Here is a 288,358-nt window from a genome sequence, read left to right as displayed (position 1 = left end):
TAGTCTTTGCTTTTTACTTTTGTTACATTGTTTGGCTCTTCCAGCCTCCTTCAATTTTTCAAGTCTTACCGTATTTATGTACCAGGCTTTATTTTTATTTTTCCTTTATTTGAGGAAATATTAATTCCATGACTAAGTATGGCTCTATTTTTTAATTGAGAACCTCATTCTCAATGAGAAACAACTTTACCAGAAATATGCATGGTGTGTACATGTGACCCTGTATTGATTTCTACCCCCCACCCGACCTCCTTACTAGATTCTAAGTCCAGAGTCCATATTGTATTTTTCTCTACCACTCAGACTGGGATGCTGCTGGTAATTTCCAAATATTTTTAACTGATAGATTTATAAGGCCAGCAGAACTGCTTGGGTTATATATCTTAATGAATCCTACTTCAGTGATTCAGGATAAATCTCATCAGGGGAGAAACAACTTTTACTTTAAATTCAGTGTAATTTTAGTATTCAACAGGAGCTTTGCCTTGACCTTTCCTTGTAATTGCCTGAAGACATCCTCAATGATTACATGGTTCACTCAGAGGCATTCTACATTAGTGTCCCATAAATCATTGATTTTAAGACTAAAAAAACTGAAAACTAAAAAGTTTGCCACTCTCTTTTTAAAGTACAATGACTGGGTAATTTTATCCAAAATCAGAGTGGGTAGGTGTGTGCGATGGTTAATGTTATATGTCAGTTTCTCTGGGTTATGGTGCCAAATATTTGTTTCAACATTATTCTAGATGTTTCTGTGAGGGTGTTTTTGGATGAGATTAACATTTAAATCAGTAGACTTTGAGTGAAGTAAACTATTTGATACATGTTTACATTGCAAAATGATTACCACAATAAGCTTAGTTAACAAATTCTTCAACTCCCATAATTACATTTTGTTGTTGCTGTCATTATAGTGAGAACATCTACTTTGATAACAAGTTTCAAGTATATGATACAGGCTAAGGTGATTGATTAAAAGATGACAGAGTAGAAGACCTTAACTCACCTCCCACAAGAACAATAAAATCAAAACTATCTCCTGAACAACCATCAATAAATAATATTGGAACTTACCAAAAAAAGATATTCCACTTCCAAAGACAAAGAAGAGATCACAACAAAATTGTAGGAGAGGCACATTCATGATATAATCAAATCCCATATTTCCTGGCTGGCAGTTCCACAAACTGGAGAATAATAATATCACAGAAGTTCTCCCACAGGTGTGAGAGTTTTGAACCCACATCAGCACCCCAGCATGGGTGTCTGGCATTGGGAGAAGGAGCTCCACAGAACTAGGGGAAAAGAGAGTTCACTTTTGGAGAATGCACAAGTTCTTGCATGCACTGAGTCACAATGCAAAGCAATAACTAAATAGGAGCCTGGGATAGACCTACCTGCTGCTATTGGAAGGTCTTTTGGAGAGGCAGGGAGTAGGTGGGGTCTGTCTTGGGACATGAAAGCTAGAGGCAAACAGATCCATGAGTACTCATCTGAAAGCTGACATCTTATATGGGACATTCGTAACAAGACCTGACCTCACCCAACAGGCTATAGGCTAGGAAGCTTCAGACCCAAACTAACAGAGGGGGAACACAGTTCCATGCATCAAAAGACAGGGTTCCTAAAGTCTTTCTGAGCCACAGCACATCTAGACATGCCCTTTGACCTGGTCCTGCCTACCAGAGGGCCAAGACACAATTTTACTCACCAATGGGCAGGCACTAAGCCCTCTCACCAAGAAGCCTGCAAGCCTCTAGACAAGCCTCACCCACCATATGGTGGACACCAGAAGGAAGGAAACTATGAACCTGCAGTCAGCAGTATTGAGTCTGCAAACACAGGTCAAAACCTACCCTGAGACCAGCTAGTCCCTGGCCCTTGGGCGAGGAGAAAGGAGTGTACCGGTGAGACACATAGGACATCCCCTACAGAAGGTCATTTCTCCAAGATTGAGATATATGACTAGGCAACTCCATATGTAAAACTTCAAATAGAAATTTAAACAAAAGGAGATAGCAAAAGAATATGTTCCAGACAAAGTACCAAGACATAACCCCAGAACAACTAAATGGATTGGAGATAGGCAATCCACCTGAAGTTTTAAGTAATGATCATAATGATCCAAGAACTCAGAAAAAGAATGACGCAGAGTGAGACATTAAAGAACAACCAGAGTCGAAGACTATGACAACTGAAATGAAAACTACACTAGAAGGAATCAAAAGTGGAAAAAGTGAGGCCTAAGAATGGGTAAGTGAGCTGGTTGATATCACTACCTTGGAAGATAATAAAGAAAAAAGAAGCAAAAAGCAGAGGAGCATTTAAGAGACCTCTGGGGAAACATCAAACTCACAAACATTTGCGTTATAGGGGTACCAGAAATAGAAGAGAGAAAGGGCCTGAGATGATATTTGAAGAGATAATGGCTGAGAATTTCCCTAACGTGGGAAAGGAGACAGTCATCTAAGTCCAAGAAGTGCAGAGAGTACCACATAGGATCAACCCAAGGAAGAACACTCTGAGACACACATAGTAATAAAATTGACAAAGATAAAAAGAAAATATTAAAAACAACAGTGAAATGCAACAGTTTATATGTAAGGGAATCCCCATAAGGTTATAGGCTGACTTTTCTGCAGAAACTCTACAGGCCAGAAGGGAGTGGCATGATATATTTAAGGTGATAAAAGGGAAAGACCTACAACCAATAATACTCTACCCAGCAAGGCTATCATTCAGATTTGATGGAGAAAACAAAAGCTTTACACACAAACAAAGCTGAAAGAATTCAGTATCACCAAACAAGATTTTCAATAAATGTTAAAGGAATTTCTTTAGATGGATAAGAAAAGCCTACAACTAGAAACAAGAAAATTACAAATGGGAAAGCTCATTGGTAAAGTTAGGGAATCGTCCACAAATGAATATGATACCTAAACCAATAACGGTGAGAGAAGGATAGTACAAATGCAGGCTATTTGAAATGTACTTGAAATTAAGATATCTGCAACTTAATACAATCTTGTATATATATGTAGACTTCTATATCAAGATATTATGGTAACCGCAAACCAATAATCTATAATAGATATAAACACAAATTAGAAAAAAGGAATCCAAACACAACACTAAAGAGATTCATCAAATTACAAGAGAACAAAAGAGGAAGTGAAGAAAAAAGACCTATAAGATAAATCCAAAACAATTAACAAAATGGCAAATATAAACATACATATCAATAATTACCTTAATTGTTAAAAATAAATGCTCCAAACAAAAGATATAATCTAGCTGAATGGATACAAAACCAAGACCTGTGTATATGCTATTTATGAGATACCCACTTCAGATCTTAGGACACATACAGAGTGATAGCAAGAGAATGGAGAAAGAATATACTACAATGCTACAGTCATCAAAATAGTATAATACTGGCACAAAAAACACACATAGATCAATGGAACAGGAGAGAGAACCCAGAAATAAACCTGGGCACTTATGGTCAATTAATCTATGACAAAGTAGACAAGAATATACAATAGAGAAAATACAGTCTTCAATAAGTGGTGATGGGGAAACTGGACAGCTCCATGTAAAAGAATGTACTTTGAACATTCTCTTAATACCATGTACAGAAATAAACTCAAAATTTAAGACCTAATTGTAAGGCTGAATAATATAAATCTCTTAGAGGAATACAAAGGTAGAACTCTCTTCAACATAAATTGCAACAATATCTTTTTGGATCTACCTCTTAACATAATGAAAATTAAAAAATAAACCAGTGAACCTAAGTAAACTCAAAAGTTTTTACACAGAAAAGGAAACCATAAACAAAACGCAAAACAATCCAAAGAATGGGAGAAAATATTTGCAACTGAAGCAACCAACAACAGATTAATCTCCAAGTTATAAAAATATCTCATACAGCTTTAATCTAAAAAAGAAACAACCCAATCGAAAGGACAGAAGATCTAAATAGACATGTCTCCAAATAATACATACAGATAGCCAAAAGCACATGAAAATATGCTCAACATTGCTAATTACTGTGGCTATGCAAATCAAAACTACAGTGAGGTATACTTCTCACAAGTTAGAAGGACATCATTAAAATTTGACAAATAGCAAATGCTTGAGAAAGTATGGAGAAGAAGCAACCCTCCTATACTGTTAGTCAAGTATAAACAAACACTATGGAGAACAGTATAGAAGATCATTTAAAACTAAAAGTAGAAATATCATTTGATACAGCAATCTCACTTCTGGGCATCTATCCAAAGAAAACCATAATTTGAAAACATACCTGCACCCCACTGTTCATTTCAGCACTATTTCCAGTAGACAAGAGAGGGAAGCAACCTAGATATCCAGAGGAATGGATGAGGAAGATGTAGTACATATATAATAGTATATTACTCAGCCATAAAAATAAAACCAGAATAATGCCATCTGCAGCAACATGGATGGACCTAGTGTTATCTTATTAAGTATAGTATTTCAGAGAAAGAAAAATATCATATGCTATTACTTATATATAGAATCTAATTAAAAAAAAAAAAAAAAACAGAAATGGGAGTTCCCATTCTGTCTCAGTGAGTTAAGAACACAACATAGTGTCTGTTAGGATGTGGCTTCAATCCATGACCTTGTTCATTGGATGAAGGATCCTGCATTGCCACAAGCTGTGGTGAAGGTCACAGATGTGGCTCAGATCTGACACTGATGTGGCTTTGGCATAGGTCAGCAGCTATAGCTCCAATATGACCCATAACCCATGAATTTCATATGCTTCAGGTGTGGCCTTAAAAATAAAAAAGCAAAACAACAACAAAAAAATGGAAACGTAGAAATGAATTTATTTACAAAACTGAAATAGGCTCACAGACCGAAAACAAACTTGTGGTTACTGAAGGGGAGGTATGTGTCTGTTGGGAGGGAGGAATTTGAGGATTAATAAATATATAATACTATATATAAAGTAGATAACCCACAAGAACATACTATATAGTACAAGGGACTCTACTCAATATTCTGAAATAACCCACGTGGGAAAAGAACCTGAGAGATATATACCCTGAAAGAATGGATATGTATCTGTGTATAACTGCATCACTTTGCTGTATACCTGAAACTAAGGCAACATTGTAAAGCAACTATACTCCAGTATAAAATAAAAAATTAAAACAAAAAAGTAATCATATGATTTTTATCTTTCATTATATTAATATGGTGTATCACATTCATTGATTTGCTCATGTTGAACCATCCTTGAACTCCACTTTATCATTATATCTGATCCTTTTAGTTTGCTACTATTTTAATCAGAACTTTTGCATCCAAATTTCTGAGGGTATTAGCCTGTAGTTTTTTGTTGTTGTTGTTTTCATTTTGTCCGTTGTAGTGTCCTTATCTGGCTTCAGTATCATGGTAATTGGTCCTGTAAAATGAATTTTGGAGTGTTTTTGTCTTGTCAATTTTCTTGTAATGTTTGTAAAGGAATGGCATTCATTCTTTAAATATTTTGGGGGGATTCACCCATGATGATTTCTGGTCCTGGGCTTTTATTTTTGGGGAGGTTTATAATTACTGATTTAATCTCCTTGCTCATTAGGCCATTCAGATTTTCTATTTATTCATGATTAAGATTTTGTAAATTGCATGTTTCTGTGAATTATTTCATTTCTTCTAGGATGTCCATTTTTCCACATAATGTTCATAGCAGTGTTTTGTAACTCTTACTATTGTGATAATGTTATATAAGTCTCTATGTTTGAGACTGGAGAGACAGACTCACTTGGCTTTAAAGAAGTAAGCAGCCATGTTATTAGACAGAAACTGAGAGAAGCTGCTGTCTACTAAGTGTGGCCTCCAGCCAATACCCAGCAAGGTGATCTGGGCCTCAGCCCTACAACAGAAAAGAACTAATTTTGCTGACAATGTGAATGAATCCTTAAGAGGATCCTGAACTCATGTGAGAACATGGCCTAGCTAGCATTTTAATTTCACCCTTGTGAGACCCTGAGCAGAAAATCTCCCTGCACTGAGCCTATAACACTGACCCACCTAAACTGAGATAACAAACAGATATCCTTGTACCTGCTAAGCTTTAGTAATTTGCTATACAGAGAAAAAAAAAAAAACTAATACATTATGTAAGGACTTTTTCTAGCATGTACTTTTTAGAGCACTAACTTCAAGCTTAAATTATCAGGAAATGAGGATACAGTCAGCAGTTAGGTTCTAGATTCTAGTTCAGACATGGTTAAGGGAGCAGCTTACACTGGTGATTAGAACACGTGTTCTTAAATCTTTGCAGTTTGAATCTTGACTTCATCAATTACTAACTCTTCCACCTTGGGAAAGTTGCTTAATTGTTCTTTCTTTCCATTTCCTCATTCTAAAAATTATGTACTACATAGTAACATACATATCACAAGGATAACTAATTATTAAATGAAATAAAACATGAACAGTTATAATAATTCCTTCAGACTGTAGCATATTATAAACTAGTGCTTATTTAAGGAAAAAAAAAGTAAACTATTCTCCATCCAGATAAGTCAGGTAGGAAATGGACAAGAAATGCAGGGGACAGGTGATAAATAGGTAAGAAAAATGAGGATGATAGATATTCTTAAAGAAACTGGTAAATAAGAATTGCACATTTCTGACATTGAATGTTGTTATTGGATGAATTTTGGCCATTCAAAATTCATATGTTGAAGTCTACTGCCCAGTATATCAGAGTGTGTCTGTATTTGGAGATAGGTCTTTAAAAAGAGGGGATTGAGTTAAAACGAAGTCACTGGGATGAACCTTAGTCCAATCTGACTGGTCTCCTTATGGGAAGAGGAAAATTGAACACACAGAAGGACTCTAGGGTTGCTCACACAAAGGAAAGACCATGTGAGGACACAGTGAGGATATGGCCATCTGCCAGCCAAAGAGAGACCTCAGAAGAGCACAATCCCGCTAGAACTTTGTGGACTTAGAGCCTCCAGAACTGTGAAAATATACATTTCTGATGTTTAATCCACCCAAGTCTGTGAGAATTTGTTGTGACAGCTGGAGCAGATTAAGACAAGAATATATGGTGTTTTTCTTTATTTTACTTCTCAGATGCATTCCCCTCTACCCTGCTCTAACCAACCTAAGGATGACTCTTACTTCAGCTCTGAATTTCTGGTTGGCACCAAGGCTCCACCTTTCACTGGATTCCTATAATCCTTTCACTATGAGACTTCTGATTTTCCTGAGTTTCTTGATGCTTCGACTGCCCATGTTTTTTGTTTGTTTGTTTTACTTTTTGCAGTTGTTTATGTGTTTTGTTTGGGCTGGGCATGTGGCATGTGAAAGTTCTGAGGGCACGCATTTAATATGCGTTGCAATACTGCACTGCACCGGGAAAATTCCTCATGGTTGTTTATTTGTATGTTTGTTTTTCAAACAGCCCATGACACCTGAGATAAAGTCTGTTTCCTATAAGAATCTAAGAGAGAAGGAGAGCTAAGTTACATGGAGTAAATGGTAGGCAGAGAATATGAAGATAAAATGTCATTTGGGGGAAATAGGTACATGCAAGCAGAATAATTTCCTTAAACTGTTGAAACTCAAGGGTCTATCAGTAAGGAGTTTATTAGCTGAACTGATCCCTGTGGAGAAGCAATGAATTGAAAGGCAGCAAAGAGAGTTCACCCTTGCGCTCTCACCCCACATTTACTCTTTAGATTATGTCATGAGTCCCAAGGTTTTAAATATCAAGGTGTAAAATATTAGATAGATAGATGATGGATAGGTAGATAGATCTCTCTCTCTCTTTTTTTGTGTGTGTGTGTGTGTGTGTGTGTGTGTATTTAGAACTCTTACATGAGGGTTCTTAGTAACAAACAATAGAAACAAGTTAGCTAGTTCAAGGAAAAAGTTATTATAGGATATATGGTTTTGCTCAAGGAATCATCTGTAGGACCTGAGAACTAGGCTTAGAGGTTTCTGCTGGGCCCTAAACCACACACTTCTCCAGTGTATAAACCACTGAAGTCATACTGTGCTTATCCTGCCAGCCAGGCAGGCACTCTGGGCACTCGTGGAGCTTTTCCAGGCTTCCACTGTCCCCTGAACTGCCCTCACTTGGATGGATGCACTAGGCATCTGCCTCTTTCTCATGATCAGTTGTGTGGTTTAGGGTTCTCTTTATTCTTTCATCACTCAAAGTTTATTTTCCCTTTACATCTATTCTTTCCTCTATCCAGAAAACCGTCCTCCTTTTCTTGACCTGAATCACTCTTAAATCCCCCAGGTCTTAGCACAACTATTCTTGCCAAGGGAATTTGTCGATGAACATTTTAACTTATACTTGTGACTCATCCAGAGATTCTTCATCCCCTTATCTTATTTTTTCTTAGCAGTTGTCACTGTCTAAAACCATATGACTTAATTTTTTAATTTATTATATTTTTATCTATCACTCTATTAATATTTAAGTTCTATTAGATCAGTTTTAATAGATTAGATTATGGTTCTTCTCTGTCTTGTGCATCTCTTTTTCCAGCTGTGAGAATACTACCTGGCATAAATAGATACTGCCAATATTTTGTTAAGTGAATAAATGAAGGACTCTGGAGGCCTAGGGGAAACAATCCTTAACCCTGGCCATCTGGCTAGGAGTGAAAGAAATGACTTTTCATGGGTTCTAACATTTGAATTCGATTTTAAAGGATGAGGACTTTTTCAGGCAAAGAGATATGGAAAGATATCAGGAATAGAGTAACACTTGCACAGATGAAAGGCACAGGGTGAGATGCACAGTGAAGAGCTCGTGGTGCTGGGAGCAGGGAACACATATGAAATAGGAATAGTAGCCAAGAGTCTAAAGGCAGGTAGGCTCCAGATTGTCAAATTTCTGTATATCAGATTTAGAGTTTATATGTTTGACATTAGGACAAAATGTGAAAGCTTTCAAAGCAGGGGCCTGATATGATCTGATGTATTTTAAGGCAATGATTCTCAAATTGTGTTCTATGCCTCCATGGGGGTTCCTAAGACACATTCAGAGAGTCTCCAAAGTTAAAACTTTTTTTTTCCCCATAATACTGATGTTATTTACTTTTTATCACTGGTCTGCTATTTGCACTGATGTTTGAAAAGCAATGGTGGGTAAAATTCCTGATGATCAAGTTAGGAGTACCAAATAGTACTGGTAGACTTATACTCTTGCAGTTAAAAACAAAGAACTAGTGTCAATGAAGAATGTCTTTGGTGAGATAATACAAATTATTGATTTTAATAAATACTGACCCTTGAGTACATGTCTTTCTAATAATCTGTGTGTGAAATGGAAAGTATACATAAAGCATTTTTGACAGAAACCATAACTGTCTCAAGGCAAAACTATTTTGTTGGAATGTCTAACTGAACTTGTTCGTGGAAAATAATTTTTACTTGAAAGATAATGCTTGCATATGTATACTTGGGTATTTGACACAGATATTGCAAAAATGAATGAAGTGAGGCAGTCACTTCAAGGAAAACAACATAGAGTATATTTGTTGCAAATAATAATGTGTTTTCAAAGAAAAATTGGAATTTGGGAAATTTTGTATTTGCTTCTGCTAGTTAATGGCTTCCTATTATTTAAAGTAATTTCTGAGGATTTATGGATATTGGTTTACTGATATTTTATAATAAAGGTGCCAACATTTAAAATATTGGCATAATTCAATGAATTAAAGTTTTCCAAATGACTATTGCACAATGCTCAAAAAAATAGTGCATGGGTAAAATCCTTTAAAATGAAAGATAAATGAATGGATTTTAATGGAAAAGATTATAAAAAAATAATGGATATATTTTTTGTATTCTTTCATTACATCTAACTTTTAAGAATCTGTCTTGATGTAATATCAAAAAATATTTATAATTTGGAAAGACTAAAAATTACTTCTATTTTTCCATCTACACAGCTGTTTAGTCCATGGCCTCTTCATATATTTTAACCACATGAATCTCGATGGGTTGAATATAGATCTTGATGTGAGAATTTCAATTGTCTTTCATTAGGCCATATATCAAAGAAATTTGCAAAAATGTATAAGGATATGTCCTCATTGATTTCTTTTTGTTTTAATTTAGTTTTTAGTTATGTTAACATAGGATTAATTTGTTATTGCTATTTTAAATTAGTAACTAAATATTTTTTAAATGTTTCAACATTAATTTCTAGTAAAAGAAATCTTCAATTTACATTGTACTATGCTAACTGAAACCCATGCCTACTGAAACTGTCTTGACTTTTTGCACAGCCCTGTAGTAACTCAGGTAAAATTTCTCATAAACTTCAGCTGGAGTTAATGTGTCAATATACAGAGTGAGGTTTACTGATAAAATAAATATTGATATAATCCACATAAACAAAAATTTTGGGGGGTCTTCAGTAATTTTTAAGGGTATAAAGTGATCCTGCTACCACTGTTTGAGAACTGCCATTTACAGAAAGATATTCAGATGAACAACAGCCTGCTTGTAAAGAAAGTAGAGAAGTTGCTGGGGTAGCTACCCCTCCCCCAGAAAGAGAACGAAATCATTAACTCAACTGATACTTCAGGGATAAAGAGGAAAGACAGGATTTGAGAGACTTTGAGGATGTTCAATTGGTGGAAATTTATTATTGATGTCTAATTTTTTAAGCTGGGTTCTTAGGCGAATGAAGGGAAAACTATGGACTTTTTTGTTTGTTTGTTTGCTTTTATTTTCTTCTTACAAGATTTCTAATATATTAAGCCTGCAAGGGTATTTTTGGGTCCAGTTACTGACCGTGCTGAGGCTTCTCTTGAAGGAATATTAGAAGATGAAAAAGCCTTCTCATTTGAGAGACTCTCTTTCTTGATGTGAGCAAGAATTGTAACCTGGTGTTGATTTAAAAACCTCCTTTTTTTACATCTATTTTACTGGAAAATTCTTGGTATGTAGTGAATATGTAGGAAATTTTTTTTTAACTTAAAGATTTAAAAAATTTTTAAGGCAATGTTGGTAAGCAGATTCTAAAGGAAAAGTTAAAATTAAGGTGGGACATGAGGTAAAGAGTCATGTTCCTGGAGTTCCCATCATGGCGTAGCAGAGACGAATCTGACTAGGAACCACGAGGTTGCAAGTTCGATCCCTGGCCTCACTCAGTGGGTTAAGGATCTGGCGTTACCATGAGCTGTGGTGTAGGTCACAGACACAGCCTGGATTGGGCATCGCTGTGGTGTAGGCCAGAAGCTGTAGCTCTGATTACAGCCTTAGTCTGGGAACCTCCATATGCCACGGGTGCGGCCCTAAAAAAAAAAAAAAAAGTCATGTTCCTAATGGTGTTATTTTTCCCCCTCAATCCCTCTGATTTACAGCCTTCGGCCTCAGTCACAGTCTGTTGCAATGTCTGAGTCCTTGTCCCAGAAGACTCCGCTCCCACGCTTCCTCTGGCCATCTGGAACAGAATTTCTGCACCTAATTGACTCCATGACTCTTCTTTTCCCATTTTTTAGCTTCCTGTTTCTTTTTTTTATGTCTGACCTCTCACCTTCCCTCTAATAAAATAATCACATTCTTCCTTCTCTTTTCAAATCCTTAGTCATTTCCCGACTTTAATGTGGCCATTTGTAACCTTCTCAACCCTCTTCCAAGTAATAGCTTGAGATGTCACCTATGAAATACTTTCTCATCAGATTCTTATGGTTTTATGTGAATTCATGGTCACTGAGTTAAACTCGTTATAAGTGATGGCATGAAAAAGCAGCAATGTTACCATTTTTTATAAGCCAATGCACAAAGCATGAAGGACTAAACCTACTTTATAATTTTAATGCAGTAGATAGTTTATAAGCATGTTTATCACTATCTTTTTGGAACTCACAACAGCTACACACAGAAGGCAAGGCAAATATTACAATCCTGATACTATTTTTTTATTTATAGAAGTAAGTGAAAAATATTCCATGATGCCTAAGATCGTACTTTGCAGAGACCCTAAGACTCGGGTTTTCAAGGTCTCATTTTAGTGTTCTTTTCCCCCGTTCTTGACATTCCTAAGAAATTTAGAAATTGTTTAAAATGAGATGGATACAATGAATCAACCAAAGAAAAAAGTACAAGGTACTTTTCTTTACCACCTATAAAGTGTTTTATTTAACAATAAAAGCTCAGTAATTTAAATCTCTTCTTTTCATCACTCTAGTAAGGTCAACAGCCCTAACTGATGATCTTCTAATGTTTTCTAAGCACCTAACAGTCCCAAATATGAGTCACATCTTAAGAGCAGAAATGCCAAACATATGGAAATAATTCACAGAAAAATGATACTTAGGATGGATAAATGTAGGTATGAAAAAAGATTAAAGGAGCATGTATAATTAAGTGGTTAATTGGTAAATAATAAGGAGAAAAAAGAGGAATGTCATGAATAGTCAAAAGGTAAAAATCCATCCCACTCTTGGGCATATATCTGGACAAAACTCTACTTGAAAGAGACACATGCACACTCATGTTCATTGCAGCACTATTCACAACAGCCAGGACATGGAAACAACCCAAACGTCCATCAACAGATGATTGGATTAGGAAGATGTGGTATCTATACACAATGGAATACTGCTCAGCCATAAAAAAGAATGACATGATGCCATTTGTAGCAACATGGATGGAACTAGAGACTCTCATACTGAGTGAAATGAGTCAGAAAGATAAAGACAAATACCATATGATATCACTTATAACTGGAATCTAATATCCAACACAAATGAACATATCCACAGAAAAGAAAATCATGGACTTGGAAAATAGACTTGTGGCTGCCTGATGGGAGAGGGAGGGAGTGGAAGGGATTGGGAGCTTGGGCTTATCAGACACAACTTAGATTTATAAGGAGATCCTGCTGAGTAGCATTGAGAACTATGTCTAGATACTCATACTGCAACAGAACAAAAGGAGGGGGAAAAAATGTATACATGTAAGGATAACTTGATCCCCTTGCTATACAGTGGGAAAAAATAAATTAAAAAAATAATGATGTGCATAATAAAAAACAAAACAAACAAACAAAAACCCACTCTGAGGTACCACCTGACACCAGCCAGAATGGCCATCATCAAAAAGTCTACAAACAATAAGTGCTGGAGAGGGTATGGAGAAAAAGGAACCCTAGTACACTATTGGTGGGATTGTAAATTGGTGCAACCACTCTGGAAAACAGTATGGCGATTCCTCAGAAAACTAAATATAGAACTATCATTTGATCCATCACTCCCACTCCTGGACATCTATCCAGAGAAAACCAGGACTCGCAAAGACACATGTACTCTGATGTTCATTGCAGCACTATTTTCAACAGACAAGACATGGAAACAACCTAAATGTCCATCAACAGAGGAGTGGATCCAGAAGAGGTGGTACATATACACAATGGAATATTACTCAGCCATTGAAATGAACAAAATACCATCATTTTTAGCAATATGGATGGACCTAGAAATTATCATGCTAAGTGACGTCAGCCATAAAATGAGACACCAACATCAAATGGTTTCACCAACATGTGGAATCTGAAAAAAGGACAGACTGAACTTTGCAGAACAGATGCTGACTCACAGACTTTGAGAAACGTACGGTCTCCAGAGGAGACAGTTTGGGGGGTGGGGGGATGTGTTTGGGTTGTGGGATGGAAATCCTGTGAAATTGGAGTATTATGATCATTATATAACTACAGATGTGATAAATTCATTTGATTAAATAAATAAAAATAAAAATAATTGAAGAATTCAAAAAAAAAAGGTAAAAATCCTATTTCTGGACTCAAAGTTAGTAATGATATAATATAACCAAAGAAGATTCAAATAAGGCTATCTTAGTTGGGGGAGAATAGTGGAATCAGCAAGTAAGAGTATCCTAGGGGAAATAGTAAACATTATCATGCCTTACTTAAAATAAGCTATCAAAAACTGGGTTTGAATCATAAATAATATCCAAATCTGTATGTCCTTCCTGGTGAGTATATTTAGCTTGTTGATACTTTTCTTTTGTTTACCCTTGAGAACACAGGAAACCCTGGACAAGTGCTCTGACAGTTCTTCATCTTGCTAACATATGTTACACAAAGTTATATGAATTCAGGTTTAACTAGGGCAACAGCAAAGACTGTAAGTCACTAAATACCACCAAGGTATTTGATACTAAGGGGCTTTCTTCCTTATCCCTGTATTCTCGGGGCACTATATTAGGAAACATGCCATTTGCTAGAATAAAACATCACCTAAGGAATCATTGTGATATCTTAAAAAACATCTGCTCACTCACTGAAGACTTAAGTAACGGAAATCAAAGAATAAATTTTCCTTTACTTGAATCAAGTTCACATTTTTGTATTTTTCATCTATGTGCTATCACCTCCTTTTCTCTTTGACTTCCCTTTTGCTTGCCAGAAAGTGATGTATGAATTTTTCAGAAGCTATTCTTTCCAAATTCTCAGCCAACTCCTGTTTAAGATTACATTAGCAGGTCCTCTTTTGTTGTCTGTAATGACAAATCATGGTCTTCATGGATTATGTATGTTTATAGTTATGTGGCATAGGGAACTAATTTTGATTGAAATAGACTTTATTGTTGCTGAGCTTAACTTTTTGTATAATTTTGATGTTGTGTATGCTGTGAATACAAATGTATTCTCATTTTATTCCAAACTGATTGTATTTGGTCATATGATAATATGATCAGAGTTTATGGAGTGCTTATTAATTGACATGCACTGTATTAGTCACTGGAGATACGGAAATAAACCAGATGCCTTACCTCCTCCATTTTAGCTCATTGTTGCCAAGTTGTAAAAGCACTTATCACATCATGCTATCATTATGTATCTGTACTAGAGGGAAGCACTGTATGTCATGAAGATGAAGGATGAAACAACTAACTCCACCTATATAATAAAGAAGTTTTCCTTGCGGAGAGTATACTGCTGCAGCAACAGATTCAATTTATCTAACACTTTCTGGCTAACAAAATATATTCTCATTTGGTCATTTTTAAAAGGTATGTGGTGGAGTTCCCATTGTGGCTCAGTGGTAATGAACTCATGTAGTATCCATGGAGATGAAAGTTTTTGATCCCTGGCCTTGCTCAGTGGGTTAAGGATCCAGCTTTGCCATGAGCTGTGGTGTAGGTCACAGATGCAGCTCAAATGCTGCAATGCTGTGGCTATAGTGTAGGCTGGAAGCTGCAGCTCCATTTTGACCCCTAGCCCAGGAACCTCCATATGCCACAGGTGCAGCCCTAAAGGGGGGGGGGCTCTGGCTTAGAGATTATTCATTGCTATTGCTATGTTTTGTGCTTGAGAAAGCAGATGTGCGACATAGTTTATGAGACTGAGGTCACAGAAATGATACGGCAATGAGACCTTAGCCTAGATTTTCTATATAGAAGAGGAATTCTTCTATTGTTTCATATATAGAAGCCATTCTTTCTTGGATTTTTAAGAGTCCATGTTTTATCATGGCAAAAGATAATACTACATCTCAGAGTTCTATATGTAAATGAAAATCGAAGAAAAATACTTCCCATCTGTAACTTACATTTTCACCAGAGGGTCTGTTGAGAAGTTCTTTAGCATTACTTGTAGGTATCTTCTAAAGACTATGCAGCTTCCATCTATTTTTTAATTCATTTACCTTGACTCACTCTAAGAACATCATCTACTTTTCTTCACATACACCTTGACACTGACCTCAACAAAACAAACATTCTGTTGTGTGCTTCTGCATGTCCTCTCTGTTATTAATTCCTCTAGTGAACTGGTGCCATTTTTTAATATTTTTCCATTTAGGGTAAATGTGCACTTCTAAACAAAGTCTAAAGGGAGATTTGCTTCTATTACAGAATAAAGGCACAAAGACAAGCTGGCCATTATAGCTCTATGCCTGACAAGAGAAATACATCAATCATTTTCTAAGTAGGTGAGTAAAAATACACAAAAATATAATTGAAAGAATCCTACTTAGTATCTGTTTATGCAAATCTCTAAACTCTCTGATGCTTCATCATGTCCCTGTAGGGGGATAGAGAGCCAAACAGTTCAGAGCTGTAATTAATTGGGCAAGTGGAAGTCTTCACTTTAAGCTTTATAGATGCCTGCTCTTAAAATCGGGGACCAGTATTTTATATTTTTAATGCAATATACTCATGTCTGTATTCTTACTCATAATGCCCAGAGATTGCACCCAATGGAATATTTAGTTTTTCATCATGGAACTTGTCATTGTGAATTGTCACTGAATAGTTGGGTTGAATGTCATCCATAATCTAGAAGAAATATTAAATGGCATTTCAACACAAGTGCTAAGTGTCTGTGACAGTAGAGGTATTTCTCAGTGGCGGATGGAGTGATGTGACTATAGACTGCCTAACTGAAACAGACTTGGTAGAATAGTTTCAATTATGTAACTAAAGAAAGATTTTGGACCAAATGCAGCCTCATCAAATGCAGTTCAGTGAGATTGAAAGCAGGTGTAAATGTAGTGGAACTGAGAATTACAGACCATGTAATTTGAAAATGTTCATTATCCAATATACTTTGAAGATTATAGACAGGGTCCAGCCTTGTTAAATAAGTTGCCATAAAAAGTGCATTTTGGGCTAAAATCAAAGGAAGGACAAATTATCACTGTTGTATTTTGTTTCAAAAGAAATTAAATGTACCATGTATCAATGTTAGAAATAATTCACATATGTTATTGTGGCAAAATGTTTTTTCCCAATTTAATTAGCTGAAATATATACATGAAACTGAAGATAATTTTTCCAGTTTCTTTACCTATCTTGACTTTGATTTAATATTATTTCCTGGAACTAAAGACTCTCATGCGGAGTGAAATAAGTCAGAAAGAGAAAGACAAATACCATATGATATCACTCATATCTGGTATCTAATATACGGCACAAATGAACCTTTTCCACAGAAAAGAAAATCATGCACTTGGAGAATAGACTTGTGGTTGCCTGGGGGGAGAGGGAGGGAGGGGATGGATTGGGAGCTTGGGGTTAACAGATGCAAACTATTGCTCTTGGAATGGATTAACAATGAGATCCTGCTGTGTATCAATTGGAACTATTTCTACATACTTACAACACAGCACGACAATGGGAGAAAAAATTATGTGTAACTGGGTCCCCATGCTGTACAGTGGGGGGGAAGTGTGTTGGGGGAAATAACAATAAAAATACATTAAAAATTATTTTCTTTCATTTCCAAAGATATATTGTATTTTAGTTATTTATTTAACAGATATTTGTTGAATTCTTGATAGTTGTTTGTCCTCCGTAGAAAATATACCAGGACAAATATACTGGGTATGCTAAGAACCACCCATGTTAATAAATAGTTGTCCTCTCTTGAGAATAAATTTAGCTGTGTGAATTTATCAATAAATCCTAAAATAAGAAAATATATAAAAGTTTTTTACTTCCCTAGAAATTATCTTCATGAAGTGTGGAAGTACTGGTAACTAGTAGACCTAAAAACCCAAGAAACCCACACACCTATAGTAAATTAATCTATGACAAAGGAGGCAAGAACATACAGTGGAAGATACTCTCTTCAATAAGTGGTGCTGGGAAAACTGGACAGCTGCATGTAAAACAATGGAAGTAGAACACTATCTAACACCATACACAAAAATAAACTCAAAATGATTAAAGACCTAAATATAAGGCCAGATAATATAAAACTCCTAGAAAGATATGCAGAATGCTCTTTGACATAAATCACAGTAACATCATGTTTGATCCACCTCCCAGAATAAGGTCATTAAAAACAAAAATAAACCAATGAGACCTAACTAAACTGAAAAGCTTCTGCACAACAAAGGAAACTGTTAAAACAAATTAAAAAAAAGAAAAGACAACCCCAAAAATGGGAGAAAATCTTTGCAAAGAATGATGCAAGAGACAAAGGCCTAATCTCCAAAATATACAAACAACTTGTATACTGATACTGAGTTAAATAAGTCAGAAAGTGAAAGACAAATAACATATGATATCACTTATGTCTGGAATCTAAAATATGGCACAAACGTTCCTATCTACAAAACAGAAATAGATCATGGCCACAGAGAGCAGATTTGTGGCTACCATGGTGGAGAAGGGAGGAAGTGGGATAGACAGGGACTTTGGGGTTATGGACGAAAATTGTTACAACTGGAATGGACAGACAATGGAGTCCTAATTGTATAGTACTGGGAACTATGTATGACTGTTACAACTGGAATGGACAGACAATGGAGTCCTAATTGTATAGCACTGGGAATTATGTATGACTGGGTCACTTTGCTATACAACAGAAATTGAAGAAACGTTGTAAATCAATTCCATTGTAATTAAAAAAAAAAGAAAAATAGAAGAAATAATGAATCCATGTAGTTTATGAACACAGTATTTATGTAACCTCAGTCTTGGGAAGGGTTGAGTATGACAAAGAGAGGATTTGGTAAGGAATCCTGAACTCATTGTGGCATGCTTATTTAGTGAAGTGGTGTGAGTGAAGCAATTTTGAACTATTTTGCATTTAATATTGGATCAAACTAATTAGTCACTGTATTGTCTCTGCTGGGAACCAGGGTTCTCATTCAGATGTACAATTGGGGAAGGTATTCCTGTGGAGGATTGGTATGAATTCATATTTCCTAAAATACATATTTATTTGTCTGTATATATATTTATATGCACATGTAACTATATATGTTTGTCACTGTGTGTATATTAGGCATACCTATTTCTTAGATATGGAATAAAGACACCCACTGGCAGTGAGTATACCTGGTGCTGTGGTCTTAATCTATAATACTTTTCCTCACTAAAATAAATGAAAACTTCAGAGAATAGATTATTTAAAGGCTGGGACAGAGTAGGTACAAGATGATAAGGCTCATTTTGCTCTAACAGAACAAAAGCAAGTGCCCCTCCCTGCAAATGATCTGGGAAGGTCACAAGGGCATAGGAGACAGCTAAAAGGGGCTCTGAAGGGCCAGTTGTGGCAGTTTGTAAATCAAAATAATTAAGTGTGCTAATGTTTTTAAACCATGGAAAAATAAGAATTCATGCCTACATTAACAAGATGAATGAGCAAAGAAATAAATGGAGAAGAATAGAGAATTCTTGCCTAGAGTAGAATGTAATGGTTTGCTGATAAGTGCAGAGCAAAATCATTATTTTGTAACTATCAGGATAAATTAGATCAAGCAAGATTCATCAATGAATGCTAAGCCAGGGAATTTTTTTGATAAGCATCAAGATATGTACATGGACTTTCAGTGTCTTCCCATGGACAGGTTATTAGTTGCAAAGGGGAAAAAAGCAGTGAGTAAACAGTGAAGAATTCTAAGAACACTTGGGCCAGGTGATAACTAACAAGGGAGAGGTGGTCAGCTGTGGCTCTGTATGTGACACACTGAGAAGGACACAATGTCCTCTGTGCAATATCCCAGCTGAGAATGCATACCCTTAATTTAATCATGAGGAAATATTAGACAAATACACAATAGGAAACTTTTTTTCAAAAGGAGAGGGTGAATTTTTCAAAATATGTCTATATAGAAAATATAATGAGGAAATATAATAAGGTCAAATGCTAATGATAGGTGCATCTGGGTGAAGGATATATGGGTATTATATGGAAGGATTATATATGTATTATATCCCAATAAAAATAAATCTATGTACCATTTTTTTGTAAGTATTTTTACCTTGACATAATTTCCAAATCAAAAATAAAAAAGTATAGTCTGGTAGTCAACACTTCCTATTTACAAACAAAAAGCTGAGCAGTAATTGAGGATTTTTCTTGATTGATCAAATTTTCTTTTTATAGACATGAGAAGAAAACCAGGATGACCTGAGATTAGAGACAAACCAATCAGCCCAAAGATAAGAATAAAAATAAACTAATTAGAAAATCATGCTTGAAAAAAAACTATATGTTTAAGATAATTGCAAGGAATAATTTAGGAAAATTCTAATTTACACTGTACTAGAAAATTTTGTAAAAGATATTGAACATTTTGCAAGCTATTATATAAACAGAGAAAACAGAGGATAAAATTGCAATTTCTGGAAATCAAACACGTGTTTGCCAGGATGAAACAGTTAAATAGAAGCTGTGGAAAATAGACTTAAGCAAATCTTTTCTATCAAAGAACAAAATTTCAAAGATGAAAAAAATCTAAGAGAAAAAGTTAGGACATATGAAACAATATGAGAAACACAGGCAAATATAAGGAATTTAAACTTATTATAAAAGCTTTCTCCAAAACAGAGAACAACAAAAAATTAAGATAGTGTGAGACTGGGAGAAGAAATCAAAGAAATAACAAAAAAAAACACTTCACTTATCTGAAAAAAGTTTCATAACATTGAAGACACATAATGAATGCCTAGGACAATGAGTAACAAAATACATGCATAGACATATCACAATGAAATTGTAGAACATAAGAAGTAAAAAGATACTAAAAACTTCTGAAAGATATATAGAAAAAAAGAACATACAGATTTCATATAAAGGGCAGAATGCCTTTCATACAATATCAAATTACCAAAAGATGCCAGAAGACAATGTAGCAGTGCCTTCAATATTTTAGAAGAAATAAATCATCAAACAAGAACTTGGGGCAATAATTTTTTTTTACATTACCTCCTTTGAATCCATTATGAATTCTCAACTTCATCAAAACTGAAAAAGCAGATTTTATGTAAGAGTGTTTCAAGAGACTTGGACGACAAGAAAGAAATTAGATCAGGAATTAAAATAAATCCCAAGATTATTTCCATGTGTAAATTCAAGAAAATAAGTTACTTTCATAAAGAGATTTAATTGTACAGAAGCACAAGTTTCTTAATCATTAAGAAAACATAACAAATAAGTAGAAACTCTAGATAAATAAAAACTATGCAGTAAATTTAGGGTCTAATCTTTTAAAAAAAGTGATGATTCATATACATAGTATTAAGATAGAAGAGCAGTTCTATGAATTACAGTAAAGATAGTTGTGTGAACCAACATCACATTAAATATACCTCTTCCCTCATCCTAACCATTTTAAGTCAGCTCCTTTCCTTTCTAAAAAACTGAACTATCCTTCTCTTTTAAAATTTTGCCTTTTCCAATTATGCTAAGTGAAATATCAGACAGAGACAAATACTGTGTGATTTCTCTTATATATGTAATCTAAATCTTTCCATAAATGCAACAAACTCAGAAAAAGAGGTAAGACCTAGAGGCTGTAGGATGGGGGAGGGAGAATTGGAGGAAGGTAGTCAAAAGCTATAAACTTCCATTTATAAGACACATAGTATTAAGGTTGTAATGTCCAACATGATGACTATAGGTAGCTCTGCTGTATAACATATAAGAAAGTTGTTTAGAGAGTAGATCCTAAGAGTTTCCATCACAAGGAAATGTTTTTATTTCTTTTTATTTTATGAGATAATTAATGTTAAATCTATGGGAGTAATTTCACAACAAATGTAAATAAAATCATCATGCTGTACCTTTTAAACTTATCCAGTGGTGTATATCAATTATCTTTCAGTAAAACTAGAAAAACATGTTTTGCCTTTTCCTGAATGCTGTATGTATTCAATCATGGAATATGTAAGCTTTTAGGTCTGGCTCCTATCGCTAACTGTAATGTTGAGATTTATGTATGTTACTGCATATAAAAAATGTTTGTTCTTTTCATTCCTCTATGGGATGGATATACCACACGATTTGTATATCCATTCACCAGCTGAAGAACTTTCTGGTTGTTTCAAGTTGTAAATAATTTTGAATAATGCCATTGTAAATATTTGCATACAGGTTATTGTGTGTGTATGAATTTTATTTCTCAAATGATGAATGATGGCTGAGCATTTTCTGTGTGCTTATTTGCCATCTACATGACTTTGGTGAAGTGTCTGTTAAAATATTTTGCACATTTTTATGGGGTTGGTTTCTTATTATTGAGTGTTGAGAGGTTTTTATGCTGGATACAAGTTTTTCATTACATATGTCATACACAAGTATTTTCTCCTAGTGTTTGGCTTGTTTTCCTTTTACTTAAAAGTGTTCTCCAAAGAACAAAACTTATAATTTTATTCAATCCACTTCCTCCATTTTTCTGTATCTAATAATTGTTCATAAGAACATTTTTCCTATTTTTTTCTAAAATTTTTAAGAGTAGCACCTTTTGCAGTTAGCTCTGAGGTAGTTTCAAGTTAATTTCTGCATCCACTGAAAGACATGGGGTTAAGGTTCATTAAGAGAAGAGATTGAGAATGCTAAGAATTAGATCACATCAGACTGTGAATTCTAGAGGTCACTATGCAAAGTTTGAGAGATTGAGGAGGAAAGGAAATTAAACTTGGATTAAAGGATATAAGACATATGAAAGTGAGAATCCAGTAGTAAGTGCCCATAGGGTGTGTTGTGTTTCCTGTATTCACTGTATAAACAATGAGGTGAAGCACAGGTCACACAGGTCTTATATAGATATTCCTGTATAGGGTGATGAGCATTGGGATGTACCAGAATCAGTCTGTGTGACACCTCAGATCATCTCTGCCATGCCTGAAACCTCAATCTCTTCTTTTGCTTCCTAGCCAGATGAGTTCGAGAAATGGCATGTCATTCTTTTGGTCCTTTGCAAGATGGATGCTACTTTTATTGCCACCACTATCTGTAGGTAAGCCCTACGTGACAGAGGTGGCAAACATAGATCCACAGAGGCTCTTGGTCCCTCAGTGGTTAACCTCAGGGCATAGTCACACTCCATAACAGCAGAAGTAGTAAGGCTCTGTGGGATAGATTTTGATCAGTTGGTGATGGGGCAAAAGAGATCTAGCAGGTGAGTGCATCTTTCTTCCTTCCCCAGGTTCAGAATATTCCAAGTACTGTGAAATGCAGTAATTTCTTACAGCCTTCTGCAGATATGTATGAGTCTGAGCAATGAGTTATAGTTATATTGAAGCTGTGGCTAATTTGGTAAATATCCTTATGTATTTTCTTTCTCTCTTTCCCTGCCATACTCCGCTTTCTCCCTCACAACTGATTCTCTTGGATTGCATTCTCTGATAAAGGGTTACTATGTAAGCATTTGCTTCTTATTCTGTGTTCTGAAAAACATAGGCTAAATCACTGAAAAAGAGAGAAAAGTTTTCTTAAAGAGTAAAGGCGTTCCCTTATTTAGTCCCTTACTGAATGCGGCCGTTGACAGACCTGGAAAATACACTCTGGAAACTCAGCCAATGGCTCTGTGGAGACTGGCAAGTAGCTAAGTGGACAACCATATCAGAATGTTCATATGTAACCCAAGGGAACGCAAAGATAGGCATATGCATGATGCACCTTTCCAAAAGAGCACATAATATTTAGGGAGAGAAATATTACAAAAGAGGAAGGTGGGGTGAAACTCAAGTATATTGTGGTTAATTTGGCCAGTTATTATTTAAATTCTTTGAAGTTGTCTATTTACTGCCATGCCAAGTTTTATGAAAGAGGAAAATGAGGTAAAGAATATTTCTCAGTGTAGAAAAGTTGTTAGAAACATTATTCAATGCTACTAATTCTCAAAGATCCATGGTAAATATTTTATCAATTTGTACTTGGCCTTCGTTTTGACTCATTAACTCTGATACAAAAGTGATTCCTAATGCCAAAAAAAAGTTGAGACAATTAACTTCATGTTTTTGGAACTACATTATAATAAAGTTATGCTGTATTGCCTACATTACCTTCCTATTGTTGTGAACAAGGTATTTCAAATTTAGCAGTTTTAATGTAATACTCCCCTATCAACTCACAGTCATATAGATCACAGGGGTGCGCTTGAAATACCTCATTGCATCCTCAGGGTTTTACAGGTGTCAGCAAGGCTTGGGGGAGAATTTTTTCCAAGTTCACTGAGGCTGTTGGCAAATCCAGCTCCTGAAGTCTGTAGGCTTAAGGTCCCATTTCCTTGTTGGGTATTGGCTATGGGTTTTTCTCAGATCTTATAGTGCTCCCATTCCCTGCCACCTGCTTTGCCTTCCAGCCTCAATCTTCAAAACTCTAAAGCCAGAGATAGAGAATCTCACTCACATGGAGTCCTCATGCAGTAGTTTCTTTTTCCTTTAAGTTCTCACCTGATTAGGTCAAGACCAAGGAACTTATCTCCCTTCACAAGCCTTACCACAGGAAGGATATGTCAGCATGAGTCACTGGGGTTAACTTAGAGTGTGACTCCCTACACTGAATCATGTATTTAGGGTACGGAGCAAAAGAGAAGTATTTTTTACCGGTTAATTTAGAACAAAAAGTTCATTTATTGTTTCTCTAATGCTGTGTGAGAATACTGGAGGTGAATCATGGCTAGTGACAAGCCACTGCTGCGGTCAGTCATAGTGGGATCCTAAACTGCACTGCTTTTGTAGTTCAGGGAAGAAAAGGGGTCACATGAAAAGAAACAGAAGATATTGCAAGTATAAGATAATTTCAATATGTAAAAGGAATTAGAAAAATACAAAATTATTTTTTATCTTCCCCCCCCTTCAGACTCTTTCCTTCCACTCTTTTCTGAGGCACTGAGTCTGGCTTCCTGAGTCTTGACATCTCCCTCAGACGGATGTCTCTTATTGAACCATCTACAACTAATCCAATGCTAATTGGATAATTAGTAAACATGGGTTAAGAGGGCTTATGAAGATGTCTCCTTTATACCTGCCAAAATACATTTTTTGATAGAGGTCTTTTACATCTTAATCAGGACACCTTGATTTTTTTGTAAAGATAATGGTGATGATGAGGCTGGTGGTGTTCTATGCAGTTTTGAACCTGATTCATTAAATAAACTGGACTTGGTATAATGCTGGAAGGAAATAACATAATCATTTTTTACATATGCTATTTTTAATCAGTTCTATGGCTCATATGTTTCCTCCCAGAAAAAAATCTAAGATATTTTCACTGCTTGTCTTGACATCCTCAAATAATATATTAATGGTTCTATTTTTGAAACAATTAAAAAATTCCTCCAGTCCATATGATATAAAGACTACAAGCTATCATCCATCTTAAAACCCCTCTCTTGAGCTTTCAATTTGTGGTTGGTTCCTGCTCCATTGTTGTTACTGAACAAAAATTACTTTAAAACTGATCTGTCTAAAGAAAGTATTATATCTTGCTTATTGCTTTATGGATCAGGAATGTGAGAAAGACTCAGCTGCACAGTTTTCACTTGGATTTTTTATGCAACTCTGGGTAGATGCTGGCTGGGATAAGCAGCCCTGTGAAGCCTCACCTGGATGGATGGATGTCCAAAATGACTCACCCATCCAGCAGGCAATTGATACTGGCCATCTTCTATGTGTTCAGCTGTGGTTGTTGGAAAGGATGCCTGTATGTGGCTGTTCCATGTGGCTTGAAAACTGAGCAACTATTTGGAGTTCACAGTTCAAAAGAAAAAAAAAAAGGAATCTCTTAGAAGAAAACTAGAAGATGCATTGCATAACTCAGCCTAGGAAGTCATATAGTGTCACTTCTGCCAAACACTTCTGATCAAAAGATTCATAAGCCATGCACTTTGAGAGAGTGAATATCCTACTTCTTGCCTCAAGAATAAAAATGAAATTTGTGGCCAGAGATTAAAGCTGTCACAGCTCCCTTCTACACACAGACATCTTGCTCACCAGAACCACATACAGAACCACTACCTCATGTCAGTGTAAGGTAAGCTGGCTCCCACTGCAGCCTGTTTCCTCTCCTTACCCGCCCTTCACTCAGGCCTGAGCCTTGTCTAATCATCTGCAGGCCTTTAATTTTAGGTGTCAACAGGTGCTTAGGTATCAGTCTATACATCCACAAAAATTCAGTGATCATGAGAAGCACTCCTCTTGGCAGTCTTCTCCCATGATGTGTGTGTATGTGTGGGTGTGGATGTGTGCACTCACACATACTAACAGGTCTTTCTGAATAAATCTCAATAAGACCTAAAATTTTAACTTTTATGATGAACTTTACTAATATAGTAGGCTTGAATCATGATGGACTAAGTATCCCCAAACTGGTTCAAAATCTCTTAACATCCTATAAACTAAATCTGGCAATCCACTGAAATACAAATAGCATCATATGATTCATTGTGATATCAACTAACAGATCTCTACTTCTAATTTTCCAGGTTCCTTATTTTTCACTTATGAAGATAACTAAAAAATAAAATATCTAATACTACCTCTTAATAATACAACATTTTTCTATTTTCTGAAGAAAAAATTGCCTTCAAATATGATGCATCTTCTGTTATCCCCTCAAAAAGTTTCAGTATTTTGTTAGTGACAGTAGAAAGATCCCAATGAGCTTCAGCAAGCAAAAAAAGAATGCCAGCAGTTTCTTAATAGGCAATATCTTTTTTTTTTTTTTTTGGCTTTTTAGGGCTGCACTAGCAGCATGTGGAGGTTCCCAGGCTAGGGGTTGAATTGGAGCTACAGCTGCTGGCCACAGCCACAGCCACAGCCACGTGGGATGCGAGCCACCTCTGTGAGCTACACCAGAGCTCACCTCAAGGCCAGATCCTTAACCCACTAAGTGAGGCCAGGGATTGAATCTGCAACCTCACGGTTTTCAGTCAGGTTTGTTTCCACTGTGCCATGACAGGAATGCCTTAAGAGGCAGTATCTTGATAGAAGCTTAAATGTACTCGTAACTTTTGCTATATTAACATAAAAGTTTATTAAAGGTCATACAGTGCAACAAATGACTCATATTGGAGTTTTATTTGAAGATAGAATAATTCCCACAGCAAAGAAAACCATAAAAAAATGAAAAGACAATCCACAGAGTAGGAGAAAAACCATTTGCAAGAAAAAGGTATTTCTCCAAAGATGACAAACAGATGGCCAAAAAATACACAAAAATATGCTCAACATCGCTAATTATTAGAGAAATGAAAATCAAAACTATAATGAGATCTCATCTCACACCAGTCAGAATGACCATCATCAAAAGTCTACAGGAGCTCCTGTCATGGTGCAGCAGAAATGAATCTGACTAGGAACCATGAGACTGTGGGTTCAATCCCTGGTCTTGCTCAGTGGGTTAAGGATCTGGCACTGCCATGAGCTGTGGTGTAGGTCATAGACATGGCTCGGGTCTGGTGTTGCTCGGCTCTGGCATAGGCCAGCAGCAACAGCTCTGATTGGACTTCTAGCCTGGGAATCTCCATAGGAACGACAGGTTCAGCCCTAAAAAATACATAAAAGCCAAAAAAAAAAAAAAAAAAAAAAAAAAAAAAAAAAAAAAAAAAGCTGGAGAGTGTGTGAAGAAAAGGGAAACTACCTACTATGTTTGTGGAATGTAAATTGTTGAAACCACTATGGAGAATAGTATGGAAATTCCTTCAATACAAAATATAGAATAACCATATGATCTAGCAATCCTACTCCTGGGCATCTATCCGGAAAAAACCATAATTTGATAAGATATATGCACCTCAGTGTTCATTACAACACTATTTACAATTGCCAAGACATGGAAGCAACCTAAATGCCCACTGACAGAGGAATGGGTCAAGATGTGATATGTATACACAGTTGAATACTACTCAGCTATAAAAAGAAGAAAATAATGCCAATTAGAGCAACATGGCTGGGCTTAGAAATTATCATACTAAGTGAAGCATGCAGAGAAAGACAAATATCATATGATATCACTTATATGTGGAATCTAATAAAAAGTAATAAAAAGAACTTATAAAATAGAAACAAACTGACAGATTTCAAAAATCAAACCTGTGGTTACCAAAAAGGGAAACATGGTGGGGAGCGATAAATTAGGGGGCTGTGATTCACCTATAGGCACTACTATTCATGAAATAAATAACGAACAAGGACCTGCTGTATAACACAGGAAAATCTACTCAATATTCTGTAATAACCTATATGACATAAAAGAATGACTATATATTTATTCATTAGGTATTCATATATACATATTCAGTTTGTTGTACACCTTTAACTAAAAATTATTACAACATTGTAGGTCAACTATACTCCAAAAATTTTTAAAAATTAAGCCTGGAAATTGATACCGCGTATTTATTTTCTTAAAATTCAGTACACACTGCACAAAGCATGGATACAGAAAATAGCCAAATAGTACTTCACAGCCTCAATCTGTACAGCTCCCTGGAGGTTTAGAACATATGCCAAGGAGACACCACAGTTTATGTTGGTACATAAAATCATCCATATTTTAGAGTAGTTGGTTTAGAAAAACTTGGCACTAATAAAGAAAAGAATTCATATACCAAAAAAATAAAACTTTATCTAGAAAATGTATCATTTATTATGCAAGAACTATGAAATGATTCCCAGAAAGGAATTCCCAGCGAGCAACCCTAAAATGCTTGCGAAACAATGGAGAACACATTCAAGTTAAATGAAAAACACTTTCCTCCTGGGTTATTAACTCATATTAATAATGTGACTTTGGACATGTATGAATAATTTTTAGTGTTACTAAATGCAGTAAAGTTTCTTTAAGAGAAACAGGTGTAATTCTATCTTCCGGAGATTTCACTTTAGAGCATAACACACTATTGATAGCTCATAAAGCAGAATGCTTCTGCCGATGGCCATAGGCCTCTAGAGAATGGACAGAGGTTTCTATTATCATCCAGAAGGCAGATTGGATCATCATCAGTCTTATTTTTCTAAAAGCATGTTGCAATGGCTGAACAAATTCCTTTATAGCAATTCCTGATAGCTTTGAGAAGATCCCAGTTGGGAGATCCATTTGGGAAGAAGAAAAGAATCTGTAGTTGCTGCCATTGTGAAGTTGCTACGTGTAACTTCTATTAACTTCAACTCTTTAAAAGCTAATGGATACTATTGTATCATGAGTGTGCAGTGTTCAGGGCTATTAAAAAATATGGCATTGAAAAATAAACATGCCCAGGTCCTTTATTTCATGCACAGAATTTTGTATCTCAGAGATAGGTAAGAAAGTGAGCTTCTGTCCGCTGAGGGGAGCCAAGAATGGTTTCCAGAAGAGGGAATGTTTATCAGTCCTGCACATCTGAAAAGTGCCAATTTGGATATATACTGGGGTAAACAATTTAATAAAACATACAAAGGAGAAGAGACAGTACAAAGAAAAAAAATGAAAATCAAAGAAAGATAATTTAACTAAAACCAGATACAAATGTAAAGTGTATTAATTCACAAGATGAAGGTGTAATAATTGGGCAGAATTTAAAAGTCTTTATAGAAATCTGTTTTGCCACGAATTGGAGGATCATGCATAATGCTGTGTGTTTCAACTGCATTTTCCTTTGGAGTACAGTGGATAGAATTCATCTCACTGTTATATTTTAATGGTCCTAAGGGCTTTGCTTAAATTAATGCCTTCTACATTAAATTTAAGCAATTTCTTTATAAATAAAAGCTTATAAATTGTCTTGTGCTGCTTCAAAAGAATCTGTATACTCTCAAGTTATTTAGACATGTTCCAAGTGGTCTACTTATGTAATATTGGTTTGTAGACCATCTATTTCCTTTACAGAATATTCAGAAAAATTTGGTCCTGTTTATCTATCCAAAGTATTATAAATGATATGTAATGGGGGGTCTTATGAATTGTTATATTCAATTTCAGTCATTTAAAGTTAATGTAATGTGATCATCAGCCTGGGATAATTATGTTTAAAAGCGAATTTCTTGTGAATATATTTTGCACTGAGTGGTATGTGTTTGTGTGTGTGTATACGCTCACATGGACATATGCATGAATGGTGGCATAAGAGGGTATCTATTACGTTTAATATTTTAGCACCATATATTAGTCTTTTAAAAATATGAGCAAATTTTTATTCATTATAATGTTATTTGAATTTTTCTTTTCACCTCATATTTCATCTTATTTTTCAAGTGACGTCTACCTAGGAATAATGCAAGATAATGGAGCAGGTATGAATTTTTAATTACAAATTCAAGTGTTTTTAGACATGTAACATCCCTTTATTTCTTTAACTGAACTGAACTTTAGTTTATTTAGCTCTACTTGAAGGATGTCTGACATAACAGAATACCACAGACTAGGTGGATTCAGAATGGGAGTCTGGCAGTCTGAGATCAGTGTACCAGCATATCTGAGTACTGGGGAGGGCCCTTTTCTGGGCTGCAGATCACCACCTTCTCCCTGTGTCGGCACATGAGAGAAGTTGTGCCCTTCTTCTTCAAAGGAATGGTCTGGGGTATCTTTTCTGAGGGCACAGATTCTGTTCATGAAGGCTCTGCCTTCATGATAATTGCCTTCCAAAAGCCCACCTCCAAATACCATCTCATTGGGGATTAAATTGCAACATAGAATGTTGGGGGGCACAAATATTTGGTTTAGGTCAGAGGGAAAAGTTAGCCTTGTATAATCAAGGTAATTCACTCATTTTTAGTCTTACAACTGTGTCTTTTTGGCAATAAATATATGATCAGGACAGGGTTTTTGCCTCACTATCCCTCTCCTGTTCTTGAGGATGGCATCAAAATTCTGGCCGCAGCTTTGGTTAGAATATACATGTTTTATCTAATCAAGGCAGAGACACACCTCCACTGACTCTGGTGAAATGGACATTTCTGCCCATGATCCCAGTTGCATTCTAGCAGCTATGGCCTCCACCTATATCGCTACCATTGGCTCCAATTTCCAGATCTTACATTTGTTCTATATTATCTTGTCTCTAGACTCTTACTTACCCTGCTTCACTTCTAGGAAAACACAGTTTATAAAGAATCCACTTTCCTCTGTGTACAGTTTATAAAGAGTCCACTTTTCCTCTGTCCTTAGATTCTTAAAATATTCTAATAAAAATTTTATTATTCAAGAGGGCCCTATGAGATTGATTCAAAGTATATGACCACATCACTTTTTTTTAATTGCAGAGGTTCTTTTCAGACACAAGGAAATTTAGCTTCTTATAAAAGTAAATTGCAAGATGTACAGTTATAGAAGTGATTAAGTGATTAACTATCATAACATATAAAAACAATGCACTGGAAAAATATGTAATTAAAGGAGGCAAGACCTCCTGGATGGTAGTTTAAGAAGCTTGGTGGACCCTTTCTCCCACAAAGCAGCAATTTAAATTGAAAATGTTATTTTAAACGAACAACCAAAAAAACCCAAACCAGCAGTTATTCAAAGTCTCTGGAAATTGTCCTAAGGACAAACAGCAAATGGAGACACAGTCATTAAAGAAAATCTACTGAATCTCAGTAAGAACATAATTATGGAGTTTGAGCCATAATCTGATCCCTTACCACCCAGAATATCCCCACCTCTGCCAGCTGTTCATTATAGAAACTCAACCCTGAGTGTCCTGCAATAAGCAAGTGAGGGCTAAAAGCATGGGGCTCCCTCTCTCTCCCATTATCCACTTTGGAGATATGATTTCACCACAGAAATGACATGCTGTTGGGGTTTCTCATTCTCTCCCATCCAATGTGCAAAAGTTCTATTCCAGCCAAGTAAGACTGAAGGGTCTAGGTCTCCTTCCCTCCCAAACCCATGGAGCAGAAACTCTATTCAAAATATGGCAGGATGAGCATAAAGAGGCTCCAGTGGTCCCTGCACAAGATTGCTTGTAGGGTGGAAGTTCCATGCTGGAAGAGTCAAACTGGGAAGACCAGAAGTTGTTACCCTCAACCCTATGACCACTCATAGAGTGACGATGTCACTTCAGGAAAATGTAGCCACCCACCTCCTAAATTCCAGTGCAATAGTTCTGGGATTCTGCTCAGAATAAATGCAGGTTATAGAATTAATGGGAATGAATTTAATTGAAACAGATCATGGAGAACTGCATGCCTAAGAGCACTGGAGATTTTGAGGGAGAACAATTAAGAGGAGGTTGGTAGCTCCATGATACCATCAAAATGATAAAGCAGCTATAAGTTTACTAGAACTAGAAAAGAAGAACAAACTAAAACCAAAATTATAAAAAAGAAGGAGATAACAAAAATCAGACCAGAAATAAATGAAACAGAGAATAGAAGAAAAAACAGGAAAGACTAATAAAAGTAGGAATTTTTTGTTGTTGTCATTTTTACAAACAAAATCAATGAACTTTTAGCTGACTCAGACAAAAAAAAAGACTCAAATGAAATTACTAATTAAAGAGGAGACATTATAATTTTTTTTATCACAGAAATACAAAGGATCAAAACAGACTACTGTGAACAATTCTATGCCAATAAATTGGACAACCCAGAAGAAACAGATAAATTCCTAGGAATATCCAACCTGCCAATAATGAATCATGAAGAAACAGAAAATATGATTAGTCCCGTAAAGATAAGGAGATTAAATCAGTATTCAAAAACATCTCAGAAAAGAAAACCCCAGGTCCAGATGACTTCATGGATAAATTCTATCATAGATTTTTAAAAGAAATTATGCCAGGACTTCTCAAATTTTTCTCAAAATTTTAAGAGGAGAGAAAACTCCCAAACTCATTTTATGAGGCCAGCATTACTCTGATGCCAAATCCAGATAAGGTCACTTTAAGAAGAGAAAACTGCAAGGTAATTTCTTTAAGGAATATAGACACAAAAACTCTGAACAAAATACTAGCTTACTAAATTCATCAGTACATTAAAATGATTATACACCATAGTCAACTGGATTTACCCGTGGGATGCAAGGGGTTGTTCATTATATAGAAATCAAACAATGTGATACACCACAATAATAAAATGAAAGATAAAAATCATATAATCATCCCAATAGATGCAGAGAAATTATTCAACAAAAATCAACATCCTTTTATGATAAAAACTCTTAATAAAGTAAGTATAGACTTAATGTACCTCAAGATAATAAAAGTTGCATATGACAATCCCACAGCTAACATTACACTCATTGTTGAAAGGGTGAAAGCTTTCCCTTTAAGAATAAGACAAGGATACCCACAAACAATACTTCAATTCAGCATAGTACCAAAAGTCCTCACCAGAGTAATCAGGCAAGAAAAAGAAATACAATTCATCCAAATCTGAAAGTAATTAGTAAAACTGTGTCTGTGTTCTTATGATGTGATCTGGTATACAGAAAAACTTAAAACTCCACCAAAACGCTTTTAAAACTCATCAGTGAATTCTGTAAAGTTTCATGATACAAAATCAACGTACAAAATGATTTGTGCTCCTGTACTCTGAAATAAACTCTCTGAAAAAAATAAACATTCTTGTTAAGAATAAATTTAACCAAGGGAATTAAAGATCTATACCCCAACAACCATAGATATTGATGAAAAAATTAAAGACAAAAAGAAATGAAAAAGTCCCATGTTATTGGATCATTCAAGTTAATATATTAAAATGTCTACACTACCCCAAGCCATCCAGAGATTTAATACAATCCTTGAAAACATCAGAATAACACTTTTCACAAAAACATATGGAACCATCAGTAAGGATACGATTAAATTCAAACCTTCCTATATATTCCTAATGGTACACAACACTGTGTGGGTACTTTGAAAAACAGTTTGTCAGTTTTTCAAAATGTTAAAGATAGGGTTAATGCGTGACCTAGCAGCTACACTCCTATGTATATACCCAAGAGAAATAAAAAAAAAAAAATGTCCATGCAAAACTTGCACAAAAATGGTCACAGCAGCATTATTCACAATATACAACAAACATAACATTGAAAACACCCATCAACTTATGAATGTATAAATATAATATGGCACTTCACACAAAGGAATATAGTTCAGTTATAAACAGGAGTGAAGTACTGATACATGCTACAACACGGATGAATCTTGAAAACATTATGCTAAGGGAAAATCTAGAGACAAAGGCCACATTTCTTACAATTACTTTTACATGAAATGTCCAGGATAGGCAACTCTATAAAGACAGAAATGAGATTAATTTTTACTTAGACCTGGGAGACAGAACAGGAGAAACAGTGGATGAAATTCAATAGGTTTCTTTATGACAGGAAGAAAATATTCTAAAATTGAGTTGGTAGTTGTACAATCCTCTGAATTTACTAAAAATCACTGATATGTACACTTTAATGGGTGAATCATATGATATGTAAAGTAGTCAAACATACCCTTAAAAAGTCAATAATTCAAGTATTTGTTGCTAACAGTTATGCAAAGTTTTCAAATGCCCATCAGTTTTCTAAGAAAGTTTTAATACTTAATCTGCACAATAATTTTTACGAAGTAATTACTAATATCTTCCTCAGTTTACAGAGTAGGACACTCAAGCTTACAGCACTTCAATAACTTGCTGCAAGTCAGATGTCATTTAAGTGTTCAGGTTGGAATCTGTACCTAGGCAGTATAGATGGCTCAAAATCACTTGCTTTAAACACACACTTCTGCTGTATTATACTGCTCAGAATTTACATTCTAATTACCTACAGAAATTATATAATTTTAGCAAGATTTCTGGGGAAAATGTTTCCTTCCAGCCATAACTAATTAGGGTAAGCACTAATGTAAATACACCCTGCCCCAGAGGGCCTTCTGGCCTTGGCCATTACCTGAAATATTCTTACCCTCCTTGCCCTTATTTAAATCCACCTCACTTTTCAAGGCGAAGCCCAAAGCCATCTCACTCCTAGGCTAATGTGGTTATTCCCTATCTTGTCCCATTATATTCTTCACATGCCTGTATTATACCACTTATCCCAATACATTAAAATTATTTATTTTCATATCTGTTTTTCACATTAGACTGAAAATCTCAAGCATAAGCAACACTGATGTTTGTAACTGGATTCATCAGTATTGCTATTTGGGAAACATCAGACACTCATCCTAATTAAATGAAAGAAAGGATGGAGGCTAGAGAAGAAATATAAGAGAGAGTAATTTCTTGCCCCATAGAATTTAAAATGCAGTGGAAAAATCACACACCAAATAGTGCATAACGACTCATCCAACAGAAAGTCAGGTAGGTGAGCAGTATAGTTTTGATAAGGAACATTGAAGTGCACATTTCCAGGCCATCTAATATACATTTAAATTATAGACCTGCTTCTGGACAACTTTGTATTTTTTATAACAATTAAATCTCACCTTCTTTCATGATTACTATGCAGCCAGGTGTTGATGCTTCATATTAAATAGTAAAGTCAACCTGGAGCATATCATTATCTCTGAGCCAAGGTCAGAATTCTAAAGGTTTTGATTTGCCAGTTCTATTTTTAAAGTATGTTATTCATTCAAATACAGATTAAACATGCCAGAGTTTGATCCCATTGGCATACAATTTGGAAATGGATATTCCAGAAGGTGCCTGGTTTAGTATTTTGAACTAAAGCCTGATGGCCTGGAAATGTCATTACTTCTATAGAAAAAATGATTTACCTGTGTGACTTCTTGATCAGCAGATTATTTTAAAAATAAATCTAAAAAGGAAAATATTGTTCTTGCCAGTATGAACAAAATGTTTTCTTCTTTTATGGTGTGTAACTGAAAAGACCTGCCAAATGCAAATCCTTCTATCCAGCCAGCAGTAATGAGAAGATATGACTCAGATATAGTCAAACCCATTTCTTTTTTTTCTTCTTGGTATTGAAGCCAGCTACTGTTATGTTAATTCTTAAGTCACTTGAATATATTAAGGAAACCATCAGTCATTTGCTAAACAGCCTATCTGATCTGCATTTGCCCCAAAGCTAGAGTTGCTAGAAAAGCACTGCATCCTGCAAGTGCCCAATGTACTCTAGAGATAAAATTTGCATGATGATAATATTGGGACTTCATTCCTCCATTATACTCCAAAGCAAGTATAATTCAATGCATAAAAAAGCCTTAGTGGATGTGAAACATGGAGCTTATTGACAAAATAACGAACAAAATAACAAAAAAACAAAATAACCTATTTTTTGAGGGTGCATGATAAATTTGACTTTAAGAGACATCATAAAATTATATTGGAAGTGTTGAAGAAAGGGGCTCTCCTCTCCAGTCAAGGCTATGCCTAGGTGATGGTTATGTATGGCAGGAATGTGTTAAAGATGTTAATTTAAAATTTTAATTGTGAAGATTTTGAAAGAAGATGAGGTGAGAGGAAGACAGTCTGGCAAACAGAATAAAAAAGATCAATGAAAGCAGGCCTGAAACTATGTGTGGCTTTGGGGGCTGGCAAAGAGACGAATTGAGTGGTGATGAGAGATGAGGCAGAGTGGTAGGGAGCGGTTGATTAAAGACATTATGCCCTGTTAAGGAGTCAGAACTTCATTCTTCAGACAAGATAAAACCTCAATAAGTTTGTGTGTAAGTTGAATAGAAGATGATGTGGTCAGGTTTTCATTTTATGTAAACTATTCTGGCAGTGGTGTAGGGTAGGGCTGTTGGGAGGTAATAGATCAAAAGAAGATGATGAGGGTCTGAGTGAAGAGGAAAGTAGCAGATATGGGGGAGAAAGAACTAACATGAGAGGCGGAAGTAGATTTGTCTGACAGGAGTTTATATAGGGTGGATGGGAAGAAAGATGTATGAGGAGGTGACTGATGGATAGTAGCATCTTCACTGCCCTTCTTCATCTTATATTTATATTGACTAATGGGATCACTTGTTTTTACATGGAAGATTTTGAAAAAAAATGTGTTTTTTTTTTAACATGATGTGTTTCTAGGTAACTTTGAATTATAAAGAATATACAAGAGTATTCTTTTTTCTTTTTTGCTTTTTAGGGGCGCACCTATGGCATATGGATGTTCCCAGGCTAGGGGTTGAATCTGAGCTACAGCTGCTAACCTAAGCCATAGCCACAGCAATGCCAGATCTGAGCTGCATCTGCCATCTACACCACAGCTCACACAACTCCAGATCCTTAACCCACTGAGCGAGGCCAGGGATCAAACCCACATCCTCATGGATCCTAGTTGGGTTTGTTAACCAATGAGCCATGAAGGGAACTCCTATAGGAGTTTCTTGCCATGCTCATTTGTTCAAGACCAAAGATCCTTATAGAAACAAAGAAATTGATATATCACCAACATTTAAGGGAGCAGTGTTTTGAAGATATATCAATCTTTATAATACTTAAGCATGAAGCTCTCACCAAAAAAAGTGGCCAGAAATATCACTTTTTTTTGGTGCTCTGCTCATGATTTCAGAACAATTATGTTCAGATTTTATGTTTTTCATGGTGTCACATTAAAAACCAGATCAGGCCATAGAACACCATATACAATTTTGCATCCAGGAACCATAATTATACTGAATTAAAAACCTATGATTTTCATCAACTTCAATTTATAGTATTACTTTGTCTTACTTTAGTCATCAACAAAGTAATATTAATTCCATAATATTATTTTAGCGTTGAATTCTGTAAAGCATCAATTGGCAAAGAAGCATTTTACCAGCTCTTATATACCTAGGACTTGGAATGTTAACTTAGCAATAAAACAAATCTTCTCTCTTTCCCTCAAATAAAACTAGATATGTGAACATTTTGTTTAGTGTAATCTCTGCTGAGAAATATGTTTCCTGATGATTTCTAGGGTCTAAACAAATTCACGCTGTTTTTCTTTCTTTAGTGTAGGGAGTGAGTATGTCTGAGCAACATATCCAGACTTACTCTCCTTTGTAACTGTATCCTCCTTCCTGAAGTTGAAGGATGACAGACACCCTGATACACTGTGCACAACTGTAGTGTTGAAACTGAGAGTCACTTTGGTTCACTGTTATTCACCCCAACCAAGAGTAAAAAACAAATGTCTCCAAAGATGCCACCATCACCTAGGTATGACATAGCTATGCCATGTGTGTGAATTTCCTCAGCAATAGATACGATGATCACCAATGAGGACAAGTTTAAATGTGTGAAGTGTCACACCACTAGCTTGGAATAATTTTTCAAACATTCAGAATTTGGATGTTTATTCTTCTAAACTGGCCATGAAAGCCTTCCTTTTTGCAAACCAGACCCATGAAAAGTTTCAATTTTTATCATCACTTTCAAGGTACACATATGCAAAAATAATCAAAGAGTAGGAACAGCATTTTCCTTTCATGCTTGTATAACTTAAAAACAGCAATGCAAGTTTGGCTCGTGTACCATGCAAACTTTCATCTTTTACTGGAGCCCATGAGATCAAAAGGATAATGTTATAGAATGATGTGAATGACTGGAAACAAGCTGTTAAACAGTGAATTTGTTCTTTTTTTCTTCTATTTTTTTTGTGAAGTCTCTTTATTAAAAAGGAAAGAAAAAAAAGGTGTGCTTTATACTACCATGAGTGAAGCAAAGTCTTTTAAAGCTGGTAACATTAATGATAAAATTAAAAGAATTCACATTTATAAACTAAGAGAGGGATATGTTTTAACATTTAGTTTAAATATGTGACTTAAAAAGATTTATCCTCCAATTATTATTTTATTCTATTGTCATAAAGTATTTTAATGTAAAAAAATGTTATTTATGTTCCCTTGCAGCTTCTTTTATGTTAAGAAAAGCAAGATGACCAAAACGTAAAGTTTCAGTCAGCATCAAGAAGGGTATCAGAAGCATTTAATAAGTTGAATGTTCATACTTCCATATTTGGCCTCTTATGATCTCTTAAGTTGGCATATGCACTATAAAGTGGTAATTTGGTATGATACAGAATTGAGTAAAATATTTTGGTACCTGAATTAAAAGAAGTAAATATCTATGAAAATAAGCCATAGAGATAATTTTTTTTTCTTTTCAAATAAAAATAAATGCTTCATTTACTATGAAGGTAATTAAGGTCAGTTTTGCAAAGTCTAGGGGTATGATTTATATAAAACAGGATACATTTGTATACACATGTAAATCACAGCTATAATGACATGAAATCCTTAATGCAATGCTATTCATATTATTGCTACTGATTTTTACAGAATTATTTTACTCACATGACACTTGTGAGGAATTAGATGTTTCAAATAAGCTCGTTTATCCTTAAAATATAAAATAACATTTATATTATATTTAATAGAACATATTTTATTGAAATCTTAAAATATGCTGCTGCTCAATAAAATCTATATTCTCCTCATTATAGGAGGTGCACAGCTGGAATATATTGTTCAGTCTTACTTGAAATTAAGTATCAATGTTTGCATAAGTTCCACCCAGTGGCTGGACACTGGAAAGATGCCACTTCTAGACCTAACTCAACAAAACTCCCCTTTGTACTCTTTCATTCTAGCTGGAAGAAAGAGGATCTGCCAACTTTGGAAGCCAAGAGTTGAAGATGTAGGAAGCTTCACCTGTGTGTGTCCCAAATTGACTTCATGGAGGAAGGTCTCTCTAGTACTCTGTGTTCCAGCCTAATACTGTTACATGAATAAGAAATAGACTTATTTGTATTTGGACCATTATACATTTTGAAGTCTATTTTGTTATTGCATTTAACCTATCCTAAATAATACATTGATATTTGTTAATAAAAATAATCCTGAACATAACATTTTTTTTGGAGGTGTTGAGGTCATCATCAAATACTTTTACAAAATAATGTACTTCATACTTTCTCTTCCTACTAATAATGTCCTATTTCTCACTGTCATTCTTACTCTATGACTGTGTGTGTGTGTATATATATATATATGATTTTTTTTTCCCCCCTTGGGCCACACTTGTGGCATGTGGATGTTCCTATGTCAAGGGATCTAATCTGCACCATAGCAGTGGCAACACTGAGTCCTTAAGCTGTTGCGCTGTAATAGAACTCGCATGTGGCTGTATTTTTACCTCATGCTTCCTTTAGAATATATAAACAGACTGAAATTCTCTTATCTACGAACCATGTTAACCTGCCTCCTTCCCCACATTTCGATTCAGGTGTATCTTTCCTTCCTGTTTCATTAATAAGAATAAAAGTAAAAGAAGCAATTAGATTGTGCGAATAAAGGCTTAACAAAATCCATTCCTTTTGGGCTTTAGTTTTTGAACTTAGTTTGCTCTTTAACTCTGTGCCTCTGATAACTGATAAAAATATTAACCACATTATCAGGCAATATGTCTGATGACAAAAGTGTCCCCTGATAAACTACATCTGGATTGAATGTAGCTTTCGTCCTTCCTGAGTATGGTGATTCTTGTAACTGGTATGTCTTTTTTGTGAAATCTGAAACCTAACCATACAGAATTCTCATCAGAGATCTCAACTTCTATGGGGCAGGAGTCTTTAAAGTTAGGGTGACTCCTGAACCTCTTGGCATGAACTCACCTCCTAGCTGTTCAGCTGTGATCTAAGATGAGGAAGCTCCTGGGTGGTTCTGTGAACTACCACATGGGCTAATGAAAGGGCTCTTTTTAAGGAATGCTTGATGTCGTTGTCCTGTCAAGCTGTCATTCCCACCACTCTCTCTGAACACTCCAGTCCTAGTGTGGCATGTGGTAGTCATGAATCTAAATGTTTAGTTGAAACCAAGAAGTTTCCTGGTGAGTGTTGCATATCTCTAAGCTAATCTCCACTCTCTGTACCATTTGCCAAGTAACCACCCCTCCTCTATGTCTGCAAAACTCTGCATGCATGATAATGTGAGAAAAAAGAATGTATACATGTATGTGTAACTGGGTCACCATGCTGTACAGTAGAATATGACAGAACACTATAAACCAGCTATAATGGAAAAAAAAATTAAAAATCATTGCTAAAAAAACCCTCCAGAGGTTTGTTCCCTTGGGAAGGTAAATAGAAGTGTCTCTGGAGTAGGAGAAATTAGACACCATTGTATATATAGGAGACTTGGTAGAAATAGTGTGTTAGTATTTGTATTCTACTTCCTGAGGCTCCTGAACTGTATTTTGCCAACTGGCTTGCAAAATTCTTGCAGAAGATTGAACCATCCCTCTCTGGTGAATTGGACCTGGCAAAAGGAAAGTCACAAACTTATGTGCTTAGGCAGAGCACTTCATAGTGAAAGCTAGTAAACAAATTCTATGAGATTCTAATAGTCTTTTCAGCATATACTCTTAAATATGAGCAGAAAATTTTAGATTACTCAGTATCTGAATAAAGCCTTTAATAAAAAATTCAAAGACCAAAATAAATAAAAATAGTATCTGAGAAAAGTCTTTAGTAAAAATGTATAAAGACCAATTATACACATATGTTTATGCACACACAGGTACACAAAACAACATGAAGGAAAATTATGCCAGGAGACATTCTTCAAATAAAGGCATTAGTAGTAGCTTCAGATAAATGAGATATTGAATCCTTAAAATAAGAACAGTTGCTATTATCAAAGAACATTCAAAGAACCAAACAGAAGCTCTTAAAAAGTTTGTTTAAAGGGACAGCAAAAAGGAAAACTCACAGAATGCTGGAAACCAAGTCAAAGAAATATTCCCAATAGGGAGACTCAAAAAGATTATAATTGGAAAATATGTGAGCGAAATTCAAAAAGGTTAAATACAAAGTCCAAAGAAGAGATCAAGATGGCAGAGTAGGAGAACACAGAGCTCACCTCCCCCCATAAATGCATCAAAAATACCTCTACATGTGGAACAGTTCTCACTGAAAACAAACTGAAGATTGGAAGAAAGATCCTTCTAAAATCAGGGCTGTACAGAAATATCCACATGGAGTCAGGCAGGAAGGAAAGGAAAGTGATCAGGTCAGGACCCATGCCCTTAGGAGAAGACACCAAAGTGGGGGGGATGGAGTTACACAGGTTTAGAGATCCTCCCTATGGAGTGAGAGGCATGAACTATGTATTGGGAACTCCAGCCATGGAGTCCAACACCAGCAAGACAAGTCCCCCTAGGTGGCTTAAAAACCAGAGTGACTTTTAGGAGGGCTGTATGATATTAAAACTCTATTTGTAAAGAGCATACATGCACATACACATGCACTTGCTTACTCTGGAGAACAAGGCTCTGAGCAATCTTGCAGTGCTCCCTGCTAGGGCAAAGACTGTCATTGCTGAGCAAAGTGTGCACTTGTAGGGAAAGTATCTGGCTTAGACATACACTCCAGCTGAATGGGGTGAAGGCAGCCATTGATGGAACTTGCAGAGGCAGTGGATCGGGAGCTCTCTGGAGCTCTGACTGATGTACTGGGAAAATCTCAGCACACATCTCTGGCCTGTTATTGGTGCCAAATCTGGCTTCTCTTGGCTTCAGCACTCCTACCCTCTGGGGCAAAGGTGTCACTGCCATAAAAAGGGAGACCTCACACTTAGACTGAAGGGAATCAGCTTGCACCTGACCTTTAGATTTCTGTGGCAGCAACTAGGTCCCTGTCCCCACCTCAATAGGTTGGTGGTGACCACTGAGCATAGGAGAAACTCCAGGTCACACCTGACTCTGACTCTAGCCCCTCCATCTACAACCTTGCTTCCTACTAAGGTTAGAGCTGCCAACACACACTGAGGGAAGATGTTCACTTCAGATCCATCTCTGTCACCAAGGCCATGGGCACACACTGACTGCAGAGGGAAACACAAACAAGAACACAACTTTAAGACCAAGAAAACTGTTTCACCTAATTTCCTTGAGACAGGCAATTTTACACAAAATGAGAAGACAAACGAATTTGTTTCAAAGAAAAGAACAAAAAAAAATTTGAAAAAACAACTGATGAAACAGAGGTAAATAATTTACCAGATAAAAGAGTTCAAAGCATTAGTAGTATGAATGCTAACTGAATTAGAGAAGAGGATAGGTGAACATAGTGAGAGTTTTAACAAGGAAATAGAAAAAAAAAGCAACCATTTGGGGCTGGAAAATACTATAATTGAAATGAATAAAAAACACTAGAAGGAATTGACAGTAGACTAGATGATACAGAAGAAGGCATAAGTGATCTGGAATCTAGAACAATGGAAATCACACAGTCAATACAACAAAAGAAAAACAAATTTAAAATTGAGCATCAAGCATACTAACATTTGCATTGTATGAGTCCAAAAAGAAGAGTGAGAGAGAGGTATTAAAAGTCTAATTGAAAATAATTATGGCTGAAAACATCCTGAAGGATGAAAAGATATCTAGGAATAGAAACCACCGAAATTCACAAACAAGAGCCCAGACAGACGAAAACCAAGATATACCATAGATAAAATGGCAAAAGTTAAAGAGAGGATTCTAAAGACAACCAAAAAAACCCCATAAGGCTATAAGCTAGTTTTTCTACAGAAAGACAGCAGGTCAGAATGGAGTGGATAATGTATTTAAAATTGCTGAAAGAGAAAAAACTTACAATCTATAATACTCTACCCAACCAGATTATCATTCAGAGTTTAAGGGCAGAAAAAGAACTCCTCAGAGAAGCAAACACTGAAATAGTTCATTATTACTAAAATGACCCTAAAAGAAGTGGTCAATAGTCTTCTGAAAGTGGAAAAGAAAAAGCTATAATAAGAAGAATTTATAATAAAGAAAAATACCACTGGAAATGACACATATATAATATAAACTATGGATTAATCATTTACATGAGCACATATGAGATTAAAAGAAAAAAATGTAAAATTAAATATAACCACCATAAACATTATAGGAATAAACATTAGAATATAAAAATGACATCAAAAACACAAGATGTGGCAGAAGGGAGTAAAAAATGTACATATCTTAGAATTAAATGATGACCAATTTAAAACAAGTAGATATTTCTATAGGTCAACATATATGAAGCCCATAGTAACCACAAATCAAAAAGCAACAATAGATATCACAAAAACTATAGAGAAAGAAAACGAACATAATACTAAAGAAAATCATCAAACCACAAGAGTGCAAACTAAAGGAAGAAAAAGGACCTACAAAAACAACCAGAAAAAGTATCAAAATAACAATAAGTAATTATCTATCAATGATTACTTTAAATGGCAAATGGAATAAATGCTCTAATGAAGACAAAGGGTGGATGACTGAATAAACATTAAAAGAGTCATCTATATGCTGCTTACAAAAGACTCACTTCAGAGCTAGAGACACACAAGGTATGAAAGTCGAGGAATGGATAGAAAAGTTATTTCATGCAAATGGAGACATAAAGCAAGTTGGGATAACAATACTCATATCAGACAAAGTAAATTAAAAATAAAGTATATTTCAAAAGACAAAAAATGGCTTTATATATAATGATAAAGGGATAAATACATGAAGAGAATATACTATTCATTAACATATATGAACCTAATATTATAGGAATACCTAAATATATATGCAAATATTAATATAGAGAAAGGGAAAAATTAACAATAATGCAATCATAGTATAAGACTTTAATGCCCAACTTATATTAATGGACATATCATCCAGACAGAAAATCAATAAGGAAACTGTTCTTTGGTGAAACATTAGATCAGGAGGATTTAATAGATATCTACAGATCATTTCATCCAAAAACAGAAAAATATACATTACTTTCAAGTGCACATGGAACATTCTTTAGAATAGATTACATGCTAGTTCAAAACACAAGTCACAACTTATTTAAGGGGAAAGAAATTATAACTAGTTTTTTTTTTGGCCATAATAGTAAGAAATTAGAAATCAATTATAAGAGATAAATGAGAAAAACAGAAATATGTGGGGGCTGTATGGCTATGTGTGCCTTCTTCAAAAAGAAGAAAAATCTCAAAACAACAACTTAACCCACCATCTAAATGAATTAGAAAAAGAACAAGAAAACTAAAGTCAGCAGAAGGAAGGAAATCATAAAAATTGAAGAAGAAATCAATAAAATAGAGATTCAAAAAACAATAGAAGAAATCAATAAAACCAAGAGCTGGTTCTTTGAAAAGGTAAACAAAATTGACAAACCCCTGGCCAGACTCAAAAAGAAGAGGAGAGAAAAAACCCAAATAAACAAAGTAAGAAATGAAAAAGGAAAAGCCACAATGGATACTGCAGAAATACAAAAAAAAACCATGGGAGAATACTATGAACAACTGTATGCCAACAAATTTGACAACCTAGAAGAAATGGACAACATTAGAGAATTACAGCCAGTCAAAACTGAATCAAGAAGAAATAGATCAACTGAACAGACAGATCACTAGAAATGAAGTTGAATATGTCATAAAAACATTCCCTACAAATAAAAGTCCAGGACTAGATGGTTTCACAGGAGAATTCTACCAAACATACAAAGAGGAACTTATACCCATCCTCCTTAAACTTTTCTAAAAGGCTGAGGAAGGAACATTCCCAAAGACATTCTATGACACCACCATCACCCTAATTCCAAAACCAGACAAAGATATCACCAAAAAGAAAACTATAGGCCAATATCTTTTTGAATATAGATGCAAAAATTCTCAACAAAATTTTAGCCATCCGAATCCAACAACATAAAAAAGATCATACACCAGGACAGGTGGTATTCATCCCAGGTGCACAAGGACGGTTCAACATATGCAAATCAAACGTCATACACCACATTAACAGAAGAAAAGTCAAAAACCACATGATCATCTCAATAGAGGCAGAAAAAGCATTTGAAAAATTCCAACATCCATTCATGATCAAAACTCTTACCAAAGTGGATATGGAGGGCACATACCTTTACATAGCAAAATCCATTTACAACAAACCCACAGCAAATATAATACTCAATGGGGAAAAGCTGAAAGCCTTCCCACTAAAATCTGGAACAAGACAAGGATGTCCACTATCACCACTGTTATTCCACATAGTACTGGAAGTCCTAGCCACAGCAATCAAACAAAAGAAATAAAAGGCATCCAAATAGGAAGAGAAGAGGTAAAACTGTCACTGTATGAAGATGACATGATACTATATATAGAAAACCCTAAGAACTCAACCCAAAAATCACTTGAACTGATCAACAAATTCAGCAAAGTGGCAGGATATAAGATTAACATTCAGAAATCGGTTGCATTTCTGTATACTAACAATGAAATATTAGAAAAGGAATACAAAAATACAATACCTTTTTAAAATTACACTCCCAAAAATCAAATACCTGGATATACACCTGACCAAGGAGGTAAAGGACTTATACGCTGAGAACTATAAAACATTAATCAATGAAATTAAAGATGATGTAAAGAAATGGAAAGATATACCATGCTCCTGGGTTGGAAAAATTAATACTGTAAAAATGGCCATAATACCCAATGCGATCTACAAATTCATTGCATTCCCTATCAAATTACCCATGACATTTTTTCCACAGAACTACAAAAAATAATCTGAAAATTTATATGGATCCATAAAAGACCCAGAATTGCCAAAGCAATTCTGAGGAACAAAAAACAAACAGGAGGCATAAATCTCTCAGACTTCAGGCAATATTACAGAGCCATAGTCATTAAGAGAGTGTGGTCCTGGTACCAATATAGACATACAGACTAATGGAATGGAACAGAGAACCCAGACACCTATGGTTAATTAATCTTTGACAAAGGAGGCAAGAACATAAAATGGGAAAAAGACAGTCTTTTCAGCATGTGGTGTTGGGAAAACAGGACAGCCACATGTAAATCAATGAAACTGCAACACATCCTCACACCATGCACAAAAATAACTCACAATGGCTTAAAGACTTAAATGTAAGACAAGACATCATCAAATTCCTAGACGAGAACACAGGCAAAACACTCTCTGATGTCAACTATACACATGTTTTTTAAGATCAGTCTCTGAGGGAACAGAAATAAAAGCAAAAACAAAGCAATGGGAACTAATCAAACTAATAAGCTTTTGCACAGAAAAGGAAACCATAAAAAGAACAAAAAGACAACCTACAAAATGGGAGAAAATAGTGTCAAATGATGCAACTGACAAGGGCTTAATCTCTAAAATATACAAACAACATATATAATTCAACAACAAAAAAGCCAGCAACCCAACTGAAAAATGGGCAAAAGACCTAAATAGACATTTCTGCAAAGAAGATATACGGATGGCCAACAAGTATATGAAAAAATTTTCAACATCACTGATTATTAGTGAAATGCAAATCAATACTACTATGAGGTACCACTTCACACCTGTCAGAATGGCCATAATGACTGGCCGTAATGAAAAAGTCAACAAACAACAAATGCTGGAGAGAGTGTGGAGAAAAGGGAAACCTCCTATGCTGTTGGTGGGAATGGAAATTGGTACAACCACTGTGGAAAATATTATGGAGGTACCTCAGAAAACTAAATATAGAACTACCATATGACCCAGCAATTCCACTCTTGTGCATATATCTGGGCAAAACTTTTATTGAAAAAGATGCATGCACCAGTGTGTTCATTGCAGAACTATTCACAATAGCCAAGACATGGAAACAACTGACATGTCCATCGACAGATGAACTGATGAAGATGTGTTATACATACACAATGGAATACTATTCAGTCATAAAAAAGAACAAAATAATGCCATTTGCAGCAACATGGATGTTACTAGAGACTCTCATCCTGAGTGAAGTAAGTCAGAAAGAGAAAGACATATACCATATGAAATCACTTTTATCTGGAATCTAATATAGGACACAAATGAACCTTTCCATAGAAAAGAAACCCATGGACTTGTAGAACAGACTTGTGGTTGCCAAGTGGGAGGAGGAGGGAGTGGGATGGATTGGGAGTTTGGGGTTAATTGATGCAAAGTATTGCATCTGGAGTGGATTAGCAATGGAATACTGCTGTGTAGCACAGGGAACCATATCTAGTCACTTATGATGGAGAATAATGTGAGAAGAAGAATATATTTTTATACAGATATGTATGACTGGATCACTTTGCTGTACAGTAGAAATTGATGGTACACTGTAAATCAACTATAATGTAAAAAAGCAAAATCATATAAACTTAAAAAAAAAATCAAATGTGCATTCGACAGGGCCTTAGGGCTTGGTACAGGGTCTGGTGACATACATTTCAGACCCCACTTCCTTTTTTTTTTTTCTTTTTACAGCCACACCTATGGCATATTGAAGTTCCAGGGCTAGGGGTTATATTGGAGCTGCAGCTGCCAGCCTATGCCACACCCACAGCAACACCAGATCTGAGCTACTGTCAGCTCGAGGCAATGCTGGATCCTTAACCCACTGAGTGGGTCAAACCCGCATCCTCATGGATACGAATCCAGTTGGTTACCCCTAAGGCATGAGGTGAACTCTCTATTACCCACTTCTAAATCATGTTTAATATAACTATAGTTAACTAGACAAGTACGTTCTGGATTCATTGAGGTGTTATTATCTGTGAAACTGTACTGTGAAAAAGCACAGTTGAGTTGTCACGTTGTCAACATATCCCTGTACTCAAGTATTCCACACCCTAGCAGAGTAACGGGTAAACTTCATGATTACATGCACACTTAAATCTTTGTAAGGTGAATTAAACTTTTAATGGTGATGTAATTGGCCTAATTTTTAGGTGGAAAAATCCCAGTTATGTAAAATTATGATTTGTTTTACTTGGAAATATTTAAATGTTTAATTTAAATTAGAACACTCAAGAAAAATCCAGTTAACTAAAGGCAATGACTCAATTCTAATTTGTTAGCTTTCAACCTAACTTAAATTTAAATTCAGAAAGTAAATATTGTACCAATTATAGGGACTTTGTTCTTAGAATATTTTTAAAATGGAATGTATCATATAGCCATCTACAAAAACGTTGAGTTTGATTTTCAGGATGCAGGAAAATATGGATGTTATATTGCATTTATAAATAAATAGTATGATATTGACTAACTAAATGGTCCTTTTGCCAATGGTCCATAGCCAAATGAAGTAAATTCAGATAAACAGTACTATTGTAACTGCAAAATAAATGAAGGAAAAAAATGAAGCAGGATTTATAAAAGAAAGGAGGTGATGTAAATACTTTTTATTCAGAAAAGCCATCTGACTCATGAATACACTTACACACTGTATAAATGCGTACATATTATGTGTATGTATGGATACATGTATATATCTGTATCCACTTATCTAAATAGGCATATCAATAGGCATACATTGGCATGTGTTTCATGATGTGTCAAGGGTTAACATATTCCAGGTAAATCAACAAATGGATTTTAACTTGTACATATGGTTTTATAAATTAAAATGATGTTTCTTTGGGTACTAGAGTATCAGTTTGGAAAAAAAAAAAAAAGCCACAATGTTTTATAGCTCCGATCATCAGGATGCAGAGTCTATATCTATACCTCTTGAATTGTTCCTTGGCCACTTGACTTTGAATGGATAGTGGACATTAGTAAATGATATACAAGCAATATTTTGAAAAATACGATCTATCACCAAGGGACTTGTCCACTCTTGCTACTGTGTTCCCTAAGACCATCAAGGGCAAAAGCTCTGACTAGCCTTCTACAGATAAAAAATCATGTGGACAGCACTGCCAGATATTCATGTTCTCCCATCCATCCAGCTGAGAACCTAGATCATGAAAACTATCCATAAAGTCCACAGAATATTGAAAAATAATAAATATAAATGGATATTGTTTTAAGCTACTAGGTATTGGGTTAATTTGTCTTATAAGGCTAAGACAGAAACTGATACCTAGAAACAGGGTGTTGCCAAACAAAATATAAGACATGTGACATTAGATTTGGAACCAGGAAGAAGTTAGACACTGGAAAAGCTGTGGGTAAATTGTTAGTAAAGGCAGATAGAACGATCAGTAGGAAACCTTTAGTGAGGTCTGGAAAAAATGAAATAGAAATGTCTACAACAGACTGGAAAAATAGCAACCCATGTTATAAAGAATCAAAACAGTTGGCAAAACTATTGCCTATAGTAACTTGGAAGACAGAAAGTGTACCTCATCAACTCCTAGATTTTGGCAAAGGAAATGTCCAAACAAAATGTGGAAAATATCAGGGATATGTACAGTTGTGTGAGCCGAAGAAAGAACTGTTCAGTCTGTAAGAAGAACTCAGAGGAGATGAGCCAGCGCTTGCCTAGTTGAAAAACAAATCAGTCTGTGACCTTGGGGAAAAAAACATACTTAATCTCCCTGAGTTTCATTGGCCTCACTTAGATAATATCGAAAACCATTGTTTAGTCATAATGCAATTAAACAGATTGAATAAGAAAACATAGGTGATTATGTAATTGCTGGTTCATGGTAGAAACTACATTAATGTGTGTTTTCCTTTCGACTAGGATTTGGCTGCCAAAATGGAAAAAAAAAAAAAAAAATAAGACGCTTAAATCCATTTGAAAATGTTATTGGGAGTCCTGAGTTGCTGGTGTCTAGGTTTTAAGGCAGGAAGTGCTATTTTGGATTCTCAAAGAGACATTTTCTAGTGATCCACTGATTCTTTTTGGGTTGTCACTGGGTACGTAGGCAGACCATTCCACTCCCTTTCAGTATATCAGATCTCTAGTAGATTGTTTTGCCAGGCTGTACAAAAGCATGCCTTATTAGTCTAAAAGAATTGAACTGTTTTTTCTCTTTTTAAAATGTTTTTCTCCTTTAGCAATGTGACCTTCTTTTTAGAGTGTTAGCAGTGAACTCAGAAAAGAGTTTATACTGCCAGCTGTGAGTTCAGATAAACAGATTTGTATTAATCCACTGAGTAATTGGGAACATTTCATCTAATAAGGCATTTTGCTTAGCTCATGCCAGCTGACCTAGGTGAATAAAAGATTTGCTATATCATCTGCTTAGAAGAATAAATTTGATTGTGAACATGTCTCCATGTGTCATACTATATGACTGAAGAAAAATTGGAAAGTTAGAGGGTGACCTGAAAGACACAGCAATTTCGAGTGAATTAATGTCCCACTGAGATCTTCAAATGCCGTTCCTCAGAGGCTGGTCTCCAGCATTACTAGAGCAATTACATTTCCTTTTTTCGACCTTTTTTTTTTCTTTTTGTCTTTTTAGGGCCACTCCCACAGCATATGGAGGTTCCCAGGCTAGGGGTTGAATCAGAACTATAGCTGCTGGCCTATAGCACAGCCACAGCAATTCCAGATCCTTAACCCACTGAGTGAGGCCAGGGATCAAACCTGCAACCTCATGGTCCCAAGTTGGATTCACTTCTGCTACGCCACGGCAGGAACTCCTAGAGCAATCACATTTCATCTTAGACTGTTCTAATTCATGAACTTTCATGCAAGGAATAAAATAAAATTGTCTATTCATTTTACAAACAGACTTGAAATTTAGCAATAGGGAATATTTTTATAATCATCCATACTAAAAAATCCCATAGTGTGGCATGTTGAGGAAGTAAAAGTTGGGGAAGATGAAAAATTATGAAAAAAAATATATGAAGTTTAATTTAAGAAGTCTCATTTCCTGAAAGTTATAAAAAGGAAAACAGAATATCAACATTAGGATCAGGCAGAAATATAGGTTGGTAAGGCTGTACCTAATGGGAAATATTCTGCTAGTTATCATCAACTGCACTTTGCATGGACTTTCGTGACATGGTACCTTTATAAATATGTATTTTGAATCTATAATTCAATTATATCTACCATAAGCCTTGTTTAGAGAAAATTTACTACTTTAGAGCACATAGAAGCAATATAAATCTGTGTTTATTGATGAAGCAGGACCGTAAGTGCTCAGGAAGTCCTTAATAGAAAGATATCATCATGAATAACATATGGGAGCATAAAGTGGTCATATAAAATGTGTTCTTTACCAAGAGAAACATATTATCTAAAACTATAACTTCCGCAGGTGAAAAAAATATATAAAGCACCTACATTCACATACTCTGGAAGGACATTGAGACCTGCCTGAATTACTACCAGGGGAGCCACAACCTATCAAAATCTGACTTGCCAGAGCCAAAATGAAGCTTATCCTCCCATTCTGGCCTATGTTATAGAGAGACAGATCATATTGTGGTTGGCAGCAAATTGGAGCAGAGCCACGTTGTGTAAATTGAGTGTGAGTAAAGAGAAGTTACTTAGAGAAAAGCCAAAACAACAGTGCACCCAGAAATGGCTTTTTAAAGTACACATGGATACCATTAAATACACTCATTTGGCTCTTATGGATTTAGAGGCACAAAAGAGACCATCCAGGTTAGCCCAATCAGCTGCTTTTCTAAATGAGAAAGTCATGGTTTAGAGGTTTAGAGTAGTTACAGGCTCAAATTCCCAACATTATTTCAGATTCCTGGACTCTGCTCTGAAATTGACTTCAGCATTTTTATTATTTTCCACTAAAACCCACTGATAATAGCAAATACTGTATAGTTACAGACCCCTTAGTCTCTTCATATCATTGCTACCCAAACACACCAGTGTCACAATTTTTGTCATATTTACATAAAGCCTGTTTTAGTACTTATTTAATATTGTTAATATTTGTTCTTTGGATATTCTCATCTTTAACTTGTCATAAAGGCATTAGTAAAATTATAGATCTGAGATATGTAATGTGATGTTTAATTATAAGCATAAAACAATTCCATAATTATTATTATAAAGAGATTCTTTTGGTTACAGTCTATAATCATATTATCTATCTCACTTTGGGAAATACTGTCATCTCCTTCTGTTTTCAACAAACATTCATTGATCTATTACTAATTACAAAATGCTATGTAAAAGGCTAAGCTGGAAGATACATAAAGATGTACAAAAATATGGTCTAGATTTCTAGAATTTGATAGATGAGAGAGGCAAGTAGCAAAACAATGTAAAGGAGAAACAAGGAAGGGGGCAAGTGCTAAGTTGAACAGGAACTTGACAGTGAATGGGCTTAAGGTTATTAATTTGAGCACTGCCATTTCTGTCCATGATTATTCTACACTTTGCGAGGTGGCACAAAAAACAAAACAATGGCAACTGGAGTAAATGGGAATCACAATTACTCCCTACGGAATGATTGTAAAAGAGAAGTGTCCTTTTTATATTTATATCTACTATTTGAACTTGGTTTTAATCTTTTCTCAATCTACAATTTTATCTAGCCTTACTAATTTCATCATAGATGTACAATATCAGGGTCTCTTAGCAGGTATGATGTTCTACAAAGAGGTGCAAACAGAACTAAAGAAAACTGAAAGCCAAAAGGCAACAAATGTTTCTAAGCTACAGGGCTCCATTTGGGAAAAGTCCTTCTGGACAGACACAGAATCATATTTCTGGGGCAATCAGTGTTTTTAATTAAAAACAAGCGATTTGCATCCACTAAGATTGAAACATTTTGATCCTTTAGATGTGAATTCATGAAGATGGAATTTAAACAGACTAATTATTTGCATCTAAAGATTCTTATTCTCTGACTCACCCAGGTTCCAGATTCTGTTTCACAGCTACCAGAGAAAGTGGAAGTGACATGATGTATTTTTGTTTCAAGAGTATACATATGTACCTTGTGGTTTGTGTCTACAATAAATGTGGACACAAGATCAGCCCTGTTTCCACACAAGGAGTAAATGGGTCATGATTGCTTCAGACAAGTCAAGTAATGCATGAGCCCCACTTACCCCGCAGTGCACTTTTCTCTTAGGTGGATGTAAGTGAGAGCTGATGGGAAGATATTTTATCCTTTTTGCCTTTTTCCATCAGCAATTTATTTTCATTAATTCTATCAGCACCTGTGCTTGAGTAGAGCCATGAAACAAACGAAGATCTAAGACTTTTAAGACTGAACACACCTCAGAATTTTATTAAGGCATGTACAGTTTAATTTGGAAATAACCTTTAAGAGAGACATACAGTGGAACTAGGAGAGGGAAGCTTTTAGGGATCCTAAGCCCTCCATGAGAAGTTGCTGAGAGACAGAAGGGCATGAAAAGGAAGGACAGATGGATAGCTGGCTCCAGCTGTCTATGGAAGCAACTGAGTCTTTGAAATTCCTCCATCCATGGATGCCTTACAAACACAACAGGAGCCACACTTCCTCAGTACTTCAGGGTACAGTTAGAAAGCACTGTATAATTCTATGAAGTAAAGATGCCACCTATTTCCCTGAGAGCTCTGCTGAATTTAGAGATCATTAGAAGGATGTATATAATATATATATATTCCCAGCCAAAGTTCTCATCCTATGAAAACTGTATTTACCCAAATCAAAAGGTAGATATTCCACTGACCTCCAGGACACTGGATATTTCTCAATAATCTGATCATCCTAGTGACTGATGGAGTTCATTAGGAACATGCATCTCCTAGAGAATGTTCAGAAGATTTTAAGTTTAGGGCACTATCTAGTTATTGCTGTTTTTCTAGCATGTTGACTATATAGCTGTTTCTAATTATGCAAGTGTACCCAGAGGCTTTGGCAGCAGGCAAAGGCTTTGTATACACATGAGTATGTGAACACAAACACATCCATCCTGCTGCTCTCATCATCTTTTTGTGTCTATGATTTTTTTCAGTCCACTTCCCCGTACATTACCACAGTAATTACACACACACCATATTTGAACTTTCTAAAAATTGACCTTCAAAGTAAAAAATTAAAGAAAGGAAAGACACTTTTTTTTCCCATTGTACAGCATGGGAACCCAGTTACACATAAATGTATACATATTTTTCTCCCATTGTCGTGCTGTGTTATAAGTATCTAGATATATAAAAATAAAAAATAAGTTAAAAAAAGAATTATTAGTAAAGAAAAGAAAGAATGAAGAAAAAGAGAAAGGAAGGGAGAGAGCGAGGAAGAAAACAAAGAAAGAAACACCTTTCACTTATTCTACTTGCTTCTTTTGCCACTTTAGTACTTTATCTAGGAGCCATTTTTTCAATTCTCAGTGTTTTGTAAGTATTAGGATCTTCTCCTTCAAAAGCTTTTTGGAGTATAGAATTCACAAGAAGGTGTGCCCCTGTTAAATCCTATCCAAGTCTCAAAAGAACTCAGTAATAGGTTGTCTGAGTAATAAGACTATTTCTTTTCAGGGATTATGGAAACGGCCTCTCATTTATGCTATATCATGATTTCATTGTAAATACCACATTCCAGTGTGGTAGCTGCCTTGGCAAATATGGCAGTTCTCTCAACTGTCAGGTATTCTTGAATTTCTTATGGGATACTAGGTGCATGGTTCCAAGTGCCTCTTTTCATGTTCCCACAGCACCTCTCTACTAACATGTATTATACCTGAATATGAATATCTATATCTATTACTTATCTTCTCTTCCTAGAGCAGGGGCTTCTTTAGGGCAGAGACCATCTTTAATATATGTTTTATCCTCCTCCCAGAGCACCAAACACATGAGCTGGCATACCACTTCTCTTCTTCAAAGAATGTTAGTTCCCCTCATTCTCATTCATTCCTGTCACTCCCTTTGATTGTCTTCCTCTTTGTTTTTCTCCTCTCTCTTTTCAGACTGAAAACTATACATTAGACTATTACATTTGAGTTTCTGGTTTATATTTGTATTGTTGGTAGCATATTTAATTTTCTATCATTAATGAACCTAAGAAAAATCTGTCCATCTGGAACGAAAGAACCCTGGAATTACTGTATAGGAATTATTTTGATATTATTTCTGTAACTCTTCCAGTTGAGACTGACTACAGAAATAAAGACCTGGTGCCCTTTTAGATCATAAAGTCAGATATTGGCCAGGGTTTTGGAAGTTAGGACTCTTATTTATCACTGATGGGAGTATAAATATATACATTTTGGAAAGCAATTTGGCTGTGTTTCTTATAACATTCACATGTGCACATAGATAAACACACAAAGTCCAAGCAGGTCTACTTACAGTTTATATACTATAGAAACACAACACATGAGCTCAAGCAAGTTTGAACCCATGTTACTACTCATTGTTTTTAAAAGTAAACATATTTTTAAAAAGTGTCCAATAAAAAAGGAACAGATCATATAAAATATAGGATATCAATATCCAATTGGTAAGAGGAATAAATACATATATGCTCTCATGTTACAAAGCACATAAATTGACTTCTGGGTTATCAGTAGGATTGTCCATGCACAGGAACAATGTATAGCACTTGCTTACCCACTTTCCAATATGTCTGTCTTCATGTTGAGTGACATTCACTGTACCCTTAGGCATCCAGGACATCAAGGTGCCCTCTGGTTCTTTAGCATGTATGTGATTTGTGAGGCTCTCCTTAAAGGCCATTCCATGCAGAGATGTCTCTACTCAAAAATTATTTGTCCTGTCTTAATTTCCAAAATACACAAATATCTCATATGACTCAACAACAACAAAAAAACAAACAACCCAGTTGAAAAATGGGCAGAAGACCTAAATAGACATTTCTCCAAAGAAGACATACAGATAGCCAACAGGCACATGAAAAGATGCTTAACATCACTAATTATTAGAGAAATGCACATCAAAACTACAATGAGGTATCATTTCACATTAGTCAGAATAGCTATCATCAAAAAGTCTACAAACAGTAAATGCTGGAGAGGATGTGAAGAAAAAGGAACCCTCCTACACTATTGGTGGGAATGTAAGCTGGTTACAGCCACTGTGGAAAATGGTTAAGGAGATTCCTCAAAAAACTAAAAATAGAGTTGACATATGACATAGCAATCTCATTCCTGGTTATATATCTAGACAAAATTCTAATTCAAAAAGATACATGCAGCTTTATATTCATAGCAGTGTTATTCACAATCGCCAAGATATGTAAACAACCTAAATGTCCATTGACAGATGAGAGTAATAAAGATGTAGTATGTGCATATATATATATACACATACCACATACAGTAGGAATTTGCTTTTGTTGCATTCTGCTTGTTTATGTGGAATACTATTCAGACATAAAAAAGAATGAAATAATGCTATTTGCAGCAACATGGAGAGACCTAGAGATTATCATACTAAGTGAAGTCAGAAAGAGAAAGGAAAATATACCTATCACTTGTATGTGGAATCCAAAATATGAACCTGTCTATGAAACAGAAACAGACTTACAGACATAGAGAACAAGCTTGTGGTTGCCATGGGGGAGAGGTTGGGATAAGGGAGGGATAGAATAGTAGTGTAGGGTTAGTGGATACAAACCATTATATATATATGCATATATATAATGGATAAATTACAAGTTCCTACTGTATAGCACAGGGAACTATACTCAATATCCTGTGATAAACTGTAATGGAAAAAATTTTTAAATAATGTGCTGATACAAATAAATATAAGAATCACTTTCCTGTACAGCAGAAATAAACACAACATTGTAAATTAACTGCACTTCAATAAAAATGGTTGACAAAATTACTTGCCCTATGTTTTTTTTCTTTAGTTTCTTGACAAGATAGCCAGTTAGATGCTAATTTAAACCAGAAATAAAATTATTAATTTCATCACCCTCCCCAAATAGCAATTATAAGTTGCTGCCCTTTGATGGCAAATAAGAAAAAGGGAATATCAAGAATGACCACATGCATAGCATGCACCCTAATTTATGGCAAACTCATATTTAAAATTCAAAACTTAGCATTCTTAAGTTTAAAAGCTGGAAGTAGAATCTAAAGGATACCTCTTAATTTAACATTCTGAACTCTGAGTCCACAGAATCGACAAGAATGCATGGACATCAAGGTGGGAGAATATTATATCTTCCTTTCCACTAATCTCTAACTAAAATTTAGTATTATCTTCAATATTTAGTGTAAAACATATATAGTAACATTATATATATATACATATATTATTTTTATTTGCCACAAATAAAAATTATATGTCTTTTCATGTTTTATTATGGTTATTGCAAATATGAAAAAACATTGTTTACCTTTGTGATTGCCTATAAATTAGTCATTATTAGGCTTACTGCAAGAACTTTATTTAGTGTGCTAATTAAAATACATACATACATGTTACAGTTTTAAAAATATTTTGATAACTGTATTTCAATGTCAACTATTTCTCTTATAGTATTATTTTAAAATAATTTATGTACTAAAGACAATCATTCTAAGAAGTTCTTTTTTTTTTTTTATTTTCCCACTGTACAGCAAGGAGGTCAGGTTATCCTTACATGTATACATTACAATTACATTTTTTCCCCCACCATTTCTTCTGTTACAACATGAGTATCTAGACATAGTTCTCAATGCTATTCAGCAGGATCTCCTTGTAAATCTATTCTAAGTTGTGTCTGATAAGCCCAAACTACCGATCCCTCCCACTCCCTCCCCCTCCCATCAGGCAACCACAAGTCTCTTCTCCAAGTCCATGATTTTCTTTTCTGAGGAGATGTTCATTTGTGCTGGATATTAGATTCCAGTTATAAGTGCTATCATATGGTATTTGTCTTTGTCTTTCTGGCTCATTTCACTCAGGATGAGATTCTCTAGTTCCATCCATGTTGCTACAAATGGCATTATGTCATTCTTTTTTATGGCTGAGTAGTATTCCATTGTGTATATATACCACATCTTCCGAATCCAATCATCTGTCATGGACATTTGGGTTGTTTCCATGTCTTGGCTATTGTGAATAGTGCTGCAATGAACATGAGGGTGCATGTGTCTCTTTTAAGTAGAGTTTTGTCCAGATAGATGCCCAAGAGTGGGATTGCGGGGTCATATGGAGGTTCTATGTATAGATTTCTAAGGTATCTCCAAACTGTTCTCCATAGTGGCTGTACCAGTTTACATTCCCACCAGCAGTGCAGGAGGGTTCCCTTTTCTCCACAGCCCCTCCGGCACTTGTTATTTGTGGATTTATTAATGATGGCCATTCTGACCTGTGTGAGGTGGTATCTCATGGGAGTTTTGATTTGCATTTCTCTTATAATCAGCGATGTTGAGCATTTTTTCATGTGTTTGCTGGCCATCTGTATATCTTCTTTGGAGAAATGTCTATTCAGGTCTTTTGCCCATTTTTCCATTGGTTGATTGGTTTTTTTGCTGTTGGGTTGTATAAGTTGTTTATATATTCTAGAGATTAAGCCCTTGTCAGTTGCATCATTTGAAACTATTTTCTCCCATTCTGTAAGTTGTCTTTTTGTTTTCATTTTGGTTTCCTTTGCTGTGCAAAAGCTTTTCAGTAGAAGTTCTATAAGCATCCACTAGACTGATGAAGTGGTCCATTGCACAAATTATTTAAAGACCCAATGCTTTAAATCATTATCCATTTACACCATGGTGAGAAGAAAGGATCTGGAAGCAATTTTCACAGTTAGGAGGCTAACTGTGGTAGCAGAGGGAATTCATGGGTGGAGAACATGCTTCTGACAATTTGGTGTCATCGAAAAACATGGTGGTACACTTCACTGTTTCTATTCTCTGCAGGGAAGCCCCCCCCCCCCACAAAATATACAGGAAAATAGCTGTGAGATAAATACTGTGAGATCAGCCTTGTCCTCCAGCTTCCTTGATTTTCTTGCCATTCCTCCTTCCAATCCTGATTTTGATAATCTTATTGTAGACAAAAACTAGACGGGCACAGATTAATCCAGAAGATTTATAACCATCCTAGTAGCATGCCTGTCCTAGTCATTCTCACCCTCTCTGACTCTCTTACTGAGAACTGCTTCCTAAAAAGCATCTAGGACACATAGGTTTCCTCTAGAGGACCATGGAAGTTGGCCTCTCCAAGGAAACACTGGTATCTGTGGTCAGAGCATTGCCTCCCAAGCTCTAAGAAGTAAATGTCATTAGCGAATCATTTCTGTACAGAATATGTATCTTAACTATTCTGTTCACACCTGTCTCCTAGGCACAAAAGCAAGGTAATCTTGGGCCCTGTTAAAATTTTCACTTAAACATCAGTGAGAATCTTTTATTTGTGTTTCAAGCTTCTCAATTGTGAAGTAGTGAAAATGGCATCTGAATTATATGGTTTTCATAAAAATTAAATGTAGAGTAGCTTGTATCCAAACCAACCTCATTTCTTCTCCTCAAACTTAAGGTATGAGTAGGCCTGATCATCTTTTAGAAAGCATTTATACTTTATATGAAAATCAGAACTCTTATAAAGCTAAATAATAACTCCTTGTTATTCTGGAGGTTCACTTGCCCCAGTAATGGGAAAGCAGGGAAGTGCAATTATAGTATTCATTAGATTGAAGATGTATTTTCTGTCACTCTCCCCAGTGATTAATTTATCTTTTTTTCATTTGCTTCCTATTTGTCTCTCTTTTAAAAGCATACTCTTTCTGTCCTTTGGAGCCAAAGGCAATAATATCAAGTCTGACTATGTTCTATTTCTTGATAACCCCAAATAAAAATGATGAAGATATGCTTTGATTTAAACCAGAATATTCCAACTATCAAGCTACTGCTAACGTAAATTCCTATTAGGTGGAATTCATTTAGGTAATCATTTATCTATAAAAACAATCAGGGTTTAAAGCATGTTTTCTAAATTTTATTAAATACTTCCCATTTCACCTTGAAGGGTTGAAATTCAGTTTGAATCTATAAGTATGTATTGATTACCTACATACGTATTGTTCAGACATATATGAAAGATACTGGTTAGGCACAGTGTGGGATATGCATAAAAATATTATTTGCAGAGCACATTATCATTTATAAAAATACTATCAGGCCAACAAAGTTTTCACACTCATTTGCTATTTTGAAGATTATCAATGTGGGTCTCAAAAAGGTTACAAACCTCATTCATAGTCCATCACATAATTTATATGACAGCTATGTTTCTCAAACTTGTCTTTTGATTTTATATTACTTGTTACTCCCAACAAAACACAAAAGTTCCATTCTAACCCATCAGGGAACATAGACTACTTTAGGTTATATAGGTCACTGACATCTGATGTGATATAGTAAGTTATGAGTGAGGTTCAGAAAAATTGCTGTAAAATATGGAGGAATAAAACTTTTCTAACAGCGTTGAAAGGCATCAGGGAAAGTGGAATTTTATCTAGATTTGAAGTACTATTTTTGATTTGTATTGTTAAGTATAATAAGGCTGTTCAGAGAGGAGTAATTTTTTTTGGTCTAGAGCTCTGGGAACATCAAAGGCTTTCTTCAGAAATAAATCTGGTTAATATAGACTGGGAAGGGCCATTAACTCTTATGAGTAGTACCTCCCATTCTAGGTAGTTCCTAGTTATTGGCACAAAAGAGATCTGGTGATATTTAGGGATACATCAGAATAGCATTCCTTATGATTTGGCACAGTACAGAAGTTTCTCAGCCTTCCAGAAGCACCGTATGCCTTGTCATCACAAAGGATCCTTACTTGTTTCCCCAACCTTATGCCTAAAACATAAAACTGATTCAATATATTCTTGAGTAGGATATTCACATTATAAATGTGGATCTATAGCACGATATTAAGAGAGCAGGAAAGGAAGCTTTTTCGGAGATCTAGATAAGGACTTGATGGATTTTTACATACCCTAATTAGATCTTATCATGATACCCTGATACTGTGGGAGACACTTCACCAAACATCCAGAGTCTTCAGTTTATTCAAGAAAAATATTTGCTATTACTATTGACTCTTCCTGTCATCCGAATCAACACCTTTCCATTTTGGAATTAGTCTTTCTGTGTTTCGTGTACTTTATTTAGGAAGTATTTGAAACTACTGAAAGTTATATTATTGGGGACAGCTTGAGAAGAGTTGTGCTTTAATAATATTTTTCTTGCATACAATGTAGATTCAAAGAAAGCGTTGTTAAGATAAATCCTCTTATTTGAGGTTGTTTACAAGAGAGATGAGATAATTCTTAACCAAATTATTATTGTTAGTGATAGAAAGGAAAGGAAAAAGACATGTAAAAGACAATAAGGAAGTAAATCACACTTTATTATTTTACAAGATTTAGCACCATGATGCAGACCTATAATAGGAAGGGGTCTAAGGGTTGGAAACTATCTGAATAGCAGCTTCTGCCAATAGAGATTATGGTGAGAAATAGGGGAATATACAAGGAGAAAGTTAATGACTAGTTAAGGGCATGTCAAGTTCAAGCTGATAGAGAATATTCACAGAGAGATGGACTGTTGGCCCTATGCAAACAAGTTGTGAAAAGCATGGTTATTGACACAGGACTCTTTCATCAAAGGAAGTGGTAAAGGAGAGAAAGGAAATATGAAGGAAGATCTAGGGGAGATTTATGTTAAACATGAAAGATAGAAATAGGAGGTAGCAAAGGAAGAATCAGAGAGACTGGGGAAAATTTCAGTATTCTGAAATCCAGCTAAAAGGAGGGCGAGCACCTAGATACATGATGTACAGAGAGTAAAGAGAGTATGCTTGAGAGATCCAGGGCTGGTGAGGAAAGAGTCACTGGTAACTTCTCAAAGAGAAGAGCAACAGAAGACTGGTGTGGCTCAAAGCTACCCTGCTTAGTGTAGAACAGAAGCGGAATGACTTGCCAAATAACCTATAAATGGTCTACATGGCATGCCTTTCATTCTGAGAACCTGAAACGATCTGATGTCATGGTTCTCTCTGGCTTTATTCCCTCCGTATTATCTCAATAAGTTAATAACTACATCAATGATGATCTCACACTTAAATAAATTACCTTGAATAGAAAAGGAATTCAGTGTGGGAAAGATTCCCTTTTCTTCATTGTTTAATGTTTTATTGAAGTAGTGTTAATTTACAATGTTGTGATCATTTCTGCTGTACAACAATGTGATTCAGTTATACGTGTACACACATCCAGGAAAGACTGCTTTTGATGGTTCATCTTGGATGTGGATTAAAAGAGTCTCAAAGCAAAAAGGGAACCCTCCTACACTGTTGGTGGGAATGCAAATTGGTAAAACCACCATGGAAAACAGTATGGAGGTTCCTCAGAAAACTAAAAATAGAACTACCATATAATTCAACAATCTTACTCCCGGGCATATACCTAGACCAAACTACAATTCATGCTCTCTGATGTTCCTAGCGGCACTGTTTACAATAGCTGAGACACAGAAATAACATAAATGTCCATCGCAGGATGAATGGATTAAGAAGACATGGTACATATACACAATGTAATACTACTCGGTTATAAAAAGTAACAAAATAATGTCATTTTCAATAATATAGACGGACCTAGAGATTGTCATTCTAAGTGAAGATAGTGAAAGATAAACATTATATAATATCACTTTTATATGGAATCTTAAAAAAAGGATACAAATGAACTTATCTGTAGACAGAAACAGATGCACAGACTTTGAATGTAAATTTATGGTTATCAAAGTAGGGGGAGGGATGTACTCGGGGTTTGGGATTGGCCTACACACATTGGCAAATACGGAATGACTTGCCAACAGGGACCTGCTGGATAGCACAGGGAACTCTACCAAATATTCTCTGAAGGTCTACTGGGAAAAAAATTTGAAAGAGAATGGATGTGTGTATGATCTTTTTAATAAGTTTGCTAGAATTATGTTGAGGATTTTTACATCTATGTTCATCAGTGATATTGGTCTATAATTTTCTGGGTTTTTTTTTTTTTGTATCTTTGTCTGGTTTTGGTATCAGGGTGATGGTGGCCTCACAGAATGAGCTTGGAGGTGTTCCTTCCTCCACTTTTTTTTTGAAATAGTTTCAGAAGAATTGGTGTTAACTCTTTTCTGAATGTTTGATAGAATCAACCTGTGTAGCCATCAGGTCCTGGACTTCTGTTTTTTGGAAGATTTTTAATCACATACTCAATTTCAGCACTTGTGATTGGTCTGTTTGCATTTTCAATTTCTTCGTGGTTCAGTCTTGCTAAGTTGTACCTTCGTAAGAATCTGTCCATTTCTTCTGGGATATCCACTTTATTGGCTTATAGTTGCTTATAGTAATCTCTTATGATCCTTTGTATTTCTGTGGATTCAGTTGTAATTTCTCCTTTTTCATTTCTAATTTTATTGATTTGAGCCTTCTCACTTTTTTTCTTGATGAGATTGGCTAATGATTTATCAATTTTGTTGATCTTTTCAAAGAATCAACATTTACTTTCATTGATCTTCTCTGCTGTTTTCTTTGTCTCTATTTATTTCTATGATGACCTTTATGATTTATTTCCTTTGCTGATTTGGGGCTTTGTCTGTTCTTCCTTCTATAACTGTTTTAGGTGCAAGGTTAGGTTGTTTATTTGAGCTTTTCGTTCTTGAGATAATATTGTATTGCTATAAACTTTCCTCTCAGAACTGCTTTTGCTGTGTCCCATAGATTTGCGGTTGTTGCATCTTCACTGTCAGTTCTAAGTTTCTTTTGATTTCCTTTTTGATTTATTCAATGATTCATTGGTTGTTCAGTAATCTATTGTTTAGCTTCCAGGAGTATGCATTTTTTATTGTTTTTTTCTTGTAGTTGATTTCTAGTCTCATAGAACTGTGGCGAGAAAAAATGCAAGTTGTAATTTCAACTTTTAAGTTTACCAAGGCTTGGAGTTCCCTTCGTGGCGCAGTGGTTAATGAATCCAACTAGGAACCATGAGGTTGCAGGTTCGGTTCCTGCCCTTGATCAGTGGGCTAACGATCTGGCGTTGCTGTGAGCTGTGGTGTAGGTTGCAGACGCGGCTCGGATCCTGCGTTGCTGTGGCTCTGGCGTAGGCTGGTGGCTACAGCTCTGATTTGACCTCTAGCCTGGGAACCTCCATATGCCATGGGAGTGGCCCAAGAAATAGCAAAAAAATAAAAAATAAAAATAAAAAATAAATAAAAATAAATAAATTTACCAAGGCTTGATCTGTGGCCCAAAATGTAATCTATCCTGGAGAATGTTCCATGTGCACTTGAGAGAAATCTATATTCTGTTGCTTTGGGATGTAATATTCTATAAATATCAGTTAAATCTATCTGGTCTAGAGTATCTTTTAAGGCCAGTGTTTCCTCATTGATTCTCTGATTAGATGATCTTTCTTTTAATGTAAGTGGGGTGTTAAAGTCCCCCACTACTATTTTCTTGCTGTAAATTCTTCCTTTTATTGCTGTAAACAGTTGCCTTATATATTGAGGTGATCTTATGTTAGGTGCATATATATTTACAATTCTTATTTCTTCTTCTTGGATTGATCCTTTATTAAGTAATGTCAAGTAGGATTTATTCCATGGATGCAAGGATTCTTCAATATCCACAAATCTATCAATGTGATACTCCACGTCAACAAACTGAAGAATAATAACCATATGATCATCTGAATAGATGCAGAAATAGATTCAACACCCATTTCTGGTAAAAACTCTCCAGAGAGTAAGGACAGAGGGAACCTACCTCAAAATCATAAAAGAAAATATGAAAACCCCACAGCTAGCATCATTCTCAATGGTGAAAAATCGAAAACATTCCCACTAAGATGAGGAACAAGACAAGGATGTCTACTTTCACCACTATTATTTAGCATATTTTTTGAAGTTCTACCCCTAGCAATCTGAGAAGAAAAATAAATAAAAGTAATTCAATTGGGAAAGAAGTAAAACTATCACTGTTTTCAGATGATATGATACTAAGAAAACCCTAAATATAGAGTCAGAAAACCATTAGAACTCATCAATGAATTTGGCAAAGTAGCAAGCTATAAAATTAATACACAGAAATTAATTGCATTTCTTTACACTAATAATGAAAGATCAGAAAGAAATCAGAGAAACCATCCCATTTCCAGTCACATCAAAACAAATAAAATATCTGGAATAAACCTACCTAAAGAGACAAAAGACCTATATTCTGAAAACTATAAGACATTGTTGAAAGAAATCAAAGATGACACAAACAGGTGGAAAGATATACCACACTGGAATAATCAATATTGTCAAAATGACAATACTACACAAGGCAATCTACAGATTCAATGAAATCTCTGTCAAATTACCAAAGACATTCTTCACAGAACTAGAATACAGTATTTCAACATTTGTATGCAAACACAAGAGACCCCAAATAGCCCAAGCAATATTGAAAAGGAAAAAATAAAATGGAGTAATCAAGCTTCCTGACTTCAGACAATACTACAAAGCTAGAGTCATCAAAACAATGTGGTACTGGCACAAAAACAGAAATATAGACAATGGAACAGGATAGAAAGCCCAGATATAAACCCAAGTACCTACGGTAAATTAATCTGTGGCAAAGGAGGACAGAACATACAGTGGAAGAATGATAGCCTCTTCAATAAATGGTGTTGGGAAACTGGAAAGCTACATGTAAAAGAATGAAAGTAGAACACTATTTAACACCATATAAAAAAACAACAACTAAAAATGGATTAAAGGCCTAAATATAAGGCCAGACACTATGAAAGTCCTAGAGAAAATCATAGGAAGAATGCTCTTTGATATAAATCACAACAACATCTTGTTTCATCCACCTTCTAGAATAATGACAGTAAAGACACATATAAACCACTAGAAACTAATCAAACTCAAAAGCTTTTGCACATCAAAGGAAACCATTAAAACAACAGAATGGGAGAAAAATATTCACCAATATTGCAACAGACAAGGCCTTAATCTCCAAAATATACAAACAACTTATGCAACTCAACAACAAAAAAACAAACAACCCAATTGAAAAATAGGCAAAAGACATAATAGATATTTCACCAAAGACATACACATAGCCAGCAGGCACATGAGAAAATGTTCAACATCACTAATTATTAGAGAAATGCAAATCAAAACTACGATGAGGTACCACCTCACACTAGTCAGAGTGGCCATCGTTAACAAGTCAACAAATAACAAATGCTGGAGAGGGTATGGAGAAAAATGTACCCTCCTCCACAGTTGGTGGGCATGTAAATTGGCACAACCACTGGAAAACAGTATGGAGGTACCTCAGAAAAATAAATATAGATCTACTGTATGATCTAGCAATTCCACTGCTGGGCATATATCTGGACAAAACCTTCCTTGAAAAGGATACATGCACCTCTGTGTTCACAGAAGTACTATTTACAACAGCCAAGACATGGAAACAACCTAAATGTCCATCGACAGATGAATGGATTCGGAAGATATAGTACATATCTATGATGGAATATTACTCAGCCATAAAAAGACAAACTAAATGTCATTTGCAGCAACGTGGATGGATCTAGAGACTCATACTAAGTAAGATAAGCCATAAAGAAAAAGACAAACACCATATGATATCACTTATTTGTGGAATATAAAATATGGAACAGATGATCATATCTAAAAATAACAAGCAAACAAGCAATCAAAAAAATAAACATGTCATGGCCAAAAAGAGCAGACTTGGGATTCTTGGGGGGAAAAGGGGAGGAAGTGGGATGGACTGGCATTTTGGGGGATTGGGGAATGCAAACTGCTATGTTTGGAATGAATGGGAAATGGGATTCTACTGTACAGCAAGGGAAATGTGTGTGATTGAGTCACTTCGTGGTACAGCAGAATTTGATGAGACATTGTAAATCAACTATACTTTAATAATAATAAAAAAGAATGGATGTATGCACATGTATAATTGAATAACTTTTTCTACATCAGAAATTATCACAAAACTGTAAATCAACTATATTTCAATGAAACTTTAAAAAATCAAAAAAAAAAAAAAGTACCTTACAACAGGAACTAAGTTCTAAGTAACTACATAGAAGCAAACCGATCTAGTGACATGGAAGCCCATTCACATGTTGGTAAGTTTATTTTCCAGTCATCTACTTTATACCTTCTCACATTTATTTCTCTCTTTATACCTGATTAATGCTATACAGAGAGAGCAAGGTAGTCACTAAATAGACTCTACCACCATATCCAAAAGCTCTGTGAACAATATGCATGTCCTGGGACTAATCAAATTCCATTAAAAGAAAAACTGAATGGACCTTTTAGTAATCATCAGTACTCACACCTCCTGATCTTTTGATAAAAGGTATTATTTTTCACTTTGGTTGCAGATAATATATCAAGGATGGCAGCAGTTTCCACAATTTTCTCTTTGATCTTCTCTACAGAGCTAGAGTTCTGGATTAATTTTGCCAGGAACAACTATTTAAACACGGCATTGTTGAGTCATAAGCATTACCCTTTCATTTCCAACTTGCCATATGGGAAACATAGATCTTTTCTTGCAATGTATTAAAGTTTTGATCAAATGCATGCCACATTAAATGTTTGCAGCCATACAGTGAATACATATTGCCTGTTTAAAAATCAGCCAAGATTTACAATATAATTCCATTGCCGAAGTTATCTGTGACAAAGCCGAAGCAAAGCCAGATATCCTTACACACATAGTAAAGTGTATTTTATTATGTTCCATTTAGACATCGTAATATAAGATACATTAGGGTTCTAGGTATCATGTGGGGTGCAAGATTTCATAGTTTGCAATTCCTTCTGGAGAATCTATAATCTATCTATCTAGTTCACTCCTAATTCTGTCTTTGAATGTTGACACAACTGTCAGGGCTTGCACATAGGCTTGGAATGTCCACATCCCAGATAATGCTTTAACCAGCATCAGGAGGAAGTTCACTTTCCCTTTGTACATTTTGAGAGTGCTTTGTTTCATGCTTAGAGATAACTGAGTCTGCTCTCTTTAAATTATTGATCAATCCTTTAAAGAAGGGTACTAAAAATATCTTGGGGATGCAAGCTCCTGCAGAGAACAGTGATTCTTTTTTTCATAGTAATGCATGTATTTGAAAGCTTCATGACTTTAACAGATATTTATTGAACATATACTATGTGCAAGAACCCTCCTAGACCTTAGGGATATAGATGACAAATACTTCAAGTTGTTGTTTAACTCTTTGCCTGTCTTTTTTGTCTGTAATAGGCAGCCTATGCCTATTTAATTCATTTAATCTTTCCAACAAAATCAACTTCTCAATTGTGTTATTTCCCGTTCTTGAGCACTTTTCCCTTTATGGAACTATCTCCCATATGTAGATGCCTGGAACTTAATGTCAAAGGGCAGGTGTGTTTTCTGTTTTGGCGATAGGCCATTCATCATATGGGCACATCCATATTTCATCTTGGACATGCATATTATATGATATGCTCATGCCTTACTGTAACCTTGGCTCACTTCCAATGTTGCTGCTTTCTATTTTTCAGCACAGAATCTCTGTGGTTTAGCTTATTAGGTCCCAGATTATTCATTTGGACTCTTTCCCTCAGGAAGCCTGGGGTCTCAGAGTGGTAGTGTCAGAGACAAATGCTCAGAATTTCTTGTAATGACTCCTGATTCTGGCTTTGTGATGCTGTCACTCACTCCTCATGGACAGCTATCTCTGCCAGGTCATTATTTCCCTGCTGAAGCAGCTCCCTACAATTCTGTTTGGGCAGCTTCATATCCCAGCTTTCTATGAGGCATCCAAATGAATATATTTGAATTTCATGGTTGGGGAAATTTATTCATGAAACCTGGAATTCTGCCTTGATGTTGCCCATTGATCTTTCAGTCTTTAAACAAGATATGATAGCCCAGAAGCTATCACTTAATTATACTCTTTTGAGAGAAGTAAGTTGAAGGTAGGAGGGGTAGGAGCAAACTTGCCTCTCAAAAAGCCCAGAGAGCAAAACTTCTGGGTAGATATGTTTAGGGTATTATGATATTCACAGGAAAGTGACTTATATGGATCAAAATAAATAATTTAGTGTGGTAACCCAATGGGGCCCAGGTAATAAGATGGGAAGTGATAACCTGTCCTTCAATACAATATTATTTTCTGGTCTTAAATGGTTTTCATTCTTTGTCCTTTCACTTTTTTTAATATTTAAAGGTAGAATAAAACAAATGCGCTTATGGAGCCCCCAGGGGCAGGATGGAGGAGATACATTATTTCATAAAAGGCAGATGGATGGTCCTGACATTCCAGCTTCCTCACAAATACTGTGAACATAGCAACTTCTCCCTCTTATGTAATGCTGTTGAGTGCGTTATCAAATTTAACACCACTCAATGTTTCATAAATTTTGCAAATTTATGTCTCAAGGATGAATTCTTCAAAAAAAAGTTTGGGGAGTTCCCATCGTGGCGCAGTGGTTAACGAATCCGACTAGGAACCATGAGGTTGCGGGTTCGGTCCCTGCCCTTGCTCAGTGGGTTAACGATCCGGCGTTGCCGTGAGCTGTGGTGTAGGTCACAGACGCGGCTCGGATCCCGCGTTGCTGTGGCTCTGGTGTAGGCCGGTGGCTACAGCTCCGATTAGACCCCTAGCCTGGGAACCTCCATATGCCGCGGGAGCGGCCAAGAAATAGCAACAACAGCAACAACAACAACAAAAGACAAAAAAAAAAAAAAAAAAGTTTGGTATGTTGTCATGTCCAAGTTACTAATTGACTGAAGCCTATGGTGAGCCTAAGAGAGTAAAAATATATTTAATAGTGGAAGAACAAAAAATAAGCCAAATTATAAATCCTGTTCCAAAGATAAAGTATTATGACAAGGCTCATGTTAACTTAACTATGCTCTGAATAAACTATTCAGTAGGCAGACAGCAACTATAACCAGCCAGTTGTTATTTCAGAGCTGAAAGACCCTTATTCCCTACCTTTAAAATAAAATGTATAAATGTATAAATCTGGGTGGACAGTTTTATGTGGGAATCACATTAAATGAGGCTGATATACAATTCAATCATTGACACACAGTCTCAACTTCAGCAACTACAATGTCCAACCTCATGCCAATGGGAAAAACAACCCTGACTCCCTCCCACTCAGATTCTGCCATAAAATACATGGAGTGACGTGTGTGTAAAAGAGGACTGGAAAAGGGTGTGGCAAAGAGAACAAGCAAGGCAGATAAGGCAAAGGAAAATGTGTCTGTCAAAAGGCCAAAAAGGGAGATCCATTCAGAACACACAAAAGCAGCGAGTTTTATCAGATAGTCCTATTTAGGAAAGGAAAGGAAAGGAAAGGAAAGGGAAGGGAAGGGGAGGGGAGGGGAGGGGAGGGGAGGGGAGGGGAGGGGAGGGGATGTTTAAAAAGTCTTAGTGTAGACCATTTGAGTTTACCTGCATTTCAGAAGATCTCAGAAAAAATTTATCTAAAGAACACAATCATTTCACGTTTCCTTTTCACCATACCTAATTTATTCCAGTCACGTACATATATATAGTCTTTAAATCCTATACAACTTTTCTGTAATATAGTTTTTAGGACTCTCTTTGTTAAGTACTTGGTAGAATATCTGAACTAGTGTGGCCAAAAGAACATTTTCTTTATACTTTTCTGTGTGACCTTTAATATCATTACCCATTATCTGTCTCTAGTGTTGGTATTTTACTATTTTTATGGCCCTTGCTATTTTATTTTTTTATTTTTTTGAAATCTTGAGAATACTCACCTGTGTGTTACATCTGAGTTCCTTTAGCTCAGTCTTTGTTAGCTGCTATCTGTGGGAGTTTGCTTCCTTAGATGTGGACCTCAGAATAGAGGAGAAACCTGTTTTCTGACTCATCTCTTTGTCGGTCTCCACTCTGCATGCTTGGTTTTATGACATAAAGAGGGTTTCTTTTTTTCTTTATTGATTCAAAGTTTTTTTTTTGTTGGGGGTTTTTTTTTGTTTGTTTGCTTGTTTGTTTAGGTTAAACACATTTTCCACAATAGGAAAATTATGAATGTCATGACAATTATTTTTCTTTTGCTCGATTAGACATCTCTTTTATATCTACCCATCCCTCCTTATCTTAACCAATCTACTTTTACAAGAGTTTGAGAATATGCATGATGAGATTTGGAAATATAGGAGGAATGCTTTTGTTTAACAATTCGTATTCTCCATGACATGCAGGCTTCAGATCCACTAGCAGAGTCTCATTTTCATAACATTAGGCTTCATTAGTTTGAGCCCTAATGTTAAGAACCCAACTGGAAGAGATTTGAGTGTGCTCAAACCTCTACAGTATGAACAAGCATAAGCTTCACTTAGTCATTAGATAAATATAAGTTAAATCACCATGTGATATCTCTATTCACTTACAAGAATGGGTGAAATGAAAGAGGTAGACAATACCAAGTGCTGACAAGATTGCAGAACAGCTGGAATTCTCATAAACTACTACTAGGAGAATAAATTGGAAATATCACTTTGGAAAGGTATTTGGTAATATCCACAATGCTATATTCCTACCATTTGACTTAGTGATCCCAGTCCTAAGGCATGCCCAATAGAAAGACATGTTTAATCATCTTATAAGAATACTATCTGTAATAGCCTCAATGGTGAACCAAACTGGTTCTTTATGCTGTATTCAAACAATGGAATGCTATACATCATTAGGATGAACAAACTATTGCTTCAGGCAATCGTATGGGTCAACTGAAAAATATAACAGAAAGATGAAAAACCAAAGCTGAAAGATGTGTAATGTACTTTGAGAAACAGAAAAAAATCTTAATCTGTGTATTAGAATTCAGGATATTAGTTACCTTTCAGAGGATGATGCCTTGGATGAGATATGAGGGGACTTGAGGGTTGCTTGTAACATTCTATCTCTTGATCCAGGAACTGGTTATATGGGTGGGTTCATTTTGCATATAATTATATGCAAGATGTATAATCACAATTTGCATGTTTTTCTGCTAGTTCATTATACTTTAGTACAAAATTACCTAAAAGAAAACAAAAGGATATAATTAAGATGTTTACAAATTATGTCCACCACCTATAAATAGAAGCTAACTAACCAGATACATTTTTAAAAGTATCAATGTTTTACACAATAATATTGTGGCCATACATTTTTTAACACGGGAATATATCTGTAAAATTTATGTATTTTAAAAATTATTATTAAAATAATAGGCACAAAGATATCAAAACTAATTATATTTTTAATTTTTCAGCATTTCAAAAGAAAATGATTTTTCACTTCATTCTTAAAACTCCTATGCCTTTCCCATTCTGCAGGGAGAAAACTGAAGTAAAGTGATATTTTCTTGGCCCAGAAGTCTTAGAAAGTCACTAGAAACAGAAAGCAGATTAGCTTTATAGTCTTGTTGGTTAAGCAGAAATTATAACAAGTCAATGGGAATTAGTAAGTTTTACCTCTAAATTTAACATATTTTCCCGCCCATACTTATGCTGTTCTCAGATTGGCTCATTCTAAATTCTCTGCACATGCATGTAATGAGTAATAAAAGAAAATGCCTCTATCTTCAAGCCATGACATTACTGTCTGATTTACCAACGTTCAAGAAAAAGAAGAAACCACTTAGTGATGAATAAATCAGCCAAACTAAATCTTTTAATTTAATCTGATTCTGTAGTAGTCACATAGATATGACAGAGATGAACTCTTAGGAAAAAAAAAAAGGGAAAAATGACAGTCATTTTAAAATGGTTTGTAAAAACAATTATAAAACATGTAGAAAGAATCTCAGTCTAACTAAATGATATTTTTTAAAAAATGAAGACAGCCTTGCTATTTCTATCAATGAATAACTGATTGATTGCAAATGATATTCCTATTATTAATGAGACCTGACAATTCCATCAGACTAATATGCAACAACTGAGCTTTAATTCTCTTGATGAGCTTATCACTCATTTTTTCCATGAATTAAGAAGTACAAAATGAAAGCAAGAGATATTTAGAAGGTGAAATGAAGGTACAACTTTAAGGAGCAGAAAGATTGTTTATGTTTCTCTTGTCCTAAATCAAACGATAAAGAAGAATGTTATGGCTTTTAGTTTATCAAGAGTTATGCTCTCAATTTTCAAGTAATCCATTAAACAGTTTTTATTGTTAGAACAGCTACATTTTAGTCAGACAGTTTATGGAATATCAGTCCACTCTTTCTAATTCTCTGAACCCAGATGCTTAAACCTCCAGAACAAATCTGAGACCAAGAGTCTATGAGACTAAGCTCTGTTTTATCCAACTTAAAAAGTAGAGCAATGCCTCCAAATTGATGATTTTCTAAGCAATTTGGGTTTAATAGGTTGATTCTGTGAAACAGTAATTCTCTGACCTTGAACAAATCACCCTACCACTAATGAAGACTGTTTTTTGCACTTTGAATACAAAAGTGTTTTGAGATGCTGAAGTAATGATACAAAGTCATATCAAATAACTACTTATTTCCATATGGCTAGATCTGTGAGAGTACAAGTAAGAATTCTATTAAGATAATTATAGAAACTATGAGGAAAACACATGTGCAAATGAAACTATCAAAGAGAGAATCCAAAGATTACCCAATTTATTTTGCAATTTATGTAGGCTTGCAGAAGGTAAAATATAAAAAAATTAATTATGTCTGTGATAATTCCAAATTTTTCTTGAGTATGTCAATCTCATCTAAGCTATAATTCTATATCTGACATTTTAATGGAAATGACAAATTAAATTTATTGAAAATGCATCTTAGGGAAATGATTATTTACTCATTCACCCTCTTGAAAAATATTTGCTAAACAGATGTTCTTTGTGCTAAATTTTTTGGGAGGAAAAACATGAAAGGAGGCTTCATTTACCTCTCAAGGAGTTTACAGAGCATTAGTGGAGAAAGAATTCTAATGCTGCTTTTGGTTGTAGACTGAATTTGTTTCATTGTTCAGACAAAGCATATAAGAGAAGTATTTTTTAAATCTACTTGAGTTCAAAGAAAATAAAGATCTCAAGTGAATAGGATAATCAGCGAGGCTTTCAAGGAGGAGTGCACATGAACCAGAGGTTACAAACATGAAGGTCTACAGGGGACAGGAGACTGACATAAATGAACAAAGTCAGCCAGGGAGCCATTTGCAAGACAAAATAGAGTGGTAAAGACTAAAGAAAAAGGGAGAGTGCATGTTCTTTTTAAAAGGGAAAATCTTTACTTAGTTTCAGCTAATTATAACCATGTACTGGAATCATTATGTGGCAAATTCTTCTAATTTCTCAAGAGAAGCCACAAATCTGGATTTTTAGGTGCAATCCCCAGCCTTTCAGATTTTGAAAATATAAACATATATAAGATTTCAAAAATTATATATAATATATAAATTTATTTCAATCTTTATATAAACTCATACATGTGTATATGTCTGTGTATACACACCCAAACACATTGTTCGACTTGCATACAATTTACACTATAGATAGTGTATCATAACCTAGACAAGATAGCTGAGTGTAACAAAATGGGAAAGAGGAGCTCTCTAGGAGAGAAGGTGATGTGGAGAAGAGAAAGGGAAGGTCAATTAACATTAAGAGGTTTAAACTGACTGGTGTGTGCACCTGTGTGCATGCATGAATGTTTATTTGTGTTTATCTGTACAATAGAGTCAGAATAAGTTATTGATGATAGATCACATGGTTACTGGCTACCATAATAATGAGTTTTGAACTTTTTGGAAAGGCCTAGAAACTGCCAAAAGGTTTTCAGCAAAAGAGTGACTCCGCTCAATTACTTTGCAGGGTTTACTCGATGAAAAGCCACAATACAAAGGAGAAATTTTTTCCTAAAAGAAATCCTGCTTTTTTAAAATCACTGCCATTTCAAACCACTTATATGTTATTACTCTTACAAACTCTTGCTCTGATACCCAAGTATTTCTCAAATTAGTGAATATTAGGCAAAATAACATATGTAAACTACTCAGTGTATTCTCTGAAACATAGCTGGAATCAAAGGTTGGTAAACATTCTTATTGGAGATATAGTAGAACACTGGATCATTTAATATTCCTCAATTAACATCATTTAAAGCTGTCTATATGTAAAAGTGTAGAAATGCATTAAATCTAGGCAAACAAATGACAAAAGTCAAAACAATAACAAAAACCTTAACTAATTGAGCAAGACCTCTAGCAAGGGTTAATATAATGACCTGGTCATGATTCACCATTATGTGAGTAGACATAGATGGGTGGCCAGCAGAGGGAACACAATTTGGATTCTCCTGTCTTACTAATTAAAGATTTGTGTACACCCTCAGGCCAGAGACCTTGCCTCCTATGTTTTAGGTAATAAGAAATATGCAGCCAATGTTCAATAAGTAATAATAATTAATATTGAATCTTACTCCCTGGGCAGTGCTCCCAGTATTGATGATGTCAGTGAAGATTATATGTCTCCCAGGAAAACAAGTAGGATGAATTTCCTGGCTGGGCTCCAGTTAGAAGTAGAAGAGAAAAAGTAACTGCAGTGTATCATGCAATAAGTCACAAAGATCAGGAAAAACTAACCAACACAAACGATGCTCAAGTCACTTGTCCTCCTGTCTTTTTGACCCTTTTCCCTTCTTTTACTTTATGTATGTTTACTTCATAATATAGTCAACACCCATAAATCCATAACCCAACCCAAGAAATAAACATTATCAAATAATAAACAACAGGAAAACAGACAAAGAGAGCCGGGTCTGGTCAAACTTCTGGAGTGGTTTTGGACCGCCCTGCCATGCTAAGCGGGGGCAATGCTTCAGCACCTGAATGTTGAAGAGAGCTGGTAGGGGAAGGTATGGAAACTTGGAGAGAAGATATTCACAGGAGCTAGAGTAGAAGCTATTTACTAACTAGCGTGGAATTCGTTGAGTTACTTAACAACCTCTCCATAAGTAAGCACTATTGTGGATTTCATACCGTTACTTTATTATGCACATATATTAACACCGACACCCACACCAACACACATATATCTTTTCCATTATTATTAAGCATTTGGAAAGAAAGTATCAAAAAGTTTGTAAAGGGCATTGACTGCAGGAGTTTTTATGTAATAAGGAGAACTTGCCAGTTTCGTGAAAAAATCTAATAAATATATTTCAGAGCTCTGATAGATTATGCTGCGGACATGGAAATGGAATTTTAGGGGACATGGTGGCCCCAAGTTCAGTGAAAATGAAACAAAGAGAGCAACTTTATCTCTCTTCATCTATCTCTCTGTTATCTATACATTTACTCATTCAGGTCTCCTTTTACTAATTCCGAACAGTCATTAATATTTGACAGCCTCTAGCCTCTGCTCATCCTTGTATTCATTTGGGGCATGACTAAAGTCATGAGGCAGCTGAGAAGATCAGCTCCTAGTCCTCACCACCCTGACCTAGTCTTCTCAGTGGAAAGCACTGTCTAGATATGAACACATTTGTATGACCATCGTAGGGAACTCAAACCTATTCTATAATATGACCGTTATTCAATCAGCAGTGAACCTTGTTACACAAAAATCTATCAAATACTAGTTATTTCTGTTAAATCAGTTAATAAAAGTAAAATGTCAGAATGCTTTTGTGAAACTGAGACTCAGAATGGTCTTTTTTAAATTAGCTGGACTTTTAAGATCTGAAGTCAGACATTTGTCATGAACACCTCTAAGACCATTTTGAATTGTTGTCATGGTTGTTGTGAACCTCATGGCTCTTCAGTGCCCCTCTTTGTAAACATCTCCATCATCCAAAATTAGTTTCATGCCTGAACTACCACATCTCTAGATGGCAAATATAGCTCATAGTCAACCTGTAGCTTCACTAAATGCAATTTCAATCACATAACAGATGAGAAGCTTGGTGAATAAAATATCCTCCAACAGAACAAACATTCTCTGTTTATTTCTATAGATATATCTTTAAATAGCTAAAATTGCAGTCACAGAAACCATGTTCCATTTTCTGATCCAATATCAGCTCTAATAATTGCTGATTGTCTTTTGAAAACAGAAATCAGAATTTCAAATTAGTGTTATCATAGAAATTTCCAAATTATGATCATTTTGAAGGAAATACTCTGACAACTTGTATAACTTTATTCTTAATAATCTGCCATCAGACTTTTATTTTGTAGTCTGATATGTGGAGCTGAGAATATGGGGGATAGTGATTATTGAAAAGTGGGTAATATGCAAAAAGCTAATGTGTAAATTTACATAAAATATGAAAAAGAGAATATTTACCAAACAAATTATTAAAAGTTAGCTTAAAATACATGTAAGATAAAGAAATTCTTTAATTTGCAGAATTCTTCTTTGGCAAGAACTCAGTTGTTTTCGATATTTTCTTTCTATAGACCATTTTAAACATTTCTTGTGTAATATTCTCCCCACTAATTAGTCTTTACATATCCAATGATATTTTGGAGGATAACAAAGTGAGCTACTTGTCATATTTGAAATTTCAGCAATCAAACAAAAAATAAAAGCTCAAGCTACTTTCCTTTAAGTTGACTCAGGCCAAGATTTTCAGACAGAGGTAACTTACTGTTTATATACTATATCCTGCCCAGTTCTGAACATAGATTTAGAGAATCTGTAATAAAGAAATCTTTAAATGTTTAGCAACTCAGTTTGAATTGTAAATTTTCTTTGGGATTTGTATATGAATTTTTCCAAATAAATTTTTAGAGAAAAATCTTACTTTTTGACTTTGAGTATATATATTTTGTGTATATCTGGGTGAGTAAAGAATGTTAATGTTAATATTATTTTTGAGGATTTAAAAAAGAATCACACTATATTTATTTAATCTTCCTCACTTTGATGATTAGCATAATCAAAAAGAACAAGCATCCTAACATTCAGTCAAAGCAGTTTGCCAATGAATTTCACTCACTGCCTTAAACTGAGAAGAACTGAGGATGAAATGCCTAAGAAGTTCCTCTCCCTTCTCATGGCTGCTACACTTAGCACAGAGCAACAGTTTACCTGCCAAAGATGTTCTAAAAGAATGGTGAAGTGCCAGACTCTTGTCCTCAACTTTGTCATTTTCTTGTGAACTGATTCATTTATTAGCACTAGGAAGGCTTACTTTTAAAAATGAGGTGTCTTAGTCATTTGGGGAGCAGATGTCTATGATCTTCTGACTCTAAACCCAACCATTATAACCCCCCTTTCCCACCTACTCTGATAAAGGATTATTTTCTGAAGTCAGTGGCTGAGTACTGCATTTACTGAGTCAGAAGAAAATGATGTATGTTTTCCTTTCTGGAAATTCCAATACGTAGCTATGTCCTGCTTCCCCATATATCTCATTTCATTTGTTGGAACTAGTTGGGACACTACATTTTAAAAGTTTTTTGAATTTGTCAAGAAAAAAATCATTTTATAAAATATATATTTCATGGTTACAGTGTAAGATTTTTATAGTGGTCAAAGTGTTTTAATGCTAATTACAAATCAGTAATTTTAAAATATTTACTTGTGGTAAAATATAAAGGACTCATTGTATAACTTTAAAAGGAATAGCAAAAGTAACTTTTACTTAAACTATAATGACAGTTTAAAGTCAACTCCAAAGGTCCCAGGGCTATTTATTTGCTTAGATATATAACACATTGAAAGACTTTTCACTAGAAATTATAATGTATTGTGGTCAGCTGAAGACATTAAGAAGCAGATAGGTCAGAACATTTTTAACCTCTATTCTTATATTAACAGAAAAAATTTAAAACCAATTGAAATTATCTTTGGAGTCATTTTGTGACTGAGAAAACCAATTCAGGGTAATTCCAATATATGTGCAATCATTCTGAGCTAATCGCCCCAGACGGAAGTTCCTGCACTTAGAAAACAGGCCTATTTTAAATATTAATATTCCTTCCAGGATACCCTATTAGAAACTTGTGTCAGTCATGTCAAAACCTCAATGCCTCTTTCCAGCTGGGAGGGTCTCATTGGATTAGAGTAGCAGACTCACACCAACTCTCAGCATCTATGATTTTATTCAATAAAAGTAATCCTGTACTTAAGCTTGGGATACATAGAACCGTAAGGTCTTAGAGCATTTCAGACTGTGTGCAGTATTGAGCTGGTAAGTGATCTACAAAGTGTTTTAAAGCTTATATTCAACAAACAAATATAAAAGTGGAAATAAATCCCAAAATGTTTAAACTTTTTAAAAAAGTGAAGAGACCTTAGGTTGTTCTATATATAGAATTCATCTGCATACAATGACAGTTTTACCTCTTCTCTTCCTATTTGGATGCCTTTTATTTCTTTTGTTTGTCTGATTGCTGTGTCTAGGACTTCCAGTACTATGTGGAATAAGAGTGGTGAGAGTGGACATCCTTGTCTTGTTCCAGATTTTAGAGGGACGGCTTTCAGCTTTTCCTCATTGAGTATTATATTTGCTGTGGGTTTGTTGTAAATGGCTTTGATTATGTTGAGGAATATTCCCTCTATACTCACTTTGGTAACAGTTTTGATCATGAATGGATGTTGGACATTGTCAAATGCTTTCTCTGCATCTATTGAGATGATCATGTGGTTTTTGACTTTTCTTTTGTTAGTGTGGTGTATGACATAGATTGATTTGCCTATGTTGAACCGTCCTTGTGCACCTGGGATGAATCCCACCTGGTCCTGGTGTATGATCTTTTTTATATGTTGTTGGATTCAGATGGCTAAAATTTTGTTGAGAATTTTCGTGTGTATATTCATCAAAGATATTGGTCAATAGTTTTCTTTTTTTGGTGATGGTGGTATCATAGAATGTCTTTGGGAGTGTTCCTTCTTCTTCAGCCTTTTGGAAAAGTTTAAGGAGAATGGGTGTAATTCCTCTTTGTATGTTTGGTAGAATTCTCCTGTGAAGCCATCTGGTCCTGGGCTTTTATGGGTAGGGAGTGTTTTTATGACATATTCATTTACATTTCTAGTGATTGGTCTGTTCAGTTGATCTCTTTCTTCTTGATTCAGTTTTGGCAGGCTGTAGGTCTCTAGAAAGTTTTTTCATTTCTTCTAGGTTGTCAAATTTGTTGGCATACAATTGTTCATAGTATTCTCCCTTTTTTTTTTTTTTTTTTTTTTTTGGTATTTCTGTAGTATCCATTGTGACTTCTCCTTTTTCATTTCCTATTTTATTTGGGTTTTTTCTCTCCTCTTCTTGGTGAGTTTAGCCAGAGGTTTGTCAATTTGGTTTACCTTTTCAAAGAACCAGCTCTTTGTTTGATTGATTTTTTCTATTGTTTTTTGAATCTCTGTTTTATTGATTTCCTCTCTGATTTTTATGATTTCCTTCCTTCTGCTGACTTTAGTTTTTTTTTGTTGTTGTTGTTCTTTTTCTAATTCATTTAGGTGGTGGATTAAGTTGTCAATTTGAGATTTTTCTTCTTTTTTGAGGAAGTTCTGTATTGGTATGAACTTCTCTCTGAACACTGCTTTTGCAGCACCCCATAGATTTTGAGTGGTTGTTTCTTCATTATTATTTGTCTCAAACAATTTTTTAATTGCCTTCTTGATTTCCTCGTTGACCCAATGGTTTTTTAGTAGCATGTTGTTTAGTCTCAATGTAGTCAGTTTTTTCTCACTTCTTTTCCTGTGGTTGATTTATAGTTTCAGGCCATTGTGGTCAGAGAAGATACTTGAAATAATTTCTATCATCTTAAATTTGTTGAGGTTAGCTTTGTGCCCCAGTATGTGATCAATTCTTGAGAATGTTCCATGTGCACTTGAGAAGAAGGTATATTCTGATTTTTTCGGATATAATGTCTTGAAAATGTCAATTAAGTCTATCTTTTCTATTGTTTCCTTTAGAGTCTCTGTTGCTTTATAGATTTTCTGTCTAGAAGATCTGTCCATTGATGTCAGAGGGGTATTAAATTCTCCTACTATGATTGTATTCCTAGCAATTTATCCTTTCATGTTTGTTAATATGTGTTGTAGGTATCTGGGTGCTCCTATATTTGGGGTAATGTATCTATTGACAATCGTAATATCCTCTTCTTGTATGGATCCTTTAACCATTAAATAGTGTCCTTCTTTGTCTTTCTTAATGGCCTTCGTTTTAAAGTCTATTTTGTCTGCTATGAGTATTGCAACCCCTGATTTCCTGTCTGGTCCAGTGGCATGAAATATCTTTTCCCATCCCCTCATTTACAATCTATATGTGTCCTTTACCCTAAGGTGAATATCTTGTAGGCAGCAGATTGGAGGTTTTTGCTTTTTTAATCCAATCTGCCACTCTGTGTCTTTTGATTGGAGCATTCAGTCCATTGACATTTACGGTGATTATTGATAGATATGTATTTATCGCCATTTCAAAGCCTGTTTTCCAGTTGATTCTGTGTTTCTCTTTTCTTCCTTTCCTTTTATGGTTAGATGATTTCCATTTATTTTATGCTTCCAAAAACTACTTGAAGTGATCAACAAATTCAGCAAAGTGGCAGGATATAAAATTAATATTCTGAAATCAGTTGCATTTCTGTATACTAATAATGAAATATTAGAAAAGTAATACAGAACTACAATACCTTTTAAAAGTGCATCTTGAAAAATCAAATACCTGGGAATACACTTGACCAAGGAGGTAAAGGACTTATATGCTGAGAACTATAAAACATTAATCAAGGAAATTAAAGAAGATGTCAAGAAATGGAAGGATATTCCATGCTCCTGGGTTAGAAAAATTAATATGATAAAAATGGCCATACTACCCAAAGCAATCTACAGATTTAATGTAATCCCTATCAAATTACCTATGACATTTTCCACAGAACTAGAACAAACAATTCAAACATTTATATGGAACAACAAAAGACCCAGAATCGCCAAAGCAATCCTGAGAAACAAAAACCAAGCAGGAGGCATAACTCTCCCAGACTTCAAGAAATACTACAAAGCCACAGTCATCAAGACAGTATGGTACTGGTACCAAAACAGACAGAGAGACCAACGGAACAGAATAGAGAATCCAGAAATAAACCCAGACAACTTTGGTCAATTAATCTTTGACAAAGGAGGCAAGAACATAAAAATGGGAAAAAGAAAGTCTTTTCAACAAGTATTGCTAGAAACCTGGACAGCTGCATGCAGATCAATGAAACTAGAACACACCCTCACACCATGCATGAAAATAAACTCAAAATGGCTAAAAGACTTAAGACAATACACCATCAAACTCTGGGAAGAGAACGTAGGCAAAACATTCTCTGAAATCAACCTTACAAATGTTTTCTCAGGTCAGTCTCCCCAAAGCAACAGAAGTAAAAGCAAAAATAAACCAATGGGACCTCATCAAACTGATAAGCTTTTGCAAAGCAAAGGAAACCAAAAAGAAAAAAAAAAAGACAACTTACAGAATGGGAGAAAATAGTTTCTAATGATGCAACTGACAAAGGCCTAATCTCTAAAATATACAAACAACTTACACAACTCAACAGCAAAAAAGCCCACAACCCAATAGAAAAATGGGCAAAAGACCTGAATAGACATTTCTCCAAGGAAGATATACAGATGGCCAACAAGCACTTGAAAAAATGCTCAACATCACTGATTGTTAGAGAAATGCAAATCAAATCTACCAGGAGATAGCACCTCACACCAGTCAGAATGGCCATCATTAGTAAGTCCACAAATAACAAATGTTGGAGGGGCTGTGGAGAAAAGGGAACCCTCCTGCACTGTTGGTGGGAATGTAAGCTGGGACAACCACTATTGAGAACAGTTTGGAGGCATCTGAGAAAACTATACATAGAACTACCATATGACCCAGGAAACCCACTCTTGGGCATATATCCAGACAAAACTTTACTTAAAAAAGACACATGCACCTGCATGTTCATTGCCGCACTATTCACAATAGCCAAGACATGGAATCAACCCAAATGTCCACTGATAGATGATTGGATTCGGAAGAGGTGGTATATATACACAATGGAATACTACTCAGCCATAAAAAAGAACAAAATAATGCCATTTGCAGCAACATGGATGGTACTAGAGACTCTCCTCCTGAGTGAAGTAAGTCAGAAAGAGAAAGACATATACCATATGATATCACTTATATCTGGAATCTAATATATGGCACAAAGGAACATTTCCACAGAAAAGAAAATCATGGACTTGGAGAATAGACTTGTGATTGCCAATGGTGTAGAGGAGGGAGTGGGAGGGACTGGAGCTTGGGGTAAATATATGTAGAATGTTGCCTTGGGATGGATTAGCAATGGAATACTGCTGTGTAGAACTGGGAACTCTGTCTAGTCACTTATGATGGAAAATGTAATGTGAGTAAAAAGAATGTATACATGTATGTGTAACTGGGTCACCATGCTGTACAGTGGAAAAAATATATACATAAATGATAAAAGAAAATTTTTACCAAAAGATGAAAAAAAAAGTGAAGAGAAAGAGGCATTTTTCACAAATCATTCTTTTATCTGGCAGCCTGGGTACAGAGAAGTGCTAGGGAACAGTCCAGGCCACCATAGTTGAATTTCATTCAGCAATTTTTCTATTAAAAATACAATGATGGAATATCATTAGTTGGAACATCATGAGTTGACAGAGGCATGTTCTGGGGCAGAAAGCCTCACCAAACTTTGTTATTGCTAAGCTGAAGAGAATCCCACGATTATAACCAGAAAATGGGCATATTGGAATGGAACTGTTTAGACTTATTGATATCAACTGGATCTGGCTCTTGGCTCATGGTCTTAAAAAATGTTAGTTAAAAGCCCATGGTGGTACTCCTCTAACTGCAATTGGTTTGGGGGTATTTTCCAAAGCTTAGTGGTTGGATGCACACAGTAACTTTAAAGATGATAAATATTCTCTTGGGTGGGCTGTGGGGTACTTTCCAAAGAAAGGAGCAGCATGCACTTTTTTTTGTTATAAGCCAAGAAAATCTTTCAAGCAGGTACTTTGCTACTCTCAGTGGGGGACTAGACTTATTTATTTATCATTGAGAATTTCCTATTTTTTTTTTAATATATGACCTATCTATGCTCTTAAATAAGAAATACTAACAGAATGCAGGAATAAGTATAAATTTACCTGTTCCTATGAGATCTATTAATTTTGTCTCTAATATGATAACTTTTTTTTTTGTCAGAGGCAGAGGAAGGTGAATACATGAGGATAGAGAAAGAAGAGACTTTTCTCCTTAAAACATAGAAGCTCTTTTCATAGAAAATGATAATGAGGCAGAATATTAACTCAGGTGGTCAGTGTAGGAGCATGGGCTTCAATGCATTCTTTGATATGGCCACTGATTAACATTTGTGGCTTAAGGGCTCCAGGGAGTAACATCCCCACAGGACTTGTTTACTATAGGGAGTGTACTACGCCCAGATGGACATTAATCTCTAATCTCCTGTGACTCAGTTTATAGGACGAAAAGGACAAAGAAACTGTGAGACTTATAGGACATTTCCACCCCTAGGACCCTATTGGACAAGGACTGATATAGGTAACTAAGCAAGGCCAATGGGAGAAGACCACATCTCTCTGGACCCCATGTTGGTACCCCCCCAACTTTAAGGAATAAAAACCCCTATAGGACAATGGGAGCTATCTGCTTTTCTTAAATAAAAGCTTTGCTTGCTTGCTGCCTATGTGTTCACAGAGTTCATTCTTCGACCACGGTGAACAAGAACCTGGATTCCAGTATCATTTTTCTGGCATCTATAATACTTCCATCAACTATTTAGTAAATGAGATGCTTTTTAGTCTTTACCTTACTAAGTATACACAAGTTGTTAGAAAAGGTTAGGTGTTAATATGCTCATTTTACAGATGTGGACACAGATGCTCAGTAAAGAACAATAACGTGCCCAAGATCAGTTATATACTTGGATCATGATAAGATTTCAAAACTGGAATGCCAGACTCCAAAGACCAGCCCTTCCTCTGACCTGCACTGCTCTCCCTGCTTACTTGAAGTTTTTCTACAAACTCAAGATGTACTTAAAGCTTTCTTGGGTATTGAATGTATTTGGGCTCTTTCTAACTTAATGCAACTGGTCTCTCTGCAGCATGCTGGTGAAATGGGATTTCTAAATTAATAAACAGATATGGTTAAAAGTCTGAAGTTTGATATATTTACAACTTGGCTATTACTGCTTCCTGATCATTGTCCATCTCTGTATTGTGGCCTATTTTTATTGCAGTCTGAAAAGTTGATGATGATCAGAGAGACAGTAAAACACACCAATAAAAGTATTATATGTGCATGAGATTACACTTGCAGATATCTGTAAACACGCTGGTGACCCCTATCAGGGGATACTAGAGTAGGGTATTCCTTGTGCCAGTATCTCTCATACTTATAGGAATTGAGAATAATCTGAACCTTCAAGAGAAATGATGTATTTTTATCAAGTCATTCTAGGTGCTGATTAGCACCCTAACTGTCAAAAGCATTATTACCTACTCTGTATTTTTAAATGTCCAATTATTCTCTTTCTCTTTTGGGCTTTCTGTTTTAAATGCAGTAAAGCGCTCAAGTTTGATGGTATTGATTATAGTCTGCATTAATCTTTCAAAATAAGCATTAGATCTCAAAAAGACCTCATTTGAATCAAGTGTAAAGAACAAGTATGCACTCTTTGGCATTCGTGAAACACTATTTCATGCTTTCAATATGGGCACTTTAGAAAACTGTAAAGGCCAAACACTTCCTCTTTATCATTGTGATTAGACTTATAAGTACTATGACAATTAGCTCCTAAAACCCTTCAGGATTCATCCTTGAAAGAAAGATCCAAGGACATACATCCTGTAGAGAGGGAAGTGAGGGATGTCTCAGGATAAAAGAACCTCCATTATGTTTTAGTGGTTGGGAAGAGAAGGGCCTGGACTAACTTTCCTTTTGCAGTGCGACAGAAGAAAACCCAGGATTCCTAGTAAAAATCCCAGGCTGGACAAGATTCACATCAGGTGCCATGTCTAACTAATGTCAGTGCAGACGGAGGCATTTAGTGATTTGGGGGATGATTTGAACTTTTTCTTAGGCTTCAGTATAAATGGATTCATAGGTGGAATAGAAAATAGAAAGAAGGGAAAAAAAAATACTTGTGTTTTGGAATTACTCAAAATTCCAATTCAGCTCCATGGTCACAGAACCCTTTATGTTTACGAATAAAATGTGTTTTCTCTGGCAAGGTCCTACAAGAGGGTTTTTTTTTTTGTTTGTTTGTTTTGTTTTTTTGTTTTTTTTTTGTTTGTTTGTTTTTTTCCATGCAGTGGAAATGTCTCAGGGATGAAAGTTTTTCTTTTATTTATTTGCCATTAAAAAAATCCACTTTAGTGTTTTGACACGTCTTTTAAATACACATAGTTTGCAATTAGTGACTTGTTAGCTGTTTCACCTTTATGCTATAAAATATTACCATGAATGAGTCTCTCAAATAAGACAGTTAGCCTCTTGATCCTACTTTGACATTTAAAAAGAGGATTATCCTAAAGATTAGCATTAATCAAATCAGTTCAAAGACTGCACAGCTACAGCCCCAAGGAAAGAAGTTACACTGGGTGAAAAATCTGTTCTTTAATTTTTCTTTCAGAAACCTGTTTTAAAATGCTTATGTTTTTTTTTTGTTTGTTTGTTTGTTTTTTCAAATTTTGTGATTATACATCCTTCATTATTTCTCATCATGGATAGAGTTACTGGAGTTAATGCCAAAGAGTGCATACTTTTGGAGCTGGATATATTTAAGTTAGTTAATGGTGTCTACATAGATGTGGTTAAAAAAAAAAAATAGTGGTCTTTGCTCAGTGTGTGGTCAAGCTATCCTGATGGTATTCAGGCCTCACCTCTCTGCAATATCAGGAAAGGAGTTAAGTTTGTCTTTGGTCCTTCTCCTCTGGCCTTTTTCATTCTTCTTCCTCTGCCTCTACCATCCTCAAAAATACCTGGCTTATATAGTCCTGACCTTTAGGATGATCAGCTGAAGCAGTATCAATGGTGCTTAAAGTACAGTCAGTTTTTTAATTATATTGGGAGCATGGAAACACTTCTTCCTCTTGTCCTTGGCCAGAAATGTCTTATATCCTGTCAAAATCAGGATTATTGGCCTAACGTCAGAGAAAGTGAAAAAAAAAAAAAAGGTATTATTGATTGAAGAGGCTCATCTTCTTGTTTTTGTTGTGCTTTTTTGAGGGTTTTATTTTGTTTTTACTTTTTTTAGGGCCTCATCTGTGGCATATGGAAGTTTCCAGGGTAGGGGTCGAATCAGAGCTACAGCTGCCAGCCTACACCACAGACACAGGATGTGAGCCATGTCTGTGACCTACACAACAGCTCACAGAAATGCTAGATCCCCCACCCACTGAATGAGGCTAGGGATTGAACCCACATCCTTATGGATACTAGTCGGATTCATTTACACTGTACCACAACAGGAACTCCCCAGAGGCTCATTTTCTTATCTAAGTCTGTTGGACAATGAAAAAAGAGACATTATCTGTGATACTGTTATAAATTTGTGGAGTGATTCATCTCTATATTAATCCTTTAACAAAAGAGATTCCTGAATTCAATTTCCAGAATATAGTCTTACTTTCTGTGTGGCTATTTTACCACAAACAATATTATATAATTAAATGTATCTTTATATTATTTTCTTTAACTAATACCCTGTACAGTTGTTTATTTAGCAATTTATTGTTAAGAAATAAGAGAAACTCTCCAGGAAATATCTGGGAGTCTCATAGCTGTTTGCATTTACTTGGCTATAACCACTTCCAGAGGTTAATGACTTGCTTCTCTTCCACTTTCTGTATCTTTTGGTAGTTCCCCTCACCAAGAAGGAGATTCCAGGAAATACTGCTCCAAGGCTCAGAGGGAATGATAGTGATTCCAAGCTAACAGGAGTCAGTTCATTAAGGTTTTAAAAAATATCTCTGACGCCATCAGAACTCACCAGCATCACTGTGTCCTGTAGCAAATATTCAACAGGAAGGATTCCAGGCTCTAGCCTCTCCTAAGCTGTAGGACAATCTGATTCCCATCATGATCTGCAGCTATAATCACACTCAGAAACAGTACCCTGGATTCCCACACTCTCTATGGTAGCTCTCCAAGTGTTGGAGAGGTGTCCTTGGTGAGAAGAAAAGGCTATTGTTTAAGTCTTTACAAGTAGGGGCTAGGTAGGGAATATCAGATCAACATGGTTACTAGATATTATATGTCTCATACATTTCAGTTTGCTCGGACTTAAGCACAGAGCATGGCACCTTGAAGGCACATTTTGTGGAATAAACAGATGAATAAGAGTGCCCTTGACATTTCACCCTTGCCATGCTATTTGTGTCTGCCTTTCCCAAATTTGCTACTTAGCATGTGCACTTTCTTCAAATATTTTTCTTCCACAAATGGTTATCCTTTCTCTCAGGGGTCCCCAGGCAGCCTCTTATCCCCTATGTTGGTTATTTATTGTCCCTCTGTGAGAGCGCAGGAAGCTGCACCCTTTGTTCCACACTGACTCTGTATTCCATCACTGAAGTCTGAGGAACTAGATTATGACTGACTTAATGATTAGGTCTGAAATGAAGGAAATCAGGGCCCTGGTGAAAATCCAAAATATCATCAAGTTGGATGCACCAGCACTTGCACAAGACCTTTATGTCAGCAGGTTTGGCTCTTAAGAAGACTCCATTCTTCATTGTGATATTTTGAAAATTTGTGAAGAAATGAGTTTACCAGCTGAAAGGTCTTTGTGAAGATAAAGCAGCATTGCAAACACTTGACTACAAACTGTGTTGTCTAATATCTCTCTTTCCCCATTGCTATTAGTAAGCTTTCTAGTCATTAAAACATGGCCACATAAGGATTAAAAGACCCTCTTCCCCAAGCAGGGTATGGGTTTTACTAAACACAACTCTGCAACCATCTGCACAGAGGTGTCCATTGCAGCCACAAGTACTTCTCCAATGCATGCTCTTAGTCCCAAAGCTATAATCACAGAATCTCTGGAATTACAAGAAGAAAAGGAGATAAGAGTTTTAACATGTCTAGCTCAGTGTGAAATATGGAGCAGATAGTCAATATATGATAGCTCATTTTACTGTCATCAACCTGGAAAGATACTGCTTCCACAAACTTACTGTGATGCAGTGGAAAACATGGTATTATATTTACATCCACCATTGTTCTCAGTGAGAAGATGCTCTATTTCCTGAGAAACACTTTTGACTTTTTGCATCCCTATTACTTCTTTCTCCCAGAGTCTCATCACTGTCCTATGGATTCATTAATATGGCTCCTTTCCCCTAAGCTTCCTTACTTTAGTTCATTTTCACGAAGCTGATAGAATTTTCTTCTAAAAGTAAGCCTTGTGGGCACAGTTTCTTCCTTTAAATCTTTTGGTTGGCTCCCTATTGCCTAGCTAAACTGCTTTATTTATTTTAAGTCTCCTTTAAGCCTTTTATTTTCAAATATGCATTGTGAATCTTAAGATGTGGACATATGTCAGCGTTCTACTAATGCATTCTCCACTAAAACTTTTTTTTACAGAGCCTATTTAGGGAATTATTATGAAGGAACACACAAGGCCAGGCTGTACATGTCCAAACCTCTCAGTACAAGTACTCAAAATCTATTGGCAACCCTTTCTCAAATCTCAGCTTCTCTCTGCTTCATCCTCATTTTTTGTTCCAAATCTACTATTCTCAAATAGCACTTTTTTTTTGGCTTTGTCCCCACCTTTACAGATAATATTTTGACCTCAAAAGCTCTCTCCTCAAATCTCCAACCACACTTCTTCCACTCAATCTGCTCAACTTGGTGACTCACTGATTCTTTAAGAAACAGCTCAAATGTTATTTTCTCTGAAGCTGTTTCATTCTTCTATCTCCTGAGAAACGTGGGTATGTTGGGAGTATAAAAGGACGGATAAACTATGTTCATACTTCCCTTACAACTTTTTTGCATTCCTATGTGAAACTCTGTCTCCCTCATTAAAAATAAACTCCATATGGACAGAGATGGACATTCTTCATTCTTTTTGTAGCTCTTTTTCTAGTTCACTGCTTAGTATATATAGAGATGGTGTGTAATGAATGCTTACTAAAATATTTGCTAAATATGCCATGGATAGAAGATAGAATGGTATGTGTCTCTCTCACACACACAGACACACACAAACTGTCACTAAGTGATGTAGTTAACAATCTTTAATCTTCAAGAAAATGAGCATTTACCTCACAGGCCCATGAATCTTTGGAAATCCTGATCTCTCTGTTTCCAGTCATAGACATCCTATAAACTATACTCCATAGGAACCATCAACTCTCCAAACGCGCTGTAGAATATCCTGCCTGACAAGGACAAGCCTATATGGTGTTGTCCTTGTGACAGCATCCCCAGCTGACATATAAAGTTCTTCCCGAGCTCCCCACAGGCAGCTCCTGTGCAATAGTACAAGAAGAACCTCAGATCACTTCTTTGAAAACCCACTTTGTCAATACTCATCAATGATCTTCAAACCAAGGCCCACTCACATCTCAGCCTGACACTTGATAACAGTTTCAATAGAAGAGCAGCTGTTTTGTATTACATGCCGCTCTGTGAACAGAGCCCAGGTACTGCCATTCCAATTGTTTTATGAATGTGCTAGAGAAATGGCCGGTTGCCAAAGACTGCATCCATAAGATTGTTTGAAACAACACCCCAGACATAAAAAGGAAGAACAAAATCCCTCACAGATTGCAGTGTGTACAATTTTGGCTGTTTTGCACATCCTCTGCAGCTGTGCATTCATGATGCTATATTAAGCAAAAATCTGTGTAAAAATTAATCACTAGGAGATGGAAGTTTAGAGGCCATTTTACGGATTTAGCTGCAGTGGTTGCCAAGATTCTCTCCATTCAGAATGAGCTCTGCCTGTCACAATCAACTGGACATAGGATGTGACCCCTTACTGGAATTTAAGGTTTCAGACATGGCAGAACTTCTCCCAAAAGTCAGCATACCCTCATTACTTTGTTTTCTATGAAAAGGATTACTGTCACTTTGGGCTAATTCTTTTAGAATCACAGCTGTCATAAAGTTGGGACTATTAACAGTCATGAAAAGAGCAAGTTTCAAAAGGCATTTGTGTCTCAATACTTTTTTTATGCCCCTCCTTCCTCACTCTGAGGAAATTGATGGTAAAATTATAATTAATGGGAGAAGGCTGCTCAGTGGAAATGTACAAGACCAACAGCTTGTCTATAGGCTACAAACCCAAGTTCAAGAGATACCACCAAATGCTCCTTGTCAGCCAGAAGAAACACCTCAAACTCTGACTAATGAAGAAGGGAAATAAAATATCCTATGATTTTATCTATTGATGAAGCAAAGAATATGAAACATAATGATTACCACAAGGGAAAAAATTTTTTTGGATTGTTATAAAATGTTTTCAAAGATGTGTAAAAAGCTGGCACCTTTGAATAAGTTTTCTATTTAGAACTCAGTAAAATCTCTGGACTAGGAGAGGTAAAATTACCTTTGCTAATCTCACAATGCTTAGCTATTTCAGGGGAGTTACTGGCCAACATAGTTCAGCAGATCCATTAACATCTTCTCTGAGAAGCACTATCATCTTTTTCAGAAAACTGTGAAGCTTCGATGTGTCTAAATCTTATTTGCCAATTACACACTTCAAATATTTGTATGGTCCTGAAAATAGAGATGGCTATTACATTTCAGGTCTTTCTCATATATGTTGATTACTTGAGCATATTTAAAAATTTTCATCTAAACCATTTCTCAAAACTCACTTCTAAGGTAGAATGACTTCTTGCCTCCAATTTGCTCATGTCTGTTTTTCCTCAAATTCTAGTTTAGAATCTAAGTGTTCTTCTTTCCATGAAATTTCTCATGACTACTTGGATGCATAATGATTTAGCTTACAAGAAGTTAATCTGTGCCAGAGTTATGCTTCTTTAAATGCTGTACTTCATATTTTGTCTCTTTTTAAAATAAACTTTTCATATTAGAATGTTTTAGATTTAAAGAAAAGTTTAAGACAGTAATGAGAGTTCTCAAATACTGCCTTCCTGTTTGCCCCTATAATGAGCATCTGACATAGTAAAGTGCATTTGTTAAAATTAATGTGCTAATATTGATATATTATTATTGTTAGTATCTAAACTCTATATTTTATTTATAATTTCTTCCTTTTACCCAATGTATTTTGTCTGTTCTAGGAACCTATTCAGGATATCAAATTGTGTTTGGTCATCCTGTATCCTTAAGCTCCTCTAGACTAACAATTCCTCAGACTTGCCATGTTTTTTACAACCTTGAAAATTCTGAGAAGTTACAATTAGATATTTTTTCAGAATATACCTAAACTGAGTCTTGTATAGTGCTTTTCTCATGATTATTCTGGGGTTATTGGTTTGGGGGAGAAAGACCACAGAGATAAAGGGCTATTACCATCACATCATGTCAGGGGTACATGCGGTCAACATAACTTCTTACTGTTGATGCTGATACTGATCACCAGGCTACAGTGGTATTCCTTAGGTTACTCTACTATAAAGTTAACCTTTCCCTACCCACTTTCCTTGCTGTACTCCTGAGAAGGAAATTCCTAGGTGCAGCTCACAATCGAAAGAGTAAGAAGTTGTGCTCTATCTCCTTCAGATTATAATATCCATATAATTTATTTGAAATTCATATATGCTAAAGATTTGCTATTCCACCAATAATTTATTTGTGAAGCTAAACTATTTATGAAACTATTCTGCATGATATCACAGTATTGGATATTTAACACTATGAATTTGTGAAAATCTATAAAATTTTACAGCACAAAGAGTGAATTTTAGTATGTGCAATTAAAAAAATCATTTAGAATGCCAGAGGATACTAGGGTGCAATAAATACTGTGATAGCAAAGCACTATACATATATACTAGAATTAAGCAATTAAGTGAATGGGTGGCTGATGAGAGAAGCGAGGTTTCTCTAGTCCCTATGTATTACCCTGGCCAAATATCTTAATGTATCTGTATGTTGTTTTTCTTATCAAAAGTTGGATAATGAGAAAATACATGAAATGTCCATTTCCAGTGCTAGGCACATGGTAAGCACTCGGTAAATATAAGCTATCATTAAAAGTTTGTTTGCTGTACGCACTCAGTAAAATTAGCTCTTTTTGTTGCCTAAATGACAAGTTATTTCCTGATCATTTGAGGAGCACTATTTTCCAAGTATATAGAGTTTATTGCAAAGACACAAAATTAATTTGCTAAAATTCAAAATGTCATTTCTGAAGAGTTAAAATTCCCACTAATGGATTTCTAGATAAGTTCTGAAATAGTTGCTATGATTTGCTTTGTTTTTTTACAAATGATTAAATTGCACATTAGCTTTTAATATGGTTGCTTATTTTAAATGCAGCAATGTAGCTTTGAGCTATGATTATCTAGTGTCACAAATGACCAATTCTGTTATTTTGATGAAAATTTCAGTTAGAATGTTTGTTTGATGTTGGGTAGATGAAATCATTGAAAACTGACTGGAAAGTAAAGCTACAAACCAGACTGAGTTGTGTTGAACGTGAATGAACTCAGACTTTGTTAGACATCCTACAATAGCTAATAATGTCTCAAAGTGAGAGTCCTAAGGAGTAACTGGTGGAAGAAGGCAGTGGGCTGCAGCAGTGTTCCCACTAGGGTACAAAGCACCCTCCCAAGTCCTAGACTAGCTGTCCCATTGTTTGAAATGAACAGTAATAATTTTTCAAAAATTTATATAAAATGTTAGATAAATGTTCATGAAATAGACCTGTTTGTATCCCACATAGATTGCCATCCATAAATCCCTCCTGTGAAGAAATTCTAGAAAGATCCTTGGTGTCAATAGGAACATTTATGAGTCTATACACAAAGTCTGACTATGATGGTCATAAATTCACTACTGTAAAAAAAGATATTAATATATTTAATCAAAATGTTGAATCAATATCAAGTTGTGGTGGATAGATACTTTAATTAGTCTGATGTCAGATTCCATAAAGTTCTTTCTTTTTTCTTTTATAGGGTAAAGCTCCTGCCTTTAAATTCACTTGAGGTTGTATTTTGACTTTGGTGTGTACACCTCCTTGGAGCAGGAGAATAGAAAAATTACTATTTGGTGCTCTTAGCACCAAAAGGATCCCCAGGTAGGTGGCTGATGTATGAATAACCCAGGGTAAAGCCAAATGATCACTGTGGATGAATAAGTGTCACACAGAGGCAATGATCATTAAAAAATCTACCATTTCTGTCACTGACTCCTCTGAGGAACTTAGTGGTCCATGAGGCTCTAAGCTGGCTTTAATTCATGGGGCTTGAATAAAAGGTTGTGGTCTTGATTTATTGCATAAAACTATTCTTTGTCTTAATCCAGTGATGGATCTCATTCAAAATGGACTTGCCCCTTACTAACCTGAAAGCTCAAGGAGGTTGAGGACCTCTGTGTCTCCTCAGATTTAATACAATGGCTACTAGATGTTTAATAACATATGTTGAAATTGCCTCATTTCTTCAGGCATGTTACATAGCTTGTGGCTAAAGAGTCAAAGCTGAACTTCTCTTTGCTGTGTTTTTGTTATACTCCTTTGGGGGGAAATAGAGAAAAATCAAATAGAGAGAAAGGTGTTCACCAGGACTATGATCAAGTATATTAATCAATTTTTTATCTTCTGATGATTTCAAAATATAAGCAAGGGGGAAGAAATGAGGAGTAATGAGATGTAGGCTGCAAACAGACATGTTTTCCTAGACAACTGGGAGACAGGGACAAGTGGTAACTGTAAATGAACTCAGAGATTAAATGTGACTCCAAGATGGGTAGCATAGCATCACTGAATCTGTTCCTGGGGGCCTCACCTCTTAATGTTCAGTGAGGAAAGGATGAGTTTAAAGCTATAACATTTGATAAGGTAAAAGCATGCTATACATTTAACTCCATGATTAGAATTTTTATCACATATATTTCCTGGGGCATAGTGAACCATACATACAAGACCTGGCCCTGTATTTCACAGATAGTAAGAAAATTCCTGACACTCATAGACCTGTAATTTTACTTATTATAAACATTTCCCAGTATCATCTCTCACATGGACCATTGCTTGAGCATCCTGAATGGTTTCCTAACATACATCAGGCTTTACTCTAATAAATTTCTATACATCACAAACACACACACAAATATACGACGTGTGTAGACAAAAAACAAAATTTGGTCATTTCTGCTGCCTAAAGAACAAAGCTAATCTGCTTAGTGTGTACTCAGTGCTTAATACAGAATTGGAATTAAACAGATCTTAGTTCAAATTCTGACTCTGCATTTATTAGATGGTCTGAAGTAAGTGCAGTCAGCTTTCCTAGATTGTTTTCCATCTGTAAAATGAAAATAGTAATTCTCACCTTAGAGGATTGTTAAAAATTCACTAAGGCAGTCATTGTAAAAAAGTTTTATCCAGATATGTTCAAGCCATGGTTCAGTGCCTGGCATATAAAATAAGCTCTCAAAAAGCTATAACTTTTTACAATTAATATTATTATTCTGCAGGCTTACCAAACACTTTTTCTTATTCTATCATTTTTAACTGTTCTCCTATATGAATATATTATAGTTATAGAATAATATGTTAGTTTTCCTACCTATTCATTATCCATTTAACTTTATTAACCCTTTATTTAATTCATATTAGTACTTCTTAATCACATGTAAGTGCCCAGTCCAAACAAATGGCTATGTTCAATAGAACTAACCACAACAAATAATATGATTCAGGTGTCCTGACTCCATACAACTGAGAAAAGAGAGGTTACCTAAGAAGATGGCAGTTTTCTTGAGAACTCCCTACTGTGGTGCAAATGGATAAGCAAATTCTACAAAATAAAGAGTGTGCTCTTTCAAAATAAGGCATGGGTATTTAGGGGAGGAGAAAGTAAGAGTTACTACCCATGAGCCAATTATAAATTTAACCAAAATTATTAATCAGAGCAGACTTGCAGAGCTCTGTTTTGGTAGATCACATAGGTAATCCAAGAGAGTCTTACATGAATAATAAGCCTATGCATTCTTGTTGTGGAATTAAACTATTTATTTGGATCTTAGGTTATTTTTTTAATCCCCTAGGGTTTAAATTTGGGTTCTAGGTTATGTTGCTTAATTTCTATTTTAGGAACAAGAAATATCTGGGAAGACTAAGATTACCTAAAGCACCTACTGCCTACACATTGGATTACATTTATGAACATACTTTATATTTTTAGACATTTAGTCATCAAGATATATTTTTCATGCCATTGTATAAATAATGACTGCTTTTATCCTACCCTTCACACAGATCATCTCATTATCTCTTTCCTTTTATTTTAGATCAATTATCTAATATAAATAGCTAGACATAATGGTTTTCTTAGAAACCTTCAAACAACTGATATTTTTTTTCATCACTCAGAAAAAAAAGTAATTAAAAAGAGAGGGCTACTGAACACATTCAATAAGAAATCTGTCTTCAAATATCAATGTGTTTATGTCATTAATCAATACTAGAAACAGTCATATTCATACATGTGTTTACATTTAGGTATAAGACAGGGAGAAAAGGGCCAAGAGTTCCTACAGGACCAGGGTGAACCATAGTAGTGGAAAAGTGGAAAGTTATGGTAGACAAGGCTCTATGGTGGCCCCCAGTCATTCTGGCCTTGTTGTTCTGATGCTCTTGTGTGATTCTTTCCCCTTAAAAGTGAGCAAGACTAACTGATACACTTTTCAATAATAGATTTGGTAGAAGAGATATGATGTCACTTCTGAAGTTAGGTTATAAAAATAGGTTATTGTGACTTTCATCTTGGGTGATTCTTTATCTGTCTCTCTGTCTCTGTCTCTTATCACAAGCCTCCACGTCTGAAGGATCCTCAAATAGTCTACAATGAGACCATCACGCTTAGGAACTAATGCCTGCTAGCAACCACACAGGCTTGAAAACAGATGCTTCCTGCTGTTAAGACTTCGGTGTGGCCTGCCAATGGCTTTACTGCAATTATATGAAAGAGCTTGAGCAGAGGCTTCCAGCTAAGTTGCAGACAGATTCCTGAAACACAGATATTGTGAGATAGTCAAGATTTGTTGTTTTAAGCTAAGTTTTGAGGTAATTTGTTATGTAGCAATAGAGAAAGTTCTGATTGTCATATATGCAATGTACCACAGCCTGCAACAGAGGAAGACCCACAAGAACAAACTTACTGATTAAAGTCAACTTAGGGATATTTCTCTTTGAACTGCCCTCTCTACCCCAGTTATCTTTTCTCATGAGAGCTTACCTTGCTTCTCAGGCAATAATAAAGATTTTATCCCAGATCTATGACTTAATTTGTAATCTAAGCTCCTCTAGACTACTCTGGGCACAAAATACTGAGAGTGTAAGATTTTCAAAGACATTTTTCATGCAAAATAAACATTAATTAGTACCACACAGAAATAAGTGAAATAAAGAAAAGAAAGGACACATCCATTAACTATCAGTCTTAGAATAACCAACATTGTCTTATTTAAAAGTTCCTTCATAGGAGACAGGATTAAGATAGCAGAATAGAAGGACTGGAGCTCATCTTCTCTCATGAAAACACCAAAATTACAACAAACAGCTGAATAACCATCAACAAAATAGACTGGAAACTACCAGAAAAGATATCCTACACCAAAAGACAAAGAAGCCAAATCAAGATGGTAGGAGGGGCGCATATGCAATATAAGCAATCCCTTATGCAATGGGTGGGCAATCCACAGACTGGAAAATAACTATCACAGAGGCTCTCCCACAGGAGTGAAAGTTCTGAGACCCACATCAGGTTCCAATGAGTGAGGGTCTGGCATAGGGAATAGGCCCCACCTGAGCATTCAGCACTGAAGACCAGCAGGGCTTGTGCACAAGAGTTCCATAGGACTGGAGCAAGCAGATTCCACCCTAGGAGGGCACACAGAGGATTTCTTGTGAACTGGGTCTCAGGGCAAAACAGAGACTCCATAAAAAGCCACATCTGACCTACCTGCAGATCTTGGAGGATCCCCTGAGAAAAGAGGGGGCATCTGTGACCCATTGCAGGGGAGGAACATTGGAGGCAGAGGTCTCAGGAATAATCTTGGTGTGAACTTCCTTGGAGGTGGCCATTTTGGAAACATCTGGTCCCACACATAGGGCAGAGAAGCCCCAGGCCAAACAACAAAACAGGATGAGAACACAGCTCCATCCACCAGCAAACAGGCTGTCTAAATACCCCTAGGCACACAGCTTCTTCTAATCATACCAAGAGACAAAGCCCTGCCCACCAGAGGGATAAGAATTGGCTTCACCTGCCAGTGGGCAAGGCACTAGCCCCTCCCATGAGGAAGCTGGCCACAGGCCCCTATACCAACTTTAGCCACCAAGAGGCAGACATCAGAAGCAGGAAAAGCTACAATACTCTTGCCTGCAAAAAGGAGACCACATAAAAATCTACACAAAATGAAAAGGCAGAGAATTATGACCCAGATGAAGAAACAAGAAAAAAGCCCCAGAAAAAGAGCTAAGTGATCTGGAGACTAGAAACTTTCATGGAAAAAGACTTTAGAGTAATGATAGCAAAGATGACTAAGATCTTTGAAATAAACAGGAGGCAAAGATTGATAAATTAATAAGACATTAAACAAAGAAATAGAAGATTTAAAGATTAAGCAAGCTGAGATGCAAAATACAGTAACTGAAATAAAAAAAAGTTCACTAGAAGGAACCAACAGCAAAATACAGGAAACTGAAGAACGAATAAGTGTGGTGGAAGACAGACTGATGGAAATCTCCGACATAGAACAACAGCAACAAAAAGATTGAAAAGAAATGAAGACAGTCTAAGAGAATTCTGGGACAACTTTAAATGCACCAACATCTATATTATATGGGTGCCACAAAGATAAGAGAGAGAGAAAGAGACAGAAAAAAAATATTTGAAGTGATAACAGCTGAAAACTTCCCTGATATGGGAAAGGAATCATAAATCCAGGAAGCACAATAAATACCGCATAAAATAAACCCAGGGAGGAACACCTTTAGACACATAAACAAAGTGACCAAAACTAAAAACAAAGAGATAATACTCAAACCAGCTAGGGAAAAGAAACAAATAATGTAAAAGGGAACCCCAATAAGGTTATTGACTAATTTTTCAGAAAAAAATCTGCAGGCTAGAAGGAAGTGGCACAATATACTTAATGTGATGGGAGGGCAAAACCTCCAACCAAGAATATTTGGAGTTCCTCTTGTGGCTCAGTGGAAAAGAAACTGTGTAGTATCCATGAGGATGTGGGTTCGATCCCTGGGCCTGCTCAGGGTTAAGAATCTGGTGTTGCTGCAAGCTGTGGCATAGATCAGGGACGTGGCTCAGATCTAGTGTTACTCTGACTGTGGTAGAGGCCAGCAGCTGCAGCTTTTGTTTGTGCCCTAGCCTGGGAACTTCCATAGACCACAGGTGCAGCCCTAAAATAAAGCAAAAAAATTTTTTTTAATTAAAAAAAAGTAAAAACAAAAAAATTACTCTACCCAGCAAGGCTCTCATTCAGATTTGAGTGGGAAACCAAAAGCTTTATAGACAAGCAAAAGCTAAGAGAGCTCAGCACCACTAAACCAGCTTTACGACTAATACTACAGGAACTTCTCTAGCTGGTAAATAAATGGCCATAAATAGGAGTTCCCGTCATGGCTCAGTGGTTAACGAACCTGACTAGGAACCATGAGACTGTGGATTCAATCCCTGGTCTCGCTCAGTGGGTTAAGGATCCGGCGTTGCCGTGAGCTGTGATGTGGGTCACAGATGTGGCTCAGATCCCACATTGCTGTGGCTCTGGTATAGGCTGGCAGCTACAGCTCTGATTAGACCCCTAGCCTGGGAAACTCCATATGCCATGGGTGCGGCCCCAGAAAAGGCAAAAAGACAAAAAAAAAAAAAAAAAAAAAAGAAAGAAAAGGCCGTAAATAGAAACAAGAAAACTACGAGTGACAAAGCTTAGGGTAAAGGCAAACATACAGGAAGAATAGGAAATCATCCACACACAAATATGCTACCAAATCCAGAAATCATGAGAAAAGGAGGCTACAAATGCAGGATACTGGAGATGCATGCCCCAACCAAAAGACATAGACAGGCTGAATGAATACAAAAACAAGACACATATATGCTATCTTCAAGAAATCCACTTCAGTTCCAGGGACACATGCAAACTAAAAGTAAGAGGATGGAAGAAAAGATTCCATGAAAACAGAAATAATAATAAAAAAAAAAACCCTGGAGTAGCAATACTCATATCAAACAAAACAGACATTAAAAATAAAGAATGTTACGAGAGACACAAAAGGACATCACATAATGATGAAAGGATCAGTCCAAGAAGAAGATATAATAATTGTAAATATATACACAGCCAACATAGGAGGACCTCAATAGATAAGGTAATTGCTAACAGCCTTAAAAGGAGAAATTGACAACACAATATTAGTGGGGTAATTTAATATTTCACATACAGCAAAAGAAAGATCATACAGACAAGAAAGAAGGAAACACACGCTTTAAATGATACATTAGAGCAGTTGGACTTAATAGATAATTATAGAATATTCCACCCAAAAGCAGCAGAATACACATCCTTCTCAAGTACACACAGAACATTCTCTAGGATAGATCATATTCTGGACCATAAACCCAGCCTCAATAAATTTATGAAAATTGAAATTGGAGTTCCCATTGTGCCTTAGTGGAAAACGATCTGACTAGCATCCGTGAGGATGCTGGTTTGATCCCTGGCCTCACTCAGGGTGTTAAGGATCTGGCATTGCCATAAGCTATGGTGTAGGTTGCAGATGTGGCTTGGATCTGGCATTGCTGTGGCTGTGGTGTAGATTAAAGCTCTAAATGTAAGACCAGATACTAAATATAAGACCCATACACCATACACAAAAATAAATTCAAAATGGATTAAAGATCCAAATATAAGATATAAATATAAGACTGAATACACTAATATATTTCTAAATATGAGATAAAACTTTTAAAGGAAACATAGGCCAAACATTCTCTGACATAAACCACAACAATATGTTTTCAGATCCACCTCCTGGAGTAATGACAATAAAAACAAAAATAAACAAATGGGGCCTAATTAAAAGTTTTTGCACAGCAAAGGAAACCCTAAATAAAACAAAAAGATAATCCACCGAATGGGAGGTAATATTTGCGATGAAGCAACTGACAAGGTATTAATTTGCAAAATATATAAATACCTCCTGCAGCTCAAAAAAAAAAATCAGAAAATGGGCAGAAGATCTGAACAGACATTTATCCAAAAAAGACATACAGATGGCCAAAACCACATGAAAAGATGTTCAACATCATTAATTATTAGAGAAATGCAAATCAAAACTACTATGAGGTACTACTATATACCAGCCAGAATGGCCATCATTAAAAAGTCTACAAACAGTAAATGATGGAGAGGGTGTGGAGAAAAGCAAACCCTATTACAGTGTTGGTTGGAATATAAATTGGTCCAACTACTAGTGTGGAGATTCTCCAAAAACCTAAAAGTAGAATTACCATATGATCCAACAATCCCACTCCAGGACATCTCTCCAGAAAAAACAATGACTGGGAAAGATATGTGTAACCCAACATTCACTGCAGCACTACTGACAACAGCCAAGACATGGAGGCACTCTAAATGTCCTTTGACAGAGGAGTGGACAAAGAAAATGTACATATATTCAATGGAATATTACTCAGCCATAAAAAAGAATGAAATAATAGCATTTGCAGCAATATGGATGGATCGAGAAATTATCATGCTAAGTAAAGCTAGTCAGACAGTGAGAGACAAACATCATTTGCTATCACAGATATGTGGAATCTTAAAAAAGGATACAAATTAATTTATGTGAAGAACAGAAACAGTCTTATGGATTTTGAAAAATTTAATGATTACCAAAGGGGACAGTTTTGGGGAGAGGGAAGGACTGATGGTTTGGAATGGAAATGTTCTAAAATTCAGTTGTGATGATGGTTGTATAATTATAACAAAATTCACTGAATTAAAAAATGAAAGTTCCTTCATATTTTTATGAGTGTATATTTTTGTTTTTAACTTAATCACATTTATCATCTAACTTTGCGTTTTTCTGAATATTTATCAACAAATTACTGTCTTCAGCATTTGCATGTTAACATACAATCTTTTTAGTGATTTTTAAAGAGAACAACACAATTCATTGATGTTATTCATAATTTTAATAACTTGTACATTATAAGAAATTTAATATATTTCAAACTTTTTACTATTAAAATTAATACCTATAAATATTCTCATATATTTTAAAATTTACTTTTTCCTTTTTTAGATTTACAATGTGAAATTCTGGGTAAAAAGGTACGTCTTCTTTTAAGAACTTTTGTACAAAAAATGTGTTTTATAAGAGGTAAAGTAACCCACTTTTCACTGAGTTTTAACTTCCTATTTTCTTCATAATCAATTGAGGTGACTCAATCTAACCTAAAAGATTATGTCTTTCAAAAGGTTCCTAGGGTACAATTTAAAACTATGTAAAGGTCTTGAACCATTTTCAAGACAAATATTGTAGGTAATATGTGTTATCACATTGTATGGCTTCTTTCTACAAGTCTGTCACTTTATTTATAGTTCATTGACAGTTCATAAAATGTATTCTATGGAGTTGTAGCCAATTGTAGCTTTTGTAGCCACTGTTGAATAATTCTAACCAAGTGGTTTTCTTGGAATTTTTGTTAGCTGCTTTATCATTTAAAAGTGGTTCCTTTTTCCTATTTTTTCATGAGTCTTAATTAAAAAAAAACAACTCTGTATATTATATGTAGAAGGACAGGAGAGATTTAAGTTAATAGCATTTAATCCCAGAAATGGGCATGCCTCTTCTATTAGGCTATTAGAGTTTATGGGGATTAAGTCACAAAGTCCATCAGGTGAATAATTAAATTTGTGGGTGTTTTTGTTACTATATGTAACTTAAATACTTCAGCAATTCCGTAATGTCATCTTATTTAATTTGGTACCCTAAAGTTTCTTTTGACCTCTACTCTGATGGTGTCAAGAAAAGTTACAATTTTGTAGTTTATCTGAATTTTTCTTTTTGTTAAAATGGAATCAACAACACACACAAGCAGAATGCCTCCTCAAATGATTTTGCTGATGCATGAATGGAGCTAAAATATAGCTCTGGCTTTCACTCCACACTAAGGTGAGAACAATAAGATAGTACAGGGAAAAGTAAGTTTATATCCATTTTATTTTCTCCCTTCCTACTTCCGATTTCATTTCAGACATATTTATTTTTTGTGATGTTAAATTAAGAATACTCCATGTAAAATACATTTTTAAGAAATAAAAAAAAACAAAAAAATAATATTTTTTAAGAAAGAAAAGAAAAATATCAGTTTGGGAAGATGATTTAAAATTCTCCTTGGAAACCATGTGATATTATTTTCCCAGTTAGATCAAATGACTCTTTGACTTGTTAACTGTGGAAATTTTCCTTATGCCCTATCCAGCCTGGAATGTTGATAAATGATCATAGAGAAAGTATGTCAAAATATACAAGACTTCTCATTGTCTTATAAATTTCCCAGCCAAATGGAAAGAAAAATAGCACTGCTTTAATTCATTCACTCATCAATCCCAAACACTATACAAGCCAGAGAATCTTCCTTTACAACCTTTGGCGTATGTTTAAAATCTTGTGTTCCTACTGATAAATTCACCATTGGAAGCAATAAAAAACAAAGGAAGGATATGTACATGCTCTTTCATGAGTGGTTTTCTTCTAAAACTGAGACTTCAGCTCTAAGAGTCTAAAAATTCCTTTTATTAGCTCACTCAGAAGGAAATGGACCCAAACGTCTATTTATTTACTTAAAATCATGACTAAAAATTGTTAGCTTTATTCTTGGTGTATGGGATATTCTCAAGAAATATTGACTTTTTTCCTATCATTATGATAATGGTCATCATTACTCTTGTTAACAGAAGATTGAAGCCAAGACAATGATCAGTTTTTGTTGAGGCAAGGCAAAAAGAACTGGCTGTCCACCAAACCTCATGTTTCCTCTTCTATGATAATTACTAATGGGGGGTGGCTGTCCAGTTAGTAATGATGGTGCCCAAACTCCTTTTTGTCTATTGGTGAGCACAGACCTATTTTCACCATTATGAGTAGAAATGGTATGTGTTTCTTTTGAACCAAGGTTTTTTTAAGAGGCAAGTGCCTCTGCATGCTTTCTTCCCATTTTTGGATTAAGACACCATACTAGGCACCTAGGCATGGTAAAGTGGCCAGATGGAATGATCTTGACTCTGAGAGTATCACATGGAGGAGTGCCACCTTGGATTGTTGTGAGGAAGAAATAAATGACTTTTATGTTTGGGCCTTTTTATATTTAGGGATTTATTTGTTACTATAGCTAAGGTTATCTTGACTAAACAATGGCAGTGGACTAACCCAGCACTCCTCAAAGAATGGTCTAGAGAAGTCTGAAATTTCCTAGTCCATGACAATCTAAGTATAGATATTGAGAGAAAAAATTAGGGGATTTATAACAACTAGACAGGTATTTTTATGTCAACTGAGTATCATATTTTTTTAAAAAAAATAGGTTATATTTTATGTTTTTATTTCATGTTTTCCTACTTTATTGGATTTTATAATGGGTTAAGATTAATTAATATTTTTTTTAAAAATAGTCATCTAATACGGATGGATTGAAGTAGCACTTCAAAAATACATTGCTATGGTCATTTGCAAAAATTGCATTCTCTTTTCACAGTACTCTCAGCCACTGCTTCTAGCAAAATAATCTATACAAGGATCCTCTCAATGAGGCTTGATAACCTCATGCTCTCCCACTCAAAGGATGAATTGTTTTAAAAAACTTAGCTTAACATGAGTACTCTCTTGCAGGGAATATTTTGGCTATCAATAAAAAAATTGTTTCCAAATTTCTCATAAGTTTTGAATTCTTACCTTTATTATTTACAACTGCTACTTCTGTCTTTTAATAGTCCATTGATTATTCTTAATTATCAAAATATATTTCTTTTAGAACTTTGCCTGAATTGCTTTTTATCTGCTCCTGTCTACCTAATTGAAATTATCACAGGACCTTTTCCACTTCCCCTGAAACTCCCAGGCCCCAGTGGCTTTGGATGTCTAGCTTTTGATTCTCTGCAAAGCTTGTACACCATATATAGGTATTTTCCTACAACAACTCTTGTTTAGCTCACTTTTAAAATCTAGAGTAAAGATTTTAAAAATTAAGTAATTTTATTTGATTGAAGTGTGGTTGATATAGTCAAATAACAGCTATTTTAACAATTTTACTTTTCTTTTAGCAACATGGTGAATGCTCATTCAAACACTAAGTTCTATCGAAAATGCAATATTTGAGCAATAGAGTGTCTCTTTTCTCAAGGGGATTATAAAGCCCATTACCATAATATAAGAGAGTGACAAGTGTCTGTCTAATATCCATTTTTTCAACATGTTGCATTGTAGTTCTTTAAATGTATTTTTTGCCTTCTCCAATAGATACTCTTATATTCCTCAAATGCAATGAAAAATTAACTTTTCTCTCTCTTTTAATAAGTAGATATAAAAATCATACAATCATCTAAATAGATGCAGAAAAAGTTGTGACAAAATCCAATACCTATTTATGATAAAAAAAAAAAAAAACTTGAGAAAGTGGTCATAGAACCTACCTGAACATAGTAAAGGCCATATGTGACAAACCACAGCTAACATCATTTTCAATTGTGAAAAGCTGAAAGAATTCCCATTAAGATCAAGAACAAGACAAGGATGTCCACTCTTGTCACTTTTATTCATAGCTTTGGAAGTCCTAGCCATGGAAATCAGAGAAGAAAAAGCAAAATAATCCAAATTGGAAAAGAAGTAACATTGCCACTATTTGAAAATGGCATGATATTGCATAGAGAAAAATCCTAAAGATGCTATCAGAAAACTCCTAGAGCTCATCCATGAATTCAGTAAAGTTGCAGGATACAAAATTAATACACAGAAACCTCCCATTCCTATACACTAATAATGAAAGATCAGAAAGAGAAATTAGGAAAACAATCCCATTTACCACCACAACAGAAAGAATACAATATCTAGAAATAAACCTACCTGAGGAGGCAAAAGACCTATAATCTGAGGACTATAAGACAGTGATGAAAGAAACTGAGGATGATACAAACATATAGAAAGATATACCCTGTCCTTGGATGGGAGGGAATCAATATTACCAAAATGACTATACTACCCAAGGCAATCTATGGATTCAATGCAATACCTATTAAATTACCAGTGTGAATTTTCACAGCACTACAGTAAAAAAAAAAAATTAAAAATTTTTATGGGAATGCAAAAGACCCTGAATATCCAAACCAATCCTGAGGAAGAAAATGGAGCTGGAAGAATCAAGCTTCTTGACCTAAGACTATACTACAAAGCTGTAGTCAATAAAACAGTATTGTACTGGTACAAAAACAGAAATATAGGTCAGTGGAACAGGATAGAAAACCCAGATATAGGAGTTCCTACTGTGGCACAATGAGATCAACAGTGTCTTGGGAATGCTGGAACACAGGTTCAGTTCCTGGCCTGGCACAATGGGTTAAGGATGCTGCATTGCTGCAGCTGTGGCTTAAGTCACAACTGAAGCTCAGATCTGGTCCCTGGCTCAGGACCTCCATATGCTATGGGGCAGCCAAAAATGGAAAATAACAGCAACAAAAACAAAAAATTCAAGCACCTATGGTCAACTAATCTACAACAAAGAGGCAATAATATGCAATGGATAAAGGACAGTCTCTTCAATAAGCAGTGCTGGAGGGGAGTTCCCGTCGTGGCGCAGTGGTTAACGAATCCGACTAGGAACCATGAGGTTGCGGGTTCGGTCCCTGCGCTTGCTCAGTGAGTTAATGATCCGGCGTTGCCGTGAGCTGTGGTGTAGGTTGCAGACGCGGCTCGGATCCTGCGTTGCTGTGGCTCTGGCGTAGGCTGGTGGCTACAGCTCCGTTTCGACCCCTAGCCTGGGAACTCCATATGCCGGGAGCGGCCCAAGAAATAGCAAAAAAAAAAAAAAAAAAAAAAAAGCAGTACTGGAAAACTGGACAGCTCCATGTAGAAGAATGAAATTAGAACACTCCCTAAGACCATATGCAAAAATAAACTCAAAATGGATTAAATAAGACTGGATACTATAAAACTCTTAGAAGAAAACATAGCAGAACATTCTGACATAAACCACAGCAATGTATTTTCAGATATACCTCCTGGATTAATGAAAATAAAAATAAACAAATGGGACTTAATTAAAGTTAAAAATTTTGCATAGCAAATGAAACCCTAAACAAAACAAAAAGAAAACTCACAGAATGGGAGAAAATATTTGGAAATGAAGCAACTGACAAGGGATTAATCTCCAAAATATACAAACAACTCATGTAACTCAATCTAAACAAAACAAAACCCCAAAACAAGCAACCCAATTACAAAGATCTAAATAGACATTTCTCCAAAAAAGTCACACAGATTGCCAAAAAAGATGAAAAGATACACAACATCATTAACTATTACAGAAATGCAAATCAAAACTCTGATGAGTTGTAACCTTACACCAGCCAGAAGTGCCAGCAACAAAATGTCTACAAACAATAAATGCTAAAGAGGGTGCAGAGGAAAGGGAACTCTTCTATGTACTTGATGGGGATGGAAACTGGTACAATTACAATGGAAAATAGTACAGAAGTTCCTCAAAAAACTAAAAGTAGAACTACCATATGATCCAGCAATCTCACCCCGTGCATCTATCCAGAAGAAACAAAACAAAACAAAACTATAATTGAAAAAGATACATACACCCCAATACTCATTGCAGTAATGTTGAAAGTAGCCAAAACATGAAAGCAACCTAAATATCTGTTGACAGAGGAACGGATGTGGTACATATATGCAATGGAATATTACTCAGCCTTAAAACATGAAATAATATCATTTTCAGTAACATGGATGGACTTAGAGTTTATCATACCAAGCAAAATAGGTCAGAAAGAGAAAGACAAACATCATATGATATCACTTATATGTGGAATATTTTAAGGATACAAATGAATTTATGTGCATAACAGAAATAAACTATAGACTCTGAAAACAAACTTAAGGTTACCAAAGGGGACAGGTGAGGGGAGGGATGTACTGGGAGTTTGGGATTAGCTTGTGCACACTGAGGTATATGGAATGGAAGACTGCTGTATATCATAGGGAAATCTACCCAATATTCTATGATAATCTATATGGGAAAAGAACCTGAAAAAGAGTTGATATGTGTACATGTATAACTGAATCACATTACTGTACAGCAAAAATTACAACATAATGTGTAAATTAACTATTGTTGAATAAAATTTCAAAAAATAAAAATTAAAAAAGAAGTAGATATATTTTATCTTCAGTTCCTTCAATTGGCATAAACAAGCATTCAATAAATGCTTATTTTTAAAGTTTTTGAACTGTACTTTTTGGAGACAAGAATCTTTACCTAAATAATGATAGAATTTTAGGGCTGATAGCTATCTCCTTTCCCATCTAAGGGCTGATAACCACAGCCTAGTAAAAGTACCCTGGTTTTCAGAGCCAGAGGGCACTCACTTCAAATCCTTGCTCCATTCTGTAGTCTTGAGCGAAATTAAGCATATTGATAAGGCTGCTTCAGACCCATTTTCTTCATTTGCTAAAATATATCTCTCAGATATATTTTATTGTAGAGAATATTGTAGAGAAAAGGTATGTGGCAATTACTAGGGCAGGGATACAAAAAGACTATTTCTCATGTGGTTAAATTTCAATTGTTTTATTCAAGCTACTGAGATTCAGGAAAACAATGTAACTTGTCCAGAAATATCTGAAAGTTAATGTAGAAAAGCTGGTCAGAAAACACATTTTTAGGTCCAGCTTTATGACGGCTTTAGTTTTTTACTCCCAGGATTACTTACCCCTAAGATACTTCTCTTAAAGGTTTTGTGCCCAATATAAAGTTGTAAGAAAAGAGTAAGGTAAATAATTTATAAGAAATACATTTCATGTTAAAAGGAAAGGCCAAAGCCCTACCAAAAAAAAAAAAAAAAAAGAATCACATTACTTGGTTCTATAGGAACCACTTTCTAATCTTACATGTCTTTTAAGTACTCATAGGAAGAAGGTAGTTTATGGGGTGGACCAAGGGCAAACATTGAATATGCTTCATTAAAAATATTTGCTGGAAACACATGAAAAAATGCTCAACATCGCTGATTATAAGACAAATGCAAATCAAAACTACCATGAGATACCACCTCGCACAGGTCAGAATGGCCATCATTAACAAGTCCACAAATAACAAGTGTTGGAGGGGTTGTGGAGAAAAGGGAATCCTCTTGCACTGTTGGTGGGAATGGAAACTGGTACAGCCACTATGGAGAACAGTTTGGAGATACCTTAGAAATCTATACATAGAACTTCCATATGACCCCGCAATCCCACTCTTGGGCATATATCCGGACAAAACTCTACTTAAAAGAGACATGTGCACCCGCATGTTCATTGCAGCACTATTCACAATAGCCAGGACATGGAAACAACCCAAATGTACATTGACAGATGATTGGATTAGGAAGATGTGGTATATATACACAATGGAATACTACTCAGCCATAAAAAAGAATGACATAATGCCATTTGCAGCAACATGGATGGAACTAGAGAATCTCATACTGAGTGAAATGAGCCAGAAAGACAAAGACAAATGCCATATGATATCACTTATAACTGGAATCTAATATCCAGCACAAATGAACATCTCCTCAGAAAAGAAAATCATGGACTTGGAGAAAAGACTTGTGGCTGCCTGATGGGAGGGGGAGGGAGTGGGAGGCATTGGGAGCTTGGGCTTATCAGACACAACTTAGAATAGATTTACAAGGAGATTCTGCTGAGTAGCATTGAGAACTTTGTCTAGATACTCATGTTGCAACAGAACAAAGGGTGGGGAAAAAATGTAATTGTAATGTATACATGTAAGGATAACTTGATCCCCTTGCTGTACAGTGGGAAAATAAAAAAATATATATTTGCTGGGAGGAAAAATATTAAGTACCTATAATTGCGATGTACACACAGGTACCTGAAAAAGGGTATCTATAACATGAAAACATTCTGAAAATTTCCAACTCAAGGTGTCATCATTCTCTCTTCCAAACTTCCTTTTCCATTTCTTACTATTGCAGCCTCTTTTCTCAGCATTGTCCTAGGACTAAGGAGTATTCCTTTCATCTTCTCTTTGCATTCAAATCCACTTGCTTGTGATGGGAACTGGAGGAAATCAAGAGAACCCAAAACAATGAATATTTCCTCTAGACATGACATTGGAATATCGAAGAAAGACATTTTGGATTTAACACTCTTTGTCTGGAATTTATTAGAATCAAAGCAGATGTAGCATTGTAATATCTCAATAACCTCTGTATAATTTAGAAGGATGTGAAGTATTTTTTTTTTTTATGAGAATCATGATGCCAAATGCTTGCAGATGCTAAAATAGCAGTATGGGAGAAATTCGGAGCAATGTTGTTGTCAAATCACATAAAAATGTAAAAATGTTTCTATATGTATGTGTGTGTGTTTTCATTTTTCAGCAGCAGGAAATAATGCCACAAGGGAAAGTCTGGTCTATAGTGAGGTAAAAGTAGAAAAATAATCATATTGATTTGAAGGTTATGTTGATGAAAAAAAATGTGGAAAGAAAAACATATGAAAGTCCAATGAAACTCGCAAGAGGAAGCACTGGTCATAATTTTAAAGGGTCAAACCTGTTATCCTCTGTAGCTAGCTCTGTGGTCCTTTCCAATTTCCCTCCACATAATATTTCTCTGCTTGTCACCCTTTAATATTTCTGGTCTCCACACACCTGCCTTGTTCTTTCTCAGCAGAAGATATCAGCACATTTGGAAGTTTGCCTGCTACCACAAACAGGCTACTTCCTTTAGAAAGTATATAAACTCGGAGTTCCCATCATGGCGCAGTGGTTAACGAATCCGACTAGGAACCATGAGGTTGCGGGTTCGGTCCCTGCCCTTGCTCAGTGGGTTAACCATCCGGCATTGCCTTGAGCTGTGGTGTAGCTTGCAGACACGGCTCGGATCACGCGTTGCTGTGGCTCTGGCATAGACTACAGCTCCGATTTGACCCTTAGCCTGGGAATCTCCATATGCCACGGGAGCGGCCCAAAGAAACAGCAAAAAGACAAAAAAAAAAAAAAAAAAAAAGTATATAATCTCACTGATATGTGGAATCTTAAAAAATCAAACTCATAAAAGCAGAGACTAGAATAATAGTTGCTCCCAGCTGGAGCATAGAGAAAATGGGACATTTATGAAGGATGAATAAGTTCTGGAGATCTAATGCACAGCATAGAGACTATAGTTAATAATACTATATCTGATAGTTGAAATTTACTGAGAGTAGCTTAGTACTGACTTTGTAGTATGTTTTCACTGTACTCAAAGAACATGGTCACAATATGAGGTGACAGAGAAAATAATGAACATGATAATGGTAATAGTTTTATAGTGTATCACGATGTATCTCAAAATATAACACTGTATATCTTAACTACATACAATGCTTCTTTGACAATTAGACCTTAATAAAGCTAAAGAGGAAAAAAAGGAGGCTATTTTCCCAATGTTTCTAGCCAAGTCCATCTCAGAAATGGCCGTTTTACTTTGGATGAAGATACCTATTCTGCTTTAGCCTCAGTGAATTCCCTCCCCAAGGAAATCTTATAGTACTGACAAACTCATTTTCCTTTCTATGTCCCTATATTTTATTGGCCCTTTTATTTGGTGGAAAACACACAGACCATCTTGATGATGTCATTTTGTTAATGTTCAATAACACCTAAACCTGAGTTGATGAAATATTCTATAATAAATGCTGGCTTGTAGGCAACTTTTATACAAATTAATGTGTTAAGTAGTCAGAAGTAAAAGTAGGTAACTTCATACTGTCACAGGTTTACAATATTTTTGAGGTTTATAGTTTTATCATGGGAAAGTAGCAAGAAAATCTCACTTCTCACATTGTGTACACTTATTTTTGTGTGCTCATCTGATGGACAAAGGAGCAGATTTGAAAAGGAGACTTTGCCTGGGAGAAGTTGGAAAATGTTTTATCAATACATTCTCCAAGACTGGTCTCATTATTACAAGAAGAGCCATTATTTAATTTATTAGACACTTTCTATATGCCAAGCACACTCTTAAGTATGTTTTATTATCAGTGTGGGAAAGATAGCACTATGTCCTCTAGCATTAGAAGAATGAATGATCCTACAGCTGATATGAAGAAATATAAAGCAGATCCACTGGTTCAAATTTCACAGTTAATACTACAATCCTGAATCCCACTGCCTTGGCTTCATGAAGCCCGGCTGCTGAAGAATGAGCAAGAGTTTACCATGAAGAGAAGGGAGAGAAGATCTCTGCAAGTTCTGTTTAAGGAGGCATCATCTATGTTTTGGGAAGCTCAGAAGGTAGCTTAAGAATAAAAATCATCATATAGGAGTTGCTTCTAAGCTGGGCTTGAATAGTGAATGCAGTCTGACTTGGTGGCCATTGTTATTGGCCTCCTCAGGATTCTTCCCCTTCATCTTCCTATTAGAAATTTAAATTTGCCAGCTATGATATTGGAGGAGAAAATCTCCCATACAATTAGGGGAGTGACTCCCTAATAGTATCCTACTAGTAAACACATACCAATTCTCCAGTCATAGTGTGCATATGTTGTAACTCAAGCTAACTGAGTCAATAAGACAATTCTAGGACTTACATAATAAGGTAGGGAAAAACCAACAGTTTCTAATTTTTACTGAATATAAAGGAGAATACATACAGTCTTTGAAATGGATGACAACAATTTGTGGGTTATGAGGGTAAAGCCTGTCTGAGATATGTGTCAATAATTAGGCAGCAGTCCTAAAACTGGAGAGAAGAAAATGGACAAACTGCCATTTAGGTCCTTGATCAAACCTCAACTCAAGTTTTCATCTGTTCAACTCACTCCATTACTCTCACTGTCTAAAGTTTGAATTGAGTTCTCTTGCAACTAAAATTCCTCAATAAATACTTCATAAGACTCAATGCCACTGCACTTTTCCAGAAACAAGTGGAAATGGTGGTTTTCAACATAAAGAAATGTGACCCAAATATATGCTGAAAAGCAAAAGATGGAAGCAGCCCTATTTTTCTTTCTTTTTTTCTTTTCTTCCTTTCTTTCTTCCTTTCTTTCTTTCTTTCTTTCTTTCTTTCTTTCTTTCTTTCTTTCTTTCTTTCTTTCTTTCTTTCTTTCTTTCCTTTTTTTATAGGTGTTGGCAAGTGAAGACATTTACTGAAGACATTTACAAGTATTTACTGAATAACTACAGAATGCCAGGTATATTGGGTCAGTGACTGCCATGTCCACTATATTTCCAACTCTATGAAATAGCCATACTATACCTATTTTATGGGTGAGATTCTGAGAGTTTAGGCAAGTTGACTAAGTCACACAATTAAAAAAACATTGAAGCCATGATGAAAAATAATTTTTTTTTCTGACTAGGAAGCCAATTAGGGCATGCAATATAATAGAAATCTTCAATATGGAATTGTCAGCTAGAGTAGATGGGGTATAATTAGTCCAGTGAAAAACTGTGAGAAATAAGAATGTAATTATTCTGCAGGGGACTCAAACCACTCGTTCTCTCTCTCTCTCTCTCCCTTTCCTGCTCTGAATATCTTAGAAAATCCAACCCAACTGATAAGTTAAATCAAGGGATACTGATGTTCTTCCTACTATAGAAATGGCCAGACATCACTGACAAGAGACAGTTATTCCTAGGCACCTGAAGCTGAGTGGCTTTGCTACTGAACTAAAGTTCAGTTGCATATGGGCAATCTTTCGATTTCCAGGATCACTCCCTGGGATTATCATCTGTCCCCATGGAGGCATATTCCCCAGATGATACAGGCACATCTTTGCTACCTTTGGCAAGATTTAGTATAAAATTGTTATTTCAATGACAATAACATCTTCTTATTAAGAAATGGATGTCTGGGAATTTAAAGCATTGAGAATTACAATTTTTAAGACTCAGAGTCATGAGGGCCACCAATCCATTCTAGCTAGGATTAACACTAAATAAATTGTTAGTGCAATCTGCTAAACACACTCACATTGATATATTATGATTCATAAGGCCCAGCTATTTTCTTTTTTTTACTCTTTCCCAAGGATATTGTTTTTTTGTTTTTGTTTTACAGGGAGCAAAGGCATTACCCAGGGTTCTCAACTTCCCAGAGATCCTAGAATGACATATAAATGAGTGTAACAGATGAGCTGGGGTGGCGACCCAGATAAAATCAAGACTGAAGGGAAGATTCAGCTGAGTGCGACTACTTGGGACCCAAGTCTATTATTTCAAGAGCTTCTGATCTTTTAAAAGGATACAGAAACCTATAATTTTAGTTAATCACTTCAAATGTTTAAGTGCTGTCAGTTAATACATTAATCTATCGACTCTTCCAACCACCACTTTCTGTTTCTAACTTCACCCTCAACTGGGGACTTTAATAAAGGATTTTTTCTCTTTTAATCATCAGCTACCAGCCTTGCATCTTATGTCCTATAATAAATCCGATCATGCTGAAAACTTTCTCACATCATAGCCAAGAGAGGGGAATAAAAAAAGGAAAAGCTACCTTTCCAGACTGTCAGAAAAATTATAAGCTAAAAAGAGAGCTTAGAAGCCCAAAGGTCCTGGGCCATAATTACAATGGTGCCTACAATGTAAAGTTGAATATAACGAAGGATCTTAATATTGACATGCAGTGATTGGTGTCACACTTCAAAGCAGATTTTTGAAGCTGAATAGAAAAACAAAAGCTTTTTAAAATGACCCAACAAAATACTTTCAAAATATAGACTGCTGATCTAATCTGTCAAGGGTTGTTTTTACCTATCACCTGCTATTTTTAATGTTTCAAGGGATATTACCCTATTGATCATGGAAATAGAAGCTATTTCATGAAATTTTCTTGGCCATGATCACTATCAAATAATTACAGGAAATTACTTCCCCTTGGTGTTTGAAAGGCTTTTGGGGGGGTTTATTTGCCCACTTAAACTAGTTTTGTATGTCACTAAATTCTTGTGAGGTAATGGATGTGTTTTAATTACATTCAAATTACATTCAAATTGCCAGGCTTTGTGACTAAGGTGCACATTTTTGCACTGAAAGGAAAAGCAATCAGCAATGTTTAATAAGGAAAATCCTTCGCTCTGACTTTGCTGTCACTGCATATCTTACCAAAATGGTTTGGGGATGGTGTAGTGACACTTAAAATATGTAGTGTGTGGAGAAGGGGGTAAATACATTTTTCTATTTCTTCACTGAAATGGTTTTTTTTGGTGGAAGAAATTTCGCAAAGTGAGAGTGATGAGATTTAATTTGTACTGCCATCATGACAGCTGGCTGGCATGGCACTTGAGCACTTTTATATCTTAGGAGAATCTAGAAGAGATGCCATGTAGCCTAGATCTCCTTCAAAGACAGACAAGCTTTGTCAAAAAAAAAAAAAAGAAAAAAGATAAAAAAATAAAAAAATAAAAAGGTGTGTGCGTTAAGAGTCCATCTTAAGCCTATAAGCATTAAAGCCTGGGAGATAGAAAGGTGTCTATATGTTAAGAGGCCAATACTCTTATCATGAGCTCCTGGCTGTTTGATAAAGTGGATACAATGTTTTGAATAAACAAGAGAGTTCCTCCAGGGAAAAGAAAAGTGATTGAAGGAAAGCTCAAGGGCCCCACGTTCCTCTGGTTAGTGAAAAAGGAAACATTTTCCAACTTGCCACAAAGCTGGTAGGTGGCAGAAATATTCCTGTGGGGCTACCAGGTGTAAATGTGTGAATACTGTTTAAGCACATAATAGTTATTTATAGAACTGTAAGGGATAAGTGAGCACAAAATAGTTTTGTATGCCCTGGGACATGATACAAAACACAGTCTTTGCACAATCTTTCAATACATTTCCAACAATAATTTCAAATTTTTGCTCCAACCTCCTTACCTTTAAGGAAGAAATGCTGTAGACTATAGTAGACAATAGGAAAATGCTTGCTACACCTAGAAGACTATATTTAGGACCCCCATCCTAACAGACAGGTATAATCTTAGGGTTTTTCCAGCTATAAGGGCAGCAGGGAACAGAGTGGTTTGCAAATTATCTGGACATTCAAGGAAACATCCTAGTCCAACATGTACTCTGTCCATTGATGGTAATGCTGAATTCTAAGCTTTTGTTAGTGCAATAAAACTGACAAACATTCTTCCCCTACCATGAGTGGCTCCAGAGCTTGGTAAAGACTGAGTCACAGTAAAGTAAGGGGTTCAAGGACCTTTGCTATGAAGGCTAAGTAAAGCAAATAGCAACAGATTCATTTTTGATGAACAGTCCACATCTACCTGAAAAGACTTTAGCCTTCTATTGTTGCATGGACTGATGGAATGGTATGCAAATAAAATTAGATAAGATAACATCAAGGTTTTTTTTTTTTTTTTTTTCCTTTTCTTTTAGGGATGCACCTGGGGCATATGGAAGTTCCCAGGCTAGGGGTCAAATTGGAGCTACAGCTGCAAGCCTATGCCACAGCCACAGGAATGTGGGATCCCAGCCAAATCTGTGACCTACACCACAGCTTGAAGCAACGCAAGATATTTAACCCTCTGAGCTGGGACAAGGGTCACACACACGTCTTCATGGATACTGGTCCTGTTTGTTAGCACTGAGCCACAATGGAAACTTCAATGTCAAGGTGTTTTTAATGTTTTTCATAAACATTCTATATCTTTATTAATATTTTTGTCATTTTTTATTTTTTTTCAAACACTGGTCCAGGGTATTAAGATCTCCAACATTTACCTTTTTGTGGGTTTGTCTTTTTTTTTCCCCTTAAGTTTTTCCAATTTCTGTTTCATATATTTTGAAGTTCTGTTATTAGATAGATGAACATATGTAATCTTTAAGTCTTCCTTTAGGATTGAACATTTTTCATACTTACCTTTGATCATTATCTCTTGTAAGACAACTTATTCTGAAATCTATTTTTTTCTGATAATAACATAAGCACTATGGCTTTATTGTGCTGTTTGCATGTCATATTCTTAAACCATAATTTTAATTCAAGATATCTGTGTCTTCATATTAAAATCCATCTTTTGACACTAATGTATTTCACATCTTTTTTCCTTATCTGATGTTAGCTATATTTACCTGATAAAATTATTGATATTAATTGATTTATGCATTTTCTCTTTTCTATCCATGTCACCTTTTTGTTGCTGTGTTCTTCTTATCCTGTCTTATATTATTTGAAATAATATACTTTTATTTATCTATTGACATTCCAGTTATTGCCTTGCTTTTTGGGGTCATGTAGTGGTTCTAGGGATTACAGTATGCATCCTAGATAAATTCAGTCTACGTTGAATTTACATTGTACTGTGTCACATAACATACAACAATATATTTCCATTAAACTACACTACCTCACACACTGTGCTATGGTTGTTATACATATCACCTCATATACACTGTAAATGCTACAGTGCCATGTTACAATCTTTGATTTTAATAGTATTTGGTTCTTAAATAAATTAAGAGAAAAAAATTCTATCCTTTTTTACTTTCACCAATATATTTTTCATTTCTAGTGCTTTTCAGTTACTCCAAGTTCACATTTGGAATAAATTCTTTTTCCACTCAAACACTTTAGCATTTCTCATAGGTCAGCTAGTAAAGATTATCTGTTTTCATCTACTTAAAATATCTTGAGTTTGTCTTTCTTTTTTAAGAATTTTTTTTTTTTTGCTGAATACAAAATTCTGGGATGACTCTCCCTGTCTCTCTCTCTGGCACTTTATGAATGTGATTATATTGCCTTTTTGCCCCCCAAATTTATGGTGAGAATTCTTACTGTTTTCCCCTGCATGAAATTTGATATTTTTCTTTACCACCAGTTTTTAGTTGTTGGCATATGGAGTATGATCTGCCTGGATATGAATTTCTTTGCTTTTATTCTGCTTGGAATAAGTAACTTTTGTACCTGTAAGATAAAGTTTTATAATAAATTTAGGCCAAAATGTTTTTAAATTCATAATTTTATATTTTAACCAAATATTTACAGCAAATATTTCTTTACATATTTTTTCCTGTTTCATTCTCCTCTCCATTTAAAGCTTAAAGTATACACGTATGCCCACACATGTATGCCCACACATGTATGCCCACACATGTATGCCCATGAGTCAGTCATTCTTCTTTGTGCTTTTCAAATTGAACAATTTTATATATTTTTAATTTCACTGACTTTTTGGGCATTTTGCCACCTCCAGTCTGATTTGGTACTTACATGGTGAATTTTTCTTTTAGTACTCCCCTTCTAAGTGTTAAAATTTCTATGTGGTTGGTTTTTTAAATATATATACATATATACATATAATTTAAATTTCCCTACTAAATTTCTTTATTTATTATGGTCACATACTCCTTTGAGTCTTTGAACATATTTAGAATGACTGCTTTAAAGTCTTTCAAGTCTGATAAATTAGGTTGTTATGTCACTTCATATTAGTTTCAATTTTTTTCTCTTTACAATAGTTCAAGAGATATGTGATGATAGGTCACAATTTTTGTCTCTTTTCTAGTCTAGTTCTTTTTTATTTTGTACTACACATTGTGGAAAACATTATAGAGATTCTGGATTTTTCTTACCTCCCTCTGAAGTTTATTCAATTTTATTCTTGAGGTAATTGACTAAACTGGATTCATACCCCAAGGTCTCTCTTCTCTGTCATGAGAAGATGCTGAAATTTCTTCTTTCTTTCAATCTCTTGTGACTTTTCTCAGGGCCTCATAGTCAATCAAGTGTTTGATAAGAATTTATATGTAGATTTTGAGCCTCCCCTTCTGCTGGTGACTCCTATCTTTCCAGAATTTCCTTCCAATATTTCTGGAGCAGTGAAATCTACTCCATGACTCCTCACGTCAGTGATCCTGCATCCTGCACTGGTGTTCCACCTCCCTCACTCCAAGCAGACTGGGGCATTTCAAGGGAAAGCCATGCACATACATCTCACACTGTAGTTTCCTTTATTCATGCACAAACTCAACCAGGTTTCTACCTCTCTAATGGAAAAGTATTACTAAATGTCTTACTATAGACATTATTATCTGCCCATGCCTACCTCTTTCAGTTCATCTTTTACTATCTCCCATTATCCCTGCTGCCAGTCACCACGTCATACCCCAACCTAGTCGTTCCCTCAACATGTCCAGTTTGAATGAAGTTTGGAATATCTACTGCTCTCAGGAAGGCTATGTCTCCTTGTGGAGATTAAATATATGTGCTTATTGAAGAGGAAGGGAAACAGTACCTGATTAAGTAATAACATGTAAACTCTGCATAGTATATGGGAACAATGAATGAGCATCTCCTCTTTTTCACTTGGGCTATTTTGCTTTTCGACCCTAATGCATTCAACATGTTTATAGGTATTAGCTATGATCTACAGAGAGCTAGATATCTTTTTACTAAGGACAAGTGTGAAGATAAATAGCTTTGGAGCCATATTTCCCAGATTGGCATTGGGATGTTTATACTGGCTTTTAATTCTATTCAGACTATATCCTGCCAATAAGATTATCATATTCATGGTTTCTTCTTACTTTTCTGATCTAAAATTAGAAGTTACTTGCTGAGAGGAGAATTTCCTAACCACCCAATCATAAGTAGCCTAACCACGTAATTCATTTATTACAAATCACATTTTTAGTCTTCATATTAAGTATCACCAAATGAAATTATGTAACTTGTGTGTTTAATACCATTATTATGTTTTAATGACACTGAACATAAACACTAAACAAGCATTTTTTTTTCCCTTCCTTTGTACTGATAGGTCTTAGCAAAATGCTTGATGTGGAACTGACACTCAGTGCATACTTGGTGAATAAAGGAATAGGTGTATAAACTGCATGCAATGGTTAGAAATGAACAGACACATGGGATGAACAGAGGTCTTCCACAAGAGCATAGTTATACCTCCTAGATGTTATATTCACTTTTAAGGTATGGGTGCTTAATTACACTAATATGTCAAATCATTACATATAACCAGGCCTAGCATTTGTCTCACTGTGTAGACAGGCATTGGAATGCGTTGGACTAAGGCATCTGCCTCATGGTAAGCAGGTTTAGTGCCTTCCCCAGAATTTTCTCTCCTCACAATAGCAGACCTGTCAGCACTTTGCCTGCATAGCTACATTTATACAAGTGACAATATTAGCAAGATGACTACAATACTCTAAACTGCAGGATTCCTACTTAACTTTGTCAGAAAACAAAGATTTTAACTTAGAGAAGCAAGGACATGCAAAGGTTGAATATCCCTAACAAGTGAACATGATTTTTAAAAGCATGAAGAGAAAAATGATTACATAGCACCAAACTGGACCTTCAAAATCCCATTGCAATGTACCTTCTCCTGTCTAGGTCTTCATCAGCTTGTAAAATTACATCTTGAACAGACATGCACTTTCTTTCAACAATCCACATTTTCTTTTTCTTTTTTTTTTTTTTTTTTTTGCACCTCTGCCCAGGAGACCATTTGGTGCAAACTGTCCATCTGCCTTTGTTTTCCAAGATTTTAGCACCGTTCACCTTGAATCCCTTCTGATTGTATTTATGCCAGGGTGAAGATTATTTATAAGCCCAGTGCTTATGTGCATTGTTCTGCAGTGGGTCTTTGTTCTCTAACAAGAGGAATATTTTGCCTGCATTCAACGCAAGACCTGAGTTTTCCTACTGCAAACAGGCATTTGCAGGAATGTAGGAAGTTATGTGGCAAGAGACAGCCAGTGGCAATTTATAAATGACATCTATGCAATTGAAAAATGAACTGATCTGACATGCATGACAACTTGGTAGATGGTAAACATATGACTACCATTAAGAATCAGGTCAATATCTATGCATTGATTGTTTATAATATGATTAGAGATTGGATACAAATAGAATATGTGTCAGCTCTTTATTACTATTTATGCTATAATATTATCAAAAAAACGACGTTTGGAATACCTCCTGCTTTCAGGAAAGCTATTGTCTTCTTATGGAGATAAATGACATGTGCTTGTGGGAGAGTAGATAAAGGAAAGAGTACTCAACTAAGTACATGTGAACCCTGGACAGTATATGGAAATCATTAATTAGTAACTCCTCTTCTTCACCTGGGCTAATTTGCTATTTGACTAATTTATCCAACATGATTATAGGTGTTGGCAATGTGAAGAGTTGAGATCTTTTAAACAATTGTAAAGGTAAATAACTTTTGAGCCATATTGCTCAAGTTGGCATTTTTGGCTCCACTCTATGATGGCTGTGTAAATCTACAGATGTTCCCTACTTAATAGAACACTGGATCTTCTTTAAAGTAAGGTTAATTATATTATTGATTTCCTAAGTATTTATACCATAAGGTTATGAGATGGACAGAGTTCGTAAGTATAAAGCACTTAGGTAAAAGATACCAAATATCTTCATAATTATTGTCAGGTATTCTTTTTAGTACTATTATAATGTTCCAAGTGTGTCATCTCTTACTAGGTTTCGCATCACTATCTACATTTGGAGAAAAAGACACAAAGTCAAGGATTAATTCAACAACCTGACTAAGGTAACATAGCTATGAAGTGACAGACCTAGAATTCAAATGCAGCACAGTCTGACAAAGAACATGTCTGCAAAGAAACTCTTCTGTTATAAGAACTAATTCATCAAGTTTGTTTAAACTTGTGATATTTTCAACAGTCATGGTCCCTGGCAGTGGCCTCCATTATTGAGAGGGAAAGAGAAAGCCAATGAATTAGGTTCTTACTGCTAAAGGTGAAGAGCATTAAATATCATGATTAGAACTCCTTTCTGATTTTAAAGTCCATGTTATTTTCATTTCATTTTATTTATTACTTTATTTTTTGCCACTGGAGAAGCTACTCTTTTTTTCCAGATCAACTGAAATTATGTGGCTCCCAAATTTCCTTCAATGTGGATTTTTTTTTCCTCTGCACAGTTTACAGACAATGTAGAGATTGGTAAACAATTCTTTATATCAAGCTGAGAAATTACTAATGACCTATTAACAAATAGAAAAGGAAAGACACCTCTCTCCTCCTAAGCACACTTCCAGACAGATAAGCACATCTATGGCTCTAGACTCATAACTATACCCTCTATTTTTAAGGCACTATGAAAAGTCACACTTGCTGTACAAACAAACATACCTATGCCACTATTCATACCAGAAATGCATATGGCTTTTATTTTTAATGTTTATAGTTTTCACAGCTTTCTTAATAATGCATTCAATTAGTATAATGGAAAATTAACTCTTTTTAATCTTTCTTTTTCTCTGACGATACACAGGTCATTGGTGCCGTATCTCTTGCTTGTTATTATTCTGACATGTATTACAGTTAATAGGGGAGCATTTCTTTTCCATAAGTTATCCAAACTTTCAAAAATTTAAATATGCTTTCAATGAGCCTGCTATTTGTGTTGACTCTTCTTTCAAAGGCTAGGAAGAATTCATTGGTAGATAACTATATAAATTAAAATGTAATGCTGCTCTTCTCTAAGTATTTGATATCTTTGTACAGTTATTAAAATTAGGATGATCCATTGCTGGGACTGTGCAGCAAGTGCCCCAACTCATTAAAAGATTTTTTCATAACTTTTTCAGGACAGTTACATAACAAAACACTAGTTTCAAGGCTCAGAGTTTTCTCACAGACCCCAACTGTCTTGGCAGTGAACAAAGACTGAATTCTTATCGACGGAAGATTGAAACTTCCTCTATCTCTTTGCTAACATCCTCTCTTATACCTCAATAGTACTCAAGACAATAAAACAGAAATTGCACACCATAGTAACAGAAAATAAACAAACAAACAAAAAATTTTTTGAACATCAAACAGCTCTGAAAGTGCATCTGTCCCTTTTTCTTAAAAAAGAAACCTACATTTTGAAGGGAGATGAGGATGGTGGAGTAGAAGGATGCAGAACTCATCTCCTCACACAAACACATCAAAAATACATCTTCATGTATAGCAATTCTTATTGAAAACCAACTGAAGACTGACAGAAAGACTCTTATAAAGCCAAGGCTATAATGAAGATGCATACAGAATCATGCAGAAAAGAAGAGAAGCAATAAAGTCAGGGCCTGTGCCCCTGGGAAGAGACTCAGAAGAGGAGGTTGATTACAGAGGTGGAGATCCATCCTAGGACCTGAGTGGTTTGAGCCACATATTGGGTATCCCAGCCTTGGGGTCCAACACCAAGAAGACAAGTCCCCTTGGCTGATAGAAGGACTTGTAGAACACCCAGGAAGGATGTGGGAAGCCTAGACTTTGCTCCTGAGGAGCATGCCGACATCTAATTACTCCTGAAACAGGGAGGAGAGGAAAGACTGAAATTGCATGAGACATGGGACAATTGCCTCTGATTGCTGTGGTGTATGCATGAACCAAGTGCATTCTAGAGCTCTGCTTACTTCACAAAACAGCTCTGCATTGGGGTGAGGGTTTCAGTGACCAAGAGGAGAGCTCTGTTTCAAAGAACAAAGGCAGCTCAGACCCAGTGTGGCATTCTAGCAGGCTAGGGGTAGCCATTACTCATGCTTATGGAGGCAACATATCAGAAGCAGTCTGAGAATCTGTCTGGAGCCATCACAGCCAGTGCCTAGACCCATGCTGGGGGTCTGAACCAGCCCTCTTGTTCCTGCATCACTCCTTTCTGGGGCAAAGATACTGGTGCTAGGAAGGGGGAGAACACATGCATAAAGGGAATGGAGCCAGCTAGAACTTCACTACTCCAGCAACTTTGAACCTGCCTCTAAACCCCCATAGTGTGATGGCTTCTGAGCAGAGGAAAAACCCCAGCTCAAGCCTGACTCTGACCCTACATTTCCAAGGTGATGACTGCCAGCATACTCTGGGAAAAAACATGACTCATGCACACATTAGATCCAGCTCTCCTATCAAAGCCGCTGGGCACATGAAGACTGTATAGGATGCACCTACACAAGGAACCCCCTTCAAGACCAAGATAGGTTAACTGACCTAATTTCACAGAGACAGGGAAAGTTAAGTAAAATGCGAAGACAGAGAAATTAATTTGAAATGGAACAAGAGGAAACCTCTGAAGAAACAAATGGTAAAACATATATGGTTTACCAGACAAAATGTTGAAAGCATAAGTAATAAAAATGCTAACTGAATTAGGGAAAATAACAGATGAACAGAGTGAGAATTTTAACAAGTACCTAGAAAATATCATGTGTACCAACATTTGCATTATAGGGATCCTAAAAGGAGAGTGAGTAAACAGTCAAAAGTATACTTGACAAAATGATGACTGAAAACATCTCAAAAACAAAGAAGGAATCAGATGTCTGTGGCCATACCACCCTGAATATGTCCATTCTCACCTGAAGAAGGAAGAAGACGTCCTTGCACAGGAAGCACGAAGCTCAAAAGGAAATGAACCAGACTCTCAGTAAGACTACAATTAAAATGACAAAAGTTAAAGAGAGACTTCTAAAGGGAGCAAGGGGGAAAAGAGTGATATGCAATGGGACTCCCATAAAGCTATGAGCAGTTTTCTCTACAGAAATCCAAAAGCATTTAAAGAAAAAAACCCTACAACATAGGATACTTTATTCAGCAAGGTTATTAAGAATTGAAGGAGATAAAAGAACTTCTCAGACAAGCAAAAACTAAGAGTTCATCAATAAAACCAACCATAAAAGAAATGTTAAAGCATCTTTTCTAAGTGGAAAAGAAAAGGTCATAGCAAAAAGCAACTGTAGAAGAAGTTATAGGAAAGGAAAATTATAGGAAAAGAAAGTATAGGAAAAGAAAATTCTCACTAATAAAGGAAAATATGTAGCAAAGCCTAAAGATCAACTATTTAAATAAGATAGAACAAAGACTTAAAAGACAATAAAATTGTAAAAACAACTGAAACTATTACAATTAGTAAAAGGACAAACATGAAGTTGTGAAATATGACATCAAAAACACAAAGTGTTGAAGAGAGGAGTGAAAACAATAGATCTTCTGTAATGTATTAGAACTTCAATGACTACCAATTTAAATCCAGTAGATAAATTTACAGCTAAACATAAACAAATCCTACGCTAACTGAAAATTAAAAACATACAAAAGATACACAATGTTACAGAGAAATAAACAGAAGAACACCATTAAATAAAACCATCAAATTACAAGGGAAACCTAAAACAAACAAACAAAAAATAGCATAGAAAAACTTCAACCAGAAAACTCAAACTCTTCCAAAATATTGAAGAAGAGGGGATAGACTAAAATTCATTCTATGATATTATTATTACCTAGTACCAAAGGCAAGTAGGGACACAAAAAATTAAAAATTAAAGTTTAATATCTCTAATGAATATAGGTGTAAAAATCCTCAACAAAATATTAGCAAACTGAATTAACAATATTTTAAAAGGATATACATCATGATTGAATGAGATATTCTAAAGGGATGCAAGAATGGTTCAATATTCACAAATCAATCAATATAATAAACCACATTAACAAAAGGAAGAATAGAAATTACATGATTATCTCAGTAGATGCAGGAAAGGCATTTGACAAAATTCAACACCTATTCATGATTCTCATCAAAATGGGTATAGATGGAACATATCTCAACATAATAAAGCCTATTGTAACAAACTCGTCTCAACATACTCTGATGAAGAGGTGAAACACTTCCCTGTAATATCAGGAAAAATACAATACTCACTACAACCAATTTAATATAGTATTAGAATTCCTAGCCATAGAAATATATATATAAGAAAAAGAAATGAAAGACATCAAAATTGGAATGGAAGAAGTAAAAATTTCACTATTTGCCAATGATATGATACTGTATGTAGAAAATCCTAAAGTCCTCACATACACACACACACACACACAAAAAAAAAACAGAGTAAGTGAATTCAGTCAAGTTGCAAGAGACAGGATTTAAATAAAGAAGTCTGTTGCTTTTCTATACACTAATAATGAACTCTCAGAAAAGAAAGACAACAATCATGTTTAAAATCACATCAAAAAAACTAAAATGTCTAAGAATAAACTTAACCAAGGAGGTGAGAGAACTATACTCTTAAAACTATAAAGCACTGATGAAGGAAATTGAAGATGATACAAAGAAGTGGAAAGACATCTTAGGTTCATGGATTGAAAGAATTAATACTGTTAAAATATCCATACTACCCAAAGCAATCTATAGATTTAATGCAATACCTATCAAAATACCCATGACATTTTTTTCACAGAAATAGCACAATAATCCTAAAATATATATGGAACCACAAAAGATCTCAAATTGTCAAAGCAATCTTGAGAAAAAATAACAAAGCTGGATGTATCAGGCTCCTTTGTTTCAGACTATACATAAAGCTACAATAATCAAAACAACACAATATTCGTAGAAGGACAAACTCATAGATCAATAGAAAAGAACAGAGAGTTCAGAAATAAACCCACATACTTATGGTCAATTAATCAACAACAAAGGAATAAAGGCTATAGAATGGAGAAAATACAGTTTTCAATAATGGTATTTGGAAAAACGGGAAGCTATATAAAATGAATAAATTAGAACATTTTCTCATATTGCATACAAAAAGGTACCCCAAATGTTTTAAAATTCTCTCTATAAGACCAGAAACCATAAAACTCCTAGCAGAGAACATAGGCAGAACACTCTTTGACATAAATCACAGCCAATTTTTGGATCTGTCTCCTAAGACCAAAGAAAAAAAATCAAATATAAACAAATGGAACCTAATTAAACATAAAAGCTTTTCACAGTGAAGGAAAAAGGTAACCACTAGCAAAATAAGAATTTAACATTCTGAATGGGAGAAAATATTTGCAAATGATGTAACCAACATGGTGTTAGTATCAAAATGTTTAAACAGCTCATAAAATTCAATATCAAAAAACCCAAACAACCCAATCAATAAATGGGCAGAAGACCTGAATAGACATTTTTTCAAAAAAGACATACCGATGGCCAACAGGCACATGAAAAGATAGCTAATATCTCCAACCATCAGAGGAATGCAAAGTAAAACCACAGTGAGACAATACCCCACACCTGTCAGAATGACTTTCATCAAAATGACTAAAAGTAACAAATGTTGGAGAGGATATAATGAAAAGGGATGCCTTGAACATTGTTGGAGAGAATGTAAATTGGTGCAGCCACAATGCAAAAAAGTATGGAGGTTCCTCAAAAACTTAAAAGTAGAACTACCAAGCAATCCACCAATTCCACTCCTGTGTATATATTTCAATAAAACAAAAACATCAGTTCAAACAGATAGCACATCCAAATGTTCAGAAAAGCACTATTTACAATAGTCAAAATATGTAAGCAACCTAAGTGACTATCAACAAACAAATGGATGAAAAAGATATGACAGATAGATTGGCGTTCCCATTGTGGAGCAGGGGAAGTGAATCCGACTGGCATAAGAGCATGCAGGTTTGATCCCCCAGCCTCGCTCACTGGGTTGGGGATCCGTGTTGCTGTGAACTGTGGTGTAGGTCACAGACATGGTTCAGATCCCACATTGCTATGACTGTGACATAGGCTGGCAGCTGTAGTTCCAATTCAACCCCTAGCCTGGGAACTTCTGTATGCCTTGGTGTGGCCCCCAAAAGCAAAAAAATAATAAATAAATAAACATAGATACATACACACATAATGGAATATTACTCAGCTATAAAAAATGAAATTCAGCCATTTGTAGCAAATTGGATGGAACTAGAGAGTATTATGCTCAGTGAAATAAGTCAGGCAAATACTGTGTATTATGTTTTACATATGGAATCTAAAAAATAAAGTGAGTTGCTGTTGTGGCTCAGTGGAAATGAATCTGACTAGCATCCATGAGGACACAAGTTCAATCCCTGGCATCACTCAGTGGGTTAAGGATCCAGCATTGCCACAACCTGGTGTAGGTCAGAGTCATGGCTCACATCTGGCATTGCTGTGGCTGTGGCATATCCTGGTGGCTACAGCTTGGATTTGACCCTTAGCCTGGGAACTTCCATATGCCATGGGTATGGCCCTAAAAAGACCAAAAAAAAGAGTAAAAAAAAATAAAAATAAAATAAACTTAAGAATATAACTAAAAAGAAACAGACTCATAGATAGAAAAAGTAAACTAGAGGTAACTAAGGGCAGAGGGAAGGGGGAGGGGCAAGTTAAGGGTGAGAGATTGAGAGACACAAACTTCTACATGTAAAATGGATAAGCAACAAGGACATATTGCACAGCCCAGAGAGATGTAGTGATTAATGTGTAATAACTTTAAATGATGTATAATCTATAAAAATATTGAATCACTCTTTTGTACACCTGAAACTAATATATTATTATAAATCAACTATACATCAATAAAATTTTTGAAAAGAAATATAAAATATGAAATAAAAACCCTACGTATTACCTTTTAAAATGATTATATTTAAATTTAAGTACAAGGGTTATGCACTGTTGTTTCAATAATTTAAGTATTAGAAAAATGAATAAAAATATTACCTACATACAAGTCTATACTTCTCAGAGTAAAATAAATGTGATTACTTCATGATATATTATTTTAAACAAAATTTTATATGCTTATACATATATATACAAGTATATTTATATATTATTTTTTTAAATTGCAATTTCTTTTTCTAAAAACATTGATTGCAAATCTCTAAAAAGTCTTTTTATGAGACCATATTCTAGTTTGGATATTATATTTTGTTCTCCTATATGAACAATCAACTTATTTTGTCAATCTAATAATCTAATAATATTATTTTTTAATATATTTAAAAAATTTTTGGCTATACCCACTGCATATGGAGTTCCTGGGCCAGGGATTGAATTTGAACTAATATGCAACTTAAGGTGCAGCTGCAGCAATGCTAGATTCTTTAACTAACTGTACAAGGAATCAAACCTGAGCCACCAAAGATTCAAGCCAGATAATTAAAACAGCAACACAGGGGGCACTCCCTATATATACAACATCTTGACCAACATACTTTTAAGGACTTAAAACAGATTATTAAAACTGAAAATTGCTAAGTTAGGGTATATACACATTTAATTTCTACATAGGGCCAAATTTATTTCCCAAAATTTTGTAAAAATTCATATTCACAGTAGTGATTTGTGTATATCCATTTCCACAAACCCTTACCAGCAAGGAACTTAATTTCTTGTCAATTTTTTCCTATCTGATGAATGAAAAATATCAATTGTTATAATGCGTATTTCCCTGCTTGCTGATGAGGCTGACCATCTGTTCATGCATTGATCAACCAACTTGATTTCCACTTGAAATTCCCTTTTGCAACTGTTATCCATTTGTTTTGCTAACACTTATTTATCTTATTTTTTCTTTTATTGATTTGTAGTAGTGCTTTTAAAAATAGATCTATTAACCCTTGGTTTGATTATACCAAATGTATTTTTCTTTCTACATTTTCTTTTTTATTTTTTTTTCTATTTTCCCAATACCTTATTTTTGTTTCTACTGTACAGCATGGTGACCCAGTTACACATACATGTACACATTCTTTTTTCTCCCCTTATCATGCTTCATCATAAGTGACTAGACATAGTTCCCACTGCTATACAGCAGGATCTCATTGCTAATTCATTCCAAAGGCAATAATCTATATCTATTAACTCCAAGCTTCCAATTCATCCCACTCCCTCCCCCTCGGCAACCCACTTGGGCATATATCTGAACAAAACTTTCCTTGAAAAAGACACATGCACCCGCATGTTCATTGCAGCACTATTCACAATAGCCAAGACATGAAAACAACCCAAATGTCCATTGACAGATGATTGGATTAGGAAGATGGGCTATATATATACACAATGGAATACTATTCAGCCACAAAAAACAACAAAATAATGCCATTTGCAGCAACATGGATGGTACTAGAGACTCTCATACTGAGTGAAGTAAGTCTGAAAGAGAAAGACAAATACCTTATTATATCACTTATATCTGGAATCTAATGTACTGCACAAACCTTTCCACAGAAAAGAAAATCATGGACTCGGAGAATAGACTGTGGTATTTTTCCAATTTAACATTTAACACTCAACATTTTCATGTTTGCTATGGATAGATACTCTTTTTTTTTTTTTTCAGAACAGTGTGCCCTATGACCTCCTCTGTATCTATACATTCTTCTTTAGTAATCTGTTTGTATACAGATGTTTCTCAAGTGTCTCTAGCCCTGATCTCTTCCTTGAGTTCTAGACCAGAATATGCTACTGCCTGCTAAGCATCTTGGCATGAAATTCAAATACCATTTTAAACTTCATTTATGCAGAAGAGAATTCTGTAATCCTTGCCACCCACCCCTGCCAGTCTTATATCTCTCCACATCTCAGTAGATTCTAGGCACCCTCATTCACTCAGTTATTTGTGCCAAAATTCTTAGGCACTATTCATCTTTCCTCTCTTTCCTTACCACCCTTCACTGAATTCTTTAGCCAACTCTGTTTCTCTAACTCCACTAACCATCTGCTTCTCTCAATATCTGTTTTATTCTTCTAACCCAAGCCACCATCAGCTTTTATCTGTTAGTGTATTATCCAATAAAACTTTCTTCCCTTCATCCATTTTTTTTCTCATATATCCATTCTGCAAATGTTAGGGTAGTAGTATAATATTTTTAAATCAAAATGAGAACAATTTATTTTGGGCAAACAATTGTCTGATAGCTTTTGACTGCACTTCAAATAAAATTCAAACTCCTTATCAGACTGACAAGGGCCTAAACGATGTCACCCTTGAATACTTCTCCCTCTTCTTTTACCAGTCTCCTCCTAACTCAGTACATTCTGGCTTACAACACTGGACGACCACAATTCTTCAATAAGCCACAGTCATTGCATTTTCAGACACTTTAGACTTGCTATTTTCCCTTTCTGTAATGCCCTTTTCTAGACCATTCTATGCTTCCCCCATCAGGTCAAATGCCGTCTCCAAAGAGAGATGACCATATCACCTAAAGTAGTAGCTCTGCCTCTATGACATATTCCAGTATCACTGCCTTTACAACAGATACCACTTGCTAAAATAACTCTATTTTCTTGGTCTCCTATCACCAGAATGTGTGCTCCACTCAAAACAAGGCTGGGCCAGCCCTATTTATTAGATACTCACTATCATCTTAAAAAGGTCTAGTCACAGAGTAGATATTCAATAAATCTTCATTAAACAAATAAATGTCTGTATTATCTTTTATGGCTTCTGAATATTCTATCTCTTAAAAGTATTCATATATATATATATATATATAAAATTGTTTGTATTTAATTTATTTATATTTCTATCCAATTCATCTACAGTTCATTTTTTATGAAGGAATCAGTATACAAGTCTAAATGTTTCTATATTCCAGCACCATTATTATACAAATCATTTTATTGACATCTGTGTCATATTTAAGTACATATATATTTGGATATATTTCTGAAATTTTTGCTTTATTAATTTATTTTTCTCTTCTGTGCAATTATAACATTTTATTTTAGCACAGGAAAGTTATGATTTATTATCTAGCACAGGAAATCTTTCTTTACCTATTAAAATTTAAAAATTATCATTTTATTTTTTTAAGTTTTTTTAATTATTTCAATATAATTTTTTTCTACTGTACAATATGGTGATCCAGTTACACATACATGTATACATTCTCTTTTCTCACATTATCTTAAAATAATTTTATTGTAAATTTTTTTCCTAGAAATATTATCAATGCTTATCAAAAATTATTGATATTTATTAGAATAATCATGACTTTGCTACTTTATCTTGAAATGCAGTATGTTTTAAAATGTCTTAATTTGATAGAAGTTCTATGAAGTAGACATTAAAAGCATATCCAACCTATGTTCTCCTGGATGATAATACCTTTTCTTACTAATTCTTTCAAAAATCCTGTTGAGAGCTGACAAATCATTTTATAATTTTAGGTCACTATTTCCTGCATTGTCTCTGTCCCTCTTTTTCATGGAGTGATAATCAGTAACATGACAGAATGAAATGACACAAGTGGACAAAATTTCACCTGTCATGTGTGGTTTTTTCCTTGATATAAAATAGATTTTACAAATATGTTAAGGGATATGAAATATATAAAAATATATAAATAAAACCAAATCAGAATTATTTTGTCTGGGAAATTTACGTCATTGAATTAAGAGCATACACTTTGAAACAAAGGGTAAAACAGACCATGAAGGATGGTTTTTCAAGCAATTTTTTCCAAAAAAATCATTATTTCCCAGTGGACAACGTCTGCTTTATTAGCTCCTTAGCCTTTCACTCAGCTTACTTCTAAAGACTGTGTTTATGAAACTAGAATGTAATTTGGAATAGAATTTTGTTGTTTGTGACCATCAGCCACCCATGAATGACAGTCCTGATGGCTGTGTCACTTCAGGAGGGAAGTGATGCCAGCAGAGTTCGCTCCATGTCAACGTAACTCCTTAGGTTCTAGGAATAAAAGCATTCCCTCATTGAAGCCACTCTCCATAAACCCTTCAATATAAGAATGTTTGGCAGAGAAAACAGACCTGGAGTGACTCTGACTTTGGAAACCCAGAGAGTCAGTTCTCTCTCTCACCTCTCTTGTTCTAGGCCACTTCCATTATATGGGGGGAAACAAACAAACAAACAAAAAAACTTTCTATGATAAGGGACAGAGACACTTTCAGATTACCTCAGCTAACAAAACTGAATGTTGGAAAGAAACTTACTACAAGGTTTTACAGGGAGTAGAGAAGACTGTGTGAAGTACCAACGGTCTTGCTGGCAGCCCTCAAGGAATACAAAACAGGTAAGAGTAAACACTCCAGCTTCAACTGTTGTTACTTAATCCCCAAGAGAAGCACCTGACACTTCATTCCTTCTATTAATGCATCTGGTTACTCACCTATTCTTTCTCTTGTGCCTGCTTTCATCTCCCTTGTGACTCCACATTCCATTCTTTGCTGTACTTTGACACCTGCTTTCTAATGCCCACTGTTTACTGCAGTCTCTCTACCTCTGCTTTGGTGCGATTTTACTAAATTCAGGTGCCTTGTCTATCTCACATTTAAAGTTCTCAACAAGGATATGATCGGGTTAGTTCAACCAGTCATCACTAAATGTAAAGGGTCACTAAAATTAGCAGAGCTTGTACCCCGAGCCATGTGATAGTTCACTGGTCTGACTTCGGTCAGATGCCATCCCTAATCCCCTCCATCTAGGCAGTGGGAGACAGTAGAATGGGACAACGAGACACATTTATAACGGAACATCTTGAAGAGGGTGGCAGGAAGAGACTGCTTTCACAGCATCCTCAAGTTTTTGCTTATGTAGCACAGAAATTAATAAATGCTGGAGTCTGGGGTATTGACCAAATTGTCTTGTGTCTGGTTAAAAAGATAGCCAAGGGCATCTAATTATTTCTTAAAACCTCTTTCATGATTTCTTGGTTTGGTCATTCATTTCTCCATGCCTTGTATTAGATTCTCTCAATATTCTTTGTCATATCATAGAAAATAAGGTTGTGAGTACTATCATAATAAGTACCATAAATACACAATGATGAGTTTTAAGTTTTTATTTGTTTGTTTGTTAGGGCCACACCTGGGGCAGATAGAAATTACCAGGCTAGGTGTCAAATCAGAGCTGAAGCTGCCAGCCTACACCACAGCCACAATAGTGCAGGATTGGAGCCACGCCTGTAACCTTCACCACAGCTCATGCAATGCCAGATCCTTAACCTACTGAGAGGGGCCAGGGATCGAACCTGCATCCTCATAGATAGTAGTTAGGTTTGTTACTGCTGAGTCACAATGGGAACTCCTCAATGATGAGTTTTAAACTAAAACTACAATGATCAGATGCTTGGTCAGCACAGTATCTGATTCTTTGTGTATGAAGGGGTACACCTACTGGAAAGCAGCAGAATTAGGCTTTTTTACATTGCTTCAAATAGCAAGTTTTTTTCTGGGTGTTGGTTTTCTCTTTAAGTTTGGAGGAAGATCATTTATCCATCCTTATGTTTCTCACCACAGCTGTGTATTTCTACTGCATAGTAGGTCCTTAGGGAAAGAAAAAAAAAAAGAATCTAGGAACATAATTAAGTCAAAACCTGAATTGTCATTATGAAATCCTGTTTCAAAGGAAATTCAAAGTACTGGAAAGTATTTGCAAATCAAGCAAGATACACTTAAAATAGTATCATATGGAAACAGATGCTAGTTTTCACATTCCTTCTCTCATAAGTATATTCTAAAGTCCAAAGCAAATTTGTCTTACTGCATATTGAGACATAATAGCATATTGCTATACACTTTAAGGCTCTTATCATCATTTACATTTCAAAGGAAGAGATTTTGTTTCATCAGTTCATATCACGATGATCAGTAGAGTCATTAATATGGAAAACTAAATCCTCCATCAATTTTTTGGCCTCCAGAGCTTTGCAGAATCCTAATTTCTTTAAGCTGATTTCATTTTGTGTTCTTTTTTTCTTATCATAAAAAAAAAAAAATCCGTACAACTGGAGAGGATGATTTACGAAGCACAATGATATAACTTTCTACTGAATATACTTCAAAACTGTGACTGGGGAGACCCAGTGCAAGCAGTGAACATTTGATATGAAGTTCTTTGGGACTTGATCTTGTTTCTTTTTTATGCATTGTATTCAACTTTTTTTTTTTTCTAATAAAGTCAAGCATAGTTTTATTCATCCCGTCCTACTCAGTTTAAAGTCACAGGTAACTCTCGCACCTTTCTTTACTTCCTGCCTGTCAAGGTGAGATATATTGAAAACAAAGTTTAAGAAGATATAGCTTCAAACAACAGATCTCTTTGCATTATTTCCTCTGGTAATTATTCATGAAAGTTGAAGGCTCAGAGCCTGTTTCATCTTGTTATCTGACCACATAGGCTTTTCACTTGTATCCAGATCATCTACTTTTTTTTCATAATATTGATTTTTCGAAATTACCCATGTTATATACAAATGCAGTTCCATTGTAAAAGATTCACATGATGCTTTATTACCAAAGCACTTCAAAATACATACATGCTTTTAAAACTGTTTTGTATTATAAAATAATATATCCTCTAACTTTATGTCTAAAATAAGGCAAAAAACTCCCTCCCCATCTCATATTAAAATCATCCAGGACTTTTATTTCTTATATGTTTCTTTGGCTTTGCTTTTTCACTATATGCATGAAAAATTAATTAGCAGCAACAGAAGTTTTACTCTTTAAGTCAGGTGTCCTGAGTTTTTAAAATCACATTTCTCTATCTTGGATTTTTTTCTTTCCTTTACTGAAGCACATTCTCAAGAAATATTTTTCAGAGATTTATTGTGGATAAAACTGAACCATTATTTGCTGGAAAATATTTTTTATCTTTCCACAGGAAACAATATAGTTTGTTTTAATATATTCATTCAGGTTTAAAATATTTTCCATCAGAATTTTGAAGATAATGTTGTGCTGTTTTTAACAGAATCAATATTGTTATCAAGTAATATGATGCTTTTTTTCCTTTCAAAAAAACTGGATTTAAATTTTGATTACCTGTTTTTCCTCTCTGGAGACATTTAGGAGTTTTCTATTTATCCTCAGTTTTCTCAAATTTCATGATATTATGTCCAGCCCTCAGTCATTTTACAGTCATCCTACGTGACACTTTTCTTGAGTGTCTCAGTGTGAAGGTCCCTATTTTTCTTCAACTCTCAGAATTACTGTGCTTTATTTTTGCAATTCTTTCTTTTAAAAATTCTATATTTTCTTCTTGAACTCCTATTAGACTGATGTAGAAAACTCATGATCTATAATATTATCTCAAATTTTTCTCATCCTTTACATCTATGACATTTTGCACTACATTCTGAGATAAATCCCCCTTTTTTTTTCATTATGTACACTTTTTATTTCTCTACAGAGAATATAGTTAAAGGGCGCTCAGGTTCAAATATCTGTTTTCACTGACTAAGGAACAGCCATTCATTCATTCATTCACTGACTTATTCATGCAGTACACACTAGTCCTATTTCTCCAGGACTCCCCTTAGCCCCATAAAATATATAGACAAAAACAAGGCAAGGCATTGTTTCCTTCTAGAAACTTTATGAGTTATAAGAAATAAATTTATACATGTGTGAATGACGCATTTAAACAGAGGAAAATGAAAGAAGATATGTTAACAGATAAAGGAAGGAACCAAATAATGAAGACTTTAAATGCCATGAGCAGGAAGTTAAATGTTACCTGCAGTACAGAAGGAAGCAAACAGGTTTTAAAAAGTGTAGTAATATGGCCTGATTTATTATTTTTAAAATTACTCTACTTTGGGGAAAAGAGATTGGGGGTATGTGAGAGTAGGAGTAGGATACTCTTACAGGAGGTTATCACAAGGATGTGTTTAGCTTTATGTGTTGGCAGTGTGGATGGAGAGAAATGGACAAATGTGAGATATATTTAGTAGGCATACATGTCAGGACTTGCTAATGAATGGAATATAGAACTTAAGAGAGAAGGAGGAACTAAAGGCAATTCTTCAGATGTTGGCTTACATAACAAGCTCCAAGAAAATAAAGAAAATAGTGTAGGGAGATAATAGTATGCAGGACTGTAGATCCAGCACCTGATAAACTGCTAAAAATGTCAGTGTTCAAAAATGTTTGAGGACAAATGATGAATTAATAAATCCACATGAAAGGAGGAGCTGGATAAATGTATGAATCGTTCTTTAAACAGTTTTTTTTGGTAAGTAAAACCCATGTCTTAAACCTCACTTACAAATAAGGCCTTAGAGTTTCAAATACACTTGTCTTATCTATAAATTGTTACCTTGACATTATATTAATAAATATCTTGGAGTTCCCATTTTGGCTCAGTGGTTAATGAATCCGACTAGGAACCATGAGGTTGCGGGTTCGATCCCTGGTCTTGCTCAGTGGGTTAAGGATCCAGTGTTGCCATGAGCTGTGGTGTAGGTTGCAGACGCGGTTCGGATCCCGAGTTGCTGTGCCTCTGGTGTAGGCTGGTGGCTACAGCTCCGATTAGACCTGTAGCCTGGGAACCTCCATATGCTGCGGGAGCAGCCCAAGAAATGGCAAAAAGACAAATAAATAAATAAATATCTTCACATGAATGTGATTTCCACACATGGGTGTTTCCAGTTACTAACCACCCCTGGATTATTTCTATTATATTACTTTTTTTGTATTATGTCTTGCAAGGTCAGCTTTTAAAGTATTGAGAAATAATGGGGGATAGGAGGACATTTTGGGTGGTGAAACTTCTAGCATCTGCTGGGCTCCTGGATTCCAATTATGATAAGAAAAAAGGACATGTTGTAGAGACACAGGTGACCACATGAGTCCAGGAAAGTCTTGTGGATACTTTGCTAATGCCTGAGATCTACCTATTTCACTCTTTTCCTATATATCTTTTACTGTGCCTATGCCTTCTGTCTTCCTCAGATCCTCAAAATAATAGCATGCTTTTCCAAAGATAAATCATTTACACTCCTCAAAATTCTATGACTGAAAAATAATCTCGCTCTTGTCAAATAGAGATAGTATGTTCTCCCATAAACCAATCATGCTTTTCTTAATGACTTCTAAACTACTGGTCCATTTGTTTAGAAATCTGCCTTCACAGTGAGTATACTCAGATAAAAACACACCATCTGGGTAATTCAGCTTTGGAAGCAATTTAGTATTATAATTAATCTACAAAATCAATTTTCATTATTTAGATGATTATTAATAACCTAAAGCATGCACGATAATGTATTAAGTACTGAGGAGAATGCAGTATCCCAAAGTTTATAACTATGCGTATCTCAGAATACATGCTGAATAAATAGTTACAGACTAAATATATGAACAAATGGATAAATGCAGTAGTCCCTCTCCAATCTGAAAGGAATTGAAACTCTTCTAGTAGAAGGAGAAGAATGTGTATTTGAGAAAATTAACCTCTATTCTTGTCCTGACCTTTATTTTTAACAGACTGAAATTTATTTTTAGAAATACAAAATATTCACCCAAACCCAAACTGCATAATACCAGGAGGGCTGATGGGTTTTGAAGGCAATGGGAGTTGTAGTAGCAACCATGCTGGCTGGGACTTGTAACTGGAAGTGTAGTAGAGGATGGTGGACAGTAAGACTGTGATGGGCAAGAAAGAGGGGAAGGCACCATCTACCAGAAGGGAACAACAAAGTCATTTATACATAACTGATGCCACTAATACTCTATTCAGCTTAACAACGAGTATTTGTTGAACTCTTATCATTGTATAGAGTATGCTTTATTAAAAAAATACATATATTTTTAAAAAATTATTGCTTTCTAAGACAGTAAGTAACTTCTCTTTCCATCACTGACCATTAATGATGGTGGGAAAACCTCTGATTCACCATGAGATAAAAATCACAGTTGTTTTAGGTTTTCTAGGACATTTATCCTAATAAGTACATATTTTTGTTTAAACATCTTCAAGAAAGATAAAAATACATAATAAGTAGCTACCCATGTTACAGATCAGGTGACGAGTTGAAGTATTTACTTGCATGTGTTGAAATGCAAACATCACTGTGTATTTTTAAGCATTAAAAACAAATCCCTGCAATGTTAAGTATGCAAGCAATGATACTAATGCTAAAATTCCATTAAATTAACATTCTTACTTGAAACTGGAACACTTGTGATTCCTTTTGTATAATTTACCACCCTGAAATGTTAAGAATTTCCCAGTGTTAAACAGGCTCATATAATATGCACTACAACTTCTGATACTGTCCACTGGAAATTGGAAATATGCTTCACATTCTTGCCTTGAAATTATGTATCTGTAACAGCTTAGTTGTTACTTGTGAGTACATTTGGTGCATTTACAACAATAAATGACCTCTTATATTTCCAAAAAAGAAATTTTGGAAATCCAATTCAGAAGAGCAACATCTTGAAATATTTTTAATATCTTTAGGATTGGTACTTGCTACTTTGGAAAAAAAGGACATTCTTCAAAGCTACTCAGTAATATTGCAGATATATTTTTTGCCAGTTAATATCCTTCCCATCAAACACTATGGGCTTTTGACAAATGCTCTCCTGATTCATTCTTCAGTCACAAGGTCTATAAAAATCTCCATTTGCCACTTTGCTATTTTTACACCAGTTTGGATATAACAAAGAATGTGGACATTTGCTTTGTACATGCAGTTAATATGTATATCCTATTTGCTAATAAAGACTACATGTCCTATTGATACTGAACAAATTTGGTGGCAGGAATATATACATGACAGCTTGAATTGTTAAATACAAATGCACTCTCCTTAAAATAACCAGTAAAATAGCAATGTCTTCTATAGGCAACAGCTGGTGGTGTTGAAATATTAGAAAGAGCACAGTATCTGTAGCCAGTCAGAATTAACAGGTTCTGAATAAGATACCTATACCTCACTTTCCTTATGAATTGGCTAAGGAGACAACTCTTAATTAAGTTCACAGTAATATTAAGAAGAGAGTACAGCTAAGGTCAAAGTCCTCAATTACTGCCAGTCAACAGAGCCACAATATATTCATGACCTCAAGTAGAGGTTTCAAACTCAAGTACAAGATTAAAGACAAAGGATTGTTAGGGCCTGGGTAGGACTGACAAGTTCAAGACTCTTTTAAGATATTTAAATTCATTATTTTTATTCCCTAAAGTAGCCTAATAAAACAGTCTGCTGGATGAAGGTTTTGGGAACCCAGTGCTACCCTCAAGTAGGACTCACAAGTTCATTTCCATATTGAGTTTCAGCCTGCATCACATCTAAAAGTGCCCACTCTTATCTTTCTCAGGGAAAAACCAAAGAAAATAATGGCTATGAGATTGCCATTCTTTCTCTTTGTCTAGACATCAATAACTATGTCCCTTCCCTAATATTGATTTTTTTCACCTATTCCATTTCACTTCCCCGTGGCCAACCCTTCTAATCATGTTCTAAATCTGAACTTATTTTCCTCCCCAGAGGTCACCCAGCTCTAGTCTTCTCTCTATCTCTCTCTTTATTAAATTTCAGTAGATTTACAATGTTGGGCCAATTTTTGCTTTACAGTAAAGTGACCCAGGCATATATGTATACACATACATGTTCTTTTCCTTATATTATCTTCCATATGCTCTCTCCCAAGAGACTGGATATGGTTCCCTGAGCTATACGGTGGTCTCCTCTTGCTTCTCTATACTCAATATCTTCCATTTTATTAACTCATCTGTAAATATATCAGTTTATTAAATTTTACAATTGAAAATAAACATAAAGTGGATCATAAAAGGAAAAATTCATCAAGTGGACCTCAACAAAAATGTCTTAGTCTACAAAAGACCCTGTTCAAAGGACAAAAAGAAAAGTTAAAGATGGAGACAAAATGTCTGTAAGCCATATGCCTGACAAAGAACTATTATCTAGAATATATAAAGTACTTTCAAAACTCAATAGTCAAATAAAAAAAATCCACTTAGAAGACAAGCATGGCTATAAAACATAAAGTGACATAGAGGAAAACTTGTTATAATTATTATGAATACAGATGCTCCTACAATATTAAAATAATTTGAGACTAATTAATCAATAAGGAATAATTAATTCAATTTATTCAATTTATTCAAAACAATAATGTGTTTGTTAGAGTGGGAAAAAAACATTAAAACTTTCAAAACAATGAAAATTTATTTAAAAAACTTAAAGTAGAGGAAAAATAGAAATTATAGATGAATATGGCCCGTGTTCCAGAAAAGGTAATGAAACTTAAAATTCAAAGTTAAAGACAGATTTTTTTGAATGATCTAGAAACTAAAATGAGTTCCACGGAATTTGGAAATAATAGGCTACACTCCTCTTTCTCAACAGTAATGTACAATACCAAAAGGCAAGATGCCAAGAAAGTTCTGAAATGGGAACAGTTTGATCTAAGAACTTAATTCCTAGCTTCGCCCTAAAAGCATCTCACCTCAGGCATTATCTGCACTTCTTTCACTTCCTTTACCAGATTGTTTCTAACTTCGTGATGTGGAATACCTATGGGCCTGCTCGGCATTTCTCTGTTAGCTGGACAACTCATACATGTAGGAAAAATAACACCCTATGTGCTTACCCTCAATTGATTGATAATGGAAATTGATGGAAAAATTCATCTCTTTTGTCTTGCAGGTGAACAGTTCTGAAATGCATTCTGAACAGCTTCATAGGAAGTTGCAGAAAAAATAACCCTAAATGCCCACACCAGTGGTTAACTCAGTCTTAGCCTCTTCAAGACCCCCATATTCTGGGGTCACTCGTCAAAATAAATTGCTCTAAGGTATCTCCAAACTGTTCTCCATAGTGGCTATACATAGAACTTCCATATGACCCTGCAGTCCTACTCTTGGGCATCTATCCGGACAAAACTCTACTTAAAAGAGACACATGCACCCTCATGTTCATTGCAGCACTATTCACAATAGCCAGGACATGGAAACAATCCAAATGTCCATCGACAGATGATTGGATTCGGAAGAGGTGGTATATATACACAATGGAATACTACTCAGCCATAAAAAAGAACAAAATAATGCCATTTGCAGCAACATGGATGGAACTAGAGAATCTCATACTGAGTGAAATAAGCCAGAAAGACAAAGACAAATGCCATATGATATCACTTATAACTGGAATCTAATATCCAGCACAAATGAACATCTCCTCAGAAAAGAAAATCATGGACTTGGAGAAGAGACTTGTGGTTGCCTGATGGGAGGGGGAGGGAGTGGGAGGGATCGGTAGCTTGGGCTTATCAGACACAACCTAGAATAGATTTACAAGGAGATCCTTCTGAATAGCATTGAGAACTATGTCTAGATACTCATGTTGCAACAGAAGAAAGGGTGGGGGAAAAAACTGTAATTGCAATGTATACATGTAAGGATAACCTGACCCCCTTGCTGTACAGTGGGAAAATAAAATAAAAAAAAAATAAATTGCTCTATGAGCTTTTTCTCCAGTTCTGCTTTCCAGTGGGAACTCAGGCTAACACAATTGAAACCAGCAAAATATCAAATAAGGTGCAAAAGAAACACACAGAATGATATTCTGGAATTGGATTATTCACAAGTGAGATATTTCCAAAAATTCCATTACTGATGTGAGATAGGACGAGTTAATCCACGGTATTCTACAAAATCCTGATTATTAAATGGCAGGCTGGAACAAGCTATGGGTGGCAGTGAAGCACTGGCCTGTGTCGCAGCTGTGGCACTAAGTATAACGATTGTGCCTAATGCTTTGATAACCTCAAGAAAATTAAAAAAAAAAAAGATAGGCTTAAGTCAGGCATAACTATCAACTCAAAACATTCTGTGAAATGGAGAAGGACTCAATATTTACATGTAAAGATAGGAGAACCTCCAATGAGAGTGAGTGCACAGGCAAATAGCACAACCTTGATATTTTGATAGACAAACCTGATACTCTTACACTGCTTCCTCCAGACTTCCCTATCCACTCTGGACTAAAAGGAGCAGCTTTCTTCACACTTTTATAAGCAAGCAGCCTCCTACTGTCTCGAGACACTATGAAGACATCGCCTGAGGAAGGAGCCATGCAAAATAAAATTTGGTCTCTTCAACATGCTTCCTTCATACCTTCCCTGCTTGCAGGCCAATAACTATGGCACAAATTAAACACAGAGTATATTTTCTGCTCTGAGAGGAAATAGAATTAATTCTCAAAGAATTCTAATAAGACTGGCTTATTGGTACTGGCAGAAACAAGCAGAGTCAGTCTTGATGATGTTGGACTGGAGGCATATGGAGTATAAGTCTGCATAGGAGAGAAATTGACATAAAGCACTATTCTGGACATAGTATGTTGTATTCTGGCAAGGACATGCAGAACTATTTTTATTAGTTAACTGTTGTATAACAAATTGCTGTAAATATAGCAGCTTTAATGCCACAATTTTTTGTTTGTTTTCTGTTCGTTTGTTTTTAGGGCTGCCGGTACGGCATATGGAAGTTCCCAGGCTAGGGGTTGACTCAGAGCTGAAGCGGCCGGCCTACACCACAATCACAGCAACATAGGATCCAAGCTGTGTATGTGACTTATACCATAGCTCACGGCATTGCCAGATCCCTAACCTACTGAACGAGGCCAGGGATTGAACCCACATCCTCATGGATACCAGTCAGATTTGTTTCCACTGAGTCAGGTTGGGAACTCCCAGACAGCATGATTTTATTATCCCTGTTTCTGCGTATCAGGCATTTGGCCATGGCTTAGCTGGTCCCTATATGGACCCATTTATCAGGTCGCATAGGCTGCAATCAAAGTATTGACTTGGGCTGCCGTTTCATCTCATGGTTCCACTGGGGAAGGATGCACTTTAAATTCATGCCATGGTTAGTAGGATTCGCTTTCTATGGTCTACTGAACTGAGAGCTTCTGTTATTTTGGTTGGTTATTAGCTGACTACTCCCCTCATCTCAATTTCTTGACATATGACCTCTCTACAGGGCAGCTTATACTATAGTTGCTTGCTTCCTCTAAACCAACAAGGATATCCCAGCAGGATGTGTTGCAATGTTAAATAACATGATAACCGAAATGACATCCCATCACCTTAGGCATAATCTACTAGGTAGAAACAAATCAGAATTTCTGCCCATATTCAAGCAGAAGGAAATATGCAAGAGCAAGAAGGCCGGGAGCAGGGAGGCTTGGAGGCCATCTTAGTGTCTGTCTGCTACATCAATACACTGCTGGAGGACCCATGAAGCTTGCTCAGTTTCCTCAGGTAAGTGAGGAGAAGCTACTTGAATTTGGAAGACAGCTGATGGAAAGTTCAGCAGACACAGATGGATGGGGATATTAAAAGTAATTAATATGTGTGACTGGAAACTCCATCCCATGACTGCCCCAAACAAGTGCACCCTTCACAAAAGAAGTAAGAATAAAGCTCCTAAGGAGGGGTGGTTTTTCTCTGTGCACAGAGTTGGCCAAAGGAGATGCTGCTGTAGAACTGGGCTACCTTGGTACTGGGGGATGATAGGATCCTGGCAAGGCAGAGGCCAGATAGCAACACTCAAGGGAAAGAAAGATAGATGACATTATGTCAAGGGCAGGAAGACCCTTATTTACATTTTATATACCAGAAAGAGTCACATTAATAAGTTTATGGGATATTTTTAGCTCAAATGTCTGTAAGTATCTTTGTTTATCTCTAATTTAGGATGTAGTCATATATTAAAGTGAACTGAGGCAATAAAACTAAACTACATTTTGGAAAGAGCTATTATATAAGATACTGGACATGGATGTGTAATAGTCCTGATATTAAGAATGTTACATAAACTTGATAAGCTTCAGTTTTTTTTCCCCTCTTTGGTCTGTAAAATATTTCTTCGATTTGCCTTTTGTGCTATGCATTATTCTAGGAGTAGGGGACACAATGTCGTTCCATAGATTTGCTGGATCCCTGATAAGCTGACCAACAAAGGGAGGATGCAGAAACTAAAGAAAATTTAAAAGAATATATAATGACCTAACTGGTAATGTCCTGAAGAAAAAAACATGGTGACAGATACAGAGTTTTGAGGACTACTATAAATGGAATGGTAAGAAAAAAAAATTCTTCATGAATAGGTGACATTTTAGCAGACCTGAATAAAATAAGGAAGTCTTATGACTTCTTGGGAACAGCCAGTACAAAGGCCCTGCATAGAGAACATGACTGGAATATCTGAGGCATCATAAGGAAGCCATAGGGGCTCCAATTCAGGCAAACAGTGAGAGAAGGGTTAGGAAACAGGGTCACAGGAGATATTGGAATTCAGATCATTCAGATAATTGTTTTAGTGATTAAATCAGATAATATTTATAATATATTCTGCATACAGCAGTGCCCAATTCAAAGGGCCAACTTTAGTTTTTATATCATCTGAAATAAGCATATCATAGGAATTTTAAAGAACTGAGTTTAGGTTTTATGAAAGTATAAATCAAAGTCTGGAACTGGGATATGTCATGACTTACAGAAACTACAACTCTCAGCTCTAACGAATTGAATTGAATATGTGTCACATTTATGATTCTATGTAATGCTGGTAAGAGACTAATAAAGGCTTTTATAGATTTGGCCTACATAAGGAATACTGTATTCAATAGAGTAAAATAATTACTAGTATAACCCCTGGTGTTTTCAACCAGAACAGTTTTACTTACCAAGGGGGCTCCAGTCAGCAGGATGATCTGAAGAAGCAGTGACTGGAAATGAAGAAGTTGCTGGCATCACTTTAAGTCCCCTTTTGCATTCAACAAACTCTGCCTCAGAGAAGAACCACCTTGGCATAGCTCAAATAACTATCAAATAACACAATTCAGGAATCCTGGGTCTGGGGGGCTAAAAGTGGTCCAAGAATGTCATCTTCCTTATCTCCAGAGCCTGGGATAAATTACCTTATGTAGCCAAAGAGACTTTTCAAATGTGATTAGATCTTAGGACCATGAGATAGAGAGATCATCCTGGTTATTGAAACAGGCCAAAGTAATCACTTGAGTCATTGACAGAGGGGGAAAGGAGGGCTAGACTCAGAGAGAAACACTGGATTATCCTGCATTGCTGGCTTTGAAAATGGAAGAAAGAGCCATGAGTCAAGGAATGCTGGCAGCCTGGAGAAGCTGGAAAGGCGAGAAAAGGGATTCTCCTCTAGAGACTCCAAAAGGGATGTAGCCCTGTCAGCACTACTGTTGAGCCCAGTGAGAACAACACTAGAATTCTGACCCTTACAATTGTAAGACAGTAAATTCATGGGGCTTTAAGCCACTGATTTTTTGGTAATTTGTTATAGCAGCCACAGGAAACTAATATAGCAGGGAATAGAAGCCAACAGTTAGTGTGAAAATTGTATAGCCAAAAGAAATAGGATAAAGAAAAAAAAATCAGGACTTTTGAAAAAGAGTCCACAAAGACTTTGGAATGGGCTAGATGTTATCAAATGCCCCAAGGTAACATGAGGTCAAGAATTACAGCCTTCATTCAATTTTATTTCTAAGTATTTTTATGTTGAAATGTATGGATGTATCAGTAGATTATGGAATGTAACAGCAGATTACATTGTTGCATTACTGTTTATCCTAAACCTCCCTTACCAGAGAGGAACATGGCCTCTGAACATCCCACGGTTTTCATTTGAATCCTGGCCCCATCACTTACCAGATCCATAACTCAAGGAAGTCACCTAAACTCTGTGCCTCATTTTTCTTATTTGTAATGTATCAAATTAATAATGTCCAACTCACAGAGTTGTGGTGAGAATTAGGAGAGTAAATATGTAAAATCATCTAGAACAGTGCCTGATACGTAGTGACTACATGCAAGATTTTATCATATGAGTCTTCAGTTCTCACATCACCAGAGTGAGAATAACATTTAATATATGAAAATATTTGTAAGACAAAGAGAAAAATATCATGTGTTACATTCTAGCTAGTATTTCATAATGCTTTTGTTCTGTTTTGTAAAAGTCTATCATGTAATTCACAAATACTCTGATACTTAGACTGTGTTGAAAAATTGCAAAAGTTACATTTAGAGAAATATAAATCCAGGCACTAATCTATAGGTGGCAGAAATTTAGGACCAAAAAGACATTACCTAGAGGAGGTGTGTTCTCCATTCATTTGCACTGGGTTTCTTGACTTATATTTTATTTTGGGGGGGATTTCTGAACAGTTTTTCTATGTTGTCATGTAGATGATCAACACTGAGAGACGGTGCAGTAGGAAGGCAATGAGTTCATCTCCCCCAGCAAACACATCAAAAATAATCTACATGTGGGGCAATTCTCATCGAAAACAAAAGATACTGGCAAAAAGACTCCATACAACCAAGGCAGTAAAGGAAGATCCACATGGAATCAGGTAGGAAGAGAAGGGAAGGCATCAGATGAGGACCTGCACTCCTGTGAGGAGACACAGAAGAGGAGGGTGGTTACCTGGGCTGTGACACCCTTCCTAGGGAACTAATGGTGTAAACTACATATTGAAACCACAGATCTAGGGTCTGACACTGAATGAGTGCCCTTGGCTCCTCTGAAGACCAGTGGGGCAGGCAGCGACACTGTGAGAAACTTTAACTGTACACATGAAGAGCATGCACATGCTCAAACAAGGCAGAAGAAGAAACTGAGATGGTTCAGGACTCTAGCCAGTTTCCCATGACTACCCCAGCATGAGCCCCAAACAACAAAGACAGCCTCTCTTGCTTATCTTACTCTATGGCACAGCTTCCTCTAAGGGGAAGGCTGTCCTTGCCAAGCAGAGTGTGCAGCTGTGGGAGATGAAGCAAGCCTGACCCAGGACCACATTAGAACAGGGCAAGAACATCCATTACAAGCACTGTGGAGGGAGCAGATTGGGAGCAGTCTAGAATTCTGGAGTGTTGTGCTGGAACTGCCCCCATAGGTGCCCCAGCCTAGACTGACCCAAATGTAAGAAACTCAAAATAGAACTACCATATTATCTAGCAATTCTTCTGGATGTATAGCTGAAGAAAAAAAATAATTAATTCGTAAAGATACATGCACCCCAATGTTCACAGCAATGTTATGTATAATAGCCGTTATATGGAAGCAACCTAAGTGTTCGTAAACAAATAAAAATATAAAGAATGTATCATTCCCTCTCTCTCTCTCTCTCTCTCTCTCTCTCTCTCTCGGTATATCTATCTATCCATTTAGATATATACATACATACATACATGCAATAGAATATTACTTAGCTATACCAAAGAATGAAATTCTGCATTGTACAATGACATGGATGGACTGGAGATTATTATTATGCTAGTGAAATAAATCAGAGAGGGAAAGCAAATCTCTTACCACTTATATGTGGAATATAAAAAATAAAACGAAGAATTAATACAACAGAACAGAATGACTCTAAAATATAGAAAACAAACTATTGCTGAACAGTGCTAAGGTAGAAAGGAGGAAATGCAAGATAGGAGCAGGGATTAATAATTACAAACTGCTATGTATAAAATTTAAAAAAGCTACAAAGGTTATATTGTACAGTATAGGAAATATAGCCAATATTTTATAATAACTCTATGTGGAATATAATCTATAAAAATAGTGAATCATTGTCATATATACAGAACTATTATGCATTGTAAGTCAACTACACTTCAATAAATTTAAAAAGAAGAACCTGAATGGTAGAGGAGAATAGGAAAATATAGAGAGACTGGGTAAAATGAACTAGAATGCAAGCATCAAGATACAGAGATGACTATATGTGTTGTTCACGATAATAATCCTGCCCCTGTCTCTGGGCTTGGAAAAGAGTAGGCATTTAATTAATATCATTAGGTGTGTAAATACATTAACTAAAACCTCTGGTGCCAGCTCTGAGTCAGATTATCAGTTAATCCTCACAATGACACTGTGAGTTCACTATTTGTATCTTTGTTTTATTGGTACTCTTTTAATCAATATTTTTTGTCTTATTGGTGATTAAACACATGCCCAGATAATTTCACTAATTTTCTCAAGATAACATATTAGGATAGTGGGATTCAGAACCAAGTCTCTACAGCTCCATCACCTGAAGTCTTTACATAATCACATTAAGAATGCAAACTTTTTGATGAAACTGTGGTCACTGTTCCCAGGGCCTAAATATATGGTCATGGCACACGGGGTGGAGAGAGCAGGAGGCTGAGTGACTACCACTTTTCAAGCTGTCTAAATGGGCACTATTCCATCAATACTATAGAACCTTTTGCCTTTGAATAACAAATGTTTCTCCAACATTAGCTAAAATTTAGCTATGATGTATTATCTAGAATGGTGAGTATACTTTATATCACACTGCTACCTGTCAGAGCAGGGCTTCTAAGGTCAGTCCTTTGGAATACGCCACCACAGATCAGGTAGATTCAATCAGAGAGAACAATCTGTGTCTTAACTACAAAGTGTTGTTCATAATGAAGTCCAGGCAAACCAGCTCAGATCCATCATCCCTTTCAGCCCAAACAGCTCTGTACATGCCCTGCTGATGGTGGATCAATAGCATCATCATTATAGAAGGGCTGTTCAAACATGTGCTTATTACTTGTTGACATGTTGATGGTTGCTACCTATGCTCACTATAGTAATTCTTCCTATGCAAAATTTATAGCTTCTCCTCCTAGAAGGTGCCTATATAACATTTTTCAACATTGCCACTTATAGGCTGACATCTGGGTGGCGTTTTCCGTTATTTTCTTCAGTATTTCAGTAGGTTTCTGCCAACATCCCTACCCCAACTTTGGCACGAAAGTTTTAGCTTTAATGGAGCAGACACATCCTAATTCTATATACAGTGAAACTTTTTAGTATACAAAGTATAGACACCTTCAGGGAGTGCATTTCTACTAGAGATGTATTTTTAGATTATGTTAGATGATCATCAGTGAGTTGTTTCCACAGAGTCCATAAAACCAAGCTTCCCAATTAGAGTTCTCTAGATGTAGGTCCATTCAGTCATGATTATATGTTCCTCTCACAATTTAACACAGAAAATGTAACTACTGTTAAGGGTCAACTAATGAAAGATGATCCAGATACTCAAAGGCCAAATACTGGAATGCCCATAAGCTTGCCCCAGTGCAGGGGCTGTGTCACATGCATCTGAGTATCTCCATTTGCTGGATGTATGAGTTTATTTGCATCTTGTAAACACTTTCTTAACTCTGATGATTTTATTAATGAAGTATATATTGTGACATTTAAGATGAATGTGAACAAAACGCATAAAAGCAAACATCTTCTTATCCAATACTCACCATAATACCCATATTAAGGTATATTTTTATCTATTTATCACAACATATTCTCAGATCCAGTATTTAATTCTTCCTATTAATAAATCTTAAACATAAATTTTCATTCAATGATCAGCATTGCTCATATAGTCATACATATTTAGTGTGAAAAAATATCTGATGATTATGGTAAATAACAATTATAACGGCTATTGATTATTTTCAATAGTCTGCCTACTCTGTTTAAATGGTGAGCAATACTGCACAAAATTTTGGATTGTGATAAATCTATTCAAGACAAAGTATGACTTTTCTAATATTCCCGTTGAGGCATATTCATGTTTTGATGTTTTATATGGATGTTCAATATACTATCCATGATCTCCAAGGGAAGTGCTCTATTTAAAAAAATGTATTGTTTCATATGTAATTTATAAAATCAGTTATTAGAATTAGATTCATAAATAAGCATCAACTAATAAAGATTTAGTACTTATATATAAATAAATATTTCTGAACTGTTCATCATTTGGAATCACATAGACAGGAAGATAATGGATACAAAGAGGTAAATATCTGTGATTTTTATGTGTAAATAAAGCACCTAGTGAAATTTCTTCACCTTACTCAAAGGTTGTAACTCAGAAGAAGAGCAAAGAAAAAAAAACTAATCCAGAGTCATACATTTAAGTTCCCCTATTTTCTTACAAAAAACAAAAACATTATTACTCAAGGACAAAATTGTCCCCTTCCATTTCTTTCTATATGTGAAAGCCTTTGGTGTGGTATCTACCAGCTCTATTTAAATCAAATCAATATTGGCTAATATAGATTAGCTTCAGGAACTAAGTAACAGAGAATTGATACAAAACTACTGTGACAACTTCACTGTGGAAAATGTAAGGACTCATCCATAATGTATCTATTGACTGGAAAAGTATTGAACGTAGCTGTTTCACCAATAACCTATAGCAGGTTGCAAAGTAATGTGAACTTACTTTTTTCTAAGTCTATGTTTCAATCTAGGCAGTAGATTTACATTACAAAAACAGATCTTGCACCAAGTAAGTCAAAAGTCACCTTCCTTCCATTCTTTCTGTATTTTCTACTCCTTCTTCTATCTAATAACAATTAGAAGTCTGCTAAATAGGAAGAGATATCTAAATAATTAGGATTCAAAATCTTAGGTTAGTTTTTAATCAGTTTTATCCAAGCTATCTTAACAGCTTCTTAAATGGCCATCTACTCTATTCTTTCCTCAGCTGAATTCATTCTCCATTGTGTAGACAGTTTTCTCCATACTGTGTCTCTCATCTGTCTATAAACTATGAATGTCTGTAAACGCATTACTCTCTTGTGCGCTTTATTCCTTGAACAGGTCATCAGATTGCCAGTCTCCCTACTTTACAGAGACGTTTCATCCTTTTACCAAAACCTGCTTTCCAAATTGTTCAACTATTATTTACCATTCACAATGCATTTAAATTTCCCTCTTCTGATTCTAGAATGAATTAATTGTATCTGAGTTTTCACAGAATTTTATGTATAGTTCTTAGTAAAAGCAGTATTACTATCACTGCTATTATTTTTGTTTCTTTGTTATGCCTTCCTCTCTAGTATGCTCCCTGAGGAAATGGACTGCTTTGAAAAATATCTGTGTTTCTTATCAATTATCTTTTCTTTTTTTCTTTTCATTTTTTGGTCTTTTGGGGGCTGTACACATGGCATATGGAAGTTCCCAGGCTAGGGGTCAAATCAGAGCTATAGCTGCGGTCTATGCCTCAGCCACAAAAACACCAGATCCAAGTCCTATGCAGCACTTCACCCACTCACTGAGACCAGGGATCAAACTTTCATTCTCATGGATACTAGCATGAATTGCTAACCCTGAGCCATGATGGGATCTCATCTTATCAATTACCTACACATTCTAGGTATACCATTCATCAGTGGTTTTCAAACCTAACTTTGTAACACAATCTGACCTATGCCACAGCTTCTGGCAATGGCAACATTGGATTCTTAACCCACTACGTGAGGCCAGAGATCAAACATGCGTCCTCACAGAGACAATGATGAGACCTTAACCCATGGAGCCACAATTGGAACTCCCAGGTGAAATTTTTTTAAGTAAATTTTTTAAATTGGACCCAGGTAATTGCATTTCTATTGCACTTCTTATGAAACCAAATAATGCCGTCATGGGGACTTCTAGGAAAAATACTACTATGAAGATCCCCACACATAAGAGCAGTTTAAAAATATGCCTTTGATAAGATGGATGTTGAAGGAATTGCTTCAGCCCCTCACTGTGGCTGAGAATGCTGTATAGCACGGCTGTATAGAGCTTGTATTCCCACTAGCTTTGTGAGTTTTCTGTGCGGCTCTTCAGAAACCACTAACACATATAACTAATACATATTTGTTGAGTATATGTGTGTATTTAATGAACACATTCCCAGTATTCATTAAATAGCTTTGACAATAACTATATGAATTATTATCTCTATTTTATGGTTGAAAAAATTGAGACTTAGAGAAGTAATCCATCAAGAATCAGAGAGATGGGGATTTCCCGTCATGGCTCAATGGTTAACAAATCCGACTAGGAACCATGAGGTTGCGGGTTCGATCCCTGGCCTCACTCAGTGGGTTGGGGATCTGGCATTGCTGTGAGCTGTGGTGTGGTCTCAGACGTGGCTCGGATCCTGCGTTGCTGTGGCTCTGGCGTAGGCCAGTGGCTACAGCTCCGAATGGACCCCTAGCCTGGGAATCTCCACATGCTGCTGGAGTGGCCCTAGAAAAGGCAAAAAAAAAAAAAAAAAAAAAAAAAAATGGAGAGCTGGGAATCAGATGAAGCCAGGTTAGACCACATGAAGTTCAAGTCCACAGCTTGTGTTTCTATAGTGCCTCCCATGAAAAATTACCTATGAAACTTATTCAGTACAATGGGGCAAAGAACGAGCTGAAGATCTCCAAAACAAGAAAAAAACTAAAATATACCAATGACCATTGTCAGAGAATTTAAATTTACCCCCTAAAAATCATTTTAAAAGTAAACAAAGTATACTTTTTCTCTAGTTAATATCAGACAACATTTGCAAAGACCTTGATACAGCAAACACACCCACATACACATGCCTATGTATATTTTTATTTCTTATAACAATTAGTTAAATATTCTTATCTCCATGCTAAAGAGAATATAAGTGACTTTCTCAGGTTATCACAGGAAGGAATAAAGCAAGGACTCACATCTAGATCTAGAAATTCCAAGGTTCATTGTTTTTGTTCATTTGTTCTTTTCTCCTCCCAACTTTGATTTCTATGTCATGAATGGTTTTCTCCTCAAGCTATCAAAATTAAATTGTGGTCTCTTGTGTGCTATACTACCAGGCTCAGGACAGGAAGGAATGAAACAAATGGGGCAGGATACAACTGCCTAACTTGCTTCAGTGTATATTTCGTGCTTATCGCATGAAGGATATTCATTGCTATATTACATGATGCTATGGCATTTTGTCAGTCCATTTGTTTAAAGATTTTGACTTTTTCTGGCATATAATGAACTTCCCTGGGATCCAACTATATTAACGTTTATTCAGTGCAATAATCTCTTATTTCATCCCATTGTAGTATGATGCTATTCCTACTAGTTTTGCAGAGGTGTACTGCAAATCAATAACTATTTTATTCACATCTCCCCCCTCCAGAATATTGACCTTCACCATGGTACACATACAAAATTTTCTATGTATTTCCTGATATGTTTCTCCTTTAAAAGTACAACAGTTTGAAAGTAATTTGACTACAGTAAATAGTAGTAATAAATGATCTGAAATTGATCTGCAAGTTTAGAATTCTCATTCCTTTAGTCAATTGCCGAAATTGTATGTTTGCATTTATAGAATAAATCAGAATATACTGTTCTGTCTGTCTCTAAAGTTGCAGATATTTATTGCATTTTTAAAGAAACTACTTTTAATACTTATGCCTGAAGGTAAGTATTGAAATGCATGATTTTATATTACAATGATGAGTTATCCTCTTTGAATGCAAGATGTAATTGGAGATTGAATTAGCCTAGTAATGTCTCTTTAATGATAATGACTTCCAATAATTATCAGTATAGCATTTCTTTCAGAATATTCTACTGCAGGTTTTCTGCCAAAGTAATCTTTCAGAGGTGAATAAACATTATTTTATTATTCCTTTTCTTTGGAAAATTTTGGAAACAAAGCAGTATAACCCTGTTGAGATAGAAAAAAATTCCTTATACTAGCTCATGTATGGTAGCATGGACACTCTGATATGTAGATTCAGCTCATAAAAATATGTTGATACAAAAGACTTTTTCCCCTGCTTGTGAAAAAAAACATTTTTTAATGTTGTTCCACTACTTTTAAGTGGCTGTTTTAAAGTGTTGGATAGCACTGGTGCATGATTATTTCTGTTAGGCACTTCAAAAAATTTCAACAAGTTAGCTTATATTATTGGTTTTGCTGAACAATAGTGGATAAAAAGGATACAGATATGTTGTTATTTTTAACTGGTTTCCAGTACGACCTGGAAGCTTTGAGAAGTACTTCTAATCTCTTCATTTTAGTTGTAAAGTCAAAGAGCTTCAATTCCAAAAAGATCAAATTTTTCCTAGACAATTAGTTTATATCTTGTGAGATAAAGAAATAACATTTTCTAGATATGATTTATATTCATGGACCTTCATGGTTTTCCCAGGCTTAAACACTCATGGAATAAGCCTGGACACTAGCAGGAAGTAAGACAATTGCCTCTTCTCCGCTAACATTTCCATGGGCCATGTGTGCCTTTGGCTTCTGCAACCCCTCCTACTCTTTAGTCAGTGGGATATTTCCTATTCCTTCACAGTTGCCAGGCACCAACTAACTCAGAGTGTAGGCATTGGTTTGGCTTTGTGCCATTGGACAAACCTCATCTCCAATTCCGTTTCTTATTTTTATTTTTTCCAACTCTCATTCTCTGTTCCCCCTTTTCCTACTCATGACTCCCACTCCTGAACTAGCCAAGGATATCTAACTGCTTCACAATTTTCCATGTGGAACCATCCCCATTTAGTAGTGAACTTCATGTCAAGCTGGCCTTTCCCGCTCCCTTCCTGTTTCTTCATCTCTCTTCTGTTCAAATTTTGCATTCCAGAATTTGACTCTTCTGGAAGTTTCAAAATTAGACATTCAGCTTTATGGGTCCCCTGTCTACAGGAAATTTTATGAAAATATTTTGTGCTAAATTTCTTGACACAATTTATTTCATCCTCATTTGAAATGTGAATCCATTCTCAAAAATTCAACCAAATTGGCTTTGCTACTATTTGGATAATTCTTAGAAGAAATCCCAGTTCAGAAGTGCATGAAATGATTCATTCACATAGACATTTCCTCTGCACTGGTACATCATGCTTACTGGTTTCCTTCTGTTTAGAAGTCAAATAAAATTGGCTGTCTCTAGACTGGACATCTACATTTGATTAAGAATATCCCAAAAAGTAAATGTAGAGTTTGAAACACTGTAATAGGCTCTGTGGTAGAAAAGTGATCTTATTCTACAATAGATATAAATGAGTGCATATAATAAGCATAGCATCAGGGCAGTGTTATATGAATTTTATGAAACACATTCACAAAAGTTCTCAAATATCAAGTCCTCAGTGTGGTATTGTACAATGTTCAATTATCTAGTATGTAATAGAAAGGTCAAACATATGTGAAATGACAATGTCAAGGGTGAAACATGTTCCGCTGCTAATAATTTTGAGATAGTACAATTTTCTGACCTATAAAAATTCAAATCACTAATAATTATAAATATAGAAGATGAAAACTAAAACACATAGTAAATATATCCAAGTTATCAATAACCCCAGTTATCAGTAATCATTTTCCAGGCTACCATTCTTTTATACCAAGGCTAGGCACTTCAGAAACAATTCAAGGGGGATGAGTGGGAAAAGTGGCAAATAAAAGATAATCAGTAAAATTTGGGAGATACATATATATATCATATACATATGTGTGTGTGTGTTTGTACTAGGAAGAAGTAAAACATTAACATTTTTGTTCTTGAGCTGTTAAATGTTAGTTCTGCAGCATGATAAGCTATCCAGTTAATTCCTCTTGTCTGCAGTGACATCTGTTGGTGAGGGCAGAGCTGATTAACCATAGGTTTGGCTCTACTGGCAAAAATCAACTGCAAGCTGTTTTTAGGCTCCAGCAGCTGTGTCCCTTCCTTTTATTCCTTCTGATTTTTGTGTGAGTGAAGATCATCCCAGTTGAATCAATCCAGTCTATGCTGATATGAATAAAATGCTTAAACCTGAAGCTTCATAAAAAACTCAGTAAAATGCCAATCTGGTAACTGTTATTTCAGTGCCCTCTCCTTACCCTCAAAACATGTGGAGTCAGCCGGAGGTCAAAGGTGTGTTCTGATTCTGGATGTACCTTCAGAATATGAACTATCAGGACATACATTAACTAGAATTTAATACATTCTTTTATGGTCTTATGTTTTGCACTAAGTTTTGTTGGGGCAATTAATATTGTATTTGACCTGAGAAATGAAAACATCCACCATCGTGAGTAACTGAAAATACTAATCAAGGGCAAACTATTTATAATCTGAATCTCAGGCAAAAAAATGGGATCTGAGAGCTACTGGACATTTGATGGAAGACTGAGAGAGCTTGACACAGGACCTACTCCTTACCTGGTAGACATATTATTAGATGTTCTGGAAGACTTTTTAAAAATGACCAACACCTGAGCCATACCCCAGACCCATCAAATCAGCATCTCTCTCTGTGTGCTATGAGGATCAAGGTTTCTAAAAATCTTCTCATGAATATTAATCTTATGTCCTGCTACTTTGCTGAATTTGTGGATCAGTTCAAGCAGTTTTTGGGTTAGTCCTTAGGGTTTTCTATGTATGTAGCATGTCATCTGCATACAGTGATAGTTTTATCTCTTTTATTCCTATTTGGATGCCTTTTCTTTCTTTTGTTTGTCTGATTGCTGTGGCTCGGACTTCCAATACTATGTGGAATAACAGGGATAAAAGTGGGCATCCTTGTCTTGTTCCAGATTTTAGTGGAAGGCTTTCAGCTTTTCTCCATTGAATATTATATTTGCTGTAGGTTTGTCATAAATGGCTTTAATTATGTTAAGGTATGTTCCCTCTATATCAACTTTGGTAAGAGTTTTGATCATGAATGGATGTTGGACTTTGTTAAATGTTTTTCTTGAGATGATCATGTGGTTTTTGACTTTTCTTCTGTTAATGTGGTATATTAGATTGACTGACTTGCATATGTTGAACCATCCTTGTGCACCTGGGATGAATCCCACCTGGTCGTGGTATATGATCCTTTTGATATGTTGGATTCGGTTGGCTAAAATTTTGTTGAGAATTTTCGTGTCTATATTCATCACAGATGTTGACCTATAGTTTTCTTTTTTGGTGATATCTTTGGTTTTGGAATTAGGGTGATGGTGGCGTCATAGAATGTCTTTGGGAGTGTTCCTTCTTCTTCAGCCTTTTGGAAAAGTTTAAGGAGGATGGGTATAAGTTCTTTGTATGTTTGGTAGAATTCTCCTGTGAAGCCATCTGGTCCTGGAGTTTTATTTGTAGAGAGTGTTTTTATGACATATTCATTTACATTTCTAGTGTTTGGTCTGTTCAGTTGATCTCTTTCTTCTTGATTCAGTTTTGGCAGGCTGTAGGTCTCTAGAAAGTTTTTCCATTTCTTCTAGGTTGTCAAATTTGTTGGCATACAATTGTTCATAGTATTCTCTTATGGTTTTTTGTATTTCTGTAGTATCTGTTGTGGTTTTTCATTTCTTATTTGTTTATTTGGGTTTTTCTCTCCTCTTCTTGGTGAGTTGCCAGAAGTTTGTCAATTTTGTTTATCTGTTCAAAGAACCAGCTCTTTGTTTGATTGATTTTTTGATTGTTTTTTGAATCTTGATTTTATTGATTTCCTCTCTGATCTTTATGATTTCCTTCCTTCTGCTGACTTTAGGCTTTTTTTTTTTTTGTTCTTTTTATATTTCATTCAGTTGGTGGGTTAGGTTGTTGATTTGAGATTTTTCTTTGTTTTTCAGGAAGGCCTGTAGTGCTATGTATTTCCCTCTGAGCACTGCTTTTTCAGCATCCCATAGATTTTGAGTTATTGTGTCTTCATTATCATTTGTCCTAAGGTATTTTTTAATTTTCTTCTTGATTTCTCATTAACCCACGGGTTTTTTTTTAGCATCATATTGTTTAGTCTCCACGTAGTAGGTTTTTTTCTCACTTCTTTTCCTGTGGTTGATTTCTAGTTTCAGGCCATTGTAGCCAGAGAAGATATTTGAAATAATTTCTATACTCTTAAATTTGTTGAGGTTAGCTTTGTGCCCCAATATGTGATCATTCTTGAGAATGTTCCGTGTGCACTTGAGAAGAAGGTATATTCTGATTTTTTTCAATGTAGTGTCCTGAAAATGTCGATTAAGTCTAACTTCTCTACTGTTTTCTTTCTAATCTCTGTTGCTTTATTGATTTTCTGTCTAGAGCATCTGTTCATTGATGTCAGTGGGGTGTTAAAGTCAACTACTATGATTGTATTCTCAACAATTTCTCCTTTTATGTCTGTTAATATGTGTTGTAGGTATCTGGGTGCTCCTATATTATGGGTGTATGTATATATTGATGATTGTAATATCCTCTTCTTGTATGGATCCTTTAACCATTAAATAGTGTCCTTCTTTTTCTTTATGGCCTTTGTTTTAAAGTCCATTTTGTTAGATATGAGTATTGCAACTCCTACATTCAGAAATCAGTCACATTTCTGTATACTAACAATGAAATATTAAAAAAGGAATACAAAAATACAACATTTTAAAATTGGACCCCAAAAAATCATATACCTGGGAATACACATGACCAAGGAGGTAAAGGGCTTATATGCTGAGAAGTATAAAACATTAATCAAGGAAATTAAAGATGTCAAGAAATGGAAAGATATTCCATGTGCCTGGGTTGGAAAAATTAATGTTGTAAAAATGGCCATACTACCCAGAGTCATGTACAGATTCAATGCAACCCCTATCAAATTACCTATGACATTTTTAAGAGAACTACAAAAAAAAAAAAATCCAAAAATTTATGTGGAACCACAAAAGACCCAAAATTTCCAAAACTATCCTGAGGAAGGAAAACCAAACAGGAGGCATCACTCTCCCAGAATTCAGGCAATATTACAAAGCCACAGTTATCAAGACAGTGTGGTACTAGTACCAAAACAGACAGACACACAATGGAACAGAATACAAAACCCAGAAATGAACCCAGACGCCTTTGGTCAATTAATCTTTGACAAAGGAGGCAAGAACATAAAATGGGAGAAAGACAGTCTTTTCAGCAAGTATTGCTGGAAACCTGGACAGCTGCATGCAAATCAATGAAATTAGAACACAGCCTCACAAAAATTCATGAAATAAACTCAAAATGACTGAACGACTTAAATATAAGACAAGACACCATCAAACTCCTGGATGAGAACATAGGCAAAACATTCTCTGATAGCAACTTTACAAAGGTTTTCTCAGGTCAGTCTCCCAAAGCAACAGAAATAAAAGCAAAAGTAAACAAATGGGACCTCATCAAAGTGACAAGCTTTTGTACAGCAAAGGAAACCAAAAAGAAAACAAAACGGCAACTTACAGACTGGGAGAAAACAGTTTCAAATGATGCAACTGACAAGGGCCTAATCTCTAAAATATACAAACAACTTACACAACTCAGCAGCAAAAAGCCAACAACCCAATTGAAAGATGGGCAAGGACCTAAAGAGACATTTCTCCAAGGAAAATATACAGATGGCCAACAAGCACTTGAAAAAATGCCCAACATCACTGATTGTTAGAGTAATGCAAATCAAAACTACCAGGAGATACCACCTCACACCAGTCAGAATGGTCATCATTAATAAGTCCATAAATGACAAGTTCTGGAGGGAGTGTGGAGAAAAGGGAACCCTCCTGCACTGTTGGTGGAATGTAAGCTGGGACAACCACTATTGAGAACAGTTTGGAGCATCTGAGAAAACTATACATAGAACTACCATATGATCCAGGAATCCCACTTTTGGGCATATATCCGGACAAAACTTTCCTTTAAAAAGACACATGCACCCACATGTTCATTGCAGCTCTATTCACAATAGCCAAGACATGGAATCAACCCAAATGTCCACTGATAGATGATTGGATTCGAAGAGGTGGTATATATACACAATGGAATACTACTCAGCCATAAAAAAGAACAAAATAATGCCATTTGCAGCAACATGGATGGTACTAGAGACTCTCCTCCTGAGTGAAGTAAGTCAGAAAGAGAAAGACATATACCATATGATATAACTTATATCTGGAATCTAATATATGGCACAAAGGAACCTTTCCACAGAAAAGAAAATCATGGACTTGGAGAACAGACTTGTGGTTGCCAAGGGGAGGGATTGGGAGGGACTGGAGCTTGGGGTAAACAGATTCAGATTGTTGCCTTAGGGATGGATTAGCAGTGGGATCCTGCTGAGTAGCACTGGAAACTCTGTCTAGTCACTTATGATGGAAAATGTAAAGTGAGTAAAAAGAATGTATATATGTATGTATAACTGGGTCACCATGCTGTATAGTAGAAACAAAAAATATATATGCATATAAATAAATGATAATAAGTAAATAAATAAAAAAACAAATAAATAAAAATATTCTCAAGAGACTGTAATGTGCAGCCAGGGCTGAGAACCACTATTACAGAGGTTTCAAGGTGGGCTTTGGAAAATGCCAAGCCATTGCTGGACTTTCAGCTCTACCCATAACTAGCCCTTAAGATCTTGCCATTTCTCTGAGTCCCAGTTCATTCAACTTGCACAAGGAAATAAGATATATACAATTGTTTGAATATTAAGCAGGTCAAATAAGTAAAAGGTTATGTCACATATTAAATGTTTAGTACCTTTAAATTTCCTCAAATATACACTTCTTTGGTTAAATTTATAATTGATACATAATACCCTGAATTCAAAGATATAAGAATCATATTTATTTTTCTCATTTCAGTGGGCTATTTTTCTTAAAATGAATATTTATTACATTATAAATTGGAAAAATATACCTAATTAAAATATTCCAATAAAATTATTGGCTAGGCACATTAGGTTGCGTAGTTACAGATCCCCAAGTTCTACTGGAATGCTCTGAGGTTATCTTCTTTTTGTTTTATAAAAAGTTAAGTGTGGCACTTCTGTCCTGACATCATCACACATGCTTTTAATCAAGCTTGTTTATACATTTTATATATATATATATATACACACACACACATTATATATACACATTATACACACACAGTGAGATTTGGTCTTTTCCTCAATGTGGTATGGCATACACTAAGAATAATTAAAATTACATAATTTTATTTTATTTTATTTTATTTTAGTCTTTTTGCTATTTCTTGGGCCCCTCCCGCGGCATATGGAGGTTCCCAGGCTAGGGGTCGAATCAGAGCTGTAGCCACCGGCCTAAGCCAGAGCCACAGCAACGCGGGATCCGAGCCGCGTCTGCAACCTACACCACAGCTCATGGCAACGCTGGATTGTTAACCCACTGAGCAAGGGCAGGGACCGAACCCGCAACCTCATGGTTCCTAGTCAGATTCGTTAACCACTGCGCCACGACGGGAACTTGTAATTTTAAAGATAATTAAAATTCAGTATAGAACCATTTCATTTTTCCCTTGTAAGTACTCACATTCATTTTATTCATATATTTCAACTATAAAATATTTTCCAAAAATATTACCAGAGTCAAAAAAGTAGTTATGTATGTATGTGTGTGTGTGTTGCTTAATTACTCTGAGAAATTTTAATATGAAGCAATATATATAACCTGTCCCTTCATAAGGTCCCTTCAAAAGAAGACTACAATGATTACTTCTACTGCTCATTTTGTCTTTGTTATATGAAGTTCTGTAAATTTAAGATGGAGAGGAAGTGTTGAGCAAAAGACTTAGTACTTATAATTGAGCACAAGATTAACATCATAGCTTAGTAACAAAGTACTCATCGAGTGGTAAAATAAAACCAAATAGCTGTCAATGTGAAAGTGAGAAGGGAAAGTAACAGTACTTTAAAAGGTTTGCTTAAAAAAAAAAATGAAGGACTTTGGTAAATGTCTATTATTAGAAATTCCAGGAAAATAAAGAGTACAAGAAATCACTGACAGATAAGTATCTAAAAGAGGGATTTTTACAATACATGTTATTATTAAGTAAAATACTAATTTCATTTTACTTGGATTCAATAAAAGAAAACTAAGTAAAAACTAAAGGCATTTAAACAAACTTCAATTATTTTTATAAAGGGATAGTAGTATATAAAAATTAGTTTTTAAAAGAAGAATACAAAATTGCTGAGTGTAGAATCGTGACTGACTTTCAATTTTGTTTTAACTTTTTTTTTTTTTTTTTTTTTGTCTTTGCTATTTCTTTGGGCCGCTCCAGCGGCATATGGAGGTTCCCAGGCTAGGGGTCGAATTGGAGCTGTAGCCACCAGCCCAAGCCAGAGCCACAGCAACGCGGGATCCGAGCCGCGTCCGCAACCCACACCACAGCTCATGGCAACGCCGGATCGCCAACCCACTGAGCAAGGCAGGGACCCAACCCGCAACCCCATGGTTCCTAGTCGGATTCGTTAACCACTGCGCCACGATGGGAACTCCTGTTTTAACTTTAAACATTATCAGTTGATTACCTGACATGAAACCAAATAAGTGACTTAGTTCTCCCAGACTTCTTCCTACTTCCTCTTCAAGTTCCTTCCCTAACTACAGGTAACACCATTCACATTTATTTTATAGCAATGGTTCCCCTTGGAATTGTGTAATACAGAAATAATGATTCTTCTCACATTCCAAACAATAGTGGTTGTATGTTAAATATTTTCTTTCTTAAGGCTAATAACACTTTCTATTTTATAACCATAATTCTCCTAGTTACCTAGTCTTAGCTCTTCATTTAAATGATTTCAATAATATGGTTTTTATTCATTTCACTGTGGGCTAATCTCAAGATCAAGAAATGTCTTGAAATAGTCACGTCTAAATGCCTGAGGTTTTTTTCTGATGTATATTTATCTATGTTATTATACATTAATTTGTAGCTTATAATTCACACAATACAGGTTAAAAACATAAAATAGATATTAGAGTATCATCTTTCCACACATGCAGTACCTGCCTTTGTGTACCCCAGGAGAAAACAGTCCTGAGGTTGGAGACCAGCCCTTGCATTCCACAAACTTGTAAAAGAACTTATTTCAGGAAATCAGCAAATTTCAAGGCAATAGTCACTATGCACCCAGAAATCTCCATGCAGTTGCATACTTGTTTGCTATTTGCTGTCATTCTTTTCATTCTTTCTACATATTCATATTTTCTATTTCCAAATTCATATGCATGTGTTACCTCACTTGCTTTTCATGCAACCACTGGCGTTAGATGATCATGGTAAACTTTTTAAAATGGCTAATTCCCTTTAATCTTTCCTAGGCACAAGTAGCAACTCAATCACTACTTGAGGAAATAAATGCAGAATTCAGCATGTAACTATGGACTCAGAGTCCCAAGGCATGCTGATTAAACACAATCCTCAACAGTCTAGACTGTCCCTTGGCCTCTGATCCTTAAATATTAATACTGACACACACAAGGAATATGTTGCCACTGCTGTTCTTAAGCCTTCATGAACATCAAAATTACCCGGAAAATGTATTAAAAGCCAGATTCCTGTACCTCATGCCCAGAGTTGATGATTCAATAGGTATAAGTGGTACCCAAGATTTTGCTGATCTAACAAGTTTCCATGTTATTCTGATTTGGCCGGTCAGGGAACAACCTTTTAAAACTATCATGCTGTCATTTGCTGATCATTCCTGGTTCCTACTTTTGTGTCCTCTGCTCCCATGTATATAGGAATAACACCAGCTTCTTTCCCAAGTAAAGCATTTGGGTCTGATGGGCTCTCATTAGTAAAACAGCTAAGAAGAAAGAGCAATCAGCTGAATTTTATGTTTTATGAGACTGTTTGTACTTAACACAGTTGAGTGACAACTTGCCAGAACATGATATTGCAGGCTTACCTTTCCTTTAGCATTTTACACATGCATAATTATATTGTGGAATGGAATATTGTTATGGATGCCAGCCTGAAGGTAACTTACTCTTCTCTTTTTACACATCTAAATTTTTCATTCTTTAAATCTTTGAAGTTCAATAAATCAACCAGACTATTTCTCAGCATCCATTCTGATATCGTTCTTCTTGTAATGAAGTTCATTCCATGAAACTTATATTTAGTCCATCTTTCATTATAGGAAAGTTGTCTGCTACTTCATTACAATGAATTTTCTTTTTCCTAGAGAGTCACAATTATCCTTATTTAGGGTCACCTTGTTTCCACATCTATCATTTTTCCTCTATTACTAAAAATCTCTGATATATTTTCTTTGCTTTTAATGTGATTTACTGAAGCTTTTCGCAATGTTAGCAATTTGATTTTCAATAGTATTTATTCTTTCTCTACCTAATGTCCTTTATTTTCCTTAGCCTTACAATGAGTCTGTTTTGGATCTTGATTTCTTTTATTTTTTACTTCTTGGTTTATTTAACTCATGTATATTCTGATTGGGAAATTATACAGGAATACAATAAAGGAAGTTTTCTTTTGTTCTTTGAGTTAAATTTTCTTTCAATCTGTTTACTCCTTTTCCCTCTTTTGCACTGTGTTCTTTTCTATTGTTCTCACTGTTTGTTTGTTTGGCACAATTGCCACATTGTGTTTTTTAATATCTTTGAGATTATCTGCTCAGATATGTTCAGACGTTCTTAATGTCTAATATAATATAGTTAAATACTCTTTAGCCCTTTTCTTGCATTTTCCTATTGTCTTTTTAGGGCTATACCCACAGCACATGGAGGTCCCAGGATAGGGGTCAAATCAGAGCTGTAGCCATTGGCCTATACCACAGCCACAGCAACACCAGATCCCAGCCATGTCTGCAACCTACGCCACAGATCACAGCAATGCAGTATCCTTAGCCTACTTAGCAAGGCCAGGGATCAAACCTGCATTCCCATGGATGCTAGTCAGATTCACTTCCACTGAGCCATGATGGGCACTCCTTTTCCTGCATTTTAAAACTTCTCTTTCCTCAACTACAAGACTTGAATTATTCTATCAACTTTTTTGTAGTGGAGAAAGGGTTACAGAGGAAGAGAGTTAGACTTGGTGCTCCAGACAGCCATTTCTGGAGTCCTGAACAATGCTTTCTTTCTGTTTTGTTTTGTTTATTATTAACTTATAGTTGATTTACAGTGGTTGTTCCAGTTTTTGCTATATAGGAAAAGCCAGCCATATCCAGGCAGGGGAGTGTTTCCTTTGTCTAACTTTTCTTCATCCAATCCTGCAAATCTGCTAGTTCATGATGGCCCTCTTCTGAAATCCTACCATGGTGAGTGAATACCCAAGGGTGGCCTTGGCCCTGTTATCTTTGTAATTCCTCCCTAATCTGTAGATATAACTGAAAATTCTCAGTGTTTAGCTTGACTCTTCCTGAGTCTTTTCTGATTGTGGTAGTCTATTGGGAATCACCCTGTAAAGCACTAAAATGTTTGTTTTCTTTTATTAGTTGCAATATAAAATTTATGTAACATGATATTGTACACTTTTTCTTGTTTATTTGCTGATTTTTATTATTGTGGGCAACTGCTTCTATGTTCTGACTTCACAATAAATATTTAATACTCAGAGTTCTTTCTTCTTGCATCTCTTACCCCTTTAGATTACAAGTCTTACCAAAACCAGAGACTATGCTGATTATTCGTGACTCACTACAAATAGTGGATATGGTGACTTGTATGGTGTAAAAACTTAATTAATCAAATTCATTGGAACATGAGATTTTAAAAAATATTTTTCATGCATTTATTAAAATCATACAACTACCTCATTTAGTAATAATAAAATTAGAAATTTACAGCATAAACAATTTATCAATGGACAAGAATGATATAAATTGTAGAATGGGAAACATTTAACATTCAAGTAAGTTTGAATCATAAAATCCAATTCATTTTTTAGTATTTTGATTTTAAAATGGTGGGCTTCAAACTCAGTTGTACCTCAAGAGCATATTCATTCTTCAGCCCCACACACAGTGGACTGATACCAGCTTCAGAACGCCCAGGGCCCTACAATCAGAGACCATGGGACCTGGCTCTGCCCAATAGTAAGCCAGCACTAGTCCTGGTATCCCCTAGGCCCCAACTCTGCTGATCAGCTAGCCAACACCAAATCCATGAACCTTCAGCCAGCCACCAAGGAATCAAGCCCTGTTGACTCAGGGGCTACAGTCAGCTTTGGGACATCCCAAAACTCACAGCTAATTATGTCAGAAACCAGCCTCTCCCACTACACACCAACACTAGATCCAGGAATGGTAGTATTGGAACCACCCACCCCACGATCGCTTTGCCCATCAGTGTGCTAGCACTATTCTCTTGAAACCCCCACAGTTCCATAGCTAGGCTCCTTATTACCTGGCCTCAACAAACAGCATCCAGCCACCTCCACACACTGCAAAACCTGGTGACCGACCAGCTCAGGGGTCAGCTGAATATATCAACTATCCCAAAGTAGTCAGTCATCCACAACAGGAGGACCTATAAAGCCCAGGGACACCTCCAGAGAACACAGCTCTTATCATCATAGGAGAGTACCCTACCGGCATCCATAGAACCCAAGAAAGAGATCAAGGCAAAGATTTTAAAGATTTTGAAGATCTAGAGAGAAGAATGGATGAACACAGTGTTAAGTTTAACAAAGTGGTAGAAGATAAAATTAGAACAAAATAGAACTTAAGAATATAATAACTGAAGTAAAAAATATTCAAGAAGGATTAGACAATACTGAGGAATGTATCAGTGAATTGGAAGATACAGAAGTGAAAATCACTGGAGCAAAATATAAAAAGAGAAAAGAATAAAAAGAAATGAGGATGGTTTAAGAGACATGTAGGATAACATCAAATGTACTAACATTCACAGGATAGAGATCCCAGAAGAAGATAGAGAGGTGCAGAGGACATATTTGAAAACATAATGAATGAAAACTTCCCTAACCTGGGAAAGGAAACAGACTGCCAAGTCCAGGAAGTACAGAGTTCCACACAGGATTAACCCAAAGTGATTCACAATAATACATTATTATGATTAAAATGGCAAAAATTAAAGGTATATATAATATCAAACCCAACAATGAAAAAGCAACAATTTACAAACAAGGGAACACCCTTAAGGCTATCAGCAGACTTTTTAGGAGAAACTCTGCAAGTCAGCAGGGAATAGCACAATATATTTAAAGTGATAGAAGGAAAACATCAATATCAATAATACTCTACTTGGCAAGGCTATCATTCAGTCTGATGTAAAGATCAAAAGTTTTATACACAGGAAGAAGCTAAAGAGTTCAGCACCACCAAACTGGCTTCACAAGAAATGTTAGAAAGAGTTGTCTAAGTGAAAAAAAAAAGACAATTAAAAACAGAAAATTGTGAAAAGAACAAGAAAAACAATGAAGCTTATTGATAAAGGCAAATATAAATTAAAGGTAGCAAATCAAATGCATATCAAACCATTAGGAAGATTAAACACAAAACTAGTAAAATTATCTAAATATGAAAATAACTAGTTAAGGAATATACAAAAGAAAAATACGTAAAATATTTCACAAGTAGTAACTCTAGTTGTAGGGTAATAAAAATTCAGGGGCTGTGAAAACAAAATTAAGAAATTAAAAATTTAATTGTATATATATAAATATATATATTTAATATATGCCTTATGGTAACTACCAATCAAAAATATATAATAGATTCACAAAAAATAGAGAAAAAATCCAAATACAACATTAAACAGAATCATCAAATCAAAAAGGAAAAGATCAAAAAAGAAAGGAAGTGAAAAGAACTACAAAAACAACCAGAAAACAATTAATCAAGTGTCAATAATTGCATACATATATGTAATTAATGTAAGTAAGCTAAATCCTCTGATGAAAATCATAGAGTGACTGAATGGATTCAAAAAGACGACACATATTCATGCTGCCTACAGTAGACTCACTTCAGATCTAAAAACACACCCGAAAATGAGTGGATGGAAAAAGATATTTCATGCAAACAGAAATTTTGAAAAGGATGGAGCAGGAAGATTTCCTTCAGAAAAGTAGACTTTAAAAACAAAGACTATAGCAAAAACCAAAGAATGAGAGTACATTATAATCAAGGGATCAACCCAAGAAAATAAAACAATTGTAAATATATATGCAGCCAACATAAGGGAATCTATATACATAAATCAACTATTAACAGAAAGAGAGAAATTGACAGTAATACAATAATATCAGGGGACTTTAACATCCTGTTTACATCAATGGACAGATCACCCAGACAGAAAATCAATTAGGGAACACAGTCCTTAAATGCCAATTAGGCCAGATGGACTTAACTGATATTTACAGAGCATTCTACCTGAAAGCAGAGAATACACATTCTCTTCAAGTACACATGGAACATTCTCTAGGATATATCACTTGCTGGGCCAAATAACAAACCTCTATAAATTTAAAAAAACTTAAATAATATCTAGCATCTTTTTTCATCACAACTCTATGATAGTAGAAGTCAACTATAAGAAAAAAAAAACCTGCCAAAAACACAAACATGTGGATACTAAATAATGTGCTAAAAAACCAGTGGATCACTGAAGAAATAAAAATGTACCTGAAGACAAATTAAAATAGAAACACAACAATCCAAAATCCATGGGACATGTCAAAAGCAGTTCTAAGAGGAGAGTTTATATCAATATAAGCCTACCTCAGGAAACAAGAAAAATCTCAAATTAACAACCTAATCTCACACTTAAAGTAACTAGAAAAGGAAGAACAAACAAAACCCAAAATTAGTGCAAAGAAAGAAATCATAAATATTGGATCAGAAATATATGACATAGAGGGTGAAAAGCAATAAAAAAGATCAATAAATTGAAGAGGTAGTTCTTTGACAAAATAAACAAAACTGATAAAACTTTAACCATATTCACTGAGAAGAAAAAAGAGGGCCCAAATCAATAAAATTAGAAACTATAAAGAGGTCACAACAGATTCCACAGAAATATAAATGATCATAAGATACTATAATGAAAATTATATGCAATAACATGGACAACCTAAAAGGAATGGACAAATTCACAGAAATATATATTCCCTCAATACTGAACTAAAGAATACATGAACATAATGTAAATGAACCTTGGGAAAAAAAAAACTCCCAAAAAAATTCCAGGACCAAATGGCTTCACAGGACAAATAGGACAAACATCAAGAGAAGATTTAACACTCATTCTTCTCAAACTATTTCAAAAAAATTCAGAGGAAGTGATGCTTCTGAATTCTTCTACAAGCCAAGGATCATCCCAATACCAAAACCAGACAAAGGTGTTTTTTTAAAAAAAGAAAATTAGAGGCCAAAATTCCTGATTAACACAGATGCAAAAAATCCTCAGTAAAATATTAACAAAATGAAGTCAATAAGACATTAAGATGATCACAAACCATGGTTAAGTGGGATTAATCAAAGTGTGTACCACACAAATAAATGAAGAGTAAAATTCATGATCTTCTCAAGAGAGGCAAATTAAAAAAAAATCAACATACACTTATGATAAAAACTCTCAACACAGTTGGTAGAGAGGGAACATACCTCAATATAATAAAGGCCATATATATTAAAACCTACAGATAACATCATCCTCCATAGTGAAAAGCAGAGAGCATTTCCACTAAGATAAAGAATAAGGATATCTACTAAAAACACTTTTATTCATCATAGTTTTGGAAGTCCTAGCTGTAGAAACTGGATAAGAAAAAGAATTAAGAGGACTCTAATTGGAAAGGAAGAAGTTGAAAAGTCACTGTTTGCAGATGACATGATACTATTCAGAAAAAATCCTAAAAATGGCTCCAAAAAAATGATGGACATCATCAATGAAAAGATTTGGTAAAAATTCAGGATAAAAAATAATATATAAAAATCTGTTGCACTTATATACACTATCAACAAACTATCCAAGTGAAACCAATAAAGCAATCCTATTTACAACCATATTAAAAAGGATATAATACCTAGAATAAATCTACCTAAGGAGGTAAAAGACCTGTATTGACAAACTATAAGGCACTGATTAAATAAACTGAAGATGACATGAAGAGAAGGAAAGATATACTGTGTTCATGGATTGTAAGTATCAATATTAAAGTACTAATATTGTTAAAATGACAGTACTACCCAAAGTAATCTATAATTCAATGCAATTCCAGTCAAAATGTCAATGGAATTTTACACATAACTAGAACAAATAATACCAAAATTTGTGTTAAAATCCAATGATTCCAAATAGCCGAAGAATCTTTTATATAGAAAAATAGAGGTGGATGTATCATGCTCCCTGACCTAAGCCCATACTAGAAAACTACAGTAATTGAAATAGTATGGTATGAGCTCGAAAATATACACAGATCAAGGCAACAGAATAAAGAGCCCTGATATAACTCAATGTACTTTTTTTAAAATTAATTATGACAAAAGAGGCCAGGATATTAGTGAGAAAAAGAATGTCTTTTTAATAAGTAGTCCTATAAAAAATGGATAGCTACATACAAAAGAATAAATTGAGAACATTTTCTCACACCCTTTACACACACACACACAAAAGTAAACAGACAACTCAAAATAGATTAAAGTAAGACCATAAACCCAGAAGAATATATAGACAAAACATTCTTTGACATAAATCATAGCAATATTTTCTTGGATTGGTATCCTCAGGAAACAAAAGCAAAAATAAATAAATGGGACCTAATTAAACATAATAGCTTTTCAACAGCAAAGGGAAACAATGACAAAACAAAGACAACCTATTCAATGGAAGAAATACTTGCAAACAACATGATAAGGGGTTAATATCCAAAATATATAAACAGCTCATACAATGCATTAAAAAAAAACCTCAATTAAAAAAGTGGCAGGAGTTCCTGAGTTTAGATCTGACTGCACCATCTTGGGTTATTCTGGAGCCATAGCTTTGATCCCTAGCCTGGCATAGTGAATTAAGGATCTGGTGAGTTGCTGAAGCTGTGGCAACAACAATAGGTTGAAGCTGAGGTTCAAGTTCAATCCCTGGCTCAGGAATTTCTATATGCAGTGGGTGCTGCCATAAAATTAAAAAAAATGAGCAGAAGACCTGAATGGACATTTTTCTAAAGAAGACATACAGATGGGTAAAAGGGATATGAAAAGATGCTCAACATCAACATCAACATCATTAGAGAAATGCAAATCAAAACCACTATGAAGTACTACCTTACACACATCTGTCAGAATTACCATCATCAAAAACTCTACAAATAATAAATCCTGGAGAAAGTGTGGAGAAAAGGGCATCCTCCTACACTGCTGGAGGAAATGTAAATTGGTCCAGCTACTATGGAGGATAATATGGGGGTTCCTTAAAAAACTAAAAATAGAGTAACTATATGATCTAGCAATCCCACTCTAAGGCATATATCTGGAAAAGACAAAAACTCTAAATTTGAAAAGATGCATGCACCACAATGTTCATAGCAGCACTATTTACAATAGCCATAAATAGTAACTTTAATGTTTATTATCAGATTAATAGATAAGATGTGACATACATTCTCTCTCTTTCTCACACACACACACACACACCACACACACACACACAAAATAGAATAATATTCAGCCACAAAAAAAGAATTAAATAATGCAAATTGTAGCAACATGGATGGACCTAGAGATTATCATACAAAGTAAATCTGACAGCAAAAAACAATCATAGAATATAACTGGTATGCAGAATCTAAAAAATATGTACAAATGAACTTACAGAACAGAAATAGACTCACAGACATAGAAAAAACAACAACTCATGATTACCAAAGAGGAAGACGGGCTATCAATACACTGGGAATTTGGAGCTAACAAATATACAACACTGTATATTAAAAAAAATAAAAATTAAGAGCCAATTATAACTGTATCTATTGTATAGCACAAAGAACTATATTCATTATCTTCTAATAACCTAGAGTAGAAAAAAAAATCTGAAAAAGTATACATATACACATATATACATATACACAGGTATAACTGGCTCACTTTAGTGTACATCTGAAAAATTATAAATCGACTTTAATTTAAAAAAAGTTCATACCTGTCAGAGGGCTCTCATCAAAAAGGCCACAAATAACAAATATTTCTAAGGATATGGTGAGAAGTTAACCCTTACACACAGTTTGTGGGAATGTAATTTGGTGCAGCCACTATTGAAAGCAGTTTGGAGTATCCTCAAAAAATTGAAAATAGAGTTGTCATACAGGCTAGCAATTCCCCTTCTGGGTATATATCCAAAGAAAACAAAAACACTACTTTGAAAAGATACAAGCATCCTAATGTTCATAGCAGCATTATTTACAATATCCAAGACATAGAAGCAAGCCAAGTGCCCATCAACAGATAAATGGATAAAGAAGATGTGTTACATATACACAGTGGTTTATATAGTGAAATACTACTCAGCCATAAAAAGAATTAAAGTTGCCATTTGCAACAACATGGATGGACCTAGAGGGAATTATGCTTAGTTTAATAAATCAGAAAGAATAAGACATATATTGTACACTATCACTTATATGTAGACTCTAAAAAATCAAATAAAGGCTACATATTAAAAAACAGAAACACTCAAACATATAAAGAACAAACTAGTTATTACCAGTGGTAACCTGGAAGATGGGTAGGGCAGATAAGGGTAGGCTACAAGGATATATTATATAGCACAGGGAATATAGTCAATATTTTATAACTCAGAATGGAGCATAATTTATCAAAAAATTTGAATCACTATATTGTACACTTGAAACAAATGTAATATTGTAAATAAACTCTACTGCAATAAAAATATAATATCAAATGTGCTACTACTAAGTTATTAATGAAATTATTTTTGTGAGACCTGTTTGATATTTGTTACTCATAATTGTTTTCCTATAAGTCCTTTAGGAAGTTATTTACAAGCATGCATGTTGGAGATTATCTAGGTTCTGATCTTAGATTGTCCTTTTCCCTAATCACTCTGTGCCTTAGTCTCCAAAGTTTTTTTTCCCCCTCAGTTTTATAGATGCTAAAATGGAGATAACAAGAATACTAGTTAACTTATTGCTGTGGGGTAATATTGTGAGTTAATATATGAAATAAAACACAGACAATGCCTAGCACATAGTTAATTTACTAGGCATATTTGCTGTTGTCCAAAGTAAGCAATTCACAGATTTACTAATAGCAAGTAAAACCCTTAAAAGAACAGCTTTCTATGAAGCATAGACTCTGAAAGATTTTAGTGGGCTTTACTAATGTGAAAATACATTCTCCCTGTGTATCTTACTATTTAACTTGAATAAAATATCACATTCATTAATGAAACAATAGTAAAATAATTTAAATACTTATGACAGCTATATTTGGCAGTGATTACTATCTAATACTGTGCATCGCTGATACACTAAAAAGAACAATTTAAAACAAAGATGGTCTTTCAAATTTTGAAAATTATCCATTATAGGAAAAAATGGGTGAACAGAGATGGAGGGGTGGTTTAAATTGAGACTAAGTATACATCTATTACTATTATTGAGTCATGTTATCTTGATATAAATATATGGTATTTGTGAATACAGAGCTAGTGATTTTAAGATTATTACATTTCTGAAATTTATTAAATATTCAATAAAACAAGTGAACTCTATGTCAAATTTTCCAGAGTAATAAGCATAGATGAAATTGTCATTTATAATTGACTGATAATACAGATCTATTATTTATATAGACTTAATGGAGCATTATATTGGCTTTAATTCTGTAAGATACAAGACTATTAAGCTCTGCCTCGGTGATGAAATATTTAACCAAGAGATCTTTAGGGAGAATGAATACATTTTAATATTATAATGAGAAAATTCTATAAGCTATGCAAAACTTTTCTAAGTCCAAGATGGCTGTTTATCAATTAAATAAGTGTATTTTCAGAGATTTTTATTATTGCTATTTAGCCACTAATAACATTTTAATGTAATATTAAATTTTTCTGGAGACTCTGAGGGTTACTATTATCATTATTTCGTCAATCATTCCAGCAAATTTTTGAATAGTATATGGATAAATTTGAATAAAAAGTATGAGAAAATAAAGGCTTATTAAATTCCTCTCCTTTCCTCCCTTTTTCTTTCCTTCTCTCCCACTTCTTTCCCTCTTTCTTTCCCATTCCTTCTCTTCTCTGACCCCACCTGCTGGCTCACATGCATAAGACTCTACAATACCCTAAAGATGGCTAATAAGAATGCCGCTAAAATGAGTTAGGGAGCTCTGTATTTATCGTAGAAAATGCTTCTAGTTTTTTTCAAATCTCATTTCCTGGACCTGTATCAGAAGCAGGGAAATTAATTTTTCAACTTTCTTCAAAATACACAGGGAGGAGAAAATAAATGCCATCCTTTTACCCACCAGTAGATAAATATGAAGTGACTTTCTTCTGACTTAGAATGCTTACACCGATAACATGCTTCCCTATAACATGATTTCAATTATTTACTTTTAAAACCTTAAATGATTTTCATGTGTATTTTGCCTAGATTTTTAAATATAATGAAAGTACTCTGCAATCAGAGATTATAGCGGGCATTCTTATCAATACAATAAATCAAAATAAACTCAACAAATTAATCTAAAGCATTTAACATATATTTGGCAGAACACATGTGTTTGATGCAAATGACTAATAATTTATGTATTTTTATGATCGTACTTTTCCAAAAATGATTTTGGGGTGTCATATTTTTTTAAATCCTCATATATTATGATTGTTAAAATGGAAATAGAAAAGAAATATATTTAACAGTTGTTGGACACTTAATTTCATCTTGAATTTCTTGGAAGTCTAGTCAAAACCAGATGATGTTTTCATCGTTTGATAGAAGTGGCATATAAAATTCTCTAGAGTAAAATTTTGCTCACTTTTAATTATAAAGTAAATTGATTTTTGACATAAGAAAAGATGGCTTTCTCATGGGATAATCTTTAAAAACATTTTTTAGAGAGAATCTGAGTGACCAACATTTTCCATTAAATCTCTATGCAAAACCTGATATCCCATTGTGTTTTATTTATATTTGTGCTTAGGCTTTACCAGAAGGCTTGGCACAGAAAGCTCTTGCCCACATACTCTAGAGGTGTTTGTGGTGACATTCCATTATTAAAGTTTAATGATGTGGCAATTGTTCTCACAGTACACTTGGAGGACCACTCTACTGTCTTTAGAGGTAAGCAATGCTGATATCCACCAGCCCTGGCTTCCCCAAAGACTGCATGAAGACCATATCCTTAGCTAAAGAGACAAGATAATTGGCTCATTAGACTTAGCATGTGTAACTTGCCCTTTGAAACTAGTATTTAGAGGCAGTACATACTGAATGGAACCCATGTAAAGAGCTGTGCCATTTATTTCTGAGCAATAATAATTTTAAAAATTGGTTGAGGCACAAATCATTTCTAATAAAATTTGCATTGACTGTTTTTTTGGAACTATAAACTTGTCTCTAAGATTAGAGGATTTCAAACAGTAGTCATCATTTGGGCATATCTAATTTTATTCAATAATTTTTATGAAAGATTTAATATATGAAAATATTGAAAAAATGGTGCAGTGAGCATGCACATACAGACCTCATAGATTTCTACAATTAATATTTCGCTTTATTTGCTTTACACATCTATCTCTTTGCTACTATCTATATTTATGTCTATCATTATTTTGATGCATTTAAAAATAACTTTCATAAATCAAGTTGTACACATGTACACTTTGATGCTAAATGATTTAGCATGCATAGTATCAACTAGAACTCAGAAAATGTATGTGAATTTGTGTGGGGGGGCAATTTAATATACAATGAAATACAGAAATCTAAAAGTGTACCATTCAATGAGTCATGAGGTATGTCTACAGTAGATTCACAAAACTATTCAATATACATTCAGGAAAATAAATGGTGAGTATATTTTATCACAGTATAGGGACTATAAGCAGTACCATACAGAAAAAAAAAAAACTATAAAAAGGTAAAATGTCTTTAAAATGGATAGCTGGGAATGTAATTATTTGTTTCACCCAATTTTATAAATAAATTTCAATTCAAAAATATAAGAAGCATGGGATTTAATCAAATTGACAAGCCACTGCACACAAAAAGGAAACCCTAAAAATACCAAAAAGATGACTTATGGAATGGGAGAAAATAGTTTCAAGCAATGCAGCTGACAAGGGTTTAAACTCTAAAATATACAAGTTATACCACTCAAAAGCAAAAAAACCAACAACCCAATTAAAAATAAGCAAAAGACCTGAAAGAAGATATATAGATGGCCAACAAGCACACACAAAAAAGCTCAACATCACTAATTATTAGAGAAATGGAAATCAAAACTACTATGAAGTACCACCTCACACTACTCAGAATGGCCACCATTAACAAATCGATAAATAAATGCTCAAGAGGGTGTGGAGAAAATGGTACCCTCATACACTGTTGGTGGGAATGTAAATTGGTACGAACACTATGGAAAACAATATGGAGGTAGCTCGGAAAACTAAATATAGAACTACCATATGATCCAGCAATCCCACTCTTGGGCATATATCCAAACAAAACTTTCCTTGAAAAAAACACATGAACCCATATGTTCATTGCAGCACCATTCACAATAGCCAAGACATGGAAACAACGTAAATGTCCATTGAGAGATGAATGGATGAAAAAGATGTGGTACATGTACACAATGGAATACCACTCATCCATAAAAAGAGAAAAATAATGCCATTTGCAGCAACATGGATGGAACTCAAGACTCTCAAGTGAAGTCAGAAAGAGAAAGACAAATGCCATATAATATCATTTATACCTCGAATCTAATATATGGCACAAATGAACCTTTCCACAGAAAATAAACTCATGAACTTGAAGAACAGACTTGTGATTGACAAGGGTTGGGGGAGTGGGATGGACTGGGAGTTTTGGGTTAATAGATGCAAAATATTGCCTTTGAAATGCATAAGCAATGAGATCCTACTGTATAGCACAGGGAACTATATCTAGTCACTTGTGATGGAATATGATGGAGAATGATGTGAGAAAGAGAATATATATATGATTGGGTCACTTTACTGTACAGTAGAAATTGACAGAACACTGTAAATCAACTATATTGGGAAAATAAAAATCATAAAAAATAACATATAATAAGCATTATTTAGTGGCGCAAAAGTAATATATACAAAGAAGCTGACTATACTATATCAGCCTTTTCCTTTACTCAGTTCATAAAATACTGAATGCATGAATTGGCACACTATCTACCTGAAGCACTAAGTTATACAAAATATACTAAGAAAAGAAAATGCCACATATTTTGATTTGCTGTATATAAGGGCCAAATAGTGTTACTTGACATTGCACAGCTATTGACAGAGACATTTTGTATTTAGCCATATAATCAAGATATGACAGTGACATCATGTACAAAATTTTAAAAGTACTCTAATATGGTCAATAACAATATAAGATGACTCCATAGAAAATCATCCACATAATATATCATTGTTTAACTACAACAACATCTGTTAACATTTGAGAATGATTCTCGATTTGAAGCTAAAATTTCTATAAATTTTTTCTGTGTAATATATTTCCCTGGAAAAGTTTAGCTCAAAGAAGCATCTGCTCTATAGGCATCGCTGCTATTGGCTGTATTTTTTCCCATAAAATTACAATTGGATTCATAAAACTCAAGGTCACCCATGATCTGGCCAATGGTCACAAGTGGATCATTAACTTGAAAATTCTCTCCCCTTCTAAACCAATATTTAGAATAAATCTGTTAAAAGTAGCACATAATATAATGTACCTCCAGGCTTTTATAAGGATCTATGTTCTTCTTAAGACATTTAAATAATGCCATTCACATAAATTTATTTTGAGATGTACTATTTCCAATTTCACATAAATCTACAACAAAGGCACATGTAGTTTAATCTTCAATGTTTCCTCCAACATTAAAAATAAAAGAAGCAATAATCTTATCATTTTGAGATACTGACTATACATATAGTAAAGGATAGTGCATATTAAATTAGAAGACCAAAATCATAAGCTTCTAGTGTAAGTTTTACAAGAAAGATGTGTGGTCTCAGTAAAATCTCTTCATTCCTCTGAGACTCATTAATTTCACTTGTTAAAAATAAAATAGTATTTGGCTAGAAGTTTCAGGCTTTTTCCAATTTTGAGGTTCTATTATTGTAAGAAAAATCTGTATAGGCAGACATTCTTTCATCCTTTTTTCTTTGGTATTTGTAATAAATTGCAATAGTGCCATTCAGGGAAACGTACCAAGTTTTCAAGTGCATTTTTAATCTAATCAGGAGATGTGGTTAAAATGGGTTTGTGTTCTAGATTTAGTGCTAGAAATATCTGTATGTTAGTTTGAGCTGGTTCAAGTAGGAATAATTAAGAGAACTGATGCAAATGGTGATTTCACAAGGAAAACTTAAATCAAGCAATTATAAGATATTTATATTCATTTAAGAAACATTTTGCCAAGGAGCTTTTCTTTTCATATTGTCTTACTGGCTGACCAATTGTTAATCAAGCTCTCTATCCCAGTATGGTAAAAGTCAAATGGATTTTGTCATCAGCTAAGCCATCTGTCCCCTCATACTGTTCTGCTATTTTTCTTTTTATTTTTGAAACTCTTCAACTGAAATTAGAAATGGAGGAGGAGGAGGTAATCAGTGAATACGAGAATAACAGGATTTCATGTGTGTTGATTATTTTTTAATACCTAGGCAATATGAGGTATAAATAGCATTTCAGATATGTTTATATTCAATCAAGAGTCTCACGTATTTTTCTGGGAAATATTAGATATTCTCATACAATATAGATACAAAAAATTGGTTGACTGGAAGATGAGCATGCTGGTGCTAGGCCCTGGATACTAAAGAGATGTGAGTTCTCTTAACCAAAGAAAAAAGAAGTCCCACATCTGTGCCTCTTGTTTTTATCTATTCTGGAAAGACACAGTGCCCGGGGCATTCACATCAAGAGGCTTAATGTTTCCTTTATAAAGGGCTGAAATAATTCCTACCATTCCCTTGGCCATCTATCACAAGCGAACTACTTATTTCTTTATTTGGGGTCTATCTACCTGAACTTAGATGCTTTAATTGAGAGAAAAAGAGAGAGCAGAGCCAAGGAGAAGAAGCAGAAATGCATTCTGAAATGAAAGAGTCCTAAACCTGATTCTCAAGTAATATTAGGAGCCCTGCTGCAGTGAGCCTGGCTGACAGTCACCAAGTCCTTTCTCAGGTGTATCCTCTGAGAAGAGTTCTATTTTTCAGAGGGCAGCCTATCTCATAACAAGGAAGAAAATTGTTAGGAAATTCACAGGGAAAAAATGATATCTTCTACAAGTTGGTCCCGTGCTGCCTGGTACAAGTCTACTTGGTTTTCTGCTTCCTGACTGTCAACTGTTTGAAGATAGGAAACCCTTCTCCCTGTTAGTTTTCGTCTACTTCAGTTAAATCCAAGCAGCTCCTTTGGCAGGCCCTATGCTTCCCTGACTCCTCAGCATCCTTTTGGTTTACTCTTCTCTGGATGTCCTGAGATTTCCCCAGTAATAATTGTATTTAGAAACCTGAATGAGTTCAAAACTCTCATTTTTGTGTTGGATGCCTTACAAACTCTTTTTAATGAAGATAGCTTTTATCGCTTCTCGGCCTTTTGGCTAAGATCAAGTGAAGATAGCTTTTACCACATTAAACACTGTATTGAGGAAAGTAGAGGTTTCCATGATTATTTTACATAGCTGAGTTGCTTGAATTTTACAATAAACATACATTTCTCTTCTTATAACAAAATAATTTAAAAAACAAAAGCCAAACCAAAACAACACCCAGAACTCTTCATTCTTTCCCCCAGAAAAGATAAAGAGCATTCTTGGCATGGAAGTTCTCTTTCCATCTGATCTGACTTGAAAAGGCATTTAAGATGAAGCACAGATAGATTTATTTTGGCATCTTCCTGGTTGACAGGAACAAATCTTGCTATCTATGTATAGTGGATTTAGGCTCAGAAGCTATCATTTTTTAAAACTGCATTTTATATGTTTTCCAGATAAGCCACTTTTTTACTTTTTCTTTTTTAAAAAACCCAAACTCACATTCAGGTACAGAGACCTCAAACTATTTGGCATCAGACACTTGCAAAAATATTCCATCTTACTCTATCAAAACCAGCACAAACTAGTCTAAAAGATTTAAACACAATTCTTAATATCTGAAGTACTTTAAACCTTCAAAGAAAAAGTGTGCCATAACAAATGCAAACTCCTCAAAGAAGGCCATAGGTAGACAGTTTGCATCTCAAAATAAAATTATGTCTTATTCAACTTTGGGTTTCTTGGACCAGCCCAGAGCATAACCTGTAAGAGATGCTGGGACCTAAATACACTTTGACGTAAATCAGCCTGTTATTAGTTTAGGGACAGTGGTTGATGGCTGCAGCTTCTCTTTTTTCCTGCCTTTAGAATAAAATAGCACAGAACACTGAGTATTATAGGGCATTGTTTGGGAGAGGACATCAATAACTTTAGTTATGTTTTCTTTCTTTTTATTACAAAATGGAGAACACACAATATCTGCTTGCTTTATATATTACACAAAGCAAAAGAACAGCTGCTCTTCCTGCTATGAACCCATTTTTCAGCCAACAAAGACATCAGGAATATTTTTGAAATTCCTCCTTGGTTTACAACATAGAAGAGGAGGAGATAAGGAAGTGTTATGGTTTAAGCAGACCTCCAATGGCTCAGATGCAATTCTGGAAAGGTACATGTGTCAAGAGGACATATCAACCAGACAGAAAATCAATAAGGAAACATAGGCCCTAAATGAAGCATTAGACCAGATGGACTTAATAGATAGGACATTCTAGCCAGAACCAGCAGAATATACATTCTTCTCAAGTGCACATGGAACATTCTATAATATTGATCACATCCTGGGCTACAAATCAAGACTTGGTAACTTTAAGAAAATTTAAATCCTATCATGCATCTTTTCTAACTACAATGCTATACAGCAAGAAAACAACAAGGAAAAAACTTCAAAAAAACATAAACACGTGGAGACTAATCAACATGGTACTAAATAACCAATGGATCCCTGAGGAAATCAAAGAGGAAATTAAAAAATACCTAGAAGCAAATGACAGCAAAGATACAACACTCTAAAACCTATGGGATGCAGAAAAGCAATTCTGAAAAGGAAGTTTATGGCAATACAAGCCTACCTCAAGAAACAAGAAAAATATCAAATAAACAACCTAAATTTACATCTAAATTAGCTAGAGAAAGAAGAACAGACAAGATCTAAAGTTATCAGAAGGAAAGAAATAATAAAAGTCAGAGCAGAAATAAATGAAATAGAAACAAAGAAAACCATAGTAAAGATCAATGAAACTAAAAGCGGGTTTTTTAAAAAGATTAACAAAGTAGATAAACACTTAGCCAGACTTATCAAGAATAAAGAGGACTCAAATCAATAAATTTAGACATGAAAAAGGAGAAGTTACAATGGATATCACTGAAATAGAAAAGATCATAATAGACTACTGCACGCATCTGTATGCAAATAAAATGAACAACCTCGAAGAAATGGACAAATTCTTAGGAAAGTACAATCTTCCAAGGTAAACTAAGATGAAATGGAAAAGATGAATGGACCAAACACAAGTACTGACATTGGAAAAGTAATTTGAAAACTTCCAACAAACAAAAGTCCAGGACCAGATGCCTTCACAGGTGAATTCTGCCAAACATTTAGAGAAGAGTTAACACCTATCCTTCTGAAACTATTCCAAAAAATTGCAGAGGAAGGAACACATCAAAACTCATTCTAATAGGCCACCATCACTCTGATACCAAAACCAGACAAAGATACCACAAAAAAAGAAAAACACAGGCCAATTTCCCTGATGAACATAGATGCAAAAATCCTCAACAAAACACTACCAAATTGAATCCAACTATACATTAAAAACTTTATACATCATGATCAAGTGGGATTTATCCCAGGGATGCAAAAATTCTTCATTATCCCCAAATCAATCAGTGTGATAAACCACATTAAGAAGCTGAAAAATAAAAATTACATAATCCTCTCAATAGATGCAGAAAAGGCCTTTGACAAGATCCAATACCCACTTCTGATAAAAACCATTCAGAAAGTGGGCATAGAGGGGAATATATCTCAACATAATAAAGCCCATATATGACAAATCCAGAGCTAACATCATTCTCAATGGTGAAAATCTGAAAGAAATTCTACTGTGATCTGGAACAAAACAAGGATGTCTGCTCTTACCTCTACTATTCAACATAGTTTTGGAAGTCCTGGCCACAGCAATCATAAAAGAAAAAGAAAAAAAAAGGAATCCAAATTGGAAAGGAAGAAATAAAACTATCATTATTTCCAGATGATGTGATAGTATACCTGGAAAATCCTAAAGACACTACCAGAAAATTTTAGAGCTCATCAATGAATTTGGAAAAATTGCAGGATACAAAATAAATACACAGAAATTGACTTCATTTCTATATACTAACAATGAAAGAACAGAAAGAGAAATTAGGGAAACAATTCCATTTACTGTCACATCAAAAAGACTAAAACATAGGAATAAATCTACCTAAAGAGACAAAAGACCTGTACCTTAAAAACTATAAAATGCTTATAAATTAAAGATGACACAAACACATGGAAAGACATACCATGCTCTTGAATTGGAAATTTCAACATTATAAAAATGATTCTACAACCTAAAGCAATCTACTGATTCAATGTAATCCCTATCAAAGTACCAAGGATATTTTTCACAGAACTCGAACAAAATATTTTACAGTTTTTTTGGAAGCACAAAATATCCAGAATAGCCAAAGCCATCCTGCAAAATAAAAATGCAGCTGGTGGAATCAGGTTCTCTGACTTCGGACTATATTACAAAGCTACAGTCATCAAAATTATATGGTACTGGAACAAAGACAGAAATATAGATCAGTGGATAGAAAGCCCAGAATTAAACCCACGCACCTACAGTCAACTAATCTACAACAAATGAGGCAAGAATATACAATGGAGAAAAGAAAACCCTTTCAACAAGTGGTGCAGGGAAAACTGGACAGCAACATGTAAAAGAATGAAATTAGAACACTTGCTAACACCATACACACAAAAATAAATTTGAAGTGGGTTAATTAGATACTATAAAAGTTACCATAAGACCAGATACTATAATACTTAGAAGAAAACATAGGCCAAACACTCTGACATAAAGCAGAGCAGTATCTGCTCAGATCACCTCGTAGAGTAATGATGATAAAAATTAAAATAAACAAATGGGACCTAATTAAACTTAAAAGTTTATGCATAGCCAAGGAAACTCTAAACAAAATGAAAATACAACCCACAGAATGGGAGAAAATCTTTGCAAATGAATTGACTGACAAGGATTAATCTCCAAAATTTATAAACACCTTCTTCTCAATACCAAAAAAACAAACAACCCCACTGAAAAATGGGCAGAATCTAAATAAATAGTTCTCCAAAGAAGACATATAGATGACCAAAAAACACATGGAAAGATGTTCAAAATCACTAATTATTAGAGAAATGCAAATCAAAACCACTATGAAGTACTGTGTTACACCCAGCCAGAACAGCCATCATCAAAAAGTCTACAAACAATAAGTGCTGGAGAGGGTATGGAGAAAAAGGAACCCTATTACACTGTTGGTGGAAATGTAAACTGGTGCAACCACTGTAGAAAACAGTGTGGAGATTCCTCAGAAAACTAAAAACAGAATTAGCATTTGATCCAGCAATCCCACTCCTTGGCATCTATCTACAGAAAACCATGATTCAAAAAGACACATGTACTCCAGTGTTCATTGCAGCACTATATACAATAGCCAAGACATGGCATCAACATACATGTCCATCAACAGAGGAGTGGGTAAAGAATATTTGGTAACTATACACAATGGAATATTACTCAGCCATTAAAAGGAAAGAAATAACAGCATTTTCAGCAACATGGATGGACCTAGAAATTATCATGCTAAGTGTGGTCAGTCAGACAGTGAGACACCAACATCATATGCTATCACTTACATGTGGAATATAAAAAAAAAGGACACCATGAACTTCTTTGCAGAGCAGATACTGACTCACAGACTTTGAAAAACTTATGGTTTCCAAAGGAGACAGTTTTGGGGGTGGGGGGATATGCTGGGGGTTTGGGACAGAAATGCTGTAAAATTGGGTTCTAATGATTGTTGTACAACTAAAAATGTAATAAAATTCATTGAGTAATTTTTAAAAATGAACAAAAGGAGAAACTTAAGACTATGTTCTCCCCAGAATTTCAATTCACATCTTTTTTAAACACTGAAAATTAAGAGATATAAAATAATAATTATACACAATAATTATTACGTAATTAGAAGCTATTCAAATGTTTCTTAGGGAAATTTCTGATCTAAAACACATTGCTTTATCAATTTACAAGGACCCACAATGGTGTCAATAGTTTATGTAAGTGTTATAAGCAAAGAAAAAGAAAAAATTAGATTGCATATATAAAATTTATAGTCCACTTCAATTTTGTAAATATTCAGAGTTGTACATCACAGTAATAGAAAATTGTAGCATGTTGATAAAACACATGTTGTGTACTGCATATGAACAGTAAAAATATTTAATGACTGTTTAATACCTAAGATAAAAATAACACCTGCTTGGGTCTTCACTGTTGTTTATGTAATGGCTTATACACTACTGTAATATAATATGTCATATATATTTTTTCATTCAAACTTATAATAATGTGTTAAACAGTACAGTCCTTCTAAGAAGGCTCTACATTCATTATATAAATTATTTATACTTAATATGTTTCAAAGTGTGTATAATATATCACATATGTATAAATGTGTACTGGATGAATAGACCTATGTATGAATGGACCTTTTCAATTAGTCCATGTAACTCTACAAGGGACGTAGAGAACCGGCCTAAGTTTAAATGTCTGTCACCAACAAGAATAAACCAGATCCATGATGATTAACAATTATTTTAGGAAGATTCTTTGGCATGACTTAGCACTTAACATAAAAACAATTATTTTGTAATTTTTTAATTTCACATTTTCATCCAGAGTCACATTTCTTAAATTGATATTTAGAATCAACTCCTTTACAGCACAACATGAATTCCATATTAAGTCCTTCCTCTCATATTTTCTTGGATTTTTCTCAAAGACTGAATTTCTATAAATCGGAAACTGAAACACACAATAATGTACACAATGACATTATTTTTAATTAAGAAAATAGCTGCCATAGCCAAATTCATCTAACAACTGCTTGAAGCAAGAAATGAAAGTAATAACAGGCACTTACTGAGTACCTTCTCTTAACAGCACAAATTAAGAAAATACAAAAATAAATAAATGACAAAAAATTACCTGTTAGTTTTTTAAGCCTGCAAGGTATGCATATTTGAGTATTAATGCATTTATGAGGAGCAGCTGAAAGTCTGGGAAGCTGAATAGAATTTTATTCACACTTCTAGACCAGCATGAGGAATGAGAACTCCAAGCCTAATGGTGGGAGAACCCAGCGGATTGGAAATATAAAAATTTCATTCTAGGAGTGAGGGAAAACTGAATATATGTTTCATTTTATGTCTTCAAATTATCTAACTTCTAAAATGGAATTAAGATTATAAAGGATTGCTATTGCTACTACGTGTTTGAGAGAAGCTTTTTTCCCCATCTTATTTATACAACATTTTTCTATAAAATGTCAGTAATACAATAAAAAAATACCTTAAGAGAACATAGCATAGTGAAAACCAAGAAAGGAATCCCTAAAATAAACATAAACATAGGGAGTAGGGATAATATGATTATTGGATATTATTAAAAATAACTGTGGTCAGTCTTTTTAGGTAATAAAAAACAAAGTTGAGGGAGGGAGGTTTTGATTCTAAAGAAGATGGAGTAAACACACACCTCTATACCTCTCAATGACTTCACCAAAGAAATCTTGACAGATGCATAGAAGCTATTTTAAAACTGAAAATTAAATATGTTCAGGAAGATAAAGGAAGACTACCAGAATACAATCTCCCATCAAAACAGTGGTGAGTTTACCATTTTTTCCTTTCTGATATTCTCTGGTCTGAAATGAGCACAGTCTGAAAACTGGAAATGAACAGTGTAGTGCAGACAGAAAGCAATCCCAAAGAAATCTACCAGTTTGATTCAAGGAGCAAAAATAAAGAATTCTGAAATTTTCATTTTTATTTACTCTTTTTTTTCTCCCAGTTTTTTCTTATAATTTAGCCCTAGGAAATCTTTTGATGAATATGGTAGCAGCAACAAAAGTAGCTAAGAAGAAGAAAATTCAGGAGCCAAAATTCTAAAGTTTGGGGATTTTGACATGGAGCAAGAAACTCTAAAGAAGAATCAAATATAAGTTATAGAAATGAAAAAATAAAATATGTATCAAAATAAATAACACAAATGACAGGTTTTCAAAACATTAAATGCATCTGTTTTAATAATGAGTGGGAGTTCAAAAGGAAATACCCAAAATGAAAGAAGAAGAGGCAAACAAATATAAAAAAATGGAATAGAAGGGCAGGGAAAATGGTAAGGCATAGTATCATATCCTTGGAATCTCAGTGAAAGGAGAGAGAGACTGGACAAGAAGGAATATTTAAAAATATGAAACTATAGAATTACTGTTGTGGCTCAGTGGAAATGAACCCAAATAGTATTTACAAGGATATGAGTTCAGTCCCAGGCCTCACTCAATGAGTTAAGGATCTGGTGTTGCCATGAGCTGTGGCATAACTTGCAGACACAGCTAGGATCCCTCATTGCTATGGCTGTGGCATAGGCTGGCAGCTGCAGATCTGATTCAACACCTAGTCGGGACCTTCCATACACCAAGGGTGCAGCCCTAAACAAACAAACAAACAAAAAATGATTTCTGTGAGTTTGAAACAGAGTGAAAGCAATCAAAAAACCATATTTTAAAACTCTACAAAATATAAGACAGAAAAACACAAAGAAAACTATATCCATAGTAAAAGTGGTCAAAACAAAACATGTTTATACTTTTAAAATTAGTATCTTTACAAACATTTTCCAAAAAATCTTCACAAAAATTTAAGAGAAAACGTGAAAAACAGTGAGGACAAAAGAAGATATATTCTTCAGAAGGAATCATATGACATGTATAATATATATTATGCTGACATTAGACTGCTCATCAGAAATAATGAAAGTTAGATGACAATTATCCAAGTTTGAGGGTATTTGGGGTATGAGATATTCATTAAGGATAAACATGTGTTGAAGGAAAGGAAGAAGGAAGAAATGAACAGAGGGAGAAATCAAACAGTGATGTTATTTTGACAATGTTTCAGCCAATCCCATTAGCAACCTGAGAGAGTACATGGCCCATCAAAATTGTCCTGCCATAATAAATGGGGCTTTCAACCCTCAGACCTACCTCCAAATTTACTCATTTATGGGGTGTGGGCTGCTTTAGGAAAGGCATGTACTAGGTGAAACAGATGTCTGTAGCTGAGATTAACTCTGGTATTTCAGACAGTGAGATGATATCTGTTGGCAGGTGAGACAACAAGTCCTCCCTTGAGGTCATACATGGCATCAAGATGTCTTTTCCTAACAATAAACCACATTCTCTGCTCAAATCCAGTTTTTGATATAAATACATATAAAATATGAGTATATGTATATGTGTGTGTGTATATATATATATATATTTGAAAAAGAAACTCCAAGATTTTGGTTGTTCTTTGTTCCTCAGAGGAATTTTGAAGAGCATGAATAGGTGTAACCAGTCTTGAGTACTTATCCAGTTAATTTAAGGGCTAAGCTACTAGCAAAATTGAATTGGAGTCTTCTGAAATTACTATCCAAGTCAATAAAGTAAAAACATAATTATAATCAGAGGTGGGAGGAAATACTTAGTGCACTCACCCTGAAGATTATCTTTAATTCACTAATCTGAACTGTATAAATCTAAGTAGAGCTGACAATACCACAAACTCACTTAATTCGTGGGCTCAATTTTAGCTGCCATGCTAGACATAACAAAAGCCTGAAAGAAGAAATATTAATATTACAAAAAGGGTTTTGTGACAGAGGCAATGTGGATGGATCTGCAGAAAAAAATACCTAAAGATCTTTGTATCTACTGTAAATTCTAACCAAAGAGTATCTGTCACAGAAGAGGCACTAATCAACAATGTAGACAGAATGACTCAGACAATTTGCATCAACCAGCCTCAGGTAATAGCTAAATCAATATTGGCATGATGGGATCCTGAACAGAATGACCATAAGTAAAGATGAAGGTCATGTATTAGCCCAACAGCATAGGCTCCAACTTACTAAGAGTGTTTTAGCTACTGCTACCATGCAATATTCAAACTGCCATCAGGAGAGAGAGATAGTGAAGACCCGATATGGCACCATGCCTTGAGGATACAAACTGGCCACTGGATGGCAAGTTGATTACATTGGTCTCTTCCCATTGTGAAAGTCTGTTGAAGCAGCAAAGAATATATACATCTTGGATAAGGAATTGCCTTTCCTGCTTGTAGAGCCTCAGTTAGCATCACTACCTGAGGAAGTATGAAATTCTTTACCTATCAGAATGTGATAACACAAAAGTCACTTAGTAATGGGGTTTGACTTTATATGTGTGTGAATGCATCCATAATTATGGACTTCACCAGTAATATCACATACCATAGCACCCAAAAGCTGCCAGCCTGTTAAAGCATTGGGTAATATTAACAGTCAAAGCACTAGCTTGGAGAAAATTTTCTGTGAGGATGGGCCACCATTTTCCAGAACAAACAAAATAAATTTAATCAAAGACTTGTAGATGGGAGAAAGCACTAGTGTTCTTACTTACCATTACTCAGTGACACACTAGGAAGATCTGGGACTCCCTTTCTTAGAAGTCTTACTTTTACATGGATAGAGGTCCAGATACTCACATGGTAACCTGTTGCCATAGTCATTGCAAGAATCCCAATGAACTATGATGTAGCAACAGTCATGGCACTTTGGTTTTTTCCACTCAGAGACCAAGAAGCAAAAAGATAAGCAATGAATCTGGCAGGGATGTTTGATTCTGATTTTCATGAGGACTATATGCTGATAAAAACTAAAGACTTAAAAAACATGGAGAGATATGCTTACAAATTTGAGAACTCTATATTTTTAAGAGATCATTTCTCTCCAAACTACTTTATACAATTAATGCAATCACACTTGTAAATACAGCATGTTTTCTTTCCTTTACAAATTGATAATCTGATTTAAAATCTGTATACATAATCAAAAGATTAAGAATTGTGAAAATTATTGTGAAACAGAAAAGAATTTTTGGGGAATTTATACTACCTGATTTAAAGACTTATTATGGAACTACAGTAATTAAGAAACTGTTTGTGTGTATGTCAATGGAACAAAATAAAGAGTCTATGAATGAGCCAACATTCATACAATCAACTGAATTTTGGATAAGGGGCCAAAATAAATACATAAATAATCATCTTTCTGACTGAAAATCAAATAAAGTGAACATAGGCACATAATTTCAGCAGTTCCAGTCTTAATGCGTATATGTACACTAGTGTAGAAATGTACACATTTGTTTAATCAAAAGAATATATAAAAATTTTTGGAGAATAAATTGAAAATGTCTACAATTGAAAAGCCCTATACTCTGTAAACTATAAGACATTGATGAAAGAAATCAAAGACCATACAAACAAATGGAAAGATATACCATGCTTTTGGATTGGAAGAATCAATATTGTCAAAATGACTATATTACCCAAGGCAATCTACAGATTCAAGGCAAACCCTATCAAATTGCTGAGAATATTCTCCACAGAACTAGAATTGCATATTTTAAAATTCTTATGGAAACACAAAAGACCCTGAATAGCCAAAGCAATATTGCAAAGGAAAAATGAAAATGGAGGAATCAGGCTCCCTGACTTCAGAAAATATTAAAAAGCTACAATTATCAAAACAATACATATATGGTACTGGCACAAAAACAGACATATACATCAATGGAACAGGATAGAAAGCCCAGAAATATACCCAAGCAGCCATGGTCAACAAATTTACAACAAAGAAGGAGAGATTGTATCTTCAATAAGCGGTGCTTGGAAAACTAGAAAGCTACATGTAAAAGAATGAAATAAAAACACTCTCTAACACAAGACACAAAAATAAACTCAAAATGGATTAAAGAACTAAATATACAAGGCCGGATGTTATAAAACTCCTAGAGGAAAACATAGGCAGAACGCTCTTCGACATAAATCACAGCATCATCTTGTTTGATCCACCTTCTAGAATAAGGTCAACAAAAAATAAAACTAAACCAGTGGGACCCAATTAAACTCAAAGCTTTTGCACAGCAAACAAAACCATTAAAAAATTAAAAGACAACCCACGGAATGTGAGAAAATCTTTGCAAACAATGCAAGAGACAAAGGCCTAATCTCCAAAATATACAAACAACTTATATAACTCAACAACAAAAAAGCAAACAACCCAAGTGAAAAATGGGCAGAAGATCTAAGTAGACATTTCTCCAAAGAAGACACACGGATGACCAATAGGCACATGAAAAAATGTTCAACATCACTATTAGAGAACTGCAAATCAAAACTGCAATGAGCTACCACCTCAAACCAGTCAGAATGACCAATACTAACCAGTCAACAAATAACAATTGCTGGAGAGGGTATGGAGAAAAGGAACCCTCCTGCACTGTGGGTGGGAATGTAAATTGGTAAAACCACTATGGAAAACAGTATGGAGGTACTTCAGAAAACTAAATATAGAACTGCTATAACATCCAGCAGTCCTACTCCTGGGCATATATCTGTACAAAATTTCAATTGAAAAAGATACATGCACCCCTATGTTCACTGCAGCACTATTCACAATAGCCAATATATGGAAAGGACCTAAATATCTATTGGCAGATGAATGGATTAAGAAGTCATGATATATATATACATATAGTGGAGTACTACTCATCCATATAAAGGATAAAATAATGCCATGTGCAGCAAGACAGATGGAACTAGAGATTTTCATACTAAGTGAAGTAAGAAAGAGAAAGACAAATACTATAAGATTCCACTTATACATGGAATCTAAAATATGGTACGGATGATTCTATCCACAAATTAGAAACAGATCATGGACAAGGAGCACATGCTTTTGCTTGCTGGAGGTTGGGAGAGGGAGTGCGATGGTCAGGGAGTTTGGGGTTAGTGGATGTAAACTGTAACTTTTGGAATGGATGCATAAAGGGCTCCTACTCTACAGCACAGGGAGCTGTATGTGATTGTATCACTTTGCTGTATAACAGAACATGAAGAAATATTGAAAATCAACTACACTTTAATTAAAAAAGCAATTAACAGAACTTCCATATGACCCCGCAATCCCACTCTTGGGCATCTATCCGGACAAAACTCTACTTAAAAGAGACACATGCACCCGCATGTTCATTGCAGCACTATTCACAATAGCCAGGACATGGAAACAACCTAAATGTCCATCGACAGATGATTGGATTCGGAAGAGGTGGTATATATACACAATGGAATCCTACTCAGCCATAAAAAAGAATGACATAATGCCATTTGCAGCAACATGGATGGAACTAGAGAATCTCATCCTGAGTGAAATGAGCCAGAAAGACAAAGACAAATACCATATGATATCACTTATAACTGGAATCTAATATCCAGCACAAATGAACATCTCCTCAGGAAAGAAAATCATGGACTTGGAGAAGAGACTTGTGGTTGCCTGATGGGAGGGGGAGGGAGTGGGAGGGATTGGGAGCTTGGGCTTATCAGACACAACTTAGAATAGATTTACAAGGAGATCCTGCTGAATAGCATTGAGAACTTTGTCTAGATACTCATGTTGCAACAGAAGAAAGGGTGGGGGAAAAATGTAATTGTAATGTACACATGTAAGGATAACCTGACCCCCTTGCTGTACAGTGGGAAAATAAAAAAAATATTAAAAAAAAAACAATTAACAAAAAGATTCTAGAAAATGCTAAAATGTCTACTAGCAGTAAAATGGATAATTATTTTATTTTTTTGCCATACTCATGGAATATGAAAGTTCCTGGACCAGGGATCAAATATGAGCCACAGCTGTGACCTATGCTACAGCAATGCTGGATCCTTAACTCGGTAAGCCACAGAGAAAACTCTCAAGAATGGATAATTCTGATATATTTGTAAACTGAAAATATATGTTGATTTCTGTTTTCCAATGTGGTATTTAAGGTGAGTACATATTGCCACTCCATTCTAATAACAGGTAAAAAGCTAAAAAACATAAAACAATAGCTCTTCTTATATTTCTTAGAGAAATAAGATCATCTGGCACACTGCTGTACCTCCCCCAATTAAAGTCAGATGTGTAAATACAGAGTAAGAATCACCACTTATTGCAGAAACCCACAAGCAAAAAACCCACAGGAATAGACATGAGATAGGAAAACCTGAAGTGTAAGATAAGAACTGCTGGAGGCTCAGTATGGATAAGTCTCAGAGATTAAAAACCCCAGAGGGATCCAGTCATAGGAGGCACCAATACTTTTCAAGAGTTTTACCTCAAGGATCTTGACAGGGTCCTCACATAAAATACATCAAAGAAAACCTCCTCTTGCTTCCACAAGAGGAAGAGAAAAAGTACATTTCAAAATATACCAGAGCATTGTTTTCTTAATGAGGTACAATCTGAAGAGAAACTATTTAACCAAAGCCTAAACCTGCTAAAGTTTTATTAAAGCCTACTTGAATGAGGGAAAGGAAAATTCCCAACTCTAGCCAGTTCTAACTTTCCACATGGAGGAAGGGAAATATCCAGTTCCAGCTGTCTCTAGCCAAATTGCCCCATTTAGGAGTGGTACGAGGTAAATTAGAAAGACTGGTGAAATTCACAGTCGAGAGACACAGGCTTACTAAAAGACTGAGACCTAATCATAGGAGTACAGAATGCTTTCTCTCCCCACACATCCTGCCGTCATAGTACTAGAGGATCATTTATAGCAGTTTCTTTTTCTCAGTACTTCGTGTCCAGCAACCAATAAAAACTTGAAAACTGTAAGAAAAGGCAAAAAATTTGAAGAAACAGAACAAGCATTGGAACTAGAATCAGATGTGGCAGGGTGTTGAAATTATCAGACATAAAATTTAAAACAACTAACGATAAACATGCTAACAATGTTCATGAATAAAGTATACAGAATGAAAGAATAGTCAATGTAAGCAGAGAGAAAGAAATTCTAAAAAAGAATTTTTAAAATGCCACAGGTAAAAAAACACTATAGTGGAAACGAAGAATGCCTTCAATGGGCTTATAAGCAGACTAGACACAGTTGAGGAATCTCAGAGCTTAAGGGTCTCATAAGAAACTTTCAACACTGAAAAGCAAAAAGAAATAAGAATGAAAAAAAAAAAAGAAATAATAACCAAGAACTAAGGGATGACTACAAAAGGTATATCACATATAAAATGGCAATTCTATGTATCACATATATAATGGCAATTCCAGAAAGAGAAGAATAAGAGAAAAGAACCACAAAAATTATTGCAAAAAATAATGACAGAGAGTTTTCCCCCAATTAACATCAAAAACCAAAACAAAGACTGGGAATCTCAGTGAACATCAAGTAGAATGTCAAAGACATCACACCTAGGCATGTGTTCAAACCATAAGAAAAATCAAAGACAAAGAAAAAAAGTCCTAAAAGAAGCCAGAGTTTGGAGGGATTTAAGTATAGGGGAGGAAAGATAAGAACTTCTCCTCAAATATCGTGCAATCCTTGGCCTGGGAACTTACATATGCTGCAACCCATCCATAAAATTAGAAAGAAATGAAATATTTCAACTGTTGAGAGAGAAATAAAGAAAAAACAAACTAAAAAACCCAAACTAGAATTATATACTCTTAATATTCTCCTTTAAAAGTGAAGGAGAAATAAAAACATTCTCAAACAAACATTGAAGGAAATTGTTGTTAGCAGACCTGCATTGCAAAAAAATGTTTAAAACACACTATTATGAGAGAAGGAGAATAAAAGAAAGATCAAAAGGTAGGATCTCCTTAAAGAAAGTATGAGCATCCAAAAAGAAATATATAAAGATAAAACAGAATTTAAAAAAAGTTGTTATTCTTAATTGACCTAACAGATAACAGTTTAATCAAAATAATACTAGCAATGATATATTTGATTATGAAAGCTTATATATATTATGTAATCCTTTACATATGCATTTTTGTTTATATATAATTAAAATGAATGACAGCAATGATACAAAGGATGTGATGGAGGTGTTAGAATTATTTTGTCATTATAATTTACTAACACTACCTGTGAAGTGATGTAATATAAAATTAAAGTGGATTTTGGTTAGTTATTGCAAACAACTGAAGAATTTAAAAAGTATAGTCTACATTCCAAGAGAAGAGAGACAATGAAATCAGATCAAGTGCTCAATTAAAAATCACCAATGTAGGCTCAGTGATAACAAAACTGAGAACTATCTATGAGGAGATGGGTTCAATTCTGGCCTTGCTCAATGGGTTAAGGATCTGGCATTGCCATGAGTTGTGATATAGTTCACAGATGTAGCTCAAATCTGGCACTGCTATAGCTGTGGTGAAGGCAGGAGGCTTCAGCTCCAATTGACCCCTAGCCTGGGAACTCCCATATGATTGTTTTGTGCAGCCCTAAAAAGAAAAATAAATAAATAAAGAAAAATAAATAATCACAAATGTAAAAAACAAAAGACAAAAATAGTACCAAAGAACAAGGATAACAAATAAAAAACAATAACAAATATGTCAGATATTAATCCAACTAAATAAAATCATCGCTTTGGACATCAATGCTCTAAATATGCCAACTAAAAGACAGAGAATCTCAGAGTAGATAAAAAAAAATACCCAACTATATACTGCCTAATAAGAAACTCACTTTAAACATAAAGTACATACATATTGGAGTTCCTATTGTGGCACAGTGGAAACAAATCTGACAAGTATCCATGAGGATGTGGGCTTGGTCCGTGGCCTTGCTCAGTGGGTCAGGGATTTGGCATTGCCATGAACTGTGGTGCAGGTCACAGACACAGCTTGGATAGTGCATTGCTGTGGCTATGGTGTAGGCTAGCAGCTGCAACTCTGATTAGACCTCTAGCCTGGGAACCTCCATATGATACGGGTGTGGCCCTAAAGAGCAGAAAGAAAAATATATATATAATGAAAATAAAGATACAAATGCCAAAATTAATCAAAAGCAAGTGCAAGCTCTAATCATTTCAGAAAGAGTAGATTTTAAAGCAAAGAAATTTATCATGAATTAGGACGAGACATAATGACAAAAGGGCAAATTCTTAAAATCCTTAATATGTGTGCATCTAACAACATAGAGTCAAATTTTGTGAGGTAAAAAGTAGTAGAATTTAAGGAGAAACTGATGAATTGACTATTATAGTTGGAGACCTCAATGCTATTCTACCAAAGTCCATTTCTTGAAGGCAGAAAATCAGCAAAAACATAGTTGAACACAGAAACACTGCCAATCAACTCAACATAATGTACATATATAAACTACTTCACCCAACAACAAAAGACACATTTATCCTAAGCTGACATGGAGTATTCACAAAGACAGACCACACACTCTGGCCATAAAACACAACAAATTTAAATGAACAGAAATCACATGATGCCTTCTTTCAGATTACAATCTGGTCTGAGACTAAGAATTGAACTAGAAATCAATAATAGAACCATAGGTGGAAATTGTCAAAACATATAGAAATTAAACAAGGTGTTTCTAAATAACTCATAAATCAAAGCAGAGATATCAAGCGAAATTTAAAAATGCTTTGAACTAAATGAACAGTCAAGCACACCCTATCAAAATGTCTTGAATTCAGGAAAGCAGTGTTTAAATGGAAATCTATAGCACTGAAAGCATATAGTAGAATTGAATAAGATCTGAAGTCAATAATCTAAGTTTCCATCTTAGGAAACTAGACAAAGAATAGCAAATTAAATCAAAGTAAGTAGAAGAAAAAATAAAAACAAAAGGAGTAGAAATCAGTGAGCTGAAAATAGAAAACTAATGAAAACAAAAGTGGGTTCTTTGAAAAGATCAATAAAATTGAAAACCTTTAACCAGACTAATTAGGAAAAACAAGAAAGGATACAAATTACTAATATCGGAACTGAAAGAGGGGACATCATTATGGATCTCAGAAACATTAAAAGAATAATTAGGGAATACTATGACCAACTCTATGTCCACAGGTTTGCTAATTTAGATGAAATGGTCCAGTTTTGCTAAAGACACAATCTACCAAAACTCACAAGAGAAGAGATACACAAAGTAAACGTCTTTATCTATGAAATAAATTGAATAGATAATAATCTTTCAAAAAAAGAAAGCATTAGACCTAAAATTCAGAGGTGAAGTCTACCAAACATTTAACGAAGAATTTTTACCAATTACCTATAGTCTCTTCTGTAAGATAGAAGAAAACATACTTTCTGACTCATTCTGATACCAGCGTCATCATAATATCAAAACAGACAAACACATTACAAGAAAAGAAAACCACAAACCAATATCTAAGAACACTGATACAAAAATCCTTCACAAAATATAACATATAAGAATTATATATGATGACCAAGTTTGATTTATTCCACGAATGCAAGGCTAGTTGAACGTCCAAAAATTAATTTATTTATAAATACCATCAACAGGCTAAATAAGAAATATATGATAATATCAAGAGATGCAGAAAAAAATGTCTGACAGAATCAAACACACATTCATGATGAAAATTCTCAGTAAAAAGGGATTAGAGGGGAACTTATTTAACTTGATAAAAATATATATGAAAAACCTATGGCTAACATAATAAATAATGGTGAGAAACTAGAAGTTTTCCCTATAACATGAGCAACAAAGCAAAGATGTCCCCTTCCACCATTTCTTTTCAACATCATACTAAAGATATTAGTTAATCCATCAACAGAAGCAAAGGAAATAAAAGGTACAATAATTGAGATGGAAGAAATGAAAGTGTCTTTTTTTTCAGAGATGACATGATTATCAACGTTGAAAATCTGAAGGAGTTGACAAAACTCTTGGAACTAATAAACAATCACAGTAATATTGCAGGAAACAAAGTTAACATACACAAAAGGCAATTGACAGAACACTGTAAACAAGCAATGGAAAAAAATAAAAATCATTAAATAAAAAATAAACAACCCCCCCAAAAAAAATCTATATATAGCCCCTATAACCTTAAAAAACTTAATGTGAAATAGATCACAGACAGAGTTTTAGTGGTGGCTCAGTGGAAACTAGTCTGACTAGTATCCATAAGGATGCAGGTTTAATCCCTGGTCTTGCTTAGTGGGTTAAGGATTCGGTGTTTTTGTGAGCTGTGGTGTATGTCACAGAAGCAGCTGGATCTGGTGTTGTTGTGGCTGTGGCGTGGGCCAGCAGCTGTAGCTCCTATTTGACCCCTAGCCTGGGAACCTCCACATGCCATGGGTGTAGCCCTAAAAAGACAAAAAAATAAAAATAAAAAAATGAAAAATAGATCACAGACCTAAATGTAAATTGTGAAACTCTAAAACTTCTAGAAGATAACTTAGAAGAAAATGAGATGACTCTGGTTTTGGACTACTTTTCGATACTACAATACTAAAAGTACAATCCATTGAAGAAATAATAAAATGGACTGCATTAAAATTATTTCTACTCTATGAAAGACCCTGTTAGGCAATTAAAGGACAAGCAATTAACTGGGAGAAAATATTTGCAAGATATTTATATAGCTTAAAACTTAAAGGTGAAAAAAAAAAACCTTGAATAAAAATGAATCAAAGACCTTAACAGACATTTCCCCTAGAGATGAAATAAATATAGAAAACAGGCATCTGAAAAGATAATCTACATCATATGACTTAAGGGAAATGGAAGGTGAAACAACAAGATACCTTCACACAACAGTGAGAATGGGGTAAACCAGAACATTAATGCAGGCAAGGATGTGAAACAATAGGAAAACTCATTGATTACAGGTGGTAATACAAAACATTAAAGCTACTTGGGAAGAAGTTTTCTGACTCCTACCAAACAAAACAATCTTATCATACATTCCCGCAATCATATCCTTGTATTTACTCAGAGGAGTCAAAACTAATGTCCACACAAAAACTTTCATGTTTAAATATGGATGTTTATAAGCAGCTTTTTTTTTTTTTTCGTAACTGCCTAAACTTGGAAGCACCAAGATGTCTTTCAGTTAGCGAATGCATAAACAAACTGTAGGTCATCTAGAAAGTTGAATGTTTTTTAGCAATATTCAGAAATGAGCTATCAAGCCATAAAAACACATGGTGGAAACTTAAGATTAAGGAAAAGAAGACTATTTGAAAAGGCTACATACTGTATGATTCTACCTGTATGACATTCTGGAAAGGCAAATATATGTAATCAGTGAAAAGCTGAGCAGTTGTCAGTACTTAAGGAGGAGAGAGGTTATAAAAAAAATTGAAATTATAATGAAGCAATCACAGTTCATGCATAAAAAATTGCAGTTGGACTGCCATTGAGGATCTGGTCTCAGTCTTGCCTCTACACCACTGAAAACTTGACCTTTCTTTGAACTGTGCCAGACTCAAGGATACCATGACTCCTATTAGGAACACCACCTGCCAAATGCAAACTTAGCATCTCAACAAGGTCTCCCTTTGTAAATATGTAACCATTTCAGACCCCAACTAAACCTTACTTAACAAGCACCTTGCTTCTTGCAAGTTCCATTTATAACTCTTGATAAATAACTCATGTACCTAACTATAATCTTGTGGTTTTGCCTTTATAAGCCTCCAACATTTGTGTTTGTGTTTTGGAAAACACAGTCTAAGTGCTTATTCAACCTGTGGTTTCTTGAGCAACAGTCCTAGCAAACTTCAAATAACATCTTTTTATTTCAATCAGATCTCCATTTCTGAAATTTGGGTTAACAGAGGTATGAAGATAGGCAGGACACTGAGGCATGTTAGGTCAAACTGCTCCATATGGTGTGACCATTGTGGTCACATGCCATTACACACTTCTCTAAACCTATAGAATTTACAACACCAGGAAGGAACCTTAATATATACCACGCACCTTCGGAGATTATGATTTGTCAGTGTAGATTCACCAAATGTAATAATCGTAGCACGCTGGTGGAAGATGTTGATAATGAGGAAGGCCCTGCATGTGTGGAAACACAGGGTAAACGAGAAATCTCTGCACCTTCCTCTCAAATTTCTCTCTGTACCAAAAACTTGTCTAAAGTCTATTCAAATATATACATGTGCGTATATATGTATATACATATATGTATTTATGTCAATTAGAATTAACTATTCTTACAGGCATCAATATGGATCACAAACATGATACTAAGTGAAAAAAAAAAGCCATATAAGTGGAAAAAAAGCCACATGAGCTTTAAAACCATGAACCTAATCAAATGATGATTAAAATAACAATATGGTAAAATTTGGGGTGGTTTTATATTCTGACAATACAAAGGATGCTTCTAGGGACCCTCTGTCAGTGCTCTATTTCTTTACATGAGAGAAGGTTTATTCACTTCATGAATATTTACCAATATATACACTTACACATTATGAACTTTTATAGGCATATTATAACCTGGTTAACATGATAAATGATTATCTTGTATTTTATATTTATTTCATTAGACTTGATGATGATGATGATGATGATTGTTTTGCTTTTCTTTTTTTTTAGGGCCACACCTACGGCATGTGGAAGTTCCCAGGCTAGGGGTCAAATTGGAGTTGTAGCCACTGGCCTAAGTCACAGCCACAGCAACACCAGATCCAAGCCAGGTCTGCGACCTACACCTCAGCTCACTGCAACATTGGATCCATAATTCACTGAGTGAGGCCAGGGATCAAACCTGCATCCTCATGGGTACTAGTGAATTTTAAATGATGATTTTTTTAAAATTTTTTATTACTCAAATGAATTTATCACATCTGTAGTTGTATAATGATCATAACAATCTAATTTCATAGGATTTCCATCCCACAGCCCAGGCACATCCCCCCACCCCCAAACTGTCTCCTTCAGAGACCATAAATTTTTCAATGTCTGTGAGTCAGCATCTGTTCTGCAAAGTTCAATTTGTCCTTTTTTCAGATTCCACATGTCAGTGAAAGCATTGGATGTTGGTGTCTCATTGTACGGCTGACTTCATTTAGCATGATAGTTTCTAGGTCCATCCATGTTGCAAAAAATGCTGGTATTTCATTCTTTTTAATGGATTAGTAATATTCCATTGTGTATATGTACCACCTCTTCTGGATCCCCTCCTCTGTCGATGGACATTTAGCTTGTTTCCATGTCTTGGCTATTGTAAATAGTGCAGCAATGAACATTGGAGTACATGTGTCTTTGCGAGTCATGGTTTTCTCTGGATAGATGTCCAGGAGTGGGATTGCTGGATCAAATGATAGTTCTATATTTAGTTTTCTGAGGAATCACCATACTGCTTTCCACAGTTGTTGCACCAATTTACAGTCCCACCAACAGTGTACTAGGGTTCCTTTTTCTCCACACCTCTCCAGCACTTATTGTGTGTAGACTTTTGGATGATGGCCATTCTGGCTGGTGTCAGGTGGTACCTCAGAGTGGTTTTGATTTGCATCTCTCTAATAATGAGTGATGAACATATTTTCATGTGTTTCTTGGCCATCTGTATGTCTTCTTTGGAGAACTGTCTGTTTAGATCTTCTGCCCATTTTTTGATAGGCTTGTTTGTTTTTTTGGTATGGAGCTGCAGAAGTTGCTTATAAATTTTGGAGATTAATCCCTTGTCAGTTGATTCACTTGCAAAGATTTTCTCCCATTCTGTGGGTTGTCTTTTTGTGTTGTTTAGGGTTTCCTTTGCTGTGCAGAAACCTTGAAGTTTGAGTAGGTCCCATTTGTTTATTTTTGTTTTTGTTGTCAATACTCTGATAGGTGGATCTAAGAAGATGTTGCTGTCATTTATGTCAGAATGTTTGGCCTATGTTTTCCTCTAGGAGTTTGATAGTGTCTGGTCTTATTTCTAGGTCTTTAATCCATTTGGAGTTTATTTTTGTGTGTGGTGTTAGGGAGTGTTCTAATTTCATTCTTTTCCATGTGGCTATCCAGTTTTCCCAGCACCACTTATTGAACAAGCTGTCTTTTCTCCATTGTATATTCTTGCCTCCTTTGTCATAGATTAGTTGGCTGTAGGTGCGTGGGTTTAACTCTGGGCTTTCTATCTCCATTGCATATTCTTTCCTTCTTTGCCATAGATTAGTTGGCTGTAGGTGCATGGGTTTAATTCTGGGCTTTGTGCCAGAACCATGTGGTTTTGATGACTGTAGCTTTGTAGTATAGTCTGAAGTCTGGGAGCCTGATTCCTCCAGCTCCATTTTTCTTTTTCAGGATGTCTTTGGCTATTCTGGGTCTTTTGTGCTTCCAAACAAACTTAAAATATTTTGTTTGAGTTCTGTGAAAAATGTCCTTGGTAATTTGATAGGGATTGCATTGAATCTATACCTTGCCTTAGATAGTATAGTCATTTGATAATATTAACTCTTACAATCCATGAGCATTGTATATCTTTCCATCTATTTGTGTCATCTTTGATTTCTTTCATCAGTGGCTTGTAGTTTTCAGAGTACAGGTCTTTTGTCTCTTTAGGTAGGTTTACTCCTAGGTATTTTATTCTTTTGGATACGATGGGAAACAGGATTGCTTCCCTAATTTCCCTTTCTGCTCTTTCATTGTTAGTATATAGAAACGCCATTGATTTCTGTGTATTGATTTTGTATCCTGCGACTTTGCCAAATTCATGGATGAGCTCTAACAGTTTTCTGGTAGAGTCTTTAGAATTCTCTAGGTATAGTATCATGTCATCTGCAAATAGCAATAGTTTTACATCTTCCTTTCCAATTTGGATTCCTTTTATTTCTTTTACTTCTCTGATTGCTGTGGCTAGGACTTCCAGAACTATGTTGAAGAGTAGTGGTGAGAGCAGACATCCTTGTCTTGTTTAAATGATGATTTTATTTCAAGAGTATTTCTCTTTCTCCACCACTATCTTTTCTACTAGATTTTTTTTTACTCTAGAATTTTTAGAGGACCACTCATATTTGCTTTCTTTTCATAAATTCAGTACTCTCAAAATGCCAAATGAACCCATACAGCTGTATTGATAATGAGTAGTTGAGGGTTACTTATTATGTTTGGATCTTGACATTATAAAAAAAAATTGTAGAATGTAAGGTAGAGAAAAGTAAGAGTATGTCTTCCTCAATTTTCTCATTTTATCCTGCAGTATATTTTAGACAATGGAAAAGTCTCTACACTAAAAAGGTCAAAATATGGTAGTTCTATTTTTAGTTATTTGAGGAACCTCCATACTCTTTTCCATAGTGGTGGTAACAATTCACATTCCTCCCAAGAGTGTAAGAGGGTTCCCTTTTCTCCTAACCCTCTCTAGCATTTATAGACATTTTGTTTGTAGATGTTCTGATGATGGCCATTCTGACATGTGTATAGTGGTACCTCATAGTAGTTTTGATTGCCATTTCTCTAATAATTAGAAATGCTGAGCATATGATCCAGCAATCCCACTCCTGAGCTTATATCTGGAGAAAAAGCATAATTTAAAAAGATACATGCAACCCAATGTTCACAGCAGCCATACTGACAATAGCAAAGACATGAAAGCAACCTAAATATCTGTCGACAGAGAAATGGATAAAGAAGATATGGTACATATATATAATGGAATAATATTCAGCCAGAAAAAGAATAAAATTATGTCATATGCAGCCACGTGGATAGACTTAGAGATTATCACATGAAGTGAAGTTAGCCAGTGAAAGACAGACATCATATGATATCACTTTTATGTGGAATCTAAAAAAAGGATACAAATGAACTTATTGGCAGAACAGAAACTGACTCAAAACAAACTTATGGTTACTAAAGGGGACAGGTGGAGCAGAGAGGGATGGACTGGGGATTTGGGATTGGCATATGTACACTATGGTATATGGAATGATTGTCCAAAGGAGAATTGCTGAAGAGCACAGATAACTCTGCACAATATTTTGTGATACTCTATGTGGGAAAAGAATCTGAAAGGGAATAAATGTGTCTATAACTGAATCACTTTGTTATATAGCAGAAACGATCACAACATTTTAAATCAACTATAGTTTAATAAAACTTTAAAAAATAAAAAAAAGAATTTTAAAAATATCAATATAATTTGCATTCTCTTTTTTTTTTTTTTTTTTTTTTGCTTTTGCTTTTTAGGGCCGCACCCATGGCACATGGAGGTTCCCAAGCTAGGGGTTGAATCAAAGCTACAGCTTCTGGCCTACACCACAGCCAGAGCAATGCAGGATCCAAGCCATGTCTGTGAGCTACCCCACAGCTCACAGCAACACTGGATCCTTAACCCACTGAGCGAGGCCAGGGATTGAACCTGCAACCTCATGGTTCCTAGTCAGATTCACTTGCATTATGCCACAACGGGAATCCCTCATGGGTTTTTTAAATGGTGAAAATGCTGAAGAAAAGAATGTGATTAACTATTATGAATAAGGCTTACACATTTTTGGATGATGCTGAATTCAAAGGGAAAAAATCATTAAATAATAAGAATTAACGGAAAATATAGTCCGATTTAAAATAAGTTGAATCCTTTAAATGCCTGGCTATAGGGTATAAATAGGTCACAGAAATTACAAGTAGACTTGGAAATGCTGGATTAAATATCCCAATCTAGTAGATAAAAAAGAAAACTGGCTAAAAAATTAATAAAGAAATAGAAAATAAAAAGTAAAAATCATGTACCAAGGTTTTCTGGTCTCACCTATATTGAAAAAAAATCACCAAAATATCAATACAAGAATAATATGCAGAAGATAAAGAATCTCCAAGTAAAGACATAGCCAAATTTACTTATTTTTAAGAAGCATAATTTTGTGTTTTCAGAAATAAAGATTTTGAGAGTTAAATTTACTTTTATATAAAAATTTCAAAACACAGGAAAATTTGTGATGACCTTATTTATTATGTGTGTGTGTGTGTGTGTGTGTGTGTGTGTGAATGTATATGTGTATGTATGTATGTATTTTAACTTTGTAAAAGGGTTAGATAGTATTGATTCCCCAGTGGGCTGAACAATTTAAGCCAAATCGTCAAAGCTGACAATCAACCTTCTGGGAAGAAACAATCGATAACCCAGCTTCTACCTGCCAAACTGTAACTTCTATTAACATGATTCAGTTCACAGAAAGAAGTGGATAAGAATAAACACACTTCATTTAAGAGTGCAGTTTTGTTTTGTTTACATCTAAGCTGACAGCAAGTGTGTAACTAAGATAATATGTTTAATTCCTTTTTATTTTCCATCACTGATGTACAATTTCTTAGGTTCTTCTCCCCTCCAGAAAAGAACACATTGAGTAGTGAGAAATTATCTTTTTTTTCCTAACAATCCATTTTTGAGCTCTGGTTTGCAAGTAAGATATGTGCCATGAAAAATTCTTAACCTGTAAAGAGGCTTTGAAAGGTATCAAATATTATATTTAAGGCACACAGACATCTATGTGTTATATTTAAAGATATTTGAAATGAATTATTGGAGCTTAAATAGATATGTAAATAAACGTATTTATATTCTGCCTTAAATATCATGATATGTGATTTTTACTGGCATATCCTTAGAAGCTACTCCTTTGTTTGTATTAGTCTTGCAGAAATATTTCCTTAAGTATTGTTGTATATGTCTAATATGAGTTTTAAGAAACTATTATTAATATTTTTATCTCTCCCACATGAATATTCTTATAAACTTCAAAGGAAGCCATTTTATACATGGAAGAGATAAGTAACTATATGGTAGGAGTGGAAATGAGTCCCTCAGTACTCAGATAAATGGTAACTTGTGAAGTTAATTCTGAAGCACAATAACTAGTTTATCCAGTCATGCTATATCAAATAGAAGAAAGAAGAAATCTGTTACATATATCTTTTCTTCCTAGCTACAATTGCTGTATCTGCTAGAGAATGCCATTAGAGCACCATATAGAGGATTTATTCAACAATAGTACTAACCCCTATGGAATTTTAATAACAATATTCTATTTAATCTCTGTTGGCAGGGAGCCTTCTTATTCAGGCTTTAAGTCCTTTCAAACTGACCCTTTTTAGTTCATCCATATTTATGCAAAACAAAACAAAGCAATAATCAGTTGAGTACCTACTCCGTAGCAGGACAGCACATAGCACATAAAAGGGTCCTAAAGTAACATTAGCTGAACACTAAATGAATGAACAAATGAATGAATAAAGAGAAAGCTTTTTTACTTTTGGAGTGCTATCGGCAATGCAAAGATCAATCAGTCAGAAATCTAACCTGCAGAGGTTAAGGTCTGGCAGGTTGGATGTGATAAATATAGATTTGCTATAGATAGAAACCTTAGAGAAGAGAAAGCTCACTTCTAGCTCTGGGGTTCAAAGAAGACTTCATGGATGATATGGAATTTAAGATTAGCTTTGCTGTTGACAAGATACAGACTGTGTGGTGAGAGAATAAATAAAATCCTGAGCTATGAGAAGACCCATGAGCAAAACCAGGGAAGTCAGAAGGATAGGAAAGAAACTCCAGATAAATTATTCAGGTGGCCAGCACACAGGTTGACCATTAGAATCAAGAGTAATAAAATAGAGGTAAATATTTATCTACAGATACGTAAGACTATATATTACACATTAAACTAAAGGGGTCAAATTTTATTTTATAGTTGACTGAGAACCACTAAAATATAAGGGCTGGGGAGACAGAGAGCTTCACAGAATACACTTCCACTGTTATAAAACTTACATTTTAAGTAAGGGGTACTTTCACACTTGTAACATCTAATTGTGAAATTGGAATATTTTAAAAAGCAATTTCTAATTTGCTTCCATTTTCCATCAAGAGGCAAGATGAAAAATAGAACTAAAAACTATAAGTCAGGAGATAAGAACTCTAGTCTCAGTTCTGGGTCATTGAATAAATCTCTCTGGACCCAAATATAAATCTTTATAAATTAGGGGGTTAAGCACATGATCATCAAAATTTTTTCAATACTAACATATTCAATTTCCAAAATGCTATCATATTCTCAGTCTGTTGTCTGAAAACATCTTGCTTGGACTCTGACATTTGTCAAAAGTAAATGTAGAGATTCCGGGACAAAATCATGAAATATGACAAGTTTACCTGCAAACCTTATGCTCCTTATTTTTGCATTCTATTCAATTTGTATTGATGGAGTTTTGTTACACAATGAATCATATATCTCTACTTAGAATCAAACAGTGTAAATGCTACATTTAGCATTGAATGGGTCAAATTTTATAACATTTTTTAAAATAAAAAATTATACAGCTATATACACATAAATAATTGTTTTCTCTTCACATGCATTCATTTATGCAAATATAATTTTGTTTATGGTATTGTAAAAAATTTATAAAGGGACTGTTTTTCACTATAACTCTAAAGCTTTTTTTATTGACAAAAAACTAAACTAAATTAGTAAACACACACACACAGCTGACCCTTGAGAAAGACAGGTTTGAACAATACAGGTCCAACCACATACAAATTCATTTTCAATCAATATATTAAAAAAAATTTTTGGAAATTTGTGACAATAGGAAAAAACAAACAAAATGCACAGTCTAGATATAAGAAAAAATGAGAAAAATTTAGGTATGTCATAAATTCATTAAATAAATGTAAATATTAGCCTATCCTTAAATAGGTATAAGATGAGCTATGTTTAATATAAAATTAATAATGTGTTAGTTTTCTTACTTTTTCATAACTTTGATTTCAAATACTTACATTATCACATAGCATGCCTCTCTCTCTTGTAATTGAAGAAAATGCCAATCAGCCTATCATCATAAGCAAGGGGTTTAAAAATGTAATAATGTTTCCAATACTATTTTGAATATGACTGTAACACTGTATGCCATAACCACTTTACAAATATTCATTGATGTATAGGCTAAGCTACCATGAAGCAATATTATTGATAACAATAGGCTACCATAAAGCAATCATATTGCTGCTTGTTCACCATTAATGCATGAATTTTTATACATGCCAATGAATTTAAATTTCTTTTCCACTTTAACTTTTATTTTTTGATGTCTAGTATTAATAATTTACATAAAATTTAGTGCTTTGTATCATATAACATCATATTGAAATAGGTAATGAGACAAAATAAACTTACAATATCAATGAATATAGCACAAAACTATGAATGTATTTTCTCTTCCTTATGGTTCTATTAGTATTTTCTTTTTTCTGGCTTACTCTATTATTTTTCTGGCTTACTTTATTTGTAAAATATATAATACATAAACTTCACTGTTTATGTTATTGAGTCAACAGTAGACTATTAAGACAAGTTCTGGAGGATCAGAAGCTATAAGTAGATCTTTGGCTGCATGGGAGTCTATGTCCCTCACCCACCTTGTTCAAGGGTTAACTAAATTATGTTTAACAATAAAAAATACTTTTCTTAAGAAGCTTTCCCTGATTAGAAGTGATAAACTGAAAATATTTGGGAAATGGTCTTACTCATTGCTTACTTTCAAGAAATTAGGAATGTTTTTAATTGCCCTTACTGTCTGTCTACTTTGTACTATTTGGTTTTGAATTTCTCATATCAAGTTAGAGAATCCTTTGAAATCAGTTTGTAGGCAAAAGAGCTCTTAGGGAGATACTTCATTTCCTGCATTTCAGCAAGCCTACACATTAGTTTGTAGAACTGCTTCTTGACGTGGAAGAACATTCATGACCCAAATCTTAAGGGCAGTTCACCTAAAAACTGTCATTACTCTACAGTTCTCTTGTATGCCTAGTACTTATTCATAAGCATCTTTATTATTGAAGAGTTTTAGAGAATCATGAATGTCCTTTGCTTCACTTAACCATCTTGAGTGAGAAGTTGTCAAATGATGCTGGATGTTTAAATTTCATTAAGAAACTTCATATATTACTTTTATCCTAATTTTCCTTTTCCTAACACAATGAATAAAAAAAAGTCCTCTGACTGCAGACCTCATTGAAAGTTGCAGCAACTTCATGTTATCTCCTTCTAAAGCCAACTCATGGACAGACACTGAACAAATATCTTCCTTTCAGGCCCTCTGCTTTGAAAATTGCAAAATGGGCATAATGAGCACTACTTGCCTCCAAGGTGTGACCTGTGGGACTAACTAATTCATTATAATTCATAAACCTCACCATATAACACAGCATATAACACAAAACATACCATAAATGCAAAATATTATTATTAAATATTCAGGGTGAGCTTTTTTTTTCTGAATTTATTATCATGCTTCTCAAATGAATGCTAATAATGTAAATTCTGTGGGAAACAATTTCAATTATTCATGGGAATAACATCTATAATGTGTTGTCGACAGAGATGCCGGGTAACGTTTTTTCACCTATTCAGTGTGATGGTTTCTGACAAAACCTCCTTCTCCGGTTAATGTGAAATGAGATGCTTTAGGCAGCTATTTCTTTTACAACTCTTCATCTGATATACACCATTATAGGGAAATTTCTGCTATCTGTGTCAACTTCCTTGTCTTCAGGGAGGACAATTCACCTGCCACAAACCTTCATATCCTCAAATGAATGGGAAAGGCTAGGAGGCAAGAGGGCTGTGCAGAGAAGGAAAAGGAAAATGACATAAATCAAGAAAGATAAATCAAACATATCCTAACAGAGCTGAACACAGAAACCCATACCAAAGAAATGAAATATACACTAAATTGGCAATTTATTACTTTGGGAAAGAACCTTCTGTATTCAGAATGAGTTAAAACTCAGAATGAAAAACTAGCATTTTTACATAAAAATGAATGTTATGAATAATCAAAACAGAGAAAATGATAAAAATAAATGAGTAAATATGCATATAAATACAAAATATCTTTACTGAGAAAACTGTGAAATTCTCCATAATTGTTGTTGATTATATGTATGAAAACTTTGATTATACTAGAGGCACACTTTTGGCAAATATATTTCACTGGGCACAGAGATTCATATCTAAGAGTGATCCCAAGTTTCTACTGTGATTTACTTGGAAGGTCAAGAGTAGGACAGTCAGTCCTTCTTTGGTGAAAGACTCAAGAAGTCGAATACACTGGCTGCTCAAAGTATTTCCTTAAGGTCCAGCATTAGGAAGACACTTTTAACTGAATTTCAACTTTCATACCATTCCTTTGAGTAAACACAGAGGAATTTCCCCCAAAGTCCACTGTTCTTTCACATGTTACTATTGAGAGCCACTGAAAAGATAGTAAATACCCAGACTGATTCAGTTATTTCACTTAGAATTCTTGGGAAAAAAAATTTATGTAACAAGCTGTTGATAGTAAGGTAATTTATCATGGTAAATTTGGAAAATATTAAGGGTTCAGTAACAGCTAATGAGGATATTACGTAACTATAAATTCAGTAACTATGAGACCATGAAGAACTATTGAAAGTAATTAAAAATTTTGGAAATAATAACATATACGTGTACACATCTGCTTTTTAGTTATAATTATATACACTCAAGTATATCAGAAAAAAGAAAACTAGATTATGTTTAGAAATAAGTAAAATTATGAATAAATTTCACCTTCTGTGATGTTTTACTTTTAATTCTCATGTTTCACACAGAAGAAAATTAAAGCAGTGAGAACCTACTTAACTCATTAGTACACTGGGGTAATAAATTTTATTTTTTAAGATAGATGTCTTCGATTGCAGAGTAGGAAAAGAAGAAAAGCTAATGAAATATTGAGCACCTACTGTGGGCCAGATACAAAAGTGATTTAAACTTATATCTCATTTAACTTTCATAACAAGCTTCAAAGCTAATTGTTTGTCTTTTCGCTTATATGTAAGGAACTTAATACTAAAATGTCCTAATTAATGTTAGACCTTAAACAATACTAAAACTTAATACTAAAAGGCCCTAAATAATCTTTAATGGATTCATTCTAACCCTTTTAGGGAAATAGGCCTTTTAGGGCCTAGAAGAGTTAGAATGAATCCACTAAAGATCATCCTCTTTGAACTAACTACAGCAACACCAACAAAATCTTAAGTGCAGTGGAACCATTAAATCCCTTTCTGGACCTCTCTGGATATAGGAACCATCACTTTTCTTGAGTCAAGAAGATAAATGGAAAAAAAAATTGAAAAGGAATGCAACATTGAGTATGCTGTATATGAGCCAAAAGGCTCTCTGATGAGGTGACACATGTGAGAGTCAGACAAACTAGTGTCACCTGCCTATACTGGTCATGTCTGAGACATCCGCTCACCAGGCTGGTGTGATCTCCAGACGTGGCATTTTCTGGAGACATGGGAGTAAAGGGATCCTGGTACCTAGGGATGGATTTCTTGAGCTATGGTAAATAGGTACTGCTTTGATCTTGCCACCAATCAAAGTTAGACTTCAAGGCTCTGTCAACTCAGAGGTCTTTGAATGTTTCTTTATCTCATTGCTTCTGCAAGTTGCCCTTCAAGCAGCACTGTGAAGTAAGGATGGATGAATGAAAATGTGTCAATAACACCAAAAAAACCAGCATAATTACATGGATATACATATGGAGATTAACATGGTCTTAAAAAGAAAAAAAAAACATAGATGCAATTAATGGCTAAAATTAAATAGTGTTTTTAATTCAACTAATCAAGTCCTTATTTATGTTTCTATTTTAAAGAAAAAAAAATAGGAGTTCCGCAGCAGAAACAAATCCAACTAGAAACCATGAGGTTGCAAGTATGATCTCTGGCTTTGCTCAGTGGGTTAGGGATCCGGCGTTGCGGTGAGCTGTGGTATAGGTCACATTCACGGCTCAGATCCCTCGTTGCTGTGGCCCTGGCGTAGGCCAGCAACAACAGCTCTGATTAGACCCCTAGCCTGGGAACCTCCATACGCTGGAGGTGCAGCCCTGAAAAGATAAAAGACAAAAAAAAAAAAAAAGTACATATAGTGTGTATATATGTACACACACACACAGAGAGTATATATATACATACACACATATGTATGTATGACTGGGTCACTTTGCTGTACAGCAGAAATTGACAGAACATTGTAAATGTTCTCTAATAGAAAAAACGAAAATTTTAAAAAAAGTTTTTCTCTTAGAGGATAGTCAGTTAAACCTTGCAAATACTTTATATCTTAATTTTGAGTATCCTAATAGGTTGCCAAATTTTGTATCAATAAAGACAATTTTTTAAAAAAATTATGAAATTCATATACTACATGAAATCTTTCAGATGATAGTGAAATAGGACATCTTAATTAATATGTATTTTTTAACTGGACAAGAGGAGACTTAATCATGAACATTCATGTTCACATCTTGTACAACCTAGGTAGATTCTAGCCAAGATGCATACACATACAGGTAATACGGCTTTGAGCTATTGTTGAGGGAAAAAAAAACTACGTAGCTATAAACATTCTAGTTTAGCTTCCTAACAGATTGTTCTTAAACATCACCAACTTTCTTCACTGTCTAAACCTTGGTATGATTTCATGGACATCTGTATAGATTACTTCAGGGAAAGTGTGATTTGAATATTTCTAACCTGCTTTTCTTTGTTGGTTTAGTTTAGTCTACTCTAAGATTTACCCGAGTTGATTTTTTCATTGTATAGAAAATGCTAGTCACTTTTGTTGAATAGGTTATTTGAGGCAAAAACAAAATTCAAAATTAATTTGAAATTAAATTTAACAAATTAAAAAGGAGAGGAGAAACTAGCTTGTGATGAGAAGAAAACTGCTCATTGCAATAAAATTTAAACATTTGTGCAAAAGACATATTAATGAAGTCAAATTAGTTCAAAAGTCTTTTTGTTTTGGTCACACTCATGGCATGTGGAGGTTCCAGGCCCAGGGATCAAACTCCTACCACAGCAGCGACCCAAGCTGCTACAGTGACAATGTAAAATCCTTAACCTTCTGTACCACAGAAGAACTTCCCAAAAGACTTTTTAAAAAAATGCTGTATGTTTCAAATTATTGATGATGTTATAAGGATTGTATCTACCTGAATTCATCATATATGTTATTTTAGTACAATTTAAATTTCTCTCTCTCTCTTTTTTTATTTTATTTATTTTTTATTTTTAGGTTCTCACCAGGGGCATAGGGAAGTTCCCAGGCTAGGAAGTTCCCAGCTATGCCGCAGACACAGCAAAGCAGGAGCCTAACTGCCTCTGCAGCCTACACCACAGCTCATGGCAACACTGGATCCCCGACCTATTGAGCAAGGCCATGGGTCAAACCTGCATCCTTTTGGATTCTAATCAGATTCGTTTCTGCTGTGCCATGAAGAGAACTCCACAAATTTAAATTCCTAGGCTCAATATATTTATTCTTGATATTTAAAAAGCAGGCCTGAGTTGAAATTTTCTATGAATGATTTCTTTCTTTGGGTTTTTAGAGTATGGAAAAAAATATATCTACTGATTAACAAAAAAAGAGTTGTGTCATTGGGGAGTTAGAGAATGGTGGCTCAGCATTACTTCTCAGAAAGAATATTACGGGAGTTGCAACTATCTGAGTATAGAGTTTAGCTAATCATATATATGTTGCATGTGTGGGGATGTATACATCTATCTATCTATCTATCTATCTATCTATCTATCTATCTATCTATCCATCCATCCATCCATCCCACTGACTGAAAAAACAATCATTCTATCATTTATCAAAAATGCCAGACTGCTTTTCCTAAGAGTGATTTGTATCTCTTCAGAGTGCACCAGAACATGGTAAGCCACACTAAGGCAGTTAAGGACTCTGTAAAGCTAACAACCTTTTCATGGCCTGTTTTTGTTTTGCTTTTTAAACAACTGTAAGTCTCAGTTCTTCCTTCTTTCTCACTTATGTCTTTTTGTCCTCTAAGACATAGGTGAGTTAAAACCAAGGCGATTATACAGTCTACTTTCAACTTGGGACAAGGACACATTTGAGAGTGAAAGGAGGCACACTTAATAACACAACAGGGCAAATGGCATAAACGAGGAGAGTCCCCAAAAAGGAAGATCTATGGTCACTTTGCCAAAGATTAAAATCCAAATGCATCCTACCAACAAACAATTTACTTTTATTTACCAATCTTATGACTTCTTTGTGTGTTTATGGCAGTTCCCAATTTGAAAGATTAGCTGACTTTATGTTTACTTCAGGACAGCAGGCCAATATGGCCCTGAGATTTATAAGTGTTGGCTCTGAGCTCACAGGTGTCCTGTTTGGTAGTAATAAGAAATATTTATGACCTTTTCTGTCAAATGTGGCAAGTTATTACCTGTAAATTGCCAGATGCATTGTTAAAGTTTCCAGATGGATCAGTGTACAGATGCTGTTACCATAATTTCATGGTGTGTGCTGTCCCATCTTTCTTGAGAAATATTCTCTTCCAGGTGGCAATTTCTTTCCTCAATCCCAAATTACTGTAACATTTCAAGTAAGCCATTGAATAGTTTATAATAAAAGTACCACTGAGGTACTAAAAAGACTAAGTGAAGAAAATGTCCTCCATACCTTTGCCATTGGATCCATTTTTGCCCTAAGACTAAATGAGCTGGAACAAAAGTTGCTGTTAAAAGCTTGTCTTGTCCTAGGAATTCTCACCACAATGAGGCAATGCAAAAAATTGGACTCTGAAGTTGAATGCTATAACTCTGGATAGTTGCTTCTCAGTTTTATAGTCACAGCTTAAGTAGCATCTCCTTAGAGATTCCTATCCTAAGCAAACTCTCTGATGTGGTTTCTCTCATTTAAGCTCACAAAATGGACATCACCATTTAATTTCAAATATAAAATTCTTCATAGTTCTTTATCATTTATTTAATTGTACATAATTTCATAAAATATTTTAGACCCAGTGAAGCTGAAGAATGGGGATTAGAGGCTAGAATCTTATTTGTTTAATTCATAAAATGTAGTAGAGGTTCAATATGTGTGAAGCAAATAACTAAATGTTTGCATGACTAAGTGAATGTACTGCTTTCGAAAAATAGAGGGACTTGCTTATGTGAAGAGACATTTTCCTTTCTAATATGATGGTACTGTCGTGAGAACTTTATACAGGTATTGTTTCACCTTTGATCCCATCTTTTTCCTTTCATTTTCATTAAATGTATTACTCAGATAATATTATTTCTGCAAGATAGGGCTTTCAGAGATGCAACCAGGCAACCTCTCAAATATTCAGTGACTGTAGAAGCCAAACATCAGAATGGCAGCCATGCCTATGATTCACATGGAAGTGAATCTTCTGCTCCTACAGACCCAGGCTCCTGATCAGAGAAGACAGCACAAGAATGTCACACAGCTGAAAAAGAAATTCACATGTAGGTTTGCCAGTGACCTTCACTGTGAAGTGATAATAAAATACCAAATAGGGAAGATAGGGAAAACTCAAGAAATGGATGACTTGGTTTAAATGAGAGAATAACCAGGACAAGTCAATTGATGATGACAGAAACATATGAAAAGCAATGACAATCTGCTGCTGAGAAGCTGACAAAATAATCTCTTTAGCAAAACTTCCAAAGATACATGGAACTTATCTTGAAGCCTGGTTATCTTGCATCTCTTGCTTTCTCAGAGGCTCAGGTGTTTGTCCTTCACTAATTCTCTTGGAGGCCTGAGCTATGCAGTTGGTTCTGCCATGCTCTTATAAACTTTCTATCGTTAAATAAACTGAATGGGTCTGCTCTTCATAAAGAGAAGAGCAATGTATAATCTCAAGTAATAAAAAAAATCCTCTTCACAGATTATATTTGATTTAAAAGAATTATTTCTGTAGCTTGCATGAACAAAATGACCTGTTATACATTATGGAAAATCACCACATTTTAAACAAAGCTTTGGTATATTATTGTCAGGGCACCTGGAAAGGTACTACCCAATCCTGATTTCATGTTGTGCAAGCAGGAAGGTGAGATGTCACTTCTCAGATTCAGCCAATGAATCAAGGACAGCAGGTTCCATTGTCCCTTTATCTCTTTGGGTTCCACTGTATCCCTGCTCTTTCCCTCCTCTTCTATTACTTGTTATTGCTCTTCTTTTCTTCCTTCTTCTCTTCTCCTTTCTCTCAAGCTTTCTGAAGCCAGATTATCAAAGTGCTGTTATTGTTTCCACAGTCAATAGTGTAAGTGATCAGTATTATTGTATTATGAATCTTAGGCTGCTATTTGAATCAATACTTAACCTAGAAAATTATCATGTAAACAAAAAGTTACATTCAACATTTGTTATAGGACATTTGGGAGTTCCCATCATGGCACAGTGGAAACGAATCTGACTAGGAACCATGTGAGGTTGCGGGTTCAATCCCTGGCCTCACTCAATGGGTTAAGGATCTGGTGTTGTCATGAGCCTTGGTGTAGGTTGCAACGCAGCTCAGTCTGGCGTTGCTGTGTAGCTCTGATTCAGCCCCTCGCCTGGGAACCTCCATATGCCACAGGTATAGCCCTAAAAAGGCACAAGACAAACAAACAAACAAACAAACAAAAAAAAACATTTGTTATAGGACATTTAATATGCAGAAAATTGACTGCATATAATGGGTATGTGTGTGTTTCATGTATGTCCTTATGCATATTGTCAACAACTAGTTACTGTCTGAGAAACAAAAACCAAGCAGGGGGCATAACTCTCCCAGACCTCAAGCAATATTACAAAGCTACAGTCCTCAAGACAGTGTGGTACCAGTACCAAAACAGAGAGGCCAATGGGACCTAAATACAGAATGCAGAAATAAACCCAGACACCTATGGTCAATTAATCTTTGACAAAGTAGGCAAGAATATAAAATGGGAAAAAGACAGTCTTTTCAAAAGAATTGCTGGGAAACCTGGATAGCCACATGTAAATCAATGAAACTAGAACACATCCTCACACCATGCATGAAAATCAACTCAAAATGGCCAAAAGACTTAAAAATAAGACAATACTCCATCAAACTCCTGGAAGAGAACATAGGCAAAACATTCTCTCACATCAACCTTACAAATGTTTTCTCAGGTCAGTCTCCCAAAGCAACAGAAATAAAAGCTAAAATAAACCAATGGGAACTCATCAAACTGAGAAGTTTTGCACAGCAAAGGAAACCGAAAAGAAAACAAAAAGACAACTTACAGAATGGGAGAAAACAGTTTCAAATGATGCAAATGACAAGGGCTTAATCTCTAAAACATACAAATAATTTATACAACTCAACAGCAAAAAAGCCAACAACCCAACGGAAAAATGGGCAAAAGACCTGAATAGACATTTCTCCAAGGAAGATGTACAGATGCCAACAAGCACATGAAAAAATGCTCAATATCCCTGATTATTAGAGAAATGCAAATCAAAACTACCACGAGACATCTCCTCACACCAGTCAGAATGGCCATCATTAATAAGTCCACAAATAACAAATGCTGGAAGGGTGTGGACAAAAGGGAACCCTCCTGCACTGTTGATAGGAATGTAAGCTGGTACAGCCACTATGGAGAACAGTATGGAGGTACCTTATAAATCTCTACATAGAACTACCATATGAGCCAACAGTCCCTTCTTGGGCATATATCCAGACAAAACTTTCCTTAAAAAGACACATGCACCCGCATGTTCACTGCAGCTATATTGACAATAGCCAAGACATGGAAACAACATACATGTCCACTGACAGATTATTAGATTAGGAAAATGAGTATATATACACAGTGGAATACTACTCAGCCATAAAAAAGAGTTAAAAAATGCCATTTGCAGCAACATCGATGGAACTAGAGACTCTCCTCCTGAGTGAAGTAAGTCAGAAAGAGAAAGACAAATACCATATGATACTGCTTATATTTGAAATCTAATATACAGCACAAATGAACCTTTCCACAGAAGAAAATCATGGACTTGGAGAATAGACTTGTGGTTGCATGGAGGAGGGGAAGGGAGTGGGATGGATTGGGAGTTTAGGCTTATCAGATGCAAACTATTGCTTTTGGAATGGATTAGCAATGAGATCCTGCTGTGTAGCACTGAGAATTATGTCTAGATACTTACAATGGAGCATGACAATTAGAGAAAAAAGTATGTATTCATATATGTATAATTGGGTCCCCATGCTGTACAGTGGAAAACAATTGTATTGGGAAAATAACAATTAAAAAATAATAAATGTAAAAAAAATAAAAAATAACTAATTACTGGATGTAAATCACAAAGGTAATTAAATGAATTAATAATTATTTTTTATAAGTATACCTTAGATATTTGATATGTCTGAAACTGTTTAATGCAATAAAATTATTTGCAAGGAGAATTACCATGTGTATGATTTATAAACATGTATAAGAATTTGTAAAGAGGAATACTTCAAAGACATAGCTAGATACTGTATTTATGTATTTTGCCACCCATTATAATGACAGGGTTGCAATTAATTCTACCACAAATAAGACTGCAAGCACACCTTGCAAATATATCTCTTAATGGCAAATAACATTAATTAATTTTGAGTCACATTAGTATGTAACTTAAAACTCAATCTAGAACTTTATTTTTATGTAATTAAAATGAATTAATTCATAAAGATTCATTTAAGGAGTTCCTGTTGTGGCCCAAGGGAAACGAATCCCACTAGGAGCAATGAGGTATGGGTTTGATCCCTGGCCTTGCTCAGTGGGTTAAGGATCCAGCATTGCCATGAGCTATATGGTGTAGGTCACAGACACGGCTTGGATCTGGCTGGGAACCTCTATATGCCACAGGTGTGGCCCTGAAAGGCAAAAAAAAAAAAAAAAAAAAGTTATTGAAAATTTTATAGAAAAATGACCCTCTTAAAGCTTTTATCTTCAGGTTAATTACAAATGGTTTGTTTCATTTCTGGGTTAACTACTGAAACTTAGAATTCATAAAAAGACATACTGGAAAAAATATTTTTGTTGTCTATGACCTTCTAAATCCATGGCAATATCGTGAAATGTCTATCTGCATACATGGGATGAACAATTAAAATCACTGCTCTAATGGCATTGTTATCAAATTAAATGGAAACTAAATTCTCCCTCCTTATTTCCTTGGTGAAAAGATATCTGCTAAATTTTATTGTTTGTAGCACAAGCCATTTGTCAGAAACTTTCTAAGCTTCATTTTTCTGCTAGCACTTTGCTGACTAAACCAATCATTTGCAGTTGAGGTAGTCTCCATTCCATTTAAGCATTTAATTTCAAAGGATGGATTGGACTGTGCTGTGCAGGAAACATTGTGCCCCTGGGTGTGCCATTCAGTTATGCTAACAAAAACTTGTGATTCTGTGTTCCTTCAAAATCAAACTTGTTAGCTCCTCTTAAAGCCACATCTGTATATCCCATTTTAGCACCTACAAGCTCTGTCCATCTGTGAATCTGTGCTAGGATTGTGTGATAAGTGACCATAGCTGTCTGCCTCTGGGTCCTTTCAGGGTAGCACACACTCATCTATCTACTCCTTTATCACCCCCATCTCCCCAAAAGCAGTCCTATAAGAAAATGGATGGATTTTTTAAAACACACAAATCATGTATCACTCACTGCTTTAAATCCTCCAAAAACTTCTCATTAAAATTAGAATAAAATACTAAGTCTTTTTATGGCATAAAATACCCCATGCGTCCTACCCATCCTTGTATCTGGCTTCATGGCCTACCAATACTCTTCATGTTCATTCAACAAACACCAGCCACAATAGCGGTTCCTTGAACTTAACTGAGCAATGTGCTGGATTAGAATATCTAGTATTTTTTATTCCTTCTACCTGGTGGGTGACTCCAGATCTTTGCTGGCTTCTTATTACTCAGATCTTGGTTCAAATGTTGCTTTCTCAGGATCTCCTTTACATTCCTTAGTTGAACCTCAATTGTGTCACTCTATTTTATTATTTCATTTAATATTGCTATCTCCAATTGTCTATATTGCTATCTCCAATTGTCTTACGTATTTTTTGTTCATTTGTGTATTGATTTCTACATTCCCTAAAAGAATATATGGTCAATAAGGGCAAAAACTGAATAGTGTTTAATAAATGAATGAATACAAAAATGAGTTCTTTCTCTCATTCTAGGTCTCTCTTTTTTTTTTTTTTTTTTTTTTTCTTTTTGGGGCAGCACCTGCAGCATATGGAAGTTCCCAGGCTAGGGGTGAAATCAGAGCTGGAGTTGCTGGCCTACGCCACAGTCATGGCAATGCGGGATCCTAGCCACATCTGCGACCTACACCTCAGCTCTTGGCAACACCAGATCCTTAATCCACTGTGCAAGGCCAGGAATTGAACCCGCATCCTCATGGATATTACTTGGGTTTGTAACCCACTGAGCCACAATGAGAACTCGCAGTTTTTAATAATTTTTGTTACTTCTTGCTTTTACCTCTTATATTATCATTAGTTCTTCAGATTCCTTTTGGGCAACCTGATTTGGTCTTGCCATCTGGGTGTATGACTTTGATACTTCTCTAGTCCATAACGTCTGCTCAGTGCATCCCAGTTAACTGTAACCAAATCCTTGGGCTATGGTTTCCTTAGTGGCCTGGCAAACTAGAGAACTATCCTATTCTTCCAAAGTCCCCATCTCAGTGAGTTGGGAAAATTTATCTCTTTGTAATCATTTTTAATTTGATCCAAATCAAATTTATCGAGATTAGGTTAAATCAAGGTCAATTTTTTTTTTCCCACATGGGAAATATACAGTTATAAAGACTCTACTGGAGCCAGCTTGCAAGAACCAGTTGTTAAATATTCAGGAATTTTGAGAGCCATTTGTTAAAACTGACATGGAAGAAGTATTCACACTATAAAAAAATTGGCAAATTTGACACATAAGAGATTTTTTTCCCCTCAGAGATACAGTTTATCATCCTATCATCAAATATATTATGCTTTTAAAAAGAAAACTATCTCTAGGAGATTTTTGCATTGGTGTGAGGGATATTCACTTTTTTCCTTATGAAGCAGATAATAAGACTTCTGTTTGTTGAATACGTGTAAAGATCATTACCTAAAATGTAATCTGTCATCCATATAAAGTTCAGAATACGTACAGGAATCATTCTTAAAAATCCACCTAAATATTCTTGTACTGGTGAGGTATAGTAGGAGAGCAAGGAAAGTCCCACTTTTATGTCAATCATACGAGACTGACACTGCTGCACTCTGACATGAAGGATTGGAGCAGAAGAATAGTCATCATAAAGTGACTTTAGCCATTAAATCTGGGAGCTCAAAGTAATGGGATGAGCAGTAATCTGTTCATCTTACATGATAATCAGCCACTTGGGGTTTTAACAAACCTGAGTTTTTGTTTAACCCAGTTAGAAAACTTGTTTTTCTTTGTTTAGTGTCAGTGTGCTCTGGTAGCATTAGCATTTGGGAATTGTTACAGTACATGGCAGCCACAGGAAGAGCTGGACTTTCCTATGTCTTCCAAGGGAGACAGTTATAAGTTTCAGAAGAGTCAGCCCACTATTCCTAAAGTGTATAAAAAATTAAGGCCAGATGTCTTGCCATTTCCAGAATTTCTTCTCTTTCTCAAACTAGAGCCTTATGAATCCCACTTGTAAGTAAGGACTGCTGTAATATCTTAACATGAATTCCTAATCTCCAATATAAGAGACTGAAAAAAGACATCATTCAGCACACGGCCTCCAAACTAGTTTCTTACCACTGCAACTCTAAGTTGACACATCAGCACACATGATTAGGGATCTCATTTGATAAGTGAGACTGATTTGGGAAGATGCCTAGCTCCACAGGAACACAGAAGTTGGATCTTGCTTTTGAAGTATCCCCAGAACTCTAAGCACTGCTTTTTCCCTTCAATTTTCCGATAAAACAATGTAACTTGTTCTATCCAAGAAGATGTTTATGAACAAAAATGAAAGCCCAAGACACTGTGATTTTGGTTAGACTATAAGGCAGGTATTATGATACATGTACTAGCCCTGAAAGCATCATCATTTCAAGGATGAGAGCTCACCTCCCCATTCAATCACAGAATCCATTTGTAGAGTATACGTTATGGCATAACTGTTCACCTGTATACACTACACATTTCCTTATCACACATTAGACACTCAATAAATTTGGTTGAATAAGTAAACAAATGAATTCCTCAAAAAATGTAGATGGAGATTCTCCATTTATCTTTGAGGTGATCACTATCAGCTCTGACATAAAAATGGAAGTTAATTTCATTAGCAATTTTTTGAAAGTAAAGATGTAACCGAACTTTACCTCGAAGTCTTTTTCATAAACTTTGGGCAGATGAAGTGAATATGCTCTCTACCTTTCACTTTGATCTGGATAATTATGGACTTGTCTTTCAGCCTACAAGAAACTTTGCAGACAAAGGTCAGAGAGTTTCAGAGAACCCTGGGTGAGCTTAAAGAGGGAGGAAGGGCAATCAAATAAGGGGTATAGGAAAAATGATGTAACATCCTCAGCCTAAGAAAGGGTTGCAGCCTTAGTTCTACAGGGGGAAGACTCAATTTGGAGAAAGTAGCAACTGGAAATTAATTTTCCACACAGCATGGGCTAAAGAAATCAATGTAGGAGATGAAAACAGAACAGATTTTGGTTCTGTCTCCATCATTTACTAAGCCATGTGGAATTAATCATATAAATTATCTGGATATCACTTGTCTCATTGGTAAAACAGGGATCTTAATATTTGTTAAAGAATACACCAAAAATTTTTTAAAAATCACTCAATAATGTATTTTAAGATGTATTCACATGTTCCACAATTATTTACCGAGTAAAATTTTATAGCACATTTGCAAATGTCATTGTCAGATATAATTGTATTGTATTTACACATAGTGTGTGATGTTGTAGCTATGTTATTACTTTTGTTACTGAGAAGTAGAATCTAAAAGTTAATAGTCTCACTTCAAGATACAGAGTTCCTTTCCCATATGAAACCTTGAATGCCTGTAGCCAATTGTATCTACAACCTTCACTTGACCTCAGCCCAGAAAGGAGTTAGAAGGAGCTTTATAAAAGTAACTAGGGGAAACAATTGTTTACTTTTCTTTTCAAATGTATTGACCTTGTGAACCTCAATACTGTTGAAATTGTGAGGGATGATAAGGATGCCAAAATTGAAAAGGTCTTCAATTGCCTGTCTTGGCAAATGAACAATTGTCTACCAATGTAAATATGATTCAACAATTCAGGTTTCACATTTTGAGCTAAAATGGCAGGGGAATTTGTTCAAACATTGAAGAGATGATAATCACTGTTAACATTTTCTCTACAGGTTCTAAAATAAAAGTGAAGTAGAAAGTGGGCATCAGAGTACATAAAATTCCATACCAAACTGCCTACAAATCCCCTCAGCATTTCTCTAACTTGAAGAAATCACTGCCTGCTCTGCATTTGCTTGATCACCATCTATGTAATTTGAATGCGAAAGCTGTAGTGCTTTCTACTGAAAAGAACACAAGAGAATCTCTATAAGGCTCTTACTCCCTTCTTATCTGAAACAGAGGTCTGCTTTTTTTTTTTTTTTTTAAGGTGAAATGTGATTTTAAGATGTTTTCCAGTTTTGAAAAAAAAAATTTAATTTTAAAATTTATTTGGATGACTTACTTCTATGGACTTGCATGTCTGCCTTTCAGCCAGGCTTGCATATGTTCTGAGTAAAGTCAGAGACAAGCGACTCCCACATTGCTCTGCCATCATTGCATACCAGTTTTCAATCAGTTACCTAAGGAAAATAAATATGTACCTCAACTGTCAATCATTGGTCTATCTTGGCAAAGATAAACTGAAAGACCTCAGTATTTTAAGGGCCAATGTGGATGAAGGCGCACCTACATTTGCTAGAAGTATCTTAAACACTTGGAAAGAGATAGATATATTTACCTTGGGACTGTATTTATTGTTCTAGTAACCAGCTTATTAGCAAGCACTAACTGTTTCACAGTTGTTCTGAGGACCAGAAATATCTAGATCAGAAGTTAATACCCAAAAAAAATGCACCACACCCTATTTTGAAACCTGCTACATAATGTCAAAGATCTTTGAACCTCAGAGTGTGCCTCAAATGGGCTTACATATACAAGATAGTGCATTACACAGATGAATTTAGAATAACAATCTTCCTTCTTTCCACTCACTAGTGTGAGTCCCAGCTAGCTATCTCAAAGAATCTTCACTGTGAAGGGGATAAAATCTCAGGTTGCAGGATAAGGACTTTTAAGAAAATAAGAAATCAGTATGAAATAGTCTGTAGTCAACATAATATTTCTTCCTCTCTATTTTCTAATTCCTTCTTTTCACATTACCACTAATTTATCTTAGTTCTTGTGAAAAGAAAACAAAAAAATATAAAGAATGACAGGAATTCAATCCATAATTGAAGCTTGGGATTTAGTAGAGTGTGGAGTTCAGCCACCTGTCACATCCTGGTTTCAGAAGAGAGAATAAAAATTGATTTCTCTGCATCATGTTATGGAGACACAATATTTTAAAACAAAAGTTAATTTTAAATTCCTTAGTTTGCATTTCTTGCTAGTTTTCTGGTTTATTTCTTACTCTTAATTGTATATACCTTCTGACTTCTTTCTCCTCATCCTCTACTCTCCCTCACTCCTTACTGCTCTTCATCTCCTCATCCTACTTTTTATACACCGAGTGACCCTATTTAATTATTCACATGATTAAAAAGCAGGAGGAACAGGAGCAGTGAGCAAAGTTTGACCAGTCTATATATGTATATCTTTTAAATGCTGAACAATTAAAAAAAAAAAAAACTCTCTTTAAAACTGAGGATTTTTTTTTTTTGTCTTTTTAGGGCCATACTTGCAGCATATGGAGGTTCCCAGGTTAGGGGTCGAATTGGAGCTGTAGCCTGCCACAGCCACAGCAACACCAGATCCACAAAAACACCAGATCTGAGCTGCATCTGTGACCTATACCACAGCTCCAGGCAATGCCCAATCCTTATGCAGATCCTTAACCCACTGAGCAAGGCCAGGAATAGAACTTTCGTCCTCATGGATGATAGCCAGATTTGTTTCCACTGAGCCATGATAGGAATACCATAAAACTGAGGATTTTTAATAAGGTTACTTGAAGATCTAAAGAGTTCATAAAAATCATATATGTATTCTATATGCACATTTGATCAAATTTGAAAATTTTGGGTATACACATACACCCACACAGGTTTACCTGCTTTGAATTATTACAAAACTCTTAACTATAGAATTTTGAGAATTATAGTGATCATATAAATGTTTATTCAGACCCTAATGGTCTACAAGAGAATAGAGAATGTAAGGTATACAGGCATGAATGGTGTGTCCAGACACTCTGATCAATAGAGCATTTTTGACAATTTCATAAGCCTCACCTTATGGGAAACTGAACACTCAGACCTCCTAATCCATAGTATGAACACTGTCATTTAAAATAAATTTGTTTTGAAAAAGTATTATTTTAAAATATTTACTTAAATTTTTTGTAAACAGGAATAATTTATCACCCTTGAGTGCTGGTGTTTCTCTCCTCACTTTTCTGTACTGAAACACAGGGGTGATCTTGTTCCCTTCTTTTTTATTTTATTTTTTTGGCCATGCCCACAGAATGTTGAAGTTCCCAAGCCAGGACCAGAGCAGCCACCCTAGCCACAGCGGTGACTACCCTGGATCCTTAACCTGCTGGGCCACAAGGGAACTCTATGTTCCCTTCTGTTATAATTTGTATCTCTTTCCCTCAAGCTCCTTGGTATGGCCTAATCTCTGATCTCAGGAAATAATATACCCAGGGATGCGATTTCACAGTTTTGTTTCTGGGTCCAAAAATTTGTAGAGAATAAAGGGAAGTGTGTTAGTTTTCAACAATGAGAAAATCAATTTGAGATAAATTGTTACATTATAACAGTAATTTAAGAGAATAATTAGTAGCCTTTTCCAAAATGCTGCCCATATTAACAAAGCCAGACTGAGTCATTAGTTTTTGTTAACAGATCATATGTGCATAAATAAAGTCCTAACGGAAGGTTAGACTGCCCTAGAAGTTTCATTAAATGATTTTCTCCTTGTCTGGTCATGACTGCAGTTTTCAAAAAAAAAACATTGATCACAATCATCAAACAATATGTACACTAAGAGAATGTAGCTTAGATGTTCTCTCTCTGTTCAAAATGGACTATTTCAATGTGCATGGGTGTCATTGGATGACCAACCTGTATTAGACACTGGGGTCTTCTTCCTTTCCTCTTTATATGAAAATGGAGTCACAATGTTTTCAACCCCAAGCCACATCAGTTTTGTTTTATTTTGTTTTTTTCCTGTTCCCAACTAGTGACCAGCAACTCTCAGCAAAGCAGATATGCTTGGAAAAGTGTGCTGTTTACTCAAACTAAGTGAATGATTCAGAAGATCTTTTGACTAGATCATACAGGTCACTAAAGTCACTACAAGTGGGGTAGGGGTATAGACCTATATGGATCTAAAATAATTATCTCATTCTTCACAGCAACGCAGTGACCATTCCTCTATATTAGCAACGTCCTTCTGTGCTCCCTGCCTGAACTATCAGGTCCTGCTTTAACTCACATTTTCCTTCTGAAAGTTTGAGGGTTATATCTTCCTTCCAAGTTTGAAAAAGAAAACAACAACAAATCCTCTTTATTGTATATCTCTGAAATATCAGTCTCATCAGAGATTCTGCTTTATTTCTAGAGACTTTGTCTGCTTCTCCCTTGCTGACCTTGAACAGATCTCTATCACAAAGGCTATGGTCTTCTATGAATGACAGTTATGGAAAATTGTAAGAACTGACTCCCACGCTGAAGCTTAGACTGGCAAAGCCTACTTGCACTCCTAACTATTATAGCTTCCCCTAGCACAATTTTGATCTCAACTTTCTCCAATCTTGAGAAGGTCATCCTAAGTCTAGGCTGCTACATGATTACACAAAGTGGAACGATAATCAACTATTTCCTCTAAACGTTTCACTGATTTTTCTCCTCTTATCTTCAAATCCAATCAGTGAGAGCTTATAAATGTTCCCTAGACTCATCCACTAAACTTTCATAATCAGTCTCCTCTTTTTCCTAGAGGGAACCCTCAGTTTGATTTAACTTCTCATGTATTTGAACTCCTTCCTTTTAAAAATAGAAGCAAATATTAGAACACGCTTTCTCAAATCTCCCATTATTTTATGTGACTCCTACTTCTACGTTCACCATTTTCCTTCATTCTTTAGAACCTGCTAGCCTCATGATATTCTCAGCTCTACTATAAAGCTATAGGCAAAATTTGACATGTTTAGTTCAGTATAATCTCTTAGTGTCTCTTTTCTACATGCATTCCACAACTGTAATTGTTTTTCTTCCTCTAAAGTATAGTCCAATATCTCCAAGTATTATTTTATTATGAATATTTAGCCCATAATCTCCATGGGGAAATGAAACCATCAAGTTTTTTATATGATTCTTTGATCTTTTTCTTGTTTATTATCAATAACTATGTTATCTCTCCAAGTGAAAATTTTCAGAATTTTCATGAAATTTTCTTTTGTAACCCCATCCTTTCTTATCACCCTCTCCCAGGTTTTCTCCACACACAGACTCAGACCCAAGCACATGCACACACACGTCAGTAGACAAGAGGTGACAGATTTAGTTTGTTTTCTGTTTTAGTGCCAATCCATAAAAGTGAGAAAGAAAGATAGTAAGAGCACAAGTGGACCAGGATAAAGACAGAAACACCACATGCTAGAAATAGGAATGAAATCAAGAGGAATAAAGAGAAACTTGACAAAGACCCAAGAGAGAAAAACCAGCTACTTGTGCCATAACAATTTAATATTAAGAGCTAAAGTTATAAAAACCACACTGTATTTTTTGTTTACCAGTATCCATAAACTATCATGACTTGGTCTTGTTCTGTGAGCTCACAGGAGAACAGACATAGATTACCTACACTCTCACCTAGGCTGTTCTCAGGCTTATCATGTATCTGACTTTAAAGGTACTAAGCTAGAAAAAGGAACTAGAATTTTACAGTATGCTTCACCCTCACATTTTTATGCATTTTAATAGCTCAAGCCAGTTTTCATTATATTACGTCTAACTTATCATAAGCAATTACTAGAATAACCCTTTCTTTTTTTCCAATATAGGAATCTATTACCTTTGAAGCTGTCAATATTTTGAGCCTCTTGAGTACCATTAAACTGGCCTCTCCCAGATATTGGATGAAGGAAAAAATTAATAAAATAATCTAATAACAATTTTGTGTATTTCTACAATTGTGACTGTCACCCAAATCATATAAAATTCAGTTTTCAAAGAAACTTGTCCCTGCACTTTATCTTGTGTCAGTATTTCTTCATTTTTAAGGATTTCCATCACCCCACATCTGCATATATATTGTTTCTTTCCACTCTGTGATTCTTCATTTTCCCTCTGACCAGTTTGTCTTCCTTTTCTTAATCTTGTCATTCTGGATTTTTATCTTTTCACAAGTCCCAGGGCCTGACATAGAATCTGCTTTTCTGTTAAAGAAAAGGATCAATATTACTGTTGAAGAAAATCCTAGTAAGACAGTATTACTGGTTTGAACTTTTTAACATATTAGATGCCTCAGAAATTAGGATTTTAAAATTAGGAGACCATATGATTTATAAATGTAATTTTTGCTTTCTTTTTCTCTTCCTGCCAGCCCCCCTCTGTCTCCCTCTCTATTACTGACAGTCATCTCATTTGAAGATATAAACATGTAGCACTAAAAGATCTGATAAATGCAAATTTTGTTGGGTCAGAGATGTATGCTGTTTATGGTGGAAATTTGGAACATATGAAAAATTCCAATGGCAAGAAAGCAAAGATTCAAAGTTAAGGCAATACAGATTTAGGGAAGGACTTTTTGGCATGGGATATTCCATTCTTACATGATGAATTGTCCTATTTATTCTAATTGGTTTTCATTTTGTCTCTGGGTTGATTTTGCATCAAAGAAATTTAGCACCTCCAGACCTAGTTCTTTAATATAATTGCTAATGTAATCATCAAACCAAACACAGTTTCTGAAAGAACACCTGCCACAGTTAGGCAGCTGTGTGTTGTAAATGACATGAAGACATATTCTCCAGTCATACTGCACTGTACTACTGAAGATATTTTGACTACCCTTAGCTAAAATCCAGAGTAGCAGAAGATTTAAATTCTCAGATACCATCATATTTTATTAATGTTGGTCATCTGATGCAACTCTAGGACTTCGAAGCTCATGTTTCCTAGATTTTCAAACATTTTCCTAAAATCTGCTAGTTACCTAATGTGAAAGCAGATTCACTCCCTCCCTCTCCCTCTCTCTTTACCTGCCTACCTATATATCTATTTATCTATTAATGATAGATCTCTTAATCTCTCCTCATTATTGAACACCAGAATATAGTGTACTAGATGATGCTGTGACAACAAATACCATCTCAGGGGCTCCCAGGTGAAATTTCTTGTCTTCCCTTATGCATAGACATTTTGGATCAAAGACATCTCTACCCCACGTCGACTTCATAGGAGTGCTAGGCTCACTAAAAAAAAAAGTCTATTTGGAGGATCCTCAGGTTTACAACAAAGGTAAAACAGACAAACATCCTATCAGCTTAGAAATGACACTCAAACTTCTACTTATGTGTCAAAGAATGTGAATACATATGAATATAACAGATCAAGTACGTTTCTCAGGAAGGGTCACTGTAAGGAATGGTGGCAGAATATTTGGCAAAACAGTGCGTTCTATCACAATACCATGTTTTGATGTGTTAGTAATGTGCATTTATAGATCTTTTAAATATTTTTGTATGATTTTACTGTGAAAAATTTCAAACATGCATGCACCCATGTTGAAAGTATTGACTAATGAATTTTCACATACACACCACCTACTTTCTACTATTAACGTTTTACTGTACTCATTTTGTTACATGTTTATTCATGTAGCATCCCCCTTTTTCCATCTGAAATAAACTGCAGACATCAAAATATATTGCAGACCTCAGTTCACTTTTCCCTAAATATTTCAGCAGGCACATCATTAAGGAGAGTTTAGTATTCATGCAGAGGTTGCCAAATAAAATTTACATACAATGAGGTATACAAAGATAAACATTCACTTGCTGAATTGTGATAGATGCATAAATCTGCATCATCCAAATCCCTTTCACATTATAGAACATTTCTGTAGCCCCAGGAATTTCTCTCAAGCCCTATCACAGCCATCCTCTGCCTGTACATATTTCCAGAAACACTCATCCAATTCATGTTACCTACTCTGGCGCTTGTGTGTAAATGAAATAATGCAGTAATCATCTTCCGTGTAAGGCAATGTTTTTTCATTCAGGATTTTTTTTGAGATTTATCCATATTGTATCTATAGGTTTTTCCTTTACAGTGATAAGTATGAATATACTTATCAATTGTATGAATATTCCACAATGTGTTTATTCATTCTCAGGGAGACAGACATCTCATCTGCTTACAATGTTTTGTAATTATCACTAAAGCTGTTCTGAACATTTATAGACAAGTCTTTGGGTGAATATAAGCGCATACTGCTTTGGGGCAAATTTCTATGCATGTAAATACTGGGTCCAATAGTAAGTATATGTTCATAAGAAACAACAGAAAAGTTCCCAAAAGTTTTTACACCATTTTATATCTCCTTTGGCAATATCAGAAATTTGCAGTTACTCATTAACTAGCCTCACTGACTTTAATATTTACCATTTTAATGTCTGGGAAGTAGATTCTCATTGCCCTTTTAATTTACACATCCCAGGGGAACATCATGCTGAGAATAACTTCATGCACTTATTGGCCACTTGCAAGTCATTTATTATGAAATGTCACAACAAATATTTTGCCAGTTGATTTTGACTGTTTCATTTTTCTTATCAAGTTTTATTCCAGAAATACATAATTTGTTAAATATATGCTTACAAATGTTTTCTATGTGTATATGGCTTATATTTCATTTTCTTGATGAGGTCTTTTAAGAGTAGAAATTTAAAAGTTTGAGGAGTGACATTGATCACTTCTTTTACACTTAGTGCTTTTTGTGTCCTATCAATAATCGCTGCCATTTCAGGGTCACAAAAACATCTTCTATGTTTCCTTCCAGAAGATTTATACTTGGTAAATTTACATTTAGGTCCATGATAAATTTCAATGTTTTATGTTTAGTTTCAAGGTTATATTTTTTTCATACAAATATCTAGTAGTTCTAGCACTGCTGATTAGTAACATCATTTTCCTGCATCATGATAGCAAGTTTCTTGAAAATCAATGGATTATGTATGGATTCTCTGTCTTTATATGAAGTATTTAACTATTGAAATAAGGTAGTGCATGCCCTCCAAATATGTTTTTATTTTCCAAAATAATCAGGAATACTCTAAGTTATTTACATTTACAACTTAAAGTATTTTGATTTCTACAAAAAAGAAAAGAAAGCAAAAGCTTCCTGTGATCTTGGTTGAAACTGTGGTAACACTATCAGTTTGAGGAGAAAGGACAGTATGATAAAGACAGTCTAAAAATTTTTACTAACTACCCCTTCTATTGAGACATAGAGTCTCTCCTTTCATCTAGGCTGATATAACCAAAAGAACACGGAAGAAGGGATGTTGTGTGACTTCCGTTACTGAGTCACAGACGCTTCAGGGTTTCTATCTGGAAGCCTGAGACTCCACCTAAGGTGGGTGAGTACTTGGGACAGCCAGCTAGACATCCTTACCTTCGTCCCCATGTTCAATATTTCATCACAGTATAATACTAGATAGAGGATTTTCAAATATGTTGTTGTTAGTGCTTGAATGAATAATACCCCCACCTGCAAAATATCTAAATCTTAATTCCTATGACATGAAAATAGATTATCTATATAGTAGAAAAGACTACAAATATGATTAAAGATTCTGAGACACGTAGTTCATTCTGGATTATCCAGGTGGCCCAGTGTAATAAACAAGCATCTTCACAAGAGGGAAGCAGAAGGAATACAGTCAGAAAGTGAAAGTATAGGGTTAAATCAATAAAACCAAGAGCTGGTTCTTTGAAAGGATAAACAAAATTGACAAACCTCTGGCCAGACTCACCAAGAAGAAGAAAGGAAGAACCTAAACAAACAAAATAAGAACTGAAAAAGGAAAATTCCCAATAGAAAATGCAGAAATACCAAAAAAGGAGAGAGAAAATACTATGAACAATTACATGCCAACAAATTTAACAATCTATAAGAAATGGAAAATTTTCAAGAGACATATAGCCCACCAAAACTGAATCAAGAAGAAATCACTGAGATCAAGAGATCATTAAGAGATCATTTGAACAGACCCATCACTAGAAATGAAATTGAATATGTAATAAAAACACTCCCTATGAACAAAAACCCAGGACCAGATAGCTTCACAGGCGAATTCTACAAAACATACAAAGAACTTAAATTCATCATTCTTAAACTATTTTCAAAGTTTGAATAATCCCAAAGGCATTCTATGAAGCCACCATCATACTAATACCAAAACCAGACAAAGATACTACCAAAAAAAATGACACACCAATATTTCTGATGAACATAGATGTAAAAAATCTCAACAAAATTTTAACCAAGCAAGCAAATCTAACAACACATAAAAAAGATCATATACCACGACCAAGAGGGATTCATCTCAGGTTCACAAAGATGGTTCGACATATGCAAATCAATCAACATCATACACCATATTAACAAAAGAAAAGTCAAAAAACACATGATCATCTCAATAGGTGCAGGAAAAAAAAATTTAACAAAATCCAACATCCATTCATGATAAAAACTCTTACAAATGTGGAATAGAGGAAATATACCTTAACATAATCAAAGCCATTTATAGCAAACCCATAGCCAATATAATACTGAACCGGGAAAAGCTGAATGCCTTCCCACTGAAACCTGGAACAACACAAGGATGCCCACTCTCACCACTGTTATTCTACTTTGTGTCCTAGCCACAGCAATCAGAAGAACAAAAATAAAAGATATCCAAATTGGAAGAGAAGAAGTAAAACTGTCACTCTATAAAGATGACATGATACCATACATAGAAAACCCCAAGGACTCCACACAAAAACTACTCAAACTGATTAACAAATTCAGCAAAATAGCAGGATACAAATTTAACATTCAGAAACTGGTTGAATTTCTGTATATTAATAATGAGATATTAGAAAGGGAATTTAAAAATATAATACATTTTAAAATCACACCCCTAAAATGTAAATACTTAGGAATAAGCCTGATCCAGGAGGTTAGAAACTTATATGCTGAAAACTATAAAATATAATTAAAGAAATTAAAAAGGATTCAAAGAAATGGAAGATATACCATGCTCCTGGGTTGGAAGAATTAATGTGGTAAAGATGGCCCTACTACCCAAAGCAATCTACAGATTCAGCACAACCCCTATCAAATTACCCATGACATTTTTCACAGAACTAGAACAAATAATCCAAAAATTTATATGGAACCATAAAAGACCCAGAATTGCCAAAGCAATCCTGGGGAACAAAAACCAAGCAGGAGACATAACTCTCCAACACTTCAGAAAATATTACAAAGCTACAGTAATCAAGACAGTGTGATACTTGTACAAAAGCAGACATACAGACCAATGAAACAGAATCAGTTACACCTCAAGGGCCTAAAGTAGCAACCTTGCCATTCATTTGAATATTGATAGCTCTGAAATCAATATGTTTGGCCAAATCCCCTTCTCTAATTTTTTTTTTCTTTTTGTCTTTTTGTCTTTTTCCAGGGCCACACTGGCAGCATATGGAGGTTCCCAGGCCTACGCCAGAGCCACAGCAACACAGGATCCGAGCCGCATCTGCGACCTACACCACAGCTCAACAGCAGTGCCGGATCCTTAACCCACTGAGCAAGGCCAGAAATCAAACCCTCAACCTCATGGCTCCTAGTTGGATTTGTTAACCACTGAGCCACAAGGAGATCTCCCCCCTTCTCTAAATTTTTAATACACAGGGTCAACTTTCTACAAGTTATCAATCAATATTATGTCCTACATCAAATTAGCTCAAATTTAAAATTTGAGTCCACAGAGAAACTATTTTGCTTTCTATTTTAAAATTTTTGATTGATTGATTGATTGTCTTCTTAGGGCCACACCCACAGCATATGGAAGTTCCCAGGCTAGGGGTCCAATCAGAGCTGCAGCTGCCAGCCTCTACCACAGCCACAGTGACACCAGATCAGAGGTGCATCTATGACCTACACTGTAGCTCACAGCAATGCTGGATCCTTTAACTCAATGAGGGTGGCCAGGGATCAAACGTGCATCCTCTTGGATACTAGTCGTATTCTTAACCTACTGAGCCACAATGGGAACTCCTTCCTTTCCCTTTGTTCTTTGTATCAGAGAATAGTATCACCAGTTATCCATACCACCAAATCAAGTATGTGAACATCAGTCTAAAACTCAACCTTTCATTCATCACCGTGATACACATATTGACTCCCAAAATGTCCATATCCTAATATTTGGAACATGTGAAATTGTTACCATACATGGAAAAAGAGATTTTGAAGATCTGAGTTAAGAATTTTAAGGTAGAAAGATTATCCTGGTGAGTGCAGAGTACTCAAAGGATCCTTATAAGGGGGGAGGCTGGTCATAGAGCAGAGGTCAGAGAGAGCTTTGAAGACATAATGCTGCTGATTTTGATGATGGAGGAAGGGGCCATGGGCCAAGGAATGCGGGGTGCCTCTGGAAACTAGAAAAAGCTTGGAAAGAGTTTCTTCCTCAGAGCCTCCAGAAGGAACAGAACTGTCTGTCACTTTGAGCTTAGTCCCATGAACTATTTCAGGCTTTGATATCCAGAACTGTAAGGATACATTTATGCTGTTTTAATAGACTAAGTTTGTGGTCATCTGTTACAGCAGCAATAAGAAACTAATATAATCATCAACCCCTGACTCCTGTAAAAACTATCTCATTCTGTCCACTCCTTATCATTCCTTACCCATTGTCACTTATTATGTACACATTTATCATCACCAGACCTACTTGACTAGACTCTAATCCTATCTCCCTATCATCAGATTACCTTGTAACACCGACCCCTCCATTAGTCTCCTCCTACCTAAATTTCATTATGGTGCTTGAGTAACATTCCTAAAATTATAATCCTTTTATGACATTCCTTATTCTTTTTTTTTTTCTGCCACACCTGCAGCATAAGAAATTTCCCAGTCCAGCAATCAAACCTGCATCACAGCAGTGACCTGAGCTAAAACATTGCCAATGGCAGATCCTTAAACTGCTGCTCCACCAGGGAACTTTGACATTACTTGTTTATAACTCTCCTATGTGTTATGATACTTTCAAGAAAACTTGAGACCTTCTGAGGTGAGCACACAGCCCCTTCACTTTCACACTGCTTCCTCCTGTCTGTTAACATTGGTCCACTATGTATTCCCAACATTCAGCCCTTCATCTGTCTGTAATGCACCCTATGTTCATCACATACCTCTAACGTGCCCCAAAATATGCTGTCCTACTCTTTCTTCCTCTATATGGGACACTCAGAAATATATATTGAGAAAGTTACTGAAAAAAATTTCCCTATCAACATGAACACCAAATTAACTTAACCCTATGAGTTTGATATTCAGACTGAAGTACATAAATACATTTGCTTTCTTTTTGAACCACACATAATATTTCTTTACACAGGGCTGAAATAACTGTTTGCCGACACTGTCCTTTATTTAGCATTCTAATACATATCTTCAATTGATTTAAAGGAGTTTATTTTTAAAATGAAACAAATGAAAATAAAAAAGTCTTTCACAGCAGTGTTAATATGCACACCTACTTAGGAAATATTTATTACTTTAATTACATGTTATCAAATTAGAATTGTGAGAGTATGACCTTTCCTGCCGCTTATACACTGACTCTAACGGATGCCTTTCAGAAATGTAACTATTTGTTCTTCATTAAAATTTGAAGATTTGGGAATTCCCATTGAGGTTCAGTGAGTTAAGAATCTGACATGGTATCTGTGAGGATGCAGGTTCGATCCCTGGTCTTGTTCAGTGGGTTAAGGATCTGGTGTTACCGTGAGCTGTGGTGTAGGTCGCAGATGCATCTTGGATCTGGTGTGGCTGTGGCTGTGGCATAGGCCCAGAACTTCCATATGCCACAGGTGTGGCTGTAAAAATTTAAATAAATAAATGAATGAATAAACAAAGAAACTGAAAATTTGATTAAGTCATGGTTTTCTTTAAAACTATCCTAGGAGTTCCTGTTCTGGCTCAGCAGAAACAATCCAACCAGGAACCATGAGACTGCAGGTTCAATCCCTGGCCTCGTCCAATGGGTTAAGGATTCAGTGCTGCTGTGAGCTGTGGTGTAGGTTGCAGACACAGCTCAGATCCTGCATTGCTGTGTCTGTGGTATAGGCCAGTGGCTACAGCTCTGATTAGACCCCTAGCCTGGGAACTTCCATATGCCGTGGGTGTGGCCCTGAAAAGACAAAGAAAAAAAAAATTATCCTGAAAGTTCTTAGGTTGATTACACTATCTAAAAAGGATAGAATTGACAATTGTAACAAAATCCCATCATAAAATTATGTACAGATGAGAGAGATATCTAACTCATAGTGGGATAAGTTGAAAAGGAACTTGTAACAGATTTCATGAAGCAGTAATACTTGAATTGAGTTTATAGTTTAAGAAAAAAAATGCAGGGGCAATTACAACAAAGGGTATTTGAATAATTAAATGTTTATAAACATGAAGTACTTACATGCATTTCAGAGACTTGCTTATAGTTTAATTTTGCTGGAGCATGGACAGGGTGTGTGTGCATAGAGGGGAAAGGAGGCTGTCCAGGTAAATAAAAAGCTGATGAAGTAGGCAGACATTTGGAAGGGACCCATGATTTTAGAAAACCAGATTTTGTATAAAGTGATTATTATTTTTCACATAGGTGAGGTGTAATCAAATTTGTTTATTATTATTATTTTGTTTTGCCATACCCATGGCATGTGAATTTCCTGGGCAAGGGATCTAACCTGCATCATAGCAGTGACCCAAGCCGCTGCAAATTTGTTTTTTAAATAGTAATTTCTCAGTAGGGCTTGAGCACATAGGAGGAGAATTTGTACAACACAGAAGAAAAAAAAAAAGCAAAACTTGTTAATTTCTTATAGAAGTTGAGATAAGATAATAAGATTTTGATGTAGGGGCATGGCACTGGGATTGAAAAAATAGGTTACACTGGAGTAATATTTAGGAATTAATATAGTAGGTTATAGCTGAAAAAACACAAGCTTTGAATATGGACATAGATTTTAATCTCAGCTCAGGTACTTATTAGAAAAATGATTTAAGCAAACAAATTAAATTTTATGAAACAAATAGGGATAAAAACATATACTTTGTAGAATTAGATACATCATAGATTAAGGTATTTACATAGTCGATATCCATCTGTGCATCTATGCATAGTAAATGAAAGCTGTTTGAATCTTTCATACACATAAACTATAAGATTTGGCCAATGATTGGCTGTGGGAAGTACAAAGGAAGTAGAGATCTTGGACAAGATTTATTTTTCCAGCTTGTCTTAATAAAGGTCTACAGGTCATACTTATTAAGATAGACAATGAAAAAGAGAAACATTTTGGTGAGTAAAATATAATGTTATAAAACATACTTCAAACTCATCTAACTAAAGCAATACTGATATGAAAAAGACCTAAATCTCGTAGTTTTTCCTTATCACTACCCTTCTAGAGCCTTGCATTTATTTTTGTGCAGCAGTGTGATACAGCAATCAAAAATATAGACTCTGGAGTTAGGATGTCTGCATTCAAATCCCAGCTCCAATGTTTTCTAGCTGTGTGATCTTGAGAATGTTACAATTCTCAGTGACTCTGTTTTCTCATTTGCGAAATGGGAATAGTTATAGTTAACTATCTCAGAAAATGGTTGTGAAAATTAAATATTACTATTATTTTTTTGCCTGTGGCAGCGGTTATTCTTATTCAATGTTGTGTATCAAATAGGTTAATATTTTTAAAGTGCTTAAAACAATGCCTTCTCATTCCAAAGACTGTGATGTGTAAGATCTTTTCTTTATATGTTTATTAGTTGTTCATCACCCTCACAAAGGTTTCCCTAACCGAAGCCTTCCTCCTGCCACATGCTTCTCTGTTCCTCTCAATAAACATGCAAGAGCTTTGGTGGGAACACAGAAGTCCTCAACATTCAGTAACTATGACAGGTCAAGAGGAGGGATCACATTTCAAACCTAACTTTTGATCTGATGTGTACAGAACAGCATACTTTGGCTATAAGAGTGTGAGAGCCTTCTACACTTGACAAATGAAATTTCATATGCATGGTAGATTTACAAGGTAAAGACTATTGAGATTTACGACTAGAAACCTCAAAAATGAAACTTTCTCCTCCAGGAAGTTGGTATTTTCCCCTGTACTTTATTAGAAATATCTAATAAAGAGAAATTCTCATATGCCTAAATCAAACTGTCAACACTTGAACATAGGTCTGTGAATGTTATAGTCTGGCATAGAAGCATTTAGATAAATTTTTCAACACCTAAATATATATTTTAACTTTGGGTAAGTACAGTTGCATTAGCGAAGAGAGTTTTATGTTCTAAAAAAATTATGATGGGTAGTAGTTTTTGGAGCCCTATAATTTACTGCTTCACAGAATATAATTTTTAGAGAATACCACCTACTATAGTTTATGTGGAGAAATAACAGATTTGAAGGTCAATTCTGTAATTTATAGTAAGAGAATAAATGACTTACTATATAAAATTTTCCCATTTGATTCTAGGCATACCTCTTTGAGACACCTAAGACAGAATTATAGTTCAGAGGGAGCCATGCCTAATTACAGCTCTTGGTCAGAATGTCCATATTTTAACCAATAGAGTGACTTGTAATTGTGTCCGTGTCCCAGCTCCCGCATCACCGGCACTATGACTTTCCTAAATATATCCAATGAACCTCACCAATTTCTCTACAGCATATAAGTGGTATTAAATTTAGTATTTTATTATAGTATCAAAAGTACCATCAGTAGCACAGTTTGAAATGAGAGTTCTTACAAATGGCAGCTTCTACTTTTTAGATATTAAAAAAAAAATTACCTAAAAATAATAAATACTTCTGTGCGGTCTGCTCGAATATAATAATGTATTTTATCAAAATTTCACAAAATGTGATTTTAGGGAAGAAATACAACGTAATAGTTAAGGACACTTGTTTCTCCTCCTTTCTTCTACCCCATTATTTTTCACCCTTTGAGAGGTATCCACAATAAAAACTGGGTATGAAACTTCTAGACTCTTTTGATACTTTTTAGACACAAATACATATGTTTAATATGACTAAACTGTTTTTAAAGTATTATGTAAATTCTACTAGTATGTGTATATTATTTCACCATCAGATTTTCTTTTCATGTCACCACTGTGTTTATGAAAATTATTCAAACTGATAAATTCATGTAATTAGTTAATTCACTTAAACTGCTATAATGTTAAAAACAAAACAAAACAAAAAACTTCGCATTGCTTATAGAGGGTTGACAATTTGAATGGCAGGAGATTTCTCATCTGAAACCATGGAGGCCAGAAGGATGTAGAACAATATTTTCCAAGCTCCCAAAGAAAAGGACTGTCAGCCATCATTGTTTATTCCATGATTTCATGATACACAAGAATAAGTTTTGAATTCTCTGTACCATTGATCCATTCATCTTTTTCTCCCTGAGTATGTCAAAATTTTAATTATCTAGCATTATAAAAAGAGTTGAGGTTTTGAAATCAATTCTCCCTTGTTTGTTTTTAATATATTCTTGGCTATCTGTGACATTTATACGTCTGTATAAACTTCATAACTATTGGTTAATTTCTATAAACATTTATTGGGACTTTGATTGAAATAGTGCTAACTTTAAGACAGTGGTTTTTCCCAGCAATGAAAAGACTATCATTCATCTTTAACTTAGGACATATTTTATGTCTTTGAAGGTCTTTTTTTTTTATACAGTTTTTACATTTCCTTTTAAAATTTATTTCTAGAAACCATGAATCTGTTATGTCTCTAGTAAGAATCAGTTTGTAATACCTTTTAGTATATGAATATTTCTCATGTGAACATGATTTTACTTTGCTAAGATTTGTGCATATCAGACAAAACAAACTATAAATGCAAGAAAACTAGGTTGCCTACTGCTCACTAAAGAGTGTAGGATTTTATTCCAACAATGGAGGCAACATTAGGGGCATCTTAATTAATGATAAACAGTATGCCAATGTATTCAATATAGCACCTTCATTAGGATCAAGAAATGTATAAGACTATCTGATTGTACTAATGCTATTGCCCTTGGAAATGTAACCCCGTCTAAAATGTGGCTACATTACATACATATACATATATACATAAAGACTATTTTTAACATTATAGCAGTATATACATAATATATAATATAATATATATATATGTTATACTTTGTTTCCAAGAATTTACTTATTGACAAGAGTATCTTGCCTAAATTGACAAGAATGGAGGAAAAAACTGAGGTAAAATTTCTGATGTGGATACTGCTGATATTTGGGGCAACATATGTAGTTATGTAGTAGAGTTTGTTGGAGACCTTTGAGTAAGTGCATTATACTCATATTCTTCTACCTTCCTAATATATGCAGATGTCCATGTCAAAGGTCTACCCCAACTACAGAAAATAAAAGACTTTTTTTTTCTTTTTTTTTTTTTTTTACCATTTAAGAAAACAGACAAAAGATTTCCAAAGAATAATCTAAGTAAGTTTTAGACCACCAATGAGAATTTCCTTAATCAACTAATGGAGAAAAATCTGTCATTAGTGTACTTGGGTTTGTTTCCCTTGAAAACTGAATTGTTAGCAAAACAAAATCAGCTTAAGAGTCCCTTTCCTGGAGTTCCCATCGTGGTGCAGTGGTTAACAAATCTGACTAGGAACCATGAGGTTGCAGGTTTGATCTCTCCCCTTGCTCAGTGGGTTAAGGATCTGGCATTGCCGTGAGCTGTGGTGTAGGTCGCAGATGTGGCTTGGATCCCGCATTGCTGTGGCTATGGCGTAGGCCAGCAGCTGCAGCTCCAATCAGACCCCTAGCGTGGGAACCTCTATATGCTGCGGGGCAGCCCTAGAAAAGGCAAAAAGCCAAAAAAAAAAAAAAAAAAAAAAAAAAGTCCCTTTCCTAATTCACTACACACATACACACACACACAAACAACTGAATCTAATCACTGCATATATGTGTGACTACTTATGTCAGCCATCTTTCTTGGCACTATTATTTGACAACATTTGCTGTAATAATAACATGTATTTCTTATGATTAGGTGATAGTTATATGGTCTGGACCTTTGAAATTCAAGCTAGTATAGATGGACTTTTAGATTATTTTACAAAATTTAAGAACTAAAAAATGAGTTAACATATAGCTATGGTAGTAACAAAATTGACTCTTTCAGATAACCTTTTTAAGAAATAAAATAGCATCAGTTGCATTCTTTCACATTTTTCAATATGGTTGCCAATGTTCCTTAAGCTGGATTGAAGTCTATTTTTGCTTTATGCTTCTGTCTTTTGGTAAATCTTTTTTTAAAATAAAGAGCCTGGAAAGGGTTATTTAGAGAAATAGAGAAACATAGAAACAGGATAAATGAAGGGAAAGATAAAATAACTTTTGTAGTGCATCTATTTTGTGCCTAGTAATTGTATCAACCCTAAAAACAAGGATGCAATGCTATTTGTCTCTTGAAAAAAAAAAGAAAATTAAGCCCTTTAATTAACATTCTCAATCCTCTCAAACAATGAGGACTAGGCTAAGGAATTAAAACAAGATTTCTCTAACTCAAGGATCCATGTTAGTTCCATTTTAAGAGAATTTTTTATAACTCTATTGCTAAAGATGCTGTCGATGCTTTAGAAATTTGGGGATGTATATGATTGTCAAAATGTTTGGGAATCAAAAGTCACAACTGGCTTTAATGGGTGATGTCCTAGAATGGTGTCTAGATAGTCTGCAATATTAAGACAATCTTATACAATAAGATAGGACTCGTACGTCCTGTTGCCTAGAGATTACCAAAGAAAAAACAACCTGTGTATAATTTTATAATACCTAAGTCTAACTCTGATTTGCATATATACAGAAAACTTGGGGGGGTTGTTTTAATAAAGCTTCCACCAGTCCCGATGTATATACAATGCATATAATTTTTCTCAGGTAAGCAAGTATTTTTCTCCATTTTTAAAGTTAACTTCTTATTGAAGTGAAGTGTATGTATGGAAGCGTACACACATCTTAATGTGTGGTTATTTTCAATTTCCTTACATTCCTTTTCATTGTCTCAAGGAGAAAATCACATACATCCCTAATATCTGTTCAACACTTGCTTAGCTCCCTTTTCAACAAAGAGAAAATAGCCCCCAAGCTTAGACCCTTCAGCTGGCAACAGTTTCCACAAAGTAAACACGCCCATGTAACCAGAATTCAATAAAGGAATAAAACCTTTCCATAATGGAGGAGGCTCCAGTGTGGTTTACTACCCTCATAAAAGTACCACTATGCTATCCTCTAACTTCTTACACTAATTTGACTGTCAGTGTAATACTCCATGCACACTTATGTGTCACCTTGCTTTTTCTCAACATTATTTTTCTAAGATTCATATATGATTGGTGTATAGTTATGGTTCAGCCTTTTTCATTGTTACACAATGCACCACTATATTTATTTATTCATGCTACTGTTAATACACGTCTGTTTTGTTTTTTGGCTTGGGGTTATTACGACTAGTGCTACTGTGAATATCCTGTGATGAACCTCGTAAGCATTCTTGTTGGGTGTATACCCAGGAAGGGAATTGCCAGTACATAGGGTATTCATATGCTCAGTGTTATTAAATACTGCCACGTAGTTTTTCAAAATGTTTGTACAAACTTATGCTTCTACTAGAAGATTATGAAAGTTCCAATTGTTCTGCATCCTCTGCCACATTTGGAATGGTCAGTCTTTTATTTTAGCCCCTCTGGGGGATTTATATTTGAAACTCATTATGATTTTAATTTACATTTCTGATGACCATCGGGGGAGAAACATTTCATATGTTCATATGTACCCCCTTTTGCAATATTCTAATCTTTGGCCTATTTACCTAACTTTCAGGGTTTTTTCATATTGTCCATATTAGTCCTTTATCAACTATATGTATTATGAATAGCTCTGACCCTTGTGTCGTTGTTGACATAGTGAATTTAGGAATTCTGTGCTATCAATGTTTAACAACTGGCCCTTCAGGGGTAAACAAAGCCTTGATGTATAGCATTTACTGATTTGTATGGTGTAAATACTCTCAGCATGGCCAATTCAAAGTAACAATCTGAGGTCACTGAACAAAAGTTGTAGAAGCACAACATTATACAGTATTTCCATTACAGAAATACAAAAGATAGAAATAACCTTGACTATAGATAATAGTAAAATAATTATGAAGTGATGTGTTTTGAGTAATTACCACCTTTATTTTAATATACTTTATTAATTAATTTGATTTTTAACTATAGCTATATTTAATAGCCAGCTCACAAAATTCCTGAAAACTAGCTGTTGGCTCTCACAAGTTAGCCCAAGCCAGATTCAGCACAATATTGGAATCTAAATACCTTAGAGCACCCTTTCTATGAACTTTCTTAAGTGAGTACATCTATACATTTTTATTATATTAAATAATGTACTGAAACATGCCAGAGAACATAACTGTGCATATATGTTAAGTGTACAGCTGAATGTATTTTCATAAAGTAAATACACTCATGTAACTACAATCCAGATTGAGATACAGACCATTATCAGTCCTAAAACTGCACATCAACAAGGCAGCAAGCCTGCAAATGTGTGACACACACAGTGTTGGTCCATATGATGATTTCAGTCAGTGTTTATGATGCATCATTTAATAGTGGTGAGAAATTTACTCCTTTTTTGTTCTTATTTTTTCTTTTTCCTTCTTTTGGTCTTTTTAGGGCCACACCCATGGCATGTGGAGATTCGCAGCCTAGGGAATGAATTGGAGCTGCAGCCACTGGCCTACGCCACAGCCATGCCAGATCCAAGCTGTGTCTGTGACTTACACCACAGTTCACGGCAATGCTGAATCCTTAACACACCGAGCGAGGCCAGGGATCAAACCTGCGTCCTCATGGTTACTAGTTAGATTTGTTTCTGCTGAGCCCCAGTGGGAACTCCCCTATTTTATTTTTTCTATGACTATCTAATGTTATTTTCTCTACTTTCATCAGAGATAGGTCTCAGCTTGGTATAAGTGTTAGCATCTCCAGGACCTTGGTTCTCTCCTCTTTCATCAGTAGGAAATCAAGCTTTTAATGAGCTTCAGCTGGCAAATATCTCAAGCTGGAATTCAATTACATTGTTTTATATTTATTGATTTACCTTTATGTTTATCTTTTATTCATGAAATACTCATTTCACATCTATAAGAGTAATATAACATTTCCCTTTCAAATAAATGACTGTAAGTATAAAAATGAGCCTATTTCATAAAGTTTCACATCTAGACTAGAGGTTATATTTGTATAGGTTAAACATTTTATTGGAAGTACACTGGCAAGTGAAATTTGAGAAACTCTGATCCTGAAACCTACCGTCTCAAATAAGAACAATGGCATGGAATATCTACAGGGAGAAAAACCAGAAAGTGTAAATAAAGTGTTTTAACTCTGAAGAACTGAAAGCTTTCGGAGAGGCTGTGCAAACAGAGGATCGGTAGAATTTCCATGTCAGGGGCTTTAGCATCACTCCCTAATTGGTTGAGGGACGTTTCCTCAAGGAAGTAGGTTTCACAAGTGTTCTGACAGATTGGGTGACTGCAATAGGTTCTAGAAAGATTTGTAAATAGAATTTTTCCTGTCCACTGTTGCTGTCATTTTAAATGTTTGACTAGGTTATATTTTCCATAAAATGTATAAAACTGTCCCATATTTTAAATGTATGTGCAGTATGTTTTATTGAGCATATCTAACAAATATGTGGAAAATATATTGGATTCATTTCCATGAGGAACACACAATGCCAGCGTTCCCGGTCTACACCACCGTTATGGCCCAGGGATAGGATTGTGACTGTGGGGGATGTGTGAACTGTCTGAATGCACAAGTAAATTCCTCCCAGAATGAAATCCTCTGGTGCATCTGTTATATATTTAGACTTTTTTTTTTAATGTAGTGTGAGCCAAGCAGGTGTGCAGTTCTCTCACCCATGAGATGACATAAAATGAAAAGTTCATGACTATCCACAGGCTCAGAACAGTGAAGATTAGAAAAGGTATACCCCTTTGCTCATGACAACCAAGTTTTGAATCAATGGCTCTCATGGGGAAATTCTAAGTGGACCAGTGAACTTGGAACAAGAATGCACAATTTGGCAAAAGAGTTATTTCAGTCTTTTTTTCTAATATCTTGACATCGAAGTCCCACTCTGAGCAATGGTTTTGATTCTTGATACTGAGAGAAAAGCATTAAAAGTGACTAACAGTCCCCTGTTGTGTATGTGTGTGTGTCTGTGCGTGTGTGAGTATGTAAGAGGCAGATATGTGGGCTCAACCTAATTTTCATTACTGGAATAGTTTCATTTCCCCTCAGATATTTGCATTTCCCCCACTTACCTGTCTCTCTTTCTGTACGAAAAATCACATGGTATATTTTCAGTAGAACTGTGCTTTGTCTTTCCTAGTCCTCTCCTGTTTGGGTCTGTTCTTATTCCTCACTCGTTAAGCTGCTTATAAATTTAGGCAGTTCAATCAGCATGAATCCTTCCTCCTCAAGCAAAGAGCAGTTTCAGGCCCTTGAGGTACAACATGAAGACGCTCCCCCTAAATTTTGAAATTTCATGTTTCTTTTCCTATCCCAGTGGTTCCTCTTGGTAGTCTCAGCCAAGAAATGGAAATTTCCAGAATAAGTGTATAGTTAGAGAAGGATATAAGTCTTTGTTTCTAGGTGCAAATGTACAAGGAAAATGCATCTCAGAATACAAAATTATAACAACCAACCCTGCCACTATAATGACCCACATCAGCAGCAGAAAGAGGCTCCTAAGGGGCAGATTTCTATGAATGTGGAGGAAAGCAGAGGTTTCCTTCTTTACAACTTTGCTCTGCTCTCCTCTGTTCAGCTGCCTTTCCAGATTGTTACCTGCTAGAGAGAGACTTTATATGAAATATCTCATTTTTGTTTATAAAGATGAGAGCCATTTAAATGATTTTAGTATGTGACAGCTGTTAGATACAGAACTGCTCGGTGACCTCTTAAACGCTAAACTCAATTGTTAAAGCAACGGTAGGAAACAGTAAAATCAGGTATTCTGTTGCTCAGACTCAGCATGATCTACAGATGGTGCGCCTTCTTTCTAACAGCTATGTGTGGGATGATCAACACTCAGTTTGCTTTTATTTTTCAGTCACTATTGGCTCATTAGGCTTCCTGTACATGAAATAGCAGTCTCTGATTTACTGAGGCAACATGTAAGTCAACACCTTCCTTTACAGCAACTCCTGGAACACCTTACACACATCCATAAAGGAGTTCCTTAACCAGTCACTCATACAGCCACCTCTGGGGAAGACGTCAGTCAGACATTCATAGCACATAATCATCAGAGGGCAAAGTCATTAGGAAATTGGACTGGAACCAGAGAGAAGTATAAAACTGCATATTCTCATAGAAATGAAAAGGATGCACTACGATTTAAAACCTGGGCTAGTCTCCATCATATTTCCCAGGCAATCAAGAATCAATAACTGATCTTTGATATCTCAAGATCTGCTAGAAAGAGAGCAGTGATCATGAGCGATTCTGTGCTGCTGGAGGTGATTTGTCCAGATAAATATGTTCATGAGGTACTCCTGCTGCCTTTGTAGTTGTAATTCTGACTTCGGAATCAGTATTTCAAAGTTACAGACATATTAATGTCCCAGGGTTAAGAGATATATCATAAAAAATGGAACTTCAGAAACCATGCCCCCTCTTCTGTCTTTCACTGTGCTAGGCATTCATTACCAGAGTAAACGAAAAAAATAGTAATTCCAATTAGCATTTATTAGCAGTATTTTGATTATATAGAAAGTTGCATAAAGTGAAGGGAAGACCTATCAAGGCATTAAAAAAAAGTGATTTAAATCTTATACTTTAAGTTTTCTTTTTTGGAGGTTGGAATGATTTCTAATGAAGGGAGAGAGATACAGAGAGAGAGGAAGAGAAGGAGGGTGGCGTGAGGGGACAGTTGGCAAAACAGACAAGTTAAAATGTCAAGATTTAGACAGGACAGTCTAGAAGGGAAAAAAGGAGGAGAGTGTCTTGCATTTTAAAGCAAGGTGGCTGCTGGAGTTAGCTCTTAGGTAAGTGCTCAGTGAAAATTACTGAAGGGAAGACAAAGTGTCTCTAGGATCTTGCCTAGTTGTTACGCTGTAGCACTTTATTTATTGTGTAAATGTACTAAATAAATAAAGTTTTGGCAATGTATTTAAATTGTGTTGAAAATCAAAGCACTTCAGGATGCTGAGGAGTATTAAGTATTAAATCAGTAAAGTGAACTTTACTACATATAAATATATTCTATTCACACAGGTCATTACCCAAACTTCACAATGATATTCTGATTAATAGTGCATGGGGCAAATCTCCCAGATGTCAGCCAGATGTTCAAAGAAAACTAATTTTGTTTGACTTAGGAGAGAAGTATAAATCATGTGGTCTCTGACATATGTAATGGAACAAATGGAAAGCATCCCATGTGACTTCCATTCTTATATCATAGTTTTATTTAGATTAAAGATGAGAGAAAAAATGCCCTATAATTTCCAGGCCCACAAAAAAAGGAGAAAAAATACCACTTAAATGTCAACAAGCTTAAACGGTTAAATATACCTGTTATAATTTAATAATAACATTTTTTGCTAATGCTTTCGTTCTAAAAGATAATCAATGATCTTATGCAACCCACAACTGTTTGAAGCTAAATCCAAAGGGGAAAACTAGCACATCAGTAATAAATGGAAGAAAAATTCACTTCCCAATGAAATCAGCTTATGGACCCCAATGTGAAATTATGATTTCTATATTTTGAATTATCGGAGGTTGTAAGGTTCATCAGACATTGAGTACAGAAGCACCAAAGTCATACCTGTAATATTAAAAAGTAGCATTTTTCCTTTTGATCAGTTACTCCAAGTGACTGGATACTGATATTTTCTTTTAGAAAATAAATCTATAAATCTTAACTTTGATAGGCTTATCTGATGCTATAATCATTTACAGTTATTACAGTAAACATATGGTTGATTTTGAACAATGTAGGGCTTAGGGGGACTTGCCAGCTACACAGCTGAAAATCCACATATAACTTTTACAGTCAGCCCTTTGAATTCCAGATTACTCCTTATAAGTTGTTTCTCAATATCTTCAGTTTGCCTACACAAATTCAAGTAATGTAGATTGTGTACTAGTGTAGTACTTACTACTGAAAAAAAAAAAAAAAAATCCAGGCTTAAGTGGAACCATGCAATTTAGACTGGTGTTTTTCAAGGATCAATTATAGTTTAAAAGTCATCGTGGGGGGGTGGGGGCAGAGCAAGATGGCGGAGGAGTAAGATGTCTCGCTCACCTTCTCCCACAAACACACCAAAAAACACATCTACGTATAAAATGCCTCACACAGAACAGCAACTGAATGCAGGCAGAAGAACTTAAATCTCCAAAAAGGGCAAGAAACTCTTGACATAACTGGGTAGAACAAAAGAAAAAAAAAAAAAAGAGAGAGAGAGAGAGAAAAGGAATCAGGATGGGACTAGCATTCCTGAGAGGAGCTGTGAAGGAGAAAAGGAACCCGCACCCTGGGAAGCCACATAACTGACAGAAAGATTAGCTGAGACAGAGGGTCTTCCAAGTTGCCGAGCACGCAGCAGGAGTGAGAAGGGCAAAGCAGAATTAGAGTGGCACAGATCATCTGAACCACCAGCCTGGACAGCGCAGCCAGAGACACTCAGGTGGGGACTGGGCACTGAGACTTAGGCCACAGATGTCAGTCCTGGGGAGAGGACTGGGGCTGGCTGTGTTTGGACAGCCTAAGGGGCTAAGGAGCATTGCGACACAGGCAGGGGAGAGTGGTGTGCTACAGGCTGGGGAGTGGAAGGCCATGGCAGAGGGAACCCCGGAGAAGGTCTGGACCCACAGGAGAGGCAAGGCGCCATTGTTGGGGAGGGGACAGGAGGAGGGACAGACCACCATAGGAAACTCCCTGCACCCTAGCGTTTTGGCTCACAAGTGGCAAGAAGCCTCTTGTTCATTTAAAGGAGACTGGGCACTTCTTGTTCAGGCTACCAGTGGCTAGGCACCTCTTGTGTGGGCTGAGGGCATCAAGGGGCTAAGTGTGGTGTAGTGCTTCTTGCACAGTCTACTGGCAGCAGGGACACACTGCAGTGGTCATCTCGGAGGTCAGAGGGAGGTGTGGCTTGCCACCACTGGAGGACTGTGAGTGGGCTCCACCTGCGGCCCCAGTCACCACAGCGGATGGCAAAAAAGAAAAAAAAAAAAATGAGGGCACTGCAACCAAGCACCATATGCTATTGCACTCACTCTCCTGGGAACACACCCGCCCTGCAGCTGCCACTGCCAAACGTTCTGGGTGATGCCCTGACATTTGGTCACTGTTCCTTCCCAAGACCCTACAATTAGGAACAGCTGGTGCAGCACCTTCTACATGGGCTAAGTGGGACAGGGTGTTTCTTCCATGGTCTGCTAGGGCAAACTGCCACAGTTATCCCTAATTCCAGAAGAGGACATGGCCCACCACCATGAGGGATACCTGAACAAAAATCACTTGCAGCCCAACTACCTCAGAGGGTACCACAGAGAAGGACATTGAGACAGAACACCACCTATTGTTGCTCTCACTCCCCAGGAGCACACCCGCCCTGCTGCTGCCACTGCCAAATGCTCTGGGCAATGCCCAGATTCTTGATCACTGTCCCTTCCTAGGAACCTGCAACTAGGAGAAGCTTGTGCAGCACCTCCTATGGGGGCTAAGCAGGACAAGGTGCTTCTTGCATGGTCTACAGAAGGTGAGGGCAAACCATCTCAGTTATCTCTGGCTCCAAAGGCAGTAGTGGCCCGCTACCACTAGGGGTCCAGGAACAGGCACCACTTGCAGCCACAGTCACCTAAGGGCATCAGAAAGGAGGACATTGTGACTGAACACCACCTTTTGGTGTGCTAGCACCCCTGGGAACACACCAGCCCTGCTGCTGCCAATGCTGAATGCTCCAGGCAGTAGTACCCACATGCCTGATCTCTGTTACCTCCCAGGATCCTGCAATTAGGAGCACCTGTGCAGCACTTCCTATGTGAGATGGGGTGTTTCATGCATGGTCTACAGGTGGTGGGGGCAAACCACCACAGTTATCACTGACTCTAGAGATGGTCATGGTCTGCTCGCAATAGGAGTCCCTGAACACACACCACCCTCAGTTCCAGTCACCTCAGAGGAGGGCATTGCAATCAAACAAAAGCAGTTTTTGCTCTCATGGCCCTGGGAACTCATGCACCCTGATGTTGCTACTGTCAAGTGCTCTGGTCACCTTGAAGATCTGCCTAGAATTTATTACCACTTCCCAGGGCCCTGCAACAAGGAGTAGCCTGTGCCGCCTTCCTGCAGGTCCTTGTTGCTATTGAGAGTCCAATGACCAGGCACTTACTGCTGGTCTTACCCATTGCCTCATTCTCCCTGGAAACACACTGACCATCCTGAGAATAACAGCCTGCTGACACCAAAGAAAGAGACAGCAAATATTCAAACACCCACACAAAAAATAAATAGTAACCCCCCCAAAAATACAAAGTGGTATTCTTGCATAGAAGTAGCCTTATAAGACTACAGTTTGGCTTCTCCGAACTCACAGAAAAAGAAAAAGCAAGATGAAGAATTACAGAAACCATTCCCAGTTAAAGGAACAGGATACGTCACCTTAAGCAGTCAGCAATGAAACAGACCTGTGCAGTCTGGCAGAAATTGAGTTCAAAAGGGTGATAGTGAAAATACTGAAGGAATTTAAGGATGGATATCAAGGAATTAAGAGAGGATATGAACAGTAATGCAGATTCCTTTAGAAAGGAACTAGAAAATATGAGGAGGAACCAAGAAAAACTAGAAAATCCATTTGCAGAGATGCAAACTAAGATAAAGGCACTAAAGAGCAGAATGAATAATGCAAAGGAACAAATCAGTGACTTGGGAGATAGAATAATGGAAATCACCCAATCAGAACAGGAGACAGAAAACCAAATGAAAAAACATGAAAGCAATATAAGAGACCTATGGGATAATATAAAGTGGGCCTATGCATAGTAGGAATTCCAGAAGGAGAAGAAAAAGAAAAGGGGATTGAAAATATATTTGAAGAAATTATGGCTGAAAACTTGCCAAATCTAAAGGAAACTGATATCAAGATATAGGAAGCAGAGAGGGCTGCAAACAAGTTGAACCCAAATAGGCCCACATCGAGACATATTATAATAAAAATGGCAAAAGTTAAAGATAAAGAGAGGATTCTGAAGGCAGCAAGAGAAAAGCAAAGCATTAATTATAAGGGAACCCCCATAAGGCTATCAGCTGATTTCTCTACAGAAACACTACAGGCCAGAAGGGATTGGCAAGTTTAAATCTTTAAAGTGCTGAAAGGAAAAAATTTGCAACCTAGAATACTCTATCCAGCAAGAATATCATTTAAAATAGAAGGGGAAATAAATAATTTTTCCAACAAACAAAAGCTAAAAGAGTACAGCAATACCAAACTCATTCTAAAAGAAATATTGAAAGGGCTTGTCTAAATAAACAATAAAAAAAATTGAAAAAAAAGAAGAATTAGGATGAAGGAAACCACAATTGGAAAGCAATCACTTAAATAAGCCAGCATACAGGTCTAAACATGAAGCTGTTAAAAAAAAAAAAAAAAGGAAAGACTGCAAAATCATACAGTGTGGAGAAGGAAAGTAAGAAAATGTAGATTCTTTCTTTATTTTAATGAAGTGATTGAGCCTATATGACTATCAGGCTAAAGCAAGCAGCTATGAAAGGGCTTAACATACTTAAAAAACAGGGAAACCACAAATCAAAAACAAATATTACATTCACAAAAACTGAAAAGTACTCAAACATAAAATAAATGGAAATCATCCAGCTAAAAAAAAGAAAGGAAGAAAAGAGAAACACATAATCAACTGGAAAACAAGCTTTAAAATGTCAATAAATATATATCTATAAATAATCACCTTAAACATCAATGGACTGAATGCTCTAATCAAAAGACACAGAGTGGCAGATTGTATAAAAAAGCAAAAACCTTCAATCTGCTGTCTGCAAGAAACTCACCTTAGGGCAAAGGACACAAATAGATTGAAAGTGAGGGGATGGGAAAAGATATCTCATGCCAAAACGGCAAGAGGGTTGCAGGAGCTGCAATACTCATATCAGACAAAATAAACTTGAAAATGAAGGCCATAAAGAAAGAGAAAGAAGGACACAATTTAATGGTAAAAGGATCCATTCAAGAAGAGGACATTACAATCATCAATATATATGCCCTGAACATAGGAGCACCCAGATACCTACAACAAATAATAACAGACATAAAAGATGAAATTGATGGGATACAATCATAGTAGGAGACGTTAACACCTCATTCACAACAATGGACAGAACCTCTAGACAGAAAATCAACAAGGCAACAGAGATCCTAAAGAACATGATAGAAAACTCCTGGATGAGAACATAGGCAAAACATTCTCTGACATCAACCTTATGAATATTTTCTCAGGTCAGTCTCCCAAAATTGACAGAAATAAAAGCAAAAAAATGACCCCACCTATAAAAGCAAATGAATGAATATAAATAAATATATATGCATGTAAAAAAATTAAACCAATGGAACCTAATCAAACTGACAAGCTTTGAACAGCAAAGGAAACCAAAAAAAAAAAAAAAAAAAAAAGACAACTTACAGAATGGAAGAATATCATTTCAAATGATGCAGTTGACAAGAGCTTAATCTCTAAAATATACAAGCAACTAATACAACTCAACAGCAAAAAAACCCAAAAATCAGCAACCCAACACAAAAATGAGCAAAAGACCTGAATAGACATTTATCCAAGGAAGATATACAGATGGCCAACAAACACATGAAAAATGCTCAGTGTCCCTAATTATTAGCGAAATGCAAATTAAAACTACCATGAGATACCACCTCACACCAGTCAGAATGGCCATCATTAATAACTCCACAAATAGCAAGTGCTGGAGGGGATGTGGAGAAAAGGGAATCCTCCTGCACTGCTGGTAGGAATGTAAACTGGTACAACCACTATGGAGAACAGTATGGAGATACCTTAGAAAACTATATGTAGAACTATGATATGACCCAGAAACCCCACTCCTGGGCATATACCTGGACAAAATTTCCTTGAAAAAAATACATGCACCACCGTATTCATTGCAGCATTATTCATAATAGCCAAGACATGGAAACAACGTAAATGTTCACTGACAGATGATTGGATTAGGAAGATGTGGTTATATATACACAATGGAATAATACTGTCACAAAAAACAGCAAAATAATGCCATTTTCAGCAACATGGATGGAACTAGAGACTTTCATACTAAGTGAAGTAAGTCAGAAAGACAGATACCATATGATATCACATATCTGGCATCTAACATAAGGCACAAATGAACCTCTCCACAGAAAAGAAAATCATTAACTTGGAGCACAGACTTGTGGTTGCCTGGGGGGGAGGGGGAAGGAGTGGGATGGATTGGGCGCTTGGGGTTAATAGATGCAGACTATTGCCTTTGGAATGGATAAGCAATGAGATACTGCAGTGTAGCCCTGGGAACTATATTAGTCACTTATGATGGAGCATGATAATGTGAGAAAAAAGAATCTATGCATGTAGAGATGGGGTCACCATGCTCTACAGTAGAAAATTGACAGAACACTATAAACCAGCTATAAAGAAAGAAATATATAAAAAATATTACATTTAAAATTTTAAAAACATCATCAGTTTTTCTTTAAATATAAATAGAAAAGATTTCTTCTACATCAGGTTGGCATATAGCAGGGTAAGTAGGTAGCTGGAACATAACTGTATAATAACATGTGCTGTGGTTTGGTTGATTGTGTAACAGGGAATACTGTGGAGTGTAGTATTCCTGTTATTTTGATGAGGAATTCTATAACATATGCCATGCTAAAGAAAAATAAAAGGCTGAATAAACACAGGCCTCGATGATGAGAAATGTCTGTCATCTGACCAACAGAGTGAAATTTAGCAGTCTGATGCTACGTTTGCAGCTAAGTTGATCAGGATCTGCCATCCATGTTGTGAAACTCTGTCTCCAGTGTTTCTCTTCTTTGTCTTTTTTTTTTTTAGGTTATGAAAAATAATGTAAGATGGTTTGTTTTTCTAATGTTATATGTAGGGAGATTTCACCGAGTAAAAAATAAAACACTCTATTCTATGCTATTTTATACAATTCTATGCCATACTATTCCATGTGTGTTTCTCATGACCCAAATATGTGCCTAAATTCTTCTAATCAATATGAAAGATAATGATGAATATAGGATACTATTCTGTTCTTCTAAAAATTTAAAATCTTAATTATTATACAATATATACTAGCAAGAAACAGATTAGGTACAGCCCAAGAATTTGGAATGAGACACTAAAAAAAAAAAAAAAAAAGAACAAATGACTATTTTGTATCTTCCTTTCTAAAGTATAAATAGATAATATTTTAAAATATTAGAGCACAGAGACTAGCATCATCCCTAGGAGTTTTATCATATAGTTTTCAATTAAGTTTAAAATAGTATATCAGATTTAATCTATTAAGTGCAATTCTATATCTTATCCCTGTCTTCTCCATGATAACTACTGAAATACTATATTCAAGAAATAGAAAATCTCAATAATTAAAAATATCTACTTAGATTATTAGACAAAGTCTTAGAAAATATAAATTTCTCAGTTGCCTATATTGACAAGCTTAGGAGTTAGATGTTCAATAACTGAGAAATTAATATGGCTTGACCCCCAGTGATATTTCTTGACAGATATCAAGGCTTTTTAGCATAAAGTTAAACATAATGGGTTAAAGAGAGGAAACAAGTGTGATATCTGGGATAGTCATCATTTTTCTCTAACTGTAGTTTCTCTTGCATGAACTCCTTAGGCTATGAGCCCCTTTTCTTCCTTGAGATTTATAACATTTCATAACACTGTATGAATTGCAAATCAAGATGTACTGTAGAAATGGCATAGTATTGATTTCCTAAGACTAGAAGCATCAATCTCACTCACAACGACTTTCAGAAATAACCCGATTCTTTTATTTCTGGCCTGTTTAAATGTGAATGAGAGTGTATCATGACCTCTCTTTATGACTGTTTGTATATTTTTCTTCACATACACCAGTGTTCCTTGCTTTTACTCACCTCACCATAAGACATTGATTATTAAGATACTTCTTTTATCTGCCTTTAAAATTCTTGTTGGTTCATGATCCAATATCCCTTGCCAAAAAATACAATAACTTTGATAATGAGGGTATCTAGCTGTGATATACATAGTTGACATAATACTGTTTGTGAATTTTATTTTCGTAATAACAAATTAATATGCAGTATTAAATTATGAAGTTATAGTTCAATAGCAAACTAGGATACTTTATTCAGAACTCCATGGGAGTATGGCTCTTGTGACTAAAATACAATGCTTTGTGTTGGCAAGTTCCATTGAGAAAGTTATGAAGGACATAATGTATACATATCTTTTTAAACATTTGGAAAAGATTTTAGGTAGCAACTGTTTCAAAGCCCTTATTTTTAAGTTATAGATTTAAGGTTTTTTTCCCAAAGTCACATGATCAAAGCAGAGGTCTCCATCTTCCTGACCCAGATGTTTTTCACTGAACCCCAGTAACTCCCCAATATTCTCCGTGCATGGTTGAAGGATCTATATGGGATTCAGTCTTTACACTAACTTTCTGAGAGGAACAAGGACCTCAATGCTCACTTCCTCCAGCAATCCTACAACTACAAAGTTCAGTTGTGCAAAGCCAGCACTTCTTAGAATGGAAAACAGAAATACTGGTGGGGACTTTTCACTGGCCTAGGCTCTCCCTTCTGTTCCTTTCAGACTTGATAAGGGTCTCATCTGTTAACTTTGGGAATGTAGTGTACAAATCTTCAGAAGTAATGCTGCTGACACTGTGCCTCTGATATTCTTCCATGTGCATGAGAGGGAAGAGGGAGAAGTTGTCACTTCCTGTTATCCAATGATAAGGAACAACTACCATAGTGTAAATCCCATCAACTGAGATTCCTTTAATGAACTTTTCCAATAAAAAGCAATTGTAAATCATGAGTGTTTAGTGCTTTCAGAGAATATGTCTTTAATTTGACCATCAAATAGGATTCTTATTCACACAATTAAAATTATCAAGGCACAAGGAGGGTACTCATTAAAAAAATCAAATTCTATTACCTTACATTTTGCTTTAAACCTGTCCACTGGTTATTTATTTTATGTGCATTGTAGGAATTTTGCAAGTTACCTTGAGCTTGTTACTGAAACTTTCTAAGCCCTTGTTTATCATCCATAAAATATATCCAAAAAAATTATTCACTTTATAGCATTACTATGAATAGTAAATGAGATAAAGACATAAAGTACTTAGAATCATTCCTAGAATAATATACTCTCATACATACCTCAATGTTGATGATGATGATAATTGATATGCCAATACCTGAAATAAAGTATGCAGGCTGAAACTGTCTTAATTCCCATGTGTAAGGCATGATCATTTTTGCCAATAAATTTTCATAACTGAATTTCCATTACAAAATGAATCGAGCTGAACTAGGCTAAGTGGCAAGGTTATACACAACTCAACTTGCAAAGTTAAGATTATGAAACTAAGTATACCAATCAGACCTTTACCCTAGTGATTATAACGTTAAATAAAAGCATAAATACATTTTTTCTATGTATGTATTACTACTAATTTATAAATCAATTATTTTATGTTTCTGATGGTTAAGTGTCCCATTGTGGATACTGTAACTCTTTTTCCAAAACCCTTAAATGCATTAAACTCCAAATATTTAGAGGAAAACATGCCTTAAAAGAAGCATACACCCTTTTCAATCCTCTATACTTGATCCCTCCCTTGAAACTTGACCCTAACCAAATGAAAAATGCAATAAAGCAACTAAAAATTGATAGTCAAATGAGGCAAAAGACCAAGTTCATGCTCCCAATAGGAAACTAAAGTTTAGAAAAGGTGACAGGTGAATTATTTCACTCTCTATTGCTCTAAGTTTCTGAAAATATATTTATTGTTTTCAATAGTAGCAGCCTCAGCCAGAAACTGAGAAGTTTCTTCTGGGATTTGGACAACCATGTACAACCATTTCAAAACAGACTAACAGTCTTATATTCCTTCTCAAAGGCACAAATGATATCCCATGAGACAGAGAAAGCTGCTTCATTAATAGGATAGTTCTTATTTCTAGAGAAAAGATAAAGTAATGAGGTTACTTCCCATTATAATTCCTGCTCAAAGGGACATCTTTATGTTTGTTAGGCTTAGAAATGGACTTTCCCTAAATAAAAGTCTCTGTGGTTTTAGTCTACTGACTTCAGGCAATATGTTTTATTTTAAAAGTATTCTTGTCATAGAGGAGATAAGGTAAAAAAAATGCCAGTAAAAAGTTTCAAATCAGATCCACAGGTAGTTCTAAGAAGCTATTAAATGTGTGGTGCTCTAGTAAGACTCATTATCTCTGATGGGAAGAACTGTAATCCTCTAATTCCTTTCAACACACCAGGCTGCCGAGTCTGGTATAACCTCCAAGGGACATGATTTTGTTAAACCTCCAATAAAATGTAAATTTTCATTAAAGGAAATAGATCATTCAGTTGCTCAATTTTTAATCTGCTTTTCTTTTACAGCATTTTAACCCTTTTGCTAATTCACCAATTCTATCAAATACTTCAGGTCATAGGTTCTTTCCTAACCAGTGTATTCAAAGTTCTATCTCTTTTTAACATGTTGCTATCTAATTTAATTTTTCTGTATGGCAGTGATAACTATATAATATTATCCTGCTCCATTATTTTATTTTTTCTTGAATTTTCTTTTATTTCCTTTTGTTACAGTTTTAAAAATTCCATAAACCCTGTAAAAGCACAGATATTATATGTATTTTTCACTGCTCTACGTAAGCATCTAGGAAATAGTATTTGAAATCTACCAGAAATTATTTGGCATATGTATACAAATACATACACACACACACACACGTGAACATTCTTACATTTCTTCTCAAAAACATGTACACAGATATACACAAACATACACACACATATATATGCCAACATTCTTACATTTCTTCTCAAAGACCCAAATGATATCTCATGAGACAGAGCAAACTGCTTCCATAAAATTATAGTTCTTATACCTAAAGAAAAAATGTAGTAATAAATCTACCTCTTCCCATTATAATTCTTCCTGCTCAAAGGGACCCCTTCAGATATAGGTATAGTTATAGATATTTATCTCTTAAGACTATGTGCTCTTTTTTCCAGCATATATAGACCTACTTAAGATTTTTTTAATGTATGTTTAAGGTCCTAGAAAAACTTCTACAAATTTTTATTCTAGTGCATAAATCCAGTTCAAAAGGTTCATGTCATTTACATGTTCATAGCCATAGTAAATTTTAAACCATAGAAATAAAACGTAATAGTATCAAAGTTCACAATAAAGCTTTTCTTATTTTTTTCATATATATCAAGAACAGTCACTGACTCTCCTTAAGAAAAAAAATGAATAAGAAAAGTAACTACAAAGCATTATGTGGAGAACTAAATTTTTGTGTTTTGGCTGTCTGACAAGAAATATTTGTTATGTTCACAACTGATTTGTAGCAAAATAAACTAACTGTGATAGCTCAGTTTTCAAGATATTCTAATTCCTTTATAAAATTATGATTACTATATTAATTATACTTACATTATATCTATATCCCACTATGCTAACGTATGGAATTGCAAAGATAGGCCCTTACACCTGCAAGAATAAACAGTCTTTAAAATAAATACAGCAACATTTATGAAAAAGTTAAACAAATATTCTTGGGAAATATAAAATGAAAGGACTTACTCTGCTTTTCATGAAGGAGAGATGACTCATTCATATATTCATTTACTTGTAAATATTTATTATGTCAACACTATATATTAGGAATTATACTATCTGGTAAGAACTATATACAGTCTTAAAGAAGATATATAGAAATTACAATCTAGAAAGGAATAGAGAGTTGATATTACGGTCACAGTAAATATTAAAACACAGAAGCATAGAGAGCACTTGAGAGGAAATCAACTCATATTGGAAAACCAGGGAAAGCTTCAAAAAATGACATAATTTCTAAGCTGAAAGATGAACTGGAATTATAAAGTAATGGTGAGATATGCTGAAAAAATAAAGTGTTGCAGACAAACAGCAAATTCAAGTATGAAGAAGAGAATTCGACACAGAATTTAAGGAAGCTCTGCATAAAAGGACTTATTAAACACTTGAGAAATAGATGAGAATTTAAGTTGAGGAAATAAGCAGAGCTGTATTAAACAGTACTTGAAAAGTCATGTTAAAATATCTATTGAAGTGTGAGTCTGAGTTTAACAATGAAAGAAAGGATGAGCATTTCCAGAAAGGGAGGTTAAATTGTACAACACAGAGAAAGCCTATGTTGAAAGCCTTTTTAGCAAAAAGCAATTAGACCAATGGGCTGGAGTTAAGTGGTTATTACTTGAGTATGGGAGGAGCAACTAATAAAAGCACATTAAATCTTACCCACCACATTAGATCTAAAATAATGCCTTTTCCTTTGAACATTAGCATTTATTGCCTTAACTAATTATTACATATTAAAATAATGCTACTTTTCTATATTATTCTTTATGTGAATGTCTTATAATATATTTCAAACTATAGGCTCCTTAAAGACAGGGATTTCCTGGCATTAGGTCATTAAACACAATTGATATTTGATTTATTGATAGATAGTGAAAATCCAACACTTGAAAAAAACACTTGAGTTTCTTGTTAGTTTTCAGTTATTAGTATTTCTCAATGATAGCAGAAAAACATTCAAGAAAAGCCCCTCCTAATAATTCAAAGCAGAATCTGCCCACATCTTTGTTATAAATACATATGAAGAGAAAAACATTAAGAAAAGAATAGAGATTCATTCCATTGCTGAATTCCTGAGGCTATTCCTAACCTACTACATGTCTATACATGTTACATCACTGACTTTTCATAAATTGAATGAAGGAGAAATATGTAAGAACATACTACATGGTTAATTTTATCTTCTAACGGCATCTTATGAGATTTTGCTATTTGAGATTTTTTTGTACATTACAACTTCAAACTGACTACATTCACTGCTTATATTTGTTTTAGGTGAGATCAGTGTGCTTTTATGAAGTATGGCACATTTTTTGCCATTTATATCACCAGTGATTAAAGTAAATTATTACTAGGCCAATTTGTCATAATTGATGCTATTACTATTTGCAGAGGCCAAAATAATCTGAATTATCAGGATTAATTCCTAGTCAGTGACCATATACAGAGTTCATCTCTTTTCTAAAATAAATTGAAGCTTTTTTCCCTTTCTGTATTCAAACTTCCTAATGATATTCTCATCAAATTTGCCTCAAGTATTTTTCATCTGTTAAAGACACCTCGGCCAACAGATGGTGCTATGTATAACATTTTAATGTACGTGTATAGTATTTTAAAATATATAATACTGCTAAGCTGCAATTTAATTACAATGTTAAGAGGCACATATGAAAGTAAAATTTTTGAAAATACATATTGCAAGAAGTTTGTAAGATACAAGAAAAAAAAAATTACTGAAGAATGACAGGAGTCAAGGGTCATGGGCTTTTCAATTATATATAAACTTGTCAGAGGTTGGGATGTTCATATTCATAAAGATAAAGCTTAAAATACAGTTTGAAGTGATCAATCTGCCTCCCCTGATGCCAACTGTATGTTCTGAAATACCTTTCTCTGAAATCTCCCTTTTGCCTCCAATATCTTGCCTCTCCATTCCACCTTTACATGACCACTGCACTGACATTTCAAGGCCCATTTTTTTTTTTTTTTTTGCATTTAGCAATGAGAAATCAATGGTGTTCTTTGAGAAGCTGAGTAAAAGAATCCAAGGTTCTGATTTCTTAGTCTAGCCTTCAGTTCTTTAATGCCATTCTACTTTTCAAGATTTCCGTCCTCCATTTCCCTGAAAAAATAAACAATTCAGTTTTTGATATTGTAAGATGCTAGGGCTTATGCATAATCTGGAATGCAGCCACTGGTTAACATTTACCTTATATGCCAATTTTTTTCTTTGAAGCTTTTGTGATCACAAAGCCTATATATATTCTTGTTCAACTCTGAACTTTTTTAACAGTTAATATTGCTATATTTACTTAACTTGATCTCATATTGTCTTTTGTTATAATTTTTTAAAATAAATCAAATTCATTGTGTTGCTGCTTTACTGACTAAATCAGAAGTGTGTAGAAGGTAGAGCTGGTAAAATCAGCATGTGAAACTGGAGAGAGGAAAGAAGATGGCAGAGTAGTAGGAAGTGAAGCTTACCTACTCCCACAAATACACCAAGAACGCATTTACATGTGGTATTATTCACAAAGAAAATTTGCTTAATGCTGGCAAAAGACCTCAGGATTCTGAGAGAGCAAGAAAATCTTCATGAAATCATGTAGGACAAAAGAAAGAAGAAGTGAGAAAAAAAGAAAATGAGAAAGGAAGCAGGGCAAGACCTGTACCCCTAGGAGGGAGCTGAAAGAAGAAAAGCTCCTGCACCCTGGGAAGTCCTTCCACCATCAAGGATATAAGCTAGGATGGAGATCTTACTTTAGAGTCTTGGAGGAGAACACAGCAATCAGTATGAAGCAGTCAAAATGGAAACAGTCCTCTGCAAAGGTCAATGCTACTGCCCTGCACTTTCCACCTGTATGCTGATAAGGGTAAGTATGGGGAGATGAAACGTGGGCTTTGGAGATAAGACTCAGAGAAAGAACTGGGGCTAGCTACATGGGAAACAACTGGGGTTGGTCACAAAAAACAGCCCAGAGGGACCAGAGTCTAGGGCAATAACATTTTGGGGTGTAAGCTGAGGAAACCCTGATAGGCTTGGAAGCCAGGCACCATTGCTAAGGGGTACTGGAGGGAAGGGATGGGATCCACTACTACAGCCTTGTTCCCCGTGTGCTTAAAATCTACAGGACACCAACTGCTCCATCCCCAGGAGCCACCTGGGAGCAGGTGATGCCTAGTAACAGCTAGCAAGCAGCCCCAATCCTTGAGGCTATGAGAGGACAGTGGCCAAACAAAAAAGTGACCAAGGGAATGGAGCATGGCCAGATGGATACTGAGACCTCTTCAGCAAACTGCCCAGAAAAAGGAGTGACCACAGGAACTGTGGCAACCCCAGAGCTACAAAAATCAGTTCCAAGAGCCTCCCTGGCAAAGGGAGGGACTTCAGGAGCAGTTTCTGCTGTTTTCAGCAATAGAAAATGGCCCTGAGAGCTGCCTTATAACTAGAGGAGTCACAGGAATACTGCTGCTATTCTTGCTACAAGAGTAGTCCTGTGAACCATGATATCCACTGCCACCTCCCTCACAGACCCCATCCCTAGCAGCCATCCAGCTCTGGGATAAGTAGAATGATACTGCTGCTCCCATCAAATGTTCTGGCTACAAACAAGCCAATACCACTCCCAAGAACTCCAGAATTGGGTATCAGCTATGGCATCAATAAACCTGCTGTCAAAGGAACCACAAACATAGAAAATTAGATAAGGGAGTTCCCGTCGTGGTGCAGTGGTTAATGAATCCGACTAGGAACCATGAGGTTGCGGGTTCGGTCCCTGGCCTTGCTCAGTGGGTTAAGGATCCGGCATTGCCCTGAGCTGTGGTGTAGGTTGCAGACGTGGCTCGGATCCCGCGTTGCTGTGGCTCTGGCGTAGGCCGGTGGCTACGGCTCCGTTTCGACCCCTAGCCTGGGAACCTCCATATGCTGCAGGAGCGGCCCAAAAAAATAGCAAAAAGACAAAAAAAAAAAAAAAGAAAATTAGATAATATAAAACAACAAGTAAATAGCTTTCAGACAAAGGAACGAGATAAAAACAAACAAAAAACACCTAAATGAAGAGGAGATAAACAATCTACCTAAAAAAGAATTCAGAGTGATGATAGTAAAAATAATCAAAGATATCAGAAAAAGAATGGAGATATAGATCAAGTTGTTACAAGTGATGTTTAACAAAGAGCTAGAGGACTTAAAGAACAAGCAAACTAAGATGAATAGCACAATATCTGAAATGAAAAACACAACAGAAGGAATCGATAGCAGGATAGTGGAGGCAGAAGAACAAGTAAGTGAGGTGGAAGATGTAGTGGTGGAAATCACTGACACAGAAAGAGAGTAAAGTTAAAAGAATAAAAGAATTCAGGAGAGTCTAAGAGACCTCTGAGACAACATTAAATGTACCAACATTTGCATCATAGAGGTTCCAGAAGGAAGAGAGAGAAAGGGCCATAGAAAATATTTAAGAGATAATAGGTGAAAACTTCCCTTACATGGGAAAGGAATCACTCACTCGAAATGAGGAAGCACAGAGAATCCCATACAGGATAAACCCAAGGAGAAACAGAGTGGTGCACATGCTATTTGAACTCACAAAAATTAATTACAAAGAAGAAAATATTAAAAGTCACAAGAGAAAGGCAACAAATAACATACAAGGAACTGTCACAAGGATAACAGCTGATTTTTCAGCACAAACCCTGCATGCTAGAAGGGAGTGGCATGATATATTTAAGGTAATGAAAGGAAGGAACCAAAATACTCTACCCAGCAAGGGTCTGATTCAGATTTGATGGAGAGATCAAAAGTTTTTCATACAAGCAAAAGCCAAGGGAATTTGGCATCTCCAAAGCAGCTCTGTAACAACTACTAAAGAAAATTCTCTAGGCAGTAAAGAAAAGGCCACCATTAGAAACAAACAAACAAACAAAAACATGAAAATGAGAAAGCTCACTGGTAAAGGTAAAGATAATATAAAAGTTGGAAATCAGCCATTGACAAACATATCAAAACTAGCAAGTATGGAGAAGAGGAAAGGACAAATGCAGAACACTGAAAATGTATTTGAAATCAAGAGACCAGCAACCAAGAACAATTGTGTACATATATAGTTTGCTATATCAAAAGTCTAGTGGGAACCACACATACACACACACACACACACACACACACACACAAACACACTGCATAAAAAATAAAAAGCAAACAAAATGCAACACTAAACATAGATAGCATTTCACAAGAGACTATAACAAGAAGGAAGGGAAGAAAAAAGATCTAAAATGACAAATCCAAAACAATTAAGTAATTGGCAAAAAGTACATACTTATAATTCCATTGAATATAAAGAGATTAAATTCTTCAACCAAAATACTTAGACTGCCCCCACTGTGGCTGAATGGTAACAAACCATGAGGATGCGGGTTCAATCTTTGGCCTTAGTCAATGGATTAAGGATCTGGTGCTGCTGTGAGCTGTGGTGTAGGTTGCAGATATAGATTGGTTCTGACATTGCTGCAGCTGTGGCATAGGCTGGCAGCTGGAGATCCAATTTGACCTCTAGCCTGGGAATTTTCATATCCCATAGGTGCAGCCCTGAAAGTCAAAAAAGAAAAAGAAAAAGAAAAATTAAAAAAAAAAGACACAGACTGGGAGTTCCTGTAGTGGCTTGGAAATAATGAATCTGACTGTTGTGCCTCAGTGGTAATGAACCCAACTAGCATCCCTAAGGACTCAGGTTTGATCCCTGGCCTTGCTCAGTGGGTTAAGGATCCAGTGTTACTGTGATTGCAGATGTGGCTTGGATCTGGCATTGCTGTGGCTGTGGCATAGGCCAGTGGCTACAGCTCCAATTCAACCCCTAGCCTAGGAAGCTCCATATACCATAGGTGCAGGCCTAAAAGGAGAAAAAGAAAAATACATTGATGGCCAATGGATATTAAAACAAGATGCATAAAAATTCTGTTTACAAGAAATCCATGTTAGATCTAAGGACACACACAAATTAGAAGTAAGGGGATGGAAGAATGTATTAAATGCACCTGGAATCAAAGGAAAGATGGAATAGCAATGATATCAGACAAAATAAACTTTAAAATAAGGAAAGTCACAAGAGTCAAAGTCATTATATAATGATCAAAGGATCAGTCCAAGCTGAAGATTGTAATTATATGTATCCCAAATGGAAGTACAATCATATATAAAGCAACTGCTAACATTCATAAAAGGAAAAATCAACAAAAATAGAATAATAGTGAGGGACTTTAACACCCTCCTTATATCAATGGACAGATCATCCAGACAGAAAATCAAAAAGGAAACACAGGCCTTACTTAGATGACACCCTAGACCAGACAGACTTAACTGATAATTTATAGAACATTCTGTCCCAAAGCAGCAGAATATGCATACTTTTCAAATGCACATGGAACATTCTCCAGGGTAGATCACATCTTGGACCACAGATCAAGCCTTGGTAAACTAAAAATATAAAATAAAATAAAATAAATTATTCCAAGCATTTTCTCTGACAACAATGACTGGAAATCAGCTACAAGAAAAAAAAATGAAAAAAAAAAAAAACTCAAACTCCTGAGAGTTAAATAATATGATACCAAGCAACCAATGGACCACTGAATAAATCAAAGAGGAAATCAAAAGATACTTAGAGACAAATGACAGCAAATATATAACATTCCAAAACTATGAGACACAGCAAAAGCAGTTCTGAAGGGGAAGTTTATAGCAATACAATCTTACCTCAGGAAACAACAAATCTCAATAGAACAACCTAATCTTACACCTAAACTATCTAGAGAAGGAAGAAGAAACAAAGGCCAAAATTAGTAGAAGGGAAGAAATCTTAAAAATCAGAGCAGATATAAATAAAATAGAGATAAATAAAACAATATTAAAGAAGATCAAATCAAAGAAGGCAAGACAAAGACAAGACAAAGAGGATCAACAAGACAAAGATCAATGAAACCAAAAGTTGCCTCTTTGAAAAGATCAACAAAACTGACAAAGCTTTCACCATATTCAACATGAAAAAAAGGGAGAGGACTCAAACAATAAAATTAGAAATGAAAAACGGCAAGTTATAGCTGACATTACAAAAATACAAAAGACCATAAGCGGAGTTCCTGTTGTGGTGCAGTGGTTAATGAATCCGACTAGAAACCATGAGGTTGCGGGTTTGATCCCTGCCTTGCTCAGTGGGTCAAAGTTCCAGCGTTGCCTTGAGCTGTGGTGTAGGTCACAGACGTGGCTCAGATCCCGCGTTGCTGTGGCTCTGGCGTAGGCCGGGAACTACAGTTCCGATTAGATCCCTAGCCCGGGAACCTCCATATGCCGCAGGAGCGGCCCAAGAAATGGCAAAAAGACAAAAAAAAAAAAAAAAAAAAAAAAACCATAAGCAATTACTCTAAGCAACTATGTGCCAATAAAATGAACAACTTAGAAGAGAAGGAGATTCTTACAAAGGTACAATCTTTCAAGAATGAACTGGCAAGAAATTAAAATATGAATAGACCAATCACAAGTACTGAAATTGAATCTGTGATTTAAAACCTTTCAAAAAATAAAAGCCCAGGACCTGGTGGCTTCAAAGGCAAATTCTATCAAATATTTAGAGAAGAGTTAACACTTACGCTTCTGAAAATCTTTCAAAAATTTCAGAGAAAAGAATACTCCCAGTTTCATTCTATGAGACCACCATCTCCCCAATACCACAACAGACAAATATAGCAGAAAAAAAGAAAATTATAGGCCAATATCACTGCTGAAAATAGATACAAAAATCCTCAACAAAATATTAACAAGCCAGATCCAACTATATATGCTTAAAATGCTCATACACCATGATCAAGTGGTATTTATCCCAGGAATGCAATGATTCTTCATATTTATAAATCAATCAGTATAACACACCACATCTACAACTGAAAATTAAAAACTATATGATCAAAAACTTCCAGAGAGTGGGCATAGAGGGGACCTACCTCAATATAATAAAGCCATAACACAACAAACCCCACAGCTAACGTCATTCTCAATAGTGAAAAACTGAAAGCATTTCCACTAAGATCAGGAACAAGATAAGGATGTCAACTTTCACCAGTTATTCAACATAGTTTTGGAAAACCTAGGCATAAGAATCAGAGAATATAAAATAAAAGGTATCCACATTGAAAAGAAGAAGTAAACTACCACTGTTTGGAGATAACATTTTTATGTAGATTATATGAAATATTATAGTTTTTTTCCTATAAAATGTGAATTATCTACTGCGCTTGTGCAAATGGGCATTTGTGAATTGGAAGAAGAAAGAAAAAGGACATCAGAAAAAACCAGGACATATTTTTCCAGAAATAAAATACTAATTAAAGCCATAATAAATGTAAAATACTTTAAAATATACATAGTGGAGGGGTTCCCATCATGGCACAGTGGTTAACGAATCCGACTAGAAACCATGAGGTTGCGGGTTTGATCCCTGCCCTTGCTCAGTGGGTTAAGGATCTGGCATTGCTGTGTGCTGTGGTGTAGGTCGCAGATGTGGCTCGGATCCTGCATTGCTGTGGCTCAGGTGTAGGCCGGCAACTACAGCTCCGGTTAGACCCTACCTGGGAACCTCCATATGCACGGGAGCGGCCCAAGAAATGGCAAAAAAAAAAAAAAAAAAAAAGACAAAATATACATAGTGGAGTTCCCATTGTGGCACATTTTAAACCAATCCGACTAGGGACCATGAGGTTGCAGGTTTGATCCCTGGCCTCACTCAGTTGGTTAAGGATCTGGCGTTGCTGTGAGCTGTGGTGTAGGTTGCAGACACAGCTGGGATCCTGCATTGCTGTGATTGTGGCATAGGCTGTCAGCTACAGCTCTAATTAGACCCCTAGCCTGGGAACTTCCATATGCCATGGGTGTGGCCCTAAAAAGACAAAACAAATAAAAAATTTAAAAAATTTAAAAATAAAATATACATAGCAATATACTTAATGAGACAAACAAGGCTTTACAGTGGGCTTAGTTTATAGCATCTAGAACATTTGAATATTGAATATTTGAATACTGAATATTACAATATTTCTGTAGTTATTCTAATGTTTATAACCATTTTGTAAGCATTTTTATTTGGCTTATTTTTATAATTCCTGTCTCTTCATTGATATTATTTATAGAATCATTGTTAGCATTATTTCATTTAAATCTTTAAACAAAGTTGCCTTCTGTTCTTTAAAAATATGAGTAATTGCTAATTTCATGGTCTTTGTCTAATAAATACAATGAGTCAAAAAATGGAAGTTACCATTGTTTTTTTTCTGAGTATGAATCACATTGTTAAAATTTCTTTGCTTTTAAGATTTTTATAGATTATTGGTCATTTTACATGAATATATTTTAGTAATTCCATATTTAGATTTTTTTAATTAATTAATTTATTTTTTTCTTTTTAGGGCTGCACCTGTGGCATATGGAAATTCCCAGGCTAGGGGTCAAATTGCAGCTGCAGCTGCTGGCCTACACCACAGCCACAGCAGTGTAGGATCCAAGATGCATCTGTGACCCACACCACAGATCACGGCAACTCCAGATACTTTAACCCAGTAAGTGAGGCCAGGGATCAAACCCTAATCTTAATGGATACTAGTCAGATATGTTACTGCTGATACACAACAGGAACTCTGATTTGGATATTCTTACTGAAGTTTGTAACTGTTCTGATTTATTTGTTTGCTTAGTAAATTCTTTGGATTAAATCTCTGAAATTTGTTTTCCCATCAATGTGAATTTCTGATTTTGTTTTTTTATGGTTGTATTTTTAATTTTTATCCCTGGATCCCTTGGGGTTTCTTCTATGTCTACACAACTTGGTATTCAGTGAAAGATTGATCAGAAATTGTACTCAAACCATACTCAGCCAGTAAATCTACTTTCTTTTGATGGATCTCTGTGTGGTTCAATGAAGAGACTAAAAGTTTAAACCATTTTCAAGACTATTTGGCTTTTGCGTCATGACCTCTCACATCTCCTCTACATGTATTCACAGGTTCCCTTGGCCAGTAATGCATGGGCAGTTCGCCTCCCGACCAATCTTGGTTGTTCATGAACCCATCCTTAGGTCAATTTAGGATATGTAGAGAGCATAGCAGCTGGTTTACCTTCTGGCATTCCCTGGAAAATTGCCTGAATATAAGTGGTTTGCCTGCCCTAAAAGTCTAAAACCTCAGGCTGGCATATCTGCTGGCCCTTGCTGTTTGCTTGTCACTGAATTAACCACTTTAACTGATGATGTTTTGCTTTAAGGACGCCACCTCTAATAGCAATAGCCAGACTGCTAAATTTTCATGGCTATTGCTGGTTGAACATTTTACCACAAGAGATGAAGTGTGTTTCAGAGCATTGCCAACCAACAACAGCATATATTCCCATTGCTCTTACTCAATGTTTAGTAGTGTCTATGAATAAACACTCTATGATTTGTTGTATATATAATCTATTTCTCTAGCTTTTATTTATTTATTTATTTTTTATTTTTTGTCTTTTTGCCTTTTCTAGGGCCTCTCACGCGGCATATGGAGGTTCCAGGCTAGGGGTCCAATCGGAGCCAGCCTATGCCAGAGCCACAGCAACGCGGGATCCTAGCTGTGTCTGCACCTACACCACAGATCACAGCAACGCTGGATCCTTAACCCCTGAGCAAGGGCAGGGATCGAACCCACAACCTCATGGCTCCTAGTTGGATTCGTTAACCACTGAGCCACAACGGGAACTCCTCTCTAGCTTTTAGATAGTTGTTTTTGACAGTTTTGTGCATTTTTATAGTCACTTTCAGCAGAGAGAATATTTCAGCCTCTTTATTTCATCATGACAAAAGTGAATCAGTACCCCAAGACTATTCCTATCGAATTAATTAATAGGCAGACACTACTAATTCATTTGTTTTATTTCTTCAATTTGACATGTAATTCCATGCAGATAGTATCTTCAGTATTGAAATAAAAATTACTTATTTTAAGAATTTTAGGCTGTCGCTATGGTTATACATTTGCTTTCACCTCACGAAATATTTATCCAGCTACTTCTTCAGAAATTTTCTTTCCCTTTGCTAATCTCATTTATATGACTTATATAAACATTTCTCCTCATAAACACAAAATACAGCAAATCTTCCATTTCTATGATAATTTTTAAAAAGAAGTTAAAATGTGTGAGAAGGCAAATAGGAGCCCATGGTACTTTAGAAAGATTTTTATTTACTATTTTGTCCTTTTTTAGGTATAAATTGATAGAGAGTTCTTCCACTTTCAAGGCAGAGGAATGAAGAATATTCAGAATATTTGTGTTCAATTGTTTTAGATTAATGTGAATTTATTCAAGTCTTTACTTGGTGCTTTGGAGGTGGCAGCTACCACTGTGGGAATCAGGGTATCTTCAGACTGATATCAAGTGAAATTGACTTCACTAGAGTTGGATATGCCAAACATAATTTCCATGATTTCCTATGATCATTCAGAGCTCTAGTTACACTTTAACTTTACATTTGGGTTTATGCATATTTTAAAAGTGGTTAGAAAGTAACTGCCTCTAGTACTTTGAGGTTTCATATGAAAAAAGAAACTATTCATTAAATAATTGTTTCCCTTACCATGATCTGAATGCAAAGTATGTATCAATTTTAAAAAATGATATATTTGTGAATTTCTATTAATGTACTACATAGCTAAAGATTCAGAGGAGAAAGAGACAATGAAATTTGTGGAAAATTTGTATAGACAATAATATCTGCTTGGACTAAAAAGAAAAAGTTTTCTTCAACATAAGCATGTAAAAGGTCAAAGTACATTTTTGAAAATTTTAATTTTATTAGATATTTCAATATATTACTTCCAATGGTACAAGCGGAATTCTGATTTATTTTTATTAAAACAACAAATGTATTGTGAATTGAAAATTACCCTTTGTAGAATCTTACTAAAAAATAGGCAGAGGAAAACATACAGAAAAGCTGTATAAAAATATTGTAAATTCCTTTTTTTAATTTTGAAAATATTTTCTGAAAAAGACATACATTTAATTTCACCAAAAATTTGTTCGCACTGTTATCTATAGCATAGTCAAATTGCATGTATGTAAAATAATAGCTCACTACAAAGATGATACATGCTTTATTTAAACTGACATCAAATTGTAATTTTAGACATGAGAGATTTTGTAGCATACTGAATAGTTTTACCTAAATGTTGTCAGGGTAATTTTTTTAATATAAATCACCTTTTATATATTAAGTTTATACTTTTTATCAAAAATTTTTATAGAAATTTTCTCAATAGGATTTTTTTTATAGAAAATTAAACCACTGTCAGATATCCAGCAGATTGGAGGCATCTACTTCACTAATCTTAAATTTATTATTTTTCACCAAGTCCAGTTTACGCATTAACCTTCACAAATACATCTGTTGAGGTTTTATTTTAACCTTAAAAAGTGACATTATGCTCAGTTTGTTTAACAGTAAAGATTCATGAGTTTACTGACACAGAAAAAGTGGACTTAATATTTTATAAGTGCAATTACTTCTAATAAGTTCAAATACTTCTGTTCACGTGCTTTTTGCACTGGAGTTGGCTTCTAGAGCCCTTTGGACAATTTTGGAAGTCCAAAAAATCATTAAGGATATTTAAAAGCATATGCCAGGACACCAATGGCAGTTGAAAACAAATTTAGAAACCTTAGAAACTGGCATTATTTAGGCTCTAATGGAAGCAGCAATCTTCTCTTAGATATATGCATATAATGCATTTTTCATGACTTCAATTCTACACTGCAGAGTCAGTATTTAATTTAGGATATGAGAATTAATCAGCATGAAATACTCAGGAGGTAAATGGGGGCTGGGACATGTGACATGTGGGTCTGTGACAGTCTGTGTCCAGGACAGTGTTTATGATGTAGAAGCAGTGACGCCCTTTTTAATATTTTTGTTTTTATTTTTTAAAAAAATATTTAAAACATTAACAAATTTTTAAAAATTTTATCTTTAAAAAAGAAATTGGTCTTTCACCAAAAGCAAGAAGAGTATTTAAGAGGTGATCATGATACCATTTTTGTCACTGCTTTTCCTTTCCAAAGAGAAAGAAGATTTGGGGAGAGAAAAAAAAAAAAATTTTGGCCAGACAAATTTGATGTTTAAACTGTGAACAATGTGTTGTTTGAAGATGAAAAGACACTTTGTATGGCTAACTTAGAATGAACAAACTACTTCTTCCATGAATGCCAAAGAATCAATGTACAACAGTATCGAGAGAAAGTTCAGGAAAATATTCCCAAAGATTATTCTAAGGCCTCACGCCTTAATTTATTGCTGCCATTCATGCCTGGTAATTTGCTCTGCTGTGTATTTTTATCACCAGTAAGAGTCTGAAATAAACTTTAAAATTTTACAAGCTATTAACTTAAAATTTGAAAAAAAAAAAAACATAGATGAAGTAAACTAATATCAAACAGTACTGTACTACAGCAAAACTTTTTAAAAAGGCTTCACTTCTAGGGTTGTGCTTTTAAGAATTTACTAGCAAATGTTATATGCCATATGGTAACTCTGATTTATAAATTGCAGGTGTTTCATTTCATTTTTTCCAATTATTAAATAAAAATATTTTTATGGCAAGGATATTTTTCCTTGTTCTCTCCCAGCACATTTTTACTGAAGTAGCCATTACCTCATTTAGCCACTTTAGTTCAAATGAGTTTTAAAACAGTCTTTGCAGAGTTTTGTTCAGTTCTGCTTAGAATCAAGGAAAGAGACGTGAGTTGAGGGTTCTCTCCAGAATACTGGTTCTATAACATAACCATGTATATGAACATATATAAATACTCTTGAATAAAATATATAATCAAAGCCTTTTCAGCACATTTCTCTCTCATCTCAAGGACTACCACAAGAGGAGCTGGGTGCCAATGCTTCCCTGGGCCTCACCACCACCTTCTTCCCCTTGGCTCTGGTAACAACTGCTTTGTTTCCTGGGGAGGGTACAATCCTATTTTTCTGATGCTGGACTGAAGTGGTACATGCTTAGCTGAGTTCAGTGAAAGATCCTATGGAAGGTTTTGTTTTTGTTTTTTGCCAGCTGCTCTTTTGCTCCACACTAAAAGCAACAAATTCTTTATTGAAAAACCATCACTTCAAGGTGGTGTTTGGTCAGGAGACAATTAGGGACAGTGAATGCAGCAGGTTTTTTAACTGCATCTCAAAGTTCACCATGGAATCCTGACTGGCCACAAGCTGGAAGTGGCCCAAACCAGAGGGATTTCAGTCAGTACACAGCTTCACAGAATCTTGAGGGCGGGGAGAGAACACCACTATGTCTTGTGGACAAGATCTTGGCCAGGCCTCTATCGAGCTATATTAAGGAAGGTTGTTTTGATTTGTTTTGTTTTGTTTTGCTGTGTTGTGTTAGTAGTTGGATTCAAGTCATGCAATGGCTAAGGAAAGAAAGCTCATATTCCTTCTGTCTATAGAAGCTTACACTAAATAAACCTGATATACTATACCTTCCAAAATACCTGACGCTGGGCAGCACCTGAGGCCTAGACTTTACTGGAAGGATGTGGGGTCTTAATTGAATTACTTCCATCCAAACGAGTCAGTATGATTTGTGACTTTTTACCTTAACATGACAATGAAATAGTGACAAGCAACATTTATTGAGGATTTAATATGTATCATCCATTATACTAGCAGATTTCTGTTTTATCTAAATATATAAAATTTCCATATAGCATTTTGAGGATTTCATCTAGTTTTGAAAAATTTGTTATTTAACATTCACAATCACTGTGAATAAATATTACCATACCAGCTTTATAAAGAAACTAGTCTTTCCCAGCTTCCATTCAGTAGGTATTGTTTTAAGCACTTGATAAGAATTAACCCACTTAATTATTTCAGTGACCCAATGAGGCAGATTATTTGCAGTTTTTATGATTTAATTACAAATGAAAAAGCTGAGGTACAGAGTAGTAAAGTTCATTGCCGAAGTTTGAGCAGCTAATAATGGTGTAAACATGGAATTGAACTAATGCCAGACAAAACACTAAACTTCAGAAGATCAGCTGACTCCCATCACCACACATTTAGGAAGGTACAGATCTACAGTTCAACACAGAATGTTTTGATTTTATAGATTAAATTCTTAAACACTATTCTTTACTATGGTTGAGATCTGAATAAAAGAAGCCAATGCCTGGCAAGCATTCTACAGTTAAAAGAGATGACATATTTGGCTTCCATTTTATGAAGGAAACTAACATTTCTCTAATATTCATTATATGATAGACATCAGATGAGCAATTGTCTTATCAATTTCCATCCTCCCACATAAAATTGTTATTCCCATTTTAAAGATGGAAAAAACTAAGCTCAGAAAAGTGGAGTTAAGTAACTTGTTCAAATTGGCAAAACAGGGGTTCAAGCCTAAGATTGTCTCATTCCATTTTTTGATGCAGTGGGAAGAGCAGGAACTTGAGAGCTATTGAAATACTGAAACTGCAATTGGGCTGCAGAGCAGGCTGAGGAGGTCTTCAGGCTCTGCACAGGCCTGGGGAGCCAGGCACCCTGGCCTCTTGCAAGCTGGACCAAGTAGTGATCCAAAGCTTATGTGTCATGCCAAGCTGTGCAAGATTCAGAGTCAGAGCCTCCATCAACCTGCCAGTGTCTTTTCTTCTGCAGGAAGCTTTGCCCTGCAGGGCCAAGATCAAAACTTGGTCTCCACAGGCCTTCTCACACAGACTGTTACCAAGAAAGTAAACAATCTAAAATCAAAAACTCAGCTCTGGAGGAGGCAAGAAAGATAAGAGGCTTGACTACCCTTGCTTATTGCAAACAAGACAGGTTGGGCTACAGCTGGTGTATGGGAAACTCATTATGGCCACTCGAAGCCTTGGCAAGTACAGCGGGTAACCTGAGAGCCCAGCAAGAAGCCTCCTGGCTCAGTAGTCAATCAATCTGCTGTCAGGTCAGAGCAAGCAGTGCAGACCAAAGCACGGCAGCAGATTAGGCCCCAGAAGTGCACATGGTCAGTTAAGTAGGAAAACAGGGCTGGATCATGATCTCGGCAGTGATGGTAGAAGCAGCTCAGATTAGAATGATTTTCAGTTTCTCTGAAGTAAAAACAGGGCTTGTACAAAGGACTCTTGAGAGAAGGTGGCTCCATTATTATAACTATAATAATAATGATAATGATAACAATAACAACAATAACAATATAATATATTAAGGGCTTTACTGTATTAGTCAGGACCTTGGCATTAAACAGAACTCTGATCAGATGCCATCCCTGAAAAAAAATTTATTGAGGGGACAACTTACAGTAACAAGGGAAGATTTAGGAGACCCCAAAAGTAATGCTGAGATACTCAGTCTAGTGAGCCTGAAACGTGCAAGGGGAAAACATTGTGCTTCTAGGGACCGGTGATAGCTCAGGGGAGCTGTGAGTATGAAGGATGCAGACACTTTTGGAACTGCGATGCTGAAGCTGAGAGGGAGTGGGGGAGTATACTCCCTAACTTGCTTTTCCTCTTGTCCTCTGATCTCTTGCCAAGGCCTCCCATTGACTGAACCAATGCAAAAGCCACACTGGATAGGGAGCCCAGCTGATGCAATCTGTGCAGATCAGCTGCTCGGAGATGGGCATACAACGCTTTTGAGTGGGAAAACACATTAACCATCTATCTTGACAAGTGGTTTTACCTTTAGAACAGCAGCATCAAATGCAAACATCAATGCAGGACAACCAGGTATGCAAAAAGGAAGAGAGAACAACTTGACTAAATGGTGAACTAGTGGGCATGCGCTCATCTACAAATGCACAGACCACGACTGTCACTGCCTTCCAGCTTTGGGGTCACGTGAACCTTGTACTCCTATATCTATTTTTAGAGGTGAAGCAGACAGTCCAAACTAGTATGTGAAATCTCCTTAATTTTAAATATTGACAATTAGTTGGGAAAAAAGAAGCAGAACTCGTGACAAACTAAACCAAACCCAAGCCATCCATGAGAGATATTAATCTCACTTTTGGGAAATGAAGCAAATTGTGCAGCGAATTCCTCTGATTTTTAAGCATTGCAAATTAACTGAAAAAGTTATATCTCTGATGACCAAGTCAAGGGCATTTGTGTAGGTATCCATCCCACAGGCCACTTATGTTGGATGACTTGCTCCCTCAGTCACATCTTCTAAGCCCAATTTTACTCCAGACACTGATGAGGCAAAAAGATCCACTATGGGAAACATAATACAGGTTTTTTTGTTTGTTTTGGTTTGGTCTGGTTTTTAGGACTGCAGGTGAAGTCTATAGAAGTTCCCAGGCTAGGTGTGGATTCAGAGCTGCAACTTCCAGCCTACACCACAGTCACAGCAACACCGGATCCAAATCTCATCTGCAACCTACACTGCACCTCAAGGCAACACAAGATCATTAACCCTCATGGATACTAGTTGGATTTGTAACCTACTGCCCCAGGGCTTTTCTGACTCCCATCCCCAACACCAGAATGTTACAGTTGTAGTAATCACCTAGTACTCATTACTTGGAGCTGAGTAATTTGAAATTCAAGGAGGTAAAAATGACCAATGTGGTACCCCAGCTGGTTGATAATCACTCCCCATTTCATGCTCTTGGCCGGACAATTCCAAGACTCATACACATATCTCTACAAATAGTTCAACTGCAATAACCCATAATGGTAGACAAAGAATAAGAACACATCCTTAACCTTGCTTCCCCTCTGCTTTGCTTACTTTTCCTGAGTCCCTTCTTGTACCTCAGGATAGAATATCACAATAAATGCCCTGCACACAACCTCTTTCTGAGGTTCTGCTTTCTGGAGAATCTACTGCTAAGACTCTATCATCTTGCAAACTCCGTTTGAGACAAAAATCTAAAAAGACTTTTCTGACTTCATCTGAAAGACATTTTATGTTCATAGAATAAATGTTACATAGTTGTGACAGAAGATCCCATCTAATCCTAATTCTAAAAAGTTTAAGTAGGAGCACTGATGCTGAGAGAGAGCAGAAAGACAACTTGGGAGTGCGGCCAGGTATTGACCCAAATCAGGAAATATATTCTGTAAGGAGACAGGATGAATTTTTGGTTACCTTTTGAGACCACTCCCCTTAGGAAATCAATAGGTAATTGTTTCTTGAAATATTTAATTTTTTAAATATTTTATCTGCTGGTTCCTAAAGTGGTTTTTGCATCTCTTTAGGGAAAGGAGTATGTATGTTATCACAATAACAGTGTTAGTGTGTAGATTCTAGCAAATTAAGCATGTGATTAAAGAAAATAATATTCAGGGTCTGGTGGGGATGTAAATTGGTACAAACACTATGCAAAACAGCATGGAGGTACCTCAGAAAACTAAATATAGAACTACCATATGATTCAGCTATCCCACTCCTGGGCATATATCTAGACAAAACTTTCATTCAAAAAGATAACATGCACCCCTATGTTCACTACAGCACTATTCACAATAGTCAAGACATGGAAACAACCTTAATGTCCATCGACAGATGAACGGGTTAAGACAGGGTACATATATATAGTGCAATACTACTTATCCATAAAAAGAACACAGTAATGCCATTTGCAGCAACATAGATACAACTAGAGATTCTCATACTAAGTGAAGTAAGCTGGAAAAAGAAAGACAAATACCATATGATATCACTTATATCTGGAATCTAATATATGGCACAAATGAACCTATTTACAGAAAAGAAACAAACTCATAGACATGGAGAACAGACTTGTGGTTGCCAAGGGCAGGGTGGAGCTAGTGGGATGGACTGGGATTTTTGGGTTAGTAGATGCAAACTATTTATTGCATTTGGAGTGGATAATCAATGAGATCCTTCTATATAGCACAAGGAACCATATCCAATTCCTTGCGATGGAACATAATGGAGGATAATGTGAGAAAAAAGAATGTATATTTATGTATAACTGGGTCACTTTGCTGTATAGCAGAAATCAAAAGAACTCTGTAAATCAACTGCAATACTTTTTTTAAAATTTGGAAAAAATGTACAGTGGCAAATAACTTATATTTATAAGCCATAGATTAATTACATCAATTCATTTTGTTTATTCACATGTTCAGTTTATATTTATTATACAGTTTGTATATGCTAAGCACTGTTTTACTGCAGTGGAGCCAAAGCCTTATCCCTGACTTCATAAAGCTCATAGTCTAGTTGGTGGAAAAATAAACTAAATATGCACAGACAGAAAATCAATAAACAAGAAAATCTGTCAGAGAGGTATAAAGCATTCTGGGACTATATCAGAAGTACTCTTAATCCCAGATTTATGAGAAAGTTCCCATAAGGAAATTAATTTTCAACCGAGATCTTAAGGACAAAGAGAATTAATTGAAGAGTAGAAACAGGAAGAGACTTCCAGTTCGAGAACCCAAAGGTGCAAAGACTGGGTGCAATGAGAGAGCAGTGGAATGATTAGACTATGGAGAAAGTGTGATAAGAGTCTCTCACAAGAGAGGCAGGAAGAAGGTCAGGAAGACTATGCAATGCATGTTCAAAAATGTGGTCTTTGCTCCATCTGGTTTTGAGGTGGGAACAGACAGAAACTCCCAGGCCCTCTCAGCTTTTTGTGTGGGAGGGCAAGCCAGAAGCCAGTAGGCAAGGTCAGCCCTCTGTAAAGAGAGGCAGGGGCTAGCTGCTGGGAACAAAAACACAGGGAAAGCATATTGAACCTGAGAAGTGGAATGAGTGGTGAGAAATGGTTACACCATCACCATGAAAAGGGATCAGAGGGTGTCCGGGTAAAATGCTACTATTATCCCCTGTACACCAGTTCTCACACCAAGCCCCAATGTGTGTGTTAGTCATCATAGCTATATATGTTAGCAAGAAAAATGCTTTTAAATGTATAAAATACATTAACTAATCATTACCGAAGCTTTAAAATATTTAAAAATTAACATAAGCCTTTCATCCTACAGAACATGTCTGGCAGACTCACAGCATGATGGTCAGTAGTTGACTCAAGCTGAAAAGGTGAGATGACCATAGACCCTTAGCTTGAGTCCAGGTCTCTTTAAAATTTAACATTAGTTTAGTCTCCCCCAGTTTTTTTTTTTTGTTGTTGTTGTTGTTGTTGTTGTTGTTCTGTCCCCATCTTTTCCGCCTCAGGAGTAAAGTCCTACAACCATGGGATACCTGAAAACACGGTAGACAAACCAACTGTCAACCAAGCAATTAAATTTATCAAAAGTCCATTTACACTAGCACCTGGCAGAGGCCTGATGAAAATATGTTGGAAGGATGTCATCCCCCACCCTTCTGTTTTAAACATGTCCACATTCTCCTCACATCTCAAAATTAGCCTTTTACTTCTATTTATGGATTGTTCTAGACTCACTTATTAGTAGCCCCAAAGCTGTCAATTTTTTATCTTAGGTTCATGGCAAAAGAGGCACCAAGTTACACACACTAGGAGGCATTGAGCTTCTCCTTCATGCCAGTGTCAGTCCTGCCATTGCACAAACCTGAGAGTGAGTGTCAACTTCAACTGTATAACCCAGGTTCCTGACATCCCTCACCCTAAATAGAGTTCTTTCCCTATGTAGACTCATTCAAAAAGTAGCACACACAAAAAAAGGAATTACTTTCTCCACAATGGCCAGAAGTGGTTATCCCTCTCCACTCCTTTCCCTAACCAATGATGTATTTTGTATCCTCAAATCATTCAAATCAAAGGGTACAAACTCCAAAGAGAACAACATACACATGGATCGTGGCATGATGGGCACTGCAGAAATACAACAGAGTTCACATTCAAGCTTGGTGTGTACAAATGTGTAAAGGGCAAGACTCTGTTCTTTGTTTTCCTGTGAGGTCACACAATACATCAGGATATTATAAAGAGTCTTCAGAAAATGTTTCAAGTGTGTTTGTGTCATGACTTCATTCATGTATGTAATAAAAGTGTCTCAAGTACCAACTCTTTGCCAAGCACTGTGTGCTGTGCTGGGGACACAAAGATGATGTAGATGCATTATGGGTCTCATAGCAAAAAAGCAGTTTAATCTATTCTCCTGTCACTGTGAAGATGACAGACCGCTGTGACAGAAGTTCATAAAAAAAGTGGAAAAGGCTATTTTCAGTAACATACCCCATATTCTAACTGTCCTTTCAGCATCATAGCTTTTAGTGAGAGCTGAACAGGCTAAAGAGCAATTTTCAAGTGGCAGACTGAAAATGAGACATGGCATGTGTAGCATGAATGCAAAAGTGCTGATAACCACTTGCCACATTTTAATAATAACTAGTAGTAGAAGCAATTAAATCAGTTCCAGGGAGAACTGGGAGATGGCATAATAAACTTGTCATGAAAGAAGTGAAAAGAATTCACTTCCATTGAACATAGATATTCACTGGCCTGGGTCTGATCACTAAAGTTCCTTTTACGATGAATAATTTAAGTCTAAAATGTCAAAGCTAAATGAAGTTCAAAATGTCAGAAGGGTCAGACCTAGCAGTTAGGATCAGAAGCCCTGGAACCAAACTGCCGGGGGATAGTGTTCAGCTTGGCCACTTACTGCCTACTGCACCATGAATGAGTCACTTCACCTGCTGTCCTTCAGTTTTCTCATCTGTAAAATAGCCAACACAGTAATTTTTACTTCATAGCGTTCTTATGACTAATAAATGAGTTAATAATTGTCAAATTCTTAAATCAGGTCCTGGAATATTGTAGCACTCAATAAAATATCTTGACATAATTACTACTGCCTGGATAATCTGAATAATAATGGATTTGTTTTTCTTGTAGAGTTATATATATTCAAGCAGATAAAGTTAAAATGAACCAAATATAGTAAATTAAAATATTGTGAGAAATATAGATGACATTAAAATTTGTTATTTTATTTTTGCCATTTAGTGTAAAATGTAGTAGCATTAATTATATTCACAGTGTTGTCAACCACCACCATTATTTCTAAAAGGTTTTCATCACCCCAAACAGAAACTGTGACCATTAAGCAATAATTCTCTATTCCCACTCCCAGTTCCTGTTAACTCCAAATGTACTTTCTCCTTCCATAAATTTGCCTAGCCTATACATTTCATATAAGCAAGACCTTAAAAAAAATTCTTTTGTGTCTTATTTAACAAAGCATAATTTCTTCAAGATTTACTTATATTGTAGTTTGTATCATAACTGTATTTTTATGGTTAAATATCATTCATCGTATAGATACATAATATTTTGTGTATCTGTTGATGGACACTAGGTTATTTCTACATTTTGGCTATTGTGAATACTGCTACAAAAAACACTGGTGTGCAAATACTTGTTTGAGACCGTTTTAAATCATAGAACGTATATATCTACTAGGCAATTTGTGAGTTTTCTGAGGAACTGCCATATTATTTTCCCTAGTGCTTCCCACCAGTAAATATATAGGATTCTAAGTTCTCCACATCCTCACCAGTATTTGATATTTGCTGCTGATGATTATTGCCATGCCAGAAGGTTTGAATTTATATCTCAAGGTAGTTTTGCTTTGTATTTACCTAATGACCAGTGATGCTGAATATCTTTTCATGGACTTACTGGCTATTTAAATATTTCTTTATGAAATGTCTACTGAATTCAACTGCCTATTTTTTATTTTTTAATTATTTTTATTTTTTCCATTACAGCTGATTTACAGTGTTCTGACCATTTCTACTGTATGGCAAAGTGACCCAGTCATATATATATATATATATTGTACATACATCATTTATGTACACACACATACTATACACACACATATATATATACATGCACATATATATATTATCTTTTCTTATATTATCCTCCATCATGTTCCATCACAAGTGATTAGATATAGTTCACCATGCTATACCACAGGATCTCACTGCTTATCAGAACACTTCCAAAGATATTCCATGAAGCCACTATCACCCTAATAGCAAAACCAGACAAAGATGCTACCAAAAAAGAAAATTAGAGGCCAATATCTTTGATGAATATAGACACAAAAATTCTCACCAAAATTTTAGCCAATCAAATTCAACAACATATAAACAAGACCATACACCACATCCAAGTGGGATTCATTCCAATCTCACCAGGATGATTCAGCATATGTAAATCAATCAATGTCATACACCACGTTAACAAAAGAAAAGTCAAAGAACACATGGTCATCTCAATAGATGCAGAAAAAGCCTTTGATAAAGTCTGACTTTCATTCATGATATAAACTCTTACCCAAGTGGATACAGAGGTCACATACCTTAACATAATCAAAGCCATTTATGACAAATGCACAGCCAATATATACTCAGTGGAAAAAGCCTTCCCACTAAAATATGGAACAAGGCAAGGATGCCCACTCCCACTACTTTTTTCAACATATTATTGGAAGTCCTAGCCATAGCAATCACACAAACAAAAGAAATAAAAGTACCCATTTTTTAATTGGGTTTTGTTGTTATTGTTGTTGTCGTTTTTTATAGACCCTGAATATTAAATTCTTATTAAATGTATGATTTCCAAGTATGCAAAAATTTGCAAAAAGTTTCTCCCATACTGTAGGTTGCCAGTTTTTGATACTGTCCTTAGATTCACATAAGTTTTTTTTTTATTTTTCATAAAGTTCAATTTATCTGTTTTTCTTTGTTTTCAAGGCCAAAGATTTACTGTTTCCTTCTAACAGAGCTATGATTTTAGCTTGAATTAAAAATAATAAATTATTTTTAAAATAACACACATCATATACTATTTATAGTATGTTTCTCACCCAGAACTACCCACATGACATGAACTCACTCAGCTCTCATGATTTTTTGGCAGAGATGCTACATATATGATCAGAGCACTCTCCTGGCTTTGAATGTAATTATAGCTTTCATCCTCACTTTTAGTTATATATTTGCACCTGGTTGAGACACTCATACAAATGCAGTTGGACAGCTCTTTATGATATAAACCTAGAACAAAGCACTAGTGGTCCTGATCTCAGGATTGGTGTTAAGAAAACTTTGCCCCTGAAAGATGCATAAAAGGAAAAATCAGCCAAAACTTTGATTTGTTTAAGAAAGAAGAAAGTCTTATGAATCCATGGTAAATTTTAATAAATATTTCTTCAACATAGGAATTTCAAAAGTTATACAAAACCTCAATAACTTATCAGAGGCCATTTAAATAAAATCTCCTTTAATGCATTTAAAACATGTTGATTTAATAATTAGTAATGTTACTAGACACTGAAATACTCCACAAGATCAGGCACGCTTGCTTTACAAAATTGTGGGTTTTTTTTTTTTTTTTTTTTTTTTGTCTTTTTGCGATTTCTTGGGCTGTTCCTGCGGCATATGGAGGTTCCCAGGCTAGGGGTCCAATCAGAGCTGTAGCCACTGGCCTATGCCAGAGGCACAGCAACGTGGGATCTGAGCCGCGTCTGTAACCTACACCACAGCTCATGGCAACGGAGGATCCTTAACCCACTGAACAAGGCCAGGGACAGAACCCGCAACCTCACGGTTCCTAGTTGGATTTGTTAACCACTGAGCCACGATGGGAACTCCCCAAAAACGTTTAACTTATCCAACTTAAAGTTGCATAAGTGTTATCATTCTAATTACCAAAATAAATAATGTGCTTATACTGAGCTAGTGGACTTTCTCTGGTAATAGGGCCTTAGCGATGGTTTTGAAGGAGCTAAAATTACGCAGGGACTTTTAATGTGGAAAAACATTTGGCTTATTGTTCTGCATTGCCTAATATTTAGAGGATTAAGATCAATAAGATGATGTACTTTTACCCTCAAATATCACCATATAATTCATTTCACATAATGGGAATTCAAGAAGCACTTGATGAACAAAATATATAGCTATATATATAATTGGAGTTAGCTGTTAATAAATATATTCTTTTTTTCTATTTTTCTTTTTTATAGCCACACTTGTGGCATATATAAGTTCCTGGGTAAGGGGTCAATCAGAGCTATAGCTTCTGGCCTATGACACAGCCACAGCAACATAGGATCTGAGCAGCATCTGTGGCCTATGCTGCATCTCACCACAATGCTGAATCCTTAACTCACTGAGCAAGACCAGGATTGAACCCACATCCTCATAGAAAATATGTCAGGTTTTTAACACACTGAGCCACACTGGGAACTCCTGATGTATTTTTAAATGGGACTCTTTTCTTGTTTTTTCTTTTGATAGTTCATTATTACAGAGAAACCCCAGATTTCCATATATTAACCAGTATATTAAGTTGTACACTGTAACTTTACTGAATTTACTTATTGTTTTTTCACAGAATTAGAACACATAATTCTAAAATTTATATGATACCACCCAATATTCCAAATTGCCAAAGTAATCCTAGGGAAAAAAAAGAACAGAGATGGAAGCATCACATGCCCTGACTTGAGACTATACTACAAAGCCATAGTCTTCAAAACAGCATGGTACTGGCACCAAAACAGACACACAGATTAACGGAATAGAATAGAGAGCTCAGAAATAACTCCACATTCCTACTGTCAATTAGCCTACAACAAAGGAGGCAAGAATATATAATGCAGGAAAGATATTCTCTTCAATAAGTGCTGATGAGAATAGTGAAGAGCTACTTATAAAAGAATGATATCTGAGTATTTCCTAACATTTTACACAAAAATAAACTTAAAATGGATTTAAGACTTAGATATAATACATGAGATCATAAATATCCTAGAAGAGAATAAAGGCAGAATGCTCTTTGACATAACTTTTAGTTGTTTTTTGTTTTGTTTTTTTTTTTTTTTTTTTGATCTGTCTCATAAGGCAAAATATACAAAAGCAAAAAAAAAAAAAAAAAAAAAAAAAAAGTGGGTCCTAACTAAACTTAAAAGCTTTTGCATAGCAGTCATCATCAAAATGAAAAGCTGACTATTGAGAAAAAATATTTGTAAAGATATGATAGATAAGAGGTTAATATTCAAAATATATAAAAAGCTCATAAAACTCAGTATCAGAAGGAAAAAAAACTTGATTAGAAAAACAGGTGGAAAACCTGAACAAGCATTTTTCCAAAGAAGACACATAGATGGCTAACAGGAACATGAAAAGAAGCTCAACATCGCTAATCGTCAGAGAAATGCAGATCAAAACCACAATGATATATCACCTAACACCTTGGAGTGGCTGTCATCAACAATTTGTAAATAATAAATGTTGGAAAGGTTGTGGAGAAAAAATAATGCTTATATATTGTTGACGGGAATGTAAATTGGCGTGTCACTTTCAAAAACAGTATGGAGATTCCTCATACTGAAAAGAGAACTACCATATACTCCAGTAATTATACTACTGGGTATATATTCAAAGACAATTAAAAACTAATTTGAAAAGATATATGCACCCTGGTATTCATAGCAACATCATTTGCAATAGCTGAGATGGAAGCAACATAAGTGTCTTTCAACAGATGAATGGAAAAAGATATGGTTTATGTATAAAATGGAATATTACTCATCAATCATAAAGAATGAAATTCTGCCATTTTCAACAATGTGGATGGACCTAGGGAGTATTACGCTTAGTGAAATATGTCAGAAAGAGTAATACTGTATATTATCACTGAAGTGTGGTATCTAAAAAATAAAACAAAGGACTATACATAGCAAAAGAGAAAGAGACTCACAGATACAGAGAACTAGTGGTTACTATTGGGGAGAAAGAAGGGGAGAGGGCTAAAATGGGAGTATAGGATGAAGAGATTCAAACTACTACGTACAAAATAGAAAACCAACAAGGAGATATATATATGTGTGTGTATATATATATATATATATATATATATATATTTATGCACTTTACAGGGAGATATAGCCATTGTTTTGTAATAACCTTAAATAGAACATAATCTATAAAAATATCAAATTACTATATCATGTATCTATAATTAATATAATATTTTAAGTCATTTATGCTTGAATTTTTGTAAAACAAAATAATACACTGTAGAAAATAGAACTACCAGGGAATGCCCCTGTGGTGCAGAGGGTTAAGTTTCCAGTGTTGTAACTGCAGCAGCCCAGGTGGCTTCTGTGGCATGGGTTTTATCCCTGGCCCAGGAAATTCTACATGCTGTGGGTGCAGCCAAGAAAGAAAGAAAAAAGAGAGAGGGAGGGAGGAAGGAAGGACAGGAAGGAAGAAAATAGAAGTACCAAGCAATTCAATAGTGCAGGGAAATTAATACCCTAACACAAAGACATGATGTACTAATGTATTAAATGCTTAATACAATCTATACATATAATCTCCAGAAAAGAAGATGAATTTTCAAAAGAAGAATAAAGTAACCATGCATGCTACTTAGATGAAAATACATCTAAGGTGTGTACTTTATTGTACAGTGTATTACATTTAGTGCATAGTGTGCTAAGATTCCTGTGAAGGAAAGATAGTGTGATTGAGTAAGAAGAAACCTTGCAGAACTAACATAATCACTTCCACTTCAGAGAACAAGCTTCAGAAGCACAGAGTTAGTTGTATCAAACTAGAAGACATGAGGTTCAAAGTTCAAATACTGGAACTGTTGGTGAGGCACAAAAGACACTGCCTCTTTCATCCACGGGATTATTTCTGAAAGTGTGTTTTACAATACTTTGAAGATTTATACCTATTTTACTTCATAATTCTCTACAATAGCCATACTTTTTTGTCACATAAGTTAAAGCAAATCTATTGGAGTTAGAATGAAAAAAAAAGGTCTATTGAAATATTTTAGCTTATTGTTTTCATACTTAATTATACTATTATCTCTTTAATGAAAGGTTGGTTGTTTCTATGAATTGACAAATATTTCAGAATATATGTTCATGACTTTACATAGAAACCTCAGGAGCAAACAACTAGTTCAATGGTTTGGCATTTGAGAGAAACAATCTCTTTGGGTTGATTTTATTTTTCCATGAGACAGAGTTTCTCAGACTTCATATTAAATCTGTCAACCTTGCCCCTTCCTTAAGGACTATGTCTTTTAAAATGACAAAACTATGTCTTCAACACCTTTAACTGGCTTAACCATGTTTGAAGCAGGGTCTCCGGTTACTACTATGAAAATGGAGAGGAAGTTACGACTGTGATGGGAATTTACATTAAATTAGATCCTTCCTGAGCTGGTAAAAAACACGAAAAAAATGAAACTAAGGAATAATAGTGCCAGTCATTCATCACTTCAGAGACATATTTTTAAATATCCATAAAAGTCTATATGGTTCAGAAACTGTTCTCATTTTAACAATATTATGCCTCTGTAGACCTCATAATGGAAATAAATATTTGCAATGAAAGCTCACTTTGTACAGTATGGGGCAATTAGATTTTTTAAATATTCTGTCTGTCTG

Source organism: Sus scrofa, chromosome 2, assembly GCF_000003025.6.
Source record: "Sus scrofa isolate TJ Tabasco breed Duroc chromosome 2, Sscrofa11.1, whole genome shotgun sequence".
Lineage (NCBI taxonomy): Eukaryota > Metazoa > Chordata > Mammalia > Artiodactyla > Suidae > Sus > Sus scrofa.
The sequence above is the reverse complement of the archived record's forward strand: the minus strand, read 5'-3'. Positions refer to the sequence as shown.